The sequence below is a fragment of the Nyctereutes procyonoides genome, unplaced genomic scaffold, assembly GCF_905146905.1.
Source record: "Nyctereutes procyonoides isolate TBG_1078 unplaced genomic scaffold, NYPRO_anot_genome, whole genome shotgun sequence".
NCBI classification, from domain to species: Eukaryota; Metazoa; Chordata; class Mammalia; order Carnivora; family Canidae; genus Nyctereutes; species Nyctereutes procyonoides.
The window spans coordinates 21,726,849-21,958,442 of record NW_026575135.1 but is presented as its reverse complement, the minus strand read 5'-3'; the positions used below and the strand labels follow the sequence as shown (position 1 = coordinate 21,958,442).

The 231,594-nt window shown below is 42.3% G+C and overlaps 9 protein-coding genes and 2 pseudogenes across 11 annotated transcripts; 4 read left to right on the top strand and 7 right to left on the bottom strand.

Annotated features, from left to right (window-relative positions):
* Positions 1-14,827: 14,827 nt before the first annotated feature.
* On the bottom strand, positions 14,828-15,787 carry LOC129495056 (olfactory receptor 2S2-like). The gene has a single exon (XM_055302373.1). The coding sequence runs from the start codon at positions 15,785-15,787 to the stop codon at positions 14,828-14,830; it is 960 nt and encodes a 319-aa protein (XP_055158348.1).
* Positions 15,788-35,428: 19,641 nt separating this feature from the next.
* Positions 35,429-36,290, bottom strand: LOC129494565 (olfactory receptor 13C7-like; annotated as a pseudogene).
* Positions 36,291-38,135: 1,845 nt separating this feature from the next.
* On the bottom strand, positions 38,136-39,095 carry LOC129495045 (olfactory receptor 2S2-like). Its single transcript, XM_055302353.1, is given in 3 exon segments — positions 38,136-38,786; positions 38,788-39,029; positions 39,032-39,095. Coding segments are annotated over 3 exon segments (957 nt in total).
* An 11,438-nt stretch (positions 39,096-50,533) lies between these two features.
* LOC129495046 (olfactory receptor 13C7-like) lies at positions 50,534-51,493 on the bottom strand. The gene has a single exon (XM_055302354.1). The coding sequence runs from the start codon at positions 51,491-51,493 to the stop codon at positions 50,534-50,536; it is 960 nt and encodes a 319-aa protein (XP_055158329.1).
* Positions 51,494-59,387: 7,894 nt separating this feature from the next.
* On the bottom strand, positions 59,388-60,347 carry LOC129495052 (olfactory receptor 13C7). The gene has a single exon (XM_055302364.1). The coding sequence runs from the start codon at positions 60,345-60,347 to the stop codon at positions 59,388-59,390; it is 960 nt and encodes a 319-aa protein (XP_055158339.1).
* A 13,456-nt stretch (positions 60,348-73,803) lies between these two features.
* LOC129495044 (olfactory receptor 13C7-like) lies at positions 73,804-74,757 on the bottom strand. Its single transcript, XM_055302352.1, has one exon. It carries the CDS (start codon positions 74,755-74,757, stop codon positions 73,804-73,806), a length of 954 nt encoding a protein of 317 aa, XP_055158327.1.
* A 5,732-nt stretch (positions 74,758-80,489) lies between these two features.
* On the bottom strand, positions 80,490-81,445 carry LOC129495043 (olfactory receptor 13C7-like; annotated as a pseudogene).
* Positions 81,446-92,037: 10,592 nt separating this feature from the next.
* Positions 92,038-92,982, top strand: LOC129495047 (olfactory receptor 13C7-like). The gene has a single exon (XM_055302355.1). It carries the CDS (start codon positions 92,038-92,040, stop codon positions 92,980-92,982), a length of 945 nt encoding a protein of 314 aa, XP_055158330.1.
* A 15,607-nt stretch (positions 92,983-108,589) lies between these two features.
* Positions 108,590-194,977, top strand: RECK (reversion inducing cysteine rich protein with kazal motifs). Of its 2 annotated transcripts, XM_055302250.1 has the most exons (22): positions 108,590-108,737; positions 119,472-119,530; positions 121,557-121,631; positions 122,973-123,009; positions 125,407-125,492; positions 127,196-127,243; positions 141,720-141,753; positions 143,901-144,098; positions 146,278-146,545; positions 148,748-148,927; positions 151,959-152,171; positions 153,736-153,872; positions 155,909-156,049; positions 157,875-158,063; positions 159,801-159,923; positions 163,581-163,752; positions 175,569-175,761; positions 176,868-177,078; positions 178,626-178,699; positions 179,509-179,664; positions 180,573-180,677; positions 193,445-194,977. In XM_055302250.1, exons 1-22 carry the CDS (start codon positions 108,638-108,640, stop codon positions 193,448-193,450), a joined length of 2,805 nt encoding a protein of 934 aa, XP_055158225.1. In that variant the 5' UTR covers positions 108,590-108,637; the 3' UTR covers positions 193,451-194,977. The 2 variants fall into 2 exon arrangements, with proteins under 2 accessions (XP_055158225.1, XP_055158224.1); XM_055302249.1 differs by lacking the exon at positions 193,445-194,977 and having other exon boundaries at positions 180,573-182,190.
* Positions 194,978-201,147: 6,170 nt separating this feature from the next.
* On the top strand, positions 201,148-221,102 carry GLIPR2 (GLI pathogenesis related 2). Of its 2 annotated transcripts, XM_055302124.1 has the most exons (5): positions 201,148-201,250; positions 210,737-210,845; positions 211,178-211,281; positions 213,053-213,130; positions 219,604-221,102. In XM_055302124.1, the coding sequence occupies exons 1-5, from the start codon at positions 201,238-201,240 to the stop codon at positions 219,762-219,764; spliced, it is 465 nt and encodes a 154-aa protein (XP_055158099.1). In that variant the 5' UTR covers positions 201,148-201,237; the 3' UTR covers positions 219,765-221,102. The 2 variants fall into 2 exon arrangements, with proteins under 2 accessions (XP_055158099.1, XP_055158100.1); XM_055302125.1 differs by lacking the exons at positions 211,178-211,281; positions 213,053-213,130.
* A 3,626-nt stretch (positions 221,103-224,728) lies between these two features.
* Positions 224,729-226,538, top strand: CCIN (calicin). Its single transcript, XM_055302733.1, has one exon. It carries the CDS (start codon positions 224,729-224,731, stop codon positions 226,493-226,495), a length of 1,767 nt encoding a protein of 588 aa, XP_055158708.1. The 3' UTR covers positions 226,496-226,538.
* Positions 226,539-231,594: the final 5,056 nt, after the last annotated feature.

The following is a 231,594-nucleotide window of genomic DNA, read 5'->3' as shown; positions in this document are numbered from 1 at the left end:
GAATTCTTTGCCGTGTGGGCTGTCCTGTGCATCATAGGATGTTTAGCACCATCCCTGACTTCTGCCCACCTGTAGCCAGTAGCACCTGCTCCTTGAGATGTAACAACTAGAAATGTCTCCACACATTGCCAGATGTTTCTGGGAGGAGAAGGAGGTACCAATCGTGCCCGGCAGAGGAGCCCGATCTAAATGAGGAAGGGTTGCCCCCATTATGCAACCATGGGTTTCATTGTGTTTTCCATGCAAGCCTAGGACCCTTGCCCCATCCCTCATTCAGCACATGAGGGTGCTCCCGAGTGCTCAGTGCAGGCCCATTCTGGGTGCTTCACCATGAAATTCTGCCCCAGCCTGTCTCCCATTCCTCCCCGTGGCTCTCCCAGCCCCAGAAAAGGAAAAGTGAATATAGCAGTCAATGCCACAAGCAGGATTCAAGAGTGACTAGGATATGCTGTGGTTGGAGACCAGGGATGGTGGCTTCTGTGAGAGAGGCCATCCTGTCCACTTTTTCAGACAGAGCTGTGTACACAGAAGCTTCTTCCATGGACAATGTGCTGTGGACATGAGAGATGCACAAGATTTGACCCATGTGAGAGCTGCTGCCATGGAAGTCCTTCATGCCTGCCATGCTGAATGAAAGCTGGTTCAATTGGAATGAACTGGATGGCTAGGAAGATCTTGCACACTGAGCCCAGGGCTGTGGGGCCTGCCCCTGTCTGTGACATGGATATCTGTGTAGCTTGAGCCAGTCCTAGGTCTCAGTTTCTCCCTGTGCATTGTGAATGGGCTGAACAGGTGCTTCCCAGGGCATCCCAACTCTGTCGTGAGCTGTCCAGCACTTTCCTTCATCAGGCAGGGAGCAGACTTTGATGAAGGGGACAGCCCACTCCTTTCGATGTGTGGGACGCCCGTGTGTGTGTGTGTGTGTGTGTGTGTGTGTGTGTGTGTGTGTGAAGGAGAGCTCTGAGTACTTGGTTTCCCCTCAAGACATGGCCAGCAGGAAATTATGCTGTGCCAGGCTTTGGAGGAGACTCAGGGTGGAAGAGAACAAAGAGCTCTGACACCTACAGCCCCTGGTGGCCAGGTGTCAGCCTGTGAGAGCCAGGAAAGGAAGGGAAGTCTTTACCTTTGTGGCTGCATCCTACAGGTATGACTCCTCAGCTTGTCCCAGGGACAGAGCCTTGCTTGTGGGCTGGTCACTACTGATCTCTGGAGTTAGCAGGCAGCTGAGAAGAGGACGGGAACACAAGGTGGTCCAGAGCCCCATGCACACGTACAGCCTCTCTGGAGCAGTTTGCATAGGAAACGGAATACATGAAAGGCCCACGGAACTCAGGAAGTCCAGCCTTGGGAAGCAATTCTAAAGGATCAATGAGAGCAGAAGGCCAGTATCTCTCAATAAAGGCATTCATCACAGCCATATTTATGAATGAATATGGGAAACAAAATACCTACTAATAAATGGCTGACGATGCCACTTCATATAATGAAATTTTAGACTTTATGTTTATAATTGTATACCGTTACACTACAATAAAGGAGGAAGAATACATGTGTACACACTCTTATACTCAAATTAGATGGTCTTGACTGAGCCACCCAGACACCCCAATATTATCAAATTATCTAATACAATGGGCAAAAATTACTTTGTGTTCAGGGGGGAAATTCTCAGTATAGTAATTCCTCATTAGAAGCATTTTGCTTGGGATGCCTGGGTAGCTCAGCGGTTGGGTGTATGCCGTTGGCTCAGGGTGAGTACCCAGTTCAAGGATCGAGTCCCACATCAGGCTCCCTGATGGGGAGGAGCCTGCTTCTCTCTCTGTCTATGTCTCTGCCTCTCTGTGTCTTTCATGAATAAATAAATAAAATCTTTTAAAAAAAAGAAGCATTTTGCTTGGCAGAGTTTCGGTTCCTGCCCTGCCAACACCTCCAACTGTGGTTTGCAGCCGAAGATGGCCTTTCTGACATATGGTCACAAGGTCAATAGCAGGCTCAGCTATATCACGATGTCTAGGTCACTCACCTCACTTCAGCTCATCGTGTGGCCATTTTCTCATCTTGTTTCTTCAAAGAAGAAGGGAGAGTGCAGTACAATAAGATACTTAGAGAGACCACATGCACATAACTTTCATTACAGTATATTGTCATAACTCATCTCTATTATTGGTTGTTGTTGATCTCTCACTGTGTCAGATTTAGAAATGAAACTTGATCCTAGGTATGTATATATAGGAAGAAACAGGATACACAGAGTTCAGGACTCTCTGTGGTTTCAGGCATCTATTGGGAGTCTTGGACTGTTTCCCCCATGAAAGAGGGGTAGGAAGAAAGTGAGGAAAAAAGAACTAGCCACAGACTGGGAGTCACAGACAATGATAGGTCCCAACTTGCTGTCTGCTCACCCTCTGACCCTGAGCAAGGCTCAGTCTTCTGGGAAATCTCAGCAAGAAATCAGGCTGCTTTCCTCCCAAGGGTCTGGGCTCCTCCCAGGGAGGATGGAACAGCAGTGTCAGGGCAGGGGCTTGGTCACTAGTGAGCTCTGTAGAGCATGAGGGACTGCTTGGGTTTACCTCAGCTGTTCCTCTCTGCTCCAGCAAGCTGCTCACGGTCAGTTGCAGCTGGAAGGTTCTTGGAGCAGAGGCAGGGTGAGGAGGCAAGTCTATCTTTGGAAAATGCTCTTCAGAAGTCATGGCCACCATCCCTGTCCCCACCCCAGCCCAGAGCTCCCTACCTGCATCCTGCTTGCAGCCACTTCTCTGGGTCTTCTGATACCGGACACAATTCTCAGCTTCTCACTGTGCCCTGGGCCAGGCCCCGGATGCCACAGAAGGACCCCAGACACTCCCCTGCTGGACTTCCTTTGCCCCTGAGATCCTCTTTCTTCTTCTCTGCTGACATCCTTGTGGGAACTTCAGCCTCTGCTGCGGTTTCCTTCGCATCCTTCCTCCTAGCTGTGCAGGCTGACTAGGTGCCTCAGCTACAGACTCTTCCTGGACGGGACCTGTCATCCTGATCTGAAGCCCAGCGATCCCAAGGGTACCTTTTCCCCAGCAGTGAAAGGATTCCCCAAGCAGCAGCTGTGATCTCCTACAGGGACTCTGTTAGTCCCAGAAGCAATCTAAAGTTTGGAATGTCAAATGTGCATAGGGTAGAGGCCTTAAGCATACCTGGGGCCTCCAATTAAAGGTAACAACTGGGACACAGTCAACTGGGAGAAGGTCAACTGGAGAAGAGCATACAGCAGATGCCACTGTCTTCTGAGCTTTCCCTTTGGTCCCAGACCAGCCAGTGCTCCATTCAGAGACAAAATACATTGTCCCCATGTGAGTTCTAGACATCCAGAACGGGGAGACAGGAGAAATATCTAACTACAGCAGCAGCAGAATTGACTATGTTCATTGAGGCCCTCCCATGTGCCTGTCACTGGGACAAACACTTTGTAACCATTAATTTAACATTTTCTCTACGTCCTCACCAGTATATGTTATTTCTTGTCTTTTTGAACGTAGGCATTCTGACCACTGTGAGGTGCGTGCGGTATGTCATATCCAGAAAAACGTTGTTGAGGCCAATGTGCAAGAATTTGTTGCCTATGTTTTCTTTTAGGAGTTTTATGGTCGAGTCTTTCCTTTAAATCTTTAACCCATTTTTATTTCACTTTTGTGTATGATATAAAAATTAGTCCAATTTCGTTCTTTTGCATATAGCTCTCCAGCTTTCTCCAACCATTTATTGAAGAGACTATCTTTTCCAGATTGGTTTATTCAAATTCAATTAACTAACATATAATGAATGTATTATTGGTTTCAAAAGTAGAGGTCAGTGATCCATCAGTCTTTTATAACACCCTGTGTTCATTTTATCACATGCCCTCCTTAATGTCCATCACCCAGTTACCCCGTCTCCACACCTCTCTCCCCTGCACCGACCCTCAGTTTGTTTTCTATGATTAAGAGTCTCTTATGGTTTGTCTCCCTCTCTGATTGTGTCCTGTTTCATTTTTTCTTCTCTTCCCCTATGATCCTCTGTCTTGTTTCTTAAATTCCACCTGTAAGTGAGATCATATGATAATTGTCTTTCTCTGAGTAACTTATTTTGATTAGTATGATATCCTCTAGTCCCATCCCCATTGCTGAAAATGGTAAGATTTCATTTTTCGATGGCCAAGTAGTATTCCACTGTATATACATTCCACTTTCTTTATCCATTATTTGTTGATGGACGTCTGTGCTGTTTCCATGGTTTGGCTATTGTGGATATTGTTGCTATGAACACTGGGGTATAGTTGCCCCCTTGGATTACTACATTTGATTCTTTGAGGTAAATCCCTAGTAGTGCATTTGCTGGGTCATAGAGTAGCCCTAGTTTTAACTTTTTGAGGAACCTCCATATTGTTTTTCAAAGTAGCTGCACCATTTTGTCTTGTGGCCAAAAGTGAGATAGTTCCATTTGCTCTGCATCTCGCCAACCTCTGTTGTTTCTGCATTCTTAATTTAGCCATTCTGACTGCTCTAAGGAGGTATCTCATTAGGGTTTTGATCTCTATTTGCCAGATGCCGAGTGATGTGGAGCTATTTCTCATGTGTCCATTGGCCTTTTGTATGTCTTCTTTGGAGAAATGTTTGTTCCTGTCTTCTACTCATTTCTTGACTGGATTGTTTTTTTTTTTGGGGGGGGGTGTTGAGTTTGGTAAATTCTTTGTAGACCTTAGATACTAGCCCGTTATCTGATTATCTGATAAGACATTGACAAACATCATCCCCCAGTGGCAGGTTGTCTTTTGGTTTTGTTTACTGTTTCCTTTGCTGTGCAAAAGCTTTTTATCTTGATGAAGTCCTAGTAGTTCATTTTGCCTTTGTTTCTCTTGCCTTTGGAGACATGTCTAGCAAGAAGAAGCTCTACTGTGGTCAAAAGGTTGCTGGCCTTGTTCTTTTCTAGAAATCTGGCCATCTCTAGCCACATCTATCTATGGAACAAGTTTTGTTTGGCCCTCGTAATACTTATCTTGATACCATTAAAGAATTTGGGGAGGACAGTCAGCTCAACTCCACAAGCACCAGAGGTAAGCAGTAAACCTGGAGCTGGGACAGCTATTCTTCATCCCCTCCCCCACTCCTACATTTCTTCCTGGCAGCAGTTGTTTGGGGTCCAGGAAGATTACCTGTTGGAAGAGGCAGTCAGCTCCTGCATCACACCTGGTCCTTTCCCTCAGTCCAGCATCTGAAATGCTCTGATTCAACATGTTTGGGTGATTACATTCTTGACTTGTTGTGATCATCCGTGGTGTTGATTTGGTGGTGCTAGTAAAGCTTTCAATGGATACTGTAATCTCTTGAAGAGATTAGGGATCATCCTAACCTGAGGTAAATGGTCACTAGTTGTAATGAGGTGGAAATTGATCAGCACATACGCAGAGCTCTGAAAGCCTCCTTTGGACAGTGGTCTGTTCTAGACAATTTGGATACCGCAAAAACATGGGCTGAGTTGAAGGCTGGTTTTCTTTGCTTCTGAGACCTTTAGGTCAGGGAGCCCTCATGTTTGCCTCCAAGCTCTGAGTTTGGACCTTCCTTCCCTACTAACAGAATGGGCCTGCTCTAGGGATGGGAAAGTGGATGGAGCATGGCTCATGCCAACCTACTGGCAAGAGGGAAGAAAGGCTTTGAATGAGGGTACTTGGGTGGAGGATAGTTAAATGTCCTGAGGCTTACTTTCAGGGCTTTTCCTTCTTCAATTGAACATGTCTTATTATTTCTCCTGTTGCTGTATGATCATTATAAGTGGGTAATATTCATATATGTCTCTTATAGTTCTTTATATATTTTCCCCTAGGTCGTGTAAAGTGTTGGTGACTGCTGTGAATTATATAAAACCACTCTAGTGTACTTTCTTACCACTTCTTGTAGTTTTGGCATTCGATTAAAACTTTTTCTAGTCAAATAACATTTGTGAATAGTTTTCTTTTTTTTTCTTCATCTCAATATTTATTTTCTTTATCTTCCTGATCTCAATTATTAGCTAGACTCTGCAGATGTCATAGACATTGTAAGCGGGTGTCCTAATCCAAGTTGTAGGCATGCTGCTTGCTGATGTTTTGATAGTTTATTGCAAGTCAATGATGGCTTCCTCTATTTACGTCTGCCTCTTTATTATTTTTGTATATTTTTTATTGGAGTTCGATTTTCCAGCATATAACACACAGTCTTATCCCGTCAAGTGCCCCCCTCAGTCCCCATCACCCAGTCGCCCCATCCGCCTGCGCACCTCCCCATCCACTACCCCTTGTTCATTTCCCAGAGTTAGGAGTCTCTTATATTTTGTCACCCTCTGTGATATTTCCCACATATTTTCTCTCCTTTTCCCTATCATCCCTTTCACTATTTTTATATTCCCCAAATGAATGAAACCATATAATGTTTGTCCTTCTACAATTGACTCTCTTCACTCTGCATAATACCCTCCAATTCAATCCACATTGAAGCAAATGGTGGATATTCGTCATTTTTAAGGTTGAGTAATATTCCATTGTACATATAGACCACATCTTCTTTATCCATTCCTTTTTCAGTGGACACTGAGGCTCCTTCCACAGTTTGACTATTGTGGACATTGCTGCTATAAACATTTAGCGCAGGTGTCTTGGCCTTTCACTGCATCTGTATCTTTGGGGTAAATGCCCAGCACTGCAATTGTTGGGTCATAGGGCAGCTGTATTTTTAACTCTTTGAGGAACCTCCATACAGTTTTCCAGAGTGGCCGTCCAAGTTCACATTCCCACCAACAGAGCAAGAGGGTTCCCCTTTTTCCACATCCTCTCCATGTTTGTTGTTTCCTGTCTTGTTAATTTTCACCATTCTGACTGGTGTGAGGTGGTATCTCATTGTGGTTTTGATTTGTATTTTCCCGATGGCAAGTGATGTGGAGCATTTCCTCATGTGTTTGTTGGCCATGTGTATGTCTTCTTTGGTGAAATTTCTGTTCATGTCATTTGCACATTTCATGATTGGATTGTTTGTTTCTTTGCTGTTGAGTTTAATAAGTCTTTATAGATCTTGGATACTAGCCCTTTATCTGTATGTCATTTGCAAATATCTTCTCCCATTCTGTAGGTTGTCTTTGGTTTTGTTGACTGTTTCTTGTGCTGTGCAGAACCTTTTATCTTGATTACGTCCAATAATTCATTTTTGCTTTTGTGTCCCTTGCCTTCATAGATGTATCTTGCAAGAAGTTGCTGTGACCAAGTTTAAAAAGCGTGTGGCCTGTGTTCTCCTCTAGGATTTCGCTGGATTCTTGTCTGACATTTAGATCTTTCATCCATTTTGAGTGTATCTTTGTGTATGGTGTAAGAGAATGGTCTAGTTTCATTCTTCTGTATGTGGTGTCCAATTATCCCAGCACCATTTATTGAAGAGACTGTCTTTTTTCCAGTGGATAGTCTTTCCTGATTTGTCGAAGATTACTTGACCATACAGTTGAGGGCCCATTTATGGGTTCTCTATTCTGTACCATTGATCTATATGTCTGTTTTTATGCCAGTACCACACTGGCTTGATCACAGTTTTGCAGTGCAACTTGAGATCCGGCATTGTGATGCCCCCGGCTCTGGTTTTCTTTTTCATTATTCTCCTGGCTATTTGGGGTCTTTTCTGATTCCATACAAATCTTAAGATGATTTGTTCCAACTCTCAGATGAAAGTCCATGGTATTTTGATAGGGATTGCACTGAATGTGTAAATTGCCCTGGGTAGCATAGACATTTTCACAATATTAATTCTTCCAATCCATGAGCATGGAATGTTTTTCCATCTCTTTGTGTCTTCCTCAATTTCTTTAGAAGTGTTCTGTAGTTTTTAGGGTATAGATCCTTTACCTCTTTGGTTAGGTTTATTCCTAGGTATCTTATGCTTTTGGGTGCAGTTGTAAATGAGATTGACTCCTTAATTTCTCTTTCTTCAGTCTCATTGTTAGTGTATAGAAATGCCACTGATTTCTGGGCATTGATTTTGTATCCTACCACATGGCCAAATTGCTGTATGAGTTCTCGCAATCTTGGGGTGGAGTTTTTGGATTTTCTACGTACAGTATCATGTCATCTGTGAAGAGGGAGAGTTTGACTTCTTCTTTGCCAATTTTAATGCCTTTTATTTCTTTTTGTTGTCTGAGTGGTGAGGCTACGACTTCTAGTACTATGTTGAATAGCAGTAGGTAGAGAATCCCTGTCGTGTTCCTGGTCTTAGGGGAAAGGTTCTCGGTTTCCCCATTGAGAATTATATTTGCTGTGGGCTTTTTGTAGATGGCTTCTAAGATGCTAAGGAATGTTCCCTCTATCTCTACACTCTGAAGAATTTTGATCAGGAATGGATGCTATATTTTGTCAAATGCTTTCTCTGTGTCTATTGAGACGATCATATGGTTCTTGTTCTTTCTCTTGTTGATGTGATCCATCATGTTGATTGTTTTACGAGTGTTGAACCAACCTTGAATCCCGGGAATAATTCTCACTTGGTCATGGTGAATAATCTTCTTACTGTACTGTTGGATCCTATTGCCTAGTATCTTGAGAATTTTTATATCTGTGTTCATCAGGCATATTGGTCTATAATTCTCCTTTTTGGTGGGGTCTTTAACTGGTTTTAGAATTAAGGTGATGCTGGCCTCATAAAACGAGTTTGGAAGTATTCCATCCCTTTCTATCTTTCCGAACAGCTTTAGTAGAATAGGTATGGTTTCTTCTTTAAACGTTTGATAGAATTCCCCTGGGAAGCCATCTGCCTTGGACTTTTGTGTCTTGGGAGGTTTTTGATGACTGCTTCAATTTCCTCCCTGGTTATTGGCCTGTTCAGGTGTTCTATTTCTTCCTGTTCCAGATTTGGTAATTTGTGGTTTTTCAGAAATGCGTCCATTTCTTCTAGATTGCCTAATTTATTGGCGTATAGCTGTTCATAATATGTTTTTAATATAGTTTGTATTTCCTTAGTATTGGTTGTGATCTCTCCTTTTTTATTCATGGTTTATTAATTTGAGTCTTTTTTCTTTTCTTTTTAACAAGGCTGGCTAATGGTTTATCTATCTTATTAACTCTTTCAAAGAGCCAACTCTTGGTTTTGTTGATTCATTCTACAGTTCTTCTGGTCTTTATTTCATTGAGTTCTGCTCGAATCTTTATTCAGTCTCTTCTTCTGCTTGGTGTAGGTTTTATTTCCTGTTCTTTCTCCAGTTCCTTTAGGTGTGAGGTGAGCTTGTGTATTTGAGTTTTTTCTGATTTTTTGAGGGATGCTGGTATTACAATGTATTTCCCTCTTAGGACTGCTTTTGCTGTATCCCAAAGATTTTGAATGGTTGTATCTTCATTTTCATTACTTTCCATGAATCTTTTTAATTCTTCTCTAATTTTCTGGTTGACCCATTGATCCTATAGCAGGATGCTCTTTAACCTCCACGTGTTTTGAGTTTTTTCCAAATTTCTTCTTGTAATTGAGTTCTAGTTTCAAAGTATTTTGGTCTGAAAATATGCAGGGGACAATCCCAGTCTTTTGGTGTTGGTTGAGACCTGATTTGTGACCCAGTATGTGGTCTTTCTGGAGAAAGTTCCATGTGCACTTGAGAAGAATGTGTATTCAGTTGTGTTCAGATTCAAAGTTCTGTATATATCTGTGAAATCCATCTGGTCCAGTGCACCATTTAAAGCTCTTGTTTCTTTGGTGATGTTGTGCTTAGAAGATCTGTCATTTGCACAAAGAGCCGTGTTGAAGTCTCCTACTATTAGTGTATTATTATTCTAAGTATGTCTTTACTTTGGTTATTAATTGATTGATGTACTTGGTAGCTCCTACATTAGGGGGATAAATATTCATGATTGCTAGGTCTCCTTGTTGGATAGACCCTTTATATATGATATAGTGTCCCTCTTCATCTCTTACTACAGTCTTTGGAATAAACTTTATCTGATATGAGGGTTGCTACCCCAGTTTTCTTTTGAGGACCATTTGAATGGTCAATGGTTCTCCAACCTTTCATTTTCAGGCTGGAGGTGTCCTTAGGTCTAAAATGAGTCTCTTGTAGATAGCAAGTAGATGGATCTTGCTTTTTTATCCAGTCCGAAACCCTGCGTCTTTTGATGGGATCATTTAGCCCATTCACGTTCAGAGTTACTATTGAAAGATATGAATTTAGTGTCATCATAATACCTATTCAGTCCCTGTTTTGTGCATTATTTCTTTGGGCTTCTTCCTTCTTTTACAGGGTCCCTCTTAATGTTTCTTGCAGAGCTGGTTTGGTGGTCACATATTCTTTCAGTGTCTGCCTACCTTGGAAGCTCTTTAGCTCTCCTTCTGGTCTGAATGAGAGCCATGCTGGATATAGTATTCTTGGCTGCATGTTCTTCTCATTTAGTACCCTGAATCTCTGTGGAGAGGTCTGCTGTTAATCTAATATTTCTCCCCATATAAGTTAGGGATCTCTTGTCTCGCTCTTTTAAGGATTTTCTCTTTATCTTTGGAATTCGCAAGTTTCGCTATTAAATGTCCAGGTGTTGAATGGTTTTTATTGATTTGGGGGGGGGGCTTTCTATCTCCTGGATCTGAATGCCTGTTTCCCTCCCCAAATTAGGGAAGTTCTCAGCTATGATTTGGTCAAATATGCTTTCTGGCCCTCTGTCCCCCTCAGCGCTCTCTGGAACACCAATTATATGTAGATTTTTCCTTCTGAGACTATGATTTATTTTCCTTAACCTTTCCTCATGGTCTTTTCTTTTTCTCTTTTTTCCCCAGCTTCCTTCCTTGCCATCAACTTGTTTCTATGTGACTCGCTCTTTCTTCCACTTCATTAACCCTCATCGCATGACCTCCATTTTGGATTGCATCTCATTTAACTGATTTTTAATTTTGGCCTGATTAGATCTAAATTCTTCAGTCATGAAGTCTCTTGAATCCTTTATGCTTTTTTCCAGAGCCACCAGTAGCTTTATAATTGTGCTTCTGAATTGGCTTTCTGACTTCGAATTGTAATCCAAATTTTGGAACTCTGTGGCAAAGAGTACAGTTTCTGATTCTCTCTTTTTCTTTTTATAAGATTTTATTTGTTTACTCATGAGAGGCAGAGAGAAAGAGAGAGAGTAGCAGAGACACAGGCAGAGGGAGAAGAAGGCTCTATGCAGGGAGCCCAACGTGGACTCAATCCCAGGTCTGCAGGATCAGGCCCTGGGCCGAAGGCAGGTGCTAAACCGCTGAGCCACCCGGGTTGCCCTAATTCTTTCTTTTGTGGTGAATTCCTTCCTTCTAGTCATTTTGTTCAGTGCAGAGTAGCTGTATGAGTGGACTGAGTAAAGAATATCAACCACAGCCTAAGTAAATTTCACCCTAGGTGATTCTTGTTAGAACCGAAAACCATTCCCTCTGTAGTGTTTCATCTTTTCTCTCTTTAAATCTCAGGTCAAATTCGTAGGTGTTCAGGATGGTTTGAAAGTTATCTAGCTAAGTTGGTGGGGTCAGGTGAGTTGAGGACCTGTAGGCTTCCACCATCTTGCCCTGCCTCCAAGTCTGCTACTTTAAAAAAGTCAAAAATCAATGTTAAATTATCAAGTAACTTCTCCATATTTGTAGTAACACCTTTTCTTTTTGAATCTATTACTAAAATGTTTGCAAAATATCTCCTAATCTTTCCTGAAGTTAGAAACCTTGAAGCTCTTTAAGAACCTGGATAATGTGTATCATGGATTTAATACACAATTATTTAAATCTACTCAGGTTCAGTAATGATTTTTAATCTGATTAACTTGCATTTTTTAAATATATATATATTTATTTGAGAGAGAGGGAGAGAGAGAGAGAGAGAGAGAGAGAGAGAGAGAGAGAGAGAATGGAGGAGCAGAGAGAGGGAGAATCTTAAGCAGACTCCCTGCTGATTGTAGAGCTCCATTCAGAGCTGGATCTCACCATCTGAAGTTCATAACCTGGGCTAAAATCAAGAGTGGATGCTTAACTCACTGGGTCACCCAGGCGCACCTGATCAACTCCCTTTGTTCATTCATCATCCTCTAATTCTTATGAAAAGTCTTTATCCTATACTAGTCTACTGGTATTTTCTCTCAAAATTTCAATAAGCATACTAAGACTTTTGTTATTTCAGTATCAATGCAATGAATTATACCCATAAGATTCCCCTTCCCACCATGTTATTCATAAGATGAGACCTACAATGGGTTGTAACTACACTTATCTTTCTTCATTTCTAGGCTTAATAAAGACCTCTAGAATTGTAAATGGAGTCACAGCATTGCTTTATTGTTACTGTTTACCACGATGCATTTCCTCACCATTCCTTCATATATTTGTCTTGGCACATCTGGTATCAAGCGTTTATTCAACTTTGTCTTACATTTGATCATTCTCCACTGTGTCTTACATATCATGTCTGTGGCATTCCTTCTATTATTTATTTGTAACTGTTTCTTGTGTGAACATCATAAATAAAATTTCTTTTTGAGAAAGAGATTATAGGGATATGTGCTGTCTGTGTTTCCATGTGCCAACGTCTTTTTAACTCTCATATTTGTTTACTGGTCAGGACATGCAGAATTTGAGACTCTCGGCCCCTTTCCCTCAGAACTCTGAAACCCTTTTTGCACTGGCATCTACATTTAGGGTGGCAGAGCAGGAGGCCAATGGCAGCCAGATTCTTGTTCCTTTTTGGGAAATATGCTTTTCTTCTGTGGAAAAGTCTATAGAATTACTTTGGCATATATGAAAATCACAACTTATCCTTGGATCGACTGTGCATAGGTAAATCATTTGCCATAAATCTTACCTGGTGATTGATAAACCTTTTAAGAATAAAATTTGTAAAATTTCTGTTCAGCAAAATGTTTTTCTCCTCCTTAATTATTTTTTGTCTTTCATCTGTTCTGTTTTCTTCTCACAAATAAAATTATGGAACCCCCTGGTCTACCTTTTATGTCTCTGACATGTTCTCAACCGAATTTTCTCCCTCTTTCTTTTTTTTTTCCCCTTTCTAGTCTCAGGAGCCAGAAAAACTATCTTCATATTCCAGAAGGATAGAGATTGGATGCATCTCATGTAGAAGCACTGAATCTAATTAGGAGTGATGGTAGAAGTTACTGGAGGGTATGATTAACCATACTGTGGAGGAAGTTGCTAGGACTGAATGAAAAAGTTAGAGTACAGAGGTATTGAATAATTTGTCATTGCAGGTGTCCAAACAAATGCCTGTTGACTACAATCAGGGACATTGGAAAGGAACTGCATGCCATAGGGTTGAACAAGAAAACCCCCTGAAGCCTCTTCAGGGCATGGCTCCTCTAAGGGTCTGAAGTTTGCTTAAATGGCCGCTAGATGTCATTTGTGTATTTGCAATGGCAAGATTATTCTCTACTGGTGCAAAGTGGAAATCAGGAACAGAATGAACAGAAGGATGTGAAATGTTATTAACAAAATATGTATCCTTACGCAACTCGGTTTTAGTAAATATAAAAATGTGAATATCATTTGAAGCAGAAACTTCCCACTACCAACATCTAGTCTCAAAATTGGATCAACTTTCTAAATTCTCTTTTTTAAGTCTGCCATATTCAAAGAATTTCCTTGAAGTTGCTGTCAAAATGTTGCTTTTCAACTGCTACCATCTTTGAAATTCTCATTCATCTTGGGTGTGTATCGTCTAGCTAGGGACCATGTCTTGCTCCTTGCCACATGGCACACAGGACTGTGCAGCATTCAAGATACAACAACTACTACTATCTTCTAGTTCCATTGTGCTTGACATTTACAAGGCACTTATCTATAATTTCCTATCCAATTCATGTGAAATCTAGGGGTTAGTTGTTAAAGTATGAAGAAATAGACTGGGAAAGTTTAAACAACCCTCCCAAGGTCATAGGTATGAAAATGCTTTCCAACTTTTATCCTGCTGAGCTATGGATGCTCAGAAAATGCTACAGAGTTTACGTGTCTTGGACATTCACAGTGTACTGTAGCATACTAAACACTTTGAGAAGTCCTGGTACAAAGAAACGTGTCAAAGTCCTAAAACAAAGAAAGGTGTCAAATGTTACACCCCTCACCCCCAAAGTCTTCAAACATATTTAGCCACTGTCTGTCTGTCCATCTATCGTATCTATACCATCTTTCTTTTTATCAGAATATGGGTGAAAATCTCACTGAATACTAGCATTCTACTGGGAATTGCTGTAAGTGATGAATAGCAAATTCAAACTCTATACTCCTTCTTACATTTGATTAATTAGCAGTGTTTCATGAAGTGAACTACCTTGAGAAAAAATAGCCTCAATGTTCTCATAAATAAAAAGAAATTCAGTAAATCAGAATAGATTGTTCCCACCCAAAAGCTCTGTATGTGGAGAACTTGTCTTTTGTCTCTTCTTAGAACTTCAGGCAATTTGAGTATCATAAAAAAGGTCCACAATGAAAATTCTCACTTCTTCATTGTTGCTCTGACTCTCCTGGGGAATCCAAGAGGAATGGCAATGTTTCTGGGAGAGCCCTCTCTCCTCCAACTGTGTTGCTCACAGTACAGATGATTCGACTCACTCTAATGGTTCCAGTCTGCTCGGTTTTACTATGTGTTCAGAGTGTCTTTGTATATAAATTAGAGCTTCAATGTCTGGCATGTGTTGAAACTCTCAGATAAATGGCTAACACTGAGAAGATACATCTGAGAAGTTAATCATTCCCTGAAAATGGGCTGAAGGGCAAGCGACCATTCTGGATAACTTGACTTGTCTTTTGAATGGCAGCTATAATGCTCAAAAGTCCTTACTCCCATAGGGTGAGAACCACAGTGGAGCCCTTCTACATCACCTGGTGAAGCACTTCTGAGACATCAGGTTCCTCACAGCAGACTTCACGTCCTTGTTCCTGAGGCTGTAGATGATGGGGTTGAGCATGGGGGTCACCACTCCATAAAAGAGGGGAATGAGCTTGTCTGAAAGGTCATCTTTGTTTTGTCCCAGGGAATCCTTAGATTTGGGCTTTCTATACATGAAAAATAAGGTCCCATAGAAGATGACCACCACAGTGAAGTGGGCAGAGCAGGTGGAGAAAGCCTTTCTCCTCCCCTCAGCTGAGGGGATCCTCAGGATGGTAGCAATGATGAACACATAAGAGACAGAGATAAACAGAACTGGGACCCCCAAGAAGATCACATTTGTCACTCCCATGCTGATGACATTGATGGAGATGTCAACACAGGCCAATCTCAGGACAGCCAGGATCTCACAGGCAAGGTGATTGATGACATTGTTTCCACAGAAAGGCAACTGAATTGTCAAGGATGTGTGTACCACAGAAGCAGTACCACCAATAGCCCAGGAGCTGACAGCCATGGGCACATAGGCAGCCTTGCTCATGACCACAGGGTACCTAAGCGGGTTACAGATGGCCACATAGCGATCAAATGCCATCATGCCCAGAAGCACACACTCTGTGGCTCCCATGGTAAAAGAGAGAAACATCTGCACAGCACAGGCTGAGAAGGAGATGGTTTTCCTGGGGGTCAGGAAGCCATCCAGCACTAGAGGGACTGAGGAGGTTGTGTAGCAGATGTCCAGGAAGGAGAGGTTCCCCAGGAAGAAGTACATGGGTGTGTGCAGGCGGGAGTCAAGGATGGTCACCAGGATGAGGACCCCATTGCCCAGCAGGATCACCAGGTACATCAGGAGGATGAGCACAAAAAATATTTTCTCCAACCCTGGGTCGTCTGAGAGTCCCAGGAGAATGAACCCCGCCACAGGGGAGGACCAGTTGGCTTTTTCCATGTGTTCCCCCTTCCTTCTTCACCAAAGCACAAAAGCAGCATTTGAGGCTTTCTTGTGAAGCATCTCAGGCATCTGGTAAGCCGTCAAGTCCCAGCTACGTAGTAGGAGAGCGTACGTGTATGAGAGATAAAAGAGATAATAGGTAGGTGTGCTTACCCCTCAGATGAGAGAAGGTCCAGGCTGGAACAGAGTTTAGCAATATTGTACGCAGCTGTTTGCGAGGGAGTTTTTCTCTCATTGCCTGTAAAAGCAACTGAGGCCCAGAGGGGGAAGTGATCTGCCCAAGTTTGAGTAAAGTGGTAATATACAGAGGACCTGAGTTCAGCAGAGCTAATCCCCAGTCAGAAGAGACTTTTCCTCTGCTTTATGGTGAGCATTAGAAAATGCTATAAGTTACTTCTTTTTGATATACATGCATAGAAATTTCATGTAATCTCAGCTTTCTTATATTCTCGGGGAGGAGAATTCCCAAGCTGATCCAATTCTTACAACTACCAAGGTTCAAGCCTTTTTAACATCGATTCCATTTGTAAGGAACTTGTTTAAAAGTGTTCATCTAAATCCAGCCAGGGTAAAGCCTAGGTAAACGTTCAGCCACATGAGGATGACTTCTTGACTCTGCCCACCCTCCGCAACACAGACGTGACCATTGTCAGTACTGAGGTCTGCCTGTTTTAATACACATTAATGGCAATATGTGGGGATGTGCCCTCATGGGGAAGAGCTTTATGAAGTCCATGGAAGCAGTAACCCGGCGAGTGACCCACACTATGGGATGAGAGCCATGAGCTTACTGACCAGTTAACTCCATTCTTAATGACCACGCTGGCGACAGTTATCACAGAGCAGGATATATGGCATTCACTTCTAATCCCACCTCATTAGAATATTGGTGAAATTCTAAGCTAACGGTGACTATGGAATGTTTTCCTTTGTCCCCTCATGTTTATACTTTATTGTTGGGTAATGTCTGACTCTGCCTCCATTGTGGTGTTCCATGCAAGCAGCTAGCTTACAGGAGGACTTGCGTGCTTTTGTGTAGAGGATTTCCCGTCTCTCAGCTACAGTTGCCCAGACTCTGTATTCAGAAACCCCACTTGTAATATGTCTATAGCTCTTTCTTAATGGGGGTGGTGTATGAATATTAAAAATAGTGAAAGGGAATAAAGGGGAAAGGAGAGAAAATGAGTGGGAAATATCAGAGAGGGAGACAGAACATGAGAGACTCCTAACTCTGGGAAACGAACAAGGGGTGGTGGAAGGGGCGGTGGGCGGGGTGTGGGGGTGACTGGGTGACGGGCACTGAGGGGGGCACTTGATGGGATGAGCACTGGGTGTTATTCTATATGTTGGCAAATTGAACTCCAATAAAAAATATTAATTGAGGTGGTGTGTGTGCCTGCATGGTGTGAGTGTGGGTGCACGTGTGTGTGTGTGTGTGTGTGTGTGTAGGAGTGGGTGGAGGGTAGAAGATAAGTGGTTAATATTAATGACCATCTATTCTGCGCCACTTCTTTGCAACGCTCCACAGAGAAGATGTTATCATTCAAGTTTTATGGGTAAAAGTAACCAAAGCTCAGAGGAGCCAAAGATTTGGTTCTTAAGTTTGAGTGACAGAGCTGGGGCTGGATCCCAGGTGCCAAACCTGGGTTCTTTCCACCAAATAGCTACACAGATATTTAAGAGAGTCTGTCTCTCCAATACCAGCCCTGTGTATTCTCTGATCTGTCTCATTGTCCACACGCTCTTGCTTCAGTCATGGTAGGACTTTACGTCAGATATATTCTCAGGCAGAGTAGCTCATGCCCTGAACCTAGACTTTGTCAGCCTCGGCACTAGTGACACTTGGGGCTGGGGAATTCTTTGCCGTGTGGGCTGTCCTGTGCATCATAGGATGTTTAGCACCATCCCTGACTTCTGCCCACCTGTAGCCAGTAGCACCTGCTCCTTGAGATGTAACAACTAGAAATGTCTCCACACATTGCCAGATGTTTCTGGGAGGAGAAGGAGGTACCAATCGTGCCCGGCAGAGGAGCACCGATCTAAATGAGGAAGGGTTGCCCCCATTATGCAACCATGGGTTTCATTGTGTTTTCCATGCAAGCCTAGGACCCTTGCCCCATCCCTCATTCAGCACATGAGGGTGCTCCCGAGTGCTCAGTGCAGGCCCATTCTGGGTGCTTCACCATGAAATTCTGCCCCAGCCTGTCTCCCATTCCTCCCCGTGGCTCTCCCAGCCCCAGAAAAGGAAAAGTGAATATAGCAGTCAATGCCACAAGCAGGATTCAAGAGTGACTAGGATATGCTGTGGTTGGAGACCAGGGATGGTGGCTTCTGTGAGAGAGGCCATCCTGTCCACTTTTTCAGACAGAGCTGTGTACACAGAAGCTTCTTCCATGGACAATGTGCTGTGGACATGAGAGATGCACAAGATTTGACCCATGTGAGAGCTGCTGCCATGGAAGTCCTTCATGCCTGCCATGCTGAATGAAAGCTGGTTCAATTGGAATGAACTGGATGGCTAGGAAGATCTTGCACACTGAGCCCAGGGCTGTGGGGCCTGCCCCTGTCTGTGACATGGATATCTGTGTAGCTTGAGCCAGTCCTAGGTCTCAGTTTCTCCCTGTGCATTGTGAATGGGCTGAACAGGTGCTTCCCAGGGCATCCCAACTCTGTCGTGAGCTGTCCAGCACTTTCCTTCATCAGGCAGGGAGCAGACTTTGATGAAGGGGACAGCCCACTCCTTTCGATGTGTGGGACGCCCGTGTGTGTGTGTGTGTGTGTGTGTGTGTGTGTGTGTGTGTGTGTGTGAAGGAGAGCTCTGAGTACTTGGTTTCCCCTCAAGACATGGCCAGCAGGAAATTATGCTGTGCCAGGCTTTGGAGGAGACTCAGGGTGGAAGAGAACAAAGAGCTCTGACACCTACAGCCCCTGGTGGCCAGGTGTCAGCCTGTGAGAGCCAGGAAAGGAAGGGAAGTCTTTACCTTTGTGGCTGCATCCTACAGGTATGACACCTCAGCTTGTCCCAGGGACAGAGCCTTGCTTGTGGGCTGGTCACTACTGATCTCTGGAGTTAGCAGGCAGCTGAGAAGAGGACGGGAACACAAGGTGGTCCAGAGCCCCATGCACACGTACAGCCTCTCTGGAGCAGTTTGCATAGGAAACGGAATACATGAAAGGCCCACGGAACTCAGGAAGTCCAGCCTTGGGAAGCAATTCTAAAGGATCAATGAGAGCAGAAGGCCAGTATCTCTCAATAAAGGCATTCATCACAGCCATATTTATGAATGAATATGGGAAACAAAATACCTACTAATAAATGGCTGACGATGCCACTTCATATAATGAAATTTTAGACTTTATGTTTATAATTGTATACCGTTACACTACAATAAAGGAGGAAGAATACATGTGTACACACTCTTATACTCAAATTAGATGGTCTTGACTGAGCCACCCAGACACCCCAATATTATCAAATTATCTAATACAATGGGCAAAAATTACTTTGTGTTCAGGGGGGAAATTCTCAGTATAGTAATTCCTCATTAGAAGCATTTTGCTTGGGATGCCTGGGTAGCTCAGCGGTTGGGTGTATGCCGTTGGCTCAGGGTGAGTACCCAGTTCAAGGATCGAGTCCCACATCAGGCTCCCTGATGGGGAGGAGCCTGCTTCTCTCTCTGTCTATGTCTCTGCCTCTCTGTGTCTTTCATGAATAAATAAATAAAATCTTTTAAAAAAAAGAAGCATTTTGCTTGGCAGAGTTTCGGTTCCTGCCCTGCCAACACCTCCAACTGTGGTTTGCAGCCGAAGATGGCCTTTCTGACATATGGTCACAAGGTCAATAGCAGGCTCAGCTATATCACGATGTCTAGGTCACTCACCTCACTTCAGCTCATCGTGTGGCCATTTTCTCATCTTGTTTCTTCAAAGAAGAAGGGAGAGTGCAGTACAATAAGATACTTAGAGAGACCACATGCACATAACTTTCATTACAGTATATTGTCATAACTCATCTCTATTATTGGTTGTTGTTGATCTCTCACTGTGTCAGATTTAGAAATGAAACTTGATCCTAGGTATGTATATATAGGAAGAAACAGGATACACAGAGTTCAGGACTCTCTGTGGTTTCAGGCATCTATTGGGAGTCTTGGACTGTTTCCCCCATGAAAGAGGGGTAGGAAGAAAGTGAGGAAAAAAGAACTAGCCACAGACTGGGAGTCACAGACAATGATAGGTCCCAACTTGCTGTCTGCTCACCCTCTGACCCTGAGCAAGGCTCAGTCTTCTGGGAAATCTCAGCAAGAAATCAGGCTGCTTTCCTCCCAAGGGTCTGGGCTCCTCCCAGGGAGGATGGAACAGCAGTGTCAGGGCAGGGGCTTGGTCACTAGTGAGCTCTGTAGAGCATGAGGGACTGCTTGGGTTTACCTCAGCTGTTCCTCTCTGCTCCAGCAAGCTGCTCACGGTCAGTTGCAGCTGGAAGGTTCTTGGAGCAGAGGCAGGGTGAGGAGGCAAGTCTATCTTTGGAAAATGCTCTTCAGAAGTCATGGCCACCATCCCTGTCCCCACCCCAGCCCAGAGCTCCCTACCTGCATCCTGCTTGCAGCCACTTCTCTGGGTCTTCTGATACCGGACACAATTCTCAGCTTCTCACTGTGCCCTGGGCCAGGCCCCGGATGCCACAGAAGGACCCCAGACACTCCCCTGCTGGACTTCCTTTGCCCCTGAGATCCTCTTTCTTCTTCTCTGCTGACATCCTTGTGGGAACTTCAGCCTCTGCTGCGGTTTCCTTCGCATCCTTCCTCCTAGCTGTGCAGGCTGACTAGGTGCCTCAGCTACAGACTCTTCCTGGACGGGACCTGTCATCCTGATCTGAAGCCCAGCGATCCCAAGGGTACCTTTTCCCCAGCAGTGAAAGGATTCCCCAAGCAGCAGCTGTGATCTCCTACAGGGACTCTGTTAGTCCCAGAAGCAATCTAAAGTTTGGAATGTCAAATGTGCATAGGGTAGAGGCCTTAAGCATACCTGGGGCCTCCAATTAAAGGTAACAACTGGGACACAGTCAACTGGGAGAAGGTCAACTGGAGAAGAGCATACAGCAGATGCCACTGTCTTCTGAGCTTTCCCTTTGGTCCCAGACCAGCCAGTGCTCCATTCAGAGACAAAATACATTGTCCCCATGTGAGTTCTAGACATCCAGAACGGGGAGACAGGAGAAATATCTAACTACAGCAGCAGCAGAATTGACTATGTTCATTGAGGCCCTCCCATGTGCCTGTCACTGGGACAAACACTTTGTAACCATTAATTTAACATTTTCTCTACGTCCTCACCAGTATATGTTATTTCTTGTCTTTTTGAACGTAGGCATTCTGACCACTGTGAGGTGCGTGCGGTATGTCATATCCAGAAAAACGTTGTTGAGGCCAATGTGCAAGAATTTGTTGCCTATGTTTTCTTTTAGGAGTTTTATGGTCGAGTCTTTCCTTTAAATCTTTAACCCATTTTTATTTCACTTTTGTGTATGATATAAAAATTAGTCCAATTTCGTTCTTTTGCATATAGCTCTCCAGCTTTCTCCAACCATTTATTGAAGAGACTATCTTTTCCAGATTGGTTTATTCAAATTCAATTAACTAACATATAATGAATGTATTATTGGTTTCAAAAGTAGAGGTCAGTGATCCATCAGTCTTTTATAACACCCTGTGTTCATTTTATCACATGCCCTCCTTAATGTCCATCACCCAGTTACCCCGTCTCCACACCTCTCTCCCCTGCACCGACCCTCAGTTTGTTTTCTATGATTAAGAGTCTCTTATGGTTTGTCTCCCTCTCTGATTGTGTCCTGTTTCATTTTTTCTTCTCTTCCCCTATGATCCTCTGTCTTGTTTCTTAAATTCCACCTGTAAGTGAGATCATATGATAATTGTCTTTCTCTGAGTAACTTATTTTGATTAGTATGATATCCTCTAGTCCCATCCCCATTGCTGAAAATGGTAAGATTTCATTTTTCGATGGCCAAGTAGTATTCCACTGTATATACATTCCACTTTCTTTATCCATTATTTGTTGATGGACGTCTGTGCTGTTTCCATGGTTTGGCTATTGTGGATATTGTTGCTATGAACACTGGGGTATAGTTGCCCCCTTGGATTACTACATTTGATTCTTTGAGGTAAATCCCTAGTAGTGCATTTGCTGGGTCATAGAGTAGCCCTAGTTTTAACTTTTTGAGGAACCTCCATATTGTTTTTCAAAGTAGCTGCACCATTTTGTCTTGTGGCCAAAAGTGAGATAGTTCCATTTGCTCTGCATCTCGCCAACCTCTGTTGTTTCTGCATTCTTAATTTAGCCATTCTGACTGCTCTAAGGAGGTATCTCATTAGGGTTTTGATCTCTATTTGCCAGATGCCGAGTGATGTGGAGCTATTTCTCATGTGTCCATTGGCCTTTTGTATGTCTTCTTTGGAGAAATGTTTGTTCCTGTCTTCTACTCATTTCTTGACTGGATTGTTTTTTTTTTTGGGGGGGGTGTTGAGTTTGGTAAATTCTTTGTAGACCTTAGATACTAGCCCGTTATCTGATTATCTGATAAGACATTGACAAACATCATCCCCCAGTGGCAGGTTGTCTTTTGGTTTTGTTTACTGTTTCCTTTGCTGTGCAAAAGCTTTTTATCTTGATGAAGTCCTAGTAGTTCATTTTGCCTTTGTTTCTCTTGCCTTTGGAGACGTGTCTAGCAAGAAGAAGCTCTACTGTGGTCAAAAGGTTGCTGGCCTTGTTCTTTTCTAGAAATCTGGCCATCTCTAGCCACATCTATCTATGGAACAAGTTTTGTTTGGCCCTCGTAATGCTTATCTTGATACCATTAAAGAATTTGGGGAGGACAGTCAGCTCAACTCCACAAGCACCAGAGGTAAGCAGTAAACCTGGAGCTGGGACAGCTATTCTTCATCCCCTCCCCCACTCCTACATTTCTTCCTGGCAGCAGTTGTTTGGGGTCCAGGAAGATTACCTGTTGGAAGAGGCAGTCAGCTCCTGCATCACACCTGGTCCTTTCCCTCAGTCCAGCATCTGAAATGCTCTGATTCAACATGTTTGGGTGATTACATTCTTGACTTGTTGTGATCATCCGTGGTGTTGATTTGGTGGTGCTAGTAAAGCTTTCAATGGATACTGTAATCTCTTGAAGATTTTAGGGATCATCCTAACCTGAGGTAAATGGTCACTAGTTGTAATGAGGTGGAAATTGATCAGCACATACGCAGAGCTCTGAAAGCCTCCTTCGGACAGTGGTCTGTTTTAGACAATTTGGATACCGCAAAAACATGGGCTGAGTTGATGGCTGGTTTTCTTTGCTTCTGAGACCTTTAGGTCAGGGAGCCCTCATGTTTGCCTCCAAGCTCTGAGTTTGGACCTTCCTTCCCTACTAACAGAATGGGCCTGCTCTAGGGATGGGAAAGTGGATGGAGCATGGCTCATGCCAACCTACTGGCAAGAGGGAAGAAAGGCTTTGAATGAGGGTACTTGGGTGGAGGATAGTTAAATGTCCTGAGGCTTACTTTCAGGGCTTTTCCTTCTTGAAATTGAACATGTCTTATTATTTCTCCTGTTGCTGTATGATCATTATAAGTGGATAATATTCATATAGGTCTCTTATAGTTCTTTATATATTTTCCCCTCGGTCGTGTAAAGTGTTGGTGACTGCTGTGAATTATATAAAACCACTCTAGTGTACTTTCTTACTACTTCTTGTAGTTTTGGCATTCGATTAAAACTTTTTCTAGTCAAACAACATTTGTGAATAGTTTTCTTTTTTTTCTTCATCTCAATATTTATTTTCTTTATCTTCCTGATCTCAATTATTAGCTAGACTCTGCAGATGTCATAGACATTGTAAGCGGGTGTCCTAATCCAAGTTGTAGGCATGCTGCTTACTGGTGTTCTGATAGTTTATTGCATATCAAGGATGACTTACTCTATTTAAGTCTGCTACTTTTTTTTGTATATTTTTATTGGAGTTTGATTTTCCAGCATATAGTATAACACCCCGTCATCATCCCATCAAGTGCCCCCCTCAGTGCCCGTCACTTAGTCACCTCAAACCCCCGCCCACCTCCCCTTCCACTGTCTCTTGTTCATTTCCCAGAGTTAAAAGTCTCTTAATTTTTGTCACCCTTTCTGATATTTCCCACGTATTTTCTCTCCTTTTCCCTATAATCCCTTTCACTATTTTTTATATTACCAATGAATGAAACCATATAATGTTTGTCCTTCTCCAATTGACTTACTTCACTCTGCATAATACCCTCCAGTTCAATCCACATTGAAGCAAGTGGTGGGTATTCGTTGTTTCTATTGGCTGAGTATATTCCATTGTACATATAGACCACATATTCTTTATCCATTCATCTTTCAATGAACTCTGAGGCTCCTCTCACAGTTTGGCTATCGTGGACATTGCTGCTATAAACATTTAGTGCAGGTGTCTTGGCCTTTCACTGCATCTATATCTTTGGGGTAAATCCCCAGCCGTGCAATTGCTGGGTCGTAGGGCAGATCTATTTTTAACTCTTTGAGGAACCTCCACACAGTTTTTCGGAGTGGCCGTCCCTGTTCACACTGCCACCAAGAGTGCAAGAGTGTTCCCCTTTATCCACATCCTCTCCAACTTTTGTTGTGTCCTGTCTTGTTAATTTCCACACTCTCACTAGTGTGAGGTGGTATCTCATTGTGGTTTTGATTTGTATTTTCCTGATGGCGAGTAATGTGGAGCATTTTCTTTTTTTATATAAATTTTTTTATTGGTGTTGAATTTGCCAACATATAGAATAACACCCAGTGCTCATCCCATCAAGTGTCCCCCTCAGTGCCTGTCACCCAGTCACCAGCACCCCCTGCCCACCTCTCCTTCCACCACCCCTAGTTCGTTTCCCAGAGTTAGGAGTCTCTCATGTTCTGTCTCACTTTCTTATATTTCCCACTAATTTTTCTCCTTTCCCCCTTGTCCCCTTTCATGATTTCCCTTTCACTATTTATATTCCCCAAATGAATGAGACCATATAATTTTTGTCCTTCTCCGATTGACTTATTTCACTCAGCATAATACCCTCCAGTTCCATCCATGTCGAAGCTAATGGTGGGTATTTGTCGTTTCTAATGGCTGAGTAATATTCCGTTGTATACATAAACCACATCTTCTTTATCCATTCATCTTTCAATGGACACCGAGGCTCCTTCCACAGTTTGGCTATTGTGGACATTGCTGCTAGAAACATCTGGGTGCAGGTGTCCTGGCATTTCATTGCATCTGTATCTTTGGGGTAAATCCCTAGCAGTGCAATTGCTGGATCGTAAAGCAGATCTATTTTAACTCTTTGAGGAACCTCCACACAGTTTTCCAGAGTAGCTGCACCATTTCACATTCCCACCAACAGTGCAAGAGGGTTCCCTATTCTCTGCATCCTCTCCAAGATTTGTGGTTTCCTGCCTTGTTAATTTTTCCCATTCTCACTGGTGTGAGGTGGTATCTCATTGTGGTTTTGATTTGTATTTCCCTGATGGCAAGTGATGCAGAGCATTTTCTCATGTGCTTGTTGGCAATGTCTATGTCTTCCTCTGTGAGATTTCTGTTCATGTCTTTTGCCCATTTCATGATTGGATTGTTTTTTTCCTTGCTGTTGAGTTTAATAATATCTTTATAGATATTAATATCTTTATAGATCTTGGAAACTAACCCTTTATCTGATATGTCATTTGCAAATATCTTCTCCCATTTTGTAGGTTGTCTTTTAGTTTTGTAGACTGTATCTTTTGCTGTGGAAAAGCTTCTTATCTTGATGAAGTTCCAATAGTTCATTTTTGCTTTTGTTTCTCTTGCCTTCATGAATGTATCTTACAAGAAGTTACTGTGGCCAAGTTCAAAAAGGGTGTGGCCTGTGTACTCCTCTAGGATTTGGATGGAATCTTGTCTCACATTTAGATCTTTCATCCATTTTGAGTGTATCTTTGTGTATGGTGCAAGAGAGTGGTCTAGTTTCATTCTTCTGCATGTGGATGTCCAATTTTCCCAGCACCATTTATTGAAGAGACTTTTTCTTTTTTCCAATAGATAGTCTTTACTCCTTTGTCGAATATTAGTTGACCATAAAGTTGAGGGTCCACTTCTGGATTCTCTATTCTGTTCCATTGATCTATGTGTCTGTTTTTGTGCCAGTACCACACTGTCTTGATGAGCACAGCCTTGTAGTACAACCTGAAATCTGGCATTGTGATGCCCCAGGCTCTGGTTTTCTTTTTCAATATTCCCCTGGCTATTTGGGGTCTTTTCTGATTCCACACAAATCTTAAGATGATTTGTTCCAACTCTCTGAAGAAAGTCCATGGTATTTTGATAGGGATTGCATTGAACATGTAAATTGCCCTGGGTAGCATAGACATTTTCACAATATTAATTCTTCCAATCCATGAGCATGGAATGTTTTTCCATCTCTTTGTGTCTTCCTCAATTTCCTTAGAAGTGTTCTGTAGTTTTTAGGGTATAGATCCTTTACCTCTTTGGTTAGGTTTATTCCTAGGTATCTTATACTTTTGGGTGGAATTGTAAATAAGATTGACTCCTTAATTTCTCTTTCTTCAGTCTTATTGTTAGTGTATAGAAATGCCACTGACTTCTGGGCATTGATTTTGTATCCTGCCACATGGCCAAATTGCTGTATGAGTTCTAGCAATCTTGGGGTGGGGTCTTTTGGATTTTCTACATAGAGTATCAAGTCATCTGCAAAGAGGGAGAGTTTGACTTCTTCTTTGCCAATTTTAATGCCTTTTATTTCTTTTTGTTGTCTGATTGCTGAGGCTACTACTTCTAGTACTATGTTGAATAGCAGTGGTGAGAGTGGACATCCCAGTCTTGTTCCTGACCTTAGGGGAAAGGCTCCCAGTGCTTCCCCATTGAGAATGATATTTGCTGTGGGCTTTTTGTAGATGGCTTTTAAGATGCTGAGGAATGTTCCCTCTATCCCTACACTCTGAAGAATTTTGATCAGGAACGGATGCTGTATTTTGTCAAATGTCTTTCTCTGCATCTATTGAGAGGATCATAGGCAATCTAGAAGAAATAGACACATTTCTGGAAAACCACAAACTACCAAAACTGGAACTGGAAGAAATAGAACACCTGAACAGGCCAATAACCAGGGAGGAAATTGAAGCAGTCATCAATAACCTCCCAAGACACAGAAGTCCAGGGCCAGATGGCTTCCCTGGGGAATTCTATCAAGTGTTTAAAGAAGAAACCATACCTATTCTACTAAAGCTGTTCGGAAAGATAGAAAGAAATGGAATACTTCCAACCTCATTCTATGAGGCCAGCATCACCTTAATTCCAAAAACAGACAAAGACCCCACCAAAAAGGAGAATTATAGACCAATATCTCTGATGAACATGGATGCAAAAATTCTCAACAAGATACTAGCTAATAGGATACAACAATACATTAAGAAGATTATTCACCATGACCAAGTAGGATTTATCCCCGGGATGCAAGGCTGGTTCAACACTCGTAAAAACAATCAATGTGATTCATCATATCAGCAAGAGAAAAAACAAGAACCGTATGATGTGGAGCATTTTCTCAGGTGCTTGTTAGTCATGTGTATGTCTTCTTTGGTGAAATTTCTGTTCGTGTCTTTTGCCCGTTTCATGATTGGATTGTTTGTTTCTTTGCTGTTGAATTTAATAAGTTCTTTGTAGATCTTGGATACTAGCCCTTTGTCTGATATGTCATTTGCAAATACATTCTTCCATTCTGTAAGTTGTCTTTTAGTTTTTTTTTGACTATTTCTTTTGCTGTGCCAAAGCTTTTTATCTTGATGAAGTCCCAATAATTCAGTTTTGCTTTTGTGTCCCTTGCCTTCCTGGATATATCTTGCAAGAAGTTGCTGTGGCCAAGTTCAAAAAGGGTGTGGCCTATGTTTTCCTCTAGGATTTCTTTTTTTTTAAATTTTTTTATTTTTATTTATGATAGTCACAGAGAGAGAGAGAGAGAGAGAGGGCAGAGACACAGGCAGAGGGAGAAGCAGGCTCCATGCACCGGGAGCCTGACGTGGGACTCGGTCCCGGGTCTCCAGGATCACGCCCCGGGCCAAAGGCAGGCGCCAAACCGCTGCGCCACCCAGGGATCCCTCCTCTAGGATTTCAAGTGGATTCTTGTCTCACGTTTAGATCTTTCATCCATTTTGAGTGTATCTTTGTATATGGTGTAAGAGAATAGTCTAGTTTCATTCTTCTGCATGTGGCTGTCCAATTTTCCCAGCACCATTTATTGAAGATACTGTCCTTTTTCCAGTGGATACTCTTTCCTGCTTTGTCAAATATTAGTTGACCATAGAGTTGAGGGCCCATTTCTGGGTTCTCTATTCTGTACCATTGATCTATATGTTTGTTTTTGTGCCAGTACCACACTGTCTTGATGAGCACAGCTTTGCAGTACAACTTGAGATCCAGCAATGTAATGCCCTAGGCTCTGGTTTTCTTTTTCAATATTCCCCTGGCTATTTGGGGTCTTTTCTGATTCCACACAAATCTTAAGATGATTTGTTCCAACTCTCTGAAGAAAGTCCATGGTATTTTGATAGGGATTGCACTGAATGTGTAAATTGCCCTGGGTAGCATAGACATTTTCACAATATTAATTCTTCCAATCCATGAGCATGGAATGTTTTTCCATCTCTTTGTGTCTTCCTCAATTTCCTTAGAAGTGTTCTGTAGTTTTTAGGGTATAGATCCTTTACCTCTTTGGTTAGGTTTATTCCTAGGTATCTTATACTTTTGGGTGGAATTGTAAATAAGATTGACTCCTTAATTTCTCTTTCTTCAGTCTTATTGTTAGTGTATAGAAATGCCACTGACTTCTGGGCAATGATTTTGTATCCTACCACATGGCCAAATTGCTGTATGAGTTCTAGCAATCTTGGGGTGGGGTCTTTTGGATTTTCTACATACAGTATCATGTCATCTGTGAAGAGGGAGAGTTTGACTTCTTCTTTGCCAATTTGAATGCCTTTTATATCTTTTTGTTGTGTGATTGCTGAGACTACGACTTCTAGTACTATGTTGAATAGCAGTGCTGAGAGAATCCCTGTCTTGTTCCTGACCTTAGGGGAAAGGCTCTTGGTGTTTCCCCATTGAGAATGATATTTGCTGTGGGCTTTTTGTAGATGGCTTCTAAGATGCTAAGGAATGTTCCCTCCATCCCTGCACTGTGAAGAATTTTGATCAGGAACGGATGCTGTATTTTGTCAAATGTGTTCTCTATGTCTATTGAGACAATCATATGGTTCCTGTTCTTTCTGTTGTTGATGTGATCTATCGTTGATTCCTTTACAAGTGTTGAACCAACCTTGCATCCCGGGGATAATTCTCACTTGCTCATGGTGAATAATCTTCTTAATGTACTGTTGGATCCTATTGTCTAGTACCTTGTTGAAAATTTTTGCATCTGTTTTCATCAGGGATATTGGTCTATAATACTCCTTTTTGGTGGGGTCTTTGACTGGTTTTGGAAATAAGGTGATGCTGGCCTCATAAAACAAGTTTGGGAGTACTCCATCCCTTTCTATCTTTCCAAACAGCTTTAGTAGAATAGGTATGGTTTCTTCTTTAAACGTTTGATAGAATTCCCCTGGGAAGCCATCTGCCTTGGACTTTTGTGTCTTGGGAAGGTTTTTGATGACTGCTTCAATTTCCTCCCTGGTTATTGGCCTGTTCAGGTGTTCTATTTCTTCCTGTTCCAGATTTGGTAATTTGTGGTTTTTCAGAAATGCATCCATTTCTCCTAGATTGCCTAATTTATTGGCGTATAACTGCTCATAATATGTTTTTAATATTGTTTGTATTTCCTTGGTATTGGTTGTTATCTCTCCTTTTTCATTCATGATTTTATTAATTTGAGTCTTTTTCTTTTCTTTTCAATAAGGCTGGCTAAGGGTTTATTTACCTTATTAATTCTATCAAAGAACCAACTCTTGGTTTTTTGGACCTGTTCTACAGTTCTTCTGGTCTCTATTTTATTGGGTTCTGCTCGAATCTTTATTAACTCTCTTCTTCTGCTTGGTGTAGGTTTTATTTCCTGTTCTTTCTCCAGTTCCTTTAGGTGCGAGGTGAGCTTGTGTATTTGAGTTTTTTCTGATTTTTTGAGGGATGCTGGTATTACAATGTATTTCCCTCTTAGGACTGCTTTTGCTGTATCCCAAAGATTTTGAATGGTTGTATCTTCATTTTCATTACTTTCCATGAATCTTTTTAATTCTTCTCTAATTTTCTGGTTGACCCATTGATCCTATAGCAGGATGCTCTTTAACCTCCACGTGTTTTGAGTTTTTTCCAAATTTCTTCTTGTAATTGAGTTCTAGTTTCAAAGTATTGTGGTCTGAAAATATGCAGGGGACAATCCCAGTCTTTTGGTGTTGGTTGAGACCTGATTTGTGACCCAGTATGTGGTCTTTCTGGAGAAAGTTCCATGTGCACTTGAGAAGAATGTGTATTCAGTTGTGTTCAGATTCAAAGTTCTGTATATATCTGTGAAATCCATCTGGTCCAGTGCACCATTTAAAGCTCTTGTTTCTTTGGTGATGTTGTGCTTAGAAGATCTGTCATTTGCACAAAGAGCCGTGTTGAAGTCTCCTACTATTAGTGTATTATTATTCTAAGTATGTCTTTACTTTGGTTATTAATTGATTGATGTACTTGGTAGCTCCTACATTAGGGGGATAAATATTCATGATTGCTAGGTCTCCTTGTTGGATAGACCCTTTATATATGATATAGTGTCCCTCTTCATCTCTTACTACAGTCTTTGGAATAAACTTTAATTTATCTGATATGAGGGTTGCTACCCCAGTTTTCTTTTGAGGACCATTTGAATGGTCAATGGTTCTCCAACCTTTCATTTTCAGGCTGGAGGTGTCCTTAGGTCTAAAATGAGTCTCTTGTAGATAGCAAATAGATGGATCTTGCTTTTTTATCCAGTCCGAAACCCTGCGTCTTTTGATGGGATCATTTAGCCCATTCACGTTCAGAGTTACTATTGAAAGATATGAATTTAGGGATCCCTGGGTGGCGCAGTGGTTTGGCGCCTGCCTTTGGCCCAGGGCACGATCCTGGAGACCTGGGATTGAATCCCACATCGGTCTCCCGGTGCATGGAGCCTGCTTCTCCCTCTGCCTGTGTCTCTGCCTCTCTCTCTCTGTGACTATCATAAATAAATAAAAAATTTAAAAAAAGAAAGATATGAATTTAGTGTCATCATAATACCTATTCAGTCCCTGTTTTGTGCATTATTTCTTTGGGCTTCTTCCTTCTTTTACAGGGTCCCTCTTAATGTTTCTTGCAGAGCTGGTTTGGTGGTCACATATTCTTTCAGTGTCTGCCTACCTTGGAAGCTCTTTAGCTCTCCTTCTGGTCTGAATGAGAGCCATGCTGGATATAGTATTCTTGGCTGCATGTTCTTCTCATTTAGTACCCTGAATCTCTGTGGAGAGGTCTGCTGTTAATCTAATATTTCTCCCCATATAAGTTAGGGATCTCTTGTCTCGCTCTTTTTTTTTTTTTTAAATTTTTTTTTTTTGATTTTTTATTTATTTATGATAGTCACAGAGAGAGAGAGAGGCAGAGACACAGGCAGAGGGAGAAGCAGGCTCCATGCACCGGAAGCCCGATGTGGGATTCGATCCCGGGTCTCCAGGATCGTGCCCTGGGCCAGAGGCAGGCGCCAAACCGCTGCGCCACCCAGGGATCCCCTTGTCTCGCTCTTTTAAGGATTTTCTCTTTATCTTTGGAATTCGCAAGTTTCGCTATTAAATGTCCAGGTGTTGAATGGTTTTTATTGATTTGGGGGGGGGGCTTTCTATCTCCTGGATCTGAATGCCTGTTTCCCTCCCCAAATTAGGGACGTTCTCAACTATGATTTGGTCAAATATGCTTTCTGGCCCTCTGTCCCTCTCAGCACTCTGGAACACCAATTATATGTAGATTTTTCCTTCTGAGGCTATGATTTATTTCCCTTAATCTTTCCTCATGGTCTTTTAATTGTCTTTCTCTTTTTTCCCCAGCTTCTTTCCTTGCCATCAACTTGTCTTCTATGTCACTCACTCTTTCTTCCACCTCATTAACCTTTGTCATTAGGACCTCCAGTTTGGATTGCATCTCATTTATTTGATTTTTAATTTCGGCCTGATTAGATCTAAATTCTGAAGTCTCTTGAATCCTTTATGCTTTTTTCCAGAGCCACCAGTAGCTTTATAATTGTGCTTCTGAATTGGCTTTCTGACATCGAATTGTAATCCAAATTCTGTAACTCTGTAGCAAAGAGTACTGTTTCTGATTCTTTTGTGGTAAATTCCTTCCTTTTTAGTCATTTTGCTCAGTGCAGAGTGTCTGTATGAGTGGACTGAGTCAAGAATATCAATCACGACCTAAGTAAACTTCACTCTAGATGATTCTTGTTAGAAGTGAAAACCATTCTCTCTGTAGTGTTCCAGCTGTTCTCTCTTTAAATCTCAGGTCAAATTGCTAGGTGTTCAGGATGGTTTGAAAGTTATCTCGCTAAGTTGGTGGGGCCAGGTGAGTTGAGAACCCCCACTCCTCCACCATCTTGCCCTGCCTCCAAGTCTGCTACTTTAAAACAGTCAAAAATCAATGTTAAATTATCAAGTGACTTTCAATATTTGTTATTGGGGTCACTTTTTCTTTTTAAATCTATTACTAAAATGTTTGCAATATATCTCCTACTCTTTCCTAAAGTTAGAAACCTTGAAGCTCTTTAAGAAATTGGATAATATGCTCTGGGAAATGAACTAGGGGTGGTGGAAAGGGAGGAGGGCGGGGGGTGGGGGTGAATGGGTGACGGGCACGGAGGGGGACACTTGACGGGATGAGCACTGGGTGTTATTCTGTATGTTGGTAAATTGAACACCAATACAAATTAATTTATAAAAAAAAGAAATTGGATAATATGAAAAAAAAGAAATTGGATACTGTGTATCATGGATTTAATACACAATTATTTAAATCTACTCAGGTTCAGTAATGATTTTTAATCTGATTAACTTGTGTTTTTTAAAATATATGTATTTGAGAGAGAGAGAGGGAATGGAGGGGCAGAGAGAGGGAGAATCATAAGTAGACTCCCTGCTGAGTGTAGAGCTCCATTCAGAGCTGGATCTCACCATTTGAAGTTCACAACCTGAGCCAAAACCATGAGTGGGATGCTTAACTCACTGGGCCACCCAGGCACACCTGATCATCTCTCTTTGTTCATTCATTATCCTCTAATTCTTATGAAAAGTCTTTATCCTATACTAGTCTACTGGTATTTTTCTCTCAAAATTTCAATAAGCATACTAAGATTTTTGTTATTTCAGTATCAATGCAATGAATTATACCCATAAGATTCCCCTTCCCACCATGTTATTCATAAGATGAGACCTATAACGGGTTGTAACTATACTTAACTTTCTTAATTTCTAGGCTTAATAAAGACCTCTAGAATTGTAACTAGAGTCACAGCATTGCTTTATTGTTACTGTTTACCTCGATGTATTTTCTCACCATTCCTTCATATATTTGTCTTTGCACATCTGCTATCAAGCGTTTATTCATCTTTATTTGTCTTACGCATTTGATCATTCTCCACTGTGTCTTACATACCATATCTCTGGCATTCCTTCTATTATATATTTGTAACTGTTTGTTGTGTGAACTGTATGAATAATTTTTTTTCGAAAGAGATTATAGGATATGCGTTGTCTGTGTTTCCACGTGCCAACAATGTCTTTTTAACTCTCACATTTGTGTAATGGTCAGGGCGTGTAGAATTCGAGACTCACGGCTCTTTTCCCTCAGAATTCCGTAAACCTTGTTGCACTGGCATCTACATTTAGGGTGGCAGAGCACCAAGCCAATGGCAGCCAGCCATATTCTTGTTCCTTTTTGGTAAATATGCTTTTCTTCTGTGGAAAAGTCTATAGAATTAGTTTGGCATATGTGCGAATCACAACTTATCCTTGGATTGATCGTACATAGGTACATCATTTGCTATAATTCTTACCTGGTGATCGATAAACCTTTTATGAATAAAATATGCAAAATTTCTGTTCAGCAAAATGTTTTTCTCCTCCTTAATTATTTTTTGCTGTTCATCTGTTCTGTTTTTTTTCTCATGAATAAAATTAGAGTTCCCCAGGTCTACCTTTTATGTCTCTGACATGTTCTCAAATAACCGAATTTTCTCTCTCTCTCTCTCTCTCTCTCTCTCTCTCTCTCTCTCTCTCTTTTCTCCCTTTAAGTCCAGGAGGTAAACTTTAGTTCTTTTTAATTAAAAAGTTCATTTTAAGCATTGTTGTATCTACTTTTAAAGACTTCTGTTGAATTTTATTTGATCACCAATTGGATTTTTCCCATAAGACAAGTTTTTACCTCCTAGTCACCTTTTCTCCTAGCTTCTCTTCGGTAGACTGCTTCTGTTTTCTTGATTCAATAGCCTCCTGATTTCCACAGAGAATACCACTGAGACTTTTCTTCACTGTCTCACCATTTTCCTCCAATAACTCTTTTCCAGCAAAGGCTGTTTGTTTTGATGGTACTTTATTTCCTCCCTACTTGGTTAATAGTTCATGTCAGCTCTCAGATGCTTTCTACTCTGCTCATTCTTTTAGCTGGACTTCTAGATTGCTATCTATTGGGAGCTGACTTGGAATTCCTCACCAGACATGGTAGCAATTGTTAGATGTCTGCTGGTGAACATCGCCTTCTTCTCCCTCTGAGTGCCCTGTATGGTTGGGCATTCTTAGCTTGAAAAGCACCTGATGGTCACCACTTGGCTGCACGTTTGGTCAAGCCACATCAGGTCAAGATAATTCATCTGATTCTCCTAAATACATCTCCATTTCCATATCACTCTGCTGACCTATGGGAGACCACTGATCTCTAGGGACAGAAGCCAGGAAAAGGGGGAAAAAGGCCTGGACCTTTGACCCTTGCATCAGTTTTGCCACAAGCTACTAACCTCTCTGTTCCGAAGGTGTGAATGATTTTCTGATGGGGACCATGATTAAGGACAGGAGAAGAGGTTAATAATGGAGGCATAGGAAGGGAACAATTCAAGCGGCAGTTTTAGGAATTAATATGAAAATAAGGAGAAAGAAACAATGAGGATAAAGATAAAAATATTACTGTTATTTAATATGTTGTAGGACATGTTAAAGGTACCATGAATGCAGGGCCCGTCCAAATATGTTCAGAGAAAAAGGCCAAGGAGCAATGGAATTACAGACCTATACAATAGAGTTTTGTAAGTTAAAAATAAAACTTGAAGAGTCATTTTTCCTGGCGAACAATTAGTTCAGTATGCATCCCAGAGATAGACAGCTATGAGGCTTGACCATGGTATATACTTTTGTAGAAGTGCCTATAGAATGAGAGAGCTATGTCCCATCAAATGCTTCCTATTTACATAAAACTCTCTGTGTAATCAGAGTGCCTATGTACCTTAGATGAAACTGGACCTTTAGCTTATCCTCTGAGCACCTCAGGTGAGAGAAACTAGGTAATAGAGATCTATCAGGAGCCCTCCACCATCACTGGATAAAGTGTTTGTGAAGTACCAGGTTCCTCACAGCAGCCTTCACGTCCTTGTTCCTCAGGCTGTAGATGATGGGGTTGAGCATGGGGGTAACCACCCCACAGAAGAGGGAGGTGAGCTTGTCTGAAATCTCCTGCTTGTCTGCCCCCTGAGGATCCTTGGATTTGGGCTTCCCATACATGAAGAGGATTGTTCCATAGAAGACGACCACTACAGTGAGGTGGGCAGAGCAGGTGGAGAAGGCCTTTTTCCTCCCCTCAGCTGAGGGGATCCTCAGGATGGTAGCAATGATGAACACATAAGAGACAAAAATAAATAGAACTGGAATGCCTAGGAAGATCACATGGGCTACTGCCATACCGATCACATTGATGAGATGTCCGCACAGGACAAAATCAGCACAGCCGGGATCTCACAGATAAAGTGATTGATGATATAGTCATGGAAGACCTTCTCATTGCTCAGGATGTATGCACCATGGGAGTCATGCACCCAGCCTTCCAGGAGCTGGCAGACATGAGGACATACACAGTCTTGCTTTGACCACAATGCACCTAGGAGGTTACAGGGCCACATAGTGATCAAATGCCATCATGCTCAGTAGCATAATCTCTGTGGCTCCCGTGGCAAAGGAGAGAAACATCTGCACAGCAGACTTGGAGAAGGGGAATGGCTTTCCTGGGAGTTACGAAGCTTTCAAGAATGAGGGAGACTGAGATGTCCAAGAATGTGAGTTCCCAGTGAAGAAGTCATGAACATCTCCTGGTGGGAGGTAGACAGGGTCACCAGGATGCAGACCCCGTTGCCCTCTGGATCACTAGATACATTAGGAGGATGAGCACAAAGAACATTGGCATCGGAGGAAGGACTGGGCTATTTGGGCTGGATCCTTTCAAGTTCTTCTGGTCTCGGGACCTGCAGAACTATCTTCATATTCCAGAAGGAAAGAGATTGGATGCATCTCATGTAGAGGCACGGAATCCAATTAGGAGTGATGGTAGAAGTAACTGGAGGGTATAGTTAAGCATACTGAGGAGGAAATTGCTAGGGCTGAATGAAAAAGTTAGAATACAGAAGTATTGAATTCTTTGTCATTGGAGGTTCCAAACAAATGCCTGTTGACTACAATCAGGGACATTGGAAAGGAACTGCATGCCATAGGGTTGAACAAGAAAACCCCCTGAAGCCTCTTCAGGGCATGGCTCCACTAAGGGTCTGAAGTTTGCTTAAATGGCCGCTAGGTGTCATTTGCGTATTTGCAATGGCAAGATTATTCTCTACTGGTGCAAAGTGGAAATCAGTAACAGGATGAACAGAAGGATATGAAATGTTATTAACAAAATATGTATCCTTACGCAACTCTGTTTTGGTAAGTATAAGAAAATGTAAATATCACTTGAAGCAGAAACTTCCCATTACCAACATCTAGTCTCAAAATTGGATCAACTTTCTAAATTCTCTTTTTAAATAAGTCTGCCATATTCAAAGAATTTCCTCGAAGTTGCTGTCAAAATGTTGCTTTTCAACTGCTACCATCTTTGAAATTCTCATTCATCTTGGGTGTGTATCGTCTAGCTAGGGACCATGTCTTGCTCCTTGCCACACGGCACACAGGACTGTGCAGCATTCAAGATACAACTACAACTACTATCTTCTAGTTCCATTGTGCTTAAACATTTACAAGGCACTTATTTATAATTTCTTATCCAATTAATGTGAAATCTAGGGGTTAGGTGTTAAAGTATGAAGAAATAGACTGGGAAAGTTTAAACAACCCTCCCAAGGTCATAGGTATGAAAATGCTTTCCAACTTTTATCCTGCTGAGCTATGGATGCTCAGAAAATGCTACAGAGTTTATGTGTCTTGGACATTCACAGTGTACTGTAGCATACTAAACACTTTGAGAAGTCCTGGTACAAAGAAACGTGTCAAATGTTAGTTCCCCCGACTCCAAGGTCTTCAAATATATTTAGCCGCTGTCTGTCTCTCCATCTGTCGTATCTATACCATCTTTCTTTTTTTCAGAATATGGGTGAAAATCTAACTGAATATTAGCATTCTACTGGGAATTGCTGTATGTGAGGAATAGCAAATTCAAACTCTATACTCCTTCTTACATTGATTAGCAGTGTTTCATGATGTGAACTACCTTGAGAAAAAATAGCCTCAATGTTCTCATACCTAAAAAGAAATTCAGTAAATCAGAATAGATTGTTCCCACCCAAAAGCTCTCTATGTGGAGAACTTGTCTTTGTCTCTTCTTAGAACTTCAGGCAATTTGAGTGTCATAAAAAAAAGGTCCAAAATGAAAATTCTCACTTCCTCCTTGTTGCTCTGACTCTCTTGGGGAATCCAAGAGGAAAGGCAATGTTTCTGGGATATCCCTTGATCTCCCAACTGTGTTGCTTAGACACAGTACAGGTCATTCAACTCACTCTAATGGTTCCAGTCTGCTCGGTTTTACTATGTGTTCAGAATGTCTTTGTATATTAATTAGACCTTCATTGTCTGGCATGAGTTGAAACTCTAAGATAAATGGCTAAAACTCAGAAGATGCATCTGAGAAGTTAATCATTCCCTGAAAATGGGCTGAAGGGCAAGCGACCGTTCTGGATAACTTGACTTGTCTTTTGAATGGCAGCTATAATGCTCAAAAGTCCTTACTCCCATAGGGTGAGAACCACAGTGGAGCCCTTCTACATCACCTGGTGAAGCACTTCTGAGACATCAGGTTCCTCACAGCAGACTTCACGTCCTTGTTCCTGAGGCTGTAGATGATGGGGTTGAGCATGGGGGTCACCACTCCATAAAAGAGGGGAATGAGCTTGTCTGAAAGGTCCTCTTTGTTTTGTCCCAGGGAATCCTTAGATTTGGGCTTTCTATACATGAAAAATAAGGTCCCATAGAAGATGACCACCACAGTGAAGTGGGCAGAGCAGGTGGAGAAAGCCTTTCTCCTCCCCTCAGCTGAGGGGATCCTCAGGATGGTAGCAATGATGAACACATAAGAGACAGAGATAAACAGAACTGGGACCCCCAAGAAGATCACATTTGTCACTCCCATGCTGATGACATTGATGGAGATGTCGACACAGGCCAATCTCAGGACAGCCAGGATCTCACAGGCAAGGTGATTGATGACATTGTTTCCACAGAAAGGCAACTGAATTGTCAAGGATGTGTGTACCACAGAAGCAGTACCACCAATAGCCCAGGAGCTGACAGCCATGGGCACATAGGCAGCCTTGCTCATGACCACAGGGTACCTAAGCGGGTTACAGATGGCCACATAGCGATCAAATGCCATCATGCCCAGAAGCACACACTCTGTGCCTGCCATAGCGAATGAGAGAGAACATCTGCACAGCACAGGCTGAGAAGGAGATGGTTTTCCTTGGGGTCAGGAAGCCATCCAGCACTAGAGGGACTGAGGAGGTTGTGTAGCAGATGTCCAGGAAGGAGAGGTTCCCCAGGAAGAAGTACATGGGTGTTTGCAGGCGGGAGTCAAGGATGGTCACCAGGATGAGGACCCCATTGCCCAGCAGGATCACCAGGTACATCAGGAGGATGAGCACAAAAAATATTTTCTCCAACCTGGGTGGTCTGAGAGTCCCAGGAGAATGAACCCCGCCACAGGGGAGGACCAGTTGGCTTTTTCCATGTGTTCCCCCTTCCTTCTTCACCAAAGCACAAAAGCAGCATTTGAGGCTTTCTTGTGAAGCATCTCAGGCATCTGGTAAGCTGTCAAGTCCCAGCTACGTAGTAGGAGAGCGTACGTGTATGAGAGATAAAAGAGATAATAGGTAGGTGTGCTTACCCCTCAGATGAGAGAAGGTCCAGGCTGGAACAGAGTTTAGCAATATTGTACGCAGCTGTTTGCGAGGGAGTTTTTCTCTCATTGCCTGTAAAAGCAACTGAGGCCCAGAGGGGGAAGTGATCTGCCCAAGTTTGAGTAAAGTGGTAATATACAGAGGACCTGAGTTCAGCAGAGCTAATCCCCAGTCAGAAGAGACTTTTCCTCTGCTTTATGGTGAGCATTAGAAAATGCTATAAGTTACTTCTTTTTGATATACATGCATAGAAATTTCATGTAATCTCAGCTTTCTTATATTCTCGGGGAGGAGAATTCCCAAGCTGATCCAATTCTTACAACTACCAAGGTTCAAGCCTTTTTAACATCGATTCCATTTGTAAGGAACTTGTTTAAAAGTGTTCATCTAAATCCAGCCAGGGTAAAGCCTAGGTAAACGTTCAGCCACATGAGGATGACTTCTTGACTCTGCCCACCCTCCGCAACACAGACGTGACCATTGTCAGTACTGAGGTCTGCCTGTTTTAATACACATTAATGGCAATATGTGGGGATGTGCCCTCATGGGGAAGAGCTTTATGAAGTCCATGGAAGCAGTAACCCGGCGAGTGACCCACACTATGGGATGAGAGCCATGAGCTTACTGACCAGTTAACTCCATTCTTAATGACCACGCTGGCGACAGTTATCACAGAGCAGGATATATGGCATTCACTTCTAATCCCACCTCATTAGAATATTGGCGAAATTCTAAGCTAACGGTGACTATGGAATGTTTTCCTTTGTCCCCTCATGTTTATACTTTATTGTTGGGTAATGTCTGACTCTGCCTCCATTGTGGTGTTCCATGCAAGCAGCTAGCTTACAGGAGGACTTGCGTGCTTTTGTGTAGAGGATTTCCCGTCTCTCAGCTACAGTTGCCCAGACTCTGTATTCAGAAACCCCACTTGTAATATGTCTATAGCTCTTTCTTAATGGGGGTGGTGTATGAATATTAAAAATAGTGAAAGGGAATAAAGGGGAAAGGAGAGAAAATGAGTGGGAAATATCAGAGAGGGAGACAGAACATGAGAGACTCCTAACTCTGGGAAACGAACAAGGGGTGGTGGAAGGGGCGGTGGGCGGGGTGTGGGGGTGACTGGGTGACGGGCACTGAGGGGGGCACTTGATGGGATGAGCACTGGGTGTTATTCTATATGTTGGCAAATTGAACTCCAATAAAAAATATTAATTGAGGTGGTGTGTGTGCCTGCATGGTGTGAGTGTGGGTGCACGTGTGTGTGTGTGTGTGTGTGTGTGTGTGTAGGAGTGGGTGGAGGGTAGAAGATAAGTGGTTAATATTAATGACCATCTATTCTGCGCCACTTCTTTGCAACGCTCCACAGAGAAGATGTTATCATTCAAGTTTTATGGGTAAAAGTAACCAAAGCTCAGAGGAGCCAAAGATTTGGTTCTTAAGTTTGAGTGACAGAGCTGGGGCTGGATCCCAGGTGCCAAACCTGGGTTCTTTCCACCAAATAGCTACACAGATATTTAAGAGAGTCTGTCTCTCCAATACCAGCCCTGTGTATTCTCTGATCTGTCTCATTGTCCACACGCTCTTGCTTCAGTCATGGTAGGACTTTACGTCAGATATATTCTCAGGCAGAGTAGCTCATGCCCTGAACCTAGACTTTGTCAGCCTCGGCACTAGTGACACTTGGGGCTGGGGAATTCTTTGCCGTGTGGGCTGTCCTGTGCATCATAGGATGTTTAGCACCATCCCTGACCTCTGCCCACCTGTAGCCAGTAGCACCTGCTCCTTGAGATGTAACAATAGAAATGTCTCCACACATTGCCAGATGTTTCTGGGAGGAGAAGGAGGTACCAATCGTGCCCGGCAGAGGAGCACCGATCTAAATGAGGAAGGGTTGCCCCCATTATGCAACCATGGGTTTCATTGTGTTTTCCATGCAAGCCTAGGACCCTTGCCCCATCCCTCATTCAGCACATGAGGGTGCTCCCGAGTGCTCAGTGCAGGCCCATTCTGGGTGCTTCACCATGAAATTCTGCCCCAGCCTGTCTCCCATTCCTCCCCGTGGCTCTCCCAGCCCCAGAAAAGGAAAAGTGAATATAGCAGTCAATGCCACAAGCAGGATTCAAGAGTGACTAGGATATGCTGTGGTTGGAGACCAGGGATGGTGGCTTCTGTGAGAGAGGCCATCCTGTCCACTTTTTCAGACAGAGCTGTGTACACAGAAGCTTCTTCCATGGACAATGTGCTGTGGACATGAGAGATGCACAAGATTTGACCCATGTGAGAGCTGCTGCCATGGAAGTCCTTCATGCCTGCCATGCTGAATGAAAGCTGGTTCAATTGGAATAAACTGGATGGCTAGGAAGATCTTGCACACTGAGCCCAGGGCTGTGGGGCCTGCCCCTGTCTGTGACATGGATATCTGTGTAGCTTGAGCCAGTCCTAGGTCTCAGTTTCTCCCTGTGCATTGTGAATGGGCTGAACAGGTGCTTCCCAGGGCATCCCAACTCTGTCGTGAGCTGTCCAGCACTTTCCTTCATCAGGCAGGGAGCAGACTTTGATGAAGGGGACAGCCCACTCCTTTCGATGTGTGGGACGCCCGTGTGTGTGTGTGTGTGTGTGTGTGTGTGTGTGTGTGTGTGTGTGTGAAGGAGAGCTCTGAGTACTTGGTTTCCCCTCAAGACATGGCCAGCAGGAAATTATGCTGTGCCAGGCTTTGGAGGAGACTCAGGGTGGAAGAGAACAAAGAGCTCTGACACCTACAGCCCCTGGTGGCCAGGTGTCAGCCTGTGAGAGCCAGGAAAGGAAGGGAAGTCTTTACCTTTGTGGCTGCATCCTACAGGTATGACTCCTCAGCTTGTCCCAGGGACAGAGCCTTGCTTGTGGGCTGGTCACTACTGATCTCTGGAGTTAGCAGGCAGCTGAGAAGAGGACGGGAACACAAGGTGGTCCAGAGCCCCATGCACACGTACAGCCTCTCTGGAGCAGTTTGCATAGGAAACGGAATACATGAAAGGCCCACGGAACTCAGGAAGTCCAGCCTTGGGAAGCAATTCTAAAGGATCAATGAGAGCAGAAGGCCAGTATCTCTCAATAAAGGCATTCATCACAGCCATATTTATGAATGAATATGGGAAACAAAATACCTACTAATAAATGGCTGACGATGCCACTTCATATAATGAAATTTTAGACTTTATGTTTATAATTGTATACCGTTACACTACAATAAAGGAGGAAGAATACATGTGTACACACTCTTATACTCAAATTAGATGGTCTTGACTGAGCCACCCAGACACCCCAATATTATCAAATTATCTAATACAATGGGCAAAAATTACTTTGTGTTCAGGGGGGAAATTCTCAGTATAGTAATTCCTCATTAGAAGCATTTTGCTTGGGATGCCTGGGTAGCTCAGCGGTTGGGTGTATGCCGTTGGCTCAGGGTGAGTACCCAGTTCAAGGATCGAGTCCCACATCAGGCTCCCTGATGGGGAGGAGCCTGCTTCTCTCTCTGTCTATGTCTCTGCCTCTCTGTGTCTTTCATGAATAAATAAATAAAATCTTTTAAAAAAAAGAAGCATTTTGCTTGGCAGAGTTTCGGTTCCTGCCCTGCCAACACCTCCAACTGTGGTTTGCAGCCGAAGATGGCCTTTCTGACATATGGTCACAAGGTCAATAGCAGGCTCAGCTATATCACGATGTCTAGGTCACTCACCTCACTTCAGCTCATCGTGTGGCCATTTTCTCATCTTGTTTCTTCAAAGAAGAAGGGAGAGTGCAGTACAATAAGATACTTAGAGAGACCACATGCACATAACTTTCATTACAGTATATTGTCATAACTCATCTCTATTATTGGTTGTTGTTGATCTCTCACTGTGTCAGATTTAGAAATGAAACTTGATCCTAGGTATGTATATATAGGAAGAAACAGGATACACAGAGTTCAGGACTCTCTGTGGTTTCAGGCATCTATTGGGAGTCTTGGACTGTTTCCCCCATGAAAGAGGGGTAGGAAGAAAGTGAGGAAAAAAGAACTAGCCACAGACTGGGAGTCACAGACAATGATAGGTCCCAACTTGCTGTCTGCTCACCCTCTGACCCTGAGCAAGGCTCAGTCTTCTGGGAAATCTCAGCAAGAAATCAGGCTGCTTTCCTCCCAAGGGTCTGGGCTCCTCCCAGGGAGGATGGAACAGCAGTGTCAGGGCAGGGGCTTGGTCACTAGTGAGCTCTGTAGAGCATGAGGGACTGCTTGGGTTTACCTCAGCTGTTCCTCTCTGCTCCAGCAAGCTGCTCACGGTCAGTTGCAGCTGGAAGGTTCTTGGAGCAGAGGCAGGGTGAGGAGGCAAGTCTATCTTTGGAAAATGCTCTTCAGAAGTCATGGCCACCATCCCTGTCCCCACCCCAGCCCAGAGCTCCCTACCTGCATCCTGCTTGCAGCCACTTCTCTGGGTCTTCTGATACCGGACACAATTCTCAGCTTCTCACTGTGCCCTGGGCCAGGCCCCGGATGCCACAGAAGGACCCCAGACACTCCCCTGCTGGACTTCCTTTGCCCCTGAGATCCTCTTTCTTCTTCTCTGCTGACATCCTTGTGGGAACTTCAGCCTCTGCTGCGGTTTCCTTCGCATCCTTCCTCCTAGCTGTGCAGGCTGACTAGGTGCCTCAGCTACAGACTCTTCCTGGACGGGACCTGTCATCCTGATCTGAAGCCCAGCGATCCCAAGGGTACCTTTTCCCCAGCAGTGAAAGGATTCCCCAAGCAGCAGCTGTGATCTCCTACAGGGACTCTGTTAGTCCCAGAAGCAATCTAAAGTTTGGAATGTCAAATGTGCATAGGGTAGAGGCCTTAAGCATACCTGGGGCCTCCAATTAAAGGTAACAACTGGGACACAGTCAACTGGGAGAAGGTCAACTGGAGAAGAGCATACAGCAGATGCCACTGTCTTCTGAGCTTTCCCTTTGGTCCCAGACCAGCCAGTGCTCCATTCAGAGACAAAATACATTGTCCCCATGTGAGTTCTAGACATCCAGAACGGGGAGACAGGAGAAATATCTAACTACAGCAGCAGCAGAATTGACTATGTTCATTGAGGCCCTCCCATGTGCCTGTCACTGGGACAAACACTTTGTAACCATTAATTTAACATTTTCTCTACGTCCTCACCAGTATATGTTATTTCTTGTCTTTTTGAACGTAGGCATTCTGACCACTGTGAGGTGCGTGCGGTATGTCATATCCAGAAAAACGTTGTTGAGGCCAATGTGCAAGAATTTGTTGCCTATGTTTTCTTTTAGGAGTTTTATGGTCGAGTCTTTCCTTTAAATCTTTAACCCATTTTTATTTCACTTTTGTGTATGATATAAAAATTAGTCCAATTTCGTTCTTTTGCATATAGCTCTCCAGCTTTCTCCAACCATTTATTGAAGAGACTATCTTTTCCAGATTGGTTTATTCAAATTCAATTAACTAACATATAATGAATGTATTATTGGTTTCAAAAGTAGAGGTCAGTGATCCATCAGTCTTTTATAACACCCTGTGTTCATTTTATCACATGCCCTCCTTAATGTCCATCACCCAGTTACCCCGTCTCCACACCTCTCTCCCCTGCACCGACCCTCAGTTTGTTTTCTATGATTAAGAGTCTCTTATGGTTTGTCTCCCTCTCTGATTGTGTCCTGTTTCATTTTTTCTTCTCTTCCCCTATGATCCTCTGTCTTGTTTCTTAAATTCCACCTGTAAGTGAGATCATATGATAATTGTCTTTCTCTGAGTAACTTATTTTGATTAGTATGATATCCTCTAGTCCCATCCCCATTGCTGAAAATGGTAAGATTTCATTTTTCGATGGCCAAGTAGTATTCCACTGTATATACATTCCACTTTCTTTATCCATTATTTGTTGATGGACGTCTGTGCTGTTTCCATGGTTTGGCTATTGTGGATATTGTTGCTATGAACACTGGGGTATAGTTGCCCCCTTGGATTACTACATTTGATTCTTTGAGGTAAATCCCTAGTAGTGCATATGTTGGGTCATAGATAGCCCTAGGTTTAACTTTTTGAGGAAGCTCCATATTGTTTCCCTTTTTTAAAATAAATTTATTTTTTATTGGTTTTGAATTTGCCAACATATAGAATAACACCCAGGGCTCATACTGTCAAGTGTCCACCTCAGCGCCTGTCACCCAGTCACCCCGAGCCCCCACCCACCCCCCTTCCACCACCCCTAGTTCGTTTCCCAGAGTTAGCAGTCTTTCATATTCTGTCTCCCTTTCTGATATTTCCCACTCATTTTTTCTTCTCTCCCCTTTATTCCCTTTCACTATTTTTTATGTTCCCCAAATGAATGAGACCATATAATATTTGTCCTTCTCTGATTGACTTATTTCACTCCTATGTGTATAGCAGCAATGTACAAAATATCCATATTGCTTTTCAAAGTAGCTGCACCAGTTTGTCCTCTGGCCAAAAGTGAGATAGTTCCATTTGCTCTGTGTCCTCGCAAACCTCTGTTGTTTCTGCATTGTTAATTTAGCCATTCTGACTGCTGTGTTGGGGTATCTCATTAGGATTTTGATCTCTATTTGCCAGATGCCGAGTGATGTGGAGCATTTTCTCATGTGTCCGTTGGCCATTTGTATGTCTTCTTTGGAGAAATGTCTTTACATGTCTTCTACTCATTTCTTGACTGGACTGTTTTTTTTTGGGGGGGGGTGTTGAGTTTGGTAAATTCTTTGTAGACCTTAGATACTAGCCCGTTTTCTGATAAGACATTGACAAACATCATCTCCCAGTGCTCAGGTTGTCTTTTGGTTTTGTTTATTGTTTCCTTTGCTGTGCAAAAGCTTTTTATCTTGATGAAGTCCTAGTAGTTCATTTTGCCTTTGTTTCCCTTGCCTTTGGATACGTGTCTAGCAAGAAGTAGCTCTACTGAGGTCAAAAGGTTGCTGGCCTTGTTCTTTTCTAGAAATCTGGCCATCTCTAGCCACATCTATCTATGGAACAAGTTTTGTTTGGCCCTCGTAATACTTATCTTGATACCATTAAAGAATTTGGGGAGGACAGTCAGCTCAACTCCACAAGCACCAGAGGTAAGCAGTAAACCTGGAGCTGGGACAGCTATTCTTCATCCCCTCCCCCACTCCTACATTTCTTCCTGGCAGCAGTTGCCTGGGGTCCAGGAAGATTACCTGTTGGAAGAGGCAGTCAGCTCCTGCATCACACCTGGTCCTTTCCCTCAGTCCAGCATCTGAAATGCTCTGATTCAACATGTTTGGGTGATTACATTCTTGACTTGTTGTGATCATCTGTGATGTTGATTTGGTCATGCTAGTAAAGCTTTCAATGGATACTGTAATCTCTTGAAGAGATTAGGGATCATCCTAACCTGAGGTAAATGGTCACTAGTTGTAATGAGGTGGAAATTGATCAGCACATACGCAGAGCCCTGAAAGTCTCCATTGGACAGTGGTCTTTCTAGACAATTTGGATACCGCAAAAACATGGGCTGAGTTGAAGGCTGGTTTTCTTTGCTTCTGAGACCTTAGGTCAGGGAGCCCTCATGTTTGCCTCCAAGCTCTGAGTTTGGACCTTCCTTCCCTACTAACAGAATGGGCCTGCTCTAGGGATGGGAAAGTGGATGGAGCAATAGGAGCAACCTATTGGCAAGAGGGAAGAAAGGCTTTGAATGAGGGTACTTGGGTGGAGGATAGTTAAATGTCCTGAGGCTTACTTTCAGGGCTTTTCCTTCTTCAAATTGAACATGTCTTATTATTTCTCCTGTTGCTGTATGATCATTATAAGTGGGTAATATTCATATATGTCTCTTATAGTTCTTTATGTATTTTCCCCTCGGTCGTGTAAAGTGTTGGTGACTGCTGTGAATTATATAAAACCACTCTAGTGTACTTTCTTACTACTTCTTGTAGTTTTGGCATTTGATTAAAACTTTTTCTAGTCAAATAACATTTGTGAATAGTTTTCTTCTTTTTCTTCATCTCAATATTTATTTTCTTTATCTTCCTGATCTCAATTATTAGCTAGACTCTGCAGATGTCATAGACATTGTAAGCAGGTGTCCTAATCCAAGTTGTAGACATGCTGCTTGCTGATGTTCTGATAGTTTATTGCATGTCAAGGATGACTTCCTCTATTTAAGTCTGCTCCTTGAAAAAAGTCAGAAATGGAGGTAATTATCAAGTGACATCTCAATATTTGTTATCGAGATCACTTTTTCTTTTTCTTTTTCTTTTTTTTTTAATTTTTATTTACTCATGAGAGACAGAGAGAGAGAATGAGAGAGGCAGAGACACAGGCAGAGGGAGAAGCAGGCTCCATGCAGGGAGCCTGATGCGGGACTCCATCCCGGGACTCCAGGATCATGCCCTGGACCGAAGGCAGGCGCTAAACCACTGAGCCACCCAGGGAACCTCCACTGTTTCTTTTTGAATCTATTACTAAAATGATTGCAATAGATCTCCTAATCTTTCCTAAAGTTAGAAACTTTTAAGCCCTTTAAGAAACTGGGTAATGTGTATCATGGATTTAATACACAATTATTTAAATCTACTCAAGTTCAGTAATGACTTTTCATTTGATAATTGTTTTTTAAATAAATAAATATATTTATTTGAGAGAGCAAGTGAGTAGAGGGGCAGAGGAAAGAGAATCTTAAGCAGTCTCCCTGCTGAGTGTAGAGCTCCATTCAGAGCTAGATCTCACTATCTCAAGTTCACAACCTGAGCCAAAACCAAGAGTGGGATGTTTAACTGACTGGACCACCCAGGCACACCTGGTCAACTCTCTTTGTTCATTTACCATCATTTAATTCTTACCAAAACTCTTCATTCTACACTAGTCTACTGGTATTTTCTCTCAAAATTTCAACCTGCATACTACGACTTTTGTTTTTTCAGTATCAGTGCAATGAATTATACTCATAAGATTCCCCTTCCCACCACATTTTTCATGAGACCTATGGGTTGTAACTGTACTTCTCTTTCTTAATTTCTCAGCTTAATAAAGTCATCTAGATGTAACTGGAGTCACAGCATTGCTTCTTTTAAAAAGTTTTTATTTATTTATTTATTTATTCCTAAGAGACACATAGAGAGAGGCAGAGACATAGGCAGAGGGAGAAGCAGGTTCCCTGTGGCATCATGACCTGAGTTGAAGGCAGACACTCAAGCACTGATTCACCCAGGCATCCCACAGCATTGCTTTATTGTTACTGTTTATCTCGATACATTTCCTAATTGTTCCTTTATATTTGTTTTTGCATGTTTGGTATCAAGCATTCATTAGACTTTATTGATCTTGAGCATTTGATCATTCTCCACTGTGTCTTACATACCATATCTGTGGCATTCCTTCTATTATTTATTTGTAACTGTTTGTTATGTGAAATTTATAAATAAAATTTCTTTTTGAGAAAGAGATTATAGGGATATGTGCTGTCTGTGCACGTGCCAACAATGTCTTTTTAACTCTCATATTTGTGTAATGGTCAGAGCGTGCAGAATTGAACACTCACAGTCCTTTTCCCTCAGAACTCTGTTCCACTGACATTTCATTTAGGTGCCAGAGCAGGAGGCCAATGGCAGCCAGATTCTTGTTCCTTTTTGGGAAATATGCTTTTCTTCTGTGGAAGAGTCTATAAAATTATTTTGGCATATGTGAGAATCACAACTTATCCTTGGATCGACTGTACATACGTATGTCTTGCTACCATTCTTACATGGCAACCAGTGAACTTTTTATGAATAAAATATGCAAAATTTCTATTCAGCAGAATGTTTCTCTCCTCCTTAATTATTTTTTGCTGTTCATCTGTTCTGTTTTTTTCTCATGAATAAAATTAGAGTTCCCCAGGTCTACCTTTTATGTCTCTGACATGTTCTCAAATAACCGAATTTTCTCCCTCTCTCTCTCTCTCTTTTTTTCTTTTCCTTTAAGTCCAGGAGATAAACTTTAGTTCTTTTTAATTAAAAAGTTAATTTTAAGCATTGTTGTATCTACTTTTAAAGACTTCTGTTGAATTTTATTTGATCATCAATGTGGATTTTTCCCATAAGACAAGTTTTTACCTCCTAGTCACCTTTTCTCCTAGCTTCTCTTACTGCTTCTGTTTTCTTGATTCAATAGCCTCCTGATTTCCACAGAGAATACCACTGAGACTTTTCTTCACTGTCTCACCATTTTCCTGCAATAACTCTTTTCCAGCAAAGGCTGTTTGTTTTGATGGTACTTTATTTCCTCCTTACTGGGTTAATAGTTCATGTCAGCTCTGAGACTTTCTATTCTGCTCATTCTTTTAGTTGGAATTCTAGATTGCTACCTATTGGGAGCTGACTTGGAATTCCTCACCAGACATGGGAACAATTGTTAGATATCTGCTGGTGCATATCACCTTCTTCTCCCTCTGACTGCTCTGTACAGTTGGATATTCTTAGCTAGAAAAGCACCTAATGGTCACCACTTGGCTGCACATTGGTCAAGCCACATCAGGACAAGATAATTCATCTGATTCTCCTAAATACATCTCTGTTTCCACATTACTCCGATGACCTATGGGAGACCACTGATCTCTAGGGACAGAAGCCAGGGATGAATAACATCTTCAAAAAGAGGAAAGAAAGAAGTCCTGAGTGTTTGACCCTTGCATCAGTTTTGCCACAAGCTACTAACCTCTCTGTTCCGAAGGTGTGAATGATTTTCTGATGGGGACCATGATTAATGGCAGGAGAAGAGGTTAGTTATGGAGGCATAGGAAGAGAACAATTCAAGCAACCGTTTTAGAAATTAATATGAAAATAAGGAGAAAGAAACAATGAGGATAATGATAAAAATATTACTGTTATTTAATATGTTGTAGGACATGTTAAAGGTACCATGAATGCAGGGCCCGTCCAAATATGTTCAAAGAAAAAGGCCAAGAAGCAATGGAATTACAGACCTATACAATAGAGTTTTTGTAAGTTAAAAATAAAACTTGAAGAGTCATTTTTCCTGGCGATCAATTAGTTCAGTATGCATCCCAGAGATAGACAGCTATGAGGCTTGACCAATGGTATATACTTTTATAGAAGTGCCTATAGAACGGGAGAGCTTTGTCCCATCAAATACTTCCTATTCACATAAAATTCTCTGTGTAATCAGAGTGCCCATGTACCTTAGATGAAACTGGCCCTTTTGCATATTCTCTGAGCCACTCAGGTGAGAGAAACTAGGGAATAGAGATCTATCAGGAGCCCTCCACCATCACTGGATAAAGTGTTTGTGAAGTACCAGATTCCTCACAGCAGCCTTCACGTCCTTGTTCCTCAGGCTGTAGATGATGGGGTTGAGCATGGGGGTCACTACCCCATAGAAGAGGGAGGTGAGCTTGTCTGAAATGTCCTGCTTGTCTGCCCCCTGAGGATCCTTGGATTTGGGCTTCCCATACATGAAGAGGATTGTTCCATAGAAGACGACCACTACAGTGAGGTGGGCAGAGCAGGTGGAGAAGGCCTTTTTCCTCCCCTCAGCTGAGGGGATCCTCAGGATGGTAGCAATGATGAACACATAAGAGACAGAAATAAATAGAACTGGAATGCCAAGGAAGATCACATTAGCCACTGCCATACTGATCACATTGATGGAAATATCAGCACAGGCCAACTTTAGGACTGCCAGGATCTCACAGGTGAAGTGGTTGATGATGTTGTCCCCACAGAAAGGCAGTCGCATCGCTAAGGATGTTTGCACCGTGGCAGTCATGCTTCCAGCTGCCCAGGAGCTGGCAGCCATGGGCACATAGGCAGCCTTGCTCATAACCACAGGGTACCTAAGCGGGTTGCAGATGGCCACATAGCGATCAAATGCCATCATGCCCAGTAGCACACACTCTGTGGCTCCCATGGCAAAGGAGAGGAACATCTGCATGGCACAGGCTGAGAAGGGTATAGTTTTCCTGGGGGTCAGGAAGCTGTCAAGAATAAGGGGGACTGAGGAGGTTGTGTAGCAGATGTCCAGGAAGGAGAGGTTCCCCAGGAAGAAGTACATGGGTGTGTGCAGGCGGGAGTCAAGGATGGTCACCAGGATGAGGACCCCGTTGCCCAGCAGGATCACCAGGTACATCAAGAGGATGAGCACAAAGAACATTTTCTCCAGCTTTGGGTGGGCTGAGAGGCCCAGGAGGATGAACCCCATCACAGGAGAAGTCCAATTGAACCTGTCCATGATATATCTTCCCTGTCACCTACAGGAACTCAGAAAGCCAAATTCCTGATCTCTGATACCCAAAGTGGGCAGAAAGCCACTGAGGAAACTTGCCTTGCTGAGCAGCTGAAGAACAGCCCTGGAAGTCTGGGAGACTCTTTACATTGTTCTAAGTAAATGCAGAGAAATTGGTTAAAATCTACTTTGTGATATTTGGCTCCCATAGAGGTGTTTGAGATTTCACAAAATTGGATTTAATTTTCCTAATTTCATTTCAGATTAACATCACACATTTACCTTGGCTTATACCATGTGTGGCTGATTCATTTTAATCAATTTTGTGAGAATTATTACACTCCATTTGTATGAATTTTTATTCTTTTGGGGCATAAGACTAGGAGAGATAACTGATCTTCATTCTCAATTCCTATCATTCCCCTCTCCAAATAATTTTGGTTACGACTTCTCTTCTCTTTTACAGTTCTCTCTCATAGTCCCCAGGCCTTTGGGATATTCATTCATTCATTCATTCATTCTTCACTCACATTCCAAACTACTTGGAGCACTTACCGAAAGAACTGGCTTTCACCAATCACTCAAGGTATGGGAATTATCAAGTCTCTTTTCCTTTCTGGGCCTTTGTTTCCTCAATACTCACTTTAGAATGGATTATATTTAGAGATATTCTATCCAGGAACTAAATGATCTCAATGAATTTCTCCTTCTTGGACTTTCTATCCTACCAGTAAGATAACCTTCTCTCTTTCCTTACAGTTGACCCCATGCCATGGAGTCACAAGGAATGAAGCTAGGAATTGGGCTAGGCCCACAGAGTTTACACATCCTTTTACAAGCTCTCTCTTACCTTTTCTGTAAATAGGGCAGTGAAGAAAACCACTTATCTGAGGTCTGGGAATAGTTCAGAGGCTGAGATTAGCCAATCTTCTTATCTGAAAGTAGCAGCCAGAGGAGTTAGCCCCTAAAATGGATGAGAGCTAAGTTTACTGGTGTTTGTTCTGTGTTTGGGTAAAATCCACAAAGGACCATGCATTGCCTTTGTGAGCCAGTTAAATTCTACTCTGCTATTGGGATTATTCTAGTCCCTGAAGTGATTTGAAGTTTTGAAAGTGAAGTGACAAAGTTTAGAAACTTTATCCATCTGGGATTATGTCCCTAAGATCCAATTATTTTGAAGTCCCTCCAGAAATACGTTCTTCCCTCTCCCTCCCTTTTATACCCATCCTGTTGAGCTTTTAGAAAACGTTAGAGAAGAAGGGTCATTCTGTTCCTGTCAGAATTAACATAAACCCCCAGTCAATGAGAACTCTCATTAGAGTCCACAATAGGTCTAGGAGAGTGTGAAACCCACTGCATAGGACAGATCCTTATAGCTCAGTATCTCTGGCATTTTCAAATTCAGAATGTTGGGATTGGAAAGAAGCAATTGACCTTGAAAGTTCCTTCTTGTCTGTGCCCCAACATATAGATTCTGAGCTCTTACCATAGGCCAGGCCTTTATAGGGCATTCTAGCTCTTGCCATGAGAGTTTCACAGGTATAGCAGCTGTGGGTTTGAAAAAGGCCAGTTGATTGCAGAAGTGATGTCCTGTTGCTTGAAGTCTTTCTTATGCTATTGTGTTTTATCCATTGTTTTATCCTTTCCAGAGAATACATTTTTGGGGGGATAGCTGAGGGACAGTTAGCCAATGTCATGGGTTGAGTGAAGGCTGTGGGACTGTTTCTTATACATTTTCTGCTTAATCCTCTTTCTTTCAGCAGCACCCATTCACCCCTGGACCTAGATGGACCTGGCATGGGCTGCTTGGTGCTGCAGATCTGGTTGTAGCACAGCACTGTCTCTGTCTCTGGCTCAGGATCTGGTTCTGCCAGATTTGTCATGGAAATGACCACTAGTCCATCCACTACCCAGACTTCAAAATGTTATCACTCTGATGTCCCCCTTCTTCTTACTTTTGTGGTTTGTCATTTTAAAAAAATGAACCAAACCAAACCAAACAAACAAAAAAACCTTAACTGTAGTTTTTGTGTGTTTCAGGAGGGAGCAAAACTAGGTGCATGTGTTCAGTCCTGTTCTGTGCAGTTTCTACCATCCTCTATTATTTTCTTATTTATGTTAGTCATTATTTCTTGTCTATTTCCATCCATTTACATGCAAGTTTCATAGAGGCAGGGACTTTTTTCTACATTTTTTACAAATGTATCCTAAGTATAAAAACTGGGCCTGGGGGCAGCCCCAGTGGCTCAGTGGTTTAGTGATGCCTTCAGTCCAGGATGTGATCCTGGAGACCTGGGATGGAGTCCCATGCTTCTCCCTCTGCCTCTCTCTCTGTGTGTGTCTCTCATGAATAAATAAATGAAATCTTTATTAAAAAAAAGAAAACTGGGCCTGGTTTACAGTAGTCACTCAATGAAGAGTTACTAAATGAATTAACGAATGAATTTGTAATCTACCCTTGTTTTCTTTTTTGCTCCATGGTAGCTCTTCTTTTTATATTCTTACTTTTATCCCACCTTTTAAAAATTTTATTTTATAAACATTTTATAATATATATATAGCATACTGGTACCATAGAACATTTATGCATTTTATAAATAAATAACCAGACATTCTAAACTGTGAGGAAGCATGGTTTTAAAACTTAGGGGACCATTGACCCTGGATACCTAGCTTCTGGCTATGGCTCCACCCTTTCAGTTATGTAACAAACTCTCTTTTCTAAGTGGCTCTTAAATACTGGCAACATCTATCTTGAGCAGGACAGGCTTGTAGAATTCGGGACTTTTGGCCCTATTCAAAGAGGATCTGCCATCTTACTTGTCTGTACCATGTACCTTTCTTTATTAGAGGTCATCCATGGCCAACAGAGGTAGGGTAGTGACTGCTCCTGTTTTGGAAAGTCACCTCTGAGGCTTTGAGATGCTTTTAGGGTCCACTTTGGAGTATCTCTCTCTTTCTGCCTTGAGTTTCTTCTGTAACTCTTCCACTGCCTGTCACCCCTCAGTACTCCATTCATGGTCTTCTGTGGAAAGCTCAGGAAAAAGTGGGAGGGACCACACTATTGCCTTAGCTGTTAAGATTGGCTCCAATACTTCCAGCCATGCAGGAATCGGGACACACATCACCATCTCAGTGACAACTTGACTCACTTCTGCTCTGTGTCCACATTAGCTCTTGATATCTTATTTTGTTGGTGTAACTTTGTTGCTGGGTGGACTGGGGATACCTCAGGCTCTGAGGCCTTGACACAGCCCATCCAAAAGATATTGCTGGGGGCTCTTGATCTCATCACTTGAAAGAATTCAAGCACAGACACAACACAGCAGATGAGCAGTACAAATAGGAGAGTTTATTAAGTCTCATTATTCACTTTCTAGATGTGAGAGATTGAGCTCCAGGGAGTGCTGCACCCACTAGGGTTTGGATTTCTACCTTTAATCAACAGTTTTTAACAAAGGGGTGGAATATTCATTACTCCAAGGATGGAAGTTTCTTCAAAGCATGTAATCTCTTTCAGGAATGTGGTTTATGTGCCTTTTCTTCCTTACTTGGTCAGGTGTTTTCTGTCATGACACCCTTAGAGAGATTTGGTCAGCCATCTTGGGCCTGGCTGGTTTAATCTGGTTTCCTGTGGTTTTATTTTGGAATGCTGCCAGGGCAGGTCTCTGACTTTTCTTTTGCTTCCTTCCTGGCATCCTGTTAGAACCTAACTAACTGCCTCTAACAACATTAAGCCCTTTCCATACTTTCCTGGAACGAGATTGTACATGGGAGGAGATAACCTTAATCAATGAGGTTAAGTAAAAATTCTATAGAAATTGTAGGTATGAATTTTACATACATATAAATTTTTTATATTTACATATATTTCTTCTTTCCACTGAAAGGCCTAGAAACTATGATAAACTCAATAGCACCCTTGACACCCAGATTGTGGTTTCTAAATACCATTTCCCACTAAAGAAAATAAGAATTCCTTAAAGAAAATGATTATTTTGGGAAGAAATTGTGAATGTTGAGATACCAGAAAGCAAGGAAGCCTTCAAAGATGCTAGGGTCATGTCAGAAGACCTCAGGAGCCATTAGCTCATAACTGCACTAAAACAAAAACCTCTCAAGTACCTAGACCTAATCATCAATTTATAGGAAATACAGGCACAGACACTACAGAATTTTAATCAGCAGATTGTAGTAATGTAATTTTGTAACAGATAAGAGATACATATTTGTTCATTCAGATGATCAAGATGTATTTCTCATATACATTTGGTCTTTGTCAAAGATTCCTGATTCACAGCAACCAAAATCCTTGGAGTTTCCTGAATAAGAGCAATGGGAGCACCTTTATTATAATGTTTGGTCTTTAGTCCTCAGTTTTGAGAAACACTTCCAGGCCATTAAAGTAAAACGGTATCTTATTATTCATTTTAGGCCCCAGTCAACAACACCTGGGTTTACGTTAATAAGGTGACTTTTGGAAAGCAAATGAGAATGGAGGCTGGTTGCCAGGGGAACCAACCTTGAACAGGGTGCTAGAACTTTTAGTCCTACCACCTCCATCTTCACCCTCCCCAGTTTCCAGAGCTGGGAAAGAAACTGGAGGTTGAAACAACCACTAATAGCCAATGATTTAATCAATTATGCCTATGTATTGAATCTTCAAAAAAACCCAAAAGGTTGGGGTTCAGAGAACCTCCAGGTTGGTGAACAGTGAACATGGGGGAGAGTGGAGAGGGCATGGAAGCTATGTATCCTTTCCCATACCTTGCCCTATGCATCTCTTCCATCGGGCTATACTTGAATAACATCCTTTTATAATAAACTAGTGGTCTAGGAAGTAAAACATTTCTCTGAGTTCTGGGAGCTGCTCTAGCAAATTAAAAGGAAATTAAGGAGGGGAGGAAAGTGGAGGGGAATGGTAGAGGAGAGAGGGAACTAGAGAGTAAAATACACTAATCATAATGTATAGTTGTATTTGGATTTTGGCTCAGATAAAAAATTGAAATAATTACAACATTTATAAGACATTTTGGGGAAATATAAAATGCTCAATAATTGATGATATCAAGAAATTAGCATGAGTTTGACAATGGTAATTTATTTATATTTTATAAGAGTATCAATCATTTTTAGAGGTAAATACAGAAATATTTAAGGATGATATGCTATGACTATCCAGGATTTGTTTCAAAACAATTCAGGAGAGGGAGAAATAATCCTTGGAGGTATAAATGAACAATATTGGTCATGAATTGTTGGATCTGGGACATGTATACCTAAGGTTTCATTTTTTTATCTTCTCTATTAGATTTAAATTTTTCCATAAAATGAAAGAGAAAGAAATTCTCCATGTATTATGTCATGTATTGTATGCTTCTCTGAGCATTTGTTTGGTCATTTCTCTGCAGACCAGCTTTCTCTTTCTTGCAAGGCACGTGGTCACATTAGTCCTGCGTTTATGTGGTCTCTCAGCCCAAGAGCCCTATGCCAAGTAACAAGAGTTTCTATATCCACATTCATATTCCTTGGAGAGAAAATATGATAAGCTCTGTTTTGGTCAATAGTCCAATCATCTGTCCCCAGGGGAAGGGGCATGACTGTCCTTACAACAGATGCTAAGGAGGAACATCTAGCATAGATCATAACTTTCTAGTTAGTTTGCCACAAGGTCCAGATATGCCAAATTTAGAGATACCCTGAGGTCATTAAGCAGGACATGTTGTGACCTTAGCCCCCAGGTGAATTGCCTTCACCACGAGTAGACCCGTCTACCTATCCCAGGGTGCTATACAAAACCCATTATTTTCTATGTGGTTCATGGCAAAAAAAAAAAATGAGAATGGGAAATACTAAACTAAGGAGATGGGCAGGGTGGGGGTGGTAGGCAGATTTCAGAGAAGTTAACTACAGTATAAAACAAACTTCAAGGTAAATTGATAAGTAGAGGCGGTGGCATCTAACCAATGTCTGGTTTCAAAGCTTCTGATGCTAACATAACTATTCTGTATGATTTTTGTGAGGATTGCCAGTGTCCATGGATGCTTAAAAGAGAATATATGCATTACGTGAATGATGGAGTTTGCATGATGTTACAGTTAGAGTGCCAGGAAGCAGACTCTGGTATAAAGATTAGGGTGCCTAATGTTTATGAGGGAGTGATGTGGGATCAACACTGGTGGAAGGGAGGTTGAGAAAGCAGGATTGGGCAGAGGGAGGAGTTGGCCCATGATGTAGTCTCAACAAAGGCTTCGGTCAACCCCATAAGGAACTTTGGCAGTAGGATTGCCCTTTGGAAGTATCCTGAGTGGGGGAAAGATGTTTATATCTTTTCATGATGAGTCAATCATTGGATATGTATATGTCCCCCTGAGGAAGGGGACACGACCTTGGGTGAGCTAGCTCTCTTCACCTACAAACACTCTTTAGCTAATCCTGAAGGAAAGTGACAGCTGAAGGCTCTCTGACAACAGCACTTTCAGCAGCTGAAGGAGTCCTGTAGAAAGATCTGGGTGGAAACTAGTTATGGTTCTCTAAGTCAGAACTAGTAAAATGAAGTATGTTGAAAAGGAATTTTGCTCTGCAAGTAGGTTTCATTTTTAAGTCAGTTCTCGACTTAGAAGGGTTGGAACTGATTCCGGGTGGATGTCATCCTCTGTGTAGTGAGCCAGAAGGACGTAGATGGGTTCTGTGCTCAACAGGGAAAAGCAAATTCATACCACAGTGGGACAGATAATACTGGGTTTGAAATGGTGAGACAGGAACAGCTAGAGAAACTGTTTAAGGGCCCACACAGGCAGTGAGCAGCAACTGTGTTTCTGCCCAATGTGGAAAGGAGAGTGTTGTGGGGCCACAGGGGGTGGCCAGCCATGTCTCAGGTAGGAGAAGCCCAGGACACCCAAGCAAGGCAAGCAGGGGGCATTTGTTTTCATCAGGAAATTATAATTCTCAGGAAAAAAAATAGACATCCAGTTACCTCAAGGAAAAAGAGACATTTAGAGTTCATTCCCTCATAGTATCTTTGTCCCTTTTTGTGTGTCCAGTGACTGAAATCCTCACACATTCCACCTCTGGGCCCCTTCTCATGTGTTCAATAAACTGCTTTTCAGTTTTATCATTCCACTTCTCCTCAATCAGCCACCTTGCTCCATCTTCTCTTCCCCCATAGGTCTATCCTCTAACTCTCCAGACTATAGGGCCAGGCTATATACTTAAATATATAAGACTTACTGAGTGCAGGAAAACGAAGCTTAAAACTGGATACCAGCTATGAGTGCTTCCAGGCTAAGTTCTTCCACATGCATTTGTAGGATCCGGCTTACTTGCCCTCAAAGGAAATACTCTACATGGAATCTACATGATCTCAACTCCTCTGAGTCTCAGGGGAAGGAAAGTGTCAACTTCATTCTCATCTCCAGTATCAGCTCTGCTGCTAAGAAAAACAACATTGAAAGATGTACCATTTCATCTCCAGTGCAGACAATTTTTTATACTATTATATCATGAAGTTTGCCCCACACTGTCTTCCATGCCTCCTTTGCAGAGAAGGATCTTGTATCTTTATGTAACTCAAAGGAGTACTGAGCAGTTTTTCCCAAAACAATGAAGCAACCGCTTGCAAGGATAAATTCAGATGTACCTGGAAGGGAACCAGAAAATCACTACTTGTTCTTTTCAGCAGCAACCATTTCATCCCCTCAAGTCCCACCCTGTCAGGTTTTAGGTTTCATAATTTTTAGAACTTGGGTCCCATAATAATCAAAGCTCTCCATTATGTATGTAATTTTATTTTCTGGTAATCATTCTTCACATATCTCTTCTTTGGGGGACACATTATTCTAAGATTCATTGGCACAAGAGCCAAAAGCACAGATCCTCAGGGATATGTGTCCTCCAGACATCACTGGGTAAAGCATTTTTGAGCCACCAGGTTCCTCACAGCAGCCTTCACGTCCTTGTTCCTCAGGCTGTAGATGATGGGGTTGAGCATGGGGGTTACCACCCCATAGAAGAGGGAGGTGAGCTTGTCTGAAACATCCTGCTTGTCTGCCCCCAGGGGGTCCTTGGATTTGGGCTTCCCGTACATGAAGAGAATAGTCCCATAGAAGATAACCACGACTGCAAGGTGGGCAGAGCAGGTGGAGAAGGCCTTTTTTCTTCCCTCAGCTGAGGGGATCCTTAGGATGGTGGTGAGGATGAAGACATAGGAGACAAAGATGAACAGAACTGGGACCCCCAGGAAAATCACATTTGTCACCCCCATACTGATCACATTGATGGAGATGTCAGCACAGGCTAACTTTAGAATAGCCAGGATCTCACAGGTAGAGTGGTTAATGATATTGTTCCCACAGAAGGGAAGTTTCATTGCAAGGGATGTTTGAACCATAGAGGCAGCACTTCCAGCTGCCCAGGAGCTGGCAGCCATGGGCACATAGGCAGCCTTGCTCATGACCACAGGGTACCTAAGCGGGTTACAGATGGCCACATAGCGATCAAATGCCATCATGCCCAGTAGCACACACTCTGTGGCTCCCATGGCAAAGGAGAGAAACATCTGCATGGCACAGGCTGAGAAGGGTATGGTTTTCCTGGGGGTCAGGAAGCTGTCAAGAATAAGGGGGACTGAGGAGGTTGTGTAGCAGATGTCCAGGAAGGAGAGGTTCCCCAGGAAGAAGTACATGGGTGTGTGCAGGCGGGAGTCAAGGATGGTCACCAGGATGAGGACCCCGTTGCCCAGCAGGATCACCAGGTACATCAAGAGGATGAGCACAAAGAACATTTTCTCCAGCTTTGGGTGGGCTGAGAGGCCCAGGAGAATAAACTCTGTCACAAAGACAGTCTGGTTGGAACTTTCCATAGTATGTCTCCTCTTTCAATAGAGGAAAATGCTCTGAGATCCAAACTCAGTATTCTTTGCCTTGCTTAGATCCAGGGCATCTGGTCTGGAGTTCAGTTAGGCTGAGTGATTAGAAAATGGTCTTGAAAGTCCACAGTCTCTCTCTTTTTTTTTTTTCCAGGAAAAAGAAGCAATAAAGTCAGAAATTACTTTGGGGCCCTAGGGCATTAAATTTACAGTGTTTAAATGGTGATTCTGATAATTTAATGCATTTGATCAGAGATAAGACATATAACATTCATTATTATGGTTCTATGTCCATATGGCAATTCATCTCATTCAACTTCAATCAGAAAAATGGCTTTAAGTTTGCTTCATGTTCTCCAACTTTGTGCCAGTTAGTAATGAAATGCTTGTGAATGCACACTTTCTTCTCTCAGAAGATCAGTCTCATAGAAAACATACTCCTGTTGTTCCCAAGATCTCCTTTCTCAAGGGCCCCACCAGCTCCAGAGCTTTCCATCCATCCATCCATCCATCCATCCATCCATCCATCCATTAGTGTTTGAACATCCTTCCACTAAAATATTTGTTGATCACCCAATATGTGGGTATGACAGTTCTTATGAGAAACAGGGGTTCCCCTTAGCCCAGACTTAAGTGAGCTCACAACTTAGCAGGAAAGGGAAGCAGAAGGATTCAGGAGAGGCTAGAGTATCTGAAAGGGCATCCGGAGTATTGATGAAAATAGAATCATGGAAGGCTCCTTTGGTGATATAGAATCTAGTTAGGCTTTCAAGGATAAAAAGCGACTGGGCCTCCAGGGATGGAAAGGCAAGTTGTTTGTGTTTGGTGGGAAGAGGTCTCCAAAGTAAATTCATGCTCTGGAAATGCCGGTATGTCCCAAATAGTTTGAATCTGATGTTCCATGTAGATAGAGGCCTGGCTCTAAAAATGTACAATGGATCACAGCTTCTGGAAATCTAGTTCTTAGATAACTAAAACAGTGCTTTTTTTCTTATCATTCTGTTGGGTCACCCTTCCTCTGGGTGAGCATCCTTACAGAAATCAATGGACATTAATGGTCCTTGAGCCTTTGACTCGGCTGCTAGAGTCTGTTTTTACCCAGACAAATATTCTGTCACCGATATGCTTCCCAAGTAATCTAGTCCAACCATCTCTTCCACTCTAGGTTGTTTTCTGTACCCCACTAATGCATAGTTTTCAGTTTCAGCTTGATATCTTTTAAAAATGAAGAGCTCACTCCATTCCCAAACAGCATACTACATTATTTGCAGAGCTCTAGAATATTAGAAAATTTTTCTTCATTTTGAAACAAGCAGACAACTTTCTAAGAATTCATTATTCATATGATGGTAGTCAGCTTCCTTCTGGAACTGCATTGAATCTGTGGAAAGTCATCAGGTCAGAGATTTTGGGTTGTATTCTTCTTAACCTTCTACCCTACTATGTAGACTGGTATTTCCTTCCCTCTCTGACATCCTCAGGTTGCCCTATTCTGTATTGGGATTATAAGAGATTAAGGATGTTCAAACTATTTGGGAAAGAGAATTAATTTTTTAGGAAAGAGAACTTTCATTTTCTTAAAAGAAAGAGCAGAGCTGCTCTTGTTGAGATTGGGAAAGAGGGCTTGGAAAGTCTGGGCTACTCAGCCAGTGAGGATCTTCGGGGCTTTGCAGGCAATTTAAGTGGCCCCCTCTGGAGCTTAACTCTGGGACAACTCCAGCCATTTCCATGGCTACTCCATGATCCAAGCTCCCTGGAGTTCTACAAGAAGGGGCTCTGAAACCATGGGCCCATCCCATTTCTGAAGGTTATCTCTAAAATTAGATGAGTCTATTAAATGAGACTGAAAAGTTTCATAAGCTTCTTGCCATCTAGGTTTTTCTAATCCAGGAAGAAGGGGTTTGTGTTGACCTCAGTCTTTATGATACCATTAAAATTGCTTCATCTCTTCCCTTTTCAAGCCTCAACCCCTTTGATAAATCAAGGCAGAAGCTAGAAATGTTACTGTGCTAAAAAAAAAAATGAGGATTACTCTGATAAGACCTTTCACTTACCTTTATCGGGAACCTACTGAGAAAGGGTCCCTACCGCTTGGGAATAATGCATAAGCCAGAAATACCAATATTAGTTTGAAAGGGTGAGGCTGAAATGTCCACCTCTGATTTGAAGAAAGGGTGAAAAACCAGTTCTTCCCATCTGCCTTGATTCTGTATTTTAGGCAAAATCTCCAAAGGAACAACCAGTAGATGCATGCAGAAGGCAATTTGAAGTCAGTGCAGTAATTGGGACTGTTGTGTTCCCTGAAGTGATTAAAAGTTTGGAAATGGAATCATACAAAGTAAAAAACTTTTTATACTTCTGGGACAATGTCCCCAGGATCTAATCATGCTGAAAGCACTCTAAAAAGACTTCTTTTTCTCTTGCCTTCGTTCCTGCTGGAACTTTCCCCTCTTAGGCCACTGAAGGACATTAAAGGAATGAAGCATTTCCATGTTCTGCTTGAATTTCTACAAACTTCAAAATGCTTAAAATTCTTGAAAAGAGCAGCTAGAGAGATATGAATTATTTATGAACATCCAACGTTCAGCAGGAGGCAGGCAAAGTGCTTCTAAGCCAAGTGCTCAAGACATGACTGTGGACAGTTGGGCAGAACTTCCACCTAGAATCTTGAGGAGACTTCAAGGAACAGGAGATTTCTCACCAAGACTTGGACAATGGAGGAAAATTTACACATGAAGAGATAGGAAAGAGGTGGGGGTAAAGAAAAACCATCTTAGGGCCAGAGCTTGGCAGGTCTTGGGCCTCAGTATTTCTTCCATAGCCTCAATAAGTCATGATGCTGAAAAGCAACATGGAACAGGAACTATAGAACAAAGTCCAGGGAAGACATTCTATGTTGGTGAAATCTGGAATGAGGTTGCAGCCCCTAGGATTCCCTTGGCTGATTCTTGCCTATTGGTATTCATGGCTTTCTATAATTCCCTTCCCTTTAGTGACTTGCTTCTGACCAAAACGCTACACTGTCTTTCTGAATTTGGTGAAACAAACTGTCACATTGGAGAGGCCTGTGTGGGAAGGAACTGAGGGAAGTCTCTAGCTGACAGGCAGTGTAGAACTGAGGTTCTCAGACCAACTACCCTCAAGTAACATGGTCAATAACCATGCAAATGAGCTTGGAACTAAAGTTCTCCTATCCCCAGTGAAACCTCCAGAAGACATTCCAGCCCTAGTCAACATCTTGTGAAAGACGTTGAAACAGAAGATCCAGCTAATCTGTGCTCAGATTTTTGACCTACAAAAACTATGAAAGAATACATGCATGCATTTCTAAGCTATTAAGTTTTGGAGTGATTTGTTTTTGTAACAATACATAACTGATTCATGGAGTATGGTTATGAACTGTGAGGAAGAAGCTAAGGGAAAGTAAGAAGTGACATATCCAGGAAAGAGTTGTCCAGTGAATGGCATGCTTCTACTTTCCCAAAAGTGTGTCTCATTGCCAGAAGACATTGGTGATCAGAAAGATTTTCCTCTGGACCAAAGCTTGCTTATCTCCCTGCAGCTCTACCTGGATCCTTGCTTAGCCCTTGGGGGACACACAGGACATGATTGCTTCCTCTTGTGTTATCAGCCTCTCAAAAATAAGAAGCCAATAAATCACTGTAGACATGCTCAGTTACCCTGAAGTTATGTGAGCCTGAACTAAGTAGAACATACCTTCTACAATAATTTTACAAGTAACCAATAGTAACTCAACAGTAACTCAATAAATATATGATGAAATCATGACTTAAAGCCATCCTGGGAAACCAGTCCCTAACATCAGACCACATGGTAGGAGGAAACTTGGACCTTCAAATGACCTGCTTGTGAGAGAGTTTTCACTATTTTTTCAGAGCAAAGAAACAGTATCAAATACAATAACAAGCTCCCAATAGAATACACCTGTTGTGTTGAGGCTACTAGAAAGTCCATTAGACAAATTGGTACCTTGCCAATAGCAGTCATTATGACAAGTCCTTACACTGAGGCAGACTGATAGAAAGCTGTTCACTTTTTTTTTTTTGGTAATATTTACTTACAGTGAAATGTATACATCGTAAGTGTATCATCCAACGAGTTTTGACAGATAAGCACACCCATGTAACCCAAATCCACTCAAGTTAAAGAATGTTTCCAACACTGCAATGAATTTTTTATACCCCTTCCCAGTCTGTCCCCAAAACCATCCTGCCCAGAGTAATCTCCATTGTTCTGATATTTTTCACCTTTTTAGAAACATACTAGTAGAATAATGCAGTAAGTATTATTTTATTTAAGTCTTTATTCATAATGATGTTTCTGAGATTTATCCATGTTGTTAAGTGATTTAGTGGTTTGTCCTTTTTTTTTTTTTACTACTGAGTAATATTACATTATATGACCATCCCAGTTTGTTTACCCGTTCTCCTTGTTGAACGGAATCTGGGCTGTTTCCAGTTTGAGCAGTTAAGAATAAAGCCATTATTATCATTCTCATACAATGGGGTGCCCTGGGTGGCTCAATCAGTTAAGCATCTGACTCCTGAACTCAGCTCAGGTCTTGATCTCAGGGTTGTGAGTTCGAGTATTGCATTGGGGTCTGTGCTGCGAGTGGAGCAAGTTAAAAACAAATAAACAAACAAAATCCATTCTTATACAAGTCTTTTTTAAAATTTAAATTCAAGTTAGTTAACACATAGCACAGTATTGGTTTCAGGAGTAGAATTTAGAGATTCATCACTTACATATAATACCCAATGCTCATCCCAGCAAGTGCCCATCCCCCCCACCCACCTCCCCTTCAGCAACACTCAGTTTGTTCTCTTAACTATAGAGTCTCTTATGGTGTGCCTCTTTCTGTTTTTATCTTATTTTTCCTTCCCTTCTCCTATGTTCAACTATTTTGTTTCTTAAATTGCACATATGAATGAAATCATGTTATTTGTCTTTCTCTGACAGACTTGTTTCACTTAGTATTATGCATTCTGGTTCCATCCATTTGCAAATGGCAAAACTTCATTCTTTTTTGATGATTGATTAATATTCCCATTGTGTGTGAGTGTGTGTGTGTGTGGATATATATACCACATCTTCTTTAGCCAGTCATCAGTTGATGGAAATTTTGGCTCTTCCCCTAGTTTGGCTATTGTTGATAGTGCTGCTATAAACATTGGGGTACATGTGCCCCTTTGAATCAGCACTTCTGCATCCTTTCATACAAGTCTTTTTGTAGACATATTCTTCAACTTCTCTTAGCTAACTACCTGAGAATGGTATTGCTGGATCATGACATAGACATACATTTAGTTTTATAAGAAAAAGACATATCCTTTGCCAAAGTACACCATTTTACATTCCTGTCAATAATGTACAAGAGTTCTCATTGCATCACATTCTCATCAGTGATATTATCAGTCTTTAAAATTTTTGTCTACCTAATTGATTGCAGTGGTCTCATTGTGGTTTTTATTTACATTTTATGGATAACTAATGATATTGAGCACTTTTTTATGTGCTCACTGGTCATTCATATATCTTTGACAATTATCTGTTCAAGTATTTTGTTCATTATCATACTTTTTATTGTTTTTTTGAATAATGGTTTGTATGAGTCCTTATATATTTTAAATATGAGTCCTTTGTCAGATATGTGTATTGTGACTATTCTCCCAGTATATGTGGGTTCCATATTCATTTTCTTTTTTTAAGATTTTTAAAAAATTTATTCATGAGAGACACAGAGAGAGGCAGAGACATAGGCAGAGGGAGAAGCAAGCTCCTCATGGGGAGCCTGATGTGGGACTTGATCCCAGGACTCCGGGATCATGACCTGAGCTGAAGGCAGACACTCAATTGCTGAGCCACTCAGGTGCCCCATATTCATTTTCTTAATAGTGTCTTCTTCTGAGCAGATGTTTTAAACTTTGATGAATTCTATGATTTTTTTCTTTTTGGTTATTACTTTCCATTTCCTATCAAAGAAATTTTTGCCTACCCCCCTAGTCACAAAAATATTTTTCAAATTTTTATTATAAAAAGCTTTTATAATTTGAGCTTTTATGTTTAGTCTATGATCCATAGTAAAATAATTTTTTATTTTTTGCCTAGTTCTATCAATTACTGAAAAAAAGATATGAAAATCTCCCATTCTGACTGTGGACCTGTCTATCCCTTTAATTATGTCCATTTTTTGTTTCATATTATCTTGAGGTTTTGTGAATACTAGGTGAATACATTTATGATCTTTATGTCTTCCTGATTGATACCTTGTCATTATGAACTGTCTCTCTTTATCTCTGATAATACCCTTTCCTTCAAGTCAACCTTATCTGATATTATTATAACCCTCCAGCTAACTGTTTAATTGATATATTTTTCCAACCTTTTACTTTCAACTTTTACGTGTCTTTATATTTTAAAATGCTTCTCTTAGAATAGATTTGTCTTGCTTTTTTACCCAGTCTCATAGTCTCTGTATTTCCTTCCATTTTTAAATTAGTTTCAGAGGTAGAATTTAGTGATTCATCAGTTGCATATAACACCCAATGTTCATTACATCAAGTGCCCTCACCCATCACTCAATTATCCCTCCCCCCACCGACCTCCCCTCCAACAACCTTCAGTTTGTTTCCTAGAGTTCAGCATCTCTTAGGGTTTGCCTCCCTCTCAGTTTTCATCTTATTTTATTTTTCCTTCCCTTTCCCTCTGTTCATTGGTTTTGTTTCTTAAATTCCACACACAAGTGAAATCATATGGTATTTTTCTTTTCTGACTGACCTAATTTCACGTAGCATGATAACTTCTAGTACCATCTGTGTTGTTACAAATAGCAAGACTTCATTCTTTTTGATGGCTGAGTAATACTCTGTTATAAATATATATCTATATCTTCTTTATCCATTCATCAGTTGATGGACAGCTGGGCTCTTCTCATATTTTGGCTATTGTGGATGTTGCTTCTGTAAACACTAGGGTACATGTGCCCCTTCAAATCACTATGTTTGTATCCTTTGGATAAATATCCAGTAGTGCAATTGCCAGGTCATAGGGTAGCTCTATTTTTAACTTTTTGCGGAAGCTCCATACAGTTTTCCAGAGTGGCTGCACCAGTTTGCCTTCTGGCCAACTGGTAAGAGGGTTCCCTTTATCTGCATCCTTGCCAACATTTGTTATTTCTTGAGTTGTTCACTTTAGCCATTCTGACCAGTGTAAAGGAATATCTCATTGTGGTACTAAATTTTGTATTTCCCTGATACTGATTGATATTGAGCATTTCTTTCTTGTGTCTGTGGCCATTTGTATGTCTTCTTTGGAGAAATTTCTGTTCATGTCTTCTGCCCATTTCTTGACTGGATTTCTTTTCTTTCTTTCTTTTTTCTTTTTCATTTTTTTATATTGAGTTTGATAAGTTCTTTACAGATTTTAGATACTAGCCTTTTATCTGATAAGACATTTGCAAATATCTTCCCCCATTCTGTAGGTTGCCTTTTAGTTTTGTTGAGTGTTTTCTTTGCTGTGCAAAAGCTTTTTATCTTGATAAAGTCCCAATAGTTCATTTTTGCTTTTGTTTCTCTTGCTTTTGGAGATATATCTATTAAGAAGTTGCTGTGGCTGAAGTCAAAGAGGTTTACTGCCTGTGTGCTTTAGGATTTTTATGGATTCCTGTGTCACATTTAGATCTTTTATCCATTTTGAGTTTATTTTTATTATCCAGCCTGATGGTCTCCGTATTTTAATTTATTTTATTTTTCTGTGAAATGCTGTTTTCTATCTCCACAGCTATGTTGTGCTTGCAGTGGAATAACTTCTGGACTGAAATGATAGCACTCTTGAAAGCCAAGCAACCTGATTCCAAATCTCCAAATAATATAGTCTTATTGTTGGATACATAGTAGTCATAGGTAGAGTTTCTCGGGTAATAGACATTAGTGGGACATAGATATTTAGTCCATAGCAGCCCTCATTGTATAAAAGCCCCCCATCCTCTCCTGATGAGTAGGATCAGTTATATATAATTAGGATAGTAACTCCTTTCCTTGCCTGTAGGTCTCTTGGCATAAGAAGTTTAACATGACTGAGGGATAACCATAGCTTTAAGCTTAGTAGATATAACAGAATAAAAAGTCCAGAAATTAGTCCTTACATTTATTGTTAATTGCCTTTCAACAAAGGTGCCAAAGGCAATCCACTGGGGTGAAAGATAGTCTTTTCAGCAAGTGGTCTGAAACAATTGGATATTCATATGTAAAAAATAAATAAGACCCTTAGTTCACAACACACAAATAGTTAACTCAAAATGGATCACAGACCTAAATGTAAAACTTAATATTCTACAACTTCTAGAAGAAAACATGAGAGAAAATCTGTGACTTTGGGTTAAGTAAAGGTTTCTTAAGTAAGACACCAAAAAAAAATTTTAATTGATTATTGTACTACAAAATTTAAGACTTTTGTTTTTCAAATGATGCAATAAAAATGAAAAGACAAAAAGGACTAAAAATGTTCACAAATTATATATATATATATATATCATATATATCATATATATATATGATATATATATATATCAAAGGACTTATGTTCAGGTTACATTAAAAACCTGTGCATATAACTAGGGGTCCCTGGATGGCTAAGTTGGTTAAGTGCCTGACTCTTGATTTCAGCTCAGCTCATGATCTCAGGGTCCTGGGATTGAGCCCTGAATCAGGTTCCATGCTAAGTGGGGAGTCTGCTTGAGGATTCTCTTTCTCCCTCTCCCTCTGCCACTCTTCCTCTCATTCTCTCTCTCTCTCTCAAATAAATAAAAACATATTTAAAAAATAAAACTCATACATATGACTCAATAATAAAAAGACAAACAGCTCAATTTAAAATATCTTTGTCCAGGGATCCCTGGGTGGCGCAGCGGTTTAGCGCCTGCCTTTGGCCCAGGGCGCGATCCTGGAGACCCGGGATCGAATCCCACGTCAGGCTCCCGGTGCATGGAACCTGCTTCTCCCTCTGCCTATGTCTCTGCCTCTCTCTCTCATTCTGTGTGACTATCATAAATAAATAAAAATTAAAAAAAAAATAAAAAAAATAAAATATCTTTGTCCAAAAGACATGTGAATGGCTATAAGCACATGAAAAGACTCAACATTAGAAGCTATCAGGGAAATACAAATTAAAACTACCATGAGATACTACTACACATCCAGTATAAGAGCTACATTGAAAAGACTTTTAACATCAAGTGTTGATAAGGATGTAGAGAAACTCGAAATATCATATGTTGTTTGTTGTGGTCATTTAAAATGATACAGCTGCTTTGGAAAATAGTCTAGCAGTTTCTTAGCGTTAAACACATTTGCACCATACGACCCACCAATTCCAAACAAAGTTGTGTACTTAAGTGTTCAGATTAGCATTATTTATGATAAACAAAACCTGGAAAAATCCAAATGTCCATCAATGAACAAAGTGTGGTAGATTCCATATAATCCTAGTCTGTAACAAAAGGGAGGAGACTACTGATATGCATTATAACTGGATGAGCCTCAAAAACATGCTAAATGAAAGATACCAGAAACAAAAGACTATATTTGTATGGTTCCACTTATCTAAATTTCTAGAAAAGGCAAATCTTTCTAGAAATGAGTTGATTGGTGGTTACCTGGCACTAGAGTTGGGGATTGAGTGCAAATGGTCATGAGAGAACATTTTGAAATGATATAAATGTTCTGAAATTGGTTGGTAGTGATAATTGCACAAGTGTATAGATTTATCAAAAATCATTGAACTGTACCTTACAATGGATGAATTTTATGGTATATAAGTTATACCTCAGTTAAGTGCTACAAATGTTTGATGAGACTCTTTCTGTGTCCCCTGGTGGAAGCAACCCTTCTTTAGGAACTAGGATCCTTAGACTAGCAAAGCCTAGAGTTACAGTGACTGGAAGCACAAATTCCCCTAGTAGGTAACTGCAGGTAATGTAACCAGGGCTATTCTTGCTACCACACTTGATTCCTGGACCATGTATCTTACCTGTTGAGAACACAGAACCATAAAACAGTCATTGATTTAGGGTTTATACTGCATTCTGGAGGGTGGTGCCCCATTCCTGAAGAATATTGTCTCTAAGGTAGTGCCTTAATGTGCTTTGAAAAGGCCATTACGTCACTTTCTTGGGCCAGATACTTCTGGACGGTGCAGTATATGGAAGGATCCAGTGGTTCCCATAATCACGATCTCACAGTTATGCCAAATTTGCTAAATGAGTTTTGGCCCAATGAGATATGCAGGATCCCCCCATCATTAAATCAAACCCTCTGTGAGTTTTCAGATGGTGATATTGGCTAGTGCCCTACAGAGAGGAAAGGTAACTCATATTCAGAAGAGGCGTTGATTTTCAATAAGATGAATCACTGCCCTTTCAAAATGGAAATGGCCTAATGCAATCAACTTACCACCAACTGGCTTATTAGTCTCTTTGAATGAGGGTTGGTCTCTACTGCTGGCAGTTTGAACAGTCAGCTGCTGAGGTAGCTACATCAGCTTTTGTGAGTAAGACCCTGCTATTTAGCTAATAGCCTCCTGCAATCATGGTTGCTCTTTGTACCAAAGATAGGAGTTGGATAACATCAGCTCCCTGGGTCACTCTGATTGTTGAGCCTAGTGGGGAAGAAGGAGGTTCTGAAGATGCTCCTAGTATGTAAGCGGCTAAGGAGGTGAGAGAAACCAGACTCAGCTTCAAATACTGAAATACTATTTTAAGACAGGATAGGACTCTCCCACCAGAGAATGGAACAACAGATCCAAGGAAATTCACAGGTGGTGGTGGTGGGGTGGCGGGGGGGGTGCTGAGATTTAGTATTCCTACTTCATTGTGTGGAAGAATATACCTGAGATTCTTCAAAAGCAGAGAATACATTCTTCGTCTTCCAGCTCTATGTGGTAGGGATTTAAACCTAGACTTTTTATGTCACATCAACCCCAGGACATGTTCCAAATTTACAGGTGATAGGATCCACAGAGGGCAAAGCCACTGTAGCATAAAGAGAGTAATTGATTACAAGAAGCATTACATATTGAGCTCAAAGCAGTTGTTTCAAAACTGATTTGTGTAAGATTTCTTTTTTTTTTAAGATTATGTATCTTTATTTTTTTATTTTTTTTATTTTTAAAAGATTTTTATTTATTTATTTATTCATGACAGACACGAAGGGGGAGGGCAGAGACACAGGCAGAGGGAGAAGCAGGCCCCATGCGGGGAGCCCGACATGGGACTCAATCCAGGTCTCCAGGATCACACCCCAGGCCAGAGGCAGTGCCAAACCACTGGGCCATTGGGGCTGCCCTTGTGTAAGATTTCTGCTGTGCATTATAGCCTGATGCTCTGTTTGCACAAGGCACACAAAAGAGAATACTACTTTACACTAGTTATCAGATAAAATTTTTGTTGCCCTCCTTCAAAGAAAGTAATTTAATCTAGAGAGTGAAAAATAGAATCTAGCATAAAGATAGAGGAGTGTCCATCAGAAGTAAAAGTGCAGGAATATGGGCCAAGCCCAGGGAAAATTGGAAATCAAGAACTAGGAACATATGAGGATATCCTCATCATCTTTGCTTTTTGGCTGTTCTTTCTCTTCTCTTTGCAGATCTGGTTTCTCTTTACTACCCCAGTACACATGGGCAAACACAATGACCCCAAAACTCCAAAGTTTCTGTGTTAGGGATCCAATGACTCATTCCCTGGATATTAATGTCAATCCCCAAAACCTGGTAGAAAGAATCTGATTGGTCTAAGTAGGGTCATCATCACACAGCACAGACATGTGTACTTCATCTATGTGGATAAGGAAGAGGGGCAACTGGGGAAAATGCCCAGAGAGATGGCATTGTTGACCCATAAGCTAGAAAGCCAGATGAAAAGGTACTATAATAATATATCAGAATTGATCCAGTTAAGTGTGGAATTGAACTCTGTCTTCAAATGTCATAAGGCTTCCACAGAGGAGTTATTTAACATATTTCATTAATAATAAAAATGTTCGGGATCCCTGGGTGGCGCAGTGGTTTGGCGCCTGCCTTTGGCCCAGGGCAGGATCCTGGAGACCCGGGATCGAATTCCACGTCGGGCTCCCGATGCATGGAGCCTGCTTCTCCCTCTGCCTGTGTCTCTGCCTCTCTTTCTCTGTGACTATCATAAATTAAAATAAAAATAAAAAAAATTTAAAAAAAATAATAAAAATGTTCATTTATTAATTGGAAAGATATTCTTTGTTAGCCACTGTGCATTTTGTGTGTGTGTGTGTGCGTGCACACTTTATTTTAATGTAATCCTCACAACAACGCCATGGGGTTGGCTTAATTATCTCCATTTTGCAAATTAGGAAATGAAGAATTCACAAGATTAGGCAGCTTTTTAAAATGTACCTGAAATTACACAGGCAAAGGCACCTCCACATCTGTCAGGCTCCAAAGTCCATGCTCTTAAACCACAAGGATAATTACAAGTAGATTTTTAGCAATTGATGCCAGTGTCCTGTCCAAATCCTGAAGAGACAGAGGAAGCTGAGTTTGTCCATTGGGGTTTGGATGGTTGCAAACATTAGTTCCAAGGAAATAGAGGAACTCAGAATATAAACTTTGCATCGTAGTAATAATGAACTAGTAATGAACTAGTATATTACTAGTAATAGTATTATGATAGTATTATCTAGTACTATTACTAGATAATAGTAGTAATGAACTAGAAATTTTATTCTTGGCCTACAATATCTGGAGTCTCATTAGTCCTGACACAAAGTCCTTCTTCACAAATTTGGGTGGGAATAGACATGCTTTGTGTACAGTAAAAGAAGATAGAATTTCCCAAATTTGATTCTAGAATATTAAGCAGGAAATAATTAAACAGGAAACACTCTGGGCTCCTTGCAGGGTGGAATGGTATCATTTGGGATGTCTCAGTGTTGGTAATTTTCCAAAATGGGAGGTTGGTTTTCAATTTGGACACCAATTAAGAAGTATCTTCTCCTCACTGCCATCCTCCCTCCCCATTGCACAGTAGAGCAGAAAACAACATAAAATTGGCACATACAAATTGCAGCTGGTCTGTACATGAACATACAAATTGCAGCTGGTCTGTACATGAAAAAAAGGCAAGTATGTTTTTCTTCCAACGTTTTAATTTTTATTTATTTTTTCATAAGAAAAATAAAATTTAACAGCCACTTATCCTCATTTCTAGGTGATTTAGCACAACTCTCTTCATTCTAAAGACTCAATGTTCCATGTCAATCACTCATGAAAGCCCCACTGTGATCTGCGTTGTTTAGGCAATTTTATGATGAAACTGATATGTAGGACCATCAAAAAAACCCTATGATTATGAGGTAGCCATTTCCTGGGGGGATCTGTGTGAACAGAACCACAAGATATGCTCTCACTATGAAAAGCGTTTCTGCCTCACCAGGGTCTTCACAGCGACCTTCACATCCTTGTTTCTTAGGCTGTAGATGATTGGGTTGAGCATGGGAGTCAGCACTCCATAGAAGAGAGAGATGAGCTTGTCTGAAACATCCTGCTTGTCTGCTCCCAGGGGGTCCTTAGATTTGGGCTTTGCATACATGAAAAGAATAGTTCCATAGAAGATGACCACTACAGTGAGATGGGCAGAGCAGGTGGAGAAGGCCTTTCTCCTCCCTTCAGCTGAAGGGATCTTCAGAATGGTGGTGAGGATGAAGATGTAGGAGATAGAGATGAACAGAACTGGGACGCCCAGGAAGATCACATTGGCCACCCCCATACTGATCACATTGATGGAGATGTCAGCACAGGCCAACTTTAGGACAGCCAAGATCTCACAGGTAAAGTGGTTGATGATGTTGTCCCCACAGAAGGGTAACTGTACCGCAAGAGAGATCTGCACCAAGGAGTTGATGCCACCAGCCACCCAGGAGCTGGCAGCCATGGGCACATAGGCAGCCTTGCTCATGACCACAGGGTACCTAAGCGGGTTACAGATGGCCACATAGCGATCAAATGCCATCATGCCCAGAAGCACACACTCTGTGGCTCCCATGGCAAAGGAGAGAAACATCTGCACAGCACAGCCTGAGAAGGAGATGGTTTTCCTGGGGGTCAGGAAGCCATCCAGCACTAGAGGGATTGAGGAGGTTGTGTAGCAGATGTCCAGGAAGGAGAGGTTCCCCAGGAAGAAGTACATTGGTGTGTGTAGGCGGGAATCATGGATGGTCACCAGGATGAGGACCCCGTTGCCCAGTAGGATCACCAAGTACATCGACAGGATGAGCACAAAGAATGTTTTCTCAAGCTTTGGTTGATCTGAGAGCCCCAGCAAGACAAATCCTGCCAGAACAGATTGGTTGGCCATTTTCATTTTAAATTCTCTCCTCTACCTTCAGGAAAACTGAGAACAGCAAACACATGTTTATAGGGATCAATATGTGGGGATTACAATGAGATCCTTCTAGAACTTGTAATTAATTTTATCTCTTGACATGTCAACTTATAATATCAGCATCAAAGTTATAAAAACCATTGTCTACTGAAGTTAGTAATATATTGAAGTCAGGATATATTGAATCAAAGAAAGAAAGCAGGCCCTAGAAACCTAACCAAACCATGATGTAAGATAGAACTTTAGCCAGATCAATAGTGTTGACACACTTGAAGGAAGGGTCCATATAGTAACTGTAAAAGAGGAATCCTGATGGTGTGCTGTACACATGGGTCCAGAGCACTGTCTGGCTCTTCTGGCCAGCCCTGCCTGCCCATAATTGTCCCTAGAGTGTCCTTGTGGATGTCAGGCTGTCACACTCAGTGATGCTAACCACTGACATCACCTCATTCACTCCCCTGGCTCTAATTCTGTGTTTATATAATAATTTTCTGACTATAATTTGGCCCCACATGAAGTCCTACATGGAGAGAATGCGATGAGCAGAGGCCAAGAACATTAAGATCTGCCTAGCATTTACATTTATTACTTGATGTCAGGTTTATATTTCATTTCTTTTGAGTTTGGTTGATAATCTCCCTTCATTGCACTGTCAATAGGGAATATCTGGCTAATAGTCCATAGAGACCCCAATGGAAGCACTTCTACATTCCCCCTCTAACCATGGCCTTTGTCCACAGCATTGCAGTTCTGCTCCAGCCCTCAGGGCTGGGGAGTAGAAGTAGAATCAAAGGACCAAGTGTCCCTCATGCCTCCCAGCATGAGTATCTGAGACTTTGTGAGCAGCCTCTATGCTTTTGGTGACATTCAATAGTACACAACACCCCACTCAGACCCTTCTACATCTGAATTGACCATTAAAGCCACAGCAATGCCACAGTAAAGCTTTCTCCCCCACAGAAAAGTAGATAATTCTATCCAGGCTTGCAGAGTGGTCCCCCCCCAAAAAGGCACTGCACATAAGATGTACTCCAGTTGCATAGACTAGTACATCCAATTCATTAGAGAAAACCCCAAGCCTTAGCTTCTCATGTTAAACATGAGGAAACAGAAGCTCACAAGTGTTCCCCATTGTGCCAGAGCAGGTCTACTGAGGAGCAAAGGACCCTTTTCGAAATCCTGGCCATCCTTGCTTTCCCTAGGACTCTCATGAAAACTAGAGATGCCACACCTTTCTCTAAGATATCTGCCCTGTAAGAGAGCTTGCATAGGGGTGGGTCCCTGGGCTTCACACATTGCATCTGTGACTCTTACACTATTGCTACTAGTCTGAAGCTATCCTCATGCAATTATCAGAGATTAACTGTGGGCATTGGGAACATTTGGTAAAAAAGAGATATGTTCTTAGGGACGTTAGTACTATTGGCTGGAGAATCTCAGAATTGGCAGGAATATTGTAAAGCAGTAACTGGTTTGCCTCTTTCCTCTCCATGGTGTGAACATCTTCTGTGAAATGCGATTTTCCCATTCTGCTTCAAACATCTTGAGCTGTGCTATCCCATTCCTTTGTCAGACAACCTTGATTGTTGGAAAGTTTTCCCTTACATTGAGCAGAACTTCCATCTAATGTCATCCCCATAATTTACCCCCTGCCCTCCCCACCCCTCCACTGGCCTAGACTCCCAGGACATGTCTGCTCAAAAAAAAAAAAAAAAAAAAAAGCCCTTCATAGACATGGGAGCTGTGACTCACAATCACCTTTTCTCTTCTCCTACCTACTTGGAGAAATTCTGGCTAGAGAGAGAACTCAGTTTATGTCCAGTATGGGGATGAGGCCATGGTGGGGTCAGGAGCTCACCTGGACAGAAGGTTTCATGGTAGGGAGGTTGCTGAAAGGCTTCTGGCTTTAGAGGTGATTGTTTCAACTGCCCACTGTGACCATCCCTTATCTAGTTCTATCTGTTGAGGCTGGGCCTGGACATGTGCAGCCAATTCTGTTTAGCTGTCTTGGATCTAAGCAGTCCCTTAAAATTTCACAGCAAGGTAAAGAAAATTCAGGGTTGGCCATAGCCTAAGGGGCTCTTGCTGCTCGGTTTCCTGGCCTTCTCCATACCCAATGAGATAAGAGCAGGAAGGACATCCCAAGTTGCTGTTTCCCAGTGGTCCTGGCAGTGACACCCAGCCTGGGTACTTGGGGCAGACACACTTTGCTCTCTGCTACTTGCCCTGTCTCTGCAGGTTCTGTCAAGGAACAATGGAGCAATTTAGAGTTCTGGTTGTTTGGGGCCAGTTTTAATCCCAGAAGCAATTTAATGTTTGGCGAAGGCCCCATAGGAGTTTAGGGCCTGTGTCCTATGAACCTAATTAGAGAAGTTGTAGACAACACTATTAAGTCTTAACTCTCACTACAAAGAGATGTTTCCTAGATTAGGAAGTTTTCATCCTCTCCTTGCTGACTTTCCTGGAAATAGAGGAAATGACTAAGGTCTGACTGTGCTTTTACCACAATGGCATCTGTTAGAGGGGACTCTGCACTTGTCTTTGCAAGGCTAAGTGTCCAAACAAGAGGTGGAAGGTGTGCCTATGCCCTGGCAGACACACTGAGTGACCTCATGCTCCAGGAGCTGACCCTCACTGCTGTCCCCCAGCACTCATCCAGGGCTGGCCAGCTCTAGCTCTTTCCCTCAAAGACAGGAAGCAAAAGATGTACCATAGGCCAGCACCAGGCACTAGGAAGAAGGGAGGCCAGCACCTCCAACCTCCAGAAAGGTCCCAGTGACAGCTACAGTCTGAAAGATGATTACTCGATGTCCCTAAACTATATGGGAGCTTAGAGTAGGAAAGAGTCGGAGGATGGAGGTCATGGCAGTTTAGGTCCCAACTAGGAAGCAACTCACACTGCCATGCTATAGGAAAGCAGGGAACAAGGCTTACCAATTGCAGCAGAGGACATGATGGCAGAAGAGAGCTCTGGGTTTGATGAGAGAACAACAAAGTTTAGCCTTAGAAGCAAGCAGCTCTGGAATCACAGGCCAGGCAGGGAACTAGGTAACTAGCATTATGCTAAAAGCTTCTTCTTTAAAAAAAAAAAAAAGATTTTATTTATTTATTCATGAGAGACACAGATAGAGAGACAGAGACATAGGCAGAGGGAATAGCAGGCTCCCCACGAGGAGCCTGATGCAAGACTCGATCCCAGGACCCGGGGATCATGCCCTGAGCCAAAGGCAGACACTCAACCACTAGGCCACCCAGGTGTCCCTTGCTAAGAGCTTCTGTTTAGTTAGAGATCTTTGGTGATAAGAAACAGAGAATCCCTTCAGGTAACCTCAACTGGGGTGCAGGAAGTAAGAGTCAGGAGTATGGAGTGTGGCCGTGCCTGCTCAGCAGGGCCTGAGGACAGGAATTTCCCCTTAGACATCAATGAGGAAGAAGACAGGGAGGGGGTGAGGAGCCTTGGATTGAAGCCTAATCTCTATCAAAACAACTGATAAAGATTGGTCTTAGAAGGAGAATGGTTTGCTAATAAAAGACCCTGGATACTAATTCTCCCTTGGTAAGAAGAAGATGGAAGTTGGTATCAGTTTATTGTATACCCTTGTCATCCATGTAGGCATCATGGTCCATGTTACCTCAGGGGAAATGCACAAAGATCTCACTGTGGAGCATGGGTTTGGCCCCTCTCCACCAATGCTTTTGTCATTTTCCCGATGACTGAGGAAAAGAAGCCCTGGAGCACCCTGGTTGGGAATCTCTATAAGCCACAGACCACTGCAGGCTTCAGGCTAGAGAATGCCATGTTTGGATTTTCTCTCAGGGAAAAGTTTCATCCCTCCAAGCCCTTGCTTAGATCCTCTGTAGAAGTCTATGACCCACATGCCACATCTCTCTGAGCACAAGGAGTGCAAGGGGATAAGAGAACACTGAAAGGTAGTTGGGGAGAGGCATCTGTGTGTCTTCTTTAGCACCTGCATGCTAAGTACATTTGTAGGCACTGCAGACAAATACATCTGGAACTATTGGGTCCGTCTCAAGACTGCCTTGCCCCTGCTGTGTGACTGGACACTCTTATACTCTAGGAGGTCCCACCCTACATCATGTCAAAATGCACTTGCATCCCACTTTAAGTATAATTTTATGATAAATTTGAAATGATTTTTTAAAAGATTTTATTTATTTATTTGAGAGAGAGAGGGAGAGATCGAGAGAGCAAGCACAGAGGGAGAGGGAAAAGTAGACTCCCTGCTAAGCAGGGAGCCCAATGCAGAGCTGGATCCCAGGACCCCAAGATCATGACCCAAGCCAAAGGCAGGCACTTAACTGATTGAGCCACCCAGGCACTCCTGAAGTGATTTTTCTACTTCTGCTATTAAGATTATTTGGCTTATAAGTGACTCAATTTATAATTCTATGATTTCTAAACAATAAGCACTTTTCCTACAAAGTGAAAGTAACTACAGAATGTTCTAAAATAATGGGGTGTCCGGGTGGTACCATTGGTTAAGCATCAAACTCTTGGTTTTAGCTCAGGTCCTGATCTCGGAATCATGAGATCAAGTCCCCACCTCAGGCTCTGGGCTTAGCATGGAGTCTGCTCAGGACTCTCTCCCTCTCCCTCTCCCCTTCCCCCTCCTCTCTCTCTCTCTGCCTCCCTCCCTCTTCCCTCCCTCCCCTTTCCTCTCTCCCTCTCTAAAATAAAGAAAATAAATCTTTAAAATATGATTCATGAGTAAAAGTATTTATCCATTACTGAGAATGACATAATATTCCCTTTTTCAGGAATGCAAATAAACAAGATTTTTAAATGGTTTTTGTTTGTTTGTTTTGTAGTTTAAGAGCCAACATGTTCTCCAGACCTCTAACATCTTTGTACATGGAAGACACCCCATAGCCCTGACTGCTGTACCCTCATGCCCAGGGGAAAACGCCCTGCTGACTCTACTTAAGAGGAAAAACACTTGCACAGTAGTACAAAATAAAATCCATTTATAGGAATTTAACTTAGCAAATTATTTTTAGGAAATGTTTTTTCCTTGAACAAAAGGAATTCACCAAGTTACTTTCCTTGGGAGCCAGGGTATAGGAGACACCGGAGAAGGATATAAGTCAGTCACACACACACAGCCCACGAGCTAGCACTGAGATTTGATCATTGTTCTCTCTCGCAGGTAAGCTTTCTCAGGAAGCTGAATTTGATGGGGAGATTTTCACACGGGTTGTTTACTGTTACTCTTAAGATCGACACCTGTGGGATGGAGGTGAAGGAAGCAGGAATGAGCTCAGAGGGCAAACTCGAACTGCCCATTACTCTCATGGGCCAAGGGCAAGCCAGCGCAGGAACTCATTTGAATGCTGTCAGCCACCAGCGTTCCCAACAGCTGGGGTAAGAGGAGCTTCAGCCCTAGGTGGGGTGGTGGTGAGTCTGGGCAATACACTCACACCAGCCTCCACTACATACTTGTAACCAATACTTCTCAAGGTTTAACATGCATATGAATCCCTTGAGGGATTTTGTTAACACGTCGATTCCAATTCAGTAGGTCTGGAATGGGCCCCAGATTCTGCATGTCTAAAAAGCTCCAAATGATGCTAACACTGCTGGTCCATGGACCACACGGTGAGCAGCATAGCTCTGAAGTTACTTTGCCCCTGATTGAGTTTTTATACTGAATTTCACAACTGAATGAGAATGTGTGGGTTCTCACCCACCATCACTGAGTGAAGTGCTTCTGAGCCACTATGTTCCTCACAGCAGTCTTAACATCCTTGTTCCTCAGACTGTAGATGATGGGGTTGAGCATGGGAGTCAGGAGTCCATAGAAGAGGGAGATGAGCTTGTCTGAAACATCCTGCTTGTCTGCTCCCAGGGGTCCTTAGATTTGGGCTTTGCATACATGAAAAGAATAGTTCCATAGAAGATGACCACTACAGTGAGGTGGGCAGAGCAGGTGGAGAAGGCCTTTCTCCTCCCCTCTGCTGAGGGGATCCGCAGGATGGTAGCAATGATGAACACATAAGAGATAGAGATGAACAGAACTGGGACGCCCAGGAAGATCACATTGGCCACCCCCATACTGATCACATTGATGGAGATGTCAGCACAGGCCAACTTTAGGACAGCCAGGATCTCACAGATGAAGTGGTTGATGACATTGTCCCCACAGAAGGGTAACTGTACCGCAAGAGAGATCTGCACTAAGGAGTTGATGCCACCAGCCACCCAGGAGCTGGCAGCCATGGGCACATAGGCAGCCTTGCTCATGACCACAGGGTACCTAAGCGGGTTACAGATGGCCACATAGCGATCAAATGCCATCATGCCCAGAAGCACACACTCTGTGGCTCCCATGGCAAAGGAGAGAAACATCTGCATGGCACAGCCTGAGAAGGAGATGGTTTTCCTGGGGGTCAGGAAGCCATCCAGCACTAGAGGGACTGAGGAGGTTGTGTAGCAGATGTCCAGGAAGGAGAGGTTCCCCAGGAAGAAGTACATTGGTGTGTGTAGGCGGGAGTCATGGATGGTCACCAGGATGAGGACCCCGTTGCCCAGCAGGATCACCAAGTACATCGACAGGATGAGCACAAAGAATGTTTTCTCTAGTTTTGGATGGGCAGAGAGGCCAAGCAAAACGAACTCTGTCACAGCAGACTGGTTGGATCCTTCCATTTCATCCACTCTCCTTTATCCCTAAAAATACTGAAGGCAGAAATACATATTGGTTTTTTGTTGGCTTGCTTGAGTCAGTACATGGGGATCACTGTATGATGCCTCTAAAATTGTAAATAAGCTTAACCTGTGGGATTTAACTAAAAGACCAAGTTATCTAAACTTACTCTGTGTATCAGTCAAAAGCATGAAATGCAGAACCTGGAAATCTAAAGAAACCTAACAAAATAAAGGACATTTCTGTCTACTCAATGGTATTAATATACCTAAAGCAAAAAAAAAATATATATATATATATATATACCTAAAGCAAGAATTGTATGTCTGCACATGCTGTGTGTCTTCAACACTTTACAGGGAAGCAGGAGCCACTGAATAACTCTATTTCTGTCATATAATTGGGACCTCAAGCTATCACAGCTCAGTGACATTGACAATTAACATTATGTGGCCCATTCCTGTAGATGTAGATCCTCCTTGTCCAGCAAGTTTCTGTTATAACTAGACTTCCAACACAGTCTTATAGGAAGAGAATGTGCTGACTCGAAAACATAAAGTTATATAATATATAGTTATATAAAGATATAATACTTATATCTTTAATAGCTTTATTTCTTATGGAGTATCTGGTGCACACTTCAGTATTTTGTGAGTTTAGTTAGTGTAAATCAGTTTATCTGCACTTGGCCCTCTTCTCTGAATAAGCTGATCAATTTGAATTTCTGGAGCCTACAACATAGAGCTCCCCTCAAAGTCTCCGGGAACCTGATGTGCAGAGCAGGCCTTGTGTGCTGCCTCTTGTAACCAGTGCTGACCAGTCTGCCCCTCTGCTGCTCGAACTTGGGCTCAAGGAATAAAATCATACCTGATGGTCAGAGCCGATTCATAATTCACATCCTCAGTGTAGGTTGAGTGGGGCCCTGAGGCACAAACCATCCAGTGCCACTTAGATGCTTTGCAGACATTGTCCCATGTAAATCTACTCAGCTCCCCAAAATATCCAATGCCACATGGTAGATCATCACAATTTTACTGCCAAGGAGATTAGGAACACCAGACATCATCAGGCCCCATGGCAGGGCGCCCAAAACAGCATGGTTGTTGGTTAAAAACACAGAGTGCTGAGTCCTGCATTTGTAGATGATCTTAGAGATTAGTTTTTTGTTTGCCTGTTTTTTAAACAAATGTTCCTTGTATACTTCTGATCCACACCAGTCTTGGGAATCACTGACCTCTTAGTTTAAAGGTGGAGAAACTGAGGTCTGGAGGGAGGGTTGTGAATTGCACACGGCCCTGAAGAAGGGGTGCTTGTTTCTGGTTGGTAATGATACAATGCTCAAAAGAGGTTATCTCGGGAAATGTGGAATTAAGGGATAGAGAATCATTTTTAGAGAAAGCTCCATTAGTACCAGGGAGTACAGAATTCGAGGCTCAGCGGAATCTTCAGATATTAAATCAGGCCAGTCCCTTTCCCTAAACCACCTGTTACAATGATCCTCTCTTCGGGAAGTGATTTCTCTGCCTCCGTTTCAACAGTCGAACAACATGAGGCCTCACAGCCTCAATATTGTTGCCAGGAAACTGGGCTGTTGATATCTGCCCCTTTTCCTAACTTCTTCCTTCCTTCACTGGCCCTAAGGCTCCTCTGGGCTCATACAAAACAGACCGGCTCCCTTGGCACAGCAGCAGCCTTCAGAGCTTTGGAAAGAGTTGTCTTGCCCCCCTCCTCCCTTGACCCCTCACCACCACCACCCTGTACAACACTCTTTGCATCAGCCTCTTTCCTTCCCTCCCCACTGGTGAAGAGCTGGCCATAGACATCATCCAGCACTTACCCAGCATGGGGTGACATCTAGGCTGGGTCTGTGGCTCACAGGAAAGGAGGCCGCTGGAGTGGGGAGCTGCCAGTGTATAGGAGCAAGAGAAATGACTGTCTCTGGTGTCATCTGCCCATCTGGGAGCTACCCAGCCATAACCAAGGCAGGCCATATAGATCTTCTCTCTCAGAGCTGCTCCAGCAATGTATGGATACACGTCCTTAACATGGGCACATTGTTAACTATTGCTGGACTTCCTGGTGTCTCTAAATGACCCTGGGTATAGAGGGGTCCTAAGTGCAGTCACAAGTCTCAGCCCATAGAAGCTACAGCTACTCACAGTACCTTTGCCTGACCTTGGGAATCAATGAGAGAAGGGGACAAAGGCTGACTCTCAAGGCTGAGACTCAGCCTGGAGCCTCAGTTCAAAGGAGGCTGTACCCCAATTGGGCTGGCAAGACATGCCTAGCTACTGGGCCCAGCACCCTCTTCTCTGTGCTCCCCACTTTCTCCAGAGGGTATCATGATGACTCTCTCAGGAATTAAGGCTGGGTTGCTTTGGGGCCAGTCCTTATCCCAGAAGCAATTTAAAGTTTGGTGAGAGGCTCAGAATTTAGACTTCACTCCTATATACCCAATTAGGCAATGCTGTGAAGTCTACCCAATGGCCCCCTCTCACTACAAGGGAATCTCAGCTTAGAACATCCTCTGGCCAGGTAATCAGAGTTCCCCTGGGTTTTGATCACAACAGTTGATCCAAATGGCTCTATCATTGTCCTCAGAGAGCCTGGAAGGAAGAAGAGCTGGGCCTCAGTGATTCAAATATTCCCAGGAACTTTTAGCCAGATTCCCTGACAACCAGGCACCTCTCCTCGTACCCTCTCTCTCTCTCTCTCTCTCTCTCTCTCTCTCTCTCTCTCTCTCTCTCCAACCTGCCCACCACTCTGAACAACTGCTATGAGCATGTCATATGTACCAAGCCTTGTGCCAAGTACCAAACAGTAGGGATGGGGACATGATGACCAGAAATGGGTCTTTGTCTTCAGAGAATGCTGGCACAGAAGAAATATCTAGAGAGCGAGGCATGATTGAGAGGGTCACAAAGCTGTCCAGGACGCTGTGCATCGGAGGAGTATTCAGAACTAGCCCAGGATGAAAATAACAGGGATAGGGGAGAGAGGGGTCCAGGGAGATATTCAGGAGGAAGAACTGATCATATTTAGAGACAGACCTGGGATAGATGCAGAAGAGAGAAGAATCAACAGTGTCTAAAATCCCAGATCTTGAGAACTGGCTGATGACGTTTCTAACATTTCAGTATGTGGTTTTTGTACACCTTTTGTGCCCAGCTCATTGGTTACCAGTAATAAAAGTGTGACTAAGAAATAGTTTCTGTGATTGAGGAGTTTATGGCCTATTGGATTTGTTATATTTGAGATGATGGTGAGACATTGATATTAAGAGTTGCTATTAATTTATGCCTGTTTCCTAAATCTTATCTTACCCAATGCTCCTCAAGATCCCTTGAGACAGGTATGAGGGGTGCTTAGATGGGACCAGGTGAGGGACCCTCCATCATTGGGCTCCAGTCTTATACTCATGATGTCTAACAATCTTTGACCTCTGCCCTCTACCTGCTGGGAGCTTGTCCCGCCTTCACTCTTGATTTCCTCAGGGTGAGGGGATGTTTTAGGGTTCGTGGGGGAACAGCGGTGCAAGTGGGCCTTGTGGTTGGACAGGCGCTGGGACATCAATCTGAGTGACTCCTGCTGGCCCCCCTGTGGCACAGCTCTGTGTCCCCCCCCCCTAAGGCTTTGCCACATGGAAGACTCAACCACTCTGCCTCACTTCCCTTACTCCAGCTGGGACTAATTGCCTCCTACTCTCTTCCCTCTGATTGGACTTTAGGTACCACAGCTCTGGTTTCTTCTCAGGCCTAACCACCTATATTACTGTGGTTTCTCTTTCCTCTCCTTCCTTACACCAGCTGCTGACTACATCCTGGTATTTGAGTTCAAGCTCCTGAGAAACAGATCTAAAGGGTTTGGTTAGTCATTGTCCAGGCTAGGCCACCAGAGAGCTCATACGTTAACTGCACCTAGTCTAGTCAGGTGAGTCCTGAGACCAGAATGCTTCATGGTACAAAGCATGGAAAGAATTTGAGGGAAAGGTGAACATGGGTATATCTAGTAAGTGAGGCTTGCTGGAATGAAGGAGCAAATCAGGCAACTATTGTCCAGATAATCCAGCATTCAGATTTCAGAAGTTACATACTGGTATCTCCACTTAGCACATGCTGCATGAGTGGCTTCCTGTCCACTCTGTGGAAAGGCTCTTTGTCCCCCACCTGTAAGGCAAAGCCTTGGCCCTGTCACCTACCAGGAAGACAACTTCTCCCTCCTGCCTCTTCCCATTTCCCTCTTCAGGGAAGGAAGAGGAGGTACCATACCTTAAAACAAAACAAAACAAAACAAAAAACAGTAAAACCAAACCAAAATTCTGTTTCTCTGACCTTATAGCACCTGATTCCAGTCCTGGAATCCATCTCAAAATGCTGGGGGTTCCTCTCTGCCTTCACAGAGAATGTGCTAGAATGATTCCTGAAAGAACCTCAATGTGTTTTGAGCAAGGTTGAAAAGTTCTGACCAGGAATCTGGTCACAGGCCTTGTGAATTCCATGATGTCATGTCCACATTTGTCCTGAGGAAGCCACAATAAGCAGATGCCTCCCTAGGAAATGCTGATGTTCTGGAATTCGGACTATCACTTCGGTCAGCTCCACTCATCTTTGGCAAACTCACATTTATACACACCCAAACACATGGAATAAGGGTATTTCTGACACACAAAGCTTTGTCTTGGCCAATTAAAACCCAAATATTCCCTGGTTGGTCTGTCTAGAGCTTCCTTGGGCAGTGAGGAGAAATGAAGGGAAACATTTTCAGCAATACTTCTAAACTCGATACCCTGAGATCCCACACACTGAGTTAGTCAGAAGTCTAGCTCAGTGCTGCTCAAGTATGACTACAAGGAGCATTGACATCACCTGGGGACTTGTTAATAATGCAGATTCCTGGGACCCTCCCTGGACCTACAGAACCCATCTCTGGCAGTGGGTCCACATGTATGCCTCTATTTGTATGTGTGTATGTGTTCTACTAATCTCTGTTTTAACAAGTCCTCTGGATGATTCTGATGTATGCCAATGTCTGAAAAGCACTGGTCTATCTAGACTTTTCCTAGAATTGGAGTCCCAGTTATTCTTTTTAGGAATCTAAGAGGAGGGAGGTATTTTTTTGTGAATGATCAGAGCAGCTGCCTATAATTCCTCTGCTCTGGAGTCAGCTGCTCTTTCAGTCTTGTTTGCCCCTAACTCCTGACCCTTGACCCTTGACTATCCACACTCCTGCTGACCTTCTTTGGGTCACTGTTCTCTGGGGTCCTTCTATCCTCAGGATCCACTTCCTCAGAGGGTTCTCACAATAGAGTAAGTGAGACCCTAGTGGCCTGGAGGTCAAGAAATCCTGTAGATACTATGAATTTGCATTTCAGGGGGCTGCTAACCACAATAGGAACTGTATCCAGAGACACCAGAGCAGTGCCAGCACCTCCACGGTTTTATTTTTAAAAGGGTTTATTTATTTATTCATGAGAGACACACAGAAAGAGGCAGAGACATAGGTAGAGGGAGAAGCAAGCTCCCTGCTGGGAGCCTGATGTGGGACTCGATCCCAGCATCACGGGATCACGCCCTGAGCCAGAGGCAGACACTTAGCCACTAAGCCATCCAGGTGCCCTGCCTCCAGGGTTTTAGCCACTCTAGATGTTTAGTTCATGAGTCTCCAGCACAGATATCTCCCCCATCTCTACTGAATACATTATGCCCCAAAACGAATTCATCTTCTCTCCTAAAACCAGCAACTTGGTCAGTATTCTCCACTCATCCACCTATCATCTGAGCTAGAAATATTAACTTCACCCTCTTTCCTGCCTGCTATGTGCAACCAAACTCTAGTATTGTATTTTGTATCTACCAAACATTTCTTTCTTCTTTTTAAAAATTATTTTTTATTTTAATCCCTTATAATTGACCTACAGTGTTATATTAGTTTCAGGTGTACAATTCAGTGATTCAACAATTCCATACATCACCCAGTGCTCACAAGTGTACTTCTTAATCTCCATCACCTGTTTCTTTTCTTTTTTTTTTTATTCATTTAAATTCCATTTGGCAGCATTTAGTATAACATCCAGTGTGATCTTCTATCAAACATTTCTTGAATGTCTCTCTTCACCACCCCTTACTCCCTTCCCAGTTAAGGTCCTTATCTTCACTTGCCTTTCAGTGTTTCCCTGTCTCTTTAGTTCTGGCCTCCTGCCCCCAGTCTTCCCCCACACAGTGTCCAGAAGGATCAACCTCAGATGCACATGTGACCACATCAGATCTCTACTTAAAATCCCTAAATGTCTCTGTCGCCCCTGTAGGAGAAAGTCCTAACTCCTCAGAATGCCCCCAAAGACCAAGTCTGCCTTCCTCCCCATCAGCAGCACCTGCCCTTGCATTCCAACGATACTGCACTGCTGGGCACTCGCCACCTCTGGGACTCTTTCTCATTTCCGTATCTTTGTTTGTGCAGCTTCTTCCTCCTGGGATGATTCCCACTTCCTTCTGTCAGGTGAATTGCCACTGACCATTCCAGGGTGGTGTAGGAAAAGGTTTAACAACAGGATCTCCTGGTCAAAAAGCTGAGGTCTGGAGCATTTGCTGATTTCCATGGTGTAAACACTTCCATGAGGGCCAATTTCAAGCCACCAACAAAGTCATTGAATGGGAATTGGGAAGAGATGTACACAGGTGGTGAATCAGCTCCAGCACATGATGGACTTTGGATCATCTCCTCAGGGAAGTCTGGCCCCTGCCTCCCTCTGGGTTTTTTCAACACCTGGGCAGTCTCTTCTGCGCTTCCTACCCTGGCCATTTCTTTTCATGTTCCTCTCTTGTCACTAGAGGGCGCAATCCAGAAGGCGGACCTCATGGTTCTTCCGCACATTTCTGCCTTCCATGAAGTACACACTCAGTAATTGTTGGCTGGATAAAGGAATGCATCCCTTCTCTGGACCCATCCCTGTTCTTGGCCACATTCTGTCAGTGACTTCCCAGAGGTTTCACAGCACACGCATAAATGGCAAGAAGCTGAAAGGACAGCGATTTTTTTTAAGATTTTATTTATTTATTCATAGAGACACAAAGAGAGAGAGAGAGAGAGGCAGAGACACAGGCAGAGGGAGAAGCAGGCTCCATGCAGAGAGCCTGACATGGGACTCGATCCAGGGTCTCCAGGATCACGCCCTGGGCTGCAGGGGGCGCTAAACCGCTGCGCCACCGGGGCTGCCCAAGGACAGCAATTTAAACGGGTGCTGAATTAGGATTGAGGAAGAACGCAGTAGGTTGCTTCAAGGGGCCTAATCCAACAAGTTGAAAATTTAGAGGGAAAGTGTAAGTCTGCCACTCAGGCGGCACGTCAGTGGATCAGTCGGTGCACATCAGCCTTTGGCTCAGGTCACTATCCCAGAGTCCTGGGATTGAGCTCCACATCAGGGGCTCTCTGCTCAGGGGGAGCCGCTCCTCCCTCTATCCCTCCCCCTGCTCATGTGCTCACTCTCTCTCCCTCTTTTCCTCTCTCAAATAAATAAATCTTAAAAAAGAAAAAAAAAAGAAAAAAAAGTCTTCCATTCAGACTCCTAAAAAACACTGCATAGGCACAGATTTAGGGTGATGGGGCTTGGCCACAGCCTGGAGAAAAGACTTGGGGGTCTGGATGAGTCCTGGAATCACTGCCAATAGGCTGTTGGGCTCTCTTAATGTGGTTATGATGTTCAGAGGGGAAGAAGGAAGACAGGCAAGAAGGGAGGAAGGGCAGGAGGGAGAAAGCAAGCAGGCAACAAACTTCCTCCAGTGCCTTCAGCATAATTGGATCTTGGGGATGTTATCCCAGAAGGATACAAAGTTTCTAAACTGAGTACCATTCACTTTCCAAACTTTAAATGACTTCAGGGACTGAAATGGTCCCAAAGAACAAGTAAGAATTTATATTCTCTTCTAGAGGTGATGGCCAGTCCTTTGGAGATTATGCCCCGAGCCCATGAGGCAGGTAGAGGGGAGAAGGACTGGCTGGACCTCTCACCTTCCTTGTCACATCTTCTGAGCCCTCACTCTGGCACATCAGGCCTAGTGTTGGTATTTCTGACATGTGGCCCCTTCCCAACCCCTAGGAAATGAACAGATCATTTGTGTTCACCATGTTTCTGATCCAGGTAAGTGTGGGTTTTGAGCATAACAAAATATTCCTTAGCAAGCTACCTTTCTGTCATTAGACTTGACTGTAAAGGAACAGAGGCTCAAGAAGGGGAGAAGCCCCTTCACTGAGATGGTGTTATTCTCACAGAGTCATATAGACCCACTAAACTGCAAAAGTCTCTAAGAGAGATGATCCAGCCTCATCCCACTTCACACAGAGGGGCCAGGGCTTGCCCAGAACCACATAGCTCATAGTCTTCTGCAGACATGCAATTGTCCCTTCCTGATAAAAAGTGGGAGGGCTCTTTCTTTTTTTGTAGTTAAGAATCCAGAGTATAGTAATAATAATGAACTGTGTTTCTGGATCTGGGGATAATGGCATAAAGGGAATATTTTCTTCACAGGTTCTTGGAGTAGACTGGCCAACTCAGGCTGGGACTGACTTACTGCCCCAGCATGAATGTCACAAATAGTAGTGTGCCCTGGGCATGGGAGCCATTACCAAGCTGGGGGCCATTCTCAGGACCGAGCAGCCTTTTAGTCAATTCCTGGCTGGTCCATTTCCCTCCAAGAGATATATCAATGTTTTTCAGATGCTGGGAGAAAAAGGGAGATTGACTCTTGTTTATTTTCATGCTGAAGCCAAGTGATTTGTGATATTCAGAGGCCTAGCAGTTGGAAGAGGAATTAAAGTTGCAAAGGAACAGATTTCAGCTCAGTCCCAGGTGAAACTACTTCAAAGTAAATGAGCCTGGTCAGAAAGTGCAGTGTCCCACATCACTCAGGAAACCGAGCACATGCTGGAGGACCAGGAGGAAGGAGGTAGCGGCAGTCTGCATTGCAAAGGGAGTGTGTTGCTAACTAGATCCTGAGGCCCAGTGTCAGTTGCATTAGCATGATTATCGTGGTTGCCACTGATGTAATTGCTCATTGACATGACTATTTGCATAACTCTTTTCCCCCTCTAGATTTTGAGCTCTTTGAGGTCATGGGCTGTGTCTTTCATTGCTGGACTCCCACCACCTAGAATTATGCCTGGCCCAGAGCAGGTGCTCAGTAAATACCTGTCAACTGGAAATGAACTTTGATGGCACTTACTTGGTCACAGCTAGAATGCTAAGAGCCAACAGAGGAGTGTCTCAGAGCTCTGCTACATGCCCTGCATAACTGAGGACGTGGATGTCTGGGAAGTACATGAATATTTTTGATGCAGAGAAGATAAAACTGAATCCCCGACACCCTCAATGTTGCCTACAATTTTTTTTTAATGGGTCAAGAATAAATCCCAGTTTGGGGAGCTCTTAGAAGTCTGAGGAGAAATTGAAGCTTTCCAGAAAGAAGAGCTAACAGAGTGGGACTCAGGGCTTTGTGAACAGTCTCAGGGAGAAGCCAGTGCCTCTGGTGCAAGCAGATGGAGCATGAAGAAAAGAAGGGATGTTTAGTCAGAACTCACATTAGTGTGGCCACAGTGTGCAAGGGGCCCATTTGCGGCCCACAATGTACAAAAGGGTCAACAGAATGTTAAGACCTTGGCACTGTGGCCTGAGCTAATTCTCTCAACAGGGAACACCAGGGCAGAGGAGCCATTGGCCCCCATCTGTCCCCAAAAAAGGGATGTTTGATTTTGGGGTGGTTTTTTTTCTGGTTGGTTTTCATTCATGCTGCCTTGTCTCCTGCATGCCATATTCTTTTTTTAATGTGTGCCAGATGTCGTATTTATAAAACCCTTTATGGAAATGATTTAGGAGATGGGGGCTATGTCACTTCCCTTCAGCAAGGATTTATATTTGCTTCTGATATTTGGAAGCACCAAAAATCTGGGACCACGTCAATCCAATTTGAGGGCTTGAGAAGATTTGAAGCTGAGCTACAGCACCTGTAAACAAATGTTGCCTTCTGATTCTCTTTTACTCTTGTAGTGCTGCCCTGTGGGCTCCCACCAAAGGAAGGAAGTTTAGTTAGAGGCCCCTCGCAGTGAGACTTGCACCTCACAACCTGTCCCCCACCTTCAGGAGGCTATCAGTAATGCTTCTTAGCCTCTCACTAGCCACCTCCAGACATTGCAAATGCCTCAGCTGACAGAGCCTCAAGTGCTAGACTTTTCTGAATCCCAGATTCCCAGAATTCCATGATTCTGAGAATTCCATGATTCCTGGAATCATGACCCTATGATTCTTTACTGTCTTATAACCTCACCAGTGCTTTACACAGATGTTTTATGTAGTTGTCTAGTTGTTTCTTTTTGTCATATGCAGGAAAATTAGTCCAAATTAACTCTTGATTCTTACTGGAAGCAGAAGTTAAATATTATTCTCTACAATATTTTTCCTAGATTCCTATAGAGATGATCAAATCATCAGAGTTCTTCTCCAGTTGCTCAGCAGGGTGGGGATTTTTGCCCTGCTGCCCAGGCACTTTCGGAGTCAGAGAATGCTGAAATTGCAGAGAGTTCCTACAGAGGACAGAGCAGACACACCATGGACAGGTCCAATCAGACCTCTCCTGTGATGGGGTTTATTCTCCTGGGCCTCTCAGCCCACCCAAAACTGGAGAAAACCTTCTTTGTGCTCATCCTCGTGATGTACCTTGTAATCCTGTTGGGCAATGGGGTCCTCATCCTGGTGACCATCCTTGATTCCCACCTGCACACACCCATGTACTTCTTCCTGGGGAACCTCTCCTTCCTGGACATCTGCTACACAACCTCTTCAGTCCCCCTTATTCTTAACAGCTTCCTGACCCCCAGGAAAACCATACCCTTCTCAGCCTGTGTCATGCAGATGTTTCTCTCCTTTGCCATGGGAGCCACAGAGTGTGTGCTTCTGGGCATGATGGCATTTGATCGCTATGTGGCCATCTGTAACCCGCTGAGGTACCCTGTGGTCATGAGCAAGGCTGCCTATGTGCCCATGGCTGCCAGCTCCTGGGCAGCTGGTATCACCAACTCTGTAGTCCAGACATCCCAGGCTATGAGGCTTCCCTTCTGTGGGGACAATGTCATCAATCACTTCACCTGTGAGATCCTGGCTGTGCTGAAGTTGGCCTGTGCTGACATTTCTATCAATGTGATTAGCATGGTTGTGGCTAATGTGATCTTCCTGGGGGTCCCAGTTGTGTTCATTTTTGTCTCCTATGTGTTCATCATTGCTACCATCCTGAGGATCCCCTCAGCTGAGGGGAGGAAAAAGGCCTTCTCCACCTGCTCTGCCCACCTCACCGTAGTGGTTGTCTTCTATGGGACCATCCTCTTCATGTATGGGAAGCCCAAATCCAAGGACCCCCAGGGGGCAGACAAGCAGGACATTTCAGACAAGCTCACCTCCCTCTTTTATGGGGTGGTGACCCCCATGCTCAACCCCATCATCTACAGCCTGAGGAACAAGGACGTGAAGGCTGCTATGAAGAACCTTGTATGTCAATAATACCTAAGTGAGTGACTATCAAAGATTTCCAGACTGCCAGAATGCAAGAGCTCCAAACCCCTCATTGTACTCATGGGGAAATGGTAACGTAAAGTAGAGAAGGGAGTTTCTTAAGGTCCATGTTGTAGACCATGTGACTAAGACTAAAAAGTAAACTGGTTCTCTGTCTATCTACCCATCCATTGTTCCATAGTTAATGGAAGCTTTGTCTATGCACCTAGAACAAAAGAGCCTTCACATTGCCAGAAATGTTGGCTGGTTGTTGGCTTTGTGCACAACCACAGTGACATCATATCACAGCTATTTTATGCTAGCAAAATCCTAGATTCTCTGCCACTGGAAGCTGGTGCATGTCTGTGAATCCTCATTGGTATGTTCAAAATTAAGAGACAACACACTGATAGCACCATGGCAAGAATTCACCTTTAAGTCTTAATACCAGGAAGAGAGAACTCTTACCTTGAGTGTGGAACACTTTGATGAAGCACAGAGAGATATTTGCACTCTCTTCTGCATACCCCAGCTCCAATCATGCACTGATACAGTTCTGCATGGCTGGGAGGCAGCAGCTCTCAATCTCTTGTTCCCCACACAAACTACATGACTCACAGCATCAAACACTCCCATGGGGGTGCCCAGACAATAAGGAAGTCCAAAAATGTTTTGGAGAAAGCAAAAGGTTATAATAATCCTCAATTGCACAGCTATCATCAACCATTAGTAAGAGTTGGCACAGGTGTGTGGTATGATGGGGGGGCTGCAGGTTTGGACTCTCGGGTAGCAGCCATAATCACCTGGAGGTTGAAGGTCATACTGTGTGAGAGACCTTTCACTGCACAATTGAGAGAATTCCACTCAACCTGCTTTGAGAATAATGTGGATTTATCCAGAAGTAGGGCCAATATCAGGCAAAGTTCATCAGGCTCTAGTTTCTTTGCTCGGAGATTCTGTTGACTCTTCACTCTTCCAAGTATCAGGTTTGTTCTCAGGCTGACTCTTCTCATGGTCACAAGATGGCTGTTGTAGACCTGGACCTGCAGTTTCCCCATTCACTCATGGGATAGAAACCACTGGTTCCTACAACCAGAGTACAAGTGTCCTGAGGTTTGCTCTGACTGCACTGATTGATCAATGCAAACTGCAAACCAATCACAGTGGCAGGTGAGATGATTATGCAGGTTGGCTTGGGCCAACAGGACCTTCCTCTGAAACATAAAGTGGGGTCAGTCTAACCTGTCTATAGCTGCTATACAGAGGAAAATCTGGAGTCACTAAGAAAGTGGTAGAGGGGCAATGGACCCTAGAAGGGCAGCCAACAAATGTCCACCATTTTCTGGGCCCTAGGTGAGGTTTCCTGACTCTGGGAAATCCCTAGGAGGATAGCATACCTCTTTTCTTTTTTTAAGATTTTATTTTCTTTTTTATCTGAAAGAGAGTGTGTGTAAACAGGGGGAGGAGCAGAGGGAAAGCGAGAGAGGAAGCACACTGCCTCTTAAGCTGAGAGCCCTATGAGGGCCTGGATCTCATGACCCCTGAGATCACTGCCTAAGCCGAGACCAAGAGCTGGTTAACCAACTGAGCCACCCAGGAGCCCCTAGAATGCCTCTTACTGAATATCGGGCATATTCCCAGCCTGGTCAAATGGGGGCTCAGTGCCAGACTTAATTTGATTAAAAGAAACAAATACAAGAATATTCCTTGTACATCTGAATTTTTGTCCTAGATTCAAACCTGTTCCCAGTGTGTTTGTATCATGTTTCAACTCTGCAGATGAGAAGTCCACCTCATCTCAGAAGGTCTGCCTTCTGAGATGAATCTTTTTTTTTTTTCTGAGATGAATCTTACTCTTCCTTGGCTTTGTAATTTTATAACTTTTCTACTTTTAGTTTTCCTTTGCCCCATTTTCTCACCTATTTTTAATTTTTTGGCCTCGGATGTAGTCTTGGGTTATCTCAGTCCTTTGTGGGATGATGCAGGCATACATTATAAGACCAACAAGCAAACAAAGCAGCAAGTAAGCAAGCAAACGAATGAACAAACAAAATCCAAATTAACTAATGACAAAACATGGCAGTGGGTGGGGCAGTGGTCTGACTGTTGGAGACACAGCCCCTCACAGCTTTCTCTGGGCCTTGCTGTCTCTTTTTCCTGCTGTACCTTAGTTTGGGACTGGATCACCTTGAGGTCCTTTCAAGGCTGACCTTTCAAGATGGTGGTTCTAACCCCAGGCCATAGGCATGAGACTAGAGATGGTGAAATGAGACTTTGTAATCCTCCAGGATCATCCTTGTCCTGAGTTGCTTCCTTAACTCCCAGTCCCCTGGATTTATTATATGTGTCACATGACACATACTGGAGATGGAAGTTATAGTTATTTCTACACATGTACTTAGATTTACCTGAATACAAGGCTCTATAAGCAGATCTAAGGTCTTTTATCATGAACACCCCCAAAGGTATATCTGCGCTATCTGGCAATTACAGTTGAAAGACTCTGCTCATTCCCAGATTCTGGGTTGTGGTAGAGGTTCCTTTCACGTAGGATTTCATATAAAATACCAAAACTACCTGCAAAGATTAAGACTTCTTATGGGCTTTCTAGCAGGAGAGAGGAAAGAATACACCAATCTCTACAGAACTTCTCTTTAGGCTTGGGGACAGTGAGAAGGAATCAAGTGGAACCTCCTTCCTTGGAAATCTGTAAAATGAGGATCCTACTCTTGTTGAATTGACCACAATCTGACCCTCCTCACCACCAGAGGTGAGCGGGGCTGCTGGCAAATAGAGGAAGGTGATTGTACTCCTGGAGAAGGTGGGCAAGGAGACCCAGGGAGAGTCTGGGGCTATCTGTTGCTGTCTCTGTATTTTCCTTTGTTTCATGATCTCCAATTCACCTGACTCACTGTGTTAACAGCATGCTTAGGCAAATCTCACTATCAGAGAATAAGAGGGATGGAGTTGAGCTTTATTACAGCCCTTTGCTCCTTCACTCCATTTAAGACATTTTCCTCAGAGTCTAGGAATACCAATGTTCTGGCTCCTCAGCCTTCTACTAAAACTTCTGCTCATGAATTCTAGGTGATTTCCATAATCAACCCAAATGAATTCTTAGGGGGGAAAAATGAGAAAAAATTAACTTGAGACTACACAAGTAAATTTTTGTTCTTATAACTAAAAGAGCAAAACTAGACAGATTGGAAGTCCACATAGGAGTCAGTGACTCACAGCTGGTACTGGCTGCAGACTCCATAACCATTAAGATTCCCAGGGGATCCTTTGAGGACCAGGGCTGGTTCTGTTTGCTCCCAATTAAGACTGATGCTTTGTTCCCCTGGGGGTTAAGGCCAGGAACCTGAGGTGTTGTGAAAAGTCCATTAGTATTCCAAATTGAATTATTACAACAGCTGCCTCTGGCACTTTCCAGGAAAACAAGAGAGCAGTTCAAAGAGCAACTGGGTGGGGGAGAATAGGGAGGTAGACATGCCATGCGACCTGCTCAGGTCAACACAGACTAGGGCTAAGCCATCCTGCCACGTCCTTCCAGAGGTACTGTGAGCCCAGGCCAGGGAGCCAGAGACCTGCCTTCCAATTCTGCTGCTAATGCCATTTGCCACTGTTGAGTTTCTTTCCCTCTCTGACTCTTATTAATTTCTTTGTGAAATGAGAGTGTATCCCCCATCTTTCTCCATAAGCAATGCATGAGAAAGCACCTAGGGAGAGCCCAGAGGGGAGGAACTCATGCCTCACACCCACAACCTGTCACTCAGTGATTAGAGGGTTCTTTCGGATTCTCCCCCTCCACGGTTTATGAGCTATGGCTCCAAATTGCTAATGCCACTTCCAGTAGATTTGAAGGAGCTGTGGGCAGCTGATTTTCAACACTGACTACCTGTGCCTGCTGCAAACCTGCCATCTGGTGGACATTTCTGCAAGCTTCCAAGAGCAGTGCTGATGCTGGTTCTTTTTTAAATTTAATTTCAGTTTGCCAACATACAGCATAATACCCAGTGCTCATCACATCACATGCCCTCCTTATGCCCATCACCCAGTTACCCCCTCCCCCCACCTCCCTCCCCTTCAGCAACCCTCAGTTTGTTTCTCAGAGTTAAAAGTCTCTCATGTTTTTTCTTCCTCTCTAATTTTTCCCCATTCAGTTTCCCCTGCCTCCCTTCTACGGTCCCTTATAAATGGGAGATATTCATCCTTTCTGATGGCTGAGTAATATTCCATTATTCCACTGTACATATATACACCACATCTTCTTTATGGAAAGCAGTGCTTCTTGAATCCGAATGTGCTCAAGAGTCAGGTGGGGATGCTGTGAAAATGCAGATTTGGGTTTAGTGAATCTGAAGTGGGACCTGAGTCTTTACATTTCTGACAGGTTCTGAGGGGATGCTTCTGTGCTGCTCTGCAGGCCACACTTTGAGCAGCAAGCCCTGAAAGACTTGGGAACAGGACTGAGGGACTGAGGAAGAGGCAGGGAAGCAACTTCTGCGTGTCCTGCAGAGGACACATGCCAAGTCCTATGGCATCAGCCATCTGGTCTGGTCTCTCTAAGTTCCAAGACAGCAGTTTGCCCTGCGACCTTGCTTCTCTATGCATCTAAAGATTGTTGATTTATCAGTTTGTTTAGCTTTTTACTTATCAGTAGAGTGTTGACTACCAAGCTTCTTACATGTTAGACCAAGAACTAGCCATTCCCGCTTCAAATAGCTCCAAAGTGCAGTCAAGTGCAAATATAAAATGTGGTCAGGAGGCACCTGGGTGGCTCCATCAGTTAAATGTTTGCCTTCTGCTCACATCATGATCCCAGGGGTCCTGGGATCAAGAGATCAAGCCAGAGCCCTTGTTGGGCATCCCTGCTCAGGGGGGAGCCTGCTTCTTTCTCTGTCCCTCCTTCCTGCTCGAGCTCTCGAGCTCTCAAATAATAAATAAATAAATAAATAAATAAATAAATAAATAATAAATAAATAATCTTTTTTTCTTTTTAAAAGATTTTATTTATCCATTTATGAGAGACACAGAGAGAGAGGCACAGAGGGAGAAGCAGGCTCCATACAAGGAGCCCGAGATGGGACTCGATCCCGGGTCTCCAGGAGCACGCCCTGGGCCGACGGCAGAGCTAAACTGCTGAGCCACCCGGGCTGCCCATAAATAAGAAATCTTAAAAAAATAAAATAAAATGTGGTCAGGTGCAGAATAAGAGGCATAATTATAGCAGAAAAAGAGATACATGTCAATTTTGCAGAAAACACAATTATTATACTTCTAAACATTAACCAGAAAGCTATTAGTAGTAATATGAGTTCAGAAAAGTTGAGATAGAAATAACTTCTCAAAAGTCAATTGTATTCCTATATACCATCAATATAGAAAAGGAAAAAAAAGCAGGAATAATGTGCTATTTACAGTGGTAACAAGTATCCAATAATTGGAAACAAACATAATTCCAGACATGATAAAGAAAAAAATTTTAAGAGTGTTTTGGGAGTACAAGGGAAGGCAGAGCTGTTGACCAGGAATCACTCTCAGGAGAAGGAGGGAAGAAGAAATACAATAAAAATAACCTTAATTTCTAGAGTAGAAGCTCTCTAATTGTATCAAACAGAAGACCCTCTTTACACAATCTTTTTTTTTTAAATTTATGATAGTCACACACACAGAGGGGCAGAGACATAGGCAGTGGGAGCGCGACGCGGGACTCTATCCCGGGCCTCCAGGATCGCGCCCTGGGCCAAAGGCAGGCGCTAAACCGCTGCGCCACCCAGGGATCCCGGAAGACCCTCTTTAATATAGACTCTATGTCTGAATATTTCGATTTCTCTATGTCAGAGCTGAGGTAAGGCCCATAAGAAAGCTGGGCTTAGGGCTCAGAAACATAGTTATTTAGTCTTTTTAAATCCCTCCAAGATTCCACAGAGCTACATAAGTTGCTAGTGAAGAGCAAGTGAACAATACAAAGATCCTTTCAAGGGAACAATGTTAGATTCTTCCTGCCAGATTTGAACTTACTACAAGGTAGCAATTACTGAAGTACATATTATAGCTTTGTAAAGTTTTATAACTTTATAACTGATCAGTGGTATCAGAGGCATTTGAAAATTCCAACTGTAAGAATGAAATACATATATGTCAGGTCAAAATTCACAGTGTGAAGAAAAAGATCACTTCTTAATAGTGGGAAGTTACAACTTAGAATTGAATGAAGGTTGCCTCTGATATGCATGTCACACCATACTTTGCCATACACTTCCAATGGATTGGAATTAAACATAAAATACCATCGTGATTACAAAAAGCTAAAAAAGAATGGAATAACATATTTATTCCAGCTGTGGAGAGGGTGTGATTCATTATTTTGGAAGAGAGAAGGTATCAGGATTAAAATAGACAAGTTCAAACATACATTCTATGAAACTCCTGAATAACAAAGTCTCATCAAACAAGTATCAAACAACTGCCAGATGGAAGTTTGTCAGACTCCACCAGTATTTCTTTAAAATATATATATATCCAAATAACTTTTAATAGGTAGTAAAACATGGGCACATGCAAACTTGTGATTTTTTTTATTATTATTATTTTATTTTAAAGGCTTTATTCATTTATTCATGAGAGACACACAGAGAGAAAGAAGAGAGAAACATGGGACTCGATCCCGGGATCACGCCCTGGGCTGAAGGCAGGAGCCAAACCGCTGAGCCACACAGGGATCCCCTGATTTTTTTTTTTTTACACACTGAGAGCCACTCTCACATTAGCATGCATGCCATTGAGTTGACTTCTTTTTATATAGACCTCAGAATAAATCCTTTCCTGCCATCTCTGTGCATTTATTTTATCTTATTTAAATGTGTCCTTGATTAGTAAAAGTGTAGTTCTGCACTGATCTTTAATCTAGGCTGATGCACATCCGCTCGTGCATATATAATTGTATCAGGAAGTACACATAAGCACTGTTCTCAATTAAGTGTTGGGCAAGCCTCAGAATCATCTGCTTGGTGCATGTTCTCATCATGGTGTCATAACCGATTGCACAATAAGAAATGAACATGTAACTGGTCACACAATAAAAATGCCACATTATAAATTGTATTGGGATTAACCATAAATTTGGGGTGCTACTTCTCTGGCTACATTTATGATAAGGAATTGAGCAGTTATCCAATCTTCTAGGTGAACCACTATTTTTTTCTGATTTTTAATGTCAAACTAGCATTTTTTAAATTAATAAACTTTGTCTTTCAGAGCAGTTGCAAAAGTGGGCAGAAAGTACAGAGAGTTCCCATACACCCCCATCTCCACACTACCATCTCCCTCATTATCAGCATCCCCCACCAGAGAGATTATCTTTGTTACAACTAATGAACCTACACTAACACATCATCACCCAGAGTCTATAATTTATTTTAGGATTTACTCTTAGTGTTGTACAGTCTGTGGATTTGGACAAATGTATAATGACATGTGTTCAGCACTATAGTTTTATACAAAATCATGTTACTGCCCTAAAATGCCTCTTTGCTCTGCCTCTTCACCCCTCCATCCCCATTAATCTCTAGAAACCCCTTATCTTCCTACTTTTCCAGAATGGCATATAGTTGGAATCATACAGTATACAGCCTTTTCAGATTGGTTTCTTTCACTTAAAAACATACTTTTAAATTTCCTCTATGTCTTTTCATAGCTTGATAGCTCATTTCTTTGTAGTGCTGAACCATATCCTACAGTCTGAATGTACTAAATAAATGTTTATTTATCCACTATCTACTGAAGGGCATCTTGGTTGCTTCCAAGTTTTGGCAATTATGAATAAAGTTGCTATAAACATCCATGTGCAAATTTTGGTATGGACATAAATTTTCCCAAATCAATATTGAAACAAAAAGTTCTCAGTATTTCTTCTTCAAGGTACTATCTTAATTTCAATAAAGGGTAGTTTGAGACTGCAAGTGAGCTCTTTCAAAAACCATGACCCTTTGCAAATTACTCATCTGTGTGAATGAGAATTTTCTCTACAGGCAACCAAAACAAAATACTGAAATAAACTGAAGTCTGAAACTGATGTGAAGGCAATTATCAGCCATAATTCCAGATTTCAAGTTTTGTGTTCATCAAAATCTCATTATCTTTGAATTCTCATTCATTACCTTTGAACCAAGTAATTGTTATAAACTTAAACTTATGAAAGAAATGTAACAATAAAACTAGCTTTCCTTCCTCTGTTTTACATAGCAGAAGTCTACAAGATTTTGTTGAAAAAAAGATTCTACTGCTAAAAAATAAAAATAATATTCTTTGAAAATTACTGAAATACACAGGCAAAGAGAGTAGAGAATGGGGGCATTCTCACAGTCTTGTGTTTTATTTTTTATTTAAATTCTAGCCAATGAACATACAGTGCAATACTGGTTTCAGGTGTAGAATTAAGTGATTCAGGTAGAATGTAGTGATTTATCACTTTATACAACACCCAGTGCTCATCACAAGTGCCCTCCATAAAACCCATCATCCAGCTAGCCCATCCCCTGCCTACCTCCCTCTATCAACCCTCAGTTTGTTCTCTATTGTTAAGAGTCTCTTATGGTTTGTTTCATGCTCTCCTGTTTTTCTTTTTCCACCTTCCCATATGTTCATCTGTTTTGTCTCTTAACTTTCTCATGAGTGAAATCATATGGTATTTGTCTTTCTCTGATTGCCTTATCCACTTAGAATATTACCCTCTAGCTCTGTCCATGTCGTTGCAATGGCAAGATTTCTTTTTTTCTTTTTTTTTTTTTGATGGCTGAGTAATATTCATTCATTTGCCCATTAATCTGTCAATGGACACTTGGACTTTCTCCATAGTTTGGCAGTTTCATGTCTTTAGAGGACTCATCAAGCCTAGCAGGTATTTTACCAGCATCACAGATTGAGGGTTACCATGCTGAATTTTTTTTTTTTTAGATTTTATATATTTATTCATAGAGACAGAGACAGAGAGAGAGAGAGGCAGAGACACAGCAGAGGGAGAAGCAGGCTCCATGCAGGAAGCCCGACACGGGACTCTATCCCAGGTCTCCTGGATCACACCCTGGATTGAAGGTGGGGCTAAACCACCAAGCCACCCGGCCTGGGCTGTCCCCCATGCTGAATTTTATACCGTGTCGGTATTGGGTGCCTTGGGGTAGGGCTTGGCTTCTCTTCTTCCTGTGAGATCTCAGTACAGGGGCCAATGGGAAGGTCATATGCACAGATTCTGCTTGAAGGCACAGGGATCACCTTTGTTCTACAAAGCCATACCCCTAGTTATTAAATTACCAGTGAACATGATAACCGTTAGAAAGCATTTTCTCTGGCTGGACAGTTGCTTCTAAGCAACAACTTCTATGAGGGCTGACGGACAGTTAGTTGTCTCTGCAAGTCCCCTTCCTGCTAAGCTACTAAAACTTTTTATTTTTATTAAAGATTAAATTCAAGGGTGCCTAGGTGCCTCAGTCACTTAATTAAGCATCTGCCTTTAGCTCAGGTCGTGATCCCAGGGTCCTGTCGGGTTTCCTCCTCAGTGGGGAGTCTTCTTCCTCAACCTTAGCTGCCTCCCCACCCCCCCTTCTGCTCTCTGGTTTTCTTTCTCTCTGTCAAATAAATAAATAAAATCTTTAAAAAAGAAAAGATTAACTTCAGAAATTTACTATGCATAAATTCCCGAAAACAAAATATAGAGTCCTAGCTAATTAAAATCAGCAAAACCTGCCATGTTCTTTTTTTTTTTTAAGATTTTATTTATTTATTCATGAGAGAGAGGGGGGAGAGAGAGAGAGACAGAGAGAGAGACAGAGAGGCAGACACAGGCAGAGGGAGAAGCAGGCTCCATGCAGGGAGCCCGACGTGGGCTGGGTCTTCAGGACCAGGCCCTGGGTTGAAGGTGGTCCTAAACCACTGAGCCAACCGCTAAACCACTGAGCCACCCAGGCTGCCCTAACCTGCCATGTTCTTAATCAAAAAGTTTTTCTCCTCTAGACACCAAAGAGAAATTCGGAACTATATAAATGAATGAAGAGCATCAGAAATGCTTAACATGTGGGTAAATATAATAGACATTATTTCTTGTTTTATAATCCCTTGTTTAAATAATTGGCTATTTAAAGCAAAATAATAGTGTGTGGAAGCAAGATATATGACAACATTAGCACAAAAGATAAGAAGGGGAAAATGGAATCATACTGTTGTCACGTTCTTACATTTTACATGAAGTGATAATTATTATTCGAAGATAGGCTGTAATAAGTTAAAATGTATACTATAAACCCTATAGCACCTACTGAAAAATAAAATAAAGGATAATAGAGGTAAGCCAATAGAGAAGGTAAAATGAAATCACAAAAAAAAAATGCTCCAAACACTCTATTATTTCAAAAGAACGTAGGAAAAGAGAAAAAGTGGGAAAATGCAAATGGAGCAAATAGAAAACAAATAGCAAGACAGTAGATTTAAACTCAGCCATATCAATAAGTATATTAAATCTCAATGACCCTCTAGGGGGTATTATGCTAAGCGAAATAAGTCAGAGAAAGATAAATACAATATGATTTCACTCACATGTGGAATTTAAGAAACAAAACAGATGAACATAGGGGAAAGGAAGGAAAAAGAAAATAAAAACAGGGAGGCAAAATGTAAGAGACTCTTAACTGTAGGAAACAAACTGAGGATTGCTGGAGGGAGGAGGAGGGGGAGGGTAACTGGGTGATGGGGCATTAAGGAGGGCAAGTGATGTAATGAGCACCCAGTGACAGGACAAAATAATTTTATAAGTGCCATACTGACCTCTAAGTGTTAACCTTTCTTTGGAATGAAAGATAATTACAACAATGCTGTAGAACTATATAAGCCCCAAAGTGAACCTCATGTGTAATTTTAAGTTTTCTAACAGCCTTACTAAAAAAGAGTTAAAAAGAATTGTGGTGGCTACACGTCTTCATACATTTGTCAAAACCCATAAAATGTATAAATTACACCAAGAATGAACCCTAGTGTAAATTATGGACTTGGGGTGATAATGTCAGTGTAGGTTCATTGATTGTAACAAATGTGCCCCTCAGTGCAGGATGTTGATAGTGGAAGAGCCTGTGCCTGTGTGGAGGTGGGGGTGGGATATGGGAAATCTCTATACTTTCTGCTCAATTTTGCTGCAAACCGAAAACTGCTCAATAAATAAATAAATAAATAAATAAATAAATAAATAAATAAGCTCTGTTTAACAAAGCTTACAAACAAACAAACAAAAAACCTCACACACAAAAAGCAACTCCAAAAATGAATAAAAAGACAGGTGCAATTCATTTTAATAATGTTTTATATTCTTATTTTCATACTAAGTCTTTAAATTCTGGTGTTAGCACATTTCAATTTGGACTTGCTGTATCTCCAGTACTCAAGAGCCACATGTGGCTGGTGGCTATCATATTAGATAGTATAACTGGAGAGTTTTGGCTCTTCTCCCCTGGGGTGGAGATGGGAAGCAAGGTGGAAAGTAAATCCAACCAGTCAGTTCTGTGACCCAAGTTAAAGATTGTCCATATCTTTCATTATAATTCTACAGTGTTTAACATAATTCACTGTCAAGCACTGTATTAGACAGTTTACCTATTTATTTATTTATTTATTTTTAAATTTTTTAAAAAAATTATTCATAAGAGACACACAGAAAGAAGCAGAAACATGGTCAGAGGGAGAAGCAGGCTCCCTGCGGGGAGCCCAATGCAAGACTCAATCCCAGGCCCCCGGGATCATACCCTGAGCTAAAGACAGATGCTGAACCACTGTGCCACCCAGGTGCCCCGTGTTAGACATTTATTTTTTATTTTTTATTTTTTTTGTTAGATATTTTAAATATCTTCATCTTCTCAAGAAGTCCAAGATAAACATAAAGGAACATAAACAGAGAAGTTAAATGACTTTGCCCAAGGTCACAAGGCTAGTTAACACAATGAACTATTAATACGATTAACAGCTAGTTAGTGAAGTTTGGACTCAGGTGTGTGTTTAGCCAATGCTCTACGCTGCATCACGTTTCTGCTGTCTCACGGGAAACCTGCTTATGGTGGTCTGATCAAAGAGAAACAGGAAATTAGCTATTGTCTCCATCAAAATACAGTAAGGTAACCCCAAAATGGATGTGCTATTTGTTAGTGTGACTGAATGAACGTGACTGAGGCTGTGTCAGATCACTTGCCTCAATGGGCAATCATCAGTAGTTTCCAGATCTTATCTGCTCAGTACAGTCCACCCATAGGAAGGTTATTGAGCCAGATAGTAGGCCAGAAAATGCTTGGCCAAAAAAGGGCCTCGATGTCCCTATTCTTGACTTCCTCCAGGATATAGTGACTGGTCAACCGTCTTTTGGCATGGGAGGATCTCAAGCAGCTTCTATTTGGTGGCTCATCATCACAACTCAGATTTTAGCCATTTTTTTAAACATGTCTGTCTCAAATATAAATCTCAGTAGCAGAGAAATTGTCTCTCCTGCCAGGTCCCCTCACCTTCACTACTATAACTACACGGATTTATTCGTCCAGAGCAACTTTGCTGTCATATCTCATAATAATTACCTGGAAATAAAGTCATTTCTGATTCTATAGCTAAGAGATCTCCAAGTATTCATGCATTCTCTTTGTGCATCAGACTCCAAGTGTCACCTCTGTGAGTCAACAGGAGTGCGGCCAACCACTCCTGTTATTGGGGGCTTATGTGAAGTGCAACTGACCAGTCCTTTATCCTACTCCTTCTTCAGCTTCTCTCTCAGAGTCAATGATTTCTGATGGGGTGGGTGGATAGTCTTTCCTTTACAAATCGTTATGAGTTGAACTGAGTGTCCCTGCCTCCCCCATATTCATATGGTGAAGTCGTAAAATCCAGTATCTCAGAATGCGACCCCATTTAGAAACAGGGATTATTGTAAATGTTATTAAGATGAGGTCATACTGCAGTAGGGTGTGCCCCTAAGTCAACATGACTAGGGTCCTTATAAAAAAGGATAAATTTGGGGCAGCCCCGGTGACCTAGCGGTTTAGTGCCACCTGCAGCCCGGGGTGTGATCCTAGAGACCCGGGACTGAGTCCCATATCAGGCTCCCTGCATGGAGCCTGCTTCTCCCTCTGCCTGTGTCTCTGCCTCTCTCTCTCTCTCTGTATTTGTGTGTGTGTGTCTCTCATGAATAAATAAAATCTTTTTTTTAAAAAAAGGATAAATTTGGACACAGACACACATACAAGGAGAATTCCATATAAAAGTGAAGGCAAAGATCAAGGTGATGTGTCTACTAGCCCAGGAGTTCCAAAGACTGCCAGTAACACAGCAGAAGCTAGGAGAGAGGCATGAGTCAGATTCTCCCTCACAGTTCCCAAAAGAAACCGACCCTGCCAACACTTTGATCTCAGGCTTCTAGCTTCAAGAACACTCTGAGACAATAAATTACTGTTGCTTAAGCCACCCAGTTTGTGGTACTCTGTTAGGGCAGCCTAGGAACCCAATGGTCTAATGAACCATCTGCATGGCTTATAACTATCAGTCTACCAATTGAATTACCTTGGGAGTGGTATCTATTACCTGTATGATCCCATTTTTCCATATGGAAACCTGTTTACAGGCCTCTCTATGACATTTTCTAAGGTGCACAGAGCTAAGGAGACCAACTGTCCTGTTTTGCCTGGGACTAAGAAGTTTCTGGAACATGAGACTTCCTGTTTTAAAATCAGGACAGGGCAGCCCCGGTGGCTCAGCGGTTTAGCGCTGCCTGGAGTCCAGGGCGTGATCCTGGAGACCCGGGATCAAGTCGTGCATGGGATCAAGTCGCATGTCGGGCTCCCTGCATGGTGCCTGCTTCCCCCTCTGCCTGTGTCTCTGCCTGTCTCTCTCTGTGTGTGTCTCTTGTAAATAAATAAATAAAAATCTTAAAAAAGAATAAAATAAAAAAAAAAAGAATAAAATCAGGACAGTCCCAATCAAAGCAAGATGTGTTGGTCACCTGACACAAAGCCCACTTCTTGCTCAGATCCTTCCAGGGCACAGTCGGGCCCAGAGCAACCATCTTAGTTTCCTCAGCTGAGTGGATTACCATAGGAACTGGGGAATTTTGTGCAGAGGATATATATATTGTGACAGAGGGGTGAAAGCACCACAGAGGTCCAGAACTAAAGGTGAGAGGTTCCGAAAGAATAGTGGCAGAAGTTCAGGGAGGGTGTGGGGATGAAGCTGGAAAAGGTGATTGGGTCCAATTGCTAAGAACCTCTGACCCCATGTTAAATGATTGTACATCATTCTGTCTGAAGAAAACAGACAGACTTGGCCCCTCAGACTTCGAAGCAAGAGAGCTGTCATCAGAGCAGATGTTTTAGAAAGATTATCATAATTTATATTTTCCTTGTGTAAGCTTAAAAGAGAGACTAGAGGAACCTAAAATACATATAAACTAACTTCAATATATGGACCTTGGAACTTGAAAAACTGTAAAAGGAAATTATGAGATAATAGGGGAAATGTAAACACTTACTGGATGTTTAATAACATTAAGGGATTTTACATTTGTAGCTGTGATTATACTTTTTTTAAAAAGGGGTAGGAGTGCCTGGGTCCTTCAAGCATCTGCCTTCTGCTCAGGTCATGATCTCAGGGTCCTAGGAGCCCCTGATCTGTAGGGAATCTGCTTATCCCTCTGCCCCTCCCCCTACTCCTGCTCTCTCTCTCTCTCTCTCTCTCTCTCTCTCTCTCAAGTAAAATCTTTAAAAATGTGAAAGAGGGGAAAACAAGGTTTTAATTCAGGAACGGAGAGAAAGAGAGAGAGGTGCTTTGGTAACAGCGGCCCCTTTCAAACATGCCCCACAACAGCTGTGGGGGCAAGGGGTGGGGTGAGGACTCACCTCCAAATTACCTCTTAAACAAAATCTAAACCTGACATTCAAGGCTCTCCATATCTAGGTACACAGCCATTCCAATACCTACCTTGTCCCAATAGGAATTAAGTGCTTAACTGTACATCAAAGACACATAGAGGCTACATATGCCTCATAGTTTTGGTGATGAATCTGTCCCTCGGTCCCCCGTTAGTGGATCGTGTCTTCGGCAGTGCCCCTCAGATGTTAGGGGAGGCCGAGTTGACCTGAGTGCCTTCTTTGCGTGTGAGGCAGCGTCTGGGCAGAAAGGATATTAAAAGGCTCGCTGCGGGTAAAGAGGAATGAAAGGGAGAGGTCCCTTTGGTTCAGTCTTGGACTAAGCGCTAGTTCTCAGGACAACTTGCGGTGTGGGTCTCCTTGGGCAGGTGGGTCTCCTCTTTGAGCCTCAATGATCCCAGGTGCAAGCCTCGGGAGGTGGTAGAGGTGTTGCAAGGGCCCTTCCAGCTCTGACACCTCCTGACCCTGCACGTAAGGAACACTGGCTGCGGGACTCCGCGGCAGAAGCCGACACACAGCTGGGCCTTAACAAAGAGCCGGGGTCTCGGGAATGTTCCCGCCCCCATGCAGGTTCTGGAAACGCCCAGAGGCCGAGGGGGGAGGGGCTTGAGAGCGTCGCAGCCAATCACGAAGGGGCCAGGCCGCCGGGGCGGGGCTTCCGCGAGGAGCGGCGGCGGCCAGGCTGGGTCCGAGCATCCCGCGGCTCCGGACCCCCCGGCCCGGACATGGCGGCGGTCCCGGCCTCCCCGCGAGGCGCGCTGCTGCTTCTCCTGGCCGTGGCGGGGGTCGCGGAGGTGGCAGGGGGCCTGGCCCCGGGCAGCGCGGGTGAGTAACTGCTGGAGCAGCGGTTCGGGGCGGTCCAGGGCGGCCGCCTCCGCGCTCCAAGATGGCGCGAGGCAGGGGGCGGGGGTGCGCGCGACCCCCAGCCCTGGCCCAAGCAGGGTGACCCAGGGTCGGGAGGCCCCGGCGGGCGGGCGAGGGCGCTGAGACGGGACGAGCGGGGAGCCGTCCCCGCCCTCGCCGTCTGCGCCCCGAACATTGGCCGCACCGGGAACGGTGACCCGGGTTCGAGGCCTTGCTCTGTCACCCACGGGACAGGGGCCCTGCTCTCGCCTTCACCCGCGCAGCGGACTCGGGTCTCCGTCCGAAGAGGGTGCAGTGCCTTTGCCCGGGACCGTCGCGAGGGCTGGATGGCATTTGCGAGGTGCTGCCGCCTCACCGCCGCCCTGGCCAGTGATTGTAACTTGACCCCCAGTTCAGAAAGGGCAGACCTCGGGCGGCGAGCCTTGATGGGCCCCACAGCCTGCCAGGTTCAAGTCTCTGAAGAGCCTGCCCCTCTGCTGCCGGCCGCGGCGGGTGCGCTGCGCTGTGAGTCCAAGGTAGCGCTGGGCTCCGGCGGGAGATCGATTAAAACTCAGTAGACCCTGCTTTCTGGAGGCTGGTAGGCTTAAGGACAGTTGTGTGCTTGCTCCTGAGGACTAAACCAGGGACGGGTAAGAAATTGTTCAGCGTCTCCCGCGTGCTGGACTTTAGAAGTTGATGCCAAGGGAGACATGGCGTCCATCTAGGGTGGGAGGAAAGTGGAATGAGCCCCCCAGTTGCACACACATTAGATTTACACGTGCAAAGTGGTGGAGAAGTGCATTGCCTACAGGGAGAGACGCCTAGAACAAAATCAATCCCAACAAGATAGGTTACAGTGTTAAAAGAGTTTGTTTGTTGTTTTAATTTTTTTATGTATTTATTTATGATAGTCACACACAGAGAGAGAGGCAGAGACATAGGCAGAGGGAGAAGCAGGCTCCATGCACCAGGAGCCTGACGTGGGATTCGATCCCGGGGGTCTCCAGGATCGCGCCCTGGGCTAAAGGGCAGGCGCTAAACCGCTGCGCCACCCAGGGATCCCTATTTGTTTTTAAGACAGAGTACTTAAGAAGGAAGAGAGTTGTATCAGGAACCTGGGATTAGATAGTTAATTATAATTGGATTCTAAATTTGGCTGTTAATTAGACATCAAAAGAGGGAGAGAGAATGAGAATATGGCTGTGTATTCTTGGCTACCATCAGCTGACCTTTCTGGGCCCCATTTTTCTCATTAAGTTGATCTAAAGCACTACCAAAGCTATGGCCCATAGAATACTGGTTGTCCGTTCTCGTCCCACAACCAGTTGATTTTGTGGGAGACATTCAAGTGGAGTAATTAAGAATATAATATTGAACAAGTTACTTGACCTTAGTCTTTTTGTGCGTTTAATACCCACATTTATTATATATAGTACCTTATGGATTTTATTGTGAGAATTAATAAAGCAATATATGTATAGAATTTAGAAGAGCATCTAGTAAGCACTGAAATATTAGCTATTAAATAAGTTTGGGAGACACTGCACATTGTACCGTTCTCTTATAAATTCACAAAACAGGGGATCCCTGGGTGGCTCAGGGCGTGATCCTGGAGTCCTGGGATTGAGTCCCGCCGGCATCAGGCTCCCTGCATGGAGCCTGCTTCTCCCTCTGCCTGTGTCTCTCATAAATGAACAAATAAGATCTTTTTAAAAAAATTCACAAAACATTAGATTTACAATAAAAGGTCCAAGGAAACTTGTTTGCTGGGGGAATGGGAAAAAGACTGGTGATAGGTATGGAGTTTCTTTTAACGGTAATGAAAAATTAAGCAGTAATGATGGTTGCACAGCTCTGAATATTTTAAAAACAACTGAATTGTACATTTTAAAAGGGTGAATTTAATGGTTTGTGATTGTTAATGTATGAACTCAGGCATATTAAACATTTTAAGAGTTTATTTGAGCAAAAAATGATTTGAATCAGGTAGCTCCAAATGGGAGGTGACAAGAGCTAGAGGAAAGATTTTGATAGAGAAGAGGTGAAAGCAAAGAAATTATTTGATTGGCAATAGCTTAAGTGATAGCCTCATTGGGAACGGCTAACCGGCTGTTTTTGATTGGTTGTCTTTAGGTTTCGCTTTTTTAACCTTGAGGCATTATAGACTTACGTTTGGTTTTGCTTAAGTAGGCTACCAAGGCATTAAAACCGCCTCAGTCTAATGACCTCCTTGTTTAATTAATTTAACATGATTTATATCTCAGTATTATTATAGAAAGAGAGAAGCTTGTTTGCTTATGGAACTCCTTTTTTTGCTCACGATACCTAAAGAACACTTGAGAATATTCTGGGCTAGATAATTTCTAAAGGCTTCCAGCTTTAAAAATCCATGACAACATACAGTTTGGATCGTTTGATAAAAAGAAAAATTCCAAGTTTGATCCAAAAGTCATATTTGTCCTTTGTACTAAGTTCTAGGAAGCATATATTGCCTGGTCCTTACGTAAAGGACATTGACTAATACAATGGACAAAAGCTTCCATTGTGTATTTGTAGGAAGTGTGGGGAATGTTCTTCAATCCTAAATAAAAATTGAGAACACAGTATTAAATTGTGTTTCAGCGAAGGCCTGACTTTTATTCCTGATCAGACAGTCTTCTTTTTCCTTTTCAAGGCTGGGTACCCTGTATGCTCTGGTATAAGGCTTTACTTACAAGTCTTATCTGTTCTTAGGGATTTTTATTGCTATTCTTGGGGGTGGAGGTGAGAGAATGATATTACTTGCTCAGTGATTATTATTTCTTGTGAAGTTTGGGCACAATCTTCTATCTTCTACATTAGAGTAATGCCACTCTTCCTATCCTAGTGTACTTTCCAGTCCCAGCACTGCCCCCCGCCCCTCATTTCTGATGTTTTCTTTGAAGTATAGGATAGGGACCCTATGCTGTAGTCTCAGGATCTATGTGTCATGGCATCTATTTAAGATGTTTTGTAATGATACAAAAGAGGGTAAGATGAAACATTAAGGGCTAAATTTCAATAAGTTGGCATTTAAGAATTATGTAATAGTCAGCCTAGGATCCTGAAAAAGCATGTAGTGAATTTTAAGTTAGAAAAAGCAAACGCCTATCTGGAGGGAAGTAATAGAAAGCAGATTCTCTTCCCAAAGACATATCTTGGCCCACATTGTGGAAAGAGCTAAGATTAGTAATAGACCAGATATGACAGTTTATCCTGGTATGCTGCTAAAAGTCCTATCTCATATCTATAGATTTAAGCAGTCTCAATAACCATACTTTTCACTGTGTGCCTCTTCTAGAAGAAAGTGTGACAATGTCGAGGAAGTGGTTTTTGTATAATTTAAATGTGATTTTTATTTTTATTTTTAATTTTTTTAAATAATAAATTTATTTTTTATTGGTGTTCAGTTACCAACATACAGAATAACACCCAGTGCTCATCCGGTCAAGTGCCCCCCTCAGTGCCCCTCACCCATTCACCCCACCCCCCACCCTCCTCCCCTTCCATCACCCCTAGTTCGTTTCCCAGAGTTAGGAGTCTTTATGTTCTGTCTCCCTTTCTGATATTTCCCACACATTTCTTCTCCCTTCCCTTATATTCCCTTGCACTATTATTTTAAATGTGATTTTTAAGAGCAAAACATCCTACAAAGGTCTATTTGTTCAAACAAATATATTGAGTGCTGGCTATATGTCAGGCACTGTTCTAAGTACAGTGCTACTCTTAAGGAGCTTACATTCTACCAAAGGAGAGAGACAGTAAACAGATAAATAAAATGATTTGTGATAGTGATAAGTATGCTGTGAAGGAAACCAGCTAATAACAGAATCTTGTGAGTAGAGGGAGAGAGATTCTTTACATACTGATTACAAGAGAGGCCTCTTTGAGAAGGTAAAGTTCACAAACAAAATCTGTAGACTGAAAGTCTAAAAAAGGAATAAGGACCAAAGAGTGAAGAGACCCATAGGCAAGAAGGAACCAGTATGGTTGCACCATAGTGAACAGGAGAGCAGGCTAGGGTTAACAATACTGAGTCTTACAAAAAGCCACATAAGGATTATGGATTTTATTCCTTGTGCAGAAAGAAACCAATAGACTGTTCTGTAAAAGATGTAAGCTTTGATTTATATTTTAGATCACTCTGGCTGCTGAATGAAAAAAAGTAATTGTAGGGTAGGAGTAACAGCAGGTCAACTAGAAGCGCTCTGCAGTAGTTGAAGCAGGAGATAGTGGTGAATTACAATGAAATGGTGGTGGAGATAGAAGAGAAATTAAAGATTACATGTAGATTTTTACCTTAAGCAGTTTAGTTTAAAAATGATGTCATTTACTGAAGTCTGGAAGATGAAGAGGAGCAGATTGGAGGAAGGTTGGCAGATGAGCCGAGAAGAGCATCAGAATTCCATTTTTATATATGTTTAAAATGGATATTAGGAATAACTGCCGTAGGTCCATTTCATACCTGTCAGTAATCCATTCAGCAAATATTTGTTAAGCTGTTATACTGTGATAGGTGCCAGGCATAAAGGGGTAAGCAAAAATAGACGCGGTTTCTGCTTTCATGGGGTTTGTTTATTAGGAAATTCATATATATATCTACATTGCTAACATTATGTGGTTGTATTAGTACATATCTATATTCTAGATCTGAAGAATATATGAGGAAAAATGTAGTTTAGTCAAGTATGTAGCACATAATATGGAAGCTGTAAAGCACACAGATAACATGAAAAAGACATCAAGAAAAGTATAGTATTAAGAGAAACTTTCTGATCATGGAATATACTACTGGGTACCAGACATTTATACTTTTAGATTTGTTGTTTTATAGATGAGAGGCTTGCAGCATAAAATGGGCAAAGGAATTATGCAAAAATACTGGCTATTAGCCTCTTTGGGGGAAGACCTTAGGAGAGTCGTTTGCTTTAGTTGTTTCAGAATGATGAATGTCTAGGTTAGGGCTCTTTTGACCACCTAAGGGAAGAGAAACCAAGGTAGCTTGGGATTAGGGGGCTAGTATGTAGCATCTAGCAGGGAAGCAGAAATCCAAAGGTAGGAAATTCAGCAAAGCAGACCTTGGGACTGCTGTGGGAACTAGAAAGCTTCCAGGACCTAAAACTACTATTAGAGACTATCTCTCTCTCCCTTCATAGCTTCTGTGTGCATCTCTTGCATTTCCCACTCTCCACCAATCAGCTTCCTCTTTTTATTCATCCTTTCTGGGCTACCATAAAACTTCAGCTTCCCTAGCTCCACCTCTTCTGGACCTTATGGCTTCAGGGCCCACCACCTTCAATGCCTGAATCTATGCTGCACACTTCTGTGCCTGAGTATTTGATTGGGTCCAATTTATCTTTTGACTTAGGCCCAAACCTCATATGATGTTGCTAAATTATGCATTGGTCACCATATGAAATATGGTACTAAAGTGCCCCAGTAGGAGAAATATAATTTTTGTACTTTTTTCTGATAAAAGTCATTGTGTAACTAGGAAATTATTACTTATTAACCAATGAATATCATTTTTTGAGCTGAGCAGTATGCTAAATGGATATAAGAAGTTTATAGTCAGGGATGCCTGGGGGGCTTAGCGGTTTAGCACCTGCCTTCGGCCCAGGGCATGATCCTGGAGTCCAGGGATCGAGTCCCACATCAGGCTCTCTGCATGAGGCCTGCTTCTCCCTCTCCCTCTGCCTGTGTCTCTGCCTCTCTCTCTCATGTCTCTCATGAATAAATAAATAAAATCTTTTTAAAAAAAAGTAGTTTATAGTCAAATTGGGGATACCATAAGTACACACATGAAGTGATTAGAGAAAATTTAAATGTTAAAGTTGCCAGTTCTGACTAGAATATCAGGGCCTTCAGTAGCCAAAAAATCAAGAGTTTAGAGTTATTGGAGGAGAAAGTCTTACTAAAAGTTGAGGTGGGATTTAAGCCTTGAATGGTGTTTGGATTTAGGTCAGCACAAAACACTAAACATTTCAGTCAGAATGCTGTGTTCAGGGTAAATGTAGGCTTTCCTTGTTAAAAAATAATAGAAGATCAGGGAAGGTAAAGTTGTAAGAAGACTTGGAAGGTTTAAAATTGGAATACCAAGAGGCCATTGTGAGCCCTTTATTAGAAGAGTGACATCATGAAGGGTCTATCTGGCAGTCATATTGGTAATAGAATCAAATGAATATAAATGACTGTTTTGGCACTGGAGTATAAGACAAACAATGGAGAAGGATATCTGTAACTTGCCAATGACTCAGAAAAAAGTATGTCTAGACACATAAATAAAGCAGTATGATGAAATGTTAGCAATATTGAATCCAGGTAGTGGGTAAATGGGTAATCCCTTTACTGTTTGGCTCTTCCTTAGATGATGATATATTTTGTATAGAAACACAAACACATATATTTTTAAAGGAGTAAATGTAAAATTGCAGGAATGTACTTGTAAGTTGAAGGGGTAGCTGTCATTTAAATGTTTTTAAAGTGTCAATTTCCAGGCTGTTTTGAAAACAAAAATGTGATTAAAAGTAAGATGAGTTTTTTATTAACATCCTTTTTTTAAATATTTTATATATTTATTCATGAGACACACAGAGAGAGGCAGAGACATAGGCAGAGGGAGAAGCAGGCTCCATGCAGGGAGCCCAATGTGGGACTCGATCCCGGGACTCTAGGATCATGCCCAGGGCTGAAGGCAGGTGCTAAACCACTGAGCCACCCCGGCATCCCAAAGACATCCTTTTTATTAGACTGACTTTTTCCAGTATCAGCTCATATTTAGTTTTTCTCCCCTTCAATAGTGGTAGGATACATATATTCTGTTGTTGTAATTCTGTAGGAAGACATTAATTAGGGGGAATCTTTTTTTTCTTTAAAAAAGAAAACAAGAATGGCTTTTCATTAACTGAATTATAGATTTTAGGAGGTTTCTGTGGCAAAATTCCTCCTAGCTTAAAAAATCCTATAATTCCATGAATATTTTAGTTTTAGATTAGGGCATTTATTTTTGTAAGTGCTGGTGGGTCTTAGAAGCTGCATTTTTCCCTTGTGGCTGGAGCATGTACTTCCTGCTTGCTGGCCTATCTTTAGTACGCACTTGGCCCAAGCTGTTAGCCAAACCTTGATGTTTCTAATTATTGGGTAATTCTGCTTGCATATTTCTAGGTTGCACTAATACCTTTTTAAAGCCCATATACATGGCCTTCAGCCATCTCTTTGGTTTTTATTAATTTTATAATTATAGACCCTTAGAATAAGGGTGCAAAATATGACACTCATCCTTACGTCTTTAGTGAGGATAACACCTGAGCTTTTTATTTTCATCATGTCAACATCAAGTTTTATTTTGAACTAATTTACCTTTATCGGTTCAATTCCCCTTCTTGAGAATAAGCAGTTTTAAACTATTTTTCTTGAAGAACAAGAAATTAGATTAGAATCAAATTATAAAAACAAAACATTTCTAGAATTAATTGTCTTATATAAAAACATTAGGCCTTGGAGAGTTTTTTTGCACTCTAATTGTTAAATGACCCAATTAATCCATTTTAATAGCTCTAAAAAAGACAAAGACCTTTAATTGCCACATTAATTGCCATTTGAATCCCTTCTCCCTATTCTTGATGAAGGCGAATGAATTGATGTTTATTTGTAGACATTTATTTCTTGAAAAATATGTAGTGTTAAAGATTTTTTAAAGTTTTGTTCTTTCAAAGGAAGGAAAATGTGCACCAATATAATAATGGCTAACGTTAAGAACAGGGTATGGAAAGTGTGATGGAGCATAGGTCCCCTAGCCTGTTCATGGAGTGTGGCAACCCTCTTGAGGGAGGAAATGTACTATTACAGAGGAATGCTCCATTGGGAGGGGGAAGGGAGTTACTACCAGAAGACTTTGGGCTGTCCTCTGTAATCCGTATTGTCAGAATGATCAGAAAGCTTTTGGAAAGACTAGAAAGAAATATGTCAAAATGTCAACATAGATTCTGGCAAGACAGTGGGAGTATAGATCATTTTTCTTATTTTCCAAAGTTTGAGGTTTCTTAATGAAAAAAGAATTATTTTAAAAATTTAACTTTGAGGGTAACTACTTTATAAATTTGACCTTAACTATTAAACAGGAAAAAATAGGCCTTTATAATGATATTTTTAATAAAATTTTCCATTGTTACTGGACTTTCATTATAACACATTTTGTTTCTGTTCTAAATAGACCTTTGCTCCAAAAAACTGTTTTTCAAAGATCCCTAGGCCCAAATCAGACTCTTGTCTGCCTGAGTGTTTACTTTTTGCTAAGCTTGTGCTTATTGGGACCATATGTTATCCTGAGTTATCTTTGCTTATGATCAGCTGGATTTTTTGCCCTCAAATGACCTTTGTGTTAGAAAATAGTAAAAAGTGGCAACTTCTACAGCACTTCAAAAGAACACTTGATTATCACACAAGAGAGTCTTTTTTTGTTTTGTTTTTTCTTTTTCCTACCTGCCCTCCCCATTTTAATGAGTAAGAGGCTGAGGACATAACAGACTCTTAGAAGATGGGGAGAGCATGGTGTGGCCTGGTAGGGGAGAAGGAGTGTTTGGAGAAAGCCTCATGACTTATTGCCCTCTCTCCCCTTGAATTAGAGTTTCTGAGAAAGTAACTCTAACCTTACAAGCAAGGGACTTTTTTTCTTCTGAAACTTAGTGGAATTTTTATATTCTTCAGAATCTTTAAGTCAAGTGTTAGAACTGAAGCCACCTTTTTTTAAATAATAGAAATAATATTGAAAAGCCAGCCACAATAGTCTTTTATGAAACCAAATATAGGAATATGCCAATAATATCATATACCCTGTCACTGTTTTGTGGAAAACAATTTCCAGTTTTGAACAAGAAGCTTGTTGGTAAAATCTAAAGAGCTCTTTGTTTAATTCATCTATTCACTCATTTTCTCCCAATACAAACCCTACCTTCAATCAAAAAAAAACTTTGCTTTCATCTAATTTATGTACTGAAATTGTATAGATTGCATTTGAAGAGATTATGTTGCAAATTTATATTTTAAACCACTGTATCAGATCCAGCTGCCTGAAACGTAATATTTTCATCTCTGCTCTTTTGACAGCCCCTAATCAATCCAGCTGTATCTTTTTTTCCATCAGATACACTCTAGAATAATAACATGTCCCTGCCATTTATCTCTATAGCCCATCTATGCATTTCTTGGTCTGTAATGCTGCTTGGCAGCGTTTTTCCTTTTCTCTAATTTGATGTTTCTCAAACTGGCATTCTGAAATGTTAGTAAGTGGAATGAAAAAAGTGTTCTGTGTTCTGAGAAATCTGTCTACTTAGATCCCTTTTTGGAAGATTAGTAATGTATAAACATATTAAAGACTTTGTGAAGTGCTGCAGTAAGGAATTCTCTTTAACTTTTTAAATCCTTCATTTCCCAGTTTGTTTGAACATGAAACATTTTCTCCTGAGGGATAAATATTAACAACTCATGAGTAGAATACAAGTTTGAGAAAGGCATTTATAGTTGTCTCCTTTCTGTGTTCTCCAAAGTGACTGCTCCACACCTCTACAGTTTGACCTCAAACCCTCAATCCTTTTTGTTTTCAGACCTAATCTGTTTCACTGAGAAAATGAAGGATGTCAGCTTCCCTCTTAATTTATTAGTATCCTTATATCCTTTCCTCTTGTCTAGACTTTGTTTTACCATCAGGCTGTAACCTGGATAAAGTCAGAGAACGTAACATTTATTCACTGTTGCATCCCTAGCCCCAAACTCCGTGCCTTTTCTTAAAACCATATCCCTTCCAGCAGTCACCTCATTTCTCCAATATTCTGTTTCAGCCACAACTGTATGTATGGAATCTCAATTCTGGCACTTATCACCCAGAGTTAGAACAGACTTCATGAGTTAAAGGGCATGGTCCCCAACAAGACAGTATTTAGCCCGGATACCAGCTTAGGTGCTAGGCCACCCACACTTCTGAACAACTGGCTGTAAACCCAGGTTTCCCACAACCACCTCAAAATCAGTAATTCACCAGAATGATGCTTAGAGCTCAGGGAAGCTCTATAGTTATGATTACAGTTTTATTATGAAGGATACGAATCAGGAAGACCAGCCAAATGAGACATACGGGGTGAGGTCTGGGAGGAGATGCAGAGCTTCTGTGCCTTCCCCTCATGGAATCAGTGTGCATCACCCCCTGGCACATCAGTGTCTTCACCAACTAGATACCACTGAGCTTTGGTATCTAGTGTTCATTGAGATTTCATCACATAGAAATGATTGATTAGATTATTGGCCATATGGTTGAACTCAATCTCCATTCCCCAGTCTTGCTAGAGATTGGGCTGCTATCACATGGCTCAAGGCCTCAACCTTCAAATCAAATGGCTGATCTTTCTGGCCTATAGGGCAATTTTAAGGATTGAATGAGACAATGCTTAAAGCAAGCTTAGTAAAATTCTGGCACATAGAAAGTACATGTGACAGTCTCCACTATTAGCCTACAAGTTTCTTGAGGACCATGTGCTCAAAGTTGGCACTGTCCTTGGCTTGTAATAGTTATGCAGTAAAAGTTTGTTGAGTTAAAATGAATAATAGTAATCTGTTGAATAAATGTTTTGTGTAGCCATTTGATTTAGTTTAATTATCTTGTTTATTTAATAGTGGGCAACATCTGGTGTTTATTTTTTCTCTTAGGTGCACTGTGTTGTAATCATTCAAAGGATAATCAAATGTGCCATGATGTATGTGAACAGGTAAGCTTACATGATCATTGTTGAGGCTATTGGGTATGTAACTGTTTATTAAGTATAATTGTTTTGGAGAAATCTGCTGGATAGCACCTTAACCAAGTTTATCACTGTTAACATCACCAATAATGAAACAAATCCATATAGGTCTGCTGACATAATGCACTAAAAAGAAGCCAGCATCTTAAGGAGCGTTCCTATCAAAAATGCATAACCTGAGTCATGAGGAAACAATAGGGCAAACCCAGATTGAGGGATATTCCTCAAAACAACAGTTTGTACCCTTCTTAGTTGTCAGTTTTAAGAAAAAAAAATCATTAACATTTTGCAACATTTGCTTTAACTCTTTCTACATATACAGATACTGTTATTTTGGTGAAATATTTTGGAATTCATTATAGACATGATCATTTACTCCTAAATCCCAGCATGTTATCTCCCAAGAACAAGGACATTGTCCTATGTCACTGCAACACAATCACCATAAAATTTAGGAGCATAGCACTGATTCATTATTATTAAAGTTCATATTCTAATTTCACCAATTTATCCGAATAATTTCCTTTATAGTAATCTTTTTTTTTAATTCCAGGATCCAATCCAGGATCATGTATTGCATGCCACTATGGCAAATTAAGTTTTCTGCAAATTTACTGTCAGAACAACAGCTTTTAAAAGCAAAAATGGCCCCTAGATGTGTGACCATAAGGATGCTGAAGCACTGCTCTCCTGACTTTTCTTATTTATTGAATAAATCTGGTCATTCATTTATCCTATAGAGTTTCTTATAATCTGAATTACGCTATTTGCAACCTAATGGTATTATTTAATGTGTTACTCTTTCCTCTCTATTTCTTAGTAATTGGTAGGTAGATTTGGAGCAGAGTTATCTTAAAGAGCTTTCTGCAGTGATGAAAATACTCTATATCTGTGTGATCCGGTATGGTAACCACTAGCTACATGTGTCAAGTGAACATTTGAAATGAGTTTAAAGAGGTTGAGGAAAAAGATTTTGAGGAACTGAATTTTAAATTTTATTTAACTTTAATTGATCTAAGTTTAAATTTAGGTAACCACACATGGCTAACAGTAACCTAATGAGATAGGTCCAGAGGCTTGAGATTCAGGTTAGATTTTGTATTGTTTTGGTTTTGTTTTTTTGTTCAGCAGGTCTTATTCATAACTTTATTGTGTCTGGTTGTCTCTTTTTGTAATTAACATTACAGTAATTATTGATAATTGCCTAAGTGCATTAATTCACTAGTGGTTACAAAATGGTGATGTTCTAGCTCTCGTCACTTATTATAGTTGATAGTTTGGGAGAAAAATGGCTACTAAAACTAACTAGAGATAAATCCTTTTTCATTGTCCTTAGCATTCATGGATTTCACAGTCTTGACTATTTGCAGGTAACCATGAAGTTCTATCTAATATATAATGGTTTATAATTTACTGAGACATCAAATTATAATTGCATTAATTAAAATTCTATTTGGAAGAGAGCCAGTTAGCCTGGTGAGTGAACTTGTCAACTCCTTAGCATTTTTATTAAAAATGGCTTTGTCTCCATTTAGTGGTATTTTATGGAAGTTTATACCATAATGCTATTCACGGATTTGTTATATCAAGGGTATGACAGTCTGTTTTACATTGTCGTCAGTTGACTAAAAGCGGTTTGTAGAACAGTTTACAATGAACTTTTCTTTTTTTCTTTTCTGTTTTCTTTCTTTTTCTCCTTTGTCCTCTAACAGATTTGGTAGCCTGGTTTTCTCCATTTTTGATCATTAGAAAAGGGTCTAGACTTGCCACGGACCTTCTTGATTATTTGCCAGACTAACCAACCTTTTAAGAGATGTTACCTCAGCTTAATTTAGATCTTTCCAAAGGTTTTTAGTATATAAAAAGAAGTTGGAAAATATTCTAGACAACTTATAAACATAGAGGACAATAAATTTTACCTCTTATGTCTTACGAAAAAATGCCACAAAACTTTTTCTTTTTCTTTTTCTTTTTTTTTTTCTTTGTCAAATAGATATTCTCCTCAAAAAGTGAATCCCGACTAAAGCATCTGTTACAGCGAGCCCCAGATTATTGCCCCGAAACAATGGTAGGTCATATTTAATTTAACTATGGAAGCTTTTGTCTAAATGAAGCCATTTAATAAGTTAACTTTTCGATTCAAGAAAATTTTCAAAGTGATTTGGGTTTATGACCAAATTAAAATGTCAGATTTAACTGAGTACTTTAAAAAGATCATCATACAAATTCCTAGGTAGAATGTCATCTTTCATCTTTTATTGTTTATCCTATAATGTATAAAAGTAAATATAAATGTATTACAGTCTTTAGATTTCATTATAATAGTTTTTCTGGAATTTGGAATTTTGCTTATTATTTTGATAATTTTATGAAAACCATAATAACTAAATCTTCTGTTTATCTTGAATTTGAAAAGTTAAACTTCGGATAAGGGGAAATGTGTGACTTCTCATTATTCCTGTCTTCCCATTTTTTTGTGTATTGTAGATATATTGCTTGCCTGTTTCAGTCATGTAACTTAAAATGCTTCAGTGCTTGGGCCATCCTCAGAGTTTGGGATACTGGTGAGCCAGGCCAAGGAATTCTGAGCTGACATGAGACAGGCTTGCTTGCTTGCTTACTTACTTACTTACTTACTTATTTTTAAAGATTTTGTTCATCTACTCATGAGAGACACACACAGAGAGAGAAAGAAAGGCAGAGACACAGGCAGAGGGAGAGGCAGCCTCCACGCAAGGAGCCTGACATGGGACTCGATCCCGGGACTCCAGGATCACACCCTGGGCCAAAGGCAGGCACCAAACCGCTGAGCCACCCAGGGATCCCCTGAGACAGACTTTTTTAGATGTGGTGGCTTGCATTATGTGAGAGGGGAAAAGTTGTGGGTTTGGGTTTTTTTTTTTTTTTAAAGATTTTATTTATTTATTCATGAGAGAGGCAGAGACACAGGTGGAGGGAGAAGCAGGCTCCCTGTGGGGAACCCGACGTGGGACTCGATCCCAGGACTCCAGGATCATGCCCTGCGCCGAAGGCAGGTGCTCAACCACTGAGCCAGCCAGGTGTCCCATGAGGGGGGAAAGTTGATCAAACAATTCTGACAGACACATTTGCCTTTACTTGCTCTGTAGACATTTTTGGTTTTGTACTTAGAAGCAGTGATTCCAATAAGCATCCTGAGTATCCAGACTCATTATTAGTGCTCTTAGATGGGAAAATGGGAAAAGAGCAAGCAATATTTTTACATCTCAGTTTTATTTTTTTCTTCCCTGAATAGCTGTTTGATACTCATGTAGTCTGAGAACATTTACTATACAGAGCTAAACATAATCAAATTAGCTATATGTAATTTCTGATATTGTCATATTTAAGAACTGGTTATATAAAAGCCTTTTGGTGATTACAATTTTAGGTTGAAATTTGGAGTTGTATGAATTCATCTTTGCCAGGTAAGCAAAAGAATTATAACATTTAGCACTTAATCTTTAAAACCTTATTTTGTCCTATTACCTGATATATCCCTCTTGAGTTCCTAACTTCTTCTTGTAGGCACCCAAATTTTCAAATGTATAATTTATTCTCATTCTCTCAATCATTAACTATACTCTTGTCTCTACTTCTACCATTCAGTGAAACTGGTCTTTGAAAGAGTGCTAGGATCTCATGGTACCTAAATCTTATGGTCATTTCTCAGTACTTATACTTTTGACTGCCCTGCAGCACCTGGTATTGTGACTATTAGCTCCTTATGACTTCACCTTAGCTTCATGACCTTATCCTCTCTTACCTCCTCTTTCCTTCTCTTTCCACACTTACCCTGGTAATTGCTTTCCTTCCCAGAACTGTTAACTAATCAGCCCTGGAAAGATAACCTTCAAATCCAAGTTGTTACTCACGACTTCTAGACATGTCTACCTGGATTTCTGCATCCTGGTGAAGACTGAAGTACAAATAAAAAACCAAACTCATAACTACCTATCTTGTGAATGACACTTGACTGGAATCCCTCAAGTTATCTTTGCTGGCTTTTTCTTTTTAGCTCCATTGACTCTTCTTGTAAAATCTTGCATCTGTCCTCTCTACTCCTAGTTCAAGCCATTGTTATTATGTTCTGGGGCTGGAATATTGTAACAATCTTGTATCTGGTATTTCAACATCTCATAATTGTCCTCCCTAGCTCCTTCAAGAAAAAAAAAAAAAAGAGCCCTCCAGTGGATAGCCACTTCTATCAGAATAAAGCCCAAACTCTCTAGCCTGGCATTCACAGTCTTCCAGGATTAAAGCTTCCAGTCCTGATTAAAGCCAGTGCCTTGAAAAAAGGAAGTGTATTTTATATATCTCTGAACTCCAAAGGCTTTCACACTGTTTGAAGTTTGTATTTCAAACAAATTGTACTATTTGCCTTCTTGGAATTGCCCATATCCATGCTTGTTCTCCCAATTATCCCTCTACCTAATGTCCTGGAATTATTTATATATAATTTATATCTCTGATACATATATATGTATATATATTGCATACATATATATTGCATATATATAATCTACATAATGGGATAAAGCATATATTTTCTCTATTTCATAGCCACATAATACCTAATGGAGTGCTTTGCACATAATATTGTAAACCCTTATTGGACAGTTTAATAGTTTCTAGGAGGTCACTAGGGGTATGGAAACAGCAATATACTGTATTATGGTATAAAAGTTCACAGAATTTATGACGTATACTGATTCCATTCAAAACAATTTTTATTTTTTTTTTTATTTTTTTTTTCAAAACAATTTTTAAAATGTGAGTGATTCTGAATAGTAAACAGCAAAGATTTAGAGGAAGCTATACTAGGCAAAGGGGCATTTCTGAAAAGAGATAAAGAGGAATGGACCATATGCCTATAAGCATATGTCTTTCCTATTTATTTATTTATTTATTTATTTATTTATTTATTTATTTATTAAAAAGATTTTATTTATTCATGATAGAGAGAGAGAGAGAGGCAGAGACACAGGCAGAGGGAGAAGCAGGCTCCATGCAGGGAGCCTGATGCAGGACTCGATCCCGGGACTCCAGGATCATGCCCTGGGCCAAAGGCAGATGCTAAACCACTGAGCTACCCAGGGATCCCGTTTTTCCTCTTTAGATAATCATTACTTGTGTCTCTTAACTTCATCCTAGGAGTCATTCATTGACATTTATACTTGCAAAAATGGATGTAAGAAATGGCATTAGGATACTTTTATAATTATATTACCTTTTGATATCACAGTAATTTGGCTGGAGAAATAGCTGCTGTGTATAAATTGAAACAGAATAGTCATTTTGCCCCATAATTAAGTGTATTCATCAAAGTCAGTTCTTGCCCACAGGAAATGTTCCTGTCTGTTCATTAAGTATCAGTTTCTAAACTACATCATGGGTTTTATACTATTCTAGGTATTCAAATTTAATATTTTGAATATAATAATCTTTATGCCGTTTTTCATTTGCATGTTAATTTAGAATCTTTGCCTCTGCTTCACAGTCTAAAGGGAGGAAGGGCTCTCCTTGCTTTTCTTAACCTGTGTATCCTCTAGGGATGCTGTCTACCCAAGAGTGAGAATGATCGGAAGAGAGATTAGGGTGGCAGCGAGAAGAGAGAAAAAAAAACAAAGCACCTGATATTATGTTGTGAGGGTTCTGAAAGAGTGACAGCATTGGGGGTAAGGGTGGGAGGAGGGCCTTAATAATTTTGAGGCCCTGCTATCTGAGCTAATTTTCCTATGGACACCTGCTTTAACTTTTTTTGGCATACCATCTGTGTTTGTTACTGCTTATGACCAAAAAATTTGAACATTTTGTTTTTTAAGGTGTGTTTAAGAAGTCTGATGGCTGGGTTGGCTTAGGCTGCTGTGAACTGGCTATTACCTTGGAGTGTCGACAGGCATGCAAGCAGGTAATACTGAGCAATCAGGCTCATAAGCAGCATGGAGTACAGTTTGAGTATTAGCTGTGTGTATGTTTTGGACTTTGCCTACCTCTTACCTTTGGAGAGGTGACCCATAAAATCTACAAATTTACCATCTCTTGCATAGACCACTTCCTTTAAAACTTGCTGTTTTCTCAGTTACAGTTGCTGCTATGAGACCCTCAACCTTTTCTTATTCTCTCAGTCTTTTCTTATTCTTTCTTCTCTCTGCCATGCAGGAGAGAGGAAAGAATATTATTGGAACTGAGGCCTTTTGTACTCTGTGGTCATACTTAGTCAATGCCGTGTGACTTCAAATGATTGTGTAAATTTAGAGTATGCTTGGATGGGAAGATGAGGCCTTTTGTACTCTGTGGTCATACTTAGTCAATGCCGTGTGACTTCAAATGATTGTGTAAATTTAGAGTATGCTTGGATGGGAAGATGACACAGCTGACTTATTTAGCTTTCATCTTTCCTTCACTCTTTCATCATGGTTTTACCCTGAACATGTTCTTATATTGCTTCTCTGCTCCAAAGGTGAGCATGACTCCGACAGTGAACTGTGACTTCTCTTTGATTTGATAGATCTCTGGTCCAATTCAAGTTAGGCCCCTCTGTTCTTCCTCACTGTGTGTATTTTCATAGTGGTTCCTCAGAGTACTATGGGAAAACTGGTCTGCTAGCTGCTCATACTCACAACTGGTAAGAGTAGACTTAACTGGAAAATTTAGATAGACTGGAAACCACAGCTGGAAAGCATTCTCTTATTTTTTTCTTTTAGTGACTGATCTCTGGATCAGAGTACATGAGACATGTTGTCACCTTTACTTTCATACAGACCATTGTACTATGTAGCCTGAGCAACAGAGCAGCACACAGCCTAACCATCTCTGCCACTCTCCTCCAGCCATTGAGATGAATCTGAGTTGCAGAGGATTTGAACTGTAATGATGGGGACATAAAGAAAATTATATAAAAATAACTCTTTTTTTAAAAGATTTTATTTATTTATTCATGAGAGACACACAGAGAAGCAGAGACATAGGCAGAGGGAGAAGCAGGCTCCTTGCAGGGAGCCTGATGCAGAATGTGATCCTTGGACCCTAGGGATCATGTCCTGAGCTGAAAGCACTCAACCGCTCAGCCACCCAGGTATCCCCAAAAATAACTTTTGTTAATTGCCTGGCATGGCCTTTCCCTCTTTAGTTGCCCCCTTCGTTTCATATGGATCTTTTCCGAGGAAAAGATACTGACATAAGTCAGTATGAGAATTTCGAATATAAAGGGTTAAAGAAAAAGGAAAATATAAAAGCTCTGGCAAAGCTTCATAAGAAAATTGGCTACAGAGTGGAAATCAACTAAGAAAAAGTTCTCTGATTTACATTTTCTTCAAAGTCATCTAGTTTCTGAAATAACAAAAGGACCCTGTTATTATGTGAGATTAAAGCCATAAAATAGTGAAATTTTAGCATATCGTGTAGGTTCTGGGGCTGATGTTTGTTTTAAAGAACTTGTATGAAATTTGTTTGTTGTATTTTAGAGGAACTTTTAAATATTGGAGCATAAGGTTCTCTTTGATGAAATAAAGAATACCATACTAGCAAGTAATGTATATTAATTTGTATTCTTTTTGTCCTATGTTGAATAGCATGTGTAATAAATTAATGGAGAAATTTGTTATCTTTTAGGCATCATCAAAAAACGATATTTCCAAAGCCTGCAGAAAAGAATATGAGGTATGCATTTAACAGATTTGCATAGACTATTCAGATATTATCAGAATTGATAAAACCACTTAAGTTTTAAAAATGAACTCATTCTTACATAAGTTGCCCTTTACTTTATGGAAAATACAACCCCAACAAGATGTAGCTTGTCATTTAACTTGTTTAGAAATGTGACGACTTCAACTTGTTGAAATTGAGCATTAATTTTAAAGAAATGCCCTGTTAGCTATCCATGAATTAAGAAAATAAAATCTTAAAAAAAAATTTTTTTTAAGTAATGCCTAAATCACATATACAGAGACTTTAGCCTGTAGTGTATTCATAATAGCAACTGGTTATATCCAAGATTGTAAAATAGTTTTTCTTAGGTTCCATATCCTTTTTTGCTCCTTTTCCTATACCTTGACCCATTCAGGTATCCATCTTTATAAACTCTCTGGAATTGAAAGAAACAATCACACTGCCAGTGCGAGTAGCTTCAAACTTTCCTAGCTCTCACATTTGGCGGAAAAAGTACTAAATTACACAGGCTATATAATTAATCTAAAGGACTCTTGTCTCCCAATGGTGGTATTTCAAACACTGTGTACTAGATGGGATAGTTCCAAGGGCAAGGATAGAGGAGATATTTCATGTCATGCAAATATGTTCAGAAGATTGTCCCTGATGTGAAAAAGCTACTCATTAGACTACTTTCTCTAGTTTCTAGAACTCCATTGTTAAATGTGACATTATTGTCCTTCAGAGTGGAAGACCATGCAGCTAAGGATAGTTACGTCCATATGCTTCATTCATCATTTTTATCTATACACATTGGGATTCCTTTGCCTTTAATAGTCTGTGTTCTCTTGGAGAAGAAAGAATAGTTCTCTTAGCAGCTTCTAAGTTATAGTTCTGCCTTTTTTTTTTCTTTTCTCGGTGCCTATAATTATATCTCTTGATTAATATTTTTAAATTGGGAAAATCTTATTTATCTTTTGTCCCTTTGCTAAGTTATTTCTGTTTCTCTGAAGACACATTTCCAAATTAACTGCAACTCTCTGTTCTTATTAAAAGGAGCCTTGCTGCAAAGAAATAAAAGATCTTTCTTTTTTTTCCTTATCTCTCTACCTTTGAAATAACTAGTTTTAGTTTCTCCTGAACAAAGTGGCTAACTGTGATAATTCCTTCTTCTCTCCCACATGATGTCTGACACTGTCCATCTCCTGTAGCCTGTCCTCCATTATTTTAGTGTGCTTCCTTCTCTTGTCTGGATTTCTGCATTGCCCTAGGAAGTCTGCCAGTATGTGTTGATGAAGGACGGGACAGGAAAGGTAAGAGAGATAAACACTGTCCAATGAGAGAAATACTAAGGATAGTTTACTTTTCCCAGTCTGTCTTCCCTTATTGGCCTACAATTAAGTAACTATTTTCCAAAAATCTACATGCAAAGAGGGTTCTTTTACATATATATAAAATATATGTGTGTAAAAATAAATATGTAAAATACATATATGTAGTAGAATATATATGAAAAATATACATATGTAATATAAATCTGTTAAAAAGTAACTATAAGTTATTCAAGATAACTCAAGACTCCATTTGATTCCCTTTTTTTAAAAGATTTTATTTCTATATTTGTGAGAGAGAGAAAGACAATATGAGCAGAGGAGGGGCAGAAGCAGAGAGAGAAGCAGACTCCCCACTGTGTGGGGAGCTGGGGGACTAGACCCGGGGACCCTAGGATCATGATCCAAGTCAAAGGCAGATGCTCAACTGACTGCGCCACCCAGGCACCCCTCAATTTGATTTCTTATGTGTTAGAAATAAAAAGGACAAAAGTACTTTAATGCAGAAGGAGGATTCTGCATTATAAACCCCAAATAACAGTGACACTCATAATTGTTGAAGTCTAGTTCAAAGATGACTATTTTGTAAGTGAATGGGGTAAATTTGGTGTAGTGCAACCTATTTTAACTGGATTGGCTGTTTATCAATATAAGAATAATTTCTAAAACTAGACTCTTGGTATCTTTTCCTTAACATTGGGGTGGTCCCTGGAGTGAACTTCCAGATGTGTAAGCTGTTACTTTAGGTTTACAATTATATGGGTTAACATTTACCCTGAAGGATGGTTTTATGTGGCTTGATTAGGTAGTCAAAGAGTGAGTAATTTTATTTGGAGGAGCTAATGTTAGTCTTTACTGGTAAGCTGCTGCAGTATCCCCTTTGAGATTTCCTGAGAAATTTACTTCTATGAATAAAGTTTAAAATTGTTAATGCCATTTAAAATTCTGTTTTGTTCCAGCCAAGCTAAGCTAAAACAGTTAAATGTTATGTCTGATTTTAAAGCATCTGGTTCCTTTTCTTATGCAAATCAACAATTACTCATTGAATATGAGAGTTTCATATAATAGAAAGCATAAACTTTGGAGTTATACCTCACTTAGAATTCCAGTTAAGCTACTTATAACTTAAACTGAAATATTAAAGAATTGTATCTGAGTGAAGAATTAAAATATATACTGCACACAAGAGGGCTCAGGGAAACCAAAAAGCAGAGTGAGCACATTTGGGATTTATCAGGGGAAACTTTGCAAAGGAGAAAGGCCTGAAAGGATTGGCATACTTTGGTAAAAAGACTGTGGACCAAATGCATGTTAGCAAAATCACACATGGCTTATGCAGGGGATAGAAAGAAAATAGGCCTGTTGGGGCTGAGAATCTGTGCTTATTAATTGGATAGGCAACATAGGACCAGATCCTGGAAAGATGATATTTTAGGACTTAGCCCATCATTAAGTAGAAGGAGGTGATGAAGACTCTAATAGGAGACCAACATAACAAACTCCGTATTTTAGAAAGCTAAGAGCCTTAATTGTGTACATGCTAAGTTTTGGGGTTTTTTGTTTTTTTGTTTTTTTTCATGCTAAATTTTAGATCCCGCAGACCCCTCTTAACTTAGCTAAAAGCAGGTAAGGACCCAAACTAGGATGATAACAATAGAACCAAGTATTCAGGAATAAATCAGAGACTTAAAGGCAGAATCCATCAACAGGATTTGTTATAGTGGATTGAATATAGGAGATACTGTTCAGGAAAATATACAAAAACAGTTATTAGTGAATTGGGAGGTAGAACTGAAGAAATTATATGGACAAGCAGCACAGAAGGACAGATTGAAAGAGAGCTTAAGGAACATGGGAGATAAAGTGTTCTGATTGGAATATTAGAAGAAGAAAAGAGAATATGGGACAGAGGTAATATTTAATGAAGCCCAACAAATCTCCAGCAGGATGAAAAAAAATCCATACATTACAGACACATCTCATAGGAGTCAGAAAAAAAAAAAAAAACATTGCCTTCCAAGAAGACTAACCACTGATTTCTCAATAGCAACAGAGGAAGCCAGGCACAGTGGAATGATACCTAAACTGCTCTGAAAGAAAATAATTATCAACCTAGAATCCATATCCAGTAAAAATATTTTTCAAGAAAGGGCAAAATTAAGGCATTTTCAAAAAGCAAAAATGAAGAATTGCTATTAATGGACCCTTTATAGAAGTCTAGAAGCAAAAAAAAAATGAGAATGATGAAAATACAAAGTGACTAAGTTAAAACACACAAATTATAGAAAACAATAACAATATTCAGTTTTTAAGCCAGAGAAAATACACAGCAACAATAGCATATATGTTGAGAAGGAAGTTTAAAGAAATTAAGGGATACTGAGTGTTAGATGTTTTTAAATGTAAAAACCTATATCTCAGAGGTAGTTCAGAATATAGGACTAACGAAGAGAGAGATCATGCCCAAGTCAACTGTGAAGTAACCCTGTGAAGTCAAAGAAAACTCGATGAAAGAGAAAGTGTTGAAAATCAAGTGGAGAGCTGGATTTTGAGATTCCTTTTTTAAGGACTGGAAGAGAAGGATCCAGATATGGATTAGGAGGACCCTACCTGTGTTGAATGACGCTGTTGGTATGAGATGTTCCAAGAAAAAGAGAACTAACTCCCTATCAATGGAAATGTTCAAGCAAAGGTTACTTGATTCATATATTGTGGAAGGGATTTCTGCAATGGATGAGAGATTTGGCTAATGATCTCCCAAGTCTGCAGTTCTCTTTTTCTAACCCATACCTAAGAAAAAGTACTTCCTTCAGTACTGATGAGTACTTTTCCAGAATCACGCTTTTGATTAGAGCCACCAGTATCAACCAGTGGCTTGATAACTCTGACAAAGACATGTTCAGGTATCATGGACCTGCTTAGTTCTAGGTTCTCCATACATTTTCACAGGCACGGTCATTAGCCCACCTAGAAGTATCAGTCAGTCCACATAGATTCATAAGTTTGTGATACTAGAACCAGGGATGATATTCAAAATATCTAAGAGCTGAAATGACCTTGGCACCAACAGAACAGATGCTGGCTGTTACTTTAGGTTTACAATTATATGGGTTAACATTTACCTTGAAGGATGGTTTTATGTGGCTTGATTAGGTAGTCAAAGAGTGAGTAATTTTATTTGGAGGAGCTAATGTTAGTCTTTACTGGTAAGCTGCTGTAGTATCCCCTTTGAGATTTCCTGAGAAATTTACTTCTATGAATAAAGTTTAAAATTTTAAATTTAAATGCCATTTAAAATTCTGTTTTGTTCCAGCCAAGCTAAGCTAAAACAGTTAAATGTTAATGGAAACCATCAGCAGGCCATCCTAGTGCACACTGCCTCATTAGAACCAAAGTAAAAACTAACTCATATTTTCTGTGAGTTGTGAGATATCTAGTATTATTTTTCTGTGTAGCCTTTGTCTGCAAGTTACCTGAAGATATTTTCTGCTAGCCCTCAAAATGGTGATTAAAAAAAGAATTTTGTTATTCATAGTTTCTTTCTTGAATGTCAGAATGTTAACATGTTGTGAGGCTGATAAATTTCCAGAGGCTTGTTAATGGCTGTAGAGTGATGACACAGATTTTAGTTTCAGGTTCATAAATCTATTTCATACCTTTATGTTGGGCTTTACTGCCATTCTTATAATGGTCATAAATATAAATACTTTTTCCATTTGCTGCATGAGCCACTGAAATACAGTGCTACAGATTTGTCATTTATTTGTTTCTTCTTCCTTTCACAGATCCTTCTCTTATACTTTTATTCTTTTTAGAAATGCGATTTTCAGTTCTCTCCTTTCTTTCTTGGCTTTTTTTTTTTTCATCATTTGATCTTACCTCATTAAGTAAAGTGAGAAATTATAAAGGAGAGGCAGTAAGAAATATTTTTGTGAGGCATTTAAGTTATAAACTAAACAGTTGATAAACTAAACTAAAATAATCTGTTCTGGGGCTCTGGTTCTGTGATGGCTAAGATAAAATTAAGACTCTGAGGATATTAAAAAGAAGCCCTAAGAATCACAAAAACAAAGGTAGTTGGCCTTGTGAGTTTCAGACTCAATTCTATCAGCACCATCCTGTCAACAGACAGCTCAGTGCATAAGAGAAAGGTTCATGTATGTGTTAATTTTTGGTTTTTTAAAATTCTAATGTTCAAAATTCAAAATGATATACAATAAAAAGTCTTTTTTTCAACCTTCTGTACTATGACCACCTAGTTCCTAAAGTCATTTATGCATATAAATGCATATAAAGGTAAATATATATTTAATTCTTGTCTACCCCCATAACACAAATGGTACCTTGTCATATCCCTGGATGCCAGTGTTTGGTACATATTTATGTATGCCTACATGGGCTGTACAGTGTATTCTCAGGAAATGTCACAGTAAAATGTTCTGCTTTAAAGATTTCTTATGTATTTTATTAATTTTATTTTCCTTTTTCTCTCAAATTAACCTTGATTCTAGATTTACTACCAGAAGCATAAAGGAAAGGGATGAAGAAGTAGTCCTAAAAATTTAGAGATAAGAAGGCAGGGATGTCAGGGCCAGCAGGATTCTCTGGACAAGTAGAGGCATCCAGTGCCTCATGTGATTGGATCTTTTTTGCAGTGTTCTAAGGGTAAACCATCTTGTGTGGCAGATGACTATCTAGGCAGTAGATAGTGAGCTTTGGGAGATTTAGCAAAAAGAACAATGTGATACTTTGCCCCAGCAAAGCTTTCAGGACCTAAATGTAAAGCTTCTTTTAGTTAGTGCTAAGGAAATTCCAAGAATTGGCAGAAAATAGTAAATAGAAGACTGTGAATGGGAGGCTTGTACATGATAAAACGCCATACCAAGACCCTGATCAGAGTAGATATGAGCCGTTACCTGCAGCTGATGAGCTCCAAAAAGAGCGAAACCTATTAGGTCCTGCAGTACTGGCTTAAGATATAAAACCTTGATTATATTCCATTTGTATGTGGTTTTGTTGTGTCATATTTTGTATTAGAAGGGAATAACTCCTATTCAATGTCCTTGTGCCAATGTCTTTGCTCTCTAGTCCGTACTTCTCAAGAGTCATCTGAATGAGATCATCCCAAAGGGATGTTGGATCAAGTTTAATTGATTAGATTGTGACCTGGTCTAATCTAAATGGCCAGGTATTCCCCCCCTAGACAATCTCATCTACTCCCGTAGTTTTAATTGTCCCAATGTAATGAGAACTCTAGAATCCTCTTTGCTAACTTCTTTCTCTGAGTTCCTGAATCACTACTGGATATGTGTACTTTTGATGTTCAAAGAGCATTTCAATTCAGCCAGACTGATTGTTACCTTCCCTACTTCCCCATCCTTCTACCTCACTGCTGTGTGCACATGGACACACACACACACACACACAAAAAAAACCTTACATTTTTCATACATTTCTTGTTTGGTTGTTCTAGTGCAGTCCTCCCAGATACACAAACTAAAAGCCCTAAGAGGTGTTGTCTACACTTTCCTTTTTCTCACCACCTCCTACAAATAAGTGGCTATCAAGCCCTAAAGATTTGCCGCCAAAATTGATCTTCAATCCATCTCCTTTCCAGATCCTTGGTTACTGCCTTACCTCAGGCCCCTATACCACTTTTCTGGACTATAGTAATGCCCAACTAGCCTTCCTATTTAATTTCTCCCCCTGTTTACTCTCTCCACTTTTCATAGGGTGATCTCTTTAGAGACGAGGTGTAGTCATGTCACTCCCATCCTTAAAACTCTTCAGTGGCTCACCTGCACCATATAGTCCATGTTCCTCCACCTGGTAGACAAAGCTTTTCTCCATCTAGCCACTGACTATCTTCTCCTTGACACTTCAGCAGTATGCTACTTGTAATTTCCCAGACTGGCCATGTGTTTTGTTGTAGTTGGACAACCTGTTGGTTCTACTAGAATTCCCTCTCCCAGAATCCATCCTAGTACTCTATCCAGGGGTATGCTGGAGCTAATGCCTACTAGCGAGGGAGAACTGTTTGTTAAATATTCAGGAATTTTGCCAGCCTGTTTTTAACTCAAAAAAAGCAATGATGGGGGTATTTTCACCAAAAACATCAGTAAATATTACAAATCAGGACTTACCCTCCAACCCCACCCCTGCAAAAGTTGGTCCTATCACACCAGTACTCGTGTCCAACTGGCAATAATCTTTGCCTCAAATTCTGGCTTAGATAGTTCTTTGAAACCTTTCCTGCCCAGCCCTCTTTAAAAAAAAAAAAAAAGATTTTATTTATTTATTCATGAGAGAGAGAGAGAGAGGCAGAGACACAGGCAGAGGGAGAAGCAGGCTCCATGCAGGGAGCCCGATGTGGGACTCGATCCCGGGTCTCCAGGATCAGGCTCCGGGCTGCAGGTGGCGCTAAACCGCTGCGCCACCGGGCCAGCCCTCTTTTTTTAAAGATTTATTTATTTATTCATGAGAGACACAGAGACATAGGCAGAGAGAGAAGCAGGCTCCCTGCAGGGAGCCCCATGCAGAACTCTATCCCAGATCCCAGGGTCATGCCCTGACGTGCAACCGCTGAGCCACCCAGGCATCCCTCCTGCCCAGCCCTCTTAACTCTACACACATAAAATTGCTACTTCTAAACACTTTACATGCTTAATTATAGCATTTATTACCTTATAGTATAACTCTTTGTTTACGTGTCACATTTTAATATTAAACTCTTGAGTTCCTGGGGCAGAGTCTACCTCTCAGATGTCTTTGCATCTGTCATTCATTTCACTCAACATTCACTGAACTGATACACACCGACTGATATGCTTAATATATGTCAGGCCCTGTTCTCAGGGTATAGGAGTGAAAGGATTTAGCCATTGTCTGTAAGAAGCTCATAGTCTAGTCTATGGGAAGAGAGAAATTCAAATAGTTTATTAAAATACAGTAAGACAAGTACATTGCTAGAAGTCTATACAAGACATTGGAACCTGAAGGAAAAATAAATCAAAACAAAAACCCCTGCCCAGTGTAATGGGAAAGTCTTCACAGAGCAGGTAAGACTTAAAGGATGAACAAAAATTTGTTGCCTATAAATAGGTGCTACAGTTAGTATTTTTTTTTAAATTTATTTATGATAGTCACACACAGAGAGAGAGAGAGAGAGAGAGGCAGAGACATAGGCAGAGGGAGAAGCAGGCTCCATGCACCGGGAGCCTGACGTGGGATTCGATCCTGGGTCTCCAGGATTGCGCCCTGGGCCAAAGGCAGGCGCCAAACCGCTGCACCACCCAGGGATCCCTACAGTTAGTATTTTTATAAATAGAATTTTTTAATAGAAATGTTTTCCATTCTGGAGCTGAATTATACAAAGTTTCTTTGTTTCAGAGTAAATAGCAGTTTTATGTGGAAACTTTGTATAAATGTCTACGAATTAGGCATTCTCAGAATGAGTACAGAAAGCACTGAATTCTGTATCTGTTATCACAATAATGTTGTATAGCAAACTATCCCCAAACTTCATAACCTGAAACAATAACAGTTTTTTGTTTCAAATCTAAGGCAGTTCTGATCCAGCCAAGCTTAGCGGATTTTGGCTGGGCTTATTCATGCTTCTGCAGTTAACTCACAGGTCATCCTGACCCTAGCTTCTTTAAGGATGCTTTTGGCTAAGTCAGCTCAGCTCTCCTCCATGTGTCTCTTCTAGCCCTATAGCTCAAGCATGTTCCTGTGGTGGTGACAGGGGTCCAAGAGAAGAAGTAAAAAAGATGCAAGCCTCAGTGCAAGCCTCTGGTTGCCTCAAGCTTGCTACTACTGTCCACTTGACCAAAGCAAATCATGTGGCTAAGTCCAGAGTTAAAGTGAGAGAAATAGAGGGAAATATAAAGAACTGGAGCCATCACTGCCATCATTTTACCACAAACACTTTGCTGAGCTCCTTCTAGACCTTGTGTTACTCTACAAATGTTACTTGCACTTGAATTTGCTTCCAGTTGGTTGGATGCTCTGGTGATAATGAGCAAACTTCTTTGAGCAGTCTAGACCTATTATTCTTTTTTTTTAAGATTTTATTTATTTATTTATGAGAGACACAGAGAGAGAAAGCGAATCAGAGACATAGGCAGAGAGAGAAGCAGACTCTCTGCAGGGAACCTGATGCTGGACTTGATCCCAGGATTCCGGGATCACGACCTGAGCCGAAGGCAGATGTTCAACCACCAAGCCACCCACATGCCCCTAGACCTATTATTCTTATTTCAATTTTTGATGTTTTTTTATCCATCTCTTGAAATGATATTTATTATTTGGAAGGCAGAAACTAAATCACTTGTCTAGTGATATCCATATCATGATATTAAATGCTTATTCTGGTCACTTAAACTTTTTGACTAAAAAGCCATGGTGTCCACAACAAGGAAAAAACATCTTGTAGAGGCTTACAAGCATGTTTGTTTTTAAAGATCAATTATTTAGGGGTACCTGGCTGGCTCTGTTGGTAGAGCATATGATTCTTGATCTTGGGGTTGTAAATTCAAGTCCCACAGTGGGCCTAGCACTTATTTAAGATTAGAATAGAATAGAATAGAATAGAATAGAATAGAATAGAATAGAATAGAATAGAATAGGTCAATTATTTAATCTCTCCAACTTAGCATATGATAAGCTAGATTCCTCATATGAAATGCAAAATTTCAAAGTGGAAGAAGTTTCAGTCCATTTATGAAAGAGAAACATTTTATTTGTTGAGGCCTTAGGAACAGAGCATCTCCTTTACTTTTAACTTGTAGCCTTGGGAACAGGGAACATTAAATAACAGTTCATAAAAGTGCTCTTTTGGATCTTTGTCCAGAAGTGACTAAAACATCCAAAATGAACCTTTTTTTTTAATGAGGTTCATATGATCAGTATTTGTTTAGTTTTCCTCATCCTTGTCATTGAGACAAGTGAGCAAATGGAAAAATGTTAGAAAGGAAAAAAGAAGTCCCAGAAATGGAAAAGTATATGTGGCTGGGACAGAAAATAAATCCACGGAGCCTTCTTGTGAGCAAGTGTTTGGACTAGGAAAGTCTACCTCCCAGCTGTACCCTGATGGCTTTTCCCGCAAAGGAAGATCAGTGTGGCTTGAAGGATAACTATGGTTCCCTTGACTTGGATTTTACTTTATATTTACTTTTTCTGCCTGGTTTGCCCCCTACTTACCTGCTCCCAACACTAGGTGGAAGGGCTTGCTGCAGTTCTCTAAAACCATTGGGAATAGAGCAGGGAACTGGAAGTAGCTACCTGAGGAAAGATTTCATGATCAATTTTTTTAAACGACTTTATTTATTTATTTGACAGACAGCAAGCATAAGCAGGTGGAGTGGCAGGCAAGGAAGAGGGAGAAGCAGGCTACCCACTGAACAGGACCCTGGGATCATGATCTGAACTAAAGGCAGATGCTTAACCAACTGAGCCACCCAGGCACCCCTTGTGATCAAATATTTTTAAGAGAAATATTATGAACCTCAGGAAATGATGTTTTCCCCACAATTTAATGTGCTGATTCTAAAAATCGGAGACTGTTAAAAACTAATTATTCTGTGGACATAAATTCAACCTTGCATTGGCTGCATTTGGAAAAATAATCCAGTCTTCTTACAGTGTAGTGGCATGAGACAGCAGTCTGTGTTCTAGCTCTGGCTCTGCCCTTTGTTTACTGTGTACATCTCTCTCTCCAGCTGGATAGTGAAGGCTTTTGGATTTGAAGATCCCTCAAAATACTGTCAACTCCAGCACATTGCTGGATTCTTTGGGTCTCTGAGGTTGTGGTAGATCCTCATCTTGGTGACACTGCAATTTTTTTTAACACTGCAATTTTTATCAATTCTAGAGTAAGATGAGCAGAGTGAGGAAGCTGTTATATGGAGACAGCATGGGTATAGTATTGACAGGTCAAAAGAGGCTCCATACATTATTATGAAGCCTCAGTAACTTCCTTTGCCACCAGATGGCGACCAGGCATTTGCAAGACTTAACAATTGGCTTTAGCCAAGACTAAACAAATGTCTTAAGAAATGAAGAAATTATAAGTTAATGGTGTAACTGATTATGTATATGTCTTAAACCCTGTCAAACTAATCAGCAATAGTTTAAACATTGAAAAGGTAGAGCTACTTATAGCTTACACATTACAAACAGTTACCTAAGGTATAGTTTATACTTACTTATAGTTATCTAAGGTTAGGAATGTTTTATCAAAGAGGGGGATATGAGCAGAGTTTGAAATCATGATGAGTATAAAGTAAGCAACAGAGAATTGATGAATTCATCAAATACTGGTATACTTGAATGAAGGACCATTCTTTAAAACCTTAAAATTAATAAACATAAAAGTAGAAGTGTAAAAAATGATATTTATTAATACTGGAGGTACTGCTGTGTGGAAATATAAATGCTTTTAGTTCAATAAATTAAGAAAATCAGAAGTGCTTGAGGAACATTTCTGAACTCTGGATGTGACATCGAGGAAGACAATTGTGACCTCCTTCTACCTCGGGTTGGTAGGCTTTTTCTATAAAGGGTCCAGATATTTTAGGATTACAGTTTATATGGCCTCTGTTTACTCAACTCTACCATAGTAGCATGAAGTAGCCATATACAATATGTAAATAAATGAATGTGACTATTATAATAAAACTTTATTTGCAAAAAAAAAAAAAGGCAGCAGGCAAGATTTGGCATATGTGCCATAGTTTGCCAACCCACTTGTAGATGAAAGCTAAAGTTCTAAGTATTTCTCCTTTTTAGGCCTCCATCCCTGGCTTTGGTCAAATAAGGGGTTGAATTAGATGATCTCTGACATTTTTCAGTTTTGTGTCCTTTAGTATCTTTCTCTGAAGCTAAGTGATTCATCAGTCCAACTCAGAATGATATTTCTTTCACTTGTAAGGTCAAATTTCAAAAAATCCAGCTTGGACAAATTTGTCTCTAGAACAGGGTTTCTGAACCTTGGCACTATTGATACTTTGATCTCTCTTTTTTTTTAATTGCTGTTGTGGGAGAGCTGCCATGTGCACTGTAGGATGTGGAGCAGCATCTCTGGACTCCTCTACCCATTAGATGCTAGTAGCACACACCCTCCTCCTCCACACCCAATGTCCCCTGGGAAGCAAATCACCCCCAGTTGAGAACTACTGCTCTGTAGACTTGTTTGAGTAACTGGAAGAATATCAAAACTGGAAATCAGGCCATTTGACCCAGAATGGCCACCAAGATAATAAACACATTCCTTCAGGTACAAGGTCAAAAAAGTCAAACCCAAAACAGCAACCGGTTTATTAAAAAGAGAAAGACATTGAGAATCAAAAGGGCCTAGAAAGTTGGTAGTAGGTTGCTTTTTTGTGTTCTTTTTTTGACGGGGGCGGGGGGGGGTGGAGAGTGGTGAAATGGTGAGAGGCGGGGCAGAGAGAGAGAGAGACAATCCTTTTTTTTTTTTTTTTTTTTTGAGAGAGACAATTCTAAGCAATCTCCACACACAGTGTAGGATCCAATTGGGGGCTTGATTTTATGAACCTGAAATCATGACCTGAGCCAATATCCAGAGCTGGACGCTTAACTGACTGTGCCACCGAGGTGCCCTAGTAGATTGCATTTTAATATTGATTTAGATCATTTTATGGAAAATGTTCCTAAAACCACTGAACCAAAATAGGTGGCTATCTTTTACAGGTAGGTAAAAAGTCAAACAAAGAAACATGGATGAAGAGAGGTGTAGAAAAGATCATTAGTACCAAAAATGTTTGCTTTTCACTCATAATGCTGATGATCAATCTCTAACAGAAAGAATTCACACTGGATAAATTCATTAGCCCTTATCTATGAAGTATGGGTTTTTTTTTGTTTTGTTTTGCTTTAAATGGATAAATCAAGTATGGTTTATTTCTACAGTAGAATATTCTTTAGTGGAGAAAATGAATGCAGTATAACTTCACACAGCTACATAGATGGATCTTTGAAGGTAGATTTTAAAATGTCAGTAAAGCTGGTCCTTTAAAAGTCCAGATCACATAGCTGGCTTGTAATTTAGCTACAATTAAAAGCTAAAGTCATCTTTAGTCAACTTAAAGAGCACTAGATTTCCATCTACCGTTTATTTATGCCCATATTTTTTCTTCTAATAATTCATTCTCTTAAACCTGATGACTCCTAAAATTCTAAAAAAAAAATTCTCTTCCAATTTTAAGGGATATTAATCATAGCTGACAAGCCCTGAATATCCAAATCACTTTAAACAAGATATTTTTTGTTTTTTGTCTTGTTTTACTTCTTGTTTTCCTTGCAGTGACAACACAGTGTGGTATTTTCTGAACAATGATATAAGAACTCTAGAAATACTAATTCTGGTCTCAGACTCTGCTTTTGACTTGTTCTAGGACCTTGGGCAGTCTTCCCCTTGCTAAGGAAACAGCTTGTTCATCTTTAAAATGGTAGAAAGATTCTCCAAATTCCCAGGGTGGCTACATAAGAATAATCTTTTTAAATTTTATTTTAGTTCCAGTATAGTGTTATATTAGTTTCGGGAATACAATATAGCAATTCAACAATCACATGAGAATTATCTCTGAAGCCTTGTTTAATATTTAGATTTCTGTGGTTCATTCCCAGATTCTGATTCTGTAGTGTAGGGTAAGGCCTAGGAAGCCCAGGTAATTCTGGGGCATGGCCATATTTGTAAACAATTAGAGATGATCCCTAAGGACCTTTCAACTCTAAAATGCAATGGTTACATGAAATCTCTATTTCCCTAAATGCCTTCTATTATATTATCTTCTGGGAGCTCTCTTATATACTGCAAGATATAATTGAGATGAATACATTGTAGGCTACTGCACATACACACATAGGTACAGCTTTGGTTTGCTATAATGTGATCAGCTTATGGCTCAGGATGAGAATCTTGACTCAAAAAAAAAAAAAAATCTTGACTCCCAATAATTGTGTTAGAAGATGGTTTCCCTTTTTTCACCAGGGTGCCATCTCAGCTTCTTTGTCTTCCTCCTTGGATTTAAAGAAGAATTAAATAATTTGATATTCTGATTTTCATGTACATAGAGTGGAATAAAATTAGAAATTCTACGTGGTGGTTAATTTGTTTGTTTTTCTTTAATTTACAGAATGCTCTTTTCAGTTGCATTAGCAGAAATGAAAGTAAGTATATTGTCAGTGGTTATGTGAGCAGTCCAAAGAGGAAAACACGGTTTACAGTGTACAATTTAGCTGTATCGCCAAGACCAGTCAGTTGCCAAGACCTGGCATTATGACATGGGCTGTTAGTAAACTACCTGAAGGCCCAGCAGGATTCTGATAGGCTCTTTCCTCTGCGGTGTTCAGGCTATTCATGAATTATGACAAGTGCTATGTCTTACCTGCAGATTTACAAAGCAGATAACTATTGTTAGATAGGAAGGTCATGCCCCACTTGAATAAATAAAATTACTTGCCAAAATTAAGCATTCCCAGGTGATAACAGCGTAGCACTTGCCAAGGACTGCCTCTCAATTCATTCAGCAGACATTTACTGACTACTAGCTCTGTGGAGACAGACATGGGATATGGGCCAGTGTCACTGATAAAAGTATTGTGGGAGTTCAGAGGAAAGCGGGATCACATGCTGCAGGGGCACTTAGAAGTGGCTTCATGGAGTTGGTAGCTGAGCTGGGCCTTGAAACATGGACAAGATATAAACAGTGGAGATTGGAGGAAGGACATCCCAGGTGAAGGGAGTAGTGAGAGCAGTTAACAGCTGAGCTGAGGAACAGAAGAATTGTTTGGATTCACTTGGCAGTTCAGTGGATCAAAGAATAAGAAACAGTAGCTGGCTATACTTTATCTTCTATCCCTCTCTAATTAGGGCTTAGTTCACAATTTCCAAGATAGTCTCACAGTAATCTCTGTCCTCCCCCACTGGTGAGGAAGCCAGCCTAAAGGAGGAATCAGAAGATGAGCGTCCTTGGCTTTTTCTCACTTGTCTCATCTGTCCTTAGTATTCCCCACCCCCATGCCTCAGTTTATCCTAAAGTTAATGGTGATAAATGTAGCCATTAATTATTCTTTATGTTGAAACTGAAGAGTTCAGCAATGAGCACGATAAGTAGTAATTATAAGTTAAAAACAGGTGGCACAATAAGTGTAAAACTGTTTCCTGGTGCAGGAAATAGGCCTATCCTGTATCAGTTCAGCCCTAGTTTAATTTGTGTATAATTTTATCATTGTCATTATTTCTGGAAGTTGCCTGAATTCCCTGCTTATTCCCTGCTCTGTGGAATTCACCAGAAACCTGATTCTGGTTCCTCCATAACCTCTAACAATTATCAGAGATTTTCTACCCGTTTCCTGCCATACCTCACCAGAAACTTGATTCTGGTTCCTCCATAAACTCTAATAATTATCAGAGATTTTTCGTACTGATTTCCTGCCCTTCCTGCCCTTTTGGTTCCCTTCAACCTCCCCCTAACCTCTCCTATGTGGGTCTCTTCGTCTTCTCCAGTATAAATCCCACATCTGCACCCCCAGTCACTCATCTGGCTCCCCCAAGGTACCCAAAATGGTCCCCCTTGATTTCTAAAAATACACAAATCAAAAAATGTACTTCAAAGATAAGTTTTACTTTTCAGTATTAAAACAGGTCATATCAGTTGTGGCATATATAATGCCATTTCAACTTAGGCATGTTCTTAGAGGTGTTCAAATTGAATAGAACTTTCAAGATTTTTTTCAAGATATACAGTTATATAACTATCAAATTTTTGAAATGAGCCTAGGATCTCTTAGTTTTTACTGGTCCTATTTTATAAATCTGAGGCATTCGGGGTCTGGTTTTATTTTGGTTTTGTCTTGCTTTGTTTATAAATCTCCACAAATCTAACATGGAAAGAAACTGTTTCAGTGGTTCTCAGCATGAGCAGTATTGGCATTTTGGGAAACTGTTTTGGTTGTGTGAGACTTCCCTGTACATTACAGAACAGTTAACAACCCTGACCCCATGCACTAAATGCCAGCAATAGTCCCCAATCATCATGAAAACCAGAAACATTTCCACATGCCTCCAGAATCTTTCAGAAGGATGGTACAGCTCTTGTTGAGAACCACTGCCCTATATAGACTGTAAGTTGACAAATAATGACTTTCTTATACCAGTGAACACCTGAATGTCCTCATGACTATGCCTATCTTCTGTGCCATGGTTTTATTTCTCAAATTCAAAAAGGTACATTTTGTTCTATTAATATTATGATGTTTTATTGTTAGCAAATGGCTGTTTCCATTTCAACATCATCTCCTTTTTTTCCCCATAGTGGGCTCAGTTTGTTGCAGTTATGCAGGCCATCACACAAACTGCCGAGAATACTGTCAAGCCATCTTTCGAACAGACTCTTCTCCTGGTCCATCTCAGATCAAAGCAGTGGAAAATTATTGTGCCTCTATTAGTCCCCAATTAATACACTGTGTGAACAATTATACCCAATCTTATCCAATGAGGAATCCAACAGATAGTAAGTAAAATGGACATATTCCTCTCATTTCAATCTTTGGTAAAACAATTTGTTAAAGGGAAGTAAATTCTTGGGGCACTTGGATGTGTCAGTAAGTTAAGTGTCTGACACTTGATCTCAGCTCAGGTCTTCATCTTGGGGTCGTGAGTTCAAGCACTGCACTGGGCTCCATGCTGTGGCACCTGTTTAAAAAAAAAAAAAAAGGAAGTAAATCCTTGTAGATATCTGCAGTCTCAGTCATTTGGGAAACACCAGACTTCCTTCGGTATATAGATTTGGCAGATTGGGTATTATTACAGCTGATAGCTGCCAAGAAAGGTAGAGCTGTCAAGGGTATGAGGAAGCAGGCACTCTGTTTTGGGGATGGGAGAATTCATTGGAATGGATATTTTAAAAGGAACTTGGGTTATGACCATGAGAATTTCAAATGATACCTTTTAATCTGGCAATTTCATTTCTCAGAATTTGTCCTTCAAGAAAACTTATAAATTTACAAAAATATGTATACGCCTGTAAAGAATGTTTGCTACAACACTGATGGCAATAGAAAAAAATTAGAAATACTCATCAATAGGGCATTGACTAAAATTAATGAAGTAAATTATATATCTGTATAATAACAATACTATATAACCAACATAAAAAAAAAGTATGTTTATCTAGAAAGAAGTCCAAGATATAGTAAACCAAAAAGTCAAGTTGCAGAACTAACTGTAAAGTATGATACATTTTTAGTTATATACCTATTCCACATTATATGTTTTTGTAATGTTTGAATTTTTATAATGAATAATTATTACTTTTATAATAAAAGTATCATAAAAATGAGAAGAGATCCTGATACTTTTGAAAATTAGGGCCTCCTAATGAACCTGCACTTTGTATGGTCTTCAGAGTCTCAGCTTCATACATCCTTTAATCCATTTTCTTCATTTAGAGGTGAACACACTTTAAACAATTGACTAATTAAACCAAACTGACAAAACACGTACAAGATTTATAAGCCGATGCCATTGTTTTGATTCACAGTGAGATACTGTGAGACTTGTTTTTGTAAACCCAGAAGCAATGATACGTGCCCTCTTGTCCAGCATCTAAAGGAGAACTCTGATGCTTATAGCATTCTGTGGTGTGGCTGTATGATGAAAATCAGACGATGACATCTGCCACAAACAACCTTCATTCATTTTATTTTTTTAAAAGATTTATTTATTTGAGAAAGTATGTGCATGAGGGCAGGTGCAGCAGAGGAAAAGGAAGAGAAAGAACCTTAAGCAGATTTCCCCACTGAGCACGGAGCCTATGTGGGCTCCATCTCAGACCCTGAGATCATGACCTGAACCAAAACCGAGTCAGATACTTAACTGACAGCACCACCCAGGTGCCTCAACCTTCATTCTTTTTCTTTTTTTTCCTTCATTCACCTTAAAGGCAGGAGCAGAAGCAACTTGACATCTTGTCAGAGTTTGCTGTTATATTATTTAAATTACAACTTAAATTAACTTGCACAGGTATACAAAAGCTTTATACCCCAGAATGTGATGAAATATGGTTTTTGTGGTCTTTGCTATTGAAATTAGACATCTCTTTCATTCTGTCAGGAACACAATCCCTTTTATTATTTTTTTTAAGATTTTATTTATTTTCTCATGAGAGACACACAGAGAGAGGCAGAGACACAGGCAGAGGGAGAAGCAGGCTCCATGCAGGGAGCCTAACGTGGGACTCGATCCCAAGTCTCCAGGATCACACTCTGGGCTGAAAGTGGCGCCAAAGCGCTGAGCCACCTGGGCTGCCCAATATAATCCCTTTTAGGGAGTTATTTCTAACACGAAATAATTCCAGTTTGACCTGTAATACCTTTTTCCAGGAACATAAGATACTTCGCATGTAAGGACTTCTTAGGTGTAGGATTTTTCATTTCTGTGGGATTGGTGCTAAAGATCCCATGTTTGGAGACAGTGGTAAATTCTGGTAATAGATACCTAGTCCATCTTTAGTTCTTCAGTTATTTGTTACACTACAAAGTAATGGAGCGAGAATTTGTGGGCCCTGTGTACTGCAGATACTGACATATGATTGAGTAGTAGTGTTACCAGTACACCATCATGTTCTTCTGTTCTGAGCAGTGCATGACATAAAATCAGCTAATTAAGTCATATATATTCTGAAAATGTAGGTTTATATTGCTGTGACAGAGCTGAAGACCATGCTTGCCAAAATGCCTGCAAGAGAATTCTGATGTCTAAGAAAACAGAAATGGAAATTGTTGATGGCCTCATCGAGGGTTGTAAGACTCAGCCTTTACCTCAGGATCCTCTTTGGCAGTGTTTCCTTGAAAGCTCACAGTCTGTTCATCCTGGAGTCACCCTACACCCTCCTCCCTCTACAGGCCTGGATGGGGCTAAATTGCATTGTTGTTCTAAAGCAAACACTTCAACATGTAGGTCAGTATCTCATTTTCCTTTATTAAAACCAGTAGAAAATAACATTTTAATTAGTGATTTTTTTTAATTAGTGATTTTAAGTCTAGTAAATGTGTGCCATATTTTTGCATTGTGTAGACTTAAGCGTTTAGAAGATATAAAATCTTTCATCCAGCAAATACTTAATGAGCGTCATGTGTATATAAAACATTGTTTTTAAACATTGCTAAAAGAACTCAGTTTTGGGGTATAGAAGATTAACATTGGCAGGGCAATAAATATTTAAAGATGATGCAACGTGGATTCTACCCCCAAGGTCATCATTTAAATAAGCTTACAATTTAGAAGATGTTTGGATGTGACATCTAAGGGATATTCTGTTTGTTAAATTATGAAACTTTGAACAGTAACTAACCTTTGCATATATTGGTGAATGATCTGGATTGGCACTTATACTCAAAGTTAGACCGCAGTTATATTGGCATTCATTTGGATGATTCATGTAGGGATAAAATAATACAAATAGAAGATGGAAGAAACAATCTAGAGACAAGAATAAATGGAGATAACTAAGGTCGTGGTAGAACACAGGTAACAGAAGTTTGCCTTATTAAGGATATTTTAGGTGAAAATGGACCACATATTACCAGAATATCCTGAAATGAGTATCACTAGGAATGAAACAGTTTTTCCTGTGGTTTCTAAACTGAATGGACCTTTAGCAAAAATTGTGCCTAGAAAAGCTCATCAAACTTTAACAAAGATATTAATATTTAAAAAAAACTAGATAATATCCAGAGAAAATTAACAGAAGAGCTTAAGAGAAGTTAAATTGGTCCTGTGATTAAGGACATTGGATTGCTGATAGGAATCAATAAATGTATTTATTTATGGGGGAATGCTGAGTAATTCTTTGAATGTCCTTAAAAGTGTCTATGCTCTAAAGTCACTGGAGACTAGAATTGCTATGTCATCCTAGAAGAATCTCACTAAGAAACATGTGTCCCACCTTACCTTGATATAAGGTTTTATGGTTTGCTTCCATCTTATTTCCTCTTATATGAAACCTTATAAAATGATTGTTATCATCTTATGGTTGATATCAGTTTGTCTAATTCCAGCTTATATATAGAAAACTAACTTTGCAATGTTATTAAAAGTCTGTCCAAAGTTATAGAGAAAGTTAAGAACTAGAGAAAGGACTGGTTTCCAATTCAAAGTACCTAATTTAACTCGATCACAGCTTCCTCATCTCTATAATGTGTAAGCTCCATTGAGAGCAGAGACCTTGTCTCTCTTATTTCCCATTGCATATCCAATGCCTTGAACAGGGTCTAACACAAAATAGGCACTCAGTAAACATCAGTAGAGTAAATGAATACACTTATAAAAGTAAAGACATCTTCCTCATAGGGTTAATTATGAAAGTCAAATAAAATGTGGCAAGAGTGGAGAATTTTTCTTGTCATTTTACATGTTTTGGTAGTATCATCTTTTATATTACATGTATTATGTTTCTTACATTTTTATTACATTTATCAATTTTTAAAATTAAACTAATGTGTAGGCACTTTGGAAATAGTACTGATATTATTTTAGTTATTTATAAGCTGTTTTATAATCATCAAGTACTGCAAATAAGATAGTTATATATTAACTACAATAGTATATAAAAGCTATGGAATTCATAAGCCTTTACATGTAGATATCTTGGCCTATCTTAAGGAATGTAAGTGGCTTCGGGATAATTTTTCAGGGAGAAACTGGTGAACCCTGAGTCTGTAAAGCTTCTTAAATCTGAGGACCATGTCACAGTTTTATGTCCTGTGATTGAAACATAAATATAAGGGAATCTATCTTTGTGGAGGCAAAACGTATGCCTTACCTTACTTTACGTAAAGGCAAAAGAGAGATCAGAATTAGAAGATATAATTGTGCCAAGAATAAGGATGTACAAATACCGTAATTAAATATTACAGTTAGCACTGAGCTATGTAGCAACCATAGCAAAAAGGAAAGAGAAGGATGACAAAAGATGGCTAACATTTTCATGGAAAAGTTCAGTTTATGGGTCTAAATTATGGGAGATAAATTTTAGTCTTTTGGCTTTTGTGCTTTTTTCTTATTTATATTCTAAAGTAATAGTTCATAGAATTTGAGTTTTATGCAAATCAAATATTCATTTGGCTCATCTGTGTTTCTGCATTTGTGCCTTTGTTTCAGAGAACTGTGCACTAAACTTTATAGCATGAGCTGGGGCAACACACAGAGCTGGCAAGAGTTTGATCGTTTTTGTGAATATAATCCAGCGGAAGTGTCCATGTTGACCTGTTTAGCAGACGTTCGGGAACCTTGCCAGTTGGGCTGTAGAAATCTTACTTACTGTACTAATTTTAACAACAGGTAAGAGCAAACTGTTGTACATGGAATGGAAGTGTTTTATCATTATCTTGTTTTTAAGTAAGTGAAAATACCACTTTACTCTGATTTTTACTCTGGTGCTAAGTTAAAAGGAAGTAGTATTTTTTTATTATTTCATCTTTAAATGCTATAACCCATCCAGTAAATCACCTCTGGGAAAGGAAGCACTGTAACAAAATCCTTTCTAGACTAAAGATTTTAAAGCATCTATAATTCAAAGAATCTTTTCTGTCTTCAATCAACCATTCTCCCCCTCTTCCTTCTATTACACAACCAGTGGAAACAATCCACTGCAGAATAAATCACCGTGAACAATTTGGTCATCCAAATGCCCTCTTTTCAACAGTTTATGTAGAAGTTTACTTCACCTGTCTGAAGGTCCCACTCAGTGACTTCCCTACTTCATACAAAAAAAATATTTTCTTACCTATTTGTATTTTATTGAAGTATCAAGTATGGTCAGAAAAACAAGGGCCCAAAACTGAATGGGTGAACAAACATCCAGAAGCATAGAGAACATGATATCGGAGAAGCCAGAGAGAGAGTTCCTAAATAAGAAGGGGCTGGTTTTGTGAGCTACAGCCTGGAGATCAAGAGGGTGAAGAGGAAAAGGATAATTCAGTTGGGCCAGAAGGAAGTTCAAATGAACAAAAATCCTATTCTTTTAAAAGTATTCAGAATAGGGGCACCTGGGTGGCTTAGTTGGTTAAGCATCTGCCTTCGACTCGGGTTGTGATCCTGGTGTCCTGGGATGGAGTCCTGCATCAGGCTCCCTGCTACTCCCTTTCCCTCTACCGTTCCCCTGCTTGTGCTCTCTCTCTCTCTCTCTCTCTCTCTCTCTCTTTCAAATAAATAACTAAAATCTTAAAATAAAAAATAAAAACATTCAGAATATTTTTTAAAAAGGTATTCAGAATATTATTTCAAGTAAGAAAATTGAGATATCTTTACAGCTGATGATTGAGTGTTAGCCAATAAGGACCTGGCTTAGAGATTGAATAAATTTGAAATCTGAAATGTTTGAAGTTAAACTTAGGCATGTAGTCTGGCTTCTGGGGATGGTGGAGCAGTTTGTATCAAACTAATACTTCTGCAAGTACCAATTATGAACTCTGTACAAAATATTTGGTAAGTATTGTTTTAAAGACATTAGAGGGTGACCAAAAGCAGGAGGGGCTGTATCTCATAATACAGAGAACCACACTGCATGAGAGCACATTTATCCAGTTTTTCCTTCATGGGCACTCTCAGCCCCCTTGCATGGTATAAAGAATTCTAGTAAAAAGCATTAGTCTTGGCCTGAGGAGTTAGAGATCAGAGTTTAGGGCTGCCAGAGTAGCTAGATGCAGGAGTAGAAAACCCCAGAAAAGTGGGAACCATGAAAGGAGATGTCCTCAAATCTACAAACAAACTCCCCATAAATCCTTAAATTTAATAAAGTGACAGTATACAAGGTTAACATACAAAAGCCAATTGTATTTCTGTATGTTAGCAACAAACAATTGGAAAATGAAATTTATTTAAAAAATACAAATTTATACGATTGCATCAAAAAACATGAAATAGAATAAATTTAACAAAAGAGGTATAAGAACTATATATTGAGAACCAGAACCAGAAAACTTTATAGAAAGGAATTAAAGACAGTGAATAAACAAAGAGAGGTACCATGTTCATGAATTAGAAGACTCAATATTTTTAAGATGTTAATTTTTCTGAAACTGATCTCTAGATTCTTTTTTTTTTTTTTTTAGATTTTATTTATTTATTCATGACATACACAGAGAGAGAGAGAGGCAGAGGGAGAAGCAGGCTCCATGCAGGGAGCCTGAGTGGTGGTTTCACCTTAGGTCATGATCTCAGGGTTGTGGGATCAAGGCTGTTTTAGGCTCTGTGCTCAGTGCAGGTCTGCTTGAGATGCTCTCTGTCCCTCTCCATCTGCCCCTCCTGCTCATGCTCTCTCTTTGTCTCTCTAAAATAAATACATCTTTAAAAAAATGAAAAGGCAAACCACGAACTGGAAGAAAATATTTGTTATACATATATCTGACACAGGACTTATATCCAGAATATATAAAGAACTCTTTTATAATCAATAGTAAAAAGACAACTTTTTCTAAAGAGGGTGAATAGCTAGAAAGACACTTCACAAAAGAAGATACCCAGATAGCCAATAAGTGCATGAAAAGGTGTTTGATGTGATTGGTCATCAGCAAAATGCAAATTAAAACCAGTAGAGTACCACTGCATGCCAGCAGAGTGGCTACAACTAAAGAGACTGACAACAGTTCCAAGTGCCTGGAACTTTCATACATTGCTGCTAAGAGTGTAAAATGGTGTAACCACTTTGGAAAATAGTTTGGCAGTTTCTTAGAAAATTATGCCCCAACAATACCATTTGTGGCCATTAAGAGACACATGAAAACTGGACACAGACTTTGTCTATAAACAGGTGAATGAAAAAAAGAGTGTTTCTTAAAGTGTGGTGCATGGTCTCCCAAACACCATGAGATCAAAACTATTTTTTTATAATAATACTAAGATGTCATTTGTTCAAACTCTAAATTTGAGTATAGTTCACACACAATGTTACATTAGTTTCAAGTGTACAACTTAGTAATTTGACAAGTTTTATACACCATGCCATGTTCACCACAAGTATAGCTCCCATCTGCCCTGTTTGTATATTTCATTTTTATATTATATCTGTTTCTAAAAGTTGGATCATTTACTTTGTCATATGAAAAAATGGTACAATCTAAAGATGATAGCCCCACACAGAGCATTTTGAAAGTTCAACTGCATCACAAAATCTTTGTTAAAAAGGAAAGATGTAGTCACAATCTTAATGTGTCTACATTGAATCTCCATACATTCAAAGCTGATATTCTTTGATGTGTTGTATGTACTTAAGAAAATCAGATTTTCCTGCTGCATCAGTATGTTAGGATTTTACCTATTCTCTCTAGAAAATAATTGCCTCTTGATTCTTTCTGGCCTTTTTTCTTTTCAGGCCAACAGAACTTTTCAGGAGTTGTAATGCTCAGTCAGATCAAGGAGCCATGAATGACATGAAGCTGTGGGAGAAAGGAAGCATAAAGATGCCATTTATCAACATACCTGTTCTTGACATTAAGAAGTGTCAGCCAGAAATGTGGAAAGCAATAGCTTGTTCACTGCAGATTAAACCTTGTCATAGTAAATCCCGGGGAAGTATTATTTGCAAGTAAGTTTCTTTCCCGTAATGACTCTCCAGTCTTGGTTCAGACCGTGATTTGAACTGTAGCCTATTTTTAGAGTTTTCTCTCCCACCACTTCCCTTTGCCTATACTTCTCACATGTTAAATTTCCTCCTCTGCTTAAAATACTCTTCCATCTTCACTTACCCACTGCCTATCTTTCTTAGCCTCTCTCAGATGCAAGTCATTCCTATGGAATCTTCCCAGATCTCTCCAGCTAATAGTAATTTATCCTTCCTACAAACGTCAATAGGCCTTTATTTGAACTACTCTCATGGAATTTAGTTCCAAAAACATTTATTGAGTACCTTCAATGTGCAATTCTGTTTTTATATTTAATATGTGCACTTTTATTCTGTTAGAGTTTGTTCTCCTTGAGGAATTTATTCTTCCTTGTGACTCCTTTTTCTTGTCTCTTCTCTTTTTCTCTTCAGGGATTAGCATAATCCTGATACACAGTAGGTGTTCCATACATGTTTGATGAGTAAAGGAATTAGTGAATATGGTCATTAGGGCCTGTTTCTAGGGAACATTTTGTGAATTGTTTGCTTAGGAGATCTAGGATAAAGATAAAAAAGCTGCTGTGCTGGGTAAATCCAGAAGCATTAACCATTTAGTAATTTATGCCACCTGATCTTCAAGCACCTATTTTTCTAAAAACCAAGTTACTGTCCAGCCCCTAAGTTGTTGGTGTGTGTCTTGGTGTTATGGGGCACTTGATGACTGATGGCATATTATTTCAACCTTAAACAGTGTCCATCTATTCTGTGGCATGACTTGGGGAAGACCTGAGTAAGGAGAAAGATGAAGGGTAACTTTAGTGACAAGCAAGAGGCAACCAGTGGGAAATCTATGGATTCTTAGCATGAAAACTTAAAGAATCAAATCCCTTTTGAAGACTGAGAAAATTTTAAAGTAGTGTACTTTCCAGTTGTTATGGGCCAAACACCTTAATGTTGATAATTTTTAAAATATTTAAAAAGAGAAGGGGAGAGAAGGAGGAAGAACCAAGCAAGCATAAGGTCCTGAAAGAAAGGATTTTGCAAAGGTCAAATCAGACTAGTCTAGTTTAATTTTCTTTCTTTTTTTAATTTTTAAAATTATTTATTTATTCATGAGGACACAGAGAGAGAGAGGCAGAGACAGGCAGAGGGAGAAGCAGGCTCCATGCAGGGAGCCCGATGTAGGACTCCATCCCAGGTCTCCAGCATCACACCCCAGGCTGCAGGCAGTGCTAAACCGCTGTGCCACCCCGGCTGCCCTAATTTTCTTTCAAAAACAGGGACAAGCCACATTGATCGTAGTAACAGTATGAGTATAAAATTTGAGCGAGGCCTTTGATCTCAGATAAGAGGAAAGGATGCTTTGATATTACATTACTTACTACTGTGCAACCTGAAGTCTTCTCTGACTTCTGATTTCTTTTGCCATTACTCTAACCTACCAATTGTAAATCATTGTTATGAAAACTCACCTTCTAGAAGGCTTCAGAAACAGAATTGATGTTGACAAGACAACATGAGATGATTTGTGTGTATTTTTCTTTTTAAGATCAGATTGTGTGGAGATTCTTAAGAAATGTGGGGACCAGAATAAATTCCCTGAAGACCACACAGCTGAAAGTATTTGTGAGCTTCTGTCACCTACAGATGACCTAGAGAATTGTATACCTTTGGATACATACCTCAGTAAGTACTTTGTTTTTTTAGATTTTGAATACTTCTCCCTTCCATCTCTGCCCTTCATGTTTGCTTTGGATGAACATCTATCTGCTGAAAATGTGTGGTTTAATGATACAATCTCAATTGCAGACTCTTATTTGTTTGGCCCTTTTGGCCTTGGAAAGAATTATCATCTTAAAATACATAAGCACAAGTGATTATCTTATTCTGAGGAACTGATGTACTATTGTCAATAAAGAATTCTGAGCAATGAATCTGGGGTAATCATCTTAGATAACAGCTCCATATCATTGTCATGATTTGACCAGGAAGTGGAATTTACCCCTAGGGAATCTTTAGCTTTTTGTCTTCAGAATATTAGTAGACCTGAGCCAAGCTTGGCTTAGACCAACCCACCAACGAGGGAGTAAGGAATGACGGTCTGGGTTAGTACTTGAAAATGCAACTTTTGTCTCTGCCAAAATAATTCTGCTAAGAGCTAGGCCAAGAGCTAGAAGAGTAAGATGGTATCCCATTGAGGGATCCTGAAGCTGAGTGTCTTAGCAGGAGATGACCCTGTGCCTTGGAAATCTGAGGGAACTCTCTACACACACCACTGTTGTTAGGGTAGCGAAAGGGTCTATGCTGCCGCCAGGGGGCGTTAGTGCTCTGAGCTGGCTGGAAAGGCGGACCAAGAATTCAGCTCCTATTTAGTTTTCCTGTGTTAGATAGGACTGAGTTCTACTGCAAATAACAGAACAACGGGTAAAAGAAAAGGAAAGCCATAAACAAGCAGATAGATAGATAGATAGATAGATAGATAGATAGATAGATAGATAAGTAAGTAAGTCCAGGGCTGTTATAGTTCTCCACCATCCAGAGTCCATGCTCCTTTTGCTTTCCACACTGTCCTTAGTCTTTGGCTTCCATCATCAAAGTTACTTCAGGTACTTTATCATCTCAACATGGCTCCTGGAATTCTAACCACCATGTCCTAATATAAGGGAAAACCGCCCTAGCTGTAAGGGAAACTGAGAAATATGATCTTCTTAGCTGTGAAACCATTGTGTCATACTATTATTAGTAAGCAGGAAGAGAAGAGTAGATGCTAGATTTGCAGCTCGTGATATCAGCCACACTTTCTTAAGGCCAACATACTATGGTCCCTCAACCTTTATGACCAATATAGCACCCCCCCCCAATAAAAAAACATTGTACTAGAGTGTAGACCTCCGTGGCTTTGAACAGACCACTTCTTTCAACCTCAGCTTCCTTATTTATAAAAAGATTGGGCTGTATGAGATGAACTTCAAGAACCCTTATGCCTTTATTAGCCCCAGTCTGAGTCTGGCCTAAAATCAAGTGAGCAAAACTAATGTATTCACAAGCCTAGACTCTATTTGAGCAGTGAAATATATGTGTAGAAGGAAAAAAATTAAAGAAATGTTTTTGTTTGAATTTTAACACTCTTTATCACATACACTTTATATGAAGTGAGACTCTTCCATGGTCATTATTTCACAAGTTGACAAATATAATCATGGTACAGGATCCATCTTACCATAGTGAATTATTATAGTTTATGGTAAAATGTGCAGAGTTATTCCTCTTAGGCATAAGCACCTATTTGGCCACCCTATCCAAAGTATACTTACCACTTTCCATCCCTTTATACTACTTATTACTTATCATTTGGTAACTTTTTAAATTTATATACACAGAGACACACATGCATACATATACTCCTAGTCTATTTCCCAAATAAAATGTAAATTCTACAATAGAGATTTGTCTATTTTGTTCACTCCTATATCTCCAAAGCCCAGAACCTTTCCCAGTATATCATAGGTACCCAGTAAATAAACAAGTGAATGAATGTATAAATGTTTATGCTAAATTCACAAATGATCAGAGAATCTCTGTGTTTTGATAATTTACTAGAATTAGGCCTCACTTTCTACTCACAAGCTCTCCATTTATTCTAGCCATAATTAATTCAGATAATTTACAGACCTCTGTTACCTTTTTGGGTTGGTTTATCTGATCTGTGTTTGGTTTTTCAGAGCCAAGTACTTTGGGTAATATTGTAGAAGAGGTCACTCATCCCTGTAACCCAAATCCTTGCCCTGCTAATGAGCTCTGTGAGGTAAACCGGAAGGGGTGTCCGTCTGGAGATCCCTGCCTTCCATACTCTTGTGTTCAAGGTAAGACGTAGATGGGTGTGGATGTGGGGTGAGTGTGGATTTGTGCCGCTGGTTATGTCTTTATAAGGATTATCTTTGGAGTGAGCTCACAATGAACTTTATTTTCTAAGTTATGTTTTTCTGTAATTTTGAGGTTTTCCCCATAAACATGTGTTAGTTATATAGGCAGGAAAAGACAAAGACAAATGTAATTTTCAATGATCATTTAGGATGTAAACTGATTCTCATAATGAGTTACAGGGTTCTTGACAACAAAAGAAAAGAAAAGCCAGTTTTTTGTACATTCTCTCCCATGTTGTAATGTTTGAAAAAGTGTACTGCACATTATTCATGTTTTTTCTTTTCTTTCCTTTAGTTATATGGAGAAAAGACATACTCAAGGAATGTACAGTTATCTCCATAAGCTTAATGTTTTATTGAGATGCATATGATTTTAAGACTGATTTATTTTTTGAAATGCAGGAGGCCTCTTGAATAAGAAATATTTATCCCATTGGATTTTGATGTCTTTATCTCTTTGTGCATCCCTTTAGAGTACAGTGGCAACATTTTGCTTCCTTTTCCCTATTTCCCAATTGAAAATGTTTCTTTGTCATATTAAAATCACCATTTAAAAATGTCTGTGAAAATAAATAAAATCTTGGGGCACCTTTATTGCTCAGTGGTTGAACGTCTGCCTTTGGTGCAGGCGTGATCCCAGGGTCCTGGGATTGAGTCCTGCATCGAGCTCATCTGCAAGGAGCCTGCTTCTTCCTCTGCCTATGTCTCTGCCTCTTTCACTGTGTCTTTCATGAAAAAATAAATAAAATCTTTACAAGAATAAATAAATATATCTGTGAAATAGGGGTACCTGGGTGGCTCAGTCAGTTAAGCATCTGCCTTTGGCTCATGTCATGATCCTGGAGTCCTGGGATCAAGTCCCACATTGGGCTCCCTGCTCAGTAGGGAGCCTGCTTCTCCCTCTCCCTATGCCCCATACTCATGCTTTCTCTCTCTCTCTCTAGTGCTCTCTCTCTCAAATAAATCAACAAAATCTTTTTAAGAATTATCTGTGAAGTAAAAAGGAATAGAAGATTAAATTAAATAATTAAATAACTATGATGTCTCAAAGGATCATTTATAATATCTGTGTAATACCAGAATATATCAGCTATAGAGTCAAGATAAATCTTGTTTTTTTTTTTTTTTAATTTTTATTTATTTGTGATAGTCACACACAGAGAGAGAGAGGCAGAGGGAGAAGCAGGCTCCATGCACCGGGAGCCCGATGTGGGATTCGATCCCGGGTCTCCAGGATTGTGCCCTGGGCCAAAGGCAGGCGCCAAACCGCTGCGCCACCCTGGGATCCCGATAAATCTTGTTAAAATTGGAAATGAATGGGTTTTCCTCAAGTCCAATGAAGTACTCACCTTTACTTTGAATTTACAATATGCATGCATCCCATCACTAAAAGTTTTCCTGACCAAGCGTACTCTAAAAATATTATCAGTTTTTATAGTCCATTTTAAAAATATCTGTGATTTTTTAAATATCCTTGGTAAGCCTAAAGAAGTAAAAAACAACAAGAACAACATACCTTATAGCATTTTTGTACTGAACTATAGCTAGCTTTGGGGTATAGATCCGTAATCACCACCATCTCACGGACCATAGACTTTTCATATGAGAGGAAATGGTTTGGTCAGTGAATCAAACCAATTCTTCAACTTAGTAAAAGTTCTATTACATAATCTTTAGTACCACACAGTGCCTATAAGACTTATGTAAAATATTTTTAATGTTATAGAACAATACCATCTCTCTCAGCTTATTTTTGTTTGTACAGGTTGCAAATTGGGAGAAGCCTCTGATTTCATTGTCCGTCAAGGGACACTAATTCAGGTGCCATCATCTGCAGGGGAAGTTGGTTGTTACAAAATTTGCTCATGTGGACAAAGTGGACTCTTGGAAAACTGTATGGAGATGCACTGTATAGATCTTCAGAAGTCGTGTATTGTCGGAGGAAAAAGAAAAAGTGAGTCTTGAACTATATTTGCTTTTTTTCTTTTTATTTTTTTTTAAGATTTATTTATTTATCATGAGAGACACAGACTGAGAGAGAGAGGCAGAGACATAGGCAGAGGGAGAAGCAGGCTCCTCGCAGGGAGCCTGATGTGGGACTCGATCCCAGATCTTGGGATCATGACCTAAGCCAAAGGCACGCCCAACCACTGAGCCACCCAGGCGTCCCTTTTCATTTCTAATATGAGATTAGTTATCTTAACTTTATAAGAACATTGAGTAGATTCCCACCAAAGAGTAAGGTCTACAAATCAGATCCTCCAGGGCAGTATTTTTCAAACTGTACTCTACAGGACACTAGGACTTCTAAGGAACCTTCTTAGGAGCCTCCTCAAGAAGGGATTAATAGGGATCCCTGGGTGGTGCAGCAGTTTGGCGCCTGCCTTTGGCCCAGGGCGTGATCCTGGAGACCCGGGATCGAATCCCACGTCGGGCTCCTGGTGCATGGAGCCTGCTTCTCCCTCTGCCTCTCTCTCTCTGTGTGACTATCATAAATAAATAAAAATTTAAAAAAAGAGAAGGGATTAATAGCTGATAACAATTAATTAATTAATACTTACTGAACTTTTAATTGTTTTAAGCACATTCAGTCCTCGGCCTGACTCCAAAGCCCTTGCCCTCCACAGGAAAGGACCCATGTGTGTCCTTCCCATCCCTTCCTCAATTGTGTCTCTTTACCAGTAGTAAAAGTCAGAGTTTGGCATCCTAGATAGTGAACTGGAGGGTGGGAACTACACTGTTGACTAGGCATTGGGACAGAGCACATGAAGAAGTGCCCCCCTTTGATGCCCTCTCTAAAAGTTGGAGGTTTCTCACTGCTTCCTTAACCATGTTTTGCTTATAGCCCTAACAACCATTCATGTCAATATACAACCTCAAAAATTGTGGGGAAAAATGCTACTTTTGAGAATGTACTCCCCCACAGCTGTTCACTTTTCCACCCTCTCCCCTCCATTACCCTATACCCATCAACCAGAGTAGTTCAGCTTTAATATGCCTCTTGGTTTACTCTTCTGTCTGAGATCTTATTTGAAAGAAGAGTGCTTTTGGCTAAAAAGAGCCTGTAATTGTCTGCCCTAGAACAAGTCAGGTATTCATTTTTTAGCCCATATTCCACTTAGCCAAAATGTAAGGTAGGTACCATGTATCACAATATTTGAGGATAAACAAATTCATTCCTTCCATGAGTTCCACTGGCTAAATACCTATTCTTTACAGAAGAACATACTAGCACCTTATGGGGCTAAAACTGGGGTGAGGGATTGAGGTCATGCTGTATGTGATCAGATGGGGGAGAATTGGAGCACAAAAGGAGCAGATCAAGTGTCTTCAAGGACCTAGTCATTCCTGCCAGGGCATCAGGAGAGTCTTCAATTCAAAGGTGGCATCAGGGCTGATTCCGGAGAGATGATCAAAGTTCCAGAAGGAGAGGAGCAGTGAGGCAGAAAGGGAAGCCAAAAACATTCCCAGATAATAGGGAACAGTCTGGTGAGACTAGCCATTAGGGGTTTAGAGAGAAATGGTGGGAGGTAAGTATGAAAATATAAATGTTACAGATTTAACTTTCTAGTCTGTATATTCAGAAGTCATCTTTCAAGAATTTCTATTTTAAAACTTAAACTATTACATTTTTAATTTATGATTTACTCATAAATGCATGAAATGGGTCAACATTTTCTCTTTTTCTCAGGTCATGGGACATCGTTTAATATTGACTGCAATATCTGTTCTTGTTTTGCTGGCAATTTGGTGTGTTCTACCCGTCTGTGCCTCAGTGAGCACAGTTCCGAAGATGACCGTCGCACCTTCACAGGTAACCATGGCCACCCATTAGTGGCCATCATCCATTTGTACCCATTTTGCTTCAAGATAGCTTTGCTGGTCTAGCCATAACTGCAGATGTACACAGTAAAATAAATACATAATCCGAGAACAAGGTACTTTCCCTCTCTGGATCTGTTTCCTCCTCTCTGAATGGAAGACATTAAACTAAAGGGTTCCTTAGGGGCACATGGGTGGCTCACTCAGTTAAGCATCTGCCTTCAGCTTGGGTGGTGGGATCAAGCTCCATGTCAGGCTCTCTGCTCAGCAGGGAGCCTGCTTCTCCCTCTCCCTCTGCCTACCACTCTGACTGTTTGTACCCTCTCTCTCTCTCTTTCTCTGTCAAATGAATGGGTAAATAAAATCTTTTAAAAAAAAAAAAAGATTTCTCAGGACCCTTCCAGCACTAGTATTAAAATTCCATGGATCAAAAAGAACAGGGCCAAGTGATTGGGACAGTTTCAGTTAAGAGGAACTTTTCCGCTTGCTAAAATACCCCATCCACCCCTACCATTATGTTATAAAATGTATTTGATAAATTTGTTTGTGTTCTAGTGTTTTTCTCATCACCTTTTTCCCAGTCCTGCCTTAGTTTACTGGATCATTAGGTACAGACACCTATAAATAAAGCTATATGTAGGAAAAGCAAAGAATGCTCCCTCCAATCTAGTTTATAAAATCTAGAAATTAGATGTTAATATCTGGCTTGAGGGATTTCTGGAATGTCAAAGGGTAATACCGAAGACAAGATAAGGACAAAGTTTGTAAAGTCATCATGTAGGTTCCTTCCACTCTTCATCTCCTTAGGGAAGGGGAAGAACAAGAAGGTACCTTAGGAAATTATTGTAATTTTGAGACTTAAACATTTTTATGAACATCTCTGAATTGTGTTTGGACTAGGACAATATCTGAGTCTCAAGAAATGTGGTATACTTTGTGGCCAGTAAAATCTCCTTAGAGTCTGCCAGCTAAATAGGCATTACCTTCATTTATCCCAGAACATGAGGGGCTATATGCTACAGGTGAAAAGGGTCCTGCTAGTTGGAAAGTTCATCTTCCAAAAACATTTAGATGTAAGTAAGTTGGTAAGTAAATTAAATAAATAAATAAGTAGTCTTCCGCAGAAATCTTTAGTTCACTCTTCATCCCCAATGGTTTTATGGTTTCTCTAAGCAGAATGAATTGCTCTTATCAAAGCAGAGCTGATAAAGGATAATAACAATGATGACAATAAAGCACCAAGGTTGGTACTCAGAGTGGATAGAGGATGGGGTGTTAGTCCTGCTTTCACTTTTCCAGAAACCTGCTGCACACTTCTTATTTCTGATTTACTTTTTATTTCCAATGGGCTGGAAGTACAAGGTCAGTAAACTCCTAATGTGTTCTCCTCCCACCCCTCTCCATGTGTAATACTAACTCCTGGGAAAGAAGAATCAACTTGCTGCTGCAGTGGCATGAAATGGAGTAAAGGCAGCTACCTGGCTCCTCTTTGCCCAGAACCAAGAGTATTTCAGATCTAGAACAAAGCCATTCCCAGTTGATAGCAGTCGACCATGCTGTTGTTGTCAACAGCTGTAGCTGCTTCTCAAGAAAAAGGCATCTCCTCTCACTAGCCTCTTAACTTACTGGAGCATAATCCAGCAGCATAAAGCAAAAGAATGTCAAGAAAGTAGTTTTCTTGATTGATTGCTCATAAACATTTTTAAGTCTCAAAATTACAATAATTTCCCAAGTACCTTCTTGTTCTTTTGGTATTACCCTTTAATACCATTCCAGAAATCCCCTAAGCCAGACTTCAGATGTCTAACTAGATTTATACACTAGAGTGGGAGGAGCATTCTTTACTTTTAGTACCTTTAGCTTTGTTTACAATTTTTTTGCTCTTTTCCCACCCTAACTACAATATTTTACCACCTCTTCATTTTTAAGATTCTTCCTTTTTTACTTTCATATTTCTACAATTACAGGTCCTAGATATATTTTCCACTTCTAGATTAACCTTCAACATACTCAATTTTGGGAGATATACAAGATATGGTTTCTTTTGTTTTGTGTTTTTTGTTTTCTCTGCCTCATTTTGTTTTACAATGGCTGAAGTTTATACCTTCTAAAACATGACCACTATGCACCCAGAACCAAATGCTATACCATGCTGGTTCGTTCTGTGAGATGCCTCATTCCCATTCTGCCCCCCTTTTTTATTTCATTTATGTTTTGGTGGTCAACGTTGGAGCCCTCTACAAGTATTTCTGGTTTATATAAATTTGGGACTGAGCATCTTCTGATATATAGAACTTAATATACTCAGAAACAAGAAGATCACTCTCTAGAACCCCTCAGGTGGACTACATTCTCCCTCCACTCTAACTTCACCACCACCATTTCCCAGTCCCCCCACTGTTTTTCTCTTCTCCTTTTTTTTTCCTTTTTTTTTTTTTTCTCTTCTTTAGGATTCCTGGCCTTTTATTTTTTACTACTTTGTTTTAAAGTTTGTTTTTCACTTTAGTGGTCCTTTTGTTTTATTTCGTTCTGATCTTTGTTTTCAATTTTTGGTCTCTGACCTCAGCAGAATCATCTAGGGTGAAATTTACTTAGGTTGTGGTTGATATTCTTGATGCAGCCCGCTCATACAGCCACTCTTCATGGAGCAAAATGACTAGAAAGAAGAACTCCCACAAAAGAAAGAATCAGAAACAGTACTCTCTGCCACAGAGTTACAGAATTTAGATTACAATTCGATGTCAGAAAGCCAATTCAGAAGCACAATTATAAAGCTACTGGTGGCTCTGGAAAAAAGCATAAAGGAATCAAGAGACTTCATGACTGCAGAATTTAGATCTAATCAGGCCGAAATTAAAAATCAATTAAATGAGATGCAATCCAAACTGGAGGTCCTAATGACGAGGGTTAATGAGGTAGAAGAACGAGTGAGTGACATAGAAGACAAGTTGATGGCAAGGAAGGAAGCTGAGGAAAAAAGAGAAAAACAATTAAAAGGCCACAGGAAAGGTTAAGGGAAATAAATGACAGCCTCAGAAGGAAAAATCTACATATAATTGGTGTTCCAGAGGGCCCCAAGAGGGCCAGAGGGCCAGAAAGCATATTTGAACAAATCTTAGTATATGTGCTCCTGAAGCACATATTTGAACAAATCATAGCTGAGAACTTCCCTAATTTGGGGAGAGAAACAGGTATTCAGATCCAGGAGATAGAGAGGTCCCCCCCAAAATCAATAAAAACCGTTCAACACCTCAACATTTAATAGTAAAACTTGCAAATTCCAAAGATAAAAAGAAAATCCTTAAAGCAGCAAGAGACAAGACATCCCCTAACTTATATGGGGAGAAATATTAGATTAACAGCAGACCTCTCCACAGAGACCTGGCAGGCCAGAAAGGGCTGGCAGGATATATTCAGCTTTGTTTATGTGGGTCTCTACCCCAGGGATCAAGGTTTGGAAGCCCCTCAATTAGCTAGCAATAAATGGAACAAAGGAAAGCCATTTTGCAAACAAATGAGATTGGAGGAATGCTTTTTCCTGACTTAATTCACAATTCTATTTTAACTTTAGATCTCCATGTTAATTAGGAAATATGATGGGCAGGGGAATGTACAGGTACCCATCACTGAGTCTATGTCCTCTCCACAGGTCTGCCCTGTAACTGTGCAGATCAGTTTGTCCCTGTGTGTGGGCAGAATGGACGCACTTACCCCAGTGCCTGCATTGCTCGCTGTGTTGGCCTCCAAGACCATCAGTTTGAATTTGGATCATGCATCTCAAAGGATCCATGTAATCCTAATCCCTGCCCAAAAAACCAAAGGTAAATTAAATGGCTCTTTTTATTTTTTCTTTGTTTATTTTAATCATCTGGTACTCATCACCTATTTCGCCCATCCCCCCACTCACCTCTCCTCTTATAACCATCAGTTTGCTCTCCGTAGTTAAGAGTCTATTTCTTAGTTTCTCTCTCTTTCTCTTTTTTGCCCTGTGTTTGTTTCTTAAATTCCATATCTGAGTGAAATCTTCTATGTCTTTCTCCGATTTACTTCCCTTAGCATTATACTTTAGTTCTATCTATGTTGTTGCAGATGCCAAGATTTTATTCTGTTTTATGGCTGAATAATATACCCTTGTGTTGTACACACACACACATACATACACATACCTCATCTTTATCCATTCATTCATCGATCGATGGATACTGGGCTGCGTCCATATCTTGGCTATTATAAATAATGTTGCTATAAACATAGAGGTGCATGTATGCCTTTGAATTACTGTTTTTATTTTTTGGGGGGTAAATACCCAGTAGTGAGATTGCTAGATCATAGGGTAGTTCTATTTTTAATTTTTTGAGGAAGCTCCATACTGTTTTCCATAGTGGCTGCACCAGTTTGCATTCCTACCAATAGTGCAAGAGAGTTCTTTTTCCTCCATATCCTCGCCAACACTGGTTGTTTCTTGTGATGTTGATTTTAGCCATTCGGATAGGTCTGAGGTCTCATTGTAATTTTGATTTGCATTTCCCTGATGATGAGTGATGAGCATCTTTTCATGTGTATATCGGCCATCTATATGTCTTATTTGGAGAAATGCCTGTTCTTGTCTTCTGACTATTTTTTAACTGGATTATTTGTTTTTTGAGTGTTGAGTTTTATAAGTTCTTTATATATTTTGGATACTAACCTTTTATCAGATATGTCATTTGCAAATATCTTTTCCCATTCTGTAAGTTGCCTTTTAGTTTTGTTGATTGTTTCCTTTGTTGTACAGAAACTTTTTATTTTGATGTAGTCCAAATAGTTTGCTTTTGCTTTTATTTCCCTTGCCTCAGGGGACCTATCTAGAAAAATGTTGCTACAGCCAATGTCAGAGAAATTATTGCCAATGTTCTCTTCTAGGATTGTTGTGATTTCAGTCTCACATTTAGGCCTTTATTCCATTTTTAATTTTTTGGTGTGTATGGTATAAAAAAAGTGGTCCAATTTCTTTCTCTTGCATGTTGCTGTCCAGTTTTCCCAACACCATTTATTGAAGAGACTTTTTCCCATTGGATATTCTTTCCTGTGCCGTCAGAGATTAATTGACCATATAATTATGGGTTTATTTCTAGATTTTCTATTCATTGATCTATGTGTCTATTATTGTGCCAGTACTATACTGTTTTGATTACTACAGCTTTGTAATATAACTTGAAGTCCAGAATTGTGATGCCTCCAGCTCTGCTTTGCTTTTTCAAGATTGTTTTGGCTATTCAGGGTCTTTTGTGGTTCCATAAACATTTTGGGATTGTTTGTTCTAGTTCTGTGAAAAATAGGGATTACATTAAATATGTTGATTGCGGGCAGCCCCGGTGGCACAGCGGTTTAGCACCACCTGCAGCCCAGGGCATGATCCTGGAGACCCTGGATCGAGTCCCACGTCAGGCTCTCTGCATGGTGCCTGCTTCTCCCTCTGCCTGTGTCTCTGCCTCTCTCTCTCTCTCTCTCTCTCTGTGTGTGTGTCTCTATGAATAAATAAAGTCTTTAAAAAAATAAATATGTTGATTGCTTTGGTTAATATAGACATTTTAACAGTATTTGTTCTTCCAATCCATGAGCATGGAATGTCTTTCCATTTCTTTGTGTAATCTTCCATTTGTCTCATCATTATTTTCTAGTTTTCAGTGTATAGGTCTTTCACCTCTTTGGTTAGGTTTATTCTTAAGCATCTTATTATTTTTTGGTGCAACTGTAAATGGGATTGCTTTCTTAATTCTCTTTCTGCTACTTTATTGTTGGTATATAGAAATGCAACAGATTTCTGTAAATTGATTTTATATCCTGTGACTTTACTGAATTGTTGGTGGAGTCTTTCTGGTCTTCTACATATAGTATCATGTCATCTGCAAATAATGAAAATTTTACTTCTTCCTTACTGATTTGGATGCCTTTTATTTCTTTTTGTTGTCTGCTGTATCTAAGACTTCCAGTATTGTGTTGAATAAAAGTGATTACAGTGGTCATCCTTGTCTTATTCCTGACCTTAGGGGAAAGGCTCTCCGTTTTTCTCCATGGAGGATGATGTTAGCTGTGAGTTTTTCATATATGGCCAGTACTATGTTGAGGTATGTTCCCTCTAAACTTACTCTGTTGAGGGTTTTTATCATGAATGGATGTTGTACTTTGTCAAATGCTTTTTCTGCATCTATTGAAATGATCATATGGTTCTTATCCTTTCTCTTAATGATATGATGTATCACGATTGATTTGCAAATATTGAGCCACTCTTACAACTCAGGAATAAATACCACTTAATTATGGTGTATAATTTTTTTTTAGTGTGTTGTTAGATTTGGTTTGCTAGTCTTTTGTTGAGGATTTTTGTGTCTGTGTTCATCACCAACACTGACCTGTAGTTCTCTTTTTGTGGTGTCTTTATCTGGTTTTGGTATCAGGGTAGCTGGCCTCATAGAATGAATTTGGAAGTTTTCCTTCCTTTTCTGTTTTTTTGGGATAGTTTGAGAAGAATAGGTATTAACTCCTCTTTAAAAATGTTTGGCAGGGATTCCTGGGTGGCGCAGCGGTTTGGTGCCTGCCTTTGGCCCAGGGCGCGATCCTGGAGACCCGGGATCGAATCCCACATCGGGCTCCCGGTGCATGGAGCCTGCTTCTCCCTCTGCCTGTGTCTCTGCCTCTCTCTCTCTCATTCTATGTGACTATCATAAATAAATAAAAATTAAAAAAAAATTTTAAAAATGTTTGGCAGAATTTGCCTATGAAGCCATCTGGCCATGGACTTTTGTTTGTTAGGAGTTTTTAAGTTACTAATTCAGTTTCTTTGCTGATGAGCAGTCTGTTCAAATTTTCTATCTCTTCCTATTTCAGTTTTGCTGTATATTTCTAGGAATTTATCCATTTCTTCTAGGTTGTCCAATCTGTTGGCATATGATTTTTTATAATATTCTCTTATAATTATTTGTATTTCTGTGGTGTTTATTGTTATTTCTCCTCTCTCATTTGTGATTTTATTTATCTGGGTCCTTTCCCTTTTTTCTTGATAAATCTAGTTAGAGGTTTATCAATTTTATTGATTTTTTTTTTCTAGCTCCTGGTTTCATTGATCTATTGGTTTTTGGTTTGGGGATTTTTTTAGTTTCTATATAATTTGTTTCTGCTCTAATCCTTATTATTTCCTTCCTTCTGCTGATTTAGGTTTTGTTTCTTCTTTTTCTAGCTCCTTTAGGTATAAGATTATGCTGTTTAGGAGATCCCTAGGTGGCTCAGTGGTTTAGACCCTGCCTTCGGCCCAGGGCGTGGTCCTGGAGTCCTGGGATCGAGTCCCATATCAGGCTCCCTGCGTGGAGCCTGCTTCTCCCTCTGCCTGTGTCTCTGCCTCTCTCTCTCTCTCTCTCTGTCTGTCTCTCTCTTTCTCTGCATCTCATGAATAAATAAAATTAAAAAAAAAGATTAGGCTGTTTATTTGAGATTATTCATGCTTCTTGAGTTAGGCCTGTAATGCTATAAACTTCACTCTTAGAACTGCTTTCGCTGCATCCCAAAGTTTTTAGACTACTGTGTTTTCATTTTCATTTGTTTTCATGTACTTTTTAATGTTTTCTTTTATTTCCTGATTGACCCATTCATTGTTTAGTAGCATGTTATTTAACTTCCATGCATTTGTGATCTTTCCAGATTTTTTTTTTGTGGTTGACTTCTAGTTTTCATAGCACTGGGTCAGAAGAGATGTATGGTATGACTTCATTCTTTTTAAATTTGTTGAAGCTTGCTTTGTGGCCTAATATGTGACCTATTCTGGAGACTGTCCCATCTGCACTTGAAAAGAATGTATTTTTTGATGGAACGTTCTCAATATATTTGTTAAATTCATCTAGTAAAGTATCTTATCAAAGCCACTGTTTCCTTGTTGATTTTCTGTTTAGCTGATCTGTCCATTGATATAAGTGGGTTGTTAAAGTCTTTACTTTGTACTATTGTCAATTAGTTCCTATATGTTTGTTATTAACTATTATATGTATTTGGGTGCTCCCAAGTTGGGTGCATAAATATTTATAATTGTTATATCTTCTTGTTGGATTTACCCTTTATGATTATATAGTGTCCTTCTTTGTCTCTTGTTACAATCTTTGCTTTAAAGTCTATTTTGTCCAATATAAGTATTGTTACTCCGGCTTTCTTTTGACTACATTTGCATGATAAATGTTTCTCTATCCCCTCGCTTTGAATCTGCAGGTGTCTTTAGGTCTAAAATGAGTCTCTTGTAGGCAGTATATAGATGAGTCCTATTTTTTTTATCCATTCTATCAGCCTAGGTCTTTTAATTGGAGCATTTAGTTCATTTACATCCAAAGTAATTATCGATAGACATAATTATTGCCATTTTATTGCTTGCTTTATGGTACTTTCTGAAGATTTCCCTGATCCTTTCTTGTCTTTCTCTCTTTTGTGGTTTGCTGGTTTTCTTTAATGATGTATTTGGATTCCTTTCTCTTTATTATTTGCATATTTATTAGTGGTTTTTGAATTGTGGTTACCATTAGGTTTGTATATGACATCATCTGCATATAGCAGCCTATATTAAGTTGATGGTCATTTAAGTTTGAACTCATTCTTTACTCCTCTCCTCCCCACATTTTAGGTATATGGTGTCATATTTTACATCATTTTGTTTTGTGAGTTTTTTTTACTGATTTTTTTTTTTTACAGAAATACTCATTTTTACTGCTTTTGTGTTTCCTACCTTTATACTGTCATTTTTGGGGATGCCTGAGTGGCTCAGTGGTTGAGGATCTGCCTTCGGCTCAGGGCATGATCCCAGGATCTGAGATCGAGTCCCACATCGGCCTCCTTGCAGGGAGCCTGCTTCTCCTTCTGCCTGTGTCTCTGCCTCTCTTTCTCTGTGTCTCTCATGAATAAATAAATAAAATCTCAAAAAAAATGTATACTATCATTTTTGGTCTTTATACTCAAAGAATACCATTTAATATTTCTTGCAGGGCTGGTGAAGTGGTCATGAACTCCTTTAGATTTTGTTTATTTGGGAAACTCTTTACCTCTCCTTCTATTCTGAATGATAGCCCTACTGGATAGAGTATTCTTGGTTGCCGATTTTTCCCATTTGGCACTTTGCATATATCATGCCATTCCTTTCTGGCTTAGAAAGTTTCTACTGGGGATCCCTGGGTGGCTCGGTGGTTTAGCACCTGCCTTTGGCCCAGGGCGCGATCCTGGGGTCCCAGGATCGAGTCCCGCGTGGGGCTCCCGGCATGGAGCCTGCTTCTCCCTCCTCCTGTGTCTCTGCCTCTCTCTCTCTCTCTCTCTCTCTCTCTCTCTCTATGTCTATCATAAATAAATAAATCTTTTAAAAAAAAAAAAAGTTTCTACTGAAAAATCCACTGATAGCCTTATGAGGTTTCCTTTGTATGTAACAGTCTTCTTTTGTCTTGTAGCTTTTAATATTTTTTTCTTTATCACTGTTTTGCCATTTTAATTACAGTATGTCTTGGTGTGGATCTGCTTTTATTGATTTTGTTGTGAGTTCTCTGTGCATCCTGGATCTGGGTATCTGTTTCCCTCCCCAGATTAGAGAAATTTTCAGCTATTATTTCTTTGAATAAATTCTCTGACTCCTTTTTCTTTCTTCTTCTGGGACTCCTATAATATGAATGTTATTAAGTTTGATGGAGTCACTGAGTTCCCTAAGTCTGTTCTCATTTTGAATAATTCTTTTTTTCTCTCTTTTGTTTAGGTTGATTACTTTCCATTACTCTGTCTTCTAGGTATTTAATTCATTCCTCTGCTTCTTCAGCCTACTGTTCATTCCATCAAGTGGGTTCTTCATTTAGTTTACTGAGCCCTTTATCTGGGCCGTGTTATTCCTTATCTCCATGTTAAGGGTCTCACTGATGTCCTCCACTATTTTCTCAAGTTCAATTAGTATCCATATGATCATTGCTTTAAAGTCTTCATTAGCATGTTACTTATATCTGTTTTGCTTAGATCTCCTGCCATGGCCTTGTCCTGTTCTTTCATTTGGGACAGATTTCTCTGTCTTCTCATTTTGTCTAAGTTATTGTGTATTAGGAAAGTCAACTACATCTCCTCTTCTTGAGAGTAATAGCTTTATGAACAAGTCCTGTAGTGCCCTGCAGCATAGTGTATACCCTATTCCCCAGGGCCTGCTGCTTCTGAGAATGTCTCTAATGTGTGCTACATGTGTTCTGCTGTTGTATCCTGGCCACTTTATCCTTCAGGCCAGTCATCTGCAGAGGACCCTTGCCTTTTGTGGGCAGTGTTTGGTCCTGGCCTGAATATGGGGCGTTTTAACTTGGTATGCTCTGGTATGTTTGTGAAATGAGACCTGTTGCTACTGCTACTAGAACCAAGGCTGTGCAAAACTCCCACATGGGGAGATGCAGTGTGAGCAGGGGTTTGAACTAGTCTTCTGGGGGAGGGGACCTGCCACACTGGGACTCAGGCAAGTGTGACTGTAAGGGGGCAGTTCTACTGAAACATGATGGGGTGGGACTTGGTGTAAGCAAGTAGCAAATATTGGTGCTACACTGGTTCCCAAAGCTGACCCTGTACTTATGCGAGGCAGGGCAGAAACATGGCACCTGCCAGCTCCTTTTTTCCCTGGAGGGATCTCTATGTGAATGCTATCTCTATGTGACACATACTGAGATGAATGAATAACCTCCCTACTGTGTGCCCCAGGTACTCTTCAGATTGCTGTTTCCACAATATGTCTGCAAGCTATTTTCCCTGCCTTTTCTTCAAGAACAACTTCAATGTCCTCTGAGCTCTCCCAGAGCCAAGCACGTTGACCTTTAAAATTCCAGGCTTTGGGCAGCCCCAGTGGCGCAGCGGTTTGGCGCCGCCTGCAGCCCAGGGCATGATCCTGGAGACCCTGGATCGAGTCCCACGTCAGGCTCTCTGCATGGTGCCTGCTTCTCCCTCTGCCTGTATCTCTGCCTCTCTCTCTCTCTCTCTCTCTCTGCGTCTCTATGAATAAATAAATAAATAAATAAATAAATAAATAAATAAATAAATAAAAATCTAAAAAAAATAAAAAATAAAAAATAAAATAAAATTCCAGGCTTTAAGCCCCACTGGTGGAAGAACTCACAAAATTCGGTCCCTCTTGCCTTCCAATTCAATTGCTCTGGGGATTTGTTTCCTCCATGCACTCCCCTGTGTACTAGTTTGTCTCTCACCTTTCTCCACAACTGTGGCTGCCTCCCCACCACAAGGGGCCACAATCCATTTCTCTCCCAAGCCATGTCTCTGGACTTCCTACCATTTTCTCTACCTTTAGTTGTGGAGTTTGTTCTGCTAGTCTTCAGATTGATTTCTAGAGTATTTAGGATGGTTTGATAGTTAACTAATATATTTGTGGGATGAGGTGAACCTAGGGTCCTCCTACTCTACCACAATCTTCCACAATAGCTCCTTATCTTTTTCAACTGGAGATCAGCACTTACTAAGCATCTATTATATACAACCCAGTGAAATACAAAGATGAGTTAAGAAGACCTCTGCCCTAAAGAGTTTGGAGTCTACAGGGAAAGAACCATGTAAAGCTGTTTGGTAACATACTATCTATGATTGAGGGCCCAGAAGTGGAGTTGATGCAGCCTGGGGGAGTTCTAGGAAAGCTTCTAGAGGATGTGATACTCAACTAAAAAGATGAGGAGGAAATTGCTAGCAAGATTGACAGTGGAGGAGAGGTGGTGTTGGTGAAAGTAGAAAGAACAACAGGAGCAAAGATCTTGGCTGCTAGAAATGAGGAAATAACATGGTATCTCCCAGGAGCTATAGCACTTCTATAAGACCAAAACGGAAAGTGTGAGGCACAGAATGGTAGCAAATAAGATGAGAGAAATGGATGTATTCTCAGTATTAGCTATTTATATCTGATAGTAATGGATATTTTCTTCTACTTATCTATCTCTATTTTAGGGACTGGACATGAGAAATCTCTGGAAATGCAACTTCAGTTTTATGTGAAGTTATTTGTTTAGGGGCTTCTTTCTCTGCAATTTCCTCATGAACTGAGAGTACAGTTGACCTAGACTTAATGATGGATTTCTGTATGCAGTAGCCGTAGGGCAGGAGTCCTGCAGATTCATTTAGGGTTCTAGAACAGAAGTTTTACTAGCCTTCTCGGAGACCTGAACAGGATACATCCTCTCCTTGTGAAGGATGTTGTAGAAAAAAAGCAATTGGTTCTCCATCCTGAAAACCCTGATGCAGTACAAAGCAAGGGGAAGATTGTCACACATTAAAAGAAATGGCAAAGAGAACTGATCACCCATCTGGCAAAGTTTATACCTTGAAAAAAGCCCAAAAAGTTCCTATGGAAAGAAGACAGCATACTGGGAATAAGAAATAAGCTGATAGGGTAATACAGTGTGTTGAAAGGTAACTTGAGGGTTGTTTTGGTATTTGTTTGTTCATTTGTTTTCTCTATTAGCTAACCCTTCTGAATAAGGTTGTTTCACTCTTATAACAATAAAATCTTAAAGTGGGAAGGTCTTGCTGGGTATAATATAAAACCAATATAAAAAGAAAAGATTGAAAATAATATAAAACCAATATAAAAAGAAAAGATTGAAAATCACAGCTACATGAAAATGAAAACTTTCTGCATGGTAACAAATGACAAACTAGAAAGAATATCACAGAGAGAGGGCTGATGTCCTTACAATATAAAGAGTCCCTACAAATCAACATGAAAAAGATCAGCAGCCTAACTTAAAAATGGGCAAAAATAAAAAACCTAATAGAAAAATGAACCAAAGATATAGACATAGAAAAGCACAAATAGTTTTTAAACATTTAAAAAGAAGCTTTTATTAGTTAGAGTAACTCTAACTAGTATATACAAACACAAAAATATTAGTACTTTAATATAATAGAAGTTCAAATATAATCCATTTGTGTGTTCAGCAGGTGGTTTTCCACATAGTGATTCAGAAACTTAAGATCTCTCTGTCTCTTGACTCCCAGCTTCTGCAGACTCATAGTCCTCCATACCTTTTCCATCTGGCCAGCTGATAAGAGAAGGAAGATGGAGAAGGTTGATCTTGAGAAGTTTTTATAGGCCAGGTTTAAAAGTGACATTCAGGGTGCCTCAGTGGCTCAGTCAGTTAAGCGTCTGCCTTCGCCTCAGGTCATGATCCCAGGGTGCTGGGATCGAGTCCTGAATTGGGTTCCCTGCTCTGTGGGAGCCTGCTTCTCCCTCTGTCTCTACCTCCCTCTCTCTCTCTGTCTCTCATGAATAAATACATAAATTTTTAAGAAAGGGGCACCTCAGTGGCTCAGCAGTTGAGTGTCTGCCTTCGACTCAGAGTGTGACCCTGGAGTTCCAGGATCGAGTTCCATGTCCAGCTCTCTGCAGGGAGTCTGCTTCTCCCTCTGCCATGTCTCTGCTTCTCTTTCTCTGTGTCTCTCATGAATAAATAAATAAAATCTTTTTTAAAATAAATAAAATTTAAGGGGATCCCTGGGTGGCGCAGCGGTTTGGCACCTGCCTTTGGCCCAGGGCGCGATCCTGGAGACCCGGGATCGAATCCCACGTCGGGCTCCTGGTGCATGGAGCCTGCTTCTCCCTCTGCCTATGTCTCTGCCCTGTCTCTGCCTCTCTCTCTCTCTCTGTATGACTATCATAAATAAATAATTTAAAAAATTATTAAAAAAATAAATAAAATTTAAAAATAATAAATTTTTAAGAAAAATAAATAAAACTGACATTCACCTCTACTTCCAGCCATATTCCCCTATGTAGAACTCAATAATTTGGCCACAACTACTGCCAGGAAACCTGGGAAATATAATCTAGATATGTGCCCAGGAAGAAAATTAAATGAATTTGGTGAACATCCAGCCAGTATACCACAATACTTCACCTATCTCATATTAAGAAAAATGAAAATTAAATTAAAACTACAATTATACACCATTTTCCATCTACCAGATTGACAAAGATTAAAAAACTGACAACATAATGTAAGGAAACAGGCACTTCCATTCCCACCCAAGGGGGGGAAGGGAGGGTTGGTACATTCTCTATGGAGGGCAACTTGGCCAAGCCTATCAAAATTTTGAATGGACATACTCTTGACTCAGCATATATAAATGTTTATACTTACATAAAGGATCTCTGGAAGACTAAACAAGAAATTAATAATAGTAGCTGTCTCTGGGAAAGGGTTAGGGTGGCTGGGATGTAAGAGAAGGAGATAGACTTATTTTCCACTATACACGGTTTTGTATCTTTTCAGTTTCACCATGGGCTTGTGTTATCTGTTCAAAACATAATTGTTTAAAAAATACAAAGTTGTATTCATTCATCAAATATCTCCTGATGTACCAGCCATCTTTCTAAACCTAGGACACAATAAGCAAGACAGAATTCCTGCCCTAATAATGTTTAATTTAGCTCCTTGGATTCTCAACTTTCCAATGGATCTTACTTCTCTGTACTCAGAATTGATAGTTTTTACTTCCAAAATTACCAAATGTCTCCTGATATCCTTGGTTTTCATCCCTCCATGTTAATGGATAGTAAGTTCTAAATATTCTTTTCCATTATTTCTTTTCAAATGTCTTCAATTTCCAAAAAAAAAAAAAACATAACCATATGCATTCTAACTTAAATCTTGTCAGAAAAGGTAGCCATAGGTAGTACTGATGGTGGTGGTGGTGGTCATTTCAGAGCAGGAGGCTTATCCCTAAAAAGAGAAGTAATTTACTTTGAAATTAAAATAATGCTAGTGGCTAAATTCTTCTGCTTTTATTTTATAGACCTAACATTTGTGTATTCTGTTATTTCAAATGCCCAGTGAAAGCTAAAGATTTTAATAGGTCTTCTTACAGAAAGTTATAAATGCCCAATATAGAAATGAAAGAACAGAAAAGTCTAAAGAAGAGCTATCATATCCAGCCCCTCTGAAGAAGTTCAGAAATTGAGAATAAAGCAAGGCCCTGATGTGACTAGGAAAACCCAGCTACAGGGGTGGCATTCTCTCTGTGAATTGCAGCCAGCCGGTGGCAGGTCCTCAGTCCATAAACACAGAAGCTTGAATTTCTCAGCACATACTAAGAAGCCTTCTCTTAAGACAGACTCATATTAGCCAAGCTGAAAATGAAACCCAGAAAATGCTTCATTTATTACTGACTAAAAGACCTCTAGCATCAAACCCCAACCCACCTGATGGCCTCATATCATGCCACTTTTATCCCCATGACCTTGGTTCCTGCCCTCAGGGTCACTTCCCCTTTCCTCTAGCACTGTCCCTAGCATCACACCTTTGCTCATGCTGCTCTGTCAGCCTGGCAGGCCTATGCAGTCCTCCTTATGCTCCAGGTGGCAGCCAGGACACTGCTTCCTCCTGTTGCTCCCTCCAGGCTCCCAAATCAGAATGACTCATTCCCGAGAGATTTTGTGTGTAACTTACTAGCTCACTTCGTATACATGCTTGACTCTCCCCCTTACGTAAGTTCTTGGGGATAGGGACTGTTTCTGATTTCCCTCTTGATTTTTCCTCAACCTTTTGTGCCTTGTCAGTGCCTTACTAGCCCCATCATTGCCCCTCCCAGCATTGGCTGATGGTGTCACACTTGTGTTTTTCAGATGCATTCCCAAACCACAAGTCTGCCTGACGACTTTTGATAAATTTGGATGTAGCCAATATGAGTGTTTGCCAAGACAGCTCACCTGTGACCAGGTTCGCGATCCTGTCTGTGACACAAACCACATGGAGCACAGCAATCTCTGCACTTTGTACCAGAGGGGGCAAAGCCTCTTATACAAAGGCCCTTGCCAGGTACAGTTGTTTGGCTGACATAACTCAAGCACACTGAGCCTAAGATCAGTTTCTGATCTTAGATGGGTGAGGCAGCAGTAATACCACTTGGGAGTCTTTGTGAATTCTATCAAATCTAAAGAACTAAAATGAGCCATCCCAAGACTGGTTTTTTCTCCTAACTCTGGAGGGCCTTCTTGCTAGTGCTTATACCTCTGTACATCTAGTGGACAAGCAAGAATCAAGTGGCTTCCTGCCGACCACCTTAGGAAGAGAATACAAAGTTACACACCCCTAGTACGCATCATTAACGTTTTCACTTCCCCTTCTGTGGCCATCATTAGAAAACAGCCTGGGAAGAATGCAAGTTAAAAACAACCAAGAAAACAGTCCCTTCCCACTCTTTCCACTGAAGTCCCACTCATACTACTGAAGAGTAAGTGAAAATTTCTCCAAGACTTAGTCTTTTTACATCAATTTATCTCTCAACCTTTTACATGTATCACTGCATGGCATCCCCTGCCTGTAGCCAACCAACACCTGACATGATTGCTTCTCATATCCTGGTCACCAGCAGAAAAATTGCTTCAGCTTGTCTCCTTAGGTTTGTTTTCCCTCAGAGCTGGTGTTCCAAGTACACTGATACCATCTACCCTGAATTCCCAGTCTTTTCTTCGTATTTGTTCCCTCTCACTGACTATAAGCTTTGTCTTACTTGTCCTAACCTACCTGATGGGACCAGAGTCTCTGCCCCACTGATCTCTCCACTCTTCCCTCTGCCTATCCCATACTCAGCATGAAATGATTAGGCTTCTGAATTTTCATGAAGATTGATCTTGTTTTCTTCAAACAGGTATTTCTGGAATGATAGAAGTCTGGGGTGAAGGGGGGCAGTATCTCATATCCGTTCACAAGGAATAAGCACCCAAGTCACAGAGAGGCTCAGAGTCATCATTTCAATTCATCTCAAGACAGCCCTATTGACCCCACCCCCAACCTGAAGTTTAGGAGCTTAACTAAGAGGGTCCTGGAATTTTATACTTGTGTCTTCTTCCTTTCTATTCTGTACTCTTGGTTAGAAAAAAAGTACCATAGAGGTTTACAGGCTAAATGTGCTTTGTTGTCAGCCCTTCTGCAGAGCCACAGAGCCCATCTGTGGGCACAATGGGGAAACCTATAGTAGCGTGTGTGCTGCATACTCAGATCGTGTAGCAGTCGATTACTACGGGCCCTGCCAGGCTGTCGGGGTCCTCTCAGAGTACGGTTCTGTAGCCGAGTGTGCTGCTGTGAAGTGTCCTTCACTCTCTGTGACTGAGTGCAAACCCATCATCCCACCAGGTAGGTGGCAGGATTTGGAGTGGGGCAAGGGTGGGACTGGGGAGACCTGCTTATACACCTCCAGAGAGTAGGTCACTCAGAACTGAGGGTTGACCTATTTACTTAAGTTTTTTAGAAAGTTTGGCTTGGGGCGCCTGGGTGGCTCCGTTGGGTAATCAATCCTTCTCTTGATTTCGGCTCAGATCATGATCACGAGGTCATGGGATCCAGCCCTGAGTCGAGCTCCATGCTGAGTACAGAGCCAGTTTGAGATTCTCTCTGTCCTCCTCCCTCTGCCCCTTCCCCCACCCCTGCTCTCCTTTTCTCTTTCTAAATAAATAAATAAAATCCTAAAAAAAAAAAAAAAGTCTTAGCTTTACCTGATGCTGATTAGATGTATTACTTTGGGTCTACTTTAAAATGCTGTAGTTTACCTTAGACATCATCTTATCCATTGGATTTAAAACAAATAGCAAGGGTGCTTGGCTGGCTCAGTCAAAAGAGCATGTAACTCTTGATCTCAGGTTTGTGAGTCTGAGCCCCATGTTGGGTGTAGAGATTACTTAAAAATAAATAGACATAAATAAATACAAACAATATATGGCAAACTTTTTTCAGGCCAATTCCCAGCAAACACCAATATATAAACAGATAAGGTACTATTTCATTCAAATGCAAAAAGTTTATTCATTATAAAGTTAATGAACAAAGAACTAGTAGTTAATGAATAAAGAATAAGTAATTAAAGAATAAATAATTGAAATACTTTTGATGAACACAAACATTTGAAATTCAGAGAAACATAAGATAGTGGTCTTAGATTGGCCTTAGCATCTAGTTGCATATAATCAAAAAAGTCTTATTTCATAGACTGTTGTAAGTAGTAAGTTTTCTTAGGCTACTTGCTTCATAGTGCTGTACTTTTCAGTTAAACAGAGGTAACAGAAAAGACTTTATCCTGCGCGGAACAGGTTAATCTGGAGTCTAACAAGTTCATTCCTCCATCCCTGGATTCATCAAATGTTTCTCGAGCTTCTGCCGTATGCTAGAGACTCTTCTAGGCATGGGGGCACAGCAGTGAGAAAAAAAAAAGCCTCTTTCCTCCTGGAGACTATGTTCTGCTATTTTGTTATTGTTTTTTAACAGCTTAAAAAATTTTTTAGAATTAAATTTGTCAAACACTCATGGGATCCCTAGAACATCTGCTCTCTTGTTCTGAGGACAAGAAATCAAAGGCCCAGGAAAGCACTTGCACAGGATCACAGTCGGTTTTGAGACAGGACAGGGACAGGGTCCAGGCCCCACACCTCTTGAAAGGCCAGTTCTCTCTGCTGTCTTAGGCCACCGCACCTCCCCCTGAGAAGTAATAAAGGATGTGGAGGAAGGATTTGAGTAAATGTATAGATAATAAGATCCAGGTTGGTCAGGGAATATATCTAAAAGTACAGTCATCAGAGAGGACAGCTACAACTCACCTCACACAAAATGAAGGGTTGGTTATTTCAGCTACCATTTTGAATTCTCATTTTCTAATTCTGAACACATATAAAATGGTTTCTGTTATACAGGTGCTTGTTGCCCATTATGTGCTGGAATGTTAAGAGTTTTATTTGACAAAGAAAAACTGGATACTATTGCTAAGGTAAATTGCTTTATGTGCCAGGTACTGTTGAAACCTTATTGATAAACCTCTCCTTAATCCTGCAGAGTAGAATGTGTTGTCCCATTTATAGAGGAAGAAAGTAATTCACAGAAAAGCGACTTGTCCAACTCCTCCTCATATGTAGGAGAACTAGGGTTTGAGCTCAGGCTGTCTGGCACTCAATGCTGTGCTCCTTTCCTCTACACCTCGGCTGTTTGGTAACTTTGCTCTGCACAACACCACCTGAGCCTACCTTAGACAAGGTCCCCTGCTTGCATAGTATGTAGAGTGAGGGCTGGAGGCAGAACCAAGCAGCCAGAGGCTGGTAGATGCCCAGATGATTTCAATGCTGCCTGCCCTCACCTCACAGTCCCCATTCTTCCTGGGGGGTGCTTCCAGAGCCTGTCACCTTCCTGTGGTGACTTTGCCCTTTCCCTTTTCTGTACCGTCACTTCTGCTCCACTTCTGTGGAGACAGGGCTCCAGCCAACCTTGCCACTACCTAGAAAATTATCCCCATTTACATTGAAACACCTGTGTTTTTCTGGAAAGACTTTAATTATTTCCCTGTGGCTCCCAGCTCAGAACAGTCCCTTAAAAGGGGCTGGGGGTCTTCTGATGAGAGTGTTTATCTTGGCTACAAAGCTCAGCAGTCAGACAAAAGCCCTTGGGAATGGACCCGAGAGATTTAGAATTCAGCCAGCAGGGCCCCTTTTGGGGCCCACACTTAGGGGTTCTAATAGCAAGGCAGCCTAGGTAGTAATAAGAAATTCCTCTTTTATTCAAGTAACAGAAAGTTTTTCTTTCCAGGTAACAAACAAAAAGCCAATTACAATTCTGGAAATACTTCAGAAAATCCGCATGCACGTATCTGTCCCACAGTGTGACGTATTTGGATACTTCAGTATTGAATCTGAAATTGTGATCCTGATCATTCCTGTCGATCATTATCCAAAAGCTTTGCAGGTGGGGCTCAGCATACCTTGTGCAACCTTCTTGTCACTTTCATGTTTGGAGGACTTAGGAGTGGGGAGGAAATGGAAGCATTTGGAAAGTTAAGGAGGGCAGGAGGGAGAAAATCCAGGCAGCCTCTGGAGAACAGAACTATCCTGGGGGATCACTTTCCAGGTGGTTGAGGCCAGGCACACATCTGACAGCAGAATGGGTGGCAGAGCAGAGAGACTGAGAGGTGGCTCAGAGAATGTAGACATGGAAGGCATCTGCTTAGGTACAGATGAGGTGGCTGAGGCCTAGGGAGGGAAGGGGTTGATATAGGTCATGCAGCAGATACCTGTCTCATGAGGGCTATGCTCCTATAGGAGGAGAAGCCCACCGGGACTGGTCTCACGTACCCCATTTTTCTTCCTCATATTCTAGAGGTGAGCCTCACTCCTGTGGGTCCAGGTGTCAGCATCAGAACAGTGGGGGCTCAAGTGAAGGGAGTGAATATAAGCGGTTTGTAAATTGCCGCAGTCTGGAAGCTTGGTAAAGCCTCATTGCTTTCCTCTGGGATGAGTAAGGAGGCACCAAAAGCTCATTGACTGGGACTATGGTTAATGCGGCTGTGACTGTGAAGGTAATGTCTGTCTAACTGTGGATGAGGGGTAGGGGCAGTGGCACTGTGCCTCATTCCTTTTCTGATTTAATTTCCAGTGATGCTGTTACTATTGGTGTAATAAAGTAAGACTATATTAAAATGTGACTTTGGTTAAGAAAAGAAGGACAAAGAAAGCATATTCTCCCTGTTGGAATATATGTGGATTTTGTCTGACTTGACCTTTTCACAGGCTCTGTGATTTTATTTTTTATTTTTTATTTTTTATTTTTTTGGCTCTGTGGTTTTAGATTTTAAAAATGTGATTATCCTCTTCCAGATTGAGGCTTGCAATAAAGAAGCAGAGAAGATCGAATCTCTTATCAACTCTGACAGCCCCACTCTGGCATCCCACGTCCCTCTGTCTGCCCTCATCATTTCCCAGGTACAGATCTCGAGTAGTGTGCCATCAGCTGGCATCGAGGCCAGAGCCCTCTGCCCCTCCTACCTCCTCCTCCTCAGCCTGGGCCCTGCCTTGCACATGGTCTGGACACATAACTGACCACCCCTGAAAAGTGCAAAATGTTACTCCATTGAATTTTTCTACATGGTGAAAGACATGCAGGACTCCTGGTTTGTAGTTGAATAGTGGCTGAGAAAAAGCACTTGTCACCTCTGTTCACCACACAGTATTTTTTTTTAATCTGCCAATATTAGGGTTTTTGTTTTGTTCTTACAAATGTTAAAATATGTTCTTCCAAATACTAATGAAAAGAGGATGTCTGCTTTTGATGGATCAAAATAGTTTATACTTTGCTCCTTAGATGGGTCCTTCCCACCGTAAAACAAATTCATTATCATTGGTAAGTGAGATGATCACTTTTTTAGAAAAGATACCTCACTTTACTGTAGGCTTCATACCCAGAAACTTCATTTCAAAGTTCTTTTAAGTATTAAGGCGCTCCTGATGTGTGCGTGTGTTTGTTTACAGATAATTAACTACTCTATCTAGAAGCTAGGGGTCACCGTGCAGAGCTTGCTGTTAGAGTGTAAAATAAAGATAATGCATCTTTGGAATTATCATATAAATCATCAGGCAAATTTAATTTACAGAAATTTAATTCAGGAACCCATCTGTTGTGTGAAGCAAAGCCAGCTAAGGAAATGGCATTCACATGATACATTACAAGCAGTAAGCTCCGTGGTTACTAATGTGTGTATGTGTGTATGACTTTTGTGAAAGGAAGAAGTTATAGCACATCAAAGCGTATTGCATTATGCATTTTTATATTAACCAGATATATATTCTTCGGTATTCATCCGAGTCAAACTTAGAGTTTTTAAAACATCAATCTTTAAACCAATTGCTGCTACTTATATACTTGCCAAAAAGTGAAATAATTAGTAGTTCATGTAAATAATACATGATATTTCTATTTTATTATGAAGAAGGTAAATAGCCATATTTGTAAAATGACAATCATGTATGTTAACCCAGTACTTTCCGTTCATGAAGACACATTGCTTTTTGTGACATGCACAGTGTGGATAAGTGTTCTGTCTTTCTTTTTTGATATAGAATTATAAAGAATCATGGTTTATATATTTAAAAATGTCAGTCTAAGTATTAAAATGTTTGCATGTTGTCTAAGTAATTGAATACTTTGAATGTGTTTCACAGTTTGAAATAAGCTATTCAGTGTAATGCTTCTTGTTTGTATGCACCTAAACTTAGATTTTACATGAAGTATTTTTTTCAGTATTATATGTACCTTTTGAAATATATAGGGATATGCTCATTATACCAAAATATTGTTTAAAAGTGAGCACTTAAAGCTTTCGGAATATCTCAGTGCTGATGTAGCATATTTTTTGCAATTGCTTTTTCTATATAAATGTCTTCAATGCAATATACTGGAAAGCTTTTCTATTTTAATAAAAATAATTTTATATGACTATGTGTACTTCCAAGCAGTATGGACATTTAAAATGAAACCCACTGATAACTTTTGGGTAAGCTATGTCCTTTGCTCTGGAAGAAGAAATGATAGGAGTTTTATTATTCCAAGCCAAGGGCCCTGGGAAAGCAGGACAGCTGGAACAGAGCTGCTCAGATGAGAATGAGGCATGACCAGAAGGCATACTGTGGCAAGAAGTCAAGTACAGAGCTTCCCAGCTTTAGGCCCTCCAAGACCCAGGAACAGACTAGGCAGTCCTACTTCCCTGCCATGGACCCAATGTTGCAGCTCCAGGGTACATCCTGAGGCAGAGAGAACTGTGGGCTCTGGAGACAGAGGGCCTATTGATTAGAGCCTGGGAAGTTCTATCCATCAGCTGAGGCTGAGGCCCCAAACCTCCATGGCTGACAACAACAGAGGCTCTCATTTTACTTCCATCACATGTTTACTGTGGGTCAGCTGCACTTCTGCTTTATACCATCTTCACTCCAGGACCCATTCCAGTGTCCTCACAAAGTGGGAGGAAAGAGCCTGGAGTTCTGGGGGAGCTACTCAGAGCTTGCTCTTGGGCTGCCGGTGCTAGCATGGTCGACAGCACAGGTGGCGCTAAGGCCCAGGCTGACGATGGACCCCTGCCCAGATCCCGGATAGGCTGCTGAGGTCACCACTTCCACCACATCATGGATTCACATCCAGCTGTGCTGCATTCCTGTGCAGGAACTAGGAGACCCGTTGGTGCATTTTCTGAAGGCATGGCTGGCTGACTTGATCTTCAGCCCAGACCAAGTCATAATTCTGAAAATGGAGAGGATGAGCCAGGTCCCGCTGATAGTGGACATACTTAACTCTGGAGACTTCGCTGAAATCACCATCTTCAGTCAGCCCTATGTACAAAATCAGGTGAAGAGCATACCCCCGAGCCCTGGCATGGTGGTACCAGGAACATTGTGCCCGAGATATGTGTGTGCGCAGAGGAAAGACCACATGAGGACAAATCAAGATAGTAGCCATCTACAAGTTAAGGAGAGAGGCCTCAGAGGAAACCGACCCTGCTGACATCCTGATCTTGGACTTCCAGCCTTCAGATCTTTTTTTTTTTTTTAAGATTTTATTTATTTATTCATAGACACACAGAGAGAGAGGCAGAGACACAGGGAGAGGGAGAAGCAGGCTCCATGCAGGGAGCCCAATGTGGGACTTGATCCCGGGTCTTCAGGATCACACCCCAGGCGGCAGGCGGCACCAAACTGCTGCGCCACCAGGGCTGCCCCAGCCTTCAGATCTTTGAGAAAATAAGTATCTGTTGTTTAAGCCAAAAAGCAAAACAACAACAAAAGGATGAGGGGAAGAGACAGAACCACAGCTGTCCCTTAGGTCTCTGCTTAGAAGTGACTCTCTTGTTTCTGCTTACATCTTACTGTCCCAAGCAAGTCACATGGCCACTCATGAGTTCAAAAGGTAGGGAGGTATAATCCTTTGTGGGTTTGGGGGGTGGTGTAGGGGAGCCAGCAAGGATGGAGCTGGGGGAGGCACCATGAGTATTTGGAACAATAATATAGTCCACCATGGAGGTTGTTTCTCATCAGAATAGCCAGGACTGACTAAATTTTTTTTTATCAGAAAATCAGTAGTTTTGTGGTCTGAGAAGGAACTAGAGGAATGAGAGAGGTGCTTTGGTTTAGGGGAAGGGAAATATTAAAGGAGAGAAAGCTCTACAGGTCGCTCCTGCTCTCATGATACAACTGTGAGAACTCTGAAGATAGTAAGGGGCAAAACAATCCCAGGTCAGGGCAGTTTGGGGAGATAATTTGCCTCACTTGCATGTTGCTATGACGAACACACCCTGCCTGCCATGTGTATGATTGTCGGTGGCTTTCCAGCACCAGTGTAGGATGGAGCCCCCGCTGGTTAGCTCTCTAGCATTCTGCTAAAGGCTGAGTGTGCCAAGCTGGTAGAGGCCTTGAATCGGGATTCTGTAGGAGACAACTTGGGCTGTGGGAGGAAAGAAGTGACGTTCTTGCACCCCCATAATTTTAGCAGGGAGGACCTGGAAGTTCAGGATGAGGGGGGTCTGTAGGAGGATAATTTAGAATGTGAGATAACCACATGAAAAGTAGTTTCCAGAGAAAGATCCAGAGGTTTCAATGGCCATAGGTAATGAAACCAAGATACCAGAAAAACAAATGAAATAGCTCCCTGTCCAGGCTACAGAAAATAATTGGACAGGAACGGATCCCAAGAGAGTCATAGGTCCAGCCTGGATCACATGCCCACCTCTGTGGCAGAGAAGGAAATGTAGGTGAGCTCTGGTCCCACCTCAACCTGATAGAATGGATTTCTCTCAGGAAATAATCCTTTTCCTAGAAGAAGCCTTCTGATATGTCCTCTGGAGAGTGTCTTTCTAACAAGCCATGAGCCATAAACCAGTTCAACCTGTGAACACAGAGCAATGCCTCGCCCTTGGGCCAGGAACACACCTAGAGTCACCAGAGCCCAGTAACAACCAAGGAGGTACTCTGAAAGCTGACCTACTAAGAAAGGGAATTATTCAAAGTGACTAATAATAATTGTTAAAACAAGAACAAAAATGGGAACAAAAAGGAGAGTCTGTGATGAGTGCAGAAAATTTAAATCCATTAGTGCAAAAAGAAGCAGGCCAACTTGAGGAAGATGCTGCTTACTTCTGGATGCCTCACTTCAGAACCAGCTCTATCAGGCACTTTCCCAAGGGCTCCAGGACAGAGGACCCGAGCTTAAGTCTTGTCACTGGGCGACACTAAATGGTTGATCTCTCCAAAGTCACCAGTTTTCTATAGCACAGGGATAGCAAATGTATGTCACTCATGCCACCACATCCTCATTTTGTGTCCATGGTAGAGATCACAGCTCTGCCATGGTTTCCTGGTGGTTGTCTCAGCTCTAAGCTAAGCTTTAAGCACAGCCTTATGAGCAAGAAGAAAGACCAGAATCATAAGTACCTTCACCAGTGCCTCTTATGAGTAAGAAAAATACTTCTCAGAAATCCTTCAGCAGTTGTCTCTTGTGCCTCCTGGGCCAGGATCAGGTCATATTCCCAACCCTAGACAACTGGCCAAGGAGAGCAGCATGACTGTAGCTAGTCAGGGTCTGTACACTGCTGCCTAAGCCGAGTCAAAGTCCAGGAAGATCAGTAAGAAGGCAAAGGCCAGCAACAGCATTTGCTTCAAGATAAAACCAGGTTTTTTGGCAGTCTCAGCTTGTTAGGGTATAAACATGAAAACAGTTTTACTTTTCTAGTAACTGCCCTCAGCTGTGCTAGGTAGTAGAACTCCATATCAACATTGCCTCTGTATCTTCAGTCTTACCTCAAGTTATCTAACCAGCCTCATTTCATTTCTCAGGCCTCTTCCCTGCTTATTTTAAAATTTCAACCCCGCATCCAACACAAAGACCTCTTTGGCCTCCTCTAGCCTAGGCTCACTTCTCAGTGAGTTGGTGAGCTTGGCATAGTATCACTATTGGCACCAGTCACAGTCACTAGGCCATCTTCAAAACAAGCTTTGGGACATTTGTTTCTGGTTAGAAGGGTGGTCAGCAAAGATCTCCTGAGTGGCACTGCCATTGGTTACGGTTTACTCATACACCACAGGAGTGGATAATCTAATTGTACAAACAGCATGCCTTGGGAGGAGTTAGGAGGAGGAGAGAAAGAAGACAGAGGCTTCTTAGATATGGTTTGGTTTGAGCAGGGCCTGATAGGAAGGCTTTGCCAGATGTCTTTAGAGATGCATTCTTGGTAACAGGTACAGTTTGAGCAAAAGTACAGAAGCGGGAGAGTCTGTGTGAGTCCCCGTGACACAAGAGTGGAGCCAACAAGTTAGGAAGGGGAGGTATCAGGCAGATCGGATGTGCTGGCCTCAACTGTCAGGCCAGAATGGCATCCAGGGTCTCTGCCCTCGCCCTCCCGGCTATCCCAGCTGACCTCCATAGCTCTGGTGTGCATCAGACTTCAGCTCCGGGGAGACCTTTGATTTGAGATCATCCACTGATCTCGTTATCAGACTGTGCTTTCTTCATCCTGTGAACATCCTGGACTCTACTGAAGAAACATTCACTGAGCCAGGCCAGGTGCCAGCCCCCCCTGCCTCCCACCCCAGGCCTAGCCTCCATTCTCCAGATTTAGCCTCAGCCACCAGGCAAAAAAGTTAAGCCTGCCAGCATTGCTGATGGCCTTGGCACAAAATCCCTAGAAGACATTTTATTTTCCTTCATTTGATTTAATGGTTTTCCCTCAGCCCTGGGCTGCTCTATTTCTCAAAGGGACAGAAGGCCGTGCTCTGGAATACTCCTCTCCCCCTGTCGCCTAGCTATGGAAGTGGCTTGAGTTGTGAGTCCAGCCAGCTGAGGAAGGGACAGCAGAGGCATCATTCCCAGGAAGTTCCTTTCCCCAGTCCAGCAATCTTGGGGCTGGGAGGTAGATTTCTACTTTGTACATAGAGAGAAACAGGCTCAGAGAGCAGAAATACCATCCAAGGGTCACACAGCGAGTCAGGGTAAGGCCAAGGCCTGAGGCCAGGTCTAGGCTTTCCTGGCACAAGGGGGCAGGATATGTGCTGCTCAGGGATGGAACCAGCCATGTAGGAGAGCTCCACAAGGGTGGACATGGGGGGGCGGGGGCGCAGAGTGAACTAGGTTCAATGTCAGGTCAGACTGACAAGGCAGGCACACTAGGTGGGGTCAGAGAGACAAGTCCAAGGAGCAATAGAAACCATGAGAGTAACTGATAACAGCTCTCCAGCACTTTTGACGGTTTATGCAGTGATTTTTGTCTTGTTCTCTCAATGACCCACAGCAAAATGTGCACAAAGAGTACGTGCAAGTCAAAGGTCGAGTAGTTTCTCAGGAAATGAGGCTGGTAGGAGGCAATGGTAAGGCAGGAAACCTTCATAGGGAGAAGCATGCTGCACCCCTACCCCCAACTCCAAACACTTTCATTTTTCCAAAATGAAGTGTACTGTATTATTTTCTCATTATAAAAAATAACATTTGCATCCCCCCAAAATACCTGGAAATATAAACAAAGGAAAAAGCTACCCACAAAGCTCCTTCCTCTCCCTGCCTCTACCAGTGATTGCATAATCCTTCTCTGTACTAAGATCTCTACCTAATTGGGACAGGACCCTCCTCTGTCCACATGGGGGCAGAGGTGGTTACATCACAGCCCTGTGAGGGGCAGTTCAGAACAGGCTTTCATATTTGGGATGTCTCTACTGTCTCTGCTAGTTTGGCCCTTTCCTGCCAGAGGGGAAGCCCCATCTTGGCTAGAACTTGGCTTAACTAGGTTAATCAGATAACATGCTACCTCTCCCTGAGTACCACCTCCCCTGCCTTCCTCCTACCAAGCTGGCACTGAACTCTGCTGGAGATGTGAGTAGTTGCTTTCCTGAGCCAGCAGTTAAGCTTTCATGTTGGCCCTGGCCCAGCAGGGAAACAGGTGGCTCCCCACCCCCCCCAATTAGGATCATTTGAGGAAAGCTTGATAAAGGGACTATTTACAAAGTGGGGAGCAGAGTGTAAGAAACTGCAGGGAGAATGAGGGTGCCAGCTGTAACATGGGGCTATAGGGCCCCTATACCCAAAGCGGTGGGCTGGTTACCAGGACACAAGGAGAGCCCTACAGGGACCACCATTTCCTCCACCCGGACATCCATCCATTGCTGAACCCAGTCAGAAACCTGAGGACAAGGGAGCAAGGGAGCCCCTGTGCTGCTCAGCCTCCCTGAGGGAGGGCCCAGCTGAGCCAATTTAGGGAAGGAAGTGGAGCAAAAAGAAGATACCAGCACAGTAGCTTAGGGCAATGCCAAGTCAGAGGAGGAGGAAGTGTGGCAGCATCTGCCCACTTGTTCCAGCACCGCACCCACGGTGGGGAAGGCCTCTCGGCTTCATCTTCTGGAGGTGTCCCCCTACATGTTCCTTCCTTCTTGACGCTGCTCACCTCCCGGTTCCTCTCCCAGCATCTCTCCCCAGCTCAGAGACTCCCCACCCTCCCTGAGGAAGGACACTTCCAAGGGCTCCCAAGCGCTCTGCACCTTCCTTACACAAATACCTCCTCTCAGCAGCGCTTGAGACCCTAGGCTGGGCTGGGGTAGTGTGGGAGGTGGGCGCTCTGGATCCAGCTCGCCTGCCCCACCAGCAAGCAACCTCAAGGAGCAAACACCCCTCTGGAAGAGTGAGCATTTGTTTTGTTGCTAAAAGCACAGGCTGTTCTTGTGAGGAAGGGATGCGATCCTCAAAATGCATGTGGTCATGTGTCTAAGGAAATGAATCTATACCTAAGCATTTTGGAATCTATACCTAAGCATTTTGGAGTGCTTCCAAAATGCAGTGCTACTTTGATTCCTATTCTTAACTTGCCCCCATGACACAAACTGGTTATTGATGCTATGTAAAAAAGCTATTTATTGATTTGAGAGACAGCATGCACAAGACAGAGAGTGCCAGCAGAGCTAGGGAAAGAGGGAGAGAGAGAGAACCTCAAGCAGCCTCCCCACTGAGTGCAGAGCCTGCATTGGGCTCAATCTCAGGACCCTGAGATGATGACCTGAGCCAAAATCAAGAGTCAATGCTTGGAAAAAAATTAAAAAAAAAAAAAAAAAAAAAAGAGTCAATGCTTGGGGTAGCCCGGGGGCTCAGCAGTTTAGCGCTGCCTTCAGCCCAGGGCCTGATCCTGCAGACCTGGGATTGAGTCCCACGTCGGGCTCCCTGCATGGAGCCTGCTTCTCCCTCTGCCTGTGTCTGTGCCTCCCTCTCTCTCTCTCTCTCTCTCTCTGTGTGTGTGTGTGTCTCTCATGAATAAATAAATAAAATCTTAAAAAAAAAAAAAGTCAATGCTTAACAGACTGAGCCACCCAAGCGCCCCCTATTGATTTTTTTAAAGTATTTTTTGGTTCTGGCTATTATTTTTTAAATTTTATATTAATTTAACGGCTTTTCTTAGGTTTTTCCAGGAGGAAGCTTATAGCTTCTTCTCTCTCCCTTCCAATATCCATGCTTCTTACATCTTTCTGTTACCCTGGTATTGGTTAGAACTCCCAGAACCAAGTCGAATAACAGTGATGATAGCTGGAAACCTAATTATGTCCTTGACTTTAATGGGAATATCCATTATTTTACTGTTAAGCATGACATGTTCAAGTATGACAAGTCTTACTGTTTGTTTCAGGGGGCTATACTTTATTGGGAGGGTTTAAAAAAAAAACTCAGTAATGAATACTGAATTGTATCAAAGACTCATTTAGCCTCTGTTTATGTTTTCCTTTGACTTAATAATATAAACTGAATATATTTCTTAATGTGAAACCATCCTTATACCCTTGAAATAAATTTTATTTGTGCATAATGTATTATTCAAATAATACACTACTAGATTCAATTTGATGACTCTAGCATTTATTTTCATAAGTGATGTTGCACTACATTTTTTTGTATTTGCTATACTTTTCAAATTATGGAATCAAGATCATTCTAGCTCCATTAAATGAACAGGGTGGGTTTTCTATGCCTTAGAATATATAAAAGGTATAAGAATCATCTGTCTCTCAAAGGTTTGACAGAACTTGGCTGCAAATCTATTCTGGGTCCATCTCTATTTGAGTAAGCAATATTATTTTCCATTTTTACAAATGGCTATATTGGTTCTTTTAGATTTTTTTCTTTTTTTTTTTAAAGATTTTATCCATTCATTCATGAGAGACACAGAGCGAGGCAGAGACACAGGTAGAGAGAGTAGCAGGCTCTATGCAGGGAGCCCGATACGGGACTCAGTCTCAGACCTCAGGATCACACTCTGAGCCAGATAGGCACTCAACCACTGAGCCACCCAGGCATCCCATTTTTTTCTCTTTTAAATAAATCTTAGTAATTTGTAATTTCCGGGGATCCCTGGGTGGCTCAGCTGTTTAGCGTCTGCCTTTGGCCCAGGGCATGATCCTGAAGTCCTGGGATCAAGTCCCACATCGGGCTTCCTGCATGGAGCCTGCTTCTCCCTCTGTCTGTGTCTCTGCCTCTCTCTCTCTCTCTCTCTCTCTCTCTGTCTCTCGTAAATAAATAAATAAATAAAATCTTAAAAATGAAATAAAAATAAAAAATTTGTAATTGCCCAATCCAGAAAAACTACTAGTGGAGAGTTGACAATTTTATCCATCTGAACACTCCTGAAAAGAGATTATATCCTGTTTTCTTTTATTACTAATGTAGTACATTTGATATTTCTCTCCAACTTTAGACTTTTTTATTGATTTGATTTTGTAGAGTTTTATCTATTTTCTATGCTTTCCAGCTCTAGGATGTATTTTTCAATTCTGCTCTTTTTCTGTTTTCTAATACATAATTTTCTGTTAACTATATTAATTTATTTACTCAATTTTTAAATACTTTATTATGGAAGATTTCAACCTTATAGACAACTTGAAACTGAAAATCCGTATATTCGCCATTGAGGTTCTACAATAAATGTTTTAGTATATTTGCTTTATCACTATTTATTCATCTTTCTATCCATCTTATTTTTTTGTGTTTCAAAGTAAGTTGCAATCATCAATACATTTTGCCCCCAAACATTTCCTCATTCATTCACTAACTATAGTTCAATATTTATGGTTCTTTTCTTTATTTTTTGTAATTTGTCTAATTCCTTTCATCCAATGCTTAGTTTATTTTTTTTTTTTCTTTTAAAATAAGTATATGGGGCACCTGGGTAGCACAGTAGGTTAAGTGTCTGACTCTTGGTTTTGGCTCAGGTCATCATCTCAGAGTCCTGGGATGGAGCCCCAAGTCGGGCTCCATGTTCAATGTGGAGTGTTCTTGAGATTCCCTCTCTCCCTCTCCCTGCCCTCTCACTCGCTGCCTCTCTATATATACATTAAATAAGTAAATAAAATATTTTTAAAATAAATAGTATAATAATATTTAAAATTTATTGAGCATCAGCCATATTTCAGGCCATCTTAGGGGCATTTTTAAATCAAAGATCAAGGGATAGCCTTCTCTTTCCAGACCCCAAATTAGGTAATAGATTGTTTCTATAACTTAGTAAATGTAAGGTTCAAAATTCTAAGAAACATGGTTAAGTCAGCTTGGGCTGCTCTAACAACCTACCATCAACTGGGTGGCTTATAAACAACAGAAACCTATTTCTCACAGTTCTGGGTGCTGGAAGTCTAAGATCAGGATGCTAGTAGGTTGAGTTCTGAGAAGGGCCCTCTTCTGAGTTCAGTCTGACTTCTAGTTTTATGTTCACATGGCAGAAGGGAAGAGGGAACTCTCTCAGTTCTCTTACAAGGGCACAAGTCCCATTCATGAGGATGTCCCACCTCATGACCTAAGATCGTCCAAAGGCCCATCTCCAAATACTGTCACACTGGAGACTAGATTTCAACATACAAATTTTAGAGGGACACAAGCATTCAATCTATAACAATACAGATTATCAGTAAGAAGGGATTTTCCTTAAAGTCCCTTTATTTTCAAAGGATTAAGTAATAGTAAGTCACTATATATTTTTTCTTCACCCTTTGATGGTGAAGTTTCTCTTCTTACTGGTTTTCAGATGAGGTCTCTCTCCTAGGAAGGGAGGACAATAAGAGGCTCATCTACCATTTAGCTCTATGGATATGATGTGGTGACTATTTCTCTCCCTTCTACCTTCCTACTTTCCTCTTATCCAACATTGACAGTGATGTCATCTAACAACAGCTTTTCTTTCTCATTTGGAGCATTGAGAGATCAACTTGGTCTGTATGTTATCAGGAATACTATCCTGCAAATCAGCAAAATATAAAATCTAAGAAGACACTCCATGCTCAGTTACATCTTACATCTATTATCTCATTGGACCAACACAGCCTGAGCCTTGTGCATTATACTCTTCTATTGACAGTTCCTACTGGAAGAATAGTCATGTGACAAGTGGCCAAGAATGACCAAAAGTTTCTTGGACCACTTTCTCCAGATTGTCCAAGGATTCCTTTTACACAGGCATAGTACTAAGTGCTTTAAAGGAATTATCTCACACAATTCTCACAACCCCTCTATGGAGCAAATACAGTTGACCTTGAACAACACAGGTTTGAACTGAGTGGATTCTCTTACACATGGATTTTTTTTATATATAAATAAGGAAGAGTACAATAAATGTATTTTCTCTTCTTTTTTTTTTTAAGATTTTTCTTATTTATTCATAAGAGACACAGAGAGAGAGAGACAGAGAGAGAGACAGAGAGAGGCAGAGACACAGGCAGAGGGGAAGCAGGCTCCATGCAGGGAGCCAGACGTGGGATTTGGTTCCGGGTCTCCAGGATCACGCCCTGGGCCAAAGGCAGCGCTAAACCGCTGAGCCATCCAGGCTGCCCTGTATTTTCTCTTTATGATTTTCTTAATAATATTTTCTCTTTTCCAGCTTACCTTACAGTATATAGTACATGATATATAAAATGTGTGTTAATCGACTATGTTATTAGTAAGACTTCTGGCCAATGGTAGGCTATTAGTTAAGTTTTCAAAGCATCAAAAGTTATACACAGATTTTTGACTGCATGGGGATGGCCAGTGCCTCTAACTACCACGTTGTTCAAAGATAAACTGTAATATTATTAACACTATTTATAGTTGATGCAATTAAGCCTTGAGATTAAAGAATTTCTCCAAGGCTGGTAAGTAGCAGAGCAGGGACATTTTGAACCTAAGTCTAACTAAAAGCTTTTGCTCATATTATTATACTGTGTATTTTCCTTTAAGTATAACTTTGGCTGCATCCCATATATTTTCTAACAACAGTAATAAAGAGAGTATAACAGGATAAAATAAGGAGATTTTTCTGCCAAGGTTTTTAATTTCTAGTTTCTATGGCTTTCTACCCATTGAGCTACTACAGTGAAGTTTTTGTTCTAAAAACCTCTGCAGAACAAGAGCCAAAGCCTGTAGGGCTTAAAGCATAGTTTGAATCTTAAAATACGGGGAAGACTTGATAACAATGTAAGAGCTTAGAATGAGAAGGGCTGAGTCATGGGATGAGGCACATATTGGGGAAAGAGATTTTAGGACAAAAACAAAATGCCTTTTTCTGAAAAGGGAGATCTGGTCGACATTTGCTGAGTTTAGGCTGCTCAGTTTGTGGAGAAGTCTATATCTGAGTGTGAAAGATCTTGTACCTAACTACAGAAGCTGCAAGGGGGTAGACATTCATTTCTCTATTTTCTTTCTGAAAACTTGTGTGAAGGTATGAGACCCTGGCTCCACCAAACAGATGCTCCTGCCAAGAATCTGAGTCTGGAGAAGTTGACCCAGAAATGTGGAGAGAACCAGGAAAGATTCTGGATTGGTTGAGTATTAATCCACAAGAGACTACAGTAGATGTGACTAAGTTTCCTTCACTGTTCAAGCTTAAGTTTTCTGCCATCACTTGAATTTGGACTTGATCTACACAGAGAAACAGAGTTCCCTTTTTACATATCTAAATTGTGATTGGAAAATGTTACACACGGTATAAACAGTGACATTTAAAAAGTGCTAAATCGGGCAGCTTGGGTGGCTCAGTGGTTTAGCGCCACCTTCCGCCCAGGGCGTGATCCTGGAGACCCGGATCTAGTCCCACGTCAGGCTCCTTGCAGGGAGCCTGCTCCTCCCTTTGCCTGTATCTCTGCCTCTCTCTCTCTCTCTCTCTCTCTCTCTCTCTCTCTCTCTCTCTGTCTATCATAAATAAAATATAAAATATAAAATAAAATAAAATAAAATAAATAAAATAAATAAATAAATAAAATAATAAAATAAAATAAATAAAAAATAAAAAGTGCTAAATGTCATCTCATGTAATCAGGAAAAAATCCTCTAAGTATTACTATCTTTATATCAACACCTGGATCCGAATCACAGTCACTGGGCAGCAAAGCCAGAACTTGGACGAGGGCCACATGACTTCATGTCCATGCCCCACATTCTTAAACACTATAGTTAGTATTCTCATTGTCATTCATCTCTGAACATCTGCTTTGATTTTGCCTTTCACTGCTCTAGGAGGAGCCTTTAAAAAATTTATAAATGGTTCAAAATTTTTCAGTTAACCTTTTGTTACTAAGTTTTAGTTTTATTACATCATGCTCAGAAAATTTAACTAAATGGTTCTACTTTCAGGAATTTATCATGGTTTACTTTAGGCCTACTATTGGGATCAATTTTTGTATTTGTTACCTAGAAATTGGAAAATAAAGTTATCATGTTTAAGTGGTCTTTAACACAAATTAAAAAGCAGATTCTGTCAGCCTGGATAAAAAGAAACACCCAACTACATCTTGTCAACTACAGCTGCCCATTTTTAATGTGATGAAACAGATTGACTAGAAGTTACAGAACGAAGTAGTGGTAAACATTTCTATAGTACTTATTCTGTGTCAAGAGTGATTCTGCGGGGGACACCTGGGTCACTTAGTGGTTGAGCATCTGCCTTCTACTCAGGGCGTGATCCCAGGGCCCTGGGATCAAGTCCCACATCGGGCTCCCCATAGGGAGCCTGCTTCTCCCTCTGCCTGTGTCTCTGCCTCTCTCTCTCTCCCTCTCTCTCATGAATAAATAAATAAAATCTTAAAAGACACAGAGAGAGGCAGAGACACAGGCAGAGGGAAAAGCAGGCTCCATGCAGAGAACCTGATGTGGAACTCAATCCTGGTACTCTGGGATCACGCCCTGAGCAGAAGGCAGATGCTCAACCTCTGAGCCACCCATGCACCCAAATAAAATCTTAAAAAAAAAAGAAAGAAAGAAGGAAAGAAAGAAAGAAAGAAAGAAGAAAGAAAGAAAGAAAGAAAGAAAAGAAAGAAAGAGAAAGAAAGAAAGAAAGAAAGAAAGAAAGAAAGAAAGAAAGAAAGAAAGAAGAAAGAAAGAAAGAAAGAAAGAAAGAGAAAAAAAGAATGGTTCTGGGGCTCCTGGGAGGCACAGTAGGTTGAGCGTCTGACTCTCGGCTTCAGCTCAGATTATCATCTCAGAGCCTTGAACTCAGGGTCATCAGATTGAGCCCTGTCTGCTTAAGTTTCTGTCTCCCTCTGCCCCTCACCCCTGACTCTTGCACATGCTGTCTCTCTCTCTCTCTCTAAAATAAATAAATTAATCTTAAAAAAAAAGGACTGCTCTAAGCACTTTACATGTTTTAGTTCATTCATCTTCACAACCATTGTATGAGGGAGATACTATTACTATTCCCATTTTACAGAGGAGAAAATGGAGTCAAGTAACTTATCTAAGGTCATACATTGTTCACATGAAGTTTGTATTTTTATATTTAACAGAGCATTCAGTCACAAGGGGAATAGTGTGAACAATGTTGCAATAAAGCAAAAGGTACACATTTCGTCTTATATATTTCTATACTACTCAATATACATAACCTTCAAAATATAACAAAATCAAGGGTTTTTTAATTTATTAGTTTTTTAAGATTTTATTTATTTCTTTGAGAGAGAGCACAAGCAGAGGAGAGGGTCAGAGGGAGAGGGAGAACCAGGCTCCCTGCTGAGTGGGGATCCCAACGTGGGGCTCAATCCCAGGACCCTGGGCTCATGACCTGAGCTGAAGGCTGACATTTGAGCCACCCAGGTACCCCTCAAAATCAAGTTTTATGCCAATAGGCTGTAATTCTGTGAAACGTAGAGGCCAAATGGCATTCTGCTATGAAATAGCAACATCCTATGTTGCTGAAACAAGGGGAAAAAAAGTTAAAGTGTGGAAATTAGATAAATCTATTAATACAAATCAAAAGAAAGCAAGCTATAATGACTACATTAATATCAGACAAAGTAGATTTCACAGGAAGGAATATTACCAGAGGTAGATTGATAATGATGAGGTAATTTATCAAAATATATAAGAATTTTCAGTGTATGCTCCAAATAAAAGGTTTCAAAAAATGTGAAGCACCCAGAGCAATCAACACATTCAATGCAATCCGTATCAAAATACGATCAGCATTTTTCACGGAGCTGGAAAAAACAATCCTAAAACTTCTATGGAACCACAAGAGACTCTGAATAGCCAAGGAATGTTGAAAAGAAAATCAAAGCTGGAGACATCACAATTCTGGTCTTCAAGCTGTATTACAAAGCTGTGATCATCAGGACAGTACGGTATTGGCCCAGAAACAGACATGCAGAACAATGGAACAGAATAGAGAACCCAGAAACGGACCCTCAACTCTGTGGTCAACTAATCTTTGACAACGCAAGAAAGAATATCCAGTGGAAAAAAGTTTCTTCAAGAAATGGTGCTGGGAAAATTGGACAGCCACATGCAGAAGAATGAAACTGGACCACTTTCTTACACCATACACAAAAATAAACTCAAAATGGATGAAAGACCTAAATGTGAGACCAGAATCCATCAAAATCCTAGAGAACACTGGCAGCAACCTCTCCAACTTCAGCCGAAGCAACTTCTTGCTAGACATGTCTCCAAAGGCAAAGGAAACAAAAGCAAAAAAATGGAACTACTGGGACTTCAAGATAAAAAGCTTTTGCACAGCAAAAGCAAACAGATGACAAAACTAAAAGGCAACCTGTGGAATAGGAGAAGATATTCACAAATGTCTTATCAGATAAAGGGCTAGTGTCCAAAACCTATAAAGAACTTATCAAATTCAACACCCAAAAACCAAAAAATCCAGTCAAGAAATGGGCAGATAACATGAACAGCCATTTCTCCCAAGAAGACATACAAATGGCCAATACACATGAAAATATTCAACATCACTCAGCATCAGGAAAATACAAATCAAAACCACAATGAGATACCACCTCATACTGGTCAGAAGGCTAAAAAGTTAACAACTCAGGAAACAACAGACATTGGTGAGAATGCAGAGAAAGGGGAAACTTCTTACCAGTTTCCTTCTGGCCAGCTGGTACAGCTACTCTGGAAAACAGTACGCAGTTTCCTCAAACAGTTAAAAATAGAACTACCCTATCACCCAGCAGTAGCACTACTAAGTATTTATCCAAAAGATATAAACATACTGATTTGAAGGGGCACCTGCACCCCAATGTTTTTAGCAGCAATGCCCACAATGGCCAAACTATGGAAAGAGACCAGATGTCCATTCATTGACAGATGAATGGATAAAGAAGATGTGGCATATATATATATATATATATATATATATATATATATATATATAATGGAATATTACTCAGCCATCAAAAAGAATGAACTCTTGCCGTTTGCAAGGACATGGATGAAACTAGACAGTATGCTGAGCAAAATACGTCAGAGAAAGACAAATACCATATGATATCACTCGTATGTGGAATTTAAGAAACAAAATAGATGAACATAGGGGAAGAGAGGGAAAAATAAGATGAAAACAGAGACGGAGGCAAACCATAAGAAACTCTTAACTATAGGAAACAAACTGAAGGTTGCTGGAGGGATGGGGGTGAGGGAATTGGGTAACTGGGTGATGGGCATTAAGGAGGACACATGATGTAATGAGCACTAGGTGTTATATGCAACTGATGAATCACTAAATTCTACCCATGAAACTAATAATACAGTATATGTTAACTAAATTGAATTTAAATAAACATTTTTTTTAATAAAGTATATGGGGACGCCTGGGTGGCTCAGTGGTTGAGCGTCTGTCTTTGGCTCAGGGAATGATCCTGGAGTTCTGGGATCGAGTCCCACATTGGGCTCCCTGCATGGAGCCTGGTTCTCTCTCTCTCTCTCTCTCTCATAAATAAGTGAAATCTTTTTTAAAAAAATGAAAGCACAACAAACCAAATTCAGTATGCATAAATACAGACATGTAGCTAAAAACAGACTTAGAGGGAAATTTATAGCACTTACTGCTTATATTAGAAGGGAAGAAAGTCTTACAGTCAATGACCTTAGCTTCCTCCTTTAGAAACTAGAAAAATAAGAGCAAATTAAACCCAAAGTAAACAGAGAAAATAAGTAATAAATAGGAAAATCAAAGAAATAGTAAGTGAGAAAACAATAGAGAAAATCAATAAAACAAAAAGCTGGTTTTTTTGAGATCAATAGTACAACTGATTCTCATTTGCAGCAGTTATGTTCTATAAAATTACAGGGGACATTAGAGAATCCTGACCATTGCTGCTAGGGAAAATACTGGGTTAGGTTCCTACAAGCTTCTGGCCACAACATTTTTGTTAATGGATCAGTAATGGATTTGCTTTATATGTTCTTTGGGTAAAGACACCTTATTTAATTTATATTATTGATGCATGAACATGGGAGTCACGGCCAACAGCACTCTCACTCATGCCTGAACAAAGTTTATCTGACACATAAATTTTCTCCATAAGGCACAAGCACAGCCCTCTTGCATTCAGGAGCACTAAACAACTCTTTAGCACTTCACATGGGGACCATTTTAAACAGCAAAATCACCAAAAGAAAACACAAAAATGGCCCAAACCTGGCAACCTGGCACCACATAGGCAGCAGAAAGGACATTTGTTTACAGTATGAGAGCTGACTCATAGCGTCTCGTCATTCAACCTCAGATGGGAACTTGTGTGTTGGGCAACGCAAATTTTTCAATATTTGCACGTATTTTCCAATGACTGACAGCATTGCCAAGTATTGATTTGAGGGTTACAAATAAATTCCTTAGCAAGTAGGTGAATTCATAAATACAGAATCCATAAATGAGGATCAACTGTGCTGCTAAACCTTTAAAAGGCACAATATCAGAAATGATAAAGGGTCGCTGTTAGACTTTATTCAGGTAAAGGATAACAATATTAGCAACCTTGTGCATACAAGTTCCACCCCTTAGGTGAATGAAATACACAAATTTCTAAAAAGATAGAAGTTACCAAAGCTCACCCAAGAAGAAAAAGACAATCTGAATAGTTCCCTATCTATCAAAAAAGCTGAATTTGTAATTGAAAACCTTCCCTCAAAAAGAAAGAAAGAAGAAAGAAAGAAAGAAAGAAAGAACAAAGAAAACCTTCCCTCTCCCAAAAAAGAAAAATAAGAACACCTCCATGCCTAGATGGCTTCACCGATGATTTGTAGCAAATATTTAAGAAAAAAATAATACTAATTCTACACAAATTCTCTTCCAGAAAATAGTACAGAGAATCCTTTCCAACTTTTTTTGTAAGGTCAGTGTAGATCCCCAAATCTGAGAAACACATTACAAGAAGAAAAAAAAAAAAAAAAAGACATTACAAGAAGAAAAAACTAAACAGAGCAAACACGATGGAGCCCCACTTCGGGCTCCAGCTCATTGCAGAGTCAGCTTGAGATACACTCTATCCCTTTGTTATCTTGGCATAGGTAAGGAGTTCTTAAATGGGACATAAAACAAAAAAGAAGTCATCACTTGAGTCAAATACCACTTGTGTCCTGGGCTGGGACCAGCTAGGTAGCAGCTCCCTGTCTAACCAGCCCACGGCCCTCGGAAGGGGGCAACTTTGTCACTGCCCTAACCTCACTCAGCACACTGTCCCTTCCACATGCCTACTGCTAAGGCCAGCTCCACATCCCAGGCATCCCACCCCACACAGACAGACTCCAAAGATGCCACTAAGTTTGGATTTTGTCCTCCCTGCCCCCTCCAAATCCCCCCTCATTGCTGTACAAGGTACTGGGAGTGAAACTCAGTGGTCCCTCTCGGCAGGCAGTAAATGGCTCCACTGTGCTCAGCTGTCTCCACTCACGGCCTTGAAGTCTTTAAACAATGGACACAGCCTTCTAGAGATTCTAGAGGTGAGATGGAATTCTTCCTACAGGGTGTATTTGGTCATTTCAATGGGGATTTGTTGGCAAAATGGGAGAGGGCATTGAACACAAGGGTTTGGATCTCCACCTAGCACCAAAGCCCCTGCGATTCGGGTTGGGCCCCTGTTTCTAACACTCTACCACAGTTTGAAAGTCTGATGTGGGGGGAGGAAGTAGAGGGCACCTTTGCCCTACCGGACATTTGAAGCCTGTGATGTTGCACATTCTTATGATCAGCAGGTCGGTTCACTTCAAAGCTCCTTTATCGAAAGGTCCTGTCTAAATTTAGCTTCCCGTAATCAGGAGTTACTCTAGGGAGTGACCCAGGTGACCCAGGTCCCCTCTTCATGCAAGTGCACTTCTCACACATGGGTGGGGACATGGCTGAGACCAAGTCGCCCCAGAGCCAGGTGTGTACTGACCACTGCCCCCAGTGTCTAGAAACAAAGGGACCCAAAGGCCTTGAGGGATGGATAGGACTCGAATGGGCAGGGACAAGCCAGCACCCAGGCTGAGGGAACAGCCCCAGCAAAGGCAAGAAGAGAAATCTCCTAGCGTGTTTGGGGAACATCAAGAAGTCTAGCTTGACCGCAGTGTGGGATGAAGTCAGGGAGTTGAAGAGACAGGTCTGGAGCCCAACTTCAGGGGTGGGGACGTGGCTTGGTTTGCCAGGCCTTGAGGGACAGACCCACAGGTCAGAGCAGGGTCAGGGCGTGAGCGCGGGACTCTCACCGACTCGCACCGCAGGGTGGGCGTGTCCAGCTGAAAAGACCGAGAAGCCCTTGGAGCCCAGGGCCCGGGGGGGGGGGGGGGTGTGCACTCGGAGCCCGAGATGTTTGTGGGGTCAGGCCCCGGTGGGGAGAGCCCCGACCCCTGGAGATGCGGGCGGGAACTGTCCGTCTCTCGCGCCGCGACAGGAAGCCCCAGGTCCTCCGCACCCCGAGAGGGCAGCCCGGGCTCCCACCCACAGCTGGAGCCCTGGACGGTCGAGGGGGCCCAGCGCCACGCGAGTTCTCCGGAGCCGGGCGAGGAGGCGCGCGGGGCGCGGGGCGCCGGGCGCGGGCGTGGGGCGCCTCCTCCGGGCAGCCGGCGGGGTGGCCCCGGGCGCCGCCGCCTGCGGCTGCCGCTGCCGCTTGCCTTATAAGGCGGGGGCCGGGCCGCGCCGGGGGAGGGGCAGCGGCCGCCCGGCCTCCTGCTCGCGGTCCGGCGGCGCGGGGCGGGCGGGAGAGCGCAGCCAGCGCGGCGGCGGCAGCGGCGGAGCGCGCCGAGCGGGCCATGGGCAAGTCGGGTGAGCCCGCGGGGGCCGGGGCCGGGGCCGGGGCCGGGCGGGCCGGGGCGGGGGGCGGCTCGGGGCCCCCGCCTTCACCGTGCCCCGCGGCGGGGTCGGGGCCCCGGGTGCGGGGCCAAGCGCCGGGAGGCTCCGCGCCGGCAGTTCCCCGAGCAGCCGGGAAGCCCGGGAAGCCGCGGCGGCCGTCGGCCCCGGGAGCGAGGGAGGGGAGGCGAGACCCGGGGAGGGTGCCCCTGCCTGGGAGCCAGAGGTTGCGGCAGGGAGGGTTTCCAGGCGCTGATGGGATTAGCGCTCCGCGTCCGGCCCAGGCGTGGCTTCGCTTCGTCTCCGGAGCAGAGTTAGAATTGGAAAAAGCCTCCAAACTGTGACAGCATCTCTTGCTGCAAACCAGCTCCCGGCCAACCCTCCCCAGGAGGCTCCGAGCATCCTCGCCTTCCGTCGTTGGCCCTCCTCGCCGGAGCGCCCCCTCTGTGCCAGGCTAAGTGCCAGGCTCAGTCTGGCCCCCCCGGGTACATGCCGGCGCTCCCCCTTTACGTCTGAGCTGTCGCTGCCCACCCTCACCACCGTGGCCTTCCCAGCGACCTTTCGACAATGCGGATCTGGCCTGTCACTCCCTGACACCTTTCACCGCGTCGTCTGCAGGTGAAAGAGTAGCGCCCCGCGGGGCTCGGGCCCTCTGGGAGTTGGTCCTCAGCCCCGACCCCCTCCGCATGCGGCTGTTAGGAGGCCGGCACCCTGCTCCCTTCCCCTGCGTCCCCCCTCCCAGTGCTCACCACCACCACTCTGCCTCTCCCACTTCCCTGAAGTTGCAAATCCTCCCCAACCTTCTAGGCTCAACTGGAGCCTGAGAGCCAGTTCCTGATTTCCCTTTCGCCCCAGGAGGGACGCCCCACCCAGTGTCTTGTTTGCTGCAGCCCCCCCCCCCCCAACAGTTGGCTTGGGACACTGACCCAGACTTCCACCCTTTCCCAGACTCCTCACTGCTGGTGGCAGGGGCCGTGTCTATCCCCCCACAGTTCCTGCCTCACTGGAGGCTTCACGAACCCCCGTTCAACAGAGTTCAGGAGCCCTGCTTCATGGGGAAGTTGGGGTTGTCATTCTCAGGAGGGCGAGGCTTGGCCCCTCCTTGAATCTCTTCTCCGGATCCAGACTCATGCAGTACTGGTGTTGGGAGTAAGCGGCTTTCCCTGGCCTTCATCCTGACCTGCCGTGACAGGTCTGCCTTTCTCAGCTCTGGCTCTGCTAATCACTGGCTATGTGATCTTGAACAAAGCTCTTTACTTCTCAGTGTCTCAGTTTCCCCATCTGTACAAAGGGTGGGCCATATACTCGCCAGTATGGAAAGGTGATGGAAAGGTGATGGAAGGAGTCGTCGGTAGTTCAAGAACAGGATGATAGGCAGGGATGGAGCAAGAGCATGGCAGAAGTGAAAAAGCATTTTGACAAATCAGCTCCTTTCTCTGTACCTTAGGAGAAAATCCACAAATTCTCTAAAGCTACATTTGTATCAGTGGTGTCTGGCTTCTTCCCTAAGAAATAGTTTTCCAGAACTTCTGATACTCTGCTGAATGCCCATTCTTCAATCAGTTCATCCATCTATCCCTCCCTCCCTTCTTCCCTCTTTTCTTCCACCCTTTCCTCTTTCCCTCGCTGCCCTCCATCCCATCTGTTAGCTGTGTGCCGGCTGCAGACCCACTGCTGTGGAGGCCATGGCCTCTGTCCTCAGCAGTATTCATTTGGATGGTGAAATGAATCATGGAGCTGATTGAGGTGGGGGTGGATAGGCTCCAGTGAGAGTTGGGAAGTGATTCAAGCCACCAGGTGGGTGCAGGTGGAGAGTGGTAGGAGATCAGAGGACAGAGAAAATCTCTGTCCTCTGCAGAGTGACCGTTGAACCTCCTGGAAGGTCTTGGGGATTTGGACTTTACCTTGGGACTTTGGGTGCCATTGAAACACATTGATCTGAAAGCCCAAGTCGTGCCAGGGTAGAGGGTGATCAGATGGGGAGAGTGGAGGTGAGGGTCAGGGGAGATGACTGCAGTTACTTGGGAGGGAGATGACAGAGGTATACCTAAGGACTGCAAAGGACGAACAGGTGGCTTTTGGAGATGGTAGCCAGAAGAGGACTTGGTGACTGACTTCCGGTGAACATGAGGAAAGGGCCAGCAGTGTGAGGCTGGGACAGGTTGATGGTGACACTTTGTAGGACCAGAGATGTCCAGTCGGGCTGGTTTCAGAGGAGGAGGACAGTGGAGAGGTGAGTAAGGACTGATTCAGGCAGGAATCACTCCCATCCCCACCCCCACCACACATACCCAGGGACCTTCCAGAACAGTGATCCAGGCCTATCTCCCTCATAGCCACATGAGGCTATTTGGCTCTCCAAAGACTATGAACCCCCAGGACAGTGTCTGGCTCCCCTTAGAGTCCCCAAGAGAAAGTGGCCTTTCGGGGTGACCCAGGCACCATGGACCTTCAGCACAGGCCCAGCCTTGAAGTTCCAGGCCACCACCCTGAGGTTAGCTGTACCTGCAGTGCTTATAGCACTTACAGGTACTTATCCACACAGGGGCTTTATGTGGTTCCAGAAAGACCAGGTAGGGAGCCAACCCCTGCCTCTGCAGGGCCTCAGTTTCCTCATCACAGCATAGGAGCCAATCTCTTTTTAATTTTTAACCTCAGATATATGTCAGAGCTGCCTGGGGTTGGGGGCATTGCTGAAAAAATACCACACAACTGACACTGCTTAAATTCCCGAAGACAGCCCAGTGCTTCGAGATTCCCAGGACCTGCTCCTAGCCTCTGTCTCTCTGCTACACTTCCGTCTGCAGCAGGTGTGATACAGGCAGAGAAGCAAGGCAGTGGCCTCGGACTCCTGTAGAAGTCTCTAGTCCCTAATAATAGTGATTAGCAATTATTAAGCTCCTAGTGTGTGCCTGACTTGAAGCTAGATATTTTATACGTTTTTTACCAACATTGGTAATAGCACTCCAGGGCAGGGATTATGAATTTTATAAGTTTATAGAGGTTGAGTATGTTGCCCAAGTTCACACATTGACCAGTAAGTGGACAAACTGGGATTTGAACACAGGTTTCTGACTTCCCAGCTGTATGCTTTCCCCTCTACCACGTGGATCACTTGCCACCTGCTCCCCACCTGCTCCTCACCCCCGGGGGGACCTCTCCACACCCTGCAGTTATCTCTAAGAATCTTAGTGTCTCTGCACCCACATCCTCCAGCACCAGAGGAGAGCAGAGCAGAAGGCCTTTAGGGACCAACTAGGCCAGCAATTTCCCAGAAAGCAGGCCTCTCACACCTCTGCTAGGGAGAGGCCAGGTCATCCCCACAGCTCCATTTTTATCTGTTAATTTTATTGAAAAAAAAACAAAAACAAAAAACAAAACGGTGGGGAGTGGTTCAAAGAAGCATTTCCTGCTTTAAAGACATTTTGAAAATCACAGATGTCATCCTTCCTTCACACAGTTGGGGAACCTGGATCCAGAGAGCCAGGGACTTGCCCAGGGCCTGTGGCAGGCCTGAGGGGTCGCAGCGTGGGCAGCCACTCCTCAGGCCTGAGCCAGTCCTCTCCCTACCCAGGCTCCTTCAGTCCATTAAGGCCTCTTGTCTGCCCGCAGAGGGGCAGCCTGGGGCCAGCACTCCCCCGCATCCTTGTTCCCAGCCAGATACTGGGCAGCTCTTCACTGATCATCATTTTTGCCATCAGGAAGAGGAAGATGTGAGGTAGAAAGTGTGCAAGATTTGAGGGAAGGGTGATGGTGACGGGAGGAACATTCTTAGATCTGACTTTCATGTGTACTCATTGTGTGGCCTTGGGCAATTCACTTGTCCAACTCAAAACCACAGTTTCCTCATCTGTAATGAGAAGGCTCCCATCCTAGTGCTCGCCCGTGGTACTCATATGGGGGGCCTCCAATCATTTGTCCATGTTCTCACTCACTCTGAAAATGGCCCACCCAGCCCAGGGGTACAGAAAGGAGTCACCAAAGAACTGATTTAAAAAATAAATAGATAAATAAACAAACAAACAAACTGATTTAAATACTAGCATCCCTGCTCTCTTTAAAATCTAGGCTTTTTGTTTTTATTTATTTATTTGAGAGAGAGAGCATTTATTATTCATTTGAGAGAGAGAGAGGGGTGGGGCAGAGGGAGAGGGAGAAGCGGACTCCCCACTGAGCAGGGAGCCAAACTTAGGGCTTGATCCCAAGACCCTGAGATCATGACCTGAGCCAAAGGCAGACGCTTAACCAACTGAGCCAGCCAGGTGCCCCCTATAATCTAGGCTTTGACAGGGCACTTTCTCCCAAGGCCAGAGGCCAAAGGGTCTCTGCCCAATTGTGATGATAATAATTATAGTTGACATTTAGGAACTGTTCACTGTATTCCAGAACTGTTCTAAAGCACTTACATAGATCAATTCATTTAATTCTCACAACAACCCTGTGAGGTAAAAACTGTTCTTCCCCATTTTATCTGTGGCAGAAATGAGGCACAGAGTGATTAAGCAACTCGTCCAAGATCATGCAGCTAGTAAAAGGCAGAGCTGGGATTTACCTCTCGAATTTCCTGGAACCCAGGCAGAAACAGCAGAAGCTACCCAGGCTACCCATTTGGAACTCATGCTTTGTTTTTTAAATCAACTTACACTTTTTCCTCCTAATAAACTAGCAAGACCAATCTTGCCCCAAAGATGGGACCAGGTTGCTTTCCAGCCTCTTGCCACGGGGACAGCATGGGCCTGTTCATGATTTCTACCCTGACCCCTGATGGGCCTCTTTGGTGGGGATTCTGGAGAAGACAGAGGAATGAGTCACACTGGGCCCAGGGAGGCCTCTCAGAAGAGGATCAATGCTGAGGGCGGAGTCTGTCCCAGCCGACAGCCCAGAGGGAGGAAGGGCACGACCTGGGTTTTTATCTGGCAGTTAGAAGCCTGGGCCCCAAAGGAGCTTCAAGAGCCCCCATCCATCCCAGTCCAGCACCCCCTCCCCTGGTGGAGACAGCCCAGGACTCCCTCCCTCAGCCGCAGGGAGCCAGGCCCAGGCAGCTCCTTCCACTTCCCGGCAGCTTTGACCTGAAGCCCCACAGCTGTCCCCTGGAGCTGCTACTCCCAAGCCCCGGATTTTCATCTGGGACCCCTCGGGCAGGTCTGTCATAAAGGGCTTGGCATTCAGGAGGCTTTTAAGAAAGTTCTTTTCTCCTCTTCCTTCCTCCCTCTCAGAGATTGGCAGGCCCAACCTCACCACGCCGCCTCCTCCTCCTTGATTTGGTGACGCCTCTGTGTCTTCTATGTGCTTTCCTCTGTCGCCAGGGCTTCAGGAGGGGTGGTATGGGCCTAAAGACAGGGTTTCCCTCTTCGTGGGTCTACTACGCCTGGCCCACTTGTGGGAACTCAGGTTACTTCTCTTCTCGAGCCTCCATTTCCTTATCAAAAAAAAAAAGGGGGGGGGATCCCTGGGTGGCACAGCGGTTTGGTGCCTGCCTTTGGCCCAGGGTGCCATCCTGGAGACCCAGGATCGAATCCCACGTCGGGCTCCCGGTGCATGGAGCCTGCTTCTCCCTCTGCCTATGTCTCTGCCTCTCTCTCTCTCTCTCTCTCTCTCTCTCTCTCTCTCTCTGTGACTATCATAAAATAAATTTAAAAAATTAAAAAAAAAAAAAAGAAGAAGAAGGTATAGTAACGGGGGCCCCACAACAGGCGGCATTAAGCAAGTAAGATCATGCCCAGGCCCGGTTGGTCACCCGAAGAAAGGACCTCCTTCGCTCTGGGCAGCCACCCTGGGCTTGGAGGAGTTCTCTGAGCCTCGGTGTACCCTCCTACAAAATAAGGACATTGTCCCTCCCCTCCCCGTTGTGGAGGATGGGTGGCTTTTCTTTGACTTTTAATCTATATGTTTATCTGTGTTCTTGGGTTTTTCCTACAGAAGCGAGGTGCGCCTCTTGCTGGTGTGTTCACAGGTGATATCTTGCCTCCCTGAGGCCGAGGCCCACCCCTGAGGAGCCGCCTGGGCGGGGACTGGCCTGAGTTGGCAGGGACTCCTGGGGCCAGCAGAGGTGTGGCTCTCCTTTTCTGGTAGGCTCTCCTACCAGAAAGTCCTCCCAACCCCTTTCAGGAAACTGGCCCTGCTGGCAACAGTGACCAGCTTTGGCTTTTGGGCACCAAACTTAGATTGGGCACAGGAACTTTCACTTTTGTTTCTTGTCACTTCCCACATCCTGGGAGTGCAGTGACCTAGTTTTTAGCAGCCTTATATGTCCCTCTCTGCCAGAAGGACCGCGGGACCTACAGCACTGCTGGATCCAGTGCAACCTGAGCCCGGCACTCAGGGCTGCCTTTAAACTGGCTTCACCTCAGCTACCTACCCGCTTGCCTGATGTCCCCCTCCTCCCTGTAGCCCTGGATCCACCAGCTCCCAGGTCCACCTTGACTTTTTCTGTGCCCCCTTTGCCTCCTTCTTGCCTCCTCCAGGGAGCCTTCCCCAGTACATTGGTGATCACTGCCCACGACTTCCCACGCTGCTCAGTCCCATGACCTCCTGTGGTGGCCCACTACGGCCTGCTGGGGACATGGGAACTGGAAGGGACATTAGCATGGGCCTAGCCAAGCCTGTCCCTCAGATGGGGACCCTCTGCCACCTTGACTGTGTGCACTCACACCTGCCCCTGCACAGACACATACACCTGTTGTGATCCCTCCATCTCCTTAAAGAAGCTATGAACTCCTTGGAAGTCCAAGGTCATCCATTCCCTTGTCTCCTCTCACCCCACCCTGATAGGACTTTATGGGATCTCAGAAATGAAGGGACTTTAAGGTCATCTGACTGGCCTCCAGTGCCTGAATCCTTTTGAGAAGAGTCACTTGCTTGTATTCACCCAGTCTGGAGAGCTCATTACCTTGTGAAGTCACTCTTTCAATTTTTGGGAAGCTTTTTTTTTTTTTTAAGATTTTATTTATTAAAAAAAAAAGATTTTATTTATTTATTCATGAGAGACACAGAGAGAGAGAGGCAGAGACACAGGCAGAGGGAGAAGCAGGTTCCATGCAGGAAGCCCGACGTGGGACTCGATCCCGGGTCTCCAGGATCACACCCTGGGCCGAAGGCAGGTGCTAAACCGCTGAGCCACCTGGGGGTCCCCCAATTTTTGGAAAGCTTTGATTGAAAGATCTTTCTTAGGCTGAGCCAAAATCTATCATCCTGCCCTTCCCACCCATTGCCCCCAACTTTGCCCTATGGAGACCCAGAGTTCATCAGAGGCCTCTGTGTCTTCCAAAGTCCTATCTCTAGGACGAACAGACCTAGTACTTGCAAACATTCCTTATAAAACCCCCATTTCTAGCCCCTTCTCCACCTAGTCACTACTTCTGGACACACTTCAGATGGTCGCCACCTCCCAGACAAGGCAGGGGCCAGGCCCCAGGAAGCTCTGCCGCTGGATACTGGCTCAGGCAGGACAAGCAGTGCATTGCCCGCGAGCTGGTGGGTTTCTGGCTGCCACTCTACCTGCTGACTCTTTTGCACATCATCACCAAGAACCCCTCAGGTTCCCATCAGTGGCTATGGCTTACACCTGAGACAGTCTTTTTTTTTTAAGATTTTATTTATTTATTCATGAGAGACACAGAGAGAGAGGCAGAGACACAGGCAGAGGGAGAAGCAGGCTCCATGCAGGGAGCCTGACGTGGGACTCGATCCAAGGACTCCAGGATCACGCCCTGGGCTGAACGCAGGCGCTAAACCACTGAGCCACCCAGGGATCCCCACCTGAGACAGTCTTTAAGAACCTCTGTGACTCCGTTCCCCAAATACCACATTAACATACTAAACCCCAAATCCTTTTTATTATTGAGATAAAAACCACAGGAGCTAAAATTTACCATCTTAGAGCATACAGTCAGTAGTGTTATGTATATTCACCTTGTCGTCCAGCAGATCTCCAGAACTTCCCATGTTGAAACTCTGAAACCCTGCCCATTAAACAGTACCTTCCCTTTTCCTCCTCCCTCCCATAAGCCTGAAATCTTTATCTTTCAGGCCAGCAAGGGTTTGGCTCCTCTCTTGGCCGCAAAGACCTGAAGGGTTTGGGTGGCAGCTCCGCCTCTGTCTCGCACACACTCCCATCACCCCTACGTTCACAGTGTTTCCACCACCCCACCCCTGTTTCTACATGTTAGCCACAACCTCCCAAATCCAGGGGTTCACTGCCCCCCCCCCCCCGCCACATTGCTATGACTGAACCTCACTAAGGCCCTGCTGGGCCCCAGAGTCCTAACTCTTCAGGTGATTGGAACCCTGTTGGGCATCTCAACTGCCACCTACCATGGGCGTGGCCTGCAGTCACCTCACCTCATGGGCCACATTTAGCCCAGAGCTCCCTGAAGGGGTGCCCTGGGACTTCCTTCTCCTGCATCTCCTCACAGACCCAGTGGGATTTGATTGGAAACCCCAGGAGATATGGGGAAGCTGGCCCAGGGAAGGGAAGAAGACTGACTCCCTGTCAGTCTCTGGTTCATCTTAGCCTCAGCCTCTAGGATGCAAAGAGCAGAGGAGAGGAAAGGTCACTGGTGAATGACCTGTGGTAGGGGAGGGGTGGCACTTGGTTCACCCTACACTTTGCACCCTTACTGCCCATGGCCAAACCTCAGGGAGAGGCCCCTGCCAGATGAGACTGGCTCAGTGTGAGGGCCCCCATGGCTCTCAATCATGACCCACCAACTCCCCTCCATTTCACAGAGCGGCACCCCCTAGATTCCTAAGGCTGGTGCTCAGTGCCCTCGAAGTCAGCCTGACTGGCTCCTGCATGGGTGACTTTGGGGCCTCAAATCAGGGGCCACCTTCCCAATCCCCCAGCCCATGGTACGTTACTTTTCTCCAAGTTTCTCTTGACGTGTGCTCACGTATACCTTGGCCCTGGCGCTCCCTGTTTGCCAGTATCTGTTTACTAGGCTGTCTTGCTTCTGTTTGTGAGCCCTCTGAGGGCAGGACAAGGTGGCTTTATCTCTGGACCTCTCACCCAACACAGGACCCCGCGTGGAGGAGGCGCTCAGAGAGCAGTGGAACAGATGGGTGGGTGATGAGTGGCTGGCTGCTGCTGAACAGATGATGAATGAAGAGATGGATGGATGAGGAAGGGGTGGGGAGACGGAGGGAGAGTGTGGGACGGAGGGGGTTCCATTTCAGTTCCAAACTGGGGTGACTTCTGTCCGCTGTTGACCTTGCCACTGCCCTCTTGCTCTCTCCCTGCTCTAGCCTCTTTACTGTGTCCTTTCTGAGAGCACAGCCCAGTTGGGCACAGCCTCTCCCTCCTCCTCACCTCATCCCTGGGCCCAGCTGACCCCCTACCCTGCTCCCCTCCCCTGCCATATTCTGAGGGTTGAGCTGGGCATCACTCTGAAGCCTGCCATCATCCCTTTTTTTGGTGGGTCTTTTCTCTGCACTGAGATTTTCTCCATTTTGAAATGATTACAGCTTCCAAGCAGTTTAATAACGAGGTCCTGAAGGCCCACAACGAGTACCGGCAGAAGCATGGCGTCCCCCCACTGAAGCTCTGCAAGAAGCTCAACCGGGAGGCTCAGCAGTGAGTCCCCCAGAGCCCCGGGGTGACTCTGGCCCTTCGTGGTGCTGTTGCTGCAGTCATGGAGGGGCACTGGGGTAGCTAGAAGGGTGTGGGTTTGGGGGCGCAGAGACAGCCGGGCTTGAATAACCCTTGTGCCACTTACCACCCTGAGCCTCGGGTTGCTCCTCTGTAAAAGGGGGCTGTTGTGGGGGCTCAGAAGAGATCTGGCGTGATGCTCGTGGTTCCCGCACCAGCCCGGGGCAGGGAAGGAGCTCGGGCGCAGCGGTTGAGGGCTCGTACTCGGGGCTTCCCGGGGCCGGCCCTGCTCTGAGGCAGCGCCTGGACTCTGGCAGGTATTCAGAGGCCCTGGCCAGCACGAGGATCCTCAAGCACAGCCCGGAGTCCAGTCGTGGCCAATGCGGAGAGAACCTGGCATGGGCCTCCTACGATCAGACAGGTGGGTCGCTTTCTCAGCCCCCTCCCCTCCACCTGAGCCAGGCCCGGGGCATCTTCCATTCTGGCCCCCGCTGGCCCCAGCACAGGCCCCGCTGGCCTCAGTGCAGCTTTAGTGCGTAGGCCCAGGAAGGGAAAGAACCCCGGAGCTCTCCGTGTGTGCTCCCAGGGGCTGGCGGCAGTTCGCCACAGTGTCCCCGATGGCTGGCTCAGGGCCAGGCCTGTGCTGGGTGCCAGGGACACAGAGATGAGTCAGACTGCCCGGCCCTCCCCTTTCGAAGAGCTCCCAGCTGAGGAGTGGGGGCGGGGGAGACACATCATTTCTGGTTCCCTTTCTGTGCAGTTTCATTCTGATCCTGGGGCCTCTGGAGTATGGCCAGCTACGGTTTTCCTTTCTTCACATTTTGCTTTCTTTTTTAAAAGTGTAGGTGTATCAACTTATCACCAGAAAAATGCAATTGAGTTTTTTCCGTGTTAGAAAAAAAGAAAGTGAGAAAGACCATCAATCCCTCCATCCAAGGTCGCAGCCTGGAGTGGTGATCCCGCCACACTGACCAAACATTCTTGAGCTTCCTGGCTCTGGCCGCGCTGTCGTGGCTTTTTAGGAAAAATGCTGGAGAGAGCTAGTTTGCCCTCTGAAGTCTTCTCCAGACCCCAGCGGGAGGATGACTATTCCCTCCCTGCTGGGCCTGACATTCCTGGGGGTTCCCTGGGGAGTGCCTGCAGGCCTGCAGGGGTGTGCGGGTGTGCGCATGCTCCTGAGGAAGGCGGGGACCCCCACCCCACCCCCGCCTGCGGCCTCCTTTCCCTGCCACGCTTGGGCCTGAGGGGAGCAGGCTCCCTGCAGGGGTGGGAACAGGCGGGCGGTGGCAGTGATGGGCCCCAGCCTCGCATTGGCTCCCTCTGTGGAGCCCTGGGCCAGTTGCCACCCTCTGTGGCCCCGGTTTCCCCCACCTCTGTCCCGGCAGGCTCTTTATCCCCCCCGGGCTGCACAGTGGGATCTTTGCAGCGCTTTTACAAAAGACCAAGGCCTGGGACCCTCCTCCAGAACACTGATAGGTCTGTGGCAGGCCCCAGGCCTCAGCCACGTTTCAGTGCTCCCCAGGTGAGGCCCACAGCTGGAAGCAGCAGCTTCCAGGAACTTGTTAGAAATGCAGACTTGGACCTGGGAAGTCAGAATCTGAATTTTAACCTGCACCCCAGGTGATTTATGTACATATCAAAGTTAAGAGCAAGACTTCCCTGCTGTGGCCTTAAGGTCCACAGTTCCCAGGGAACTGCTGTGGGTTTTCTCCTAGCAGCACTGGCTGGGCCTGCAGATGTTCCCAGTGGGGACCCCTCTGCCTGCTGTGGAGACCCTGGCCCACCAGCCCGATTGCCTTTCCTCCTGTGGATGTTTCAGGAGATAGACTCAGGGTGGGATGAGGGCGGAGTCTCTGGAATACCCTGAGCATCATTAGAAGCTCTTGGAGTACATTGCATTCAACCCGTGTACAGAGGCCCGAGAAGGGAAGGCCTTGCCCAGGATTACAGAGCAAGTTAGTGGCAGGGCAGGTGCCCCAACCCCAGGCCGGGTCCCTTCCTGATCCCCAACAAGACTCTCTCTTCAGCCTGGATATGCTCCTGGGCAGGAGATCCTGTTTCAGCTCGCGGGTGCTTTACCTGCCATCTAACTGTAGGGTGGGTGGTTTAGGGTTGATGGGAGGAGGCGGAAGGAGTAGTGAGTGGGTTGCTGATTTTGCTGCTGAGATTGAAACACTGTCTTTTGCATACAGGAAAGGAGGTGGCTGATAGATGGTACAGTGAAATCAAGAACTACAACTTCCAGCAGCCTGGCTTCACCTCTGGGACTGGTGAGTGATGGGGTCACCCAAGTGGCCTGGGCCTGGCCACGGCTGCAGTTTGGGTGTCTGACTTTGGAAAGGAACTAACCCTCTGAAAATTCCCTCCTGTTTTGCCTCTTCTGTATTTCTGTGGTTTCGATTTTGCCCAAAGGGCAATGCTCTCTTTCCCCGTCACTTCACACACACATACACACACACAAGCACGCATGCGTGCACACACGCTTCTCCATCTGAGAAACCCCTGAGCCATGGATTCCTTCCCCACCAGCTCCAAGTTCTCCAGGTGACTGGAGCGTGTCGCAAGGAGGCTGTGGACTTTAAAAGTTCTGGAATGCCTCCTCCCAGAAGCAGTGCTATAACCGGTCATCCTACTGCCAGTCTTGTTCCCCTCCAGTCCAGCCTGCTCCAGCAGCCAGAATGTTCTAAGGCCTCTCTTCAGGAAAAGGGCCACACTGCTCACTCTCTCCTCCTGGTCCTAACTCCCTCCTCATTCCTACCCCTGCCTCCTTCCAAAGTGCTCCCCACTCGACAGCCTCCCAGGCATCCCCCCTTCACCTTTTCTCTCCAGCTTGGAATGCAGACCCCTTCAATCTGCTCTCAGCTCCAGCCCTATTAGTTGCGTGAACTTGGGTTGACTTGCTGTCCCAGAGGGAGAGGGACAGCGCTGTAGGGGACCATCTGAGAGCTAGTGTGCGCCCACCCAGCTTTTCTGTGAGGCTTCCAGGGTGAGAGGTAACTGAGGGCGCTCCCTCCGGCCCCTCAGCGGCTTCCTCACTGCCTCAGAGGGTGGCTGCCCGGGATGGGTTAGAAGGCCTGGGAGTTCCTCTGAGGGGAAACCAAAAAGCGGATTCTCTCTGCCCGCCCCCAGCCCTCTACCCTACCCCTCCCACCCGTGGGTGGAGCCACTGTGGCCTCTCATCCTCTGGAGTCTTCTTCCAAAGCAGGAAATGACTCGTTCCGTTCTGTTATCAGGTGCCAGTCACCATTTCCTGTGGTTTACTGCTCACCCCTTTGGAGCAGGGGTTCTTGCATCAGTGTGGGCAGGACGGTAGGGCAGAGCTGCAGCAGCTGCTGGGGCCATTTCTCCTCTGAGCAACCAGGGCCGGGCTTAAGGAAGCTGCTCTCAGGGCCCTAAGTGGGAATTGATGGTTCTGTGGCAATTAAATTCAAGGACTGAGGGAGGGAACAGTAACAACCTCCTCCTGGTGATTAAGGATGTGTGTACACAGAACCTGTCTTCTTTTCATAAAGTTCAGTGCCCAGAAGACATTTTATTTCATAGCATCTGGATTTGCTTTTCCCATGAGCAAGACTCACGAGCAATTGGACATGTGTCAGAGCAAGTTATTAGCGTGGCTCATGTGTGCGTGCCACTCGACAATTACAAAGTGCCTCCGCGTTCACAGCCACGTAAGCCTCACAACACCATTTGTAGGTGGGGCTTTGTTCTACCCATTTTGCAGAGGAGGAAACTGAGGCCCAGAGAGAAGAGACTTCTTTTAGATCTCCTATTCTCAATCGATTACTTTTTCCATGGCTCCTGCCCCAAGGTGGGAATCTCACAAGTGTCCGAGCTGGGAATGGGCTTTCCATGATCACTGACCACCAACCCGTTGCCCCAGATCTCCCACCCCTAAAGAGGAAAACCCCCTCAGAGCAACTAGCCCCTAGGCTGTCTCAAGTGTCAGGAGGCAGTGCCTGGGGACAGACAGAGCCTGATCCTGAGACAAGAGCACAGCTTTGAGTGGTGCTATTCTCAGAGATTGCAAGACACTTAAAGATCCTCAGACCCATTCCCCATGCCTCAACCTCCCCCAGAGCTGCTTCTTGCTGCACCGTTGTGTGGAGATTCCCTGACCTGAGTCCATGTTGTAGGGAAAGAGCCTTTGAAATATCCTGTAATCTCTCCCCACCCACACTGGGTCAGCATCTTGTGATGAAGGGCCCAGTTCTGTGCTATGTGCTGAGTGGAGAGAAGCAGTTTCTTGCAATTCCTTTGATATACTCTTTTTTAATGAGTAGGTTGGTTTGTTTACTTATTCTGAGTAAATAACACTTTTACATGACATGAAATCTGCAAATTGTATAAGGTAAAAAGTCTTCCTTCCATTCCTGGTCTCTAGCACTTTCTCTTCCGACCACTGATACCCGTTCTTATGTACCATTCTAGAGTTGTCCTAATCTTATACCAGCATTATGTTCTCTTTTCCCCTTCTTTATACCCTGGTGTATGATCTATTTTGCACTTGCTTTCTTCACACAGCAGATTGTTAGAGATTGTTCCATATTAATACAAAAAGAGCTTTGTCATTCTTACTGTTGCACATTATCATCGTCTTGCAAGAATACACTGTAACTTATTTTTGTTTTTTGTAACTTATTTATTTTTTTGTTTTGTTTTGTTTGTAACTTATTTAATGTGTTTTTCAACTGTACATTCTAGAAGTTTGGGTCCATCACAGTAAAGAAGATGTGATCCCTTAGGGCAAAAAAAAAGGAAGAAGAATCGGTTAGTGATTTAGTTAGAAACCACTGTGTAGCTGATGGTTGCTAAGGAAGTCATGTCCTTTAGCTCATCTCTAAATACCCATACTTAATTATCTCTGTGGACGGAAACTTCCCTGGCCAGAGGGAAAATCACTTAGTCTCATCTGTTTGGAAAAGGCTTCCACAGGCATGCATGCTGCCAATGTTCACGTTGTGTCTGTGATCCTTTTCTTAGCAACCAGTGGATAAATGGCAGTTCTTCCTTGTCTGGGCAACAGAGAGAGTGGGCGGACGATAGCCAAAGCATGGGGTTCTCTTGAGAGAAAAGGCTTGTGTGAAAAAGGGCTTGAGCCTGAGTGAAAAGAGAGGCTGTGGAAGTGGTGACACCTGGCAAAGCAGCTGAAAGCCTGGAGCTGGGACACGAAGGTAGGAGGACCAAGGGTGAATCGGCAAGAAGTGTTTCTCTTCTATTTTGAGGTGAACAGCAGAGTTTATGGGCAGTGGCTAATACAAGCTGCAGGATAAGTGATATAAAGAAGGATAATTGTACCTGGGGTTTGTTTTCCTTTGGTTCTTGCTTTGGTTTTATCACAGCAACTCTACGATGAGTGTTTATGTCTTGTTATTCTTGTAAATGATTTGGTTACTTCAAATCTTCTATGGCTATAGATAAATACAGTATTGCCTAAATTTAAAACTTCTGAAAATGGAGTTCATCTGTAGGGCAAAATACACAACTTAATGAATGAATGTTTATTCAGTCCTTACCATATGTGAGACGCAATGGAGGATATATCACCTGAAGGGTTGCGAGAGTGTGGATACCAGCCTTTCTTTCCTTCTTTCTTTCTTTCATTTCATGGTAAAGCATATTTACCATAAAATTAACCATTTAAAAGGACACAGTTGAGTGAGATTAATTACATTCACAGTGTTGTACAATCATGGACCTGTCCATCTCCAGAATTTTTCAGTCATCTCAAATTGAACCCATTAAACAATCACTCCTGTCCCTCCTTCCCCACCTCCCCATCCCTACGCTCTGGTGACCACTATTCTACTTCCTGTCTCTAGAAATTGGGTGATTCTAGGCGTCCAATGTAAGTGGAGTCATATATTTGTCCTTTGGTCTAGCTTGTTTCACTTAGCATAATGTCCTCAAGGTTCATCCTCAAGGTAGAATGTATCGAATTTCATTCCTGTTTAAGGCTGAATAATGTATATATAACATTTTGTTTATCCATTCATCCATTGGTGGACATTTGGGTTTTTTTTTTCACCTTTTGGCTATTGTAAATAATGCTGCTGTAAACATTGGTGTACAAATATCTGAGTCCCTGCTTTCAGTTCTTTTGAGTTTATACCTGGACGTGGAATTACTGGATGAGAAGGTAATTCTCTATTTTATTTTTTAAGGAACCGCCATACTGTCTTTCACAGTAGTTGTGCCATTTCACATTCTCCCCCAGAAATGCACATCCTCACCAATACTTATTTTCTTCTTTAAAAAAAAAAATCCACCCAAATGGGTGTAAAATGGTTACCCTCTTTCTTTCTTACCCTATGGGAAACTTAGCCACTCTGATCACAATTATTCTCCTTTCCTCTGTCTCTTCCGTTCTTCATCAGATATTTATTGAGTATCTACTATCTGCCAAGCTTAGTGCTAAACACTGGGGATATTGTGGTCAATAAAGACAGGTGTGGGGGCACCTGGGGGGCTCAGTCAGTTCAGAGACTGCCTTGAGCTCCAGTCCTGATCTCAGAGTCCTGAGATTGAGCCCTGTGTTAGCCTCTCTGCTCAGTGAGGAGTCTGCTTCTCCCTCTCTCTCTCTGTGCTCTCTCTCTCTCTCTCTCTCTCTCACTCTCTCTTTCTCTCAAGTAAATAAAATCTGTAAAAAAAAAACAATTATAAAATAAAATAAGACGGGTGTGGTGCCTACCCTCAAGGAGGAAATGTAATCTCTCCGGTGTTGCTTTAGCAAATGAATGCCATTCTGCTATGGAAGTCAATATTGACCTGTCAAAAGATCTCTGTAAGTCCTAAACAGTAAAGGTGGGAAGGATAAGCTCCCAACCTCTACTCCTTGGAGACAGAAGGAGTCATTCTGTCACTGAGCAAACATTACGGCAACTCTTGACCCCAAAGTAGAAGGGGAGTTGGAAATTAAGCTATATTAAATCTTGAAGGAAGCAGTGAGTGAGGGTCAGGCAGCCTGAGCAGTGGGACACTGATGCTGAGAACCTTAGTGAACCACAGAAGCGTCCAGAAGGTCAGGCAGTAGCTTGAGAAGAGCTCTTTGGCTCAGAGCAGAGGGAATTGGAGAGGGCTCGAACTTGTCAAGGTTCAAAGAGCACAAAATGTAGAAGGCCTGTGTTTCAGTAAGGGGAGAACCCAAGTCCAAGATGGTGCCTCCATGTGCCTTTTCATTCATTCACATATTCATTCAACAAAGGTTTATTTTACACTTTTCATGTGGAGTCGGCCAGGCTTTGCCAGGGTACTGAGTACACTTTGGTGAATAAAACAGTTTGATTCCTGCCCCTGTGAGTCTCATAGCCTAGTGAATGAATGAACCAAGCAAATGAGCAAGAAACCAAACACACGTAACATTGCAAATGGTAAGAATGCCTGTGGGGAAAAACAGGGTGAGATAAGATGATCTTGGGAGGGAGGTGTTCAGGAAATAAGTGATTATGAAAAGCTTCTTTGCACAAGTGACATTCAGTCTGAAGCCTAAGGGATCAGAAGATGTTAGTCATTGGGAGAGCATTCCACACACTGGCCAATGTGTACAAGTGTTCCATGGTGGGAAATAACCTGACGTATTCAAGGATGAAAAGAGGCCATTGGGACAAAGCGTTCACTTTCATTCTAGGTGCAATTGGAAGCAATTAAAGGATTTGTAAGCGGGCTAGTAAACAGCTATGACTTATGTCTAAAAATGATTACTCTGGCTCCTTTAGAGGAAGTGAATTGGGGGAGGCAAAGGTGGACGCTGGAGAACCAGTGAAGGGCTATTCCAGTGGCCCAAGTGAGAAACTTTATGGTTGGGACCCAAGTTTGGGGAGTGGATGGACTTAAGACATATTTTAGAGTTAGAGTCTTCAGAATTGAATGATGGGTTGTCCAGGGGAAATGAGGAAGAAATGAGGAATACAGACCAACCCCAGGGTTGTATGCAGAGAGGCCATTGAAGGAAGTGGAAGATAGGAAGAGGAATAAGTCTAGGGGAACCAAAATCAAGAGTGAGGTTTGGATAGGTTAACATTTGAGATGCTTTGGGCCATCCAAGTGGAAATGTCAAGTTACGTAGTTGTATCTGGAACACAGAGGAGAGATCTGGACCAGGGAAATAAATTTGAGAGCCAGGGATAAATGAAATTGCCTAAAGAATGCAGCAAGTAAAGAAAAGCAAGCCCAGGACTGAGCCTTGGATAGTGCAAGGCCCCTCTGACATTTATCAGCAAAATGGAAGAGGAGGAAGAGGCCAAAAGGAGGGCAGCATCATGGAAACCAAAAGGGGAGGGGGTACCTCACAAAGGGGAGGAATTGGCTCTATTAAATGTTCCTGAGATGTCAAGTAAGAGAGAGGCAAAAAGTGATCTTTGGATCACATGGAGATCATCGGTGACCCTTGAAGAATACAGTCAGGGGAGGGAGGGAGACAGGTGCCGGGAGGGTGGCATCCTAACTCTTGGGGTCACTCGGCTTGGCTGTGATCTCCAGGAGACCATGAAACCTTTGGGCACTAGCAAATGGTGAGGTGAGGAGCGTCTGTGTGGCTGACTGAGAGGACCTGATGCCTCTGCAAGTCAGGCAGGCAGAGCGTTCTCGGTCTCCTTCCTCTGACCAGTGTGTGTGAAGATCAAACTTCCGAAGCCTGACAAGACGGTGCAGGAGTTCGGAAATCCTTTGAACCATCCTTCTCCAGATCCTGCTAACTAACCCGTTTCCCTCCCCCCCCCCCCCCCCCCCGCCTGTGCTCCTCCAGGACACTTCACAGCCATGGTGTGGAAAAACACGAAGAAGATGGGAGTGGGGAAGGCATCTGCCAGCGACGGGTCTTCCTTCGTGGTGGCCCGATACTTCCCAGCAGGGAATGTCGTCAACCAGGGCTTCTTTGAAGAAAATGTCCTGCCTCCAAAGAAGTAATTCATTAAATGTAATGGGAAAGTGGTGACTTGACACGGATACGAAGTGCCTAGAACAACAAAAACTCAGCTGTGTGTCTGTCCCTGTGGGTGTATGTGTTTGTGTGTGTGATGCATGTGAGTGTCTCTTGATGCACACACACTTGGATATACAGCTCTGTATGAACTTACGCCTCTCAAAGGAATTAGCATATGAAGCCTTTACTCTGTTGGTTACCTAGACCACAATTATTTGGACTTAGGGGGGAAAGAATCAGTTTTAAAACTTTTTTTTTTTAAAGCAAACTTCTTTTGTACATTTCTTATAATATTCATCCGTGGTCTTTTTCTATTCCAAATGTTTGTGATGCTTAGAGGTGAAGTTCATTTTATGTGATCTTCAAGGACTGTAATCTACTTTTGGTAGATATTTAAGAATATTAAACTCTCATCTAAATGTAACGTAAAACAGCTTTAAACACGTAAATATAAAGCAGCTTCCATTGGAAACGGGACAGGCAGGGACTCCATTGCACAGAATTATTGAGATTTCCAGTAGTAAGACATGATGTCATCTGCATGCCTCCTGGAATTCTCTAATGGGAATGCCAAAGAACAAATGGAGAGAAAAGTCTCACTTCCTTGCATTTTCTACCTTTAAATAGCAATGTTCCACTACTACCACCATCCTCGCTTCCCTCCCACCTTCTTAAAATCCTCTGGCATGTCAGAGTGCAGCGTGTGCCTCCTGGTCTCTGGGGCCACCGGTCAGGCCTGGACGTCACCCCTCCCCCCACCTCCACTAGTGGCCCAGGGCCTGTTCTGGGAGAAAGCCCCTCACACTGCCTGGGCTCTTGGCCAAGCAGCCAAACGGATGAAGTCAGTGAGTGTGGGGGTGAGTGTGAGCTCACCAGGGCCCCCAGAGGAAGCCCTCCGGCCTCTTCCCTCCCCTCGCACCAGGGCGGGAGCCCAGGCCTATTGCCGGCAGCTGTGCTTGCAGCTGTGCTGTTGCTCCCTCCAGGAATGTGGGACAGGCCCAAATGTTCCAGGGAGATATCCCATGTGGGTGGGGGCTTAGCGTCGCCAGTTTGGTTCTATGTTTGGCCTCCAACTATACAAAGTTCCCCCTGAATAACGATTGCACAGGGTCCATGTGGGAGGAACCCCAGTGCCGAGCTGGGTGTCCTGAAAGCCCGGCCCCTCCAAGTGTTAAGACAGCAAGGGCGGGAGTTAGGAGGCTGCCACCTCGGGAGACGTGCTTCTGTGCTGCACTGTGAAGACAGCCTCGTGCTGTGCCCTTCGTCTCACCCAGTGATACTGACTAAGACAACAATAAAATCTTTTTCTTTTGTGTAATATCTTCCATGTCATTCATGCCCGGTTTTTAATCGGTGACCAAGATAATCATAACCCTCAGTTCCTGTCTTAGGTAACTCAAGCCTCTGAGTACTTCCAACCTCTCCCCCATATTTTGTGTCCCTTTGGCAGCTGTGTTTTGATCCATGTGACCTACCCTTGCACGGCCAATTGGACTAAAGTGGACATGTGAGCCAAGGGCAGCCAATCCCTGGGTTGGCCACGGACCACAAGTCTGAGCTAAGAAATGAGAGAATTTGTCAGTGGAACTAAAAAATTTAGGATGCCATGAGTTTGAATTAGGGCCACAGCAAAACTATATGCAAGCCAAGTTGCCATTTGAAAATATATGGAAGTGGGATCCCTGGATGGCTCAGCGGTTTGGTGCCTGCCTTCAGCCCAGGGCATGATCCTGGAGACCCGGGATCGAGTCCCACATCGGGCTCCCTGCGTGGAGCCTGCTTCTTCCTCTGCCTGTGTCTCTGCCTCTCTCTCTCTCTCTCTCTCTGTCTCTCATGAATAAATAAATAAAATCTTTAAAAAATTAAAAAAAAAAAGAAAATATATGGAAGTGAGAAAGACAGTTGTTAGCGGTACAAAAGAGATGGAGTTCCTGAGCTTTCTAGCTCCAGGCCAAATCTGTGTATCGTTAAGATATATCCCTCATCTTTAGGGCTTCCCGGCAAAGTGCTATGTCAACTGATGTTCCCTATAAAGCTAGAATATTAGGGTCCCCTCCCCGAGGAAGCCAAAAATCCTGAGCTGGGCAGGAAGCTGAGGGTGGGTGGAATAAAGAGACTGGGCTGAGGCCACACCTGGGCAGCCTCCATGAGCAGCAAGGACTGAGTGACCAGTCAGTGAACTTCCTGGTGGCTCCTAGGGATACCTTCCACCCAACACACATGCATAACCAGGTGGTGGACACTGGCATACAGCCAGGCTCTTGAGTGTCTGGCATCTGTTTCCTCAGTTGGCTAGAGAAAGAAAAAAGCTGACCAAAAGAGCTTTCTAGGCTGAAGAAAAGCCAGGCAACAAAGCTGCTGAGCGGGTGGGCACTAATTTCACTTCTTTAAGGGATTTCTTCAAGACAGCGACTCCCACAATTCTATAAAAGCAGAGGGCAAGCCAGACTGCCAGCTGTCCTTTGTAGCTGCAGGACAGAGGAAGGAGCCAGGAACCTGGCTCCAAGCTCTAGCCACCCCCCACTCTCAGAATTGGGTGCCCTTCCCTACTCTGGGCTGCAGTCTGTCCAACTGCACAAGGTCTGGCACATGGAGTTAAGTCTACTGGATCTTCTCAGGCCCATGACACCCCCTATGCCCAGCTTTCTTAACTGGAGGGACCTTCCTGCCCTGGTGTTCTGGCCCTTGAAACAAAAGCAAAGGGGCACAGCCACCTCCTCCACCAAAGTGCTCCCGGGTGTGGTGGCAAAGGGGCAGATACAACAGGCCTGACCCCACCCAGCCTCTAGTCTTGGTTGAAATGCCCCAGGAGGTGAAGCCCGCCAACCCTCACCAGGGCAGGCCTAGATGCCAAGGGGAGTGAAAAGGTGTCTGGAATCAACACCAAGAGGTCTCACCTGCACCCAGATCGCTGCCACCTCTCACGAGATCAGGGCTGGCAAAGCCTTTAGAGCTCAGTTATCCTCAAGTGGAGAAAACAGAGGACACCCCCCCCCCCCCACCAACCATACAGCTAGTCTGTGGTGGAGAGGCTGACGTTTAATAAGCCTCCTTTTCATGGGGAAAGCAAGTTTTCAGCCCTGTGCAGAGAGACGTCAAGACACTGAGTGCCTCGGTACCATTCAGGTATCAAGGGGAACAGCCTCAGCAGCCAAACGTAAGTACTTTTAAATAGTTTTCAAGTTGCTAAATCCCCAAAGAAAAAGCCGGGTCTGAAACGGAAGAAGGCGGCAGGGAGACGTGAATGCTAACTGCTCCTAGGCGAGGAGGGAAAGGGAGAGGCTCCAGGGCCACCCTCCCGAGAAGGGGCGCGGAGGAAGGCTAAGGGTCAGGAGCGGGGTCAGGGCCCCGGTGCTCTCCGTGCCATCTGGCCAGCGCCGCAAAGGCCTGCGAGGTGAGCCCTTGCCGGGAGCCCCCCGGGGGAGCTCCGGGGACCCTTAGCCCTTCCTCGGCGCCGGCGGTACGGAGGCGCCCCGCGGGCACTCGGGGAGCCCACGCGCGCCCCGGGGCGGCGGAGCCTGCGGGCCCCCAGGGTGACGCCCCAGCTCCTCTCCCGGGCTCGGCACCCGGCCTGTGCAGCCGCCCCCGGGCGGCCTTGCGGGGAACGTGGGCGGCGCGGCCGCGGGCGGGCCGGTCGCCGCGGGGGGGGCGGGGGGGCGGGGGCGGGGACTCGCGGCCGGAGGCGGCCCTCCAGCTCCCCCGCGTGGCCGGACGAGGCTCGCGGAGCCGCCCAAAGGGGCGCGGGATTCCAGCGGATTCCAGACTCCCCCGCCCCCCAGCCACCAAACACCGGCCCACGCCAGGTGGTTAGGGACAAAGGGAGCAGCCAAGGACACCGGCGCTGGTGAACTAATACGGTGTCAATAAAGTAGGGGCAGCTAACATGGACTGAACTTTCGCTACAAGTCACACATGGTGCTTAACACTCTCTAGTCATTTTCTCATTGAAATTCGTAATAATCTTCTTCGAAGTGGTTACCATCACTCCCATCTCACAGACGAAGAAACTGAGGTTTAGAGTCTGAGCCACTTGTACAAGGTGACACGCGTACGGGGAGAGAGCTGACCCACCACAACCCCCAAAGCTGCATGACTACAGACTTGGAAATGTGGGGAGAAGGTCCCAGTTTGCTGTGGAACTGAAATAATCAGGGCTTCAGGGGCCCTCCCATGCCCCAGGGTGTGGCTAACTCCTGTATCCCTGCTCCAACCAGGGGCCCTCTACCTCTCCTCTGTTTTAAAGGAGAATAGTGTCCATGGCTACAAAGGTCAGAAGGCAAAGGGCAGCCTGAAATTCTTCTCTGCTGGCCAGGAGCCTTGGCAGAGAAAGGTACTTCGAGGCCTGAGAATCAGAGACTGGGGAGAGTTAGGTAGTTAGGAGCTTCCTGGAAAGATGAAGAATACTGAGTTATAGAAGCCTTGGCTTTCTACCCTGTCTGCTTCCAAACCTACTGTGTGATCTTGGGCAAGTCCCTTCTCTTCTCTGGGCCTGTTTCCCTCCTGTAGGTGGGAAGATTCTTCTAGATCCAAAAATCTCTTTTCTTCCCTGAGCTTCCTCTTTTTCCTTCCTATACCACCCCCACCCAGACTGGTTGGAACATTCCAGAAATAGCCTTGAACTGAGTTTTAAAAGCCCCAAGTAAGAGTTGCAATCCACTTCTGAGTTTCTCCTCAGCTCTGGGCTTGGGGCTTGAAGTCCTGGCAGGGTTTTCTAGTCTTGGCAGGTTGCACCCATCAGGGAGGAGAAAGGTCCTGTGCCTGTGAGAAAGGTCTCAGGGGCTGGCATTGTGATGACCTCAACCATTCTATGACATCACTCTCTCTCCCAGACCCCCTCCTCCCTGATCAACTGCCCTGCAAACAACCATCAATCTGAATCCCAAAGACCTGAGAAGTCTGTTCTCCAGTACCTGCTGCTGATATTCTGCCTCAGCCAGCAAGAAGCACCATGAAATTAGAATTCACAGAGAAAAACTACAACAGCTTTGTGCTACAGAACCTGAACAAGCAGAGGAAACGCAAAGAGTACTGGGATATGGCCCTGACCGTGGACCACCATGTTTTCTTTGCACATCGCAACGTACTGGCTGCTGTCTCTCCACTGGTGAAGAGCCTCATCTCCAGCAATGACATGAAGACCACCGATGAGCTCTTTATCACCATTGACCCCAACTACCTGAGTCCAGCCACGGTGGACCAGCTCCTGGACTACTTCTACAGTGGCAAGGTGGTGATCTCAGAGCAGAATGTGGAGGAGCTCCTTCGCGGGGCCCAGTATTTCAACACCCCACGCCTGCGAATCCACTGTAATGACTTCCTGATCAAGTCCATCCGCCGTGCAAACTGCTTGCGCTACCTCTTCTTGGCTGAGTTGTTTGAGCTCAAAGAGGTATCAGACTTGGCCTACTCTGGCATTCGTGACAACTTCCACTATTGGGCCAGTCCTGAGGGCTGTATGCACTTCATGCGCTGTCCACCTGTCATCTTTGGCCGCCTGCTCCGAGACGAAAACTTGCATGTGCTCAATGAGGACCAGGCACTGAGCGCACTCATCAACTGGGTGTACTTCCGGAAGGACGAGCGGGAGAAGTATTTCAAGAAGTTCTTCAACTACATCAATCTCAATGCTGTCTCCAACAAGACGCTGATGTTTGCCAGCAACAAGTTGATGGGCATGGAGAACAGCTCAGCCCATGCAACTCTCATTGAGAGTGTCCTTATGGACCGAAAGCAGGAGAAGCCATCCAGCTTGTTGAGCTACCAACGGAAAGGGGCCCTGCTTGATTCGGTGGTCATCCTGGGTGGCCAAAAGGCCCATGGCAAGTTCAATGATGGAGTGTTTGCCTATATCATCCAGGAGAACTTGTGGTTGAAGCTGTCAGAGATGCCCTACCGGGCAGCAGCACTTAGTGCCACCTCTGCTGGTCGCTACATCTACATCTCTGGTGGTACCACTGAGCAGATTTCAGGGCTGAAGACGGCTTGGCGATATGACATGGATGACAACTCCTGGACCAAGTTGCCAGACCTGCCAATTGGGCTTGTCTTCCACACCATGGTGACCTGCGGGGGGACGGTGTATTCAGTGGGTGGGAGCATTGCTCCAAGGCGGTATGTCTCCAACATCTATCGCTATGATGAGCGCAAGGAGGCCTGGTGCCTGGCAGGAAAAATGAGCATCCCTATGGATGGCACAGCTGTGATCACCAAGGGTGACCGGAACCTGTACATTGTCACTGGCCGGTGCTTGGTGAAGGGCTATATCTCCCGAGTTGGAGTGGTGGACTGCTTTGACACCAACACCGGGGATGTGGTCCAGTGTATCACCTTCCCCATTGAGTTCAACCACCGGCCCCTGCTCTCTTTCCATCAGGACAACATCCTCTGTGTACACAGCCACCGGCAGAGTGTGGAAATCAATCTGCAGAAGATAAAGGCCAACAAGACGACCACCTCGGTGCCTCTCTTGCCTAACAACTGCCCCTTGGATGTGTCCCATGCTATATGCTCCATTGGAGACAGCAGAGTGTTTGTGTGCGGGGGTGTCACCACAACCAGCGATGTCCAGACAAAGGACTACACCATCAACCCAAATGCCTACTTGTTGGACCAAAAGACAGGCGAGTGGAAAACCCTGGCCCCCCCACCGGAGGCACTGGACTGTCCTGCCTGCTGTCTAGCCAAGCTACCGTGCAAGATTCTTCAAAGGATTTAAACAGCTTTTTAAGTGGGAGAATAAGTAAATGCATTATTATTCACAATTTAATGAGAGATAGAGGAAGATGGCCTGTTGGTTCCTTCTTAGTTTTCCAGTCTGTTTGGCCCTGCAAGTAGAGATCCTGGGCTAGGGCTGCTCCCAGTGGGTAGAAATTCAGGGCTACTCTGTTATTGGAGGGATCCAAGCTGAGGCTGGAATGGAGTCCCTGGTGGGTGGGACTGAAGCATCTCCTGGGTGCTGGCCAAGGTGGTGTCTGGAAAGCCCCCATTCTATCCCCTGTAGTCATCTCGCTGGCATCCGCTAGACTGATAAAAGTGTTTGCTTGGAGTTATGGAGCCTCAGGCTCCTCCCACACTCACTCCCCTCGAGTCCATCCAGGAAGGCAGGGGAGGGCCAATCCCAGGTTTGGGACAGGAGACTCATGGGCTGGGGGGAGGGAGGACATGGAGGGAGGGATATGGAGAAAATGGTGTGGGAAAGGCTCAGGGATAAGGGTAGAGGGAACAGAGGAGGCCAGGTTACTTGGCTGTTGTATTTGACCATGAAGCTATGGTGTGTTTGCGTCTTATTTGTGGGGAAGTTGGGAGGTTACAATTACAATTGTTTTCAGTAAGCAAACTACATCGGGAACTTTCCCAGGAATACAGGGCCTGAGGGACTGGGATGGAGAGAAATCAGTAAGGGGGGAAACAAGCAATCTATGCACTAGTCCCCCCTTGTGTGTGGTTTTGCTTCCTGTGGTCAGCTGTAGTCCAGAAGCAGATGATCCTCCTTCTGACCATCAGAAGTTTGGTAGTAGCCCCACACTATGTCGCAACGCCCCCATCATTCACTTCACTTCATCTTATCACGTAGGCATTTTATCATCTCACATCATCCCAAGAAGGGTGAGTACAGCACAATAAGATACTTTGAGAAAGACCACATTCACGTAACTTTTATTACAGTATATTGTTAAAACTGTTCTATTGTTATTGTCATTAAGCTCTTAGTGTGCCTAATTCATAAATTAAACTTCATCATAGGGATGTGTATAGAGGAAAAAATAGTATATAGAGGGTTCTGTGGTTTCAGGCATCCACTAAGGATCTTGGAGCGGATCCCCAGCAGATAGGGGGGGACTACTATATCTCTGTTGGAGAGAACAGAGGGTGAGGTGAGAGGACAGGATGAGAGAGACAGGATGGTGTAGTAGCTAGGAGCATGGCCTTTGGGGCCAGTCAACCTGGTTTAAATGCCAGTTCTACCGCCTGCTGGGTAATCCTGGCCAAACTACACATCTCTGTGCCTTTGTTTCCTTGTCTGCAAAAGAGACATACCAGGAGTGCCTACCTCCTGGGGTGATGGAAAGTTTCAGTGAGTTAATACAAATGCCTAGGACAGATCCCCTGGCATTTAAGATGACACAGGAGTACATTTTTTTTAATGAAAAAAAAAAGTGTGGCAAGGGTCCAGGTTCTTGAGTCTTTATACCAAGTAAGGTCCCCCAGATTGCCTTTTGAGACTCCCTGCCTCAAAGCTTTGGTGAGCTTTCCTCAATTCCTTTTTTTTTTTTTAAGATTTTATTTATTCATGAGAGACACAGAGAGAAAGAGAGAGGCAGAGACAGAGGCAGAGGGCAGGCTCCATGCATGCAGGGAGCCCAATGTGGGACTGGGTTCCGGGTCTCCAGGATCATGCCCTGGGCCAAAGGAGGCGCTAAACTGCTGAGCCACCAGAGCTGCCCGCTTTCCTCAATTCTAACTATCCCTTCCAGTCAGTGGTGTGCTAATACAGAATCCTCAACCATTGAGTAGAAAATGACCGCGTCCTTGAAAACCATATATGATCCTCATTTACCTACTCACTCATTCATTCATTTACATATTCATCTACTCATCAATTCACACACACACACACACACACCATTCACTGAAGCCTCTCTGGGCAGGTCCCTTGTCCAGGTGTTGGGGCCACATGACACAGACAATCCATGTTGGGGCCACATGACACAGACAATCCATGCCCCAGTAAGGGAGTATCTAGATCAGTGCTGTGCAAGAGGAATATAATGCAAGCCACATACGTAATTTAAATTTTTCTAAAAAAAAAAAAATTTTTTTTCTAGAAGCTTCACTACGAAAGTAAAAACAGTCAAATTAATTTTAATAATGTATTTTATTTAACCCAATACGTCCAAATATTATTTAAGCAAGTAATCAGTGTAATCATTTATTAACGAGATATTTAACGTTCTTTTTGTTTTTCATCCTAAGTCTTTGGAATCGTGTGTATAATTTACACTTACAGCGCAAATGAATTTGGACTAACTAAATACAGAAGGCCCCAGGAGGCTAGGGACTACTGGATTAGATAGTGCAGGACAGTTTAGAGAGCTTCGTGGCTCAAACATGCTCATCCCCCTTTTCCCTCTCAATCCTATTGGACCTGCTCAGCATTGTCTTCTTGACCTCTCTGCTGGGTGGCCACTTGCTTCAAAGCCCACCTTCTGCCCAAGTCTTATTTTGCTCCTTGTGGGTGAGAACCTTGGACTTCACAGCTGACTCTCTCTTCTCCGGAACTTCTCCCACCTTTCTCACTTCTTCAACGCTAGGCAGCCCCCACTTTTGCTTACTTCACTGCCGTCTTCCGAAGTACAAAAGAGTCCATGCCGCTGTGGCCAGCTGCCCCCACCCCTAGCCCACCAGGCTCATCTGCCCACCCCCACCCAGGCCATTCTCCACATTCTCTGATTCTCTAGTCCTCTCTGGTGTCCCGAGGCCCCGCTCTTTTCCTCTCCTCTTTCTTAACTGCTTGCTTCTCATTCTGCCCCTAGATCTCTGGAGAAATAGAGGTCAAATGATCTGAGCTCCGCGAACAATCCCACATCCACTAAAACTCTCCAGAGCTGCTGCTACTTTCCTGCATCTCAGAGGAAGTGGTGTCCTTCCACAATTCGATGCTGATCCCCCTCCCCTGGCGCTCCTATTTTGTCACCTCACAGCTTCTCAGAACCCTCAATTCCTTCTCTCTCATCCCCTTCCTGATTTTTTCTCTTTATTCCATAAGTTTTCTCAAGTTCCCCTTTTTCTGGAAACAAACCCTCCTCAGCTCTGAGGCCCACCTACCCATCTTTTCCCTCAGTTGATCGTCCTAAATGTCTGTGCTCCCCGGCTCCATCTCTCATCTGTCTCTAATCAACTCTGTCTTCTATTGCTACCATGCTACCAAACTGTCTCCTGACAATATTGTCCTCTTTGTCCTTTTCTCTGTTGATTCTTTCCCTTGCAGTACTAGGCAGTATTGGCCTCTTCCACCTGCGACAGAATCACCAGGGTACTTATTAAAAAGGGAGATCTTGGGCAGCCCAGGTGGCTCAGCGGTTCAGCGCTGCCTGCAGCCTGGGGTGTGATCCTGGAGATCCAGGATCCAGTCCCACATCGGGCTCCCTGCATGGAGCCTGCTTCTCCCTCTGCAAGTGTCTCTGCCTCTATGTCTTTCATGCATAAATAAATAAAATCTTTGAAAAAAAGATAAATAAAAAGGGAGATCTTTGGCATGGTAGGATGATCATTTGATATATTAATCCATGTTGTCCTTCCTTCCTCCTCTTTCTTTCTTCTTAAGCCCTTCCCACATTAAAATTAGACCATAAGGCTGAAACATTCAAGACTTATCACCCTGGGGAGGCTGGCAGAGCTGAATGCAAGACTTAGAGTCAAAATCTTGGTGTTAGCTGCAAGGGAAGCTTTAGCAATTCATAGCAGAGATGTTGGTCTGGAAAGACAAGGCTTTTGAATTACAACTCAGATCTTCAAACTCAGGAGCATGAAGTCTTTCCAAGGGAATATCAGACATGCACAGTTTTTAGGGAATCAGTTTCCAGATTTTCAACCTTTTTCCTAAAACCAATCTACCTGAGAATATACCTGTGGTGATTTCCTTCTAGTTCTCTTTTCCCACCTTCCCTTTCAAAATTATTCTTCAAACAGCTTACACACACACACACACACACACACACACACACACACACAATTTACCTATTCTGTATCTTCCTAGAATGTGCCGCCTCAGGTGCCACACAAGGGTGTAAACTGATGTCAGGGAAGTATCAGTGAAGCCTCCTTTCATCAAGACACCAATATCTAAAGAAGGGTTTGTATTTTTCTGTCTTACTTATACAGTGTTTTCTGTTAAGGTATGAAGTCTGGTGTTAAAAACCATGATACTTTGGTGTAAGTTAGGGTGTTCAGAAATATTAAATAGCATGATGGGATGATGATATATTTTGAAAAGCTTTATTGAGGGGGACCCCTGGATGGCTCAGCAGTTTGGCTCCTGCCTCAGCCTGGGCTGATCCTAGCCGGGGCGTGATCCTGGAGCCCCGGGATCGAGTCCCGCATCGGGTTCCCCTCATGGAGCCTGCTTCTCTCTCCTCCTGTGTCTCTGCCTCTCTCTCTCTCTCTATCATATAAATAAATAAATAAATAAATAAATAAATCTTTTAAAAAAAAATAACCTTGCCTCTTCCACACTCAACACAATGAATTAGGACAAGTCACTTTTATTAATTTGTCATTGCAAAAAACCATTCATTCCTGGTATAAACTTGGCTATGACATATAACATTAGTTTTATGTAAAACGCAGTATATTTTTATATAATTACTGGACTTAGTAACTATAGAATTCCTTCTACATATTGCTGGATTTCATTTGCTATCTAATCATTTTTATTTCATTTATAAAGTTACTTTAGAGAGCTATCTTAAATGGTATTTTAAAAAATTTAGTTTCTTACCACACACTGCTAGTGTAGAGAAATATGATTGACTTTCGTGTGTTCACCATGTCTTACAACTTGGCTAAACTCACTTATTAATTTTAGGAGTATTTTGGGTAGATTTCTTGAAATCTTCTAGGTAGCCAGTCATGTCATCTGCAAATAGAGGCAACTTTATTTCTTCCTCTGTAATTTGTATGCCTTTTTTATTATTTTTTTAAGATTTTATTTATTTATGAGAGACAGAGAGAGGCAGAGACACAAGCAGAGGGAGAAGCAGGCTCCATGCAGCGAGCCTGATGCAGGACTCGATCCCAGGTCTCCAGGATCAGGCC

What these genes read in the sequence shown, in the direction of transcription:
- LOC129495056 (XM_055302373.1), bottom strand. Translation starts at nt 15,787, where the DNA reads ATGGAAAAAGCCAACTGGTCCTCCCCTGTGGCGGGGTTCATTCTCCTG.
- LOC129495046 (XM_055302354.1), bottom strand. Translation starts at nt 51,493, where the DNA reads ATGGACAGGTTCAATTGGACTTCTCCTGTGATGGGGTTCATCCTCCTG.
- LOC129495052 (XM_055302364.1), bottom strand. Translation starts at nt 60,347, where the DNA reads ATGGAAAGTTCCAACCAGACTGTCTTTGTGACAGAGTTTATTCTCCTG.
- LOC129495044 (XM_055302352.1), bottom strand. Translation starts at nt 74,757, where the DNA reads ATGAAAATGGCCAACCAATCTGTTCTGGCAGGATTTGTCTTGCTGGGG.
- LOC129495047 (XM_055302355.1), top strand. Translation starts at nt 92,038, where the DNA reads ATGGACAGGTCCAATCAGACCTCTCCTGTGATGGGGTTTATTCTCCTG.
- RECK (XM_055302249.1), top strand. Translation starts at nt 108,638, where the DNA reads ATGGCGGCGGTCCCGGCCTCCCCGCGAGGCGCGCTGCTGCTTCTCCTG. An exon ending in CCTGCAGAAAAGAATATGAG is followed by an intron (nt 127,244 to 141,719) that starts GTATGCATTTAA and finishes TTTAATTTACAG; the next exon opens with AATGCTCTTTTCAGTTGCAT. An exon ending in TATACAAAGGCCCTTGCCAG is followed by an intron (nt 175,762 to 176,867) that starts GTACAGTTGTTT and finishes CTTTGTTGTCAG; the next exon opens with CCCTTCTGCAGAGCCACAGA.
- GLIPR2 (XM_055302124.1), top strand. An exon ending in GGCCTCCTACGATCAGACAG is followed by an intron (nt 211,282 to 213,052) that starts GTGGGTCGCTTT and finishes TTTTGCATACAG; the next exon opens with GAAAGGAGGTGGCTGATAGA. An exon ending in TGGCTTCACCTCTGGGACTG is followed by an intron (nt 213,131 to 219,603) that starts GTGAGTGATGGG and finishes GTGCTCCTCCAG; the next exon opens with GACACTTCACAGCCATGGTG.
- CCIN (XM_055302733.1), top strand. Translation starts at nt 224,729, where the DNA reads ATGAAATTAGAATTCACAGAGAAAAACTACAACAGCTTTGTGCTACAG.